We start from the raw sequence: 244,224 nt of genomic DNA, 5'->3' as shown, positions 1-244,224 counted from the left end.
CCTACAGAATATCATGACGTTGGTATCTGCTCGGAATGTTGCTGGATAGAGTAGGGAGAGAAAAAGATGAGCTTAGTGATTCAAGATCCCATCCCAAGGGCCGCACAAGTCACATGCGAGCTTTCCGGAGTGCCCTGGAGGAGAGCCTCATCTCGTGCAGCACCTGGACTGAAATAGCTGAAAAGCCAACCCAGACCCTCCTCCTTCAATTGGCTACATTCCAGCAAAGTTGAGTCCCAGTCTTGTAGTGAAGAAGGTGGTTGGGAAAGAACCGGATCCTGCAGCTTGGGTGGGGATGTGTGGGAGGACCTGAGGGACCTGGGGACATTGAGCCCCTCAATTCTCATGTGTCTTCTTTGCCTGTGGAAGACGCCTCCCCACCCCCAGCGGTACAGGTCTTTCCATATCTGTCTGGGGCGATTGACCCTGCATTGCCCAAGGAAAAGGTCACGGCTGCCCTGAGGAAGCTGCCACGTGAGGCTGTGCTGATTCTCCTCAGGACCCCCCGCCCCCATTGCCCCTCTTTTCTTCTGGACCAACAATTAGACTCGGGTCCCAGCAGTTTGCTAACATGAGAATAGAGTGTGAGCCTCGAGAGGGGCACTGCACTCCAAGAACTGCTTGGTTCTCCTAATTCACACAGACAGAAATCCCCAGAACACGTTGGGAAGGGATTCGAGGGTGGGGGGCAGTGGTGGGAGAAACATCAAGCTGGGTCAGCTGGATTTGTGATCTGGGCTCACTCCACAGAGACTCTGCGTTTCATGTTCCCTGCAGCCTGGGGAGGTAGAAAGAGCCTCAGCACTTTGCAGGTTGGCTGGTGGACGCAGAATCCAAGATGGCCTCTAGTGAGTGAACTAGAGAAGCCAGACCTGCCTGGAGACAAAGGGATTCAAAACGTAATGAGATTGGAGCATCCTTGAATGGCTCTGTGCTCACTCTTCTCCAAGCCAGAACTTAGAGTGGGACCTGCAGCCCCCTTAGCTGCAAATCCTAAAGGCATCGGAAGGAGCTGGATCCTGGGTGGCCGGGGCCAAGGGGTGGGCCTCCCCTACCAAGGGCAAGGCTACCGTCATGGCCAGTGGAGTCAAGCAGCAACGAGAAGAGTCTGGTGTGTGCAGATCTCTGTCATTGGCTTGTTAATCGTGGTATTTCTGGAACTGAAAAAGGTAGAAGCCTGCTAAATTCCTACTTGGTCAAAAACAATTCTAGGTCAAGGGAAAAAATTATAAAAATGTTTTCAAATTATTAAAATTCCCCCACTGAGAAAACTCTCGGGACTCAGTAGGGAGTCAACCTCATGGCTGTGATTTCCTTCAGTGAGAGGAGACAAAGGAAAATCAGCAAAGGGCAATGGTGGATGAGGTCAAGTCCGAGGGCACCAGGAGAATCTTCCCGGACGCCTTTCCGAGGGATGGGCTTCATCTCCAGTGTCAAATGGTGACAATGTGTGTGAAGAATTGTATCACAGGGAAACTCATCAGACCAACAAAGCCCTTACGAGATGCTGGTTTCCTAGGCATCTCCTGTCTGGCATCTGCGGACATTCTAGACCCTTGAGGGTTTCAGCAAAGCGTTTTTAAAGGCCAGGAGAGAGGTGGTCACAGGGTACATGATCAGCGTGTGCACAGTTCTCTGATTGGCTGATGGTGAAGCAGCATGGTGGAGTCACAGGGCTTAACATTATCCGTCCTTAGGCTCCTGGGGGCTGGGGCTATGTGCTCATGGTCACCAAGTAGTTCTTCCATCTGGTGGGCATTGCGGGGATTTCACATCTGCAAAACAACTCAGGAAATTTCCATCAAATACTATTATCCAGGTACTTCAGAGAAGAGCTAAAGCAGAGGATATTGGGGATGGCCTGTCCCTGGAAGGCTCCATAGGGGTCTTGTTCGGTTACACACACACACACACCCAGCACCATCACTCCTGGGTGCCCCCGCCCCATTGTACCCGGGAAGGATGTGGGGATCTGCTCTGTGGGGACCGGGTACTCCATCTGCATCACCCGCGGGGCCCTGTACCCAGAGGCAGGAGCATAAACCCTGGGATGCAGAGGGAAATTATACCAACTGTCAGCTTTCCTCATAATCAGGAACTAGACATTTCAGATACTGAGACAGTGATAATCTTGGGAAAGACCAGTCAGTCCGCCCTGATTCTCTGTCTAGAAAACACACAAAACACACTGGGTCCAGCGTCTCTGTAGACAGAGGAGCCTGACCTCAGCGAGACACCAGCTCTGGGGTGAGGACCTCCCGCTGAGGACAGAGGAGAATCCTCACTTGCACCATGTGGCAGATAGACCTGCCTGAGGAGAGGTCCCTGCGGCTGGGCCCTGAGGTGAACTCTGACCCAGCCCCTCCTCCCAGCCCCTTAAACCCTGGCATCTTCCCTCATTTCCATTAGGGCTCCCTCCATCCTGGCGGGCTCTAACTCCTTCTTACATTATTCCTTTTTTCGAACGCTTTTGAGAATTCAGCTTCATCTCATGGGCCCATATTTCCCATCAGTGTACCTATGGGGTTGGTCATTTATCATGTAGGTTCCCCTGCCCTGGGCTGAGATCTCCTGAAGGTCACTGTCCCTGAGACAAGGTCATGCTGAGACAAGATTAGAGACCCTGCAGGGGTGGGTCTGAGTCACCTGGGGAGGCAGGTGACAATTCCATCCTGATGAGGCTGCAGGACAAAGGACAGGGGCAGGGAGAGGATGAGGAGGGACAGGGTGGCTGGCACTGAGCTGGGAGGAGGAGGAGGAGGAACAAGTGGGGGGCCCCAGGGCTCCTCCTATGAGCCCTGCAGAGGCAGGGGACGGGGGGCAGGGGCCCCGTCCTGCTGATGGGACAGGTGAGGGAGGGGGATGCCCACCCCCAGCTCCCCTGTGGTGCCGGGAGGAGATGGGATGGAATGTCTAAGTCACCCCAGCCCCTCGGGCCCCTGTCCTCACCTTCCACCCACAAAACCCAAAGAGTGGTTATCGGGATTATTGGCCAACGACGTCTTGACTCAAATAGTGGATGACAGGGACATCCCAGGATGGCCCCATTTCCTGGGCCCTGTAATGGTCAGTGTCCTGACTAAGCACAACGTGTCACAGAGTTTTCATCTTGTCAGAAGAGCCCTGCTGTACAGGGACGCAGAGACTCTAGGTTCCAGGGCCAGTCTGGGACCTGGGGTGGGGGGCTGGGTGTCAACGACCTGCTCGTGGATTCGATGTGCAGATGCTTCAGAACAAAGAGGTGGGGGCGGGGATGGGACAAGGCTGCAGCTGGGGCTCCCCACAGCCACCCAGCAAACAGCAGGTGTTTCCCCTGGTGGGCCTGTCTCTTTCCCAAACATAGAGACCTTGGAGATAGGCGTCCAGCAGAGGGCGCTGCGGAATGTCCCCTGCACTGTGGTTCCCAGAGACATAGTCCTGCCCCAGCAGAGACCCTGAAGGTCCAGGAGCTCTTTGCCTGAGGGACTTCATCTGCTCTTTCTCTCCCTGCACACCAGCTACAAACAATTCATGCTCCTGTATATACATGTCATCTATGTGTCAAAACGTTTACATCCCTGAGCTATATTCTCCCCCCAGGATGCAGAACATCTAGTGTCCAGGGCCAGGGCAGAGGGGTGAGGAGCATCAGGTACAGGGAGCTGATCTGCATGGAGGCCCCTCCCTCCTCTGGGGGGAGGGGATAAGAGAGGTCTGGGGGAGCAGGCCCAGGGCTGGGGCTCAGAAGGCAGCGTCTGGGGCGTCTCCACCATGGCCTGGGCTCTGCTCCTTGTCACCCTCCTCACTCAGGGCACAGGTGAGGCCTCCAGGGAAGGGACCCCAGGGACATCTGGCTGATCCTGTGTGTCTTTGTTCTCAAGGTGACCTGGGCCCCAGAACGGGATTTACCAGAATATGTTTCTCCCCTTTCCAGGGTATTAGGCCCAGACTGGCCTGACTCAGCCTCCCTCATTGTCCAGGAATCCGGGACAGACGGTCACCATCTCCTGTTGCTGGAACCAGCAATGACATCGGGAAATATAATGCTGTTGGCTGGTACCAACTGCGCCCAGGCACGGCCTCCAAAACCCTGATTTATGAGGTGAATAAAGGGCCCTCAGGGATCCCTGACCTCTACTGTGGATCGAAGTCTGCGAACACGGCCTCCCTGACCATCCCTGAGCTCCAGGCTGAGGACGAGGCTGATTATTACTGCAGCTCATATACAAGTAGTAGCACTGTGCACAGTGGTCCCAGTTCATGGAGAAGTGAGACTAAAACGTCCTCTGAGCTCATTCATCCCTTCACTCCTAAACTGAGGCTTTCACTTGTTTTTGTTATTATTTTGTAGTAATTAAAAACTTAAATAAAAATTTAAAGGCTTATAAGGAAGTCTTGCAGAACCTTTTCCCAGATTCACTATTTTTTAATACTTTGCAAGATTTGCCTTTCTCATATCCCGTTGTCTCTCATTCTCTCCCTGCCTTTGTACGTCTATACGCACACACAGCACACACTCAGGAACACAAAACATTTATTTTCTGAATCATTTGAGTGTAAGTTGTATCTATCAGTAACCAAGCCTTCATGTTCTTTCTACCATAGGCTTCACAGTCCATCACATACATCATTTTAAGGTGATGGATCCAGTGGTGTTTAATGTATTCACAAGTTTGAACATCAACTAACACTCAATCTTCCAGGATATTTTCATCCCCGGAAAAGGAACTCCTCATCTGTCACCAGGCAATCCCCTTTCCCTGTCACTCCAGCCCTCCAAACATTAAGGTACTTCCTGCCTGTCCCAGATTTTCCACACAAATGCCATGATACCCTATGTGGACCTTGGTGTCTGGCTTCTCTCATTCTTTAAAATGTTTTCAATGTTCTTTCCCCTTGAAGCACATATGAGTACTTGATTCCTTCTTATGGCCGAATAATACTGCATCGTCAGCATCGACCTCCTGGTTTGAACATCTGGGTGGACCCAAGCATAAGCACCAGAACTGGGCCATGACCAAGTCTCCTGATTGCCAGAAATTTCCCAGTTTTCCCACTGAAACTGCCGTGTCCTGGCTGGCCCTCATTGTGGGGCTAATCAGCGTGGATGGTCACTGAGATGGTTAAATTTATGTGTCACTTTGACTGGTCACAGGGGACTCAGATGAAGCATCATTTCTGGATGGGGCCGGGCAGGTGTTCCTGGATGAGATGAGCATTTGAATCTGGGGACTCAGTAAATACATTGCCCTCCCCAGTGTGGGTGGGCATCGCCCAATCTGTTGAGGGTCTGTGCAGAGCAAAAGGAAAAGGAAAAAGAACACGTCTGTGTTCTCTTCTCACTGCACGAGCTGGGACATTTCACCTCAACTTCTCCAGCCCTCAGACTGGCATTTACATCACTGGCTCCCCTGGTTCCCTAATCTTTGGACACAAACTGAATTACATCACCAGCGTTCCCAGCTTTCAGGCTGAAGAGATCAGCTCCTGGGAGACCTTGCTCAGTAATCAATAATAACCTCTCCTTCTCAGTATATATATATAACTTACATAAAATTCTTCGTTATCTATATGTATATATTTCTTTTGTTTTGTTTCCCTAGAGAACCCTGACTAATACAATCCTCTTACCAGGAAGCTCAATCTTCTCATCATCACTAATTTTTCTAAGCTTTTACCTGTTACCTTCTTTCTTTACTTATAAACACATAGGTCAGTATCATCATGCTTGAATCACCTTGGCTTGAAGAGGGTCATACAGGGACCCCCAGCAGCACTGGGTCACAGCACAGGGGGAAGGGGTCTCAGTTACTAGACACTGAACCATGTCCTGAGTCAGGGTCCCTTGTGTGTAAGGCTGGTGAGACGCTGCAGCTGCCCGACAGGTGTGTGTCCTGGTGGAGACGACAGAGGTGGCACAGAGGCCACTGTTCCGGGATCCTCTGTGGCACCTGTGCAGAGACTTGCTCCCTGAGTGTAAGGGCACCAGCTGGATCTTTACCAAGAGTCAGCTGTGCACAGGAGGTCGGGAGCCACCATGGCCTCTCTGAGTGTCTGCTGTAAAGGTGGGATACAATCTCCTGATGCGAAATTAGTTACTGTTTTTACAACGGGGAAAATTCCCAACAAAACTCCATGGTAGGTGTGGCAAGCAGGTGTGGCAAAAATACATTGTCTTTTTTTTTTTTTGCAGTACGCAGGCCTCTCACTGCTGTGGCCTCTCCCATTGCGGAGCACAGGCTCCGGACGCGCAGGCTCAGTGGCCATGGCTCACGGGCCCAGCCGCTCCGTGGCATGTGGGATCCTCCCGGACCGGGGCACGAACCTGTGTCCCCTGCATCGGCAGGCGGACTCCCAACCACTGCGCAACCAGGGAAGCCTTGATGAAAACATTTTTGATGTCAACTTTAAAATGTTTGCAAAAACTTAAGGGAAAAGAAGGAAAACTTTGACTATTTGATACGTTTATAAAGATTGCTCAAATCTCAGAATCACCTGGGACATTGTGAAACATACAGATTCCAGGGCTGCTTCTCACACCTGGGAAACTCAAATTACCAGGGCAGGGGCCTGGGAATCTGAATGTTCAATGTTTGCCCCATTTGATTCTGAAGTGAAGGGTGGCCCAAGGTGGAAAATCCTCCAATACTCTGGGAAACACTGATCTCTCCTATGATTAAAATACCCACGAGTCCACTCCTTCAAGGGAGCCTGAGGATGGGTTGAGGGTCGGGAATTCATTTCTCTTTCATTTGACACGCTGAGCACCTGCCTTGGGATGAGCATTTTATTGGTGACTCAACAAACCAATGTGGGACTTCCGTGGTGGCCCAGTGGTTAAGACTCCGCACTCTGAATGCAGGGGCCCGGGTTCGATCCCTGGTCAGGCAACTAGATCCCGCATGCCGAAACTAAAAAATAAAATAAAATCAGAAACATCCCGCATGCTGCAACTAAGACCCAGCACAGCCAAGTAAATGAATGAATGAATGAATGAATATTAGAAAAATATAAAAAATAAACCAATCAGAGGCTGGAGCTTGAGCTGGGTGCCTCCCCCTCCCCCTCAGAGATTCTAGGACCCCCACCTGAGATATGTAAGCAAAGCCCAGAGATCAGGAGTCAGTTCGGGCTGCACTTCTGAATCACCTGGATTGTGCTTCTTAACCCTCAGTGAATCTAAGGAATCACCTACACGGTCTTGTGAAAATGCACATTGTGGTCCAGCAGTTCTGGGTAGAGCCTACGAGTCTGAGTTTCTCACAAGCTCCAGGTGATGCCCAGGCCACTTGGCCAAGGACCAAATATTAACCAGTAAATACTAGGGAGCTATTGAAAAGTACTTATGTCCTGGTTGATTCTGCCCATCTTACTCCAAACCAACAGAATCAGTATCTTCAGAAATGGGACCAGGGAGTCTGTATTATTAAAGGTCCCAGGTCTTTCTAAGGAGCAGGTGGGGTACAAATCCCCTGCTTCAGATGATGACAGCACCTGTGCAGCATTCACCAGGTGATTACCCCTACCATCACTCCCTGTTTTAGGCTTCATTGTGTCCTGCAAAATTCATATGTTGAAGTCCTAACCCCCAGCACTTCAGAATGTAACCGTATTTGGAGATAATACTCTTAAAGTGGTGATTAAGTTAAAACGAGGTTACTAGGGTGGCCCCTAATCCCATCTGATGGGTCTCTGTATAAAAAGAGGGAGGGGACTTCCCTGGCGGTCCAGTGGTTAGGGCTCCGTGCTTTCACTGCCGAGGACCTGGGTTCAATCCCTGGTTGGGGGACTGAGATCCCAGAAGCCACGCAGCGTGGCAAAAAGGGAATTGGGACACACAAGACATCAGGGATGCTTGGACATAGAGGAACACAAGGACACAACAAGAACACTCTCTCCATCTGCACGCCAAGGAGAGAGGCCTCAGGAGAAGCCACCCTGCCAACACGTTGATCTTGGACTTCTAGCCTCCAGAACTGGGAGAAAATAATTTCCTGTTGTTTAAGCTCTCCCCCACCCCCAGTCTGTGGTATTTGTTATGGCCGCCCTAGCACTCTTACACACTCTTTAGATCAGGAGCCCATGGAGAGGGCTCACCTCAGGTATAGGTAGGGGGTATGCAGGTGATAGCTCAGCTCGCAGGTGACTGCCGGCCATCAACAAATGCCCAACCACCCTGATTTTCCAGGAAGCAGTCTGTTCCTCTTGTGGATTACTTCCTGAAGACCACTGCTGCTAGGGGCCCCACTCAATTCTCTTTCTGGCCCCAACTCTTTTACTTCTCACTCTAGACTGTGATGGACAGAACCTTGAGGACAGAGCAAGTCCCATTCTCATACCTTCCTGAATGTGAGGGGAAGTATCTGTTTTGGCCAAGAAAAGGAAGAAAAACAAACCACAGCTGTAGAACAGAATACTCTGGGACATCCCTGGCGGTCCAGTGGTTAAGACTCCACGCTTCCACAGCAGGGGACGTGGGTTCGATCCCTGGTCCGGGAACTAAGATTCCACGTGCTGCACGGCGGGGCAGAAAAAAAAAAAAAAGGAAATGACCTGTTCTAACCTTTCCTTCCATGGACAGCCCCATGGCCAAGTCCAGCCCAGGCCCAGTGCTGTGGAGATAGCTCCCTGGGACTTGTGGTCATGATAGTGGAGTGATATGAGGTCAGCCTGATTATCTACCAACAGGGCTGGGCATCTCACACCATCTTAGAACTTTGTACCCAGGAGGAGATCAGGCCCTCAGGACCACAGGCTGTCCTCCTGACATGCGGACCAGAGCTGTGTGAAAAGTGGACTCTACTTTACAATGTGGCCCAGGAAGCACACCTGTTCCTGAGGACGCTAATCCAGATGGCCAGCCTCTACCCCTTCCTCCGCCTCCAGGGGAGAGCTTGGCTCTACCATTGTTCTCCAAGCTTTTTCCTCCTCCACTCTCCCTGGGAGAGCTTTATCTCAGGAGACTAGGGCTTTCATAATCAGTGGCAGAGCCTTTGGCTTCCTGCTGCTTCTGTGCTCAGCTCTAGGCTCTGAGTTAAATGTAAGGGTGTGGCAGAGAGGGACCAAAAGGCAAGGGACCAGGACACACTGAAAAATTCAATCAGTGATGACTTATACCACCTGCTTACCCAAAGCAAGGTGAGGTTAATTTCCAGGGCATTCCTAGATGAAAATTTCAGTGGCCCATGCTAGCCACAAAAAGAGTTTAGTGGGAGCCCCCAACTCTAAGGGATACCCCTAAGGAAGGGGACTTGGTCACAGAAAAGTGCTCTGATGGGCAAGGGGAATTAGTTAAAACCTTAGCTCTGCCAGGTTGGCAGAGAACCAGGATTCGGGGGAAATTCTGTCTGTACCACATGGATTAAGGTAAAAACTCCAAATTACAGATGAATCATGCCAAGGAGAAGAATGTCAAGTTACATCTAACGCTGAAATCCTGAAATCAGATGTGACTCTTTTTTTTTTTTTGACAATTGAGAATGGATTTTGGTCAGCCTTTGAATAAAAATCATGTACAAGGTTTTATTCATTTAAAAACAAAACAAAATAAAACCTGCGGGGATATTAGTGGCATAAAAGCACAGTTAGACAGTGGATCCAGGGATAATGTATTGTCCCTTAGAAACTCCTTTTCTTTGGCCTAGCTCTGTGGCTTGAAGGATCTTAGTTCCCCAACCAGGGATTGAACCCCTGCCCCCTGCAGTGGAAGCTCAAAGTCCTAACCACTGGGCCCCCAGGGAATTCTCAGAAACTACTTTTCAATTAAAAATCATACTTATGCAGAGTTAACAATAAAAGCGAACCACGCAAAAGAGCATTCACCCACTGTACAGCAAGTCTCACTCCTGCCCCAGACCACAGGTATCTGTCTCTGTTCCCAAAATAAACTGTTGTTGAGAATTTCTCAAGTGTCCTTCCTTGCATGTATTCCTCATCCACAAGCACACACCCCTCTTCCCCTGCTTTTATGTAAATGGTGTATATTATTTGCATACTCCGCAAATTTAAGTTGTGTTTTATTAACATAATTTTACTGAGTGACTTTAACTTGGATGGGGAGAAATCGATCGGGGAGTTGGATGATTATTCTCATTTGATTTCAAATGATCAGAAGCAAACAAGAATGCACCTTCTGTGGAGGATGTGAGGGAAGGACCACAAAGGGAGGCATGAGTTGCTTCGTGAACACAAAGGCATGGGCGTCCCAAATTCAAAGTCGAAGCAACTTACAGATAAATGTCAGAGAGTGCTCTTTGGACATATCTGTGTTTTCTGGTTGTATGTTTCTACTAGAAAAGATCCCAAGCCTTTTCCAATGGTGGCTTAAAATGCCACTAGGTTCTATCTTTACCCTGAAAACGACTGAGTCACTGAAAGCCTCACCGGAAGCGGGAGCTATTGTTGGGAATAATAATACCAATAACAGCAATTAATGTTTATTTAGCACTGACGATGAGCCAGGCCCTGTTCCTGGAGCTCTATGTCTTTTATTGCATTTAATCAAAGTTATGGGACTTCCCTGGTGGCATACTGGTTAAGAATCTGCCTGTCAATGTAGGGGACACCGGTTCGATCCCTGGTCTGGGAAGATCCCACATGCCGCGCCACAACTACTGAGTCTGCGCTCTAGAGCCCACAAGCCACAAGTACTAAGCCCGAACGCCTAGAGCCCGTGCTCCACAACAAGAGAAGCCACCACAATGAGAAGCCTGCGCACTGCGTTGAAGAGTAGCTCCAAGTAGAGAAAGCCCGCGTGCAGGAACGAAGATGCAACGAATCCAAAAATTAATTAATTAATTAATTTTAAAAAACCAAAGTTATGAGAAGGTATGTATATATTATTATTATATCTAATTATTACAATATGATATACTATAGTACAGATTTTTTTTTCATGGAAAGGCATTTTCTTTTAAATACTGCAGTGTGTACATGTCAATTCCAAACTCCCAATCTATCCCTCCCCCCAGTCTTTCCCCCGGTAACCATAAGCTCGTTCTCCAGGTCTGTGAGTCTCTTTCTGTTTGGTAAATAAGTGCATTTGTATCTTTTTCTTAGATTCTGCACGTAAGCGATATCATATGATATTTGTCTTTCTCTGTCTGACTTACTTCACTTAGTGTGATAAACTCCAGGTCCATCCATGTTGCTGCAAATGGCATTATTTTATTCTTTTTAATGGCCGAGTAATATTTCATGGTATATATGTACTACATCTTCTTTATCCACTTCTCTGTTGATGGACTTTTAAGTTGTTTCCATGTCTTGGCTGTTGTAAACAGCACTGCAATAAACATTAGGGTGCATGTATCCTTTAGAACCACGTTTTTCACTGGATATATGCCCAAGAATGGGATTGCTGGATCATAAGGTAGCTCTATTTTTAGGTTTTGGGGTTTTTTTTAGCATCTTTATTGGAGTCTACTTGCTTTACAATGTTGTGTTAGTTTCTGCTGTATAACAAAGTGAATCAGCTATATGTACACATATATCCCCATATCCCCTCCCTCTTGAGCCTCCCTCCCACCCTCCCTATCCCACCCCTCTAGGTGGTCACAAAGCACGGGGCTGATCTCCCTGTGCTATGCGGCTGCTTCCCACTAGCTATTTTACATTTGGTAGTGTATATATGTCCATGCTGTTTTCTCGCTTCATCCCAGCTTACCCTTCTCCCTCCCCGTGTCCTAAAGTCCATTCTCTATGTCTGTGTCATTATTCCTGTCCTGCCCCTAGGTTCATCAGAACCATTTTTGTTTAGATTCCATATATACGTGTTAGCATGCGGTATTTGTTTTTCTCTTTCTGACTTACTTCACTCTGTATGACAGACTCTAGTTCCATCCACCTCACTACAAATAACTCAGTTTCGTTCCTTTTTATGGCTGAGTAATATTCCATTGTATATATGTGCCACATCTTCTTTATCCATTCATCTGTCAGTGGACACTTAGGTTGCTTCCATGTCCTGGCTATTGTAAATAGAGCTGCAATGAACATTGTGGTACATGACTCTCTTTAGATTATGGTTTTCTCAGGGTATATGCCCAGTAGTGGGATTGCTGGGTCATATGGTAGTTCTATTTTTAGATTTTTAAGCACATCCATACTGTTCTCCATAGTGGCTGTATTAATTTACATTCCCACCAACAGTGCAAGAGGGTTCCCTTTTCTCCACACCCTCTCCAGCATTTATTGTTTGCAGATCTTTTGATGATGGCCATTCTGACTGGTGTGAGGTGATACCTCATCGTAGTTTTGATTTGCATTTCTCTAACAATTAGTGATATTGAGCGTCTTTTCATGTGCCTCTTGGCCATCTGAGATATTAAGAAACTTGCTCACTGTCCCAAAATAAATCGCATCCCAGGCCTGGACCTTGGCAATGGGTCTATAGATCCTGAGCTCTTAATCCCTCACGTGCATCTCTCTTTCAATAAAGTCTCAAGTGTCCGGGGTCTGCCAGACATGACGCCAGGTTCTGGAGCACAGAAGTAAATGGTAACTACCTCCCTGGATCGTTATGACTGTTAAATAAAATAATGCCTGCAAATAATTTGGTACTATTGTGAAACCCAGCCTTCAAGATGGCCCTCGGTGATCCCTGCACCCTGGTCTTCACACCCTTGTATCGTGACCTCTCACAAGGAGCAGGGCACCAGCAGGATACTGTGGAGTGCTAGTGTGTGATTTCCAAGATTAGATCACAATGGACATTCTGCCTTGCTCTCTTGAATCACCCGCTCTGGCGGAAGCCAGCCAGCAGCCATGTCATGGGAACACTCCGGCAGCCCTCTGGGGAAGTCCACGTGGGGAGGCACTGAGGCCTCGAGCCAAAAGGCAAGGGAGACAGCCGTCCTGGGGGAGGATTCTCCAGCACAAGTCAAGTCTGTCAAGTCTTCAGACGAATAAGCCGATTAAGCCAGTATTTTGAGTCGACCCTCACAAGAGACTCTGAGCCAGAAACACCCGGCTAAGCCACAGTAACTGTGCAACAGGGAACAGTTATTGTTTTAAGCCCCTACGTTTTGGGATCATTTATTTTGTAGCCACATCATTGGCCATATGGGGGGTAAACTCAACCTCCAGCCCCTCTCTCCTCCCTGGAGGTCATCGGGCTGGGACTGATTGTTTCAACCCTCTAATCACAGGATTGGCCCCACTGACAACCACCCCCCAGCCTTAGGCACTTTCCTGAAGTCACCTCATTAACAAAAGACACCTTGATCACTCTCATCACTTAGGTAATGCCAAAGGTTTTAGGAGGCAGTCAGGTTTCATCTCTGTCCTGAACCGTTTTGGTCCATTTAAGGGATTGCGTGGAAGCACTTCTCTACCTGTCAACTAAAACACTGGGGGAACTGAGCTGGAAGAAAGAAGCAGGTGGAGCTGGATCTTCACCAACGAGTGAAGTGAGGAAAACATGGGTCCATCTCCTCAAAGGAAGATAAGATATTGAATATCCTGTGGACAAGAACAAAGCCATGCAGGTGCCCAACGGGGCCATGAGTGTGGGGAGTATGTAGAGGTCGGACCCCGGGCCCCCCCGGGCACTTGTGCTTCTCACACGAACCCCACTCTGGCACTTTTGGGTCCACATGGCACCCACCACTGCATTTCTGCAGTTCAAAGTATCCCACGACACAGACTCAGCGTCTCCAACTCCCCTCCAACTTTGTGTCAGCTGCAGAGTCTAGGCTATTTCTCTCGGAACCTAGTTGTATAAGCCCCCTTATTAGTACCTCAGTGTAGTTTTGATTTGCATTTCTCTAATAATTAGTGCTGTTGGGCATCTTTTCATGTACCTATCGGCCATCTGGATGTCTTCTTTGGAGAAATGTCTATTTAGCTCTTCTGCCCATTTTTCAATTGGGTTTTGTTTTGGTTAGTGAATTGTAGGAGCTGTTTGTATATTTGGGAAATTAAGCCCTTGTTGTTCGCATCATTTGCAAATATTTTCTCCCAGTCCGTAGGCTGTCTTTTCATTTTGTTTACGGTTTCCTTTGCTGTGCAAAAGTTTTGCTATGCAGTACTTTGATTAGGTCCTGTTTGTTTTTGTTTTTCTTTCTATTGCTTTGGGAGACTGACCTAAGAAAACGTTGGTACGAGACTTATGTCAGAGAATGTTTTGTGTGGCCTTTTTTATTTTGGCCGTGCTGCACAGTTTGCAGGATCTTAGTTCCCAGACCAGGGATGCAATCCAGGCCAAGGCAGTGAAAGCGCCGAGTCCTAATCACTGGACTGCCAGGGAGCTCCCATGTCAGGCCTTCTTTTGGTCTTGTTTCTGCCCGTGGCTATTTCCCTGTGTTAGATCGCTCTCTGGCTCTTTCCTATTCAGCTTCACCCCTCTCACATCCTATCCCTCAGCTGCCCTAACCCTCCTGCCTGTCCGACGTGCAGCTGGGGCTGCTCCTGGGTAAATGGTTACTTCCAATCATCCCACCCTATGTGCCATACTCTCCCTGCCTGCTTCCCAACAGCTGCAGACCCCGCTCCCCCCTGCCCACACACACACAGGGCCTCCATCCACACGGCCCCCGGGCCCCTGGGCCCCCAGCGGTCACTACCTCCCCATGCCCCATCCTTACGGATGAGCTTCCTCTCCAGCCAAACTTGACTTTGAGAACCTCACTGCATTGATAGCATATGCCTCTTTGAACATGTTGATGACAAAATCTAAATTCTGAACAAAGACTCTTGTAAGATTTCTTTCTCAAGTGTGGTCTCTGGGCCAAATAAAGTCCCAAGTGCAGGGCATCCTGCTTGAGAAGCAAGAAGCAGTGTTCACTTTTGCTTTTCTTCCTTTACTTGCATCGGGCAGCTAATAATCACCACTGTCCTATATGGGGCCATCCATGACCGGGGCAAGTGCCTTCCGTAGGTTAGCCCTGTGGGTGACCTCACTGCAATGTCACGAGGCCAGTGTGATTATCTGTCTTGCGGCTGAGGAATCTGGCACTGAGATCACACGATCTCTGCCTCTGTCCTTCCTCGTGGAGAACCTGCTCGTCCTGTATACTTTTCCTCATATCCCAGAGGTGCCAGTTCCCGTTCTGGAAAATATGCTCTGTAACTTAGGGATGCTTGGGGATGCTGAGACTGGGTGCGCACTGGGGAAAAGTAAGAGAGATCTTTTTCTGACTCCCTTCTTCCCAGCACACCATCACTTATACAGATGTCTGCATTCTCTCTTCTTTCAGAAATGGCAAAGCATGTCCACAAGCCGAGGGGTCCATTTCTTGTTCTTTCTTACGGGGCATAGGGTAGGAGGCTGGCAGGGGTGGGGCAGAAGAAAAGAGGGTGCCTGCTAGGGGAAGAGGATAGAGAAGGGCCAGTGGCTGTGCGGCAGGATAAGGGATTGCTGACAGTTGGCCACACTAGATAGGCAGTGGAGGATGGCTCATGGTCAGGGACATGCAGACGAGCCCTGCCCCGGCCTTGGTGTGTGGCCTCCTCCCCAGGTCGTGTGTGGGAAGCCAGGTAAGGCAGCCCAGGGCCACAGGGCGGACCCCACTGGATGACATGTCCCTTTTTTTTTTTTTGTAAATTTATTTATTTACTTATTTTTGGCTGCGTTGGATCTTTGTTGCTGCGCACAGACTCTCTAGTTGCGGCGAGCGGGGGCTGCCCTTCATTGTGGTGTACGGGCTTCTCACTGCGGTGGCTTCTCTGTTTCGGGGCATGGGCTCTAGGCACGCAGGCATCAGTAGCTGTAGCGTGCAGGCTCAGTAGTTGTGGCGCACGGGCTTAGTTGCGCTGCGGCATGCAGGATCTTCCCGGACCAGGGCTCGAACCCGTGTCCCCTGCATTGGTAGGTGGATTCTTAACCATTGCGCCGCCAGGGAAGCTCGTGTCCCTTTCATTTGGATGGGCTGTCTTGGGGGGTCGCACGGGGTGGCCCCACCACACCCCCAAACCAAATCTGACGTTCACCTGCTCTATCCGAGTGCTCCCAAGACCTGGCGTGGGTTTGTTCTCTCTTGGGACCCAGAATCCAGGGCATCAGAGCTGGCTTATCACCTCCTCGACAGGGAAGAAGGGGGGTCTTCCCGGAAGAAGGGCATTCTCACCCTGGTGTGACCTACCTCCGCACAAAACGATGAACTCTTTTCAATGTGGGAAACGAATAGTAAACAAATGTTATTTGTCTATGTGAGCTTACTAGTATTTTGCTAGCAGGAATTAGGATGTTTTTACAGGTCACAACTGACTGAATTCAAGGGGCTGGACGCAGTGGGAAGGCGGGTATGGGCTGGTGAGTCCCAGAGGCTCCAGATGGTCTGTGGGTGGATTTTCCTCCCAGGACTCGGGGCCTGACTTTGCACATTGAAGCCCTATCCTGGCACCACCCAGGGCCAGGGATGGAGGCTCTGCATCTGCTGGATCCACTGGGGAGGGTGCTAGAGTCCAGGGCCTGGGCGGAGCTGGCAGCGAGGGTCCCTTGGAAGAATGTTCCCTCCAATGGTGCTCACTATTGGACACTTAGTACCTTCCAGGCCCTGAGGACACACCTTGTGTGCAATAATAGACTGAACAGCCACAGAAGTAAGTGAGGAGCTAACAGGTGATCCAGAAACAAGACCAAAGGGAGGGAGAAATGGTGCTGTTAACTCTTGGGGCCGAACCTCGTCCAGCCTAGGCTGCCTGGGCCTCACACATGCTGGCTTCTTACTTAATCACTAACAGGAGATTACTGAGGTTTAAACGGGAGAATCACGGTCACAGATCACAGCGAACACCAGGTGAATGACACTGAGGTTCCCTTTATTTCTGACCATTTCTTTATAACTATCCACGTAGGGGTAACGCCCCCATCTACTTCTCAAGCCTGAATCCCCCTCTAGAAATTTAGATTCACATTTCTAACTCTACAAGATGCATCTCCCCGAAGATCCCATCAACCCCCCAAGTCACCATCCCCCCCGCCCAGCTCTGAATCACCTGTCCTTTTCCCGCTAACAATGAACAATTGTCTGAAACTATAGCTTGTGTTTCTTCGAGATGCGCTGACGTCTGAGCGGCAGTGTCCGCGTGCCCGCGACAAAGCCTGCGGCTCGTTCGCTGGGCTAGGCGGCCATGTAACAGGGGCACAGGATGGGCTCTGGGTTGTAGAAGGTCCTGTCGCCACAGTGCGGACAGGGGTCGCCGCTGAACCAGACCATACTGGGAAGCCCCAACTCCTGCAGCACCTGCTTGAGCCGGGCGTGCAGGTGCGCCAGGCGGCCCAGGTGGACGGTGCCGTGCACGTCCTCGTAGCTCTCCAAGGGCGCGGGGTACAGCACGAGGCTCAGCTTGCTCAGCCCCACGGTGTGGCGCAGCAGGCTCTCCAGCACAGCCATCGAGATGGGGTTGCCACAGAAGCTGAAGGTGGTGAGCTGGGAGCAGTGGCTCAGGGCGGGCAGGAGGGCGCTGAACTGGGAGTCCATGATGCCACACTCGTCCAGGTCCAGGTCCTGGAGGGTGGCCGAGGCCTTCTCGATCAGGACCCAGAGGGGCTTGGAGCTTATGCCGGTCAGGTTGACCCCGCTAAGGCTCAGATCCTTCAGCTGGCTGACGCTCGGGCACTGCGACAGATGCATCAGGTCTGCCTCTGAAATCAGGCACTTGGTAATCGACAAGGTCTCCAGGGGGTTCTTCAGACACCTGGAGAGAGACAGAGCAGTCAGTCCCGGGAGGATGGAGGTGCTGGGCGGAGGGATGTGGGGTGGCCCAGGCCTCAAGGGAAGAGAGGCCCATTTCACCAGATCCCAGTCTTCCGGAGGAGGCTGCATGGTCAAAGGAGAGGTGCCAGGTCAGCCCAAGGTTGAGCGGGGTCCTTCCCCATCCCTTATCTGTCGTGTGACGGGGTCGAGGGAAGGAATCCTCAAGTGCTCCCTGTGCTCACCCGTCAAGTGGGGGATGACATATCCCTGCCAGGTGTTGTGAGCACAGGTAAGGTAACAATGGCAGGTGCCCACCGGGGAGCCTGACCCCATGTCCCAAGTGAGAGAGGGGATCAGCAAACTACAGTATTGGGAGACATGACCTAAACTGCTTTTAACTCGGGCTTCCTTCCTGCCGCCTCCTGGACCCCATCACCTGTTTCTCTGTTCCCAGGGAGAGTACTGGGATCTGTGCTTAAAGGGCTAAGCCAGGCAAGGCCTGGCAACGGGCACAGGGTTCCAGCCGGCAGGGGCTAACTCTGGTCGCTGTATCAGCCACAAACCATCCCTCACTTTCCACAACTCTTTTGTCTGTCGTTGTCCTTGTGTGATGAACACGTTTATTCTTAATGCTTTGAGTTTGCAGTCGCCAGAAAGGAAATCAATCCAACTCTTTCACACAAATAAATCGGGCTGCATTCTCTCCTCTTTCATCATTGTGTTCCAGGTAAAGCTATGATTCTATTTTAAGAATGAAGAACACATTTCTAGAAGAAATCATCTGTTACTGAAGAATTCCTATATAATCAGAAGCCTGAGAAGCAAACAATAGTTGTAATTTGGACTCGAGATTGGAGCCACTTCAATAATGATACTCATTTGACTTTTTGTTTCTCTTCTCTGGACTATTTAGGAGCAATAACTGCTAACGTCCTGATGGACGCCACAACTCTTCACTCCTGCTCCCTCCCCGTCATTTCCACAATCACCCATTTCCCACATCACACCTCACCTGGAGCCTAAAGCAACCCGGGACAGACAGGAAAGTGGGATAGGTGGGAGGGACAGGCTCACGTGGACCAGCTGCTCAGCACAGAGCTTCCGATTTGAAACCTCACGTTGGATGGGCTTTCCCCTGGTTAATGTCCTCCTGCTTAGTTATTTTCCATCATCTCAGCTTAGACATCACTCTCTCAGGAAGAATTCCCAAAGCCACCCTCACCTGGCCCAAAGCCCCCACGATGCAGATTCCCAGCAAAGAGTCCCCTTTGACAGGCATCTAACTGAAGCCACACCTCTGACCCTAACCTGGGAGGCTATGTGACAAGATGCCGGGGGACGGACTGGTGGCATCGTGTGGACCTCTGAGTGGCCCGTGCACCCTGGCACCATCCATGGCAGGCAGACAGTAGACAGACACCCCACGGATAACGAAACGAGAGAGGCCTGCCCTGGTCTGCAGAGAGACAGCGCCACGCCTCACCTGAGCACCTGGTCCAGGCGGCCCTCAAGGAAGGAGATGGAATCCAGGTAGAGCTCCTGCAGGTGCTGCAGGCTGGAAAACTGGCAGGTGAGCTGGCTGACGCAACGCTCCTCCATGCCGGGAGCGGCGTGCGGTGTCATGTGGATGTGCGAGAGGAGCAGCCGGCGCAGGTTGACCATCTGGCCCAGGTGCGGCGCGAACCTGCCCAGGGTGGCCAGCTTCCAGGTGCAGTTCACCTCCAGGTCCTGGACAGAGTCGAGCTGCACCAGCTTCAGGATCTTCCTGATGTTCTGCATCGGCATGGAGAAGACCCTCAGCTTCTGACAGCACAGGCGGAGTGAGCCCCTCCTCTGCTTGACCTTCTTCAGGAGGTAGCTTAGGGACGCATCGGGGGTGCCCTCCTTGAGGCACAGGTCTATGAGCACCTCCACGGGGGCCGAGGTCTGCTTCGACCACGCCCTTGCACCTTCCACCCGGCGCCTCTTCCTCACGGGCCGGGCCACCTCAGGCTCCAGCAGTGAGCACACACCAGCCCTGGTGCCGGAACACACGGTCCAGAAGTCCTGGTGGGCGTTCCGGCGCAAATCCAGCACCTGCAGCTTCCACCGCCTGCGGGACAACGGGAGACACACTGAGCTGTGCGGAGACCCACGGGGACCAGGACCGCACGGCTCAGAACCCAGCCAAGGGTGCTACACCCCAGACACCAGCGGCTCCTCGAGCTTCCAGGGCCCCTCCTGGTCCCCACTTTAAGCGCCACGAGGAGGGGGTGAGCCCACGTGCCTTTTGTCACCTCTGCACCTTAAGTAGCCCTGCACGCCCGAAAGCCTATTCCCAGAGTGGCCCAGCCACGGCCCCAAGGCCTCCCCGTGGCCCCGCACCACACCCCACCCGATGCCAGCTGCGTCTTGCTCAGACCCCCAGGCCCCACCCGCCTGCTGGGGCGCCCTCACCTGGGGCGGACCTCCTGGGCAAGCAGGACATCCAGGCCGTCGATTGCAGCTTGGAAGGTCTCCAGGTGAGGCTTGTGCTCCTTCATCAGGGACCCCAGCGGGAGGCAGGGGAAGGGCCAGGCCTGCACCATCGCCTTCACGGCCTGGCTGTGCATCCCGGCAAAGGCCGCGGAGAACAGGGGTGGGAAGAGCTCAGCGGGCAGCTCCTCCAGAGCGGCGATGGCCAAGGCCTCATCCCTCAGCAGGCTCTGGACGGCCAGTTCCAGGAGTTTCGGTGGGGCCCGGATGCCCACCCTGAAGAATCTGCTCAAGAGTGAGTACTGGAGGGACACCAGAGAGCAAGGGGTGGGTCCTTCTCCGGCCAAGGACCGGCGACCCTGCCGTCCCTCCACCCTCTAGGGGACCCAACGCAGGGCCAAAGACACCCCTCTGGCCACAAAGCCATAGCTCTGGCCCTGCTGGCGCCAGCCCCAATGAGGGGACGAGGTGACCTCTCGCCCTATCCCATATCCACCCATGCTGCATTTAATCCCAGCCCCTCTGAAAGGTGGGTACCTAGAAGCCTGACAGCTGACCCCACCCTCTCCGGAGAAAAGCTTCTGATTATCACTCAAGGACTGAAAACAACAGGAATAAGGAGTTTAGCCCAACATGGTCTCTTCCTAAACTCCAACAAATAACCCAGATGGGAAAGGTGGAGGAGTACCACACAGTGGGTACTGTTACCCCATTTAAAAATCTTTAAATCAGAAACCATAAAGCAGCATGACAGTATTTGATAGCATGTGATGTTAGAGATTAAGAAAAATAAAAACTGATTCCAAGATGTACCTATGAGTATTATTATTATGGAATTTTTTTTTATTCCATGGAATTAAAAAAAAACCTTTTCATTTCTAAAATGAAAACAAACCAAAAAAGCCCTTTAAACTAGTAAAAATCACAAAACCATAAATGATATGAACTATAATTACTAGTCACAAACCAAATATGTAACATGTCATCCAAAAATTCCAACTAATTAGATGTCTTACATCAATAAAAGAAAAAAAATCTATTTGGTTAAGAAATACTGTAACTGTCTATGAGTGGCATAACCAGAGCCGAAATCAAAACGTTTGGGATTAAGGCAAAACTTCACATAGAAGCAAAAGCAAAGCCTGCTACTGCAAACGTGTACAGAAGGCGAAGAAAAATTCTCTACAGGACCTTGGCCTGCATGGCCTGTCCTGTGGAGACCCTGGTTGGGGCAGTGGTCAGGGCCCGAGGCCCCAGATGCCAGGGCGGGTGTGGTGCAAGGAGCAATGTGCTCAGGCCTCTGAGTCCCTCCTCTGGCTCCTGAGGAGCCATGAGAGGCCTTCCTGGCCACACTTTTCAGATCCCAGCTGAAATTTCCATTTCAAATGGAAAGCGGAATCTTATTACTGGAAATCCATCCAGCTAACGCTGATTTGACTTTCTCCTTACACACAACTGATAGGATCCTCTGTCCACTCGTGAAAGCGAAAGATAAAAGAAGAAAACCAACCTGCAAGCATATTTGTTCGAGGAGCATGGGCCACATCAAAACCATCCCAATGTCTGAGTTAAGACAGCTTTGTGCAGACCTAGTGGTGTCACCCTAAAGGAAAAAGAAATACAACACAATTCCTGAGAACCACACAGTCACTTATACGTAACCTACAACTGCAAAATGTGTGCCCGTTCATGGGGGAACAGAGGTAACACTGAGGGATGGCGGGTCCTCCAGATTTTGAGGCTTAAGGCTTCCCCAAAGGAGGTCAGGTCAAAATGACAACTAGGAGCTGGCTGGGAAGAGGGAGGGGCTGGGCGTTTATAATGAGACCAAGGAAATTACCCAAGACGAGGGAAAGTGTGTTGTGTTTGGAGGAATTCAGAGACCTTTGTCAGGATGGGCCTGAGAAATTGCCAGCAGGAGTGGCTACAGGGGGACCTGGTGGATCCCTTAAAGCCAAGGCAAACCCAAGACTCAATCTTCCTCCCTCTGTCCCTGGAGCAAAGGGTGTTTCCTCCCAGAAGCGGGGATATGCAAATTGGCTTGACAAGATGAAATGTAGGCATGTGGGCTGGGAGAGGCCGGAACTGTGCTGGTGGCCAAACCTGGGACACACCTTATTCAGCCTGAAAGCCACTGAGGGGGTCAGGGCTGTGGGCTCTTTGGGCTCTTGCAGGCAGGGAGGGAAATAAACGTGGGCCAAGCACACATATCGGTGTCAGCAAAGGGCTGCAACCAGAAGAGGACTTGCCCTGAGGCTCAGGCGTCCTCTTCCACATCCCAGCCCAGGCTCTGTCCAGCAGCTTCAACCCTCATCATGACCTTCAAAGGCCCCTTCCCAGTGTTTGTGGATAACTTAACATTTCCTCAATCCTAGGAAACAAGTAATGCAAAGCGGCTTCAAAAAGCCCCCCGACCCCTCCCCTAAGGCTTTCACTTACAGGGTTTCTGATGCGAGAGCACCATTAGGCCCACAAACAAAATTCAGCTTTTCTCTTGCTCTGCGTTAAGCACAGCTACTCTAACACCGAACTTCTCCTCAGGGGACGTGAAGCTGTGTTCGGTATTGAAGGGTTTGGGGGCGATGCCCCTGCTGGGCTGGCTCACACGTTGGTTCTGTTGAGGTTTCAGAATACAGGCTGACGGAACCTCTCCACCCCCTGCATTGTGACCCCCCGACAATTCTATTCTGTGGGCGAGGTGGCAGCATTCTCTGAAGGATGCTCTCTGGTTTGGTAATTTCCCAGAGACTGCTTTCTCCAAATTTCTACCGTCCCTATCAGCAGTTTGCCTAAAACAGGGTTAAGCTAGAATGTGCTCTATGGACACTCAACTCCCAGACCATCACCTGGACTGATCAGCTGCAGGAAGTCGAGATTAGTAAGTTAAGCAGAATGTTCCCGATTCTGGAGCAGCCACTGAGTGGTGCTCGCACTTGTCATCCAGCGCCTCAAATAACCTTCAGAGAAAAGCTGAAATTCAGTTAGTTTCCTTTTCAGCCTGGTGAGCCGGGGACTTGGCCAGGGGTGGACACTGCCATGCTCCACTCAGGGAGTAACCAGAAGACCTGCTTGGGGGAGGGGTGTGGATGGATCTGCCCCACAGAGCGTTAGGAAGAGATGACTGACTTCACGTGGACCTCGGGGAAACAGGAAATGGCAGACGTCCAAGCCTGGGATGTTTCCATGGGAACCCAGCAACCAGGAGATCCAAAGAGGCAGGAGGGACCACTGCCTTCGAATGATGTAAAAATGGGAAGTACAAGCCGAACATTCTTCCCCAGCGAGGCAGGGGACCCTCCTCTGTCCACCTCCACCTCCATGCAGAGCCTGTTTGTCCAGAGGCAGAAGGACCAGGGGCACAGCTGTAAGAAGACCTGTCCTCCCTGCCCAGTGCCAGGACTGGCCCAGGACGACTCCCAAGGCCCAGGCATGAGTCAATTGGGGGGACGTTTCTACCACATCCTGGTCACCTGTTCTCATGCTGCACAGGCCAGAGCAGCCTCTGAGCTTATGGTGGGGGTGTGTCCTGTCCCCCTTCCCGTCTCCAGTTACAGAATTTCTACTGGGAACGCAAAGCATCTGCCCCCAGGGCCTTCCTGGGGTCTTTAGAATGCATGTGTGTCCCCAGGTTCCTGCTCCTGGCCTGTGCTGATGGGGCAGCCCCCCCTTTCTGCATCCCTGGCAAGTCAGCCCACCTCTCCCAGAGCCTGGGGTGTGGCCACGATGCGGGGAGGGTGAGGGACCCGACATCCTTCCACTGGCATCAACAGAAATCACGGATTTCTCCCCAATTCTTCTGACATAACGAGTGTAGAAAAAGGTAAAGAAAAGGCCAGCTACTTTTCTGCATTCATAGAAGCACCAGAAATGCTGGAAGATGACACTTCCTGGCTTCCAGAGGAAGACCCCAACCCTGCTGGTCTTCAGAGGCGCCAGGCTGACAGACGCCCTGGGTGCCAGGCCGATGGTGGCTTCTCCTCCTTCGGCTCTCTTGACCCAGCCTCGAGCAGACAAGATCCTACCGAGGATCTGGTACGTCTCCTTTCCCTCTGCAGTCAGATCTCTTCTTGCCCTGGAACATTTTGCCCTCTGGGCCTTCTGAAAACTCGAAGGTCTCTGTCAGCCCTCTCTGCCTCTTCCTGCACTTGGCAAGATGTGGTTCCACTTCACATCCAATGACATCTAGACCGAAACAAGCAAGTCTCCCCACTTCTTCCTCCCCAGTGAGGACACGTCGGACATCCAGGTCACCCTGGGTCCAGCCAGTTAATCCTGAGGGAAGTGCTTCTAGAGGCAAGTAGGGGTGCGGGAGGCTGAGGGCCCACTCCAGGCTAGTTGGGCAGGGGATGGCCCAGGACGAGGGCGGAGGAGGGAAATGGCAGCAGAGCCGGGGGCCTGGTTTCCTGGCTCTCAGAAATGTGTCCCTTATATGCTGAAGCCATGTCTGGGACCACTAAGGGCACTTGGGGACTGGGAGTGTCCCCAGGATCTGGCTCTGTTTGCCTTGGCCTGGGGGAGGTGCCACTGGCTGTCCCCACTGCCAACTCCAAGGGACAGAGAGGGAGCACTGACCCTAGACACAAAGATGAGAGAGGTTCAGAGAGAAGGGGAGGCCCCAGTCTTGGCCTTTGGCCCCGGAGAGGATGCTTCTCAGGACTTTGCACGGTCAACCTCGCTATTGCCTGAGATGGTGGGAACTGTGCTTTTGGACAGAGGAGGAGAGAAGAGGGGTCTGGTGTTCATCCCTGTCATCCAACTGACCCCGACTCTCCAACACCAAGCCATAAGGTTACTGTGGCTCAGAGTGACACCAGGTGCGTTAGGCTGTCCGGCCCTTTGCACTGGACTGTTTTCCACTGGAGGAGGGTCAGTGAGCCTCAGGACTCGGGGAGCACTGGCTCCACCTTTGAGGGGACAGCCCACCCTGTGCTGAGGGCTGGCAGGAGGCACCAGGCAGAGGGGACGCGCTCACAGGGAGGTCTCCCGCCCAGCTGGTCCCCTCGCCCCCATACCCAGACTCCCCCTCTATCGGCAACCCTCGATTTACTCAAAACATTTACAGAGTGCCTGGAGCAGACCATCCACTGCTGTTCTGGGGAGGAACAGCCCAGTGAAAATGTCATGGTCGTCTTCTAGTTAGAAGTACATACTAGGGAGATGATATACAACAGGGTAAGTATAACTGACACTGTTGTAGGTTACGTATGAAAGTCATTGAGAGAGTAAATCCGAAGAGTTCTCATCACAGGGGAAAAACGTGTTTTCTGTATAATTTTGTATCCATATGAGATGATGCATGTTAAGTCAACTCATGATGCTGCACCCTTTAAACTTATACAGGGTTGTATGTCAATTCTATCTCAGTAAGACTGGAAGAAAGAAAATGTCATGGTCTTCCACTCAGGGTGTCTCTGAGGCACGGACCTTGCATTCAACTAAGCAGACAAATGAAAAACAAGCAAGTCGAAAAAATAATGACAGGCGGACGTGGCCTGCACGGTGGGCCAGGGCCACCAAGGCGACCAAAGCCAACCTTCATAATCTAAGGCAAAATATGACTTTTCCTGCAGCCGTTACATATGTTTTGAAAACGTTAAGAACCTTCTTAACACGATCCACTGTAATGTTTAGAAAAGTAAAAATAGTAAAGCTATTTTTTTTTTTTTTTTTTGCAGTACGCGGGCCTCTCACTGTTGTGGCCTCTCCCGTTGCAGAGCACAGGCTCCGGACGCGCAGGCTCAGCGGCCATGGCTCACGGGCCCAGCCGCTCCACAGAATGTGGGATCCTCCTGGACCCGGGCACGAACCCGTGTCCCCTGCATCGGCAGGCGGACTCTCAACCACTGCGCCACCAGGGAAGCCCAGTAAAGCTATTTTTTTTAGTACACTGTGATTTTAAGCACTGAGAAAAAGTGTTTTGTTTCTTTGCGAAAAACTCATCAAGAATCCTCTCAACACTGCTTCCCTGCTTCTCATCACATAACTTGCAGTCGGGGCTGAGTGTCCTTCCTAAGCCCGGACAACTTATCACTCTGCCTTTTTTTTTTTTTTTTTAATTTATTTATTTACTTTTGGCTGCATTGGGTTTTCGTTGCTGCATGCGGGCTTTCTCTAGGTGCATCGAGCGGGGGCTGCTTTTCGTTGTGGTGCGTGGGCTTCTCATTGCGGTGTCACTCTGCTTTCTAAGCCTGGATCTGCTTCCAACATTTCACCCTTTGTGTTTTCAGGGCCTGACATTATCTCCAAGTTCCTTTACTGTGAAGATGTTTGCTGGCATCACCGCCTCTGGGACATCTTCATTTTTTTGTCACAACCATGCCCTTCATTGAAGCTTCTCCAGGAGATGGGGACAAGGAGCCTGAAGCTGGATTCTGAATCAGAATGACGAGTCAGTCAACAATTCCTCGTGTTTGGTAGAGCTTAAATCACCAAAGCGTTTCACTCTCCTAGCCTCGGGTTCTCCCTCAAGATCTGAAATGTCGGCAGGGGCCTTAAATTGCTTTTTCCTTTCCCTGTGCAGTGGCTGAGGCTCAAAAGGGCGAGTCCTTTGCACCTGTGTCACAGAGCCAGCCACGAGAGGGTGACACGGGAACGAGGCCCCTGGCTCCTGGTCCAGGGCTCGCTAAGCCATCAACGTGCCAGCCCAGTGGGAGTGTGCCCGGGGAAGTCGCCTGCGGATGGGAACAGCCCACTCTGTTCGTGGACAGTGGACAAGGTCGGGGACGAGAGCGGAGGACAGGAGCCTCCATTCCGGGGACATCACCCACCACAGTCTAGGCACTCAGCAGCTCTGTGGGTCCTGCCAGGTCTTCCAGGAAGATGGGGGGAGGGGCGATATATCGGGGAGAAATCCAGAAAGGCCTGCACTCACTGGTACCTCGGCTCAGCAGCCGTACCCCGGGAGCTCAGGCTCCAGGAAACCTCCCAGCACTGCTTGCCCTCGGCAGGACGAAGGAAGCAGATTCGCTGATACGGTGTCGCCTGAAGGATTTGGGAAGCAGCTGTGCACAGAGGTCCCTCCCACACGTGAGGCAGGGGCTAAGAAAGGTGTGGGGAGCCCAGCCTGGCGCCATGGCTGCAGAAGAGCTCGTGGGGGTCTCCGCCATGGCCTGGGGTCTGCTCATGGTCTGTCTGCACAGGTGAGAGGCACTAAGGAGGGGACCGTCTGGCAGCCCAGGGCTGACCCTCTTTTCTCCCTCCACCCTGAACATCTCTGGAGTGATGACCTTGACCTCTCCGCTTTGCACATCCTGCTCCTCTCTGGGTCCCGAGCCCAGTCTGTCCTGACAACCACTCAGTGTCTGTGTTTAATACAGGGCTGTGGCTCTGGGACAGAGAGGCCACATTTCCTGCTCTGGAGGCAGCAGTGATACTGGGGGTTACAGCCCGGTGTGCTGGTATCAACAGCACCCATGTGCTGCCCAGCACCCCCAGTGCACGAGCTCGTCCTTGCTCCTGGGGTCCCTCTCCATCCTCCAGCTCCAGGTCCGCCTCCCTGGCCACCTTGGGCTGCAGCTGGAGGACTCGTTGTGCCCTCTGGGTGCTTTCTTTCCGGGACCGCCCCTAGGCCCAGGGGTCCCAGCCCACCGCTTAGGGAGACCAAAACCTCCCTGGGCTCACCCACCCTGCCCCTGCCCAACACCACACAGGACTCAAGTCTCTGGGGGCTGATGCCAGCCCTGCTCCTTCGCCCCAAGCACAGGTTCTGAATGTAACCGTGGCTTCGGGAATGGGACCCCAACACATTGCAGCTGCTTCTTCTAAGAAGGCAGCAGGATGAAAGCTCTCTTGGGAAAATGACTTGGAAAAATAAAGGCTGCTCATCCTCCTCCCGCTGTGAGGGCTTCAGGATGCAGATTGCATGCAGCTCCACGATTAACAGCACTGAGGGGGCAACAGGACATCCTGGGACATGATGAGGTGCAGGGGACCAGTTTACCTGAAGATGTCTTCCGCCACGCTGGTCCAGCTCACGCTGGCCTCAGGTCCTCCGACACCTGGTCTCCCTGGTTTCCTACCATCTCAGTCACCCGTCTCCACCCAAGTCTGAGAATAAGAACCCAAATTCTCGGGCTTCCCTGGTGGCGCAGTGGTTGAGAGTCCGCCTGCCGATGTAGGGGACATCGGCAGGGTTCGTGCCCCGGTCCGGGAAGAGCCCACATGCCGCGGAGCGGCTGGGCCTGTGAGCCATGGACGCTGAGCCTGCGCGTCCGGAGCCTGTGCTTCCCAATGGGAGAGGCCACAACAGTGAGAGGCCCACATACCGCAAAAAAAAACTCCCCCCAAAAAACCACAAAATACAAGAACCCAAATTCTCCAAAAAACAAAGACACGGTGTGTTCACACGTGTAGTTATGAAGCCACAGTGAGAACTCTGCTGGGCGAACTGAAAACCGGAGCCCCGACCCTGCCGTTTCAGTGAGAATCTCTTCGTATCTCCAAACCCGAGAAATTTCTCATCGGCTGAAGCAGCAGACAATCGAAGGAAAGACCTGATGCTCGGGTCAAAGGGATCTTCCTCTAAGGGCACTAACCGCCGTCCTGCAGCCCCAGTTCTGTCCCTTTCTCTGGCCCCCACACCCTGGCACCTCCCGAGGGAACCCCATTTCCAGCGCAAAGAGCGCCCAATGAGCTCCGGCCATCCCCGCAGACCCGGGTGCCCTGGATTATTACGTCCCCCACGCGGCGCTGCGGCCTCTTCACGGGGCACGTGGCCCGGGTAGGCCCAAGGCGGCCCCCCACCGCCTGTGGCCTCCGCTCCAGCCCCAGGTCGTGAGAGCTCGTTTTCGGCTGGAGAACAGGAGCGGGGGCCCGCTGGGGGCCCCGGGGACTAAATCAAGGTCACCCCACGGGAACGCGGGGGCACCAGGACGGGAACTTACCTTTCGTGCCGCAGCACCACGCCACACGATCCCCCGCTTGGGCTCTGCAGACAAAGAACCGCGAACTCAGCAGCGCCCCGCCTGGAAACCACGCGGCCCGACCAATCCTGCTTTCTGTTTCCTCCTGGGGCAAATCTCACGAGATCCTGGGATCGCGAGTGGGGTCTTCCAGGCAGTCTAGAAGGGGTTCCGTTTAGTAGGCGGGGAGGGAGTGCGGAGAGGGGGAGGGGTGGCGTCTGTGGCCATGCCCACTGGACGGCCGGGTGGTGAGAGTGGGCATGGGGTGGGTCAGGGGTGGGATGGGGGAAAGGTAGGGTTAGGGGGATGGGGAGGAGATGGGGGGATGGGTGAAGTGGGGGTAGGAGATGGGATGGAATGGAAGTGAGGTGGGGGAGGGAGGAATCGTGGAATGGGGGAAGGGAATGGGGTAGGATGGAGAACGGGGTGAGGTGGGGATGGGGTGGGGGTAGGTGGGGGGGTGGGGAGGGGTGGGCGTGGGCTGGGATGAAGGGGCTCTTGAGATCCGGAGGGAGGGGTCGAGGCTTAGAACCCCCCACCTCCAACTCCTCCCCCACCCCCACCTCTGGGCCTGTTCTTCCGCAACCCCTTCCTCTCTGTGGGGCGTGGGGTGCCAGGCCCGGCTCCGGGGCCCTCGCCCCACTCCCACCTCCCTCTTGTCGATAAGATGTCCCTGCCCTTGGCCAGGCCAGTGGCCCCTACTCTCTCGACTTTACCACTTATGTGACCCCTGGGGCAGCGGAGACCCCAGCCAGGGTTTGACTAGATAGTCCTCCCTCCAGACTGTGCTTCCCACCCCCCCACATGGTTTTTCAGAAGCCAAACAGTTGCTGTGTTTGCTCTCTTCACCTCCGTCTGACCTCCGCAGCCCCTCTGATGGCCTCAGCTTGTGCTGGTCCTGAGTGCAGGATTCACCTCTTTTCACCAACGGACCCCTTCGGACAAAATCAGGAAGGGGCCTGGAAAAGGAAGTGTGGGCGGGGCGGGGCGGGGCGGAGCGGGGCGGGACCCTCGCAAGCGGTACCCCTGAGCCCTGGGGATGTCGCGTCCGGGCCACCAGGGGGCACTGGAGACATGGAATCCAGGACGGTTTTGGCACCTCCTTCCTCCCAGCCCCTCTAGGGGAGAAAGTGGGGCTTCTGGAGAGATGGTGAGAGCCAGGTGGGTGAGGATTCTTGCCTGGAGGGGTTAAGAGCAAAGCGGAACTCCAGCCCTGTCACTAACGCTGGCCTGGGGGACCTCCTTTGGGTCCTTTGAATTCAGCTTCCTCACTCAAGCCCAGTAAGTGTGAGGCTGTGTCCTTGTGGTCCAGGTGACCCTAAATCTTTAACCACAGGCCACCAGAAGGTAGTGGTGGCCAAGAATAACAGGCAGGGCAGTAGTGATGGCTATCTTTGGTGGCTCAACCCTGCCATTCCCCCACACATCCCCCGCGCCTGTGAGCTAACAGAGCTTAAGGTATCGAGCTACACCCATGGTGGGATGGATGGATGAATGAATACATAGGTACATACAAATGAGGGAATTGTGTTGATCCCCCCGGACCTGGGATTGTCACCTGGAACAGGGCTGGTAAAACCTCAATTTTTTCACTTTGCAACTGGAGCCTCAGCCTCCCCCTCCTTCCTCTTGTCCAGACTCATTCAACAAACATTTGTCCTTGAGAGGCTGCTGATGCAACACTCAAGGAGATAGTGCTCATAAGTTTTAGGATGGAACCAGAAAAAAACCAAACCAAAACAAGAAGACCATTGTTTTAAAGTGGCAGGTTGTAACTAATTCTCGGAGAGGGCAAAGGATGCATCTGTGGGACTTGAAATGGAAAGGGGATCCCTTTGAAGATTGCCGAACGTTATTTTCATGATTCGATGGCTGATTTAAGGCCTGATTTCAGGTTGACACACTGAAAAGATGACGTCGGAGATATTTGAAAGCAAAGGTCACAGGATTGCTTATATTGTATGATATAGTCCTATTCATGTACAAGTAAACATGAAAGTAACATTGATTCATTTCATTGCTTCAAGCAATGCTCACAATGTTTACCATGTTCCTGGGGCTAGACTAGGCCTGGAGTAGAAGAAGCAGTGAAAGTTACAGGGACCCCCCCCCACCTCCTGGAATACATGTAATTCTTTTTCCTGAACATTGTACTTAAGCATGTCAAGATGTCCAGAAGGTGGTCACTAAAATGATAACGCTGGCCATGGTCAAATAATTTTCTATATTTTGGGGGTGTTTTAGCTTGTTTTTTGTGGTTTTATTTTGTTTTGTTTTTTGGCCTCGCCGCACAGCACGTGGGATCTTAGTTCCCTGCCACCCAGGGATCGAACCACGCCCCCTGCAGTGGAAGCACGGAGTTCTGACCACTAGACGGCCAGGGAATTCCCAACTTTTCTATATTTGGGAGTAAACTTTTCCATCATAAATGTTTTCCTTGACCAGTGATTTATTTTGGAGATATGAAGAAATTCAGCCACCCCACACAGCCCCTAGTCCCCCAGTCTGCTGCAAGATTAAGCTGAAAAGGAAGGTCTTGGAGAGAATCCAGGATGGCTGGTCTGCATTCCTAAGGCCGTATGTCCTGATTTGGGGGAACCACCACTTCTGAAAACCCTTTTGGGGGACTCTCCTGGCGGTACAGTGGTTAAGACTTTGCCTTCCAATGCAGGGGGTGTGGGTTTGATCCCTGGTTGGGGAGCTAAGATCCCACATGCCTCGTGGCCAAAAAACCAAAACATAGAACAGAAGCAGTGTTGTAACAAATTCAATAAAGACTTTAAGAATGGTCCACATGAAAAAAAAGAAAGAAAGAAAATCCTTTTGGGGTAGCTATGAATGAGCTCAGAGGGAAAGGCAGGAGCCTTCAGGTAGAGGGCAGCATCCTTCCATCCCAGACTCAAACTCAGGCCTCCTGCAGTCAAGGGCCTTGCAGATGCAGAGGGCAGGAAGCCCCTCCCCAGGTGTGTGTGTGGTGGAAGGGGGAGATCAGGTGTGTGGGGAGGGGAACTCATCAGAAGGCCAGGTGCTCCGTGTCCCTCAGAACCAGCTTCAGAACAACTTCTTGGGAAGAAAATATCCTCCCCCCTGCCCCTTCCTGGCTGGGCCAGGGCATCTACCCGCTCCCCTGCGTGTCAAGCCTCAGTGCTTGGAGCAAAGGAGGAACTGAGAAGCATCCAGTCCTTTGAGGGTCTGGATAGAACACGAGCAGAGGAAGGAGGAATTTGCCCCTTTCCTGTCTCGCTGTTGAGCGGGGACATCTCATCTCATTTTCCTCTGTCCTCAGCAACTTCGGTATCAGGTCTTAGGACTTGGTCTGAATCACACCAACAGCTTTCCTGAGTCTGCAACTTGCAGACTGTGGGACTAAGTCTTATCTTTAATAACAGACATTATTATTTTAACCAGTGTGTAAAATAAAAAAGCACAAACATGTTCAAAACACACTTAAGCAATAGTCATGAGTCAAAAATGATTGCTTCGCCCAAACATCTTTCTCCTTTTCCCTCAATCCCCAAGGCAAGCCTTTAGCTTTCCCCACCGTTGGCCATAGAGTCACCTCTCTTGGGCTCCTGAAATGTCTGTCACTTGGTATGAAGAGCTGCCTCACAGGCATAACCTGGTACCAAGGCTGTGGTGGGGTGGGCTAAATAGTCCTGGGGTGAGGGTCCAGGCCACCTGGTGTGGCAGGTGACACATCCCATCGTGGAGGGAGTTAATGGACAAAGGGAAATGAGGTTAGAGGGGATGGAAGGGATCGGAGGCCTGGTGCTGAGCTTGATGGGGAAGGAGGGAGGAGGGGAGGGCGATGCAAGAGGGATTTCCAGCCCCCACTCAGCTGCCTCCCAGGGGCTTGGTTGGCACCGTCTGCAGCCACCAGGGGGCAGCAAGGGCCAGGATTTGGGGAAGGTACTTGAGGGTTACACTGTCCTGCATGAAGTTTCAAGAGGGGCTCCCCACGGAACACTTCTTATGTCCCAAAGCATTTGTACCCCAACAAATCATCTTAAAAAGTGCTAATAAATGGCCCAGGGCTCAGGCTCGGGCCTCAGACTCAGAGCACTGCAGAGACAGAGGCTGGAGGGGAATGTGAGGACCCTCCAAACTGAGGGGGATAAGAAGGAGTTGGGGGTGGGGGAGGGATGGATTGGGAGCTTGGGACCAGCAGATACAAACTATTATATATAAGATGGATAAACATCAAGGACCTATGGTATAGCACAGGGGACTGTATTCAATATCCTCTGATGAACCATAATGGAAAAGAATATGAAAAAATGTATATAGAGTATAACTGACTCACTTTATTGAACAGCAGGAATTCACACAGCATTGTAACTCAAGCACACGTCAATAAGAATGTTCAGTTTCTTTGTTCTTTTCTTTCTTTTTTTCATTTTTCACAGCAGTATGCGGCATTCAGGATTGGAGCTCCCCGACCAGGGATCAAACCTGCACCCCCTGCAGTGGAAGCACAGAGTGTTAACCACTGGACTGCCATGGAAGTCCCTTCAATAAAATGTTTTTAAAAAAGAGGGAGTTGAGGGGTTACTGTCCCCAGCTCTGCCTCTGACTCCTGGAAAGTGGGGCAGATGTATCTTTCAGCCGCCTGGGCTCAGGGCCTCTCCTTTGTCCCAAGAGCACAGAGGGGACCTTCTGGGATTCCTCCCCCAGGAACCATGATGACTCTCACACCAGGAGAGACAGGAAATCCCGGGCTGGATTCCTTTCCCACATCCTGTCATGGACTCGTTCTGTCCTTACAAACCATGTGAAGGAGTTAATTCTCCAGGATTGTCTGCTGTCCAGGGATGTAGAAGAATCTAGAACAAACCATGTCAGGGGGATGAGAAGAAGGGGTGAGGACAGGCAGGTGCAGGAAGCAGATTTGCATGGAAGCCCCTCCCTCCTCTGGGGGGGAGAGGATAAGAGAGTTCTGGGGGACCAGGCTGAGGGCTGGGGGCTCAGAAGGCAGTGTCTGGGGCGTCTCCACCATGGCCTGGGCTCTGCTCCTTGTCACCCTCCTCACTCAGGACACAGGTGAGGCCTCCAGGGAAGGGACCCCGGGGACATCTGGCTGATCCTTTGTGTCTTTGTCCTCAGGGTGACAGAACTGACTAGAGTGTGTTTCTCCTCTTTCCAGGGTCCTGGGCCCAGTCTGGCCTGACTCAGCCTCCCTCAGTGTCCGGGAATCTGGGACAGACGGTCACCATCTCTTGTGCTGGAACCAGCAGTGACATAGGGAAATATAACTATGTCAGCTGGTACCAACAGCTCCCAGGCACGGCCCCCAAAACCTTGATTTATGATGTCAATAAACGACCCTCAGGGATCCCTGATCGCTTCTCTGGCTCCAAGTCTGGCAACACGGCCTCCCTGACCATCTCTGGGCTCCAGGCTGAGGACGAGGCTGATTATTACTGTAGCTCAGATTCAAGTAGTAGCCCTTGGCACAGTGGTCCAAGGTCACAGGGAAGTGAGACCAAAACCTCCCTTTAGCTCCCTCCAGCCCCTTCACTCTTAAATACAGGATTTCAGTTGTTGCTTGTTTGTTATTATTTTATTCGCCAATAATTACAAACTTAAATGAATTTGAAGATTTCATAAAGAACTGCTTCATACCTTTTTCCCAGATCCATCATTTTTCACTATTGCCATCTTCGCTTTTCATTATATCAGCTTATCTCTCGTTTTCTCTCTCTGCCTATATGTGTGTGTGTGTGTGTGTGTGTGTGTGTGTGTATGTATTTGGATGTGTATCCATATATAAACATCGATAAATATACATACTCAACACACACACACACATAAACAAAACATTCATTTTCTGAACCACTGGGAATAGGTTTCATTCATCAGCATCTAAGACTTAATACATTTCTTTTAGACAGAGTTCACATGAAGTCACAGTCATCATTTAAGGTGTAGAATCAGGGTTTTTAATGTATTGACAAGTTAGTCCATCCATGATCACTCCAGCGTCCAGATGCTTTCTGCCCCTCAAGACACACGTCATCCACCTGCAGTCATTCCCTGTCCCCCTCGGACCTTTGTGCCAGGATCCCCCCACATAGCCTAATGTTTCCAGGCTCATTCCTGTGGAAGCATTTTCACTACTTCCCCATTCTTACAGCCGAATAATACTACATTATAAGGATGTACTTCATCTGATGGATCAAGTAATCAAGTCACAGATTCACATTCATTTTTTCTCTCTCCTGTCACAACCCATTACAGAGTGATCCTTTCGGGGCCTAGAGAATGAAAATTCTAGGTTCACCTCACTTCCCGAGATGAAATGAAATCAGGACATTCCCCTCAGGGACGTCTTCAGGAGGCAGTCAAGGCTTCCTCTTCTCTCCTTCTCAGAGCCTCCTAAGGATCGCGGGTGGGGGCGTCTCCCCTTCCCTCTAGGTGCTGTTTGCATGTGTCCTGGATGAGCTGGAGGGGCAGGGAGGGGGCACGGTCTCAGCTGCATCAAACAGCCTGAGACGGTCTTTGTCCCGACGATGACTCTCGTTTGTTTTCCACTTTGTTCAAACGTTCCAGGTGCCTGTTTCTACCATCAGCAAGGCTTCAAGGGCAGGTTTGCATCTTACACCTGCAGTTTTTCGTGAAAATTTCCTCCATGTCTGAGTCCTGGTCTATGTAGCTAAGGAGAGGAAAAGTAGTCATGTCTCTTTCAGCGTATTTTGCACAATTCCTTTGATTATGAAATGCAGCATTCCTGAAGAAGAATGTGTCAAATGCACATTCACAATTTAAGGAGGAATCATAAACAGAAACCACATAACCCCAGAGGAAATCTGCCCCCCAAGGCACATCTGTCTACCCCACTCCCCGATTAGCTGGTTTGCTGACTCCAGGGTTAATCATTCCATGGCCTTTCTTTACATTCCTGCCCCAGCCTTCCTCGATATGCATCCCCCAAACAACATAGTTTGAAACAGTGGGTACAAGCATCCAACCCACTGAGTGAGGAAAGGGTAGTGTGTCTACAGGTGAGGCCCCAAGAGACATGGACCCTAACAGAGGCTCAGCTTGGTCCTGGGCGGGGCTTCCCTGGATTTCCTGGAGCCCGTCCTGAAGATGGCAGACAGGGTCCCAGAGGAAAGACAAGGAAGCCTAGAGTAAGGCATCTGGCCTTGTGGGATTCGGGTGGGTCCTGTATTTCTAAGGCGAATATTGTCAGGGTATCAGCTGTCCCACGTTTCCTGCTATTCAGCGGGACGTGGACTCCAGGAGTTGTCTGAGATCACTTCACTGGGAGGAAGCGAGAGAGATTGTTCCTGGCTGATCAAGATCCTAGAAAATTGTTCATGTCACGACAATCCTAGCCAGCCATACAGTACAAATCAGAATCCGGGCGACGCGCATCCAACTTTACAGGATGGTGTCAGGTATGTCAGCACCTGGATGATGTCAGCTATTTCTGCCGGTTGCCCATTGGAGAAAGGTCTCCATGGGAGATGGCCATTCCAGAGAGGTGGGCAGAGGCTACAAAACTCTGGAGGCACACAGGCTTCTCCTCCTGAGCCCCACAGAGTCAGCTCTGCCGTGCCCCCTTATCCAGGACATGTGGTTCACCCTCTCCCTAGAGCAAATCTGTTGGTGGGGTTAGCGGGCAGTGGTCTACCAGCCTCACGACTAAAAGGAGAGAAAATCTGCAGATCTACCTGCATCTGTAAGGACTCACACTCATTATAATTGTTAAGTTACGTCAGCTCATCACGACGATACTCACCACCGACCACGACCTAAGGAATGACAGGTCTGCTTAGCACCACTGCAGACCTGGGACTGGCCTTTCTCAGGAAAAAGTCAGTAAACGCTTGTCGACATGCATCTTGGCTTCCATATTTGTGCTTTTCTGTACTCCTATGTTCTTTGGACTCTTCCTAAACTCTGATATATGACTCTGACTATCAGTATTGCTTGACTTGGGTTTAAAAGAAACAATCAGAGTTGTGCATGTGCTCCATGCACCCACAATGGCCAGAGTGAAGAACTCTGGGACAGGCGTTTGTGTTGTGAGGTTGGGGAGAGGGAGAGAGAGGAGGAAACATTGTGGTACAATCTGCAGGGAACTGGGTTTTCTTTTTTTTTTGACCCCACCAAGTGGCATGTGGGATCTTAGCTCCCCGAACAAGGATGGAAACCGTGTCCCCTGCATTGGAAGCACTGCATCTTAACCACTGGGCCACCAGGAACGTCCTGGAACTAGTTCTTTAGCTGACATTTTCCTAACATACCAATAGTGAACCAACCTGAAGAGGGGTCTCAAAATTGTCCACAGCTCAAGATGTCATTACAATGAAACTCGATGTGGTTGCCCTCACGTTTCTACACCCTGAGGCGTGTCAGGATTCTGGATGTGAGGGTTTCTCTGTGTCTCTCTGTCTCCTCTCCTTTGGGAACTCCAATTATTTGTGTATTAGGTCAATTGAAGTTCCATAATTTGTGGATACTACTTCATTCTTTTAAATTCATATTCCCCCCTTCTGTTCAACAAGGGACTGTTTCCATTGCATGACTTCAAGTCAGAAATCTTTCATTATCCAGTGCTCTGCCTGTCGTTAATCCCATCTGCTGGAATTTTCTCTGTAGTAGATTCACTGTGTTTTTCCACCTTCTATTGCTTAGCTGAGACTTTCTTTCTTAAAAACATTTTATTGGAGTATAGCAGATTTACACTGTTGTGTTGGCTTCTGCTGTCCAGCAAACTGAATCAGTTATACATATACACACATCACTCTTCGTTAGATTTTTCTCCCGTATATTGGCTGACACTCTGTATCTGTCTATTGACTTCAGTAGGTTCTGTCCTTGTTTCTCGCATCATTTTTCACAAACTGGATGAATATCTTTGTGACATAATTCCAGCAGATCTGTTAACAGAGACACGCTCTGTTAACTTTCCCTTCCATACAGTTGAGCTGTTCTGGTTTTCCATATGCCAAGTGATTTCAGTCTATCGTGGTGTGGCCAATATTATGGGGTGGAACTATAGGTCTTTAAATCCCATGCTGGCATTTTGGTTTAATCAGACTTTCTGCCCTGTTGAGTCCAGGTTGTTAATTCTATCCAGCTTTTTGTGAACTATGCTTTCCATGTCAGTTCATTTACACAAACTTCGACCTGATCTTCGGACACGTCCTACAATGAGCTGCACATCAGCCAGTCTGGGGACCGGGTTGTTTTCTGTCCCTCAGGTTCCTGGGCGTTGGTTGGCACCATCTGAAGCCACCAGGGGGCAGCAAGGGCCAGGATTTAGGGAAGGTACCTGTGGCTTATACTGTCCTGTATGAAATTTCAAGAGCTGCTTCCTGCGTAACCCCTCTTAGTCCCAAAGCATCTGGGCCCCAAGAAATCATCTTCAAAAGTGCTAATAGGGCTTCACTGGTGGCTCAGTGGTTGAGAGTCCGCCTGTCGATGCAGGGAACTCGGGTTCGTGCCCCGGTCCGGGAAGATCCCACATGCCGCGGAGCGGCTGGGCCCGTGAGCCATGGCCGCTGAGCCAGTGCGTCCGGAGCCTGTGCTCCGCAACGGGAGGAGACACAACAGTGAGAGGCCGGTGGACCGCAAAAAAAAAAAAAAAAGTGGTATTAAATGGCCCAGGGCTCTGGCTTGGGCCTCAGACTCAGAGCACTTTGGAAACAGAGGCTGGAGGGAAATCTGAGGACCCTCCCAACTGAGGGGGATGAGAGGGAGTTGGGGGTGGGGAAGGGATGGGCTGGGAGTTTGGGACCAGCAGATACAAACTACTATATATAGGATGGATAGACAACAAGGTCCTACTGTATAGTACAGGGAACTCTTTTCAATATCTTATGACAAACCATAATGGAAAAGAATAAGAAAGAGAATGTATATATAAATGAATAAGTGAGTCACTTTGCTGTACAGCAGAGATTCACACAACATTGTAATCCAACTATACTTCAATAGAATTTTTTTGTTCCTTTTTTCTCTTTTTTTTAATTTTTAAAAATTCTTTAGTTGCACCGCGCGACATGCAGCACCTTAGTCCTCCGACCATTGATCAAACCCACACCGCCTGCAGTGGAAGTGTGGAGCCTTAACCACTGGACCGCCAGGGAAGTCCCTTCAATAAATTATTTATTATTTTTTTCTTTTGCAGTACGTGGGCATCTCACTGCTGTGGCCTCTGCCGTTGCGGAGCACAGGCTCCAGACGCGCAGGCTCAGCGGCCATGGCTCATGGGCCCAGCCACTCCGCAGCATGTGGGATCCTCCCAGATCGGGTCGCGAACCTGTGTCCCTTGCGTCGGCAGGTGGACTCTCAACCACTGCGCCACCAGGAAAGCCCTTCAATAAATATTTTTAAAACAGAAGTAGTTGAGGGGATACTGGTGCGCAGCTCTGCCTTTAACTCTCAGAAAGCGGGGCAGTTGGATTTTTCAGCCGCCTGGGCTCAGGGCCTCTTCTTTGTCCCAAGAGCACAGAGAGGACCTTCTGGGATTCCTCCCCCAGGAAGCACCATGACTCTCACACCAGGAGAGACAGGAAATCCCAGGCTGGATCCCTTTCCCACATCCTGTCATGGACTCGTTCTGTCCTCACACACCATGTGAAGGAGTTAAATCTCCAATAATCTCTGCTGTGCAGGGATGCAGAAGAATCTGGAACAAACCACGTCAGAGGGGGTGAGCAGAGGGGGAGAGGATGGGCAGGTGCAGGAAGCAGATTTGCATGGAGGCCCCTCCCTCCTCTAAGGGGTTAGGGGATAAGAGAGGTCTGGGGGAGCAGGCCCAGGGCTGGGGGCTCAGAAGGCAGCGTCTGGGGCGTCTCCACCATGGCCTGGGCTCTGCTCCTTGTCACCCTCCTCACTCAGGACACAGGTGAGGCCTCCAGGGAAGGGACCCCAGGGACATCTGGCTGATCCTTTGTGTCTTTGTCCCTAGGGTGACCTGGGCCCCAGGACTGAACTGACCAGAGTGTGTTTCTCTTCGTTCCAGGGTCCTGGGCCCAGTCGGGCCTGACTCAGCCTCCCTCAGTGTCCGGGAATCTGGGACAGACGGTCACCATCTCCTGTGCTGGAACCAGCAGTGACATAGGGAAATATAACCAAGTCGGCTGGTACCAACAGCTCCCAGGCATGGCCCCCAAAACCTTGATTTATGAGGTCAATAAACGACCCTCAGGGATCCCTGATCGCTTCTCTGGCTCCAAGTCTGGGAACACGGCCTCCCTGACCATCTCTGGGCTCCAGGCTGAGGACGAGGCTGATTATTACTGTAGCTCAGGTACAAGTAGTAGCACTTTGCACAGTGGTCCAAGGTCAAGGGGAACTGAGACCAAAACATCCCTGAGCTCACAGTCTCCCTATTGCTCTGCAGATGCTTCTCCTCCCTGAGCTGCCAGCCTCATGCAGCTCGGCCGTGAGAGGTCAGTGGTCTCTGAGCTCCTCCCTCTGCCTACAGTGGAGGCGGTGGGAAATATGATCTTGGGGTTATTGTCTTGGGATGGTAACCACTTCCTCATCCTGTGTGATGTGCCACTCTTGCCAGCTCTTCCACAGCAGTGTGATGGTTAATTTTATGTGTCTATTTGCCTGAGATAAGAGATGCCCATACTGCGGTTAAAACATTATTTCTTGGTGTCTGTGAGGATGTCTCAGGAGGAGGATGTTGGCATTTGAGTCCACAGACTGAGTAGAGAAGATCACTGGTGTGGTGCAGTGGGCACTGTCCTTGAGTTGAGGGCCTGAATAGAACAAAAAGGGAGAGGAAGGGGACGTTTGCTCTCTCCTCGTCATCAGAGGCATCACCTTCTCCTGACCCTGGACATTGGCACTGCTGCTTCTTCAGCTTTCAATCTCGGACCAGGACTTACGTCCTCAACCCCAATTCACAGGCATCTAGACTCAGACTGAATTATATCACTGGCTTTCCTGGTCCCTCAGCTTGCTGATAGATTGTGAGACACCTTCAACTTCCATTATGGTGTGAATCAATTCCTATAACAAATTATATATGTTTTTTCCTGTTTCTCTGGAGCCATGTGACTAATCCCGATTTTGGTACCCGGAGTGCTTCGAGAACAATAGAATTTTAAGGATGATTTTTCTCAACTGATTCTGAGATTTCTGGAATTGGCTGTCTAATCTGGTTCTGCTGAATGGTGCTAATAGCTATTTCCATTAGTACAGAGAGCACAGCTAGTGTATGTCATGAACTGTTCATTGGAATGAGAAAAATCCCTGCCTTGGATTCTTCTAAGCAACCACTTGTAAGAATCGAGGAGCTGAGTGACCCTGTATATGATATTTTGGAACGTTCTGGGAACGCTGCAGAATATCATGACGAGGTATCTGCTCGGAATGTTGCTGGATAGAGTAGGGAGAGAAAAAGATGAGCTTAGTGATTCAAGATCCCATCCCAAGGGCCGCACAAGGGACATGCGAGCTTTCCGGAGTGCCCTGGAGGCTCTCGTGCAGCACCTGGACTGAAATAGCTGAAAAGCCAACCCAGACCCTCCTCCTTCAATTGGCTACATTCCAGCAAAGTTGAGTCCCAGCCTTGTAGTGAAGAAGGTGGTTGGGAAAGAACCGGATCCTGCAGCTTGGGTGGGGATGTGTGGGAGGACCTGAGGGACCTGGGGACATTGAGCCCCTCAATTCTCATGTGTCTTCTTTGCCTGTGGAAGATGCCTCCCCACCCCCAGCGGTACAGGTCTTTCCATATCTGTCTGGGGAGATTTGCCCTGCATTGCCCAAGGAAAAGGTCACGGCTGCCCTGAGGAAGCTGCCACGTGAGGCTGTGCTGATTCTCCTCAGGACCCCCCGCCCCCATTGCCCCTCTTTGCTTCTGGACCAACAATTAGCCTCGGGTCCCAGCAGTTTGCTAACATGAGAATAGAGTGTGAGCCTCGAGAGGGGCACTGCACTCCAAGAACTGCTTGGTTCTCCTAATTCACACAGACAGAAATCCCCAGAACACGTTGGGAAGGGATTCGAGGGTGGGGGGCAGTGGTGGGAGAAACATCAAGCCGGGTCAGCTGGATTTGTGATCTGGGCTCACTCCACAGAGACTCTGCGTTTCATGTTCCCTGCAGCTCGGGGAGGTAGAAAGAGCCTCAGCACTTTGCAGGTTGGCTGGTGGACGCAGAATCCAAGATGGCCTCTAGTGAGTGAACTAGAGAAGCCAGACCTGCCTGGAGACAAAGGGATTCAAAAGGTAATGAGATTGGAGCATCCTTGAATGGCTCTGTGCTCACTCTTCTCCAAGCCAGAACTTAGAGTGGGACCTGCAGCCCCCTTAGCTGCAAATCCTAAAGGCATCGGGAGGAGCTGGATCCTGGGTGGCCGGGGCCAAGGGGTGGGCCTCCCCTACCAAGGGCAAGGCTACCGTCATGGCCAATGGAGTCAAGCAGCAACGAGAAGAGTCTGATGTGTGCAGATCTCTGTCACTGGCTTGTTAATCGTGGTATTTCTGGAACTGAAAAAGGTAGAAGCCTGCTAAATTCCTACTTGGTCAAAAACAATTCTAGGTCAAGGGAAAAAATTATAAAAATGTTTTCAAATTATTAAAATTCCCCCACTGAGAAAACTCTCGGGACTCAGTAGGGAGTCAACCTCATGGCTGTGATTTCCTTCAGTGAGAGGAGACAAAGGAAAATCAGCAAAGGGCAATGGTGGATGAGGTCAAGTCCGAGGGCACCAGGAGAATCTTCCCGGACGCCTTTCCGAGGGACGGGCTTCAACTCCAGCGTCAAATGGTGACCATGTGTGTGAAGAACTGTATCATGGGGAGACTCATCAGACCAACAAGGCCCTTACCAGAGGCTGGTTTCCTAGGCATCTCCTGTCTGGCATCTGCGGACCTTCTAGACCCTTGAGGGTTTCAGCAAAGCGTTTTTAAAGGCCAGGAGAGAGGTGGTCACAGGGTACATGATCAGCGTGTGCACAGTTCTCTGATTGGGTGATGGTGAAGCAGCACGGTGGAGTCACAGGGCTTAACATTATCCGTCCTTAGGCTCCTGGGGGCTGGGGCTATGTGCTCATGGTCACCAAGTAGTTCTTCCATCTGGTGGGCATTGCGGGGATTTCACATCTGCAAAACAACTCAGGAAATTTCCATCAAATACTATTATCCAGGTACTTCAGAGAAGAGCTAAAGCAGAGGATATTGGGGATGGCCTGTCCCTGGAAGGCTCCATAGGGGTCTTGTTCGGTTACACACACACACACACACACCCAGCACCATCACTCCTGGGTGCCCCCGCCCCATTGTACCCGGGAAGGATGCGGGGCTCTGCTCTGTGGGGACCGGGTATTCCATCTGCATCACCCGCGGGGCCCTGTACCCAGAGGCAGGAGCATAAACCCTGGGATGCAGAGGGAAATTATACCAACTCATAATCAGGAACTAGACATTTCAGATACGGAGACAGTGATAATCTTGGGAAAGACCAGTCAGTCCACCCTGATTCTCTGTCTAGAAAACACACAAAACACACTAGGTCCAGCGTCTCTGTAGACAGAGGAGCCTGACCTCAGCGAGACACCAGCTCTGGGGTGAGGACCTCCCGCTGAGGACAGAGGAGAATCCTCACTTGCACCATGTGGCAGATAGACCTGCCTGAGGAGAGGTCCCTGCGGCTGGGCCCTGAGGTGAACTCTGACCCAGCCCCTCCTCCCAGCCCCTTAAACCCTGGCATCTTCCCTCATTTCCATTAGGGCTCCCTCCATCCTGGCGGGCTCTAACTCCTTCTTACATTATTCCTTTTTTCGAACGCTTTTGAGAATTCAGCTTCATCTCATGGGCCCATATTTCCCATCAGTGTACCTATGGGGTTGGTCATTTATCACGTAGGTTCCCCTGCCCTGGGCTGAGATCTCCTCAAGGTCACTGTCCCTGAGACAAGGTCATGCTGAGACAAGATTAGAGACCCTGCAGGGGTGGGTCTGAGTCACCTGGGGAGGCAGGTGACAATTCCATCCTGATGAGGCTGCAGGACAAAGGACAGGGGCAGGGACGGGATGAGGAGGGACAGGGTGGCTGGCGCTGAGCTGGGAGGACGAGGAGGAGGAACAAGTGGGGGGTCCCAGGGCTCCTCCTCCGAGCCCTGCAGAGGCAGGGGACGGGGGGGCAGGGGCCCCGTCCTGCTGACGGGACAGGTGAGGGAGGGGGATGCACACCCCCAGCTCCCCTGTGGTGCCGGGAGGAGACTTGATGGAATGTCTAAGTCACCCCAGCCCCTCGGGCCCCTGTCCTCACCTTCCACCCACAAAACCCAAAGAGTGGTTATCGGGATTATTGGCCAACGACGTCTTGACTCAAATAGTGGATGACAGGGACATCCCAGGATGGCCCCATTTCCTGGGCCCTGTAATGGTCAGTGTCCTGACTAAGCACAACGTGTCACAGAGTTTTCATCTTGTCAGAAGAGCCCTGCTGTACAGGGACGCAGAGACTCTAGGTTCCAGGGCCAGTCTGGGACCTGGGGTGGGGGGCTGGGTGTCAACGACCTGCTCGTGGATTCGATGTGCAGATGCTTCAGAACAAAGAGGTGGGGGCGGGGATGGGACAAGGCTGCAGCTGGGGCTCCCCACAGCCACCCAGCAAACAGCAGGTGTTTCCCCTGGTGGGCCTGTCTCTTTCCCAAACATAGAGACCTTGGCGATAGACATCCAGCAGAGGGCGCTGCGGAATGTCCCCTGCACTGTGGTTCCCAGAGACATAGTCCTGCCCCAGCAGAGACCCTGAAGGTCCAGGAGCTCTTTGCCTGAGGGACTTCATCTGCTCTTTCTCTCCCTGCACACCAGCTACAAACAATTCATGCTCCTGTATATACATGTCATCTATGTGTCAAAACGTTTACATCCCTGAGCTATATTCTCCCCCCAGGATGCAGAACATCTAGTGTCCAGGGCCAGGGCAGAGGGGTGAGGAGCATCAGGTACAGGGAGCTGATCTGCATGGAGGCCCCTCCCTCCTCTGGGGGGAGGGGATAAAAGAGGTCTGGGGGAGCAGGCCCAGGGCTGGGGCTCAGAAGGCAGCGTCTGGGGCGTCTCCACCATGGCCTGGGCTCTGCTCCTTGTCACCCTCCTCACTCAGGGCACAGGTGAGGCCTCCAGGGAATGGACCCCAGGGACGTCTGGCTGATCCTGTGTGTCTTTGTTCTCAAGGTGACCTGGGCCCCAGAACGGGATTTACCAGAGTGTGTTTCTCCCCTTTCCAGGGCATTGGGCCCAGTCTGGCCTGACTCAGCCTCCCTCATTGTCTGGCAATCCGGGACAGACGGTAACCATCTCCTGTTGCTGGAACCAGCAATGACATCGGGAAATATAATGCTGTTGGCTGGTACCAACTGCGCCCAGGCACGGCCTCCAAAACCCTAATTTATGAGGTGAATAAAGGGCCCTCAGGGATCCCTGACCGCTTCTCTGGATCCAAGTCTGGGAACACGGCCTCCCTGACCATCCCTGAGCTCCAGGCTGAGGACGAGGCTGATTATTACTGCACCTCATATACAAGTAGTAGCACTGTGCACAGTGGTCCCAGTTCATGAGGAAGCGGGACTAAAACGTCCTCTGAGCTCATTCATCCCTTCACTCCTAAACTGAGTCTTTCATTTGTTTTTGTTATTATTTTGTAGTAATTAAAAACTTAAATAAAACTTTAAAGGTTTATAAGGAAGTCTTGCAGAACCTTTTCCCAGATTCACTATTTTTTAATACTTTGCAAGATTTGCCTTTCTCATATCCCGTTGTCTCTCATTCTCTCCCTGCCTTTGTACGTCTATACGCACACACAGCACACACTCAGGAACACAAAACATTTATTTTCTGAATCATTTGAGTGTAATTTGTATCTATCAGTAACCAAGCCTTCATGTTCTTTCTACCATAGGCTTCACAATCCATCACATACATCATTTTAAGGTGATGGATCCAGTGGTGTTTAATGTATTCACAAGTTTGAACATCCACTAACACTCAATCTTCCAGGGTATTTTCATCCCCGGAAAAGGAACTCCTCATCTATCACCAGGCAATCCCCTTTCCCTGTCACTCCAGCCCTCCAAACATTAAGGTACTTCCTGCCTGTTCCAGATTTTCCATATAAATGCCATGATACCCTATGTGGCTCTTTATGTCTGGCTTCTCTCATTCTTTAAAATGTTTTCAATGTTCTTTCCCCTTGAAGCACATATGAGTACTTGATTCCTTCTTATGGCCGAATAATACTGCATCGTCAGCATCGACCTCCTGGTTTGAACATCTGGGTGGATCCAAGCATAAGCACCAGAACTGGGCCATGACCAAGTCTCCTGATTGCCAGAAATTTCCCAGTTTTACCACTGAAACTGCCGTGTCCTGGCTGGCCCTCATTGTGGGGCTAATCAGCGTGGATGGTCACTGAGATGGTTAAATTTATGTGTCACTTTGACTGGTCACAGGGGACTCAGATGAAGCATCATTTCTGGATGGGGCCGGGCAGGTGTTCCTGGATGAGATGAGCATTTGAATCTGGGGACTCAGTAAATACATTGCCCTCCCCAGTGTGGGTGGGCATCGCCCAATCTGTTGAGGGTCTGTGCAGAGCAAAAGGAAAAGGAAAAAGAACACGTCTGTGTTCTCTTCTCACTGCACGAGCTGGGACATTTCACCTCAACTTCCCCAGCCCTCAGACTGGCATTTACATCACTGGCTCCCCTGGTTCCCAAATCTTTGGACAGAAACTGAATTACATCACCAGCGTTCCCAGCTTTCAGGCTGAAGAGATCAGCTCCTGGGAGTTCCGTGCTCAATAATCAATAATAATGTCTCTCTCTCAGTATATATATATAACTTACATAAAATTCTTCGTTATCTATATGTATATATTTCTTTTGTTTTGTTTCCCTAGAGAACCCTGACTAATACAATCCTCTTACCAGGAAGCTCAATCTTCTCATAACGTTCTCATCATCACTATTTTTTCTAAGCTTTTACCTGTTACCTTCTTTCTTTACTTATAAACACATAGGTCAGTATCATCATGCTTGAATCACCTAGGTTTGAACAGGGTCATACAGGAACCCCCAGCAGCACTGGGTCACAGCACAGGGGGAAGGGGTCTCAGTTACTAGACACTGAACCGTGTCCTGAGTCAGGGTCCCTTGTGTGTAAGGCTGGTGAGACGCTGCAGCTGCCCGACAGGTGTGTGTCCTGGTGGAGACGACAGAGGTGGCACAGAGGCCACTGTTCCGGGATCCCCTGTGGCACCTGTGGGGAGACTTGCTCCCTGAGTGTAAGGGCACCAGCTGGATCTTTACCAAGAGTCAGCTGTGCAAAGGGGGTCGGGAGCCACCATGGCCTCTCTGAGTGTCTGCTGTAAAGGTGGGATACAATCTCCTGATGCGAAATTAGTTACTGTTTTTACAACGGGGAAAATTCCCAACAAAGCAGAGGATGCTTCAGTAGGAGCTTCTGGAGCCATCACTGTCCTGGTGTGCAGTGCGTGGAGTCTCAGGCTACAGCGGCAGCTTCCTGTGGTGCTTCAAATAATTTAACTATATATGAATATAATTTTACAATGATGCGAGAAAAGCCCCTTTGGGTGGAGGTAACATGAAATGGCTTAGCTTTCTCTATGGTCAGGATATCTGCCACTGTTGTTGTTATTCACCGCAACGAGGGATCAGCGTCGCTGGGCTGTTACCTTTATGTGTCCATTGAATTTCTGGGTTAGGTGTCATTAAACTTTTCGGGATATTTTATCTTTCTGTTCTTAAACTGTTGGTATTTAATGAATCCCATATTTAATTTTTCCAGAAAGGTAAGAATCCAGTCATTGATTTTAGTGATTCTTAATAGGTATATGCTTTTACTTTATTGCCTATCACTCCTATTATGTGTTAGTAGTAATTTCCCTCCTTTAGAGGCAGTCATTCTTATTATATTTCCGTCATGTCTTATTGAGTGGGCGCAAACATCTCAGGAATTTTTAATTCAACCGTGACGCCCGAATCATGAGGGGCCCTGAGTTGCTGCTTGTATGAACAAACGTGCAGCAGAGGCAAGACAGCTCCCGTGACCGCGGGGTTTGCTTCTTGCAGGAAGCACTGGACACCTGGAGTGATCACAGGAGGCCTGTCCACAGCAGTCCCCAGATATAAAGATCCAAACCGCTGGGCTCTGACCTGGTGTCAGATGCCTGACTGATTGACTTGTGAGAAGGTCCTGAACCAGTCCCCCCTTTATTATAATCTCAAAAAAAGACATCATTAAGTGAATGTCTACATAGTACAGCACATACCTCTGTGAAACACACGCCAAAAATTGTCTCAAATCCAGGGCTAACACCTCCTCGCACACTTTTCCTTTCCCGCCCCCAGAGGCTCCCCTTCACCCACCCCAAGCTTGGCCAGGGCCTCACCCCCTTAGCTCATGGAATGTGGTCGTGTGATATGAACAGTGACACTGAAAACCTTCATCAAAGTATTTGTGTTTCATAAACTCCTGGTCCATTGCCTGAGGGCTCATGTCCATTTCCAACCAGAAATGACCCGTCATCCTGAGTGTAATGTATACTGCAAACTCAGCTCTTTCTGGAAAAACACCCTTGGGGAAGTGTGTCTGTGATGAAGAGCCTTGACCTCAGGAAGGTGCCAGGCTCTGAGGTGAGGGCGTCTCAAAGGCACAAAGGGGAACACAGGGCAAGTCTCTGTCCCCATGACCCCCGCCCCCAAGGATAGGACCCAGAGCTGGACCCCCAGGCCCCTCCTGACCCGGTCCCTCCTCCAGAGCCCCAGCCCCAGAATCTGCCCCTTGATTCCCTGGGTCATTCTCTGTCTGGACAGAGCTCTCTCTGTGTCTCCCATTATCCTTTTTTCTATATTTGAGGATTCAGGCATTTCTCGGGGGCCCGTTTCTCTCCTCGGCATCCTTAACGAGATAGGATTAACTTATATCTCAGGTTCTCTCGGTCCTGAGCCCACTTCCATCCCCCATCACCAACCCTGTGACAAGGCCTTCCTGGGACGAGCAAGATGACCCCGAGGGGGGCATCTGGGCCTCCTGATTTTGCAGGTGACGTACTTCATTCTGGTGGAAGTCGAGGGAAGGTGAGGCTTGTCTGCAGGGATGGGGGCCTAGCACTGAGCTGGGGAGGGGGAGACCTGGGTGTCCAGCCCTACTCAGCTGTCTCCCTGGGCTCAGCTCTCACAACTGAGGCCACTGGGGGGCAGCAGGGCCCGGATTTGGGGGAGGTTGTCTGTGTTGTCATTCTGTCCTGTTCAAAATCTCAGCAGCTGCTCCCGAGCCAGGCCTAAGGAGGTCACGAGGGAGGGCTGTCCAATGTCTACCATATCCCATAATTCCTATAGTGGACATGTCAGGGAGCATCTCCAATCTCCAACCACCACAGAGCAGCGGAGAGAGTGACGCCTGAGCACCTTAGCCTAGGGGACTGGGGAGGGCATGAGGGACAAGGAGAGGGTCCCCGGCTCTCCCTGAGTCCCTGGAAGAGGGGTCACGGGATGCCCTCTCCTCCCCAGCATAGATGCCCTGCTCTCCTCCTCCTTGCAAAAGGAGGGGAGTCCTAGGATCCCTCTGCATCCAACATGATCCCCCACAGGAGGAGAGGACACAGCCAGCTGGGCTCCGGGTCCCGGCCTCCGTCACCTTCTCAGTCTGTCCTGAATCAGACAATACATGATAACCTGTTTTAATCTCTCAGGCAGCTCTGCTGTCCAGAGACGCAGACGTTACCAGAATCAAGGGCTAGAGCAGAGGTGGTGAGGACAGGCAGTGCAGGGAGCAGATTTGCATGGAGGCCCCTCCCTCCTCTGGGGGGAGGGGATAAGAGAGGTCTGGGGGACCAGGCCCAGGACTGGGGGCTCAGAAGGCAGCGTCTGGGGCGTCTCCACCATGGCCTGGGCTCTGCTCCTTGTCACCCTCCTCACTCAGGACACAGGTGAGGCCTCCAGGGAAGGGACCCCAGGGACATCTGACTGATCCTTTGTGTCTTTGTCCTCAGGGTGACCTGGGCCCCAGCACTGAACTGACCAGAGTGTGTTTCTCTTCTTTCCAGGGTCCTGGGCCCAGTCGGGCCTGACTCAGCCTCCCTCAGTGTCCGGGAATCTGGGACAGACGGTCACCATCTCTTGTGCTGGAACCAGCAGTGACATAGGGAAATATAACGCTGTCGGCTGGTACCAACAGCTCCCAGGCACGGCCCCCAAAACCCTGATTTATCAGGTCAATAAACGACCCTCAGGGATCCCTGATCGCTTCTCTGGATCCAAGTCTGGCAACACGGCCTCCCTGACCATCTCTGGGCTCCAGGCTGAGGACGAGGCTGATTATTACTGTAGCTCAGAAACAAGTAGTAGCACTTTGCACAGTGGTCCAAGGTCAAGGGGAACTGAGACCAAAACATCCCTGAGCTCACAGGCTCCCTATTGCTCTGCAGATGCTTCTCCTCCCTGAGCTGCCAGCCTCATGCAGCTCGGCCGTGAGAGGTCAGTGGTCTCTGAGCTCCTCCCTCTGCCTACAGTGGAGGCGGTGGGAAATATGATCTTGGGGTTATTGTCTTGGGATGGTAACCACTTCCTCATCCTGTGTGATGTGCCACTCTTGCCAGCTCTTCCACAGCAGTGTGATGGTTAATTTTATGTGTCTATTTGCCTGAGATAAGAGATGCCCATACTGCGGTTAAAACATTATTTCTTGGTGTCTGTGAGGATGTCTCAGGAGGAGGATGTTGGCATTTGAGTCCACAGACTGAGTAGAGAAGATCACTGGTGTGGTGCAGTGGGCACTGTCCTTGAGTTGAAGGCCTGAATAGAACAAAAAGGGAGAGGAAGGGGACGTTTGCTCTCTCCTCGTCATCAGAGGCATCACCTTCTCCTGACCCTGGACATTGGCACTGCTGCTTCTTCATCTTTCAATCTCCGACCAGGACTTATGTCCTCAACCCCGATTCACAGGCCTCTGGACTCAGACTGAATTATATCGCTGGCTTTCCTGGTTCCTCAGCTTGCTGTTAGATTGTGAGACACCTTCAACTTCCATTATGGTGTGAATCAATTCCTATAATAAATTATATATATATTTTCCTGTTTCTCTGGAGCCATGTGACTAATCCCGATTTTGGTACCCGGAATGCTTCGAGAACAATAGAATTTTAAGGATGATTTTTCTCAATTGATTCTGAGGTTTCTAGAATTGACTGCCTAATCTGGTTCTACTGAATGGTGCTAATGGCTATTTTCATTAGTACAGAGAGCACAGCTAGTGTATGTCACGACCTGTTCATTAGAATGAGAAAAATCCCTGCCTTGGATTCTTCTAAGCAACCACTTGTAAGAATCGAGGAGCTGATGACCCTGTATATGATATTTTGGAAGGTTCTGGGAACCCTACAGAATATCATGACGTTGGTATCTGCTCGGAATGTTGCTGGATAGAGTAGGGAGAGAAAAAGATGAGCTTAGTGATTCAAGATCCCATCCCAAGGGCCGCACAAGTCACATGCGAGCTTTCCGGAGTGCCCTGGAGGAGAGCCTCATCTCGTGCAGCACCTGGACTGAAATAGCTGAAAAGCCAACCCAGACCCTCCTCCTTCAATTGGCTACATTCCAGCAAAGTTGAGTCCCAGTCTTGTAGTGAAGAAGGTGGTTGGGAAAGAACCGGATCCTGCAGCTTGGGTGGGGATGTGTGGGAGGACCTGAGGGACCTGGGGACATTGAGCCCCTCAATTCTCATGTGTCTTCTTTGCCTGTGGAAGACGCCTCCCCACCCCCAGCGGTACAGGTCTTTCCATATCTGTCTGGGGCGATTGACCCTGCATTGCCCAAGGAAAAGGTCACGGCTGCCCTGAGGAAGCTGCCACGTGAGGCTGTGCTGATTCTCCTCAGGACCCCCCGCCCCCATTGCCCCTCTTTTCTTCTGGACCAACAATTAGACTCGGGTCCCAGCAGTTTGCTAACATGAGAATAGAGTGTGAGCCTCGAGAGGGGCACTGCACTCCAAGAACTGCTTGGTTCTCCTAATTCACACAGACAGAAATCCCCAGAACACGTTGGGAAGGGATTCGAGGGTGGGGGGCAGTGGTGGGAGAAACATCAAGCTGGGTCAGCTGGATTTGTGATCTGGGCTCACTCCACAGAGACTCTGCGTTTCATGTTCCCTGCAGCCTGGGGAGGTAGAAAGAGCCTCAGCACTTTGCAGGTTGGCTGGTGGACGCAGAATCCAAGATGGCCTCTAGTGAGTGAACTAGAGAAGCCAGACCTGCCTGGAGACAAAGGGATTCAAAACGTAATGAGATTGGAGCATCCTTGAATGGCTCTGTGCTCACTCTTCTCCAAGCCAGAACTTAGAGTGGGACCTGCAGCCCCCTTAGCTGCAAATCCTAAAGGCATCGGAAGGAGCTGGATCCTGGGTGGCCGGGGCCAAGGGGTGGGCCTCCCCTACCAAGGGCAAGGCTACCGTCATGGCCAGTGGAGTCAAGCAGCAACGAGAAGAGTCTGGTGTGTGCAGATCTCTGTCATTGGCTTGTTAATCGTGGTATTTCTGGAACTGAAAAAGGTAGAAGCCTGCTAAATTCCTACTTGGTCAAAAACAATTCTAGGTCAAGGGAAAAAATTATAAAAATGTTTTCAAATTATTAAAATTCCCCCACTGAGAAAACTCTCGGGACTCAGTAGGGAGTCAACCTCATGGCTGTGATTTCCTTCAGTGAGAGGAGACAAAGGAAAATCAGCAAAGGGCAATGGTGGATGAGGTCAAGTCCGAGGGCACCAGGAGAATCTTCCCGGACGCCTTTCCGAGGGATGGGCTTCATCTCCAGTGTCAAATGGTGACAATGTGTGTGAAGAATTGTATCACAGGGAAACTCATCAGACCAACAAAGCCCTTACGAGATGCTGGTTTCCTAGGCATCTCCTGTCTGGCATCTGCGGACATTCTAGACCCTTGAGGGTTTCAGCAAAGCGTTTTTAAAGGCCAGGAGAGAGGTGGTCACAGGGTACATGATCAGCGTGTGCACAGTTCTCTGATTGGCTGATGGTGAAGCAGCATGGTGGAGTCACAGGGCTTAACATTATCCGTCCTTAGGCTCCTGGGGGCTGGGGCTATGTGCTCATGGTCACCAAGTAGTTCTTCCATCTGGTGGGCATTGCGGGGATTTCACATCTGCAAAACAACTCAGGAAATTTCCATCAAATACTATTATCCAGGTACTTCAGAGAAGAGCTAAAGCAGAGGATATTGGGGATGGCCTGTCCCTGGAAGGCTCCATAGGGGTCTTGTTCGGTTACACACACACACACACCCAGCACCATCACTCCTGGGTGCCCCCGCCCCATTGTACCCGGGAAGGATGTGGGGATCTGCTCTGTGGGGACCGGGTACTCCATCTGCATCACCCGCGGGGCCCTGTACCCAGAGGCAGGAGCATAAACCCTGGGATGCAGAGGGAAATTATACCAACTGTCAGCTTTCCTCATAATCAGGAACTAGACATTTCAGATACTGAGACAGTGATAATCTTGGGAAAGACCAGTCAGTCCGCCCTGATTCTCTGTCTAGAAAACACACAAAACACACTGGGTCCAGCGTCTCTGTAGACAGAGGAGCCTGACCTCAGCGAGACACCAGCTCTGGGGTGAGGACCTCCCGCTGAGGACAGAGGAGAATCCTCACTTGCACCATGTGGCAGATAGACCTGCCTGAGGAGAGGTCCCTGCGGCTGGGCCCTGAGGTGAACTCTGACCCAGCCCCTCCTCCCAGCCCCTTAAACCCTGGCATCTTCCCTCATTTCCATTAGGGCTCCCTCCATCCTGGCGGGCTCTAACTCCTTCTTACATTATTCCTTTTTTCGAACGCTTTTGAGAATTCAGCTTCATCTCATGGGCCCATATTTCCCATCAGTGTACCTATGGGGTTGGTCATTTATCATGTAGGTTCCCCTGCCCTGGGCTGAGATCTCCTGAAGGTCACTGTCCCTGAGACAAGGTCATGCTGAGACAAGATTAGAGACCCTGCAGGGGTGGGTCTGAGTCACCTGGGGAGGCAGGTGACAATTCCATCCTGATGAGGCTGCAGGACAAAGGACAGGGGCAGGGAGAGGATGAGGAGGGACAGGGTGGCTGGCACTGAGCTGGGAGGAGGAGGAGGAGGAACAAGTGGGGGGCCCCAGGGCTCCTCCTATGAGCCCTGCAGAGGCAGGGGACGGGGGGCAGGGGCCCCGTCCTGCTGATGGGACAGGTGAGGGAGGGGGATGCCCACCCCCAGCTCCCCTGTGGTGCCGGGAGGAGATGGGATGGAATGTCTAAGTCACCCCAGCCCCTCGGGCCCCTGTCCTCACCTTCCACCCACAAAACCCAAAGAGTGGTTATCGGGATTATTGGCCAACGACGTCTTGACTCAAATAGTGGATGACAGGGACATCCCAGGATGGCCCCATTTCCTGGGCCCTGTAATGGTCAGTGTCCTGACTAAGCACAACGTGTCACAGAGTTTTCATCTTGTCAGAAGAGCCCTGCTGTACAGGGACGCAGAGACTCTAGGTTCCAGGGCCAGTCTGGGACCTGGGGTGGGGGGCTGGGTGTCAACGACCTGCTCGTGGATTCGATGTGCAGATGCTTCAGAACAAAGAGGTGGGGGCGGGGATGGGACAAGGCTGCAGCTGGGGCTCCCCACAGCCACCCAGCAAACAGCAGGTGTTTCCCCTGGTGGGCCTGTCTCTTTCCCAAACATAGAGACCTTGGAGATAGGCGTCCAGCAGAGGGCGCTGCGGAATGTCCCCTGCACTGTGGTTCCCAGAGACATAGTCCTGCCCCAGCAGAGACCCTGAAGGTCCAGGAGCTCTTTGCCTGAGGGACTTCATCTGCTCTTTCTCTCCCTGCACACCAGCTACAAACAATTCATGCTCCTGTATATACATGTCATCTATGTGTCAAAACGTTTACATCCCTGAGCTATATTCTCCCCCCAGGATGCAGAACATCTAGTGTCCAGGGCCAGGGCAGAGGGGTGAGGAGCATCAGGTACAGGGAGCTGATCTGCATGGAGGCCCCTCCCTCCTCTGGGGGGAGGGGATAAGAGAGGTCTGGGGGAGCAGGCCCAGGGCTGGGGCTCAGAAGGCAGCGTCTGGGGCGTCTCCACCATGGCCTGGGCTCTGCTCCTTGTCACCCTCCTCACTCAGGGCACAGGTGAGGCCTCCAGGGAAGGGACCCCAGGGACATCTGGCTGATCCTGTGTGTCTTTGTTCTCAAGGTGACCTGGGCCCCAGAACGGGATTTACCAGAATATGTTTCTCCCCTTTCCAGGGTATTAGGCCCAGACTGGCCTGACTCAGCCTCCCTCATTGTCCAGGAATCCGGGACAGACGGTCACCATCTCCTGTTGCTGGAACCAGCAATGACATCGGGAAATATAATGCTGTTGGCTGGTACCAACTGCGCCCAGGCACGGCCTCCAAAACCCTGATTTATGAGGTGAATAAAGGGCCCTCAGGGATCCCTGACCTCTACTGTGGATCGAAGTCTGCGAACACGGCCTCCCTGACCATCCCTGAGCTCCAGGCTGAGGACGAGGCTGATTATTACTGCAGCTCATATACAAGTAGTAGCACTGTGCACAGTGGTCCCAGTTCATGGAGAAGTGAGACTAAAACGTCCTCTGAGCTCATTCATCCCTTCACTCCTAAACTGAGGCTTTCACTTGTTTTTGTTATTATTTTGTAGTAATTAAAAACTTAAATAAAAATTTAAAGGCTTATAAGGAAGTCTTGCAGAACCTTTTCCCAGATTCACTATTTTTTAATACTTTGCAAGATTTGCCTTTCTCATATCCCGTTGTCTCTCATTCTCTCCCTGCCTTTGTACGTCTATACGCACACACAGCACACACTCAGGAACACAAAACATTTATTTTCTGAATCATTTGAGTGTAAGTTGTATCTATCAGTAACCAAGCCTTCATGTTCTTTCTACCATAGGCTTCACAGTCCATCACATACATCATTTTAAGGTGATGGATCCAGTGGTGTTTAATGTATTCACAAGTTTGAACATCAACTAACACTCAATCTTCCAGGATATTTTCATCCCCGGAAAAGGAACTCCTCATCTGTCACCAGGCAATCCCCTTTCCCTGTCACTCCAGCCCTCCAAACATTAAGGTACTTCCTGCCTGTCCCAGATTTTCCACACAAATGCCATGATACCCTATGTGGACCTTGGTGTCTGGCTTCTCTCATTCTTTAAAATGTTTTCAATGTTCTTTCCCCTTGAAGCACATATGAGTACTTGATTCCTTCTTATGGCCGAATAATACTGCATCGTCAGCATCGACCTCCTGGTTTGAACATCTGGGTGGACCCAAGCATAAGCACCAGAACTGGGCCATGACCAAGTCTCCTGATTGCCAGAAATTTCCCAGTTTTCCCACTGAAACTGCCGTGTCCTGGCTGGCCCTCATTGTGGGGCTAATCAGCGTGGATGGTCACTGAGATGGTTAAATTTATGTGTCACTTTGACTGGTCACAGGGGACTCAGATGAAGCATCATTTCTGGATGGGGCCGGGCAGGTGTTCCTGGATGAGATGAGCATTTGAATCTGGGGACTCAGTAAATACATTGCCCTCCCCAGTGTGGGTGGGCATCGCCCAATCTGTTGAGGGTCTGTGCAGAGCAAAAGGAAAAGGAAAAAGAACACGTCTGTGTTCTCTTCTCACTGCACGAGCTGGGACATTTCACCTCAACTTCTCCAGCCCTCAGACTGGCATTTACATCACTGGCTCCCCTGGTTCCCTAATCTTTGGACACAAACTGAATTACATCACCAGCGTTCCCAGCTTTCAGGCTGAAGAGATCAGCTCCTGGGAGACCTTGCTCAGTAATCAATAATAACCTCTCCTTCTCAGTATATATATATAACTTACATAAAATTCTTCGTTATCTATATGTATATATTTCTTTTGTTTTGTTTCCCTAGAGAACCCTGACTAATACAATCCTCTTACCAGGAAGCTCAATCTTCTCATCATCACTAATTTTTCTAAGCTTTTACCTGTTACCTTCTTTCTTTACTTATAAACACATAGGTCAGTATCATCATGCTTGAATCACCTTGGCTTGAAGAGGGTCATACAGGGACCCCCAGCAGCACTGGGTCACAGCACAGGGGGAAGGGGTCTCAGTTACTAGACACTGAACCATGTCCTGAGTCAGGGTCCCTTGTGTGTAAGGCTGGTGAGACGCTGCAGCTGCCCGACAGGTGTGTGTCCTGGTGGAGACGACAGAGGTGGCACAGAGGCCACTGTTCCGGGATCCTCTGTGGCACCTGTGCAGAGACTTGCTCCCTGAGTGTAAGGGCACCAGCTGGATCTTTACCAAGAGTCAGCTGTGCACAGGAGGTCGGGAGCCACCATGGCCTCTCTGAGTGTCTGCTGTAAAGGTGGGATACAATCTCCTGATGCGAAATTAGTTACTGTTTTTACAACGGGGAAAATTCCCAACAAAACTCCATGGTAGGTGTGGCAAGCAGGTGTGGCAAAAATACATTGTCTTTTTTTTTTTTTGCAGTACGCAGGCCTCTCACTGCTGTGGCCTCTCCCATTGCGGAGCACAGGCTCCGGACGCGCAGGCTCAGTGGCCATGGCTCACGGGCCCAGCCGCTCCGTGGCATGTGGGATCCTCCCGGACCGGGGCACGAACCTGTGTCCCCTGCATCGGCAGGCGGACTCCCAACCACTGCGCAACCAGGGAAGCCTTGATGAAAACATTTTTGATGTCAACTTTAAAATGTTTGCAAAAACTTAAGGGAAAAGAAGGAAAACTTTGACTATTTGATACGTTTATAAAGATTGCTCAAATCTCAGAATCACCTGGGACATTGTGAAACATACAGATTCCAGGGCTGCTTCTCACACCTGGGAAACTCAAATTACCAGGGCAGGGGCCTGGGAATCTGAATGTTCAATGTTTGCCCCATTTGATTCTGAAGTGAAGGGTGGCCCAAGGTGGAAAATCCTCCAATACTCTGGGAAACACTGATCTCTCCTATGATTAAAATACCCACGAGTCCACTCCTTCAAGGGAGCCTGAGGATGGGTTGAGGGTCGGGAATTCATTTCTCTTTCATTTGACACGCTGAGCACCTGCCTTGGGATGAGCATTTTATTGGTGACTCAACAAACCAATGTGGGACTTCCGTGGTGGCCCAGTGGTTAAGACTCCGCACTCTGAATGCAGGGGCCCGGGTTCGATCCCTGGTCAGGCAACTAGATCCCGCATGCCGAAACTAAAAAATAAAATAAAATCAGAAACATCCCGCATGCTGCAACTAAGACCCAGCACAGCCAAGTAAATGAATGAATGAATGAATGAATATTAGAAAAATATAAAAAATAAACCAATCAGAGGCTGGAGCTTGAGCTGGGTGCCTCCCCCTCCCCCTCAGAGATTCTAGGACCCCCACCTGAGATATGTAAGCAAAGCCCAGAGATCAGGAGTCAGTTCGGGCTGCACTTCTGAATCACCTGGATTGTGCTTCTTAACCCTCAGTGAATCTAAGGAATCACCTACACGGTCTTGTGAAAATGCACATTGTGGTCCAGCAGTTCTGGGTAGAGCCTACGAGTCTGAGTTTCTCACAAGCTCCAGGTGATGCCCAGGCCACTTGGCCAAGGACCAAATATTAACCAGTAAATACTAGGGAGCTATTGAAAAGTACTTATGTCCTGGTTGATTCTGCCCATCTTACTCCAAACCAACAGAATCAGTATCTTCAGAAATGGGACCAGGGAGTCTGTATTATTAAAGGTCCCAGGTCTTTCTAAGGAGCAGGTGGGGTACAAATCCCCTGCTTCAGATGATGACAGCACCTGTGCAGCATTCACCAGGTGATTACCCCTACCATCACTCCCTGTTTTAGGCTTCATTGTGTCCTGCAAAATTCATATGTTGAAGTCCTAACCCCCAGCACTTCAGAATGTAACCGTATTTGGAGATAATACTCTTAAAGTGGTGATTAAGTTAAAACGAGGTTACTAGGGTGGCCCCTAATCCCATCTGATGGGTCTCTGTATAAAAAGAGGGAGGGGACTTCCCTGGCGGTCCAGTGGTTAGGGCTCCGTGCTTTCACTGCCGAGGACCTGGGTTCAATCCCTGGTTGGGGGACTGAGATCCCAGAAGCCACGCAGCGTGGCAAAAAGGGAATTGGGACACACAAGACATCAGGGATGCTTGGACATAGAGGAACACAAGGACACAACAAGAACACTCTCTCCATCTGCACGCCAAGGAGAGAGGCCTCAGGAGAAGCCACCCTGCCAACACGTTGATCTTGGACTTCTAGCCTCCAGAACTGGGAGAAAATAATTTCCTGTTGTTTAAGCTCTCCCCCACCCCCAGTCTGTGGTATTTGTTATGGCCGCCCTAGCACTCTTACACACTCTTTAGATCAGGAGCCCATGGAGAGGGCTCACCTCAGGTATAGGTAGGGGGTATGCAGGTGATAGCTCAGCTCGCAGGTGACTGCCGGCCATCAACAAATGCCCAACCACCCTGATTTTCCAGGAAGCAGTCTGTTCCTCTTGTGGATTACTTCCTGAAGACCACTGCTGCTAGGGGCCCCACTCAATTCTCTTTCTGGCCCCAACTCTTTTACTTCTCACTCTAGACTGTGATGGACAGAACCTTGAGGACAGAGCAAGTCCCATTCTCATACCTTCCTGAATGTGAGGGGAAGTATCTGTTTTGGCCAAGAAAAGGAAGAAAAACAAACCACAGCTGTAGAACAGAATACTCTGGGACATCCCTGGCGGTCCAGTGGTTAAGACTCCACGCTTCCACAGCAGGGGACGTGGGTTCGATCCCTGGTCCGGGAACTAAGATTCCACGTGCTGCACGGCGGGGCAGAAAAAAAAAAAAAAGGAAATGACCTGTTCTAACCTTTCCTTCCATGGACAGCCCCATGGCCAAGTCCAGCCCAGGCCCAGTGCTGTGGAGATAGCTCCCTGGGACTTGTGGTCATGATAGTGGAGTGATATGAGGTCAGCCTGATTATCTACCAACAGGGCTGGGCATCTCACACCATCTTAGAACTTTGTACCCAGGAGGAGATCAGGCCCTCAGGACCACAGGCTGTCCTCCTGACATGCGGACCAGAGCTGTGTGAAAAGTGGACTCTACTTTACAATGTGGCCCAGGAAGCACACCTGTTCCTGAGGACGCTAATCCAGATGGCCAGCCTCTACCCCTTCCTCCGCCTCCAGGGGAGAGCTTGGCTCTACCATTGTTCTCCAAGCTTTTTCCTCCTCCACTCTCCCTGGGAGAGCTTTATCTCAGGAGACTAGGGCTTTCATAATCAGTGGCAGAGCCTTTGGCTTCCTGCTGCTTCTGTGCTCAGCTCTAGGCTCTGAGTTAAATGTAAGGGTGTGGCAGAGAGGGACCAAAAGGCAAGGGACCAGGACACACTGAAAAATTCAATCAGTGATGACTTATACCACCTGCTTACCCAAAGCAAGGTGAGGTTAATTTCCAGGGCATTCCTAGATGAAAATTTCAGTGGCCCATGCTAGCCACAAAAAGAGTTTAGTGGGAGCCCCCAACTCTAAGGGATACCCCTAAGGAAGGGGACTTGGTCACAGAAAAGTGCTCTGATGGGCAAGGGGAATTAGTTAAAACCTTAGCTCTGCCAGGTTGGCAGAGAACCAGGATTCGGGGGAAATTCTGTCTGTACCACATGGATTAAGGTAAAAACTCCAAATTACAGATGAATCATGCCAAGGAGAAGAATGTCAAGTTACATCTAACGCTGAAATCCTGAAATCAGATGTGACTCTTTTTTTTTTTTTGACAATTGAGAATGGATTTTGGTCAGCCTTTGAATAAAAATCATGTACAAGGTTTTATTCATTTAAAAACAAAACAAAATAAAACCTGCGGGGATATTAGTGGCATAAAAGCACAGTTAGACAGTGGATCCAGGGATAATGTATTGTCCCTTAGAAACTCCTTTTCTTTGGCCTAGCTCTGTGGCTTGAAGGATCTTAGTTCCCCAACCAGGGATTGAACCCCTGCCCCCTGCAGTGGAAGCTCAAAGTCCTAACCACTGGGCCCCCAGGGAATTCTCAGAAACTACTTTTCAATTAAAAATCATACTTATGCAGAGTTAACAATAAAAGCGAACCACGCAAAAGAGCATTCACCCACTGTACAGCAAGTCTCACTCCTGCCCCAGACCACAGGTATCTGTCTCTGTTCCCAAAATAAACTGTTGTTGAGAATTTCTCAAGTGTCCTTCCTTGCATGTATTCCTCATCCACAAGCACACACCCCTCTTCCCCTGCTTTTATGTAAATGGTGTATATTATTTGCATACTCCGCAAATTTAAGTTGTGTTTTATTAACATAATTTTACTGAGTGACTTTAACTTGGATGGGGAGAAATCGATCGGGGAGTTGGATGATTATTCTCATTTGATTTCAAATGATCAGAAGCAAACAAGAATGCACCTTCTGTGGAGGATGTGAGGGAAGGACCACAAAGGGAGGCATGAGTTGCTTCGTGAACACAAAGGCATGGGCGTCCCAAATTCAAAGTCGAAGCAACTTACAGATAAATGTCAGAGAGTGCTCTTTGGACATATCTGTGTTTTCTGGTTGTATGTTTCTACTAGAAAAGATCCCAAGCCTTTTCCAATGGTGGCTTAAAATGCCACTAGGTTCTATCTTTACCCTGAAAACGACTGAGTCACTGAAAGCCTCACCGGAAGCGGGAGCTATTGTTGGGAATAATAATACCAATAACAGCAATTAATGTTTATTTAGCACTGACGATGAGCCAGGCCCTGTTCCTGGAGCTCTATGTCTTTTATTGCATTTAATCAAAGTTATGGGACTTCCCTGGTGGCATACTGGTTAAGAATCTGCCTGTCAATGTAGGGGACACCGGTTCGATCCCTGGTCTGGGAAGATCCCACATGCCGCGCCACAACTACTGAGTCTGCGCTCTAGAGCCCACAAGCCACAAGTACTAAGCCCGAACGCCTAGAGCCCGTGCTCCACAACAAGAGAAGCCACCACAATGAGAAGCCTGCGCACTGCGTTGAAGAGTAGCTCCAAGTAGAGAAAGCCCGCGTGCAGGAACGAAGATGCAACGAATCCAAAAATTAATTAATTAATTAATTTTAAAAAACCAAAGTTATGAGAAGGTATGTATATATTATTATTATATCTAATTATTACAATATGATATACTATAGTACAGATTTTTTTTTCATGGAAAGGCATTTTCTTTTAAATACTGCAGTGTGTACATGTCAATTCCAAACTCCCAATCTATCCCTCCCCCCAGTCTTTCCCCCGGTAACCATAAGCTCGTTCTCCAGGTCTGTGAGTCTCTTTCTGTTTGGTAAATAAGTGCATTTGTATCTTTTTCTTAGATTCTGCACGTAAGCGATATCATATGATATTTGTCTTTCTCTGTCTGACTTACTTCACTTAGTGTGATAAACTCCAGGTCCATCCATGTTGCTGCAAATGGCATTATTTTATTCTTTTTAATGGCCGAGTAATATTTCATGGTATATATGTACTACATCTTCTTTATCCACTTCTCTGTTGATGGACTTTTAAGTTGTTTCCATGTCTTGGCTGTTGTAAACAGCACTGCAATAAACATTAGGGTGCATGTATCCTTTAGAACCACGTTTTTCACTGGATATATGCCCAAGAATGGGATTGCTGGATCATAAGGTAGCTCTATTTTTAGGTTTTGGGGTTTTTTTTAGCATCTTTATTGGAGTCTACTTGCTTTACAATGTTGTGTTAGTTTCTGCTGTATAACAAAGTGAATCAGCTATATGTACACATATATCCCCATATCCCCTCCCTCTTGAGCCTCCCTCCCACCCTCCCTATCCCACCCCTCTAGGTGGTCACAAAGCACGGGGCTGATCTCCCTGTGCTATGCGGCTGCTTCCCACTAGCTATTTTACATTTGGTAGTGTATATATGTCCATGCTGTTCTCTCGCTTCATCCCAGCTTACCCTTCTCCCTCCCCGTGTCCTAAAGTCCATTCTCTATGTCTGTGTCATTATTCCTGTCCTGCCCCTAGGTTCATCAGAACCATTTTTGTTTAGATTCCATATATACGTGTTAGCATGCGGTATTTGTTTTTCTCTTTCTGACTTACTTCACTCTGTATGACAGACTCTAGTTCCACCCACCTCACTACAAATAACTCAGTTTCGTTCCTTTTTATGGCTGAGTAATATTCCATTGTATATATGTGCCACATCTTCTTTATCCATTCATCTGTCAGTGGACACTTAGGTTGCTTCCATGTCCTGGCTATTGTAAATAGAGCTGCAATGAACATTGTGGTACATGACTCTCTTTAGATTATGGTTTTCTCAGGGTATATGCCCAGTAGTGGGATTGCTGGGTCATATGGTAGTTCTATTTTTAGATTTTTAAGCACATCCATACTGTTCTCCATAGTGGCTGTATTAATTTACATTCCCACCAACAGTGCAAGAGGGTTCCCTTTTCTCCACACCCTCTCCAGCATTTATTGTTTGCAGATCTTTTGATGATGGCCATTCTGACTGGTGTGAGGTGATACCTCATCGTAGTTTTGATTTGCATTTCTCTAACAATTAGTGATATTGAGCGTCTTTTCATGTGCCTCTTGGCCATCTGAGATATTAAGAAACTTGCTCACTGTCCCAAAATAAATCGCATCCCAGGCCTGGACCTTGGCAATGGGTCTATAGATCCTGAGCTCTTAATCCCTCACGTGCATCTCTCTTTCAATAAAGTCTCAAGTGTCCGGGGTCTGCCAGACATGACGCCAGGTTCTGGAGCACAGAAGTAAATGGTAACTACCTCCCTGGATCGTTATGACTATTAAATAAAATAATGCCTGCAAATAATTTGGTACTATTGTGAAACCCAGCCTTCAAGATGGCCCTCGGTGATCCCTGCACCCTGGTCTTCACACCCTTGTATCGTGACCTCTCACAAGGAGCAGGGCACCAGCAGGATACTGTGGAGAGCTAGTGTGTGATTTCCAAGATTAGATCACAATGGACATTCTGCCTTGCTCTCTTGAATCACCCGCTCTGGCGGAAGCCAGCCAGCAGCCATGTCATGGGAACACTCCGGCAGCCCTCTGGGGAAGTCCACGTGGGGAGGCACTGAGGCCTCGAGCCAAAAGGCAAGGGAGACAGCCGTCCTGGGGGAGGATTCTCCAGCACAAGTCAAGTCTGTCAAGTCTTCAGACGAATAAGCCGATTAAGCCAGTATTTTGAGTCGACCCTCACAAGAGACTCTGAGCCAGAAACACCCGGCTAAGCCACAGTAACTGTGCAACAGGGAACAGTTATTGTTTTAAGCCCCTACGTTTTGGGATCATTTATTTTGTAGCCACATCATTGGCCATATGGGGGGTAAACTCAACCTCCAGCCCCTCTCTCCTCCCTGGAGGTCATCGGGCTGGGACTGATTGTTTCAACCCTCTAATCACAGGATTGGCCCCACTGACAACCACCCCCCAGCCTTAGGCACTTTCCTGAAGTCACCTCATTAACAAAAGACACCTTGATCACTCTCATCACTTAGGTAATGCCAAAGGTTTTAGGAGGCAGTCAGGTTTCATCTCTGTCCTGAACCGTTTTGGTCCATTTAAGGGATTGCGTGGAAGCACTTCTCTACCTGTCAACTAAAACACTGGGGGAACTGAGCTGGAAGAAAGAAGCAGGTGGAGCTGGATCTTCACCAACGAGTGAAGTGAGGAAAACATGGGTCCATCTCCTCAAAGGAAGATAAGATATTGAATATCCTGTGGACAAGAACAAAGCCATGCAGGTGCCCAACGGGGCCATGAGTGTGGGGAGTATGTAGAGGTCGGACCCCGGGCCCCCCCGGGCACTTGTGCTTCTCACACGAACCCCACTCTGGCACTTTTGGGTCCACATGGCACCCACCACTGCATTTCTGCAGTTCAAAGTATCCCACGACACAGACTCAGCGTCTCCAACTCCCCTCCAACTTTGTGTCAGCTGCAGAGTCTAGGCTATTTCTCTCGGAACCTAGTTGTATAAGCCCCCTTATTAGTACCTCAGTGTAGTTTTGATTTGCATTTCTCTAATAATTAGTGCTGTTGGGCATCTTTTCATGTACCGATCGGCCATCTGGATGTCTTCTTTGGAGAAATGTCTATTTAGCTCTTCTGCCCATTTTTCAATTGGGTTTTGTTTTGGTTAGTGAATTGTAGGAGCTGTTTGTATATTTGGGAAATTAAGCCCTTGTTGTTCGCATCATTTGCAAATATTTTCTCCCAGTCCGTAGGCTGTCTTTTCATTTTGTTTACGGTTTCCTTTGCTGTGCAAAAGTTTTGCTATGCAGTACTTCGATTAGGTCCTGTTTGTTTTTGTTTTTCTTTCTATTGCTTTGGGAGACTGACCTAAGAAAACGTTGGTACGAGACTTATGTCAGAGAATGTTTTGTGTGGCCTTTTTTATTTTGGCCGTGCTGCACAGTTTGCAGGATCTTAGTTCCCAGACCAGGGATGCAATCCAGGCCAAGGCAGTGAAAGCGCCGAGTCCTAATCACTGGACTGCCAGGGAGCTCCCATGTCAGGCCTTCTTTTGGTCTTGTTTCTGCCCGTGGCTATTTCCCTGTGTTAGATCGCTCTCTGGCTCTTTCCTATTCAGCTTCACCCCTCTCACATCCTATCCCTCAGCTGCCCTAACCCTCCTGCCTGTCCGACGTGCAGCTGGGGCTGCTCCTGGGTAAATGGTTACTTCCAATCATCCCACCCTATGTGCCATACTCTCCCTGCCTGCTTCCCAACAGCTGCAGACCCCGCTCCCCCCTGCCCACACACACACAGGGCCTCCATCCACACGGCCCCCGGGCCCCTGGGCCCCCAGCGGTCACTACCTCCCCATGCCCCATCCTTACGGATGAGCTTCCTCTCCAGCCAAACTTGACTTTGAGAACCTCACTGCATTGATAGCATATGCCTCTTTGAACATGTTGATGACAAAATCTAAATTCTGAACAAAGACTCTTGTAAGATTTCTTTCTCAAGTGTGGTCTCTGGGCCAAATAAAGTCCCAAGTGCAGGGCATCCTGCTTGAGAAGCAAGAAGCAGTGTTCACTTTTGCTTTTCTTCCTTTACTTGCATCGGGCAGCTAATAATCACCACTGTCCTATATGGGGCCATCCATGACCGGGGCAAGTGCCTTCCGTAGGTTAGCCCTGTGGGTGACCTCACTGCAATGTCACGAGGCCAGTGTGATTATCTGTCTTGCGGCTGAGGAATCTGGCACTGAGATCACACGATCTCTGCCTCTGTCCTTCCTCGTGGAGAACCTGCTCGTCCTGTATACTTTTCCTCATATCCCAGAGGTGCCAGTTCCCGTTCCGGAAAATATGCTCTGTAATTTAGGGATGCTTGGGGATGCTGAGACTGGGTGCGCACTGGGGAAAAGTAAGAGAGAGCTTTTTCTGACTCCCTTCTTCCCAGCACACCATCACTTATACAGATGTCTGCATTCTCTCTTCTTTCAGAAATGGCAAAGCATGTCCACAAGCCGAGGGGTCCATTTCTTGTTCTTTCTTACGGGGCATAGGGTAGGAGGCTGGCAGGGGTGGGACAGAAGAAAAGAGGGTGCCTGCTAGGGGAAGAGGATAGAGAAGGGCCAGTGGCTGTGCGGCAGGATAAGGGATTGCTGACAGTTGGCCACACTAGATAGGCAGTGGAGGATGGCTCATGGTCAGGGACATGCAGACGAGCCCTGCCCCGGCCTTGGTGTGTGGCCTCCTCCCCAGGTCGTGTGTGGGAAGCCAGGTAAGGCAGCCCAGGGCCACAGGGCGGACCCCACTGGATGACATGTCCCTTTTTTTTTTTTTGTAAATTTATTTATTTACTTATTTTTGGCTGCGTTGGATCTTTGTTGCTGCGCACAGACTCTCTAGTTGCGGCGAGCGGGGGCTGCCCTTCATTGTGGTGTACGGGCTTCTCACTGCGGTGGCTTCTCTGTTTCGGGGCATGGGCTCTAGGCACGCAGGCATCAGTAGCTGTAGCGTGCAGGCTCAGTAGTTGTGGCGCACGGGCTTAGTTGCGCTGCGGCATGCAGGATCTTCCCGGACCAGGGCTCGAACCCGTGTCCCCTGCATTGGTAGGTGGATTCTTAACCATTGCGCCGCCAGGGAAGCTCGTGTCCCTTTCATTTGGATGGGCTGTCTTGGGGGGTCGCACGGGGTGGCCCCACCACACCCCCAAACCAAATCTGACGTTCACCTGCTCTATCCGAGTGCTCCCAAGACCTGGCGTGGGTTTGTTCTCTCTTGGGACCCAGAATCCAGGGCATCAGAGCTGGCTTATCACCTCCTCGACAGGGAAGAAGGGGGGTCTTCCCGGAAGAAGGGCATTCTCACCCTGGTGTGACCTACCTCCGCACAAAACGATGAACTCTTTTCAATGTGGGAAACGAATAGTAAACAAATGTTATTTGTCTATGTGAGCTTACTAGTATTTTGCTAGCAGGAATTAGGATGTTTTTACAGGTCACAACTGACTGAATTCAAGGGGCTGGACGCAGTGGGAAGGCGGGTATGGGCTGGTGAGTCCCAGAGGCTCCAGATGGTCTGTGGGTGGATTTTCCTCCCAGGACTCGGGGCCTGACTTTGCACATTGAAGCCCTATCCTGGCACCACCCAGGGCCAGGGATGGAGGCTCTGCATCTGCTGGATCCACTGGGGAGGGTGCTAGAGTCCAGGGCCTGGGCGGAGCTGGCAGCGAGGGTCCCTTGGAAGAATGTTCCCTCCAATGGTGCTCACTATTGGACACTTAGTACCTTCCAGGCCCTGAGGACACACCTTGTGTGCAATAATAGACTGAACAGCCACAGAAGTAAGTGAGGAGCTAACAGGTGATCCAGAAACAAGACCAAAGGGAGGGAGAAATGGTGCTGTTAACTCTTGGGGCCGAACCTCGTCCAGCCTAGGCTGCCTGGGCCTCACACATGCTGGCTTCTTACTTAATCACTAACAGGAGATTACTGAGGTTTAAACGGGAGAATCACGGTCACAGATCACAGCGAACACCAGGTGAATGACACTGAGGTTCCCTTTATTTCTGACCATTTCTTTATAACTATCCACGTAGGGGTAACGCCCCCATCTACTTCTCAAGCCTGAATCCCCCTCTAGAAATTTAGATTCACATTTCTAACTCTACAAGATGCATCTCCCCGAAGATCCCATCAACCCCCCAAGTCACCATCCCCCCCGCCCAGCTCTGAATCACCTGTCCTTTTCCCGCTAACAATGAACAATTGTCTGAAACTATAGCTTGTGTTTCTTCGAGATGCGCTGACGTCTGAGCGGCAGTGTCCGCGTGCCCGCGACAAAGCCTGCGGCTCGTTCGCTGGGCTAGGCGGCCATGTAACAGGGGCACAGGATGGGCTCTGGGTTGTAGAAGGTCCTGTCGCCACAGTGCGGACAGGGGTCGCCGCTGAACCAGACCATACTGGGAAGCCCCAACTCCTGCAGCACCTGCTTGAGCCGGGCGTGCAGGTGCGCCAGGCGGCCCAGGTGGACGGTGCCGTGCACGTCCTCGTAGCTCTCCAAGGGCGCGGGGTACAGCACGAGGCTCAGCTTGCTCAGCCCCACGGTGTGGCGCAGCAGGCTCTCCAGCACAGCCATCGAGATGGGGTTGCCACAGAAGCTGAAGGTGGTGAGCTGGGAGCAGTGGCTCAGGGCGGGCAGGAGGGCGCTGAACTGGGAGTCCATGATGCCACACTCGTCCAGGTCCAGGTCCTGGAGGGTGGCCGAGGCCTTCTCGATCAGGACCCAGAGGGGCTTGGAGCTTATGCCGGTCAGGTTGACCCCGCTAAGGCTCAGATCCTTCAGCTGGCTGACGCTCGGGCACTGCGACAGATGCATCAGGTCTGCCTCTGAAATCAGGCACTTGGTAATCGACAAGGTCTCCAGGGGGTTCTTCAGACACCTGGAGAGAGACAGAGCAGTCAGTCCCGGGAGGATGGAGGTGGTGGGCGGAGGGATGTGGGGTGGCCCAGGCCTCAAGGGAAGAGAGGCCCATTTCACCAGATCCCAGTCTTCCGGAGGAGGCTGCATGGTCAAAGGAGAGGTGCCAGGTCAGCCCAAGGTTGAGCGGGGTCCTTCCCCATCCCTTATCTGTCGTGTGACGGGGTCGAGGGAAGGAATCCTCAAGTGCTCCCTGTGCTCACCCGTCAAGTGGGGGACGACATATCCCTGCCAGGTGTTGTGAGCACAGGTAAGGTAACAATGGCAGGTGCCCACCGGGGAGCCTGACCCCATGTCCCAAGTGAGAGAGGGGATCAGCAAACTACAGTATTGGGAGACATGACCTAAACTGCTTTTAACTCGGGCTTCCTTCCTGCCGCCTCCTGGACCCCATCACCTGTTTCTCTGTTCCCAGTGAGAGTACTGGGATCTGTGCTTAAAGGGCTAAGCCAGGCAAGGCCTGGCAACGGGCACAGGGTTCCAGCCGGCAGGGGCTAACTCTGGTCGCTGTATCAGCCACAAACCATCCCTCACTTTCCACAACTCTTTTGTCTGTCGTTGTCCTTGTGTGATGAACACGTTTATTCTTAATGCTTTGAGTTTGCAGTCGCCAGAAAGGAAATCAATCCAACTCTTTCACACAAATAAATCGGGCTGCATTCTCTCCTCTTTCATCATTGTGTTCCAGGTAAAGCTATGATTCTATTTTAAGAATGAAGAACACATTTCTAGAAGAAATCATCTGTTACTGAAGAATTCCTATATAATCAGAAGCCTGAGAAGCAAACAATAGTTGTAATTTGGACTCGAGATTGGAGCCACTTCAATAATGATACTCATTTGACTTTTTGTTTCTCTTCTCTGGACTATTTAGGAGCAATAACTGCTAACGTCCTGATGGACGCCACAACTCTTCACTCCTGCTCCCTCCCCGTCATTTCCACAATCACCCATTTCCCACATCACACCTCACCTGGAGCCTAAAGCAACCCGGGACAGACAGGAAAGTGGGATAGGTGGGAGGGACAGGCTCACGTGGACCAGCTGCTCAGCACAGAGCTTCCGATTTGAAACCTCACGTTGGATGGGCTTTCCCCTGGTTAATGTCCTCCTGCTTAGTTATTTTCCATCATCTCAGCTTAGACATCACTCTCTCAGGAAGAATTCCCAAAGCCACCCTCACCTGGCCCAAAGCCCCCACGATGCAGATTCCCAGCAAAGAGTCCCCTTTGACAGGCATCTAACTGAAGCCACACCTCTGACCCTAACCTGGGAGGCTATGTGACAAGATGCCGGGGGACGGACTGGTGGCATCGTGTGGACCTCTGAGTGGCCCGTGCACCCTGGCACCATCCATGGCAGGCAGACAGTAGACAGACACCCCACGGATAACGAAACGAGAGAGGCCTGCCCTGGTCTGCAGAGAGACAGCGCCACGCCTCACCTGAGCACCTGGTCCAGGCGGCCCTCAAGGAAGGAGATGGAATCCAGGTAGAGCTCCTGCAGGTGCTGCAGGCTGGAAAACTGGCAGGTGAGCTGGCTGACGCAACGCTCCTCCATGCCGGGAGCGGCGTGCGGTGTCATGTGGATGTGCGAGAGGAGCAGCCGGCGCAGGTTGACCATCTGGCCCAGGTGCGGCGCGAACCTGCCCAGGGTGGCCAGCTTCCAGGTGCAGTTCACCTCCAGGTCCTGGACAGAGTCGAGCTGCACCAGCTTCAGGATCTTCCTGATGTTCTGCATCGGCATGGAGAAGACCCTCAGCTTCTGACAGCACAGGCGGAGTGAGCCCCTCCTCTGCTTGACCTTCTTCAGGAGGTAGCTTAGGGACGCATCGGGGGTGCCCTCCTTGAGGCACAGGTCTATGAGCACCTCCACGGGGGCCGAGGTCTGCTTCGACCACGCCCTTGCACCTTCCACCCGGCGCCTCTTCCTCACGGGCCGGGCCACCTCAGGCTCCAGCAGTGAGCACACACCAGCCCTGGTGCCGGAACACACGGTCCAGAAGTCCTGGTGGGCGTTCCGGCGCAAATCCAGCACCTGCAGCTTCCACCGCCTGCGGGACAACGGGAGACACACTGAGCTGTGCGGAGACCCACGGGGACCAGGACCGCACGGCTCAGAACCCAGCCAAGGGTGCTACACCCCAGACACCAGCGGCTCCTCGAGCTTCCAGGGCCCCTCCTGGTCCCCACTTTAAGCGCCACGAGGAGGGGGTGAGCCCACGTGCCTTTTGTCACCTCTGCACCTTAAGTAGCCCTGCACGCCCGAAAGCCTATTCCCAGAGTGGCCCAGCCACGGCCCCAAGGCCTCCCCGTGGCCCCGCACCACACCCCACCCGATGCCAGCTGCGTCTTGCTCAGACCCCCAGGCCCCACCCACCTGCTGGGGCGCCCTCACCTGGGGCGGACCTCCTGGGCAAGCAGGACATCCAGGCCGTCGATTGCAGCTTGGAAGGTCTCCAGGTGAGGCTTGTGCTCCTTCATCAGGGACCCCAGCGGGAGGCAGGGGAAGGGCCAGGCCTGCACCATCGCCTTCACGGCCTGGCTGTGCATCCCGGCAAAGGCCGCGGAGAACAGGGGTGGGAAGAGCTCAGCGGGCAGCTCCTCCAGAGCGGCGATGGCCAAGGCCTCATCCCTCAGCAGGCTCTGGACGGCCAGTTCCAGGAGTTTCGGCGGGGCCCGGATGCCCACCCTGAAGAATCTGCTCAAGAGTGAGTACTGGAGGGACACCAGAGAGCAAGGGGTGGGTCCTTCTCCGGCCAAGGACCGGCGACCCTGCCGTCCCTCCACCCTCTAGGGGACCCAACGCAGGGCCAAAGACACCCCTCTGGCCACAAAGCCATAGCTCTGGCCCTGCTGGCGCCAGCCCCAATGAGGGGACGAGGTGACCTCTCGCCCTATCCCATATCCACCCATGCTGCATTTAATCCCAGCCCCTCTGAAAGGTGGGTACCTAGAAGCCTGACAGCTGACCCCACCCTCTCCGGAGAAAAGCTTCTGATTATCACTCAAGGACTGAAAACAACAGGAATAAGGAGTTTAGCCCAACATGGTCTCTTCCTAAACTCCAACAAATAACCCAGATGGGAAAGGTGGAGGAGTACCACACAGTGGGTACTGTTACCCCATTTAAAAATCTTTAAATCAGAAACCATAAAGCAGCATGACAGTATTTGATAGCATGTGATGTTAGAGATTAAGAAAAATAAAAACTGATTCCAAGATGTACCTATGAGTATTATTATTATGGAATTTTTTTTTATTCCATGGAATTAAAAAAAAACCTTTTCATTTCTAAAATGAAAACAAACCAAAAAAGCCCTTTAAACTAGTAAAAATCACAAAACCATAAATGATATGAACTATAATTACTAGTCACAAACCAAATATGTAACATGTCATCCAAAAATTCCAACTAATTAGATGTCTTACATCAATAAAAGAAAAAAAATCTATTTGGTTAAGAAATACTGTAACTGTCTATGAGTGGCATAACCAGAGCCGAAATCAAAACGTTTGGGATTAAGGCAAAACTTCACATAGAAGCAAAAGCAAAGCCTGCTACTGCAAACGTGTACAGAAGGCGAAGAAAAATTCTCTACAGGACCTTGGCCTGCATGGCCTGTCCTGTGGAGACCCTGGTTGGGGCAGTGGTCAGGGCCCGAGGCCCCAGATGCCAGGGCGGGTGTGGTGCAAGGAGCAATGTGCTCAGGCCTCTGAGTCCCTCCTCTGGCTCCTGAGGAGCCATGAGAGGCCTTCCTGGCCACACTTTTCAGATCCCAGCTGAAATTTCCATTTCAAATGGAAAGCGGAATCTTATTACTGGAAATCCATCCAGCTAACGCTGATTTGACTTTCTCCTTACACACAACTGATAGGATCCTCTGTCCACTCGTGAAAGCGAAAGATAAAAGAAGAAAACCAACCTGCAAGCATATTTGTTCGAGGAGCATGGGCCACATCAAAACCATCCCAATGTCTGAGTTAAGACAGCTTTGTGCAGACCTAGTGGTGTCACCCTAAAGGAAAAAGAAATACAACACAATTCCTGAGAACCACACAGTCACTTATACGTAACCTACAACTGCAAAATGTGTGCCCGTTCATGGGGGAACAGAGGTAACACTGAGGGATGGCGGGTCCTCCAGATTTTGAGGCTTAAGGCTTCCCCAAAGGAGGTCAGGTCAAAATGACAACTAGGAGCTGGCTGGGAAGAGGGAGGGGCTGGGCGTTTATAATGAGACCAAGGAAATTACCCAAGACGAGGGAAAGTGTGTTGTGTTTGGAGGAATTCAGAGACCTTTGTCAGGATGGGCCTGAGAAATTGCCAGCAGGAGTGGCTACAGGGGGACCTGGTGGATCCCTTAAAGCCAAGGCAAACCCAAGACTCAATCTTCCTCCCTCTGTCCCTGGAGCAAAGGGTGTTTCCTCCCAGAAGCGGGGATATGCAAATTGGCTTGACAAGATGAAATGTAGGCATGTGGGCTGGGAGAGGCCGGAACTGTGCTGGTGGCCAAACCTGGGACACACCTTATTCAGCCTGAAAGCCACTGAGGGGGTCAGGGCTGTGGGCTCTTTGGGCTCTTGCAGGCAGGGAGGGAAATAAACGTGGGCCAAGCACACATATCGGTGTCAGCAAAGGGCTGCAACCAGAAGAGGACTTGCCCTGAGGCTCAGGCGTCCTCTTCCACATCCCAGCCCAGGCTCTGTCCAGCAGCTTCAACCCTCATCATGACCTTCAAAGGCCCCTTCCCAGTGTTTGTGGATAACTTAACATTTCCTCAATCCTAGGAAACAAGTAATGCAAAGCGGCTTCAAAAAGCCCCCCGACCCCTCCCCTAAGGCTTTCACTTACAGGGTTTCTGATGCGAGAGCACCATTAGGCCCACAAACAAAATTCAGCTTTTCTCTTGCTCTGCGTTAAGCACAGCTACTCTAACACCGAACTTCTCCTCAGGGGACGTGAAGCTGTGTTCGGTATTGAAGGGTTTGGGGGCGATGCCCCTGCTGGGCTGGCTCACACGTTGGTTCTGTTGAGGTTTCAGAATACAGGCTGACGGAACCTCTCCACCCCCTGCATTGTGACCCCCCGACAATTCTATTCTGTGGGCGAGGTGGCAGCATTCTCTGAAGGATGCTCTCTGGTTTGGTAATTTCCCAGAGACTGCTTTCTCCAAATTTCTACCGTCCCTATCAGCAGTTTGCCTAAAACAGGGTTAAGCTAGAATGTGCTCTATGGACACTCAACTCCCAGACCATCACCTGGACTGATCAGCTGCAGGAAGTCGAGATTAGTAAGTTAAGCAGAATGTTCCCGATTCTGGAGCAGCCACTGAGTGGTGCTCGCACTTGTCATCCAGCGCCTCAAATAACCTTCAGAGAAAAGCTGAAATTCAGTTAGTTTCCTTTTCAGCCTGGTGAGCCGGGGACTTGGCCAGGGGTGGACACTGCCATGCTCCACTCAGGGAGTAACCAGAAGACCTGCTTGGGGGAGGGGTGTGGATGGATCTGCCCCACAGAGCGTTAGGAAGAGATGACTGACTTCACGTGGACCTCGGGGAAACAGGAAATGGCAGACGTCCAAGCCTGGGATGTTTCCATGGGAACCCAGCAACCAGGAGATCCAAAGAGGCAGGAGGGACCACTGCCTTCGAATGATGTAAAAATGGGAAGTACAAGCCGAACATTCTTCCCCAGCGAGGCAGGGGACCCTCCTCTGTCCACCTCCACCTCCATGCAGAGCCTGTTTGTCCAGAGGCAGAAGGACCAGGGGCACAGCTGTAAGAAGACCTGTCCTCCCTGCCCAGTGCCAGGACTGGCCCAGGACGACTCCCAAGGCCCAGGCATGAGTCAATTGGGGGGACGTTTCTACCACATCCTGGTCACCTGTTCTCATGCTGCACAGGCCAGAGCAGCCTCTGAGCTTATGGTGGGGGTGTGTCCTGTCCCCCTTCCCGTCTCCAGTTACAGAATTTCTACTGGGAACGCAAAGCATCTGCCCCCAGGGCCTTCCTGGGGTCTTTAGAATGCATGTGTGTCCCCAGGTTCCTGCTCCTGGCCTGTGCTGATGGGGCAGCCCCCCCTTTCTGCATCCCTGGCAAGTCAGCCCACCTCTCCCAGAGCCTGGGGTGTGGCCACGATGCGGGGAGGGTGAGGGACCCGACATCCTTCCACTGGCATCAACAGAAATCACGGATTTCTCCCCAATTCTTCTGACATAACGAGTGTAGAAAAAGGTAAAGAAAAGGCCAGCTACTTTTCTGCATTCATAGAAGCACCAGAAATGCTGGAAGATGACACTTCCTGGCTTCCAGAGGAAGACCCCAACCCTGCTGGTCTTCAGAGGCGCCAGGCTGACAGACGCCCTGGGTGCCAGGCCGATGGTGGCTTCTCCTCCTTCGGCTCTCTTGACCCAGCCTCGAGCAGACAAGATCCTACCGAGGATCTGGTACGTCTCCTTTCCCTCTGCAGTCAGATCTCTTCTTGCCCTGGAACATTTTGCCCTCTGGGCCTTCTGAAAACTCGAAGGTCTCTGTCAGCCCTCTCTGCCTCTTCCTGCACTTGGCAAGATGTGGTTCCACTTCACATCCAATGACATCTAGACCGAAACAAGCAAGTCTCCCCACTTCTTCCTCCCCAGTGAGGACACGTCGGACATCCAGGTCACCCTGGGTCCAGCCAGTTAATCCTGAGGGAAGTGCTTCTAGAGGCAAGTAGGGGTGCGGGAGGCTGAGGGCCCACTCCAGGCTAGTTGGGCAGGGGATGGCCCAGGACGAGGGCGGAGGAGGGAAATGGCAGCAGAGCCGGGGGCCTGGTTTCCTGGCTCTCAGAAATGTGTCCCTTATATGCTGAAGCCATGTCTGGGACCACTAAGGGCACTTGGGGACTGGGAGTGTCCCCAGGATCTGGCTCTGTTTGCCTTGGCCTGGGGGAGGTGCCACTGGCTGTCCCCACTGCCAACTCCAAGGGACAGAGAGGGAGCACTGACCCTAGACACAAAGATGAGAGAGGTTCAGAGAGAAGGGGAGGCCCCAGTCTTGGCCTTTGGCCCCGGAGAGGATGCTTCTCAGGACTTTGCACGGTCAACCTCGCTATTGCCTGAGATGGTGGGAACTGTGCTTTTGGACAGAGGAGGAGAGAAGAGGGGTCTGGTGTTCATCCCTGTCATCCAACTGACCCCGACTCTCCAACACCAAGCCATAAGGTTACTGTGGCTCAGAGTGACACCAGGTGCGTTAGGCTGTCCGGCCCTTTGCACTGGACTGTTTTCCACTGGAGGAGGGTCAGTGAGCCTCAGGACTCGGGGAGCACTGGCTCCACCTTTGAGGGGACAGCCCACCCTGTGCTGAGGGCTGGCAGGAGGCACCAGGCAGAGGGGACGCGCTCACAGGGAGGTCTCCCGCCCAGCTGGTCCCCTCGCCCCCATACCCAGACTCCCCCTCTATCGGCAACCCTCGATTTACTCAAAACATTTACAGAGTGCCTGGAGCAGACCATCCACTGCTGTTCTGGGTGACGGGGAGGAACAGCCCAGTGAAAATGTCATGGTCGTCTTCTAGTTAGAAGTACATACTAGGGAGATGATATACAACAGGGTAAGTATAACTGACACTGTTGTAGGTTACGTATGAAAGTCATTGAGAGAGTAAATCCGAAGAGTTCTCATCACAGGGGAAAAACGTGTTTTCTGTATAATTTTGTATCCATATGAGATGATGCATGTTAAGTCAACTCATGATGCTGCACCCTTTAAACTTATACAGGGTTGTATGTCAATTCTATCTCAGTAAGACTGGAAGAAAGAAAATGTCATGGTCTTCCACTCAGGGTGTCTCTGAGGCACGGACCTTGCATTCAACTAAGCAGACAAATGAAAAACAAGCAAGTCGAAAAAATAATGACAGGCGGACGTGGCCTGCACGGTGAGGCAGGGCCACCAAGGCGACCATGCATGCTGAAACTGCAAAGCCAACCTTCATAATCTAAGGCAAAATATGACTTTTCCTGCAGCCGTTACATATTTTTTGAAAACGTTAAGAACCCTCTTAACACGATCCACTGTAATGTTTAGAAAAGTAAAAATAGTAAAGCTACTTTTTTTTTTTTTTTTTTTGCAGTACGCGGGCCTCTCACTGTTGTGGCCTCTCCCGTTGCAGAGCACAGGCTCCGGACGCGCAGGCTCAGCGGCCATGGCTCACGGGCCCAGCCGCTCCACAGCATGTGGGATCCTCCTGGACCCGGGCACGAACCCGTGTCCCCTGCATCGGCAGGCGGACTCTCAACCACTGCGCCACCAGGGAAGCCCAGTAAAGCTATTTTTTTTAGTACACTGTGATTTTAAGCACTGAGAAAAAGTGTTTTGTTTCTTTGCGAAAAACTCATCAAGAATCCTCTCAACACTGCTTCCCTGCTTCTCATCACATAACTTGCAGTCGGGGCTGAGTGTCCTTCCTAAGCCCGGACAACTTATCACTCTGCCTTTTTTTTTTTTTTTTTTTAATTTATTTATTTACTTTTGGCTGCATTGGGTTTTCGTTGCTGCATGCGGGCTTTCTCTAGGTGCATCGAGCGGGGGCTGCTTTTCGTTGTGGTGCGTGGGCTTCTCATTGCGGTGTCACTCTGCTTTCTAAGCCTGGATCTGCTTCCAACATTTCACCCTTTGTGTTTTCAGGGCCTGACATTATCTCCAAGTTCCTTTACTGTGAAGATGTTTGCTGGCATCACTGCCTCTGGGACATCTTCATTTTTTTGTCACAACCATGCCCTTCATTGAAGCTTTTCCAGGAGATGGGGACAAGGAGCCTGAAGCTGGATTCTGAATCAGAATGACGAGTCAGTCAACAATTCCTCGTGTTTGGTAGAGCTTAAATCACCAAAGCGTTTCACTCTCCTAGCCTCGGGTTCTCCCTCAAGATCTGAAATGTCGGCAGGGGCCTTAAATTGCTTTTTCCTTTCCCTGTGCAGTGGCTGAGGCTCAAAAGGGCGAGTCCTTTGCACCTGTGTCACAGAGCCAGCCACGAGAGGGTGACACGGGAACGAGGCCCCTGGCTCCTGGTCCAGGGCTCGCTAAGCCATCAACGTGCCAGCCCAGTGGGAGTGTGCCCGGGGAAGTCGCCTGCGGATGGGAACAGCCCACTCTGTTCGTGGACAGTGGACAAGGTCGGGGACGAGAGCGGAGGACAGGAGCCTCCATTCCGGGGACATCACCCACCACAGTCTAGGCACTCAGCAGCTCTGTGGGTCCTGCCAGGTCTTCCAGGAAGATGGGGGGAGGGGCGATATATCGGGGAGAAATCCAGAAAGGCCTGCACTCACTGGTACCTCGGCTCAGCAGCCGTACCCCGGGAGCTCAGGCTCCAGGAAACCTCCCAGCACTGCTTGCCCTCGGCAGGACGAAGGAAGCAGATTCGCTGATACGGTGTTGCCTGAAGGATTTGGGAAGCAGCTGTGCACAGAGTTCCCTCCCACACGTGAGGCAGGGGCTAAGAAAGGTGTGGGGAGCCCAGCCTGGCGCCATGGCTGCAGAAGAGCTCGTGGGGGTCTCCGCCATGGCCTGGGGTCTGCTCATGGTCTGTCTGCACAGGTGAGAGGCACTAAGGAGGGGACCGTCTGGCAGCCCAGGGCTGACCCTCTTTTCTCCCTCCACCCTGAACATCTCTGGAGTGATGACCTTGACCTCTCCGCTTTGCACATCCTGCTCCTCTCTGGGTCCTGAGCCCAGTCTGTCCTGACAACCACTCAGTGTCTGTGTTTAATACAGGGCTGTGGCTCTGGGACAGAGAGGCCACATTTCCTGCTCTGGAGGCAGCAGTGATACTGGGGGTTACAGCCCGGTGTGCTGGTATCAACAGCACCCATGTGCTGCCCAGCACCCCCAGTGCACGAGCTCGTCCTTGCTCCTGGGGTCCCTCTCCATCCTCCAGCTCCAGGTCCGCCTCCCTGGCCACCTTGGGCTGCAGCTGGAGGACTCGTTGTGCCCTCTGGGTGCTTTCTTTCCGGAACCGCCCCTAGGCCCAGGGGTCCCAGCCCACCGCTTAGGGAGACCAAAACCTCCCTGGGCTCACCCACCCTGCCCCTGCCCAACACCACACAGGACTCAAGTCTCTGGGGGCTGATGCCAGCCCTGCTCCTTCGCCCCAAGCACAGGTTCTGAACGTAACCGTGGCTTCGGGAATGGGACCCCAACACATTGCAGCTGCTTCTTCTAAGAAGACAGCAGGATGAACGCTCTCTTGGGAAAATGACTTGGAAAAATAAAGGCTGCTCATCCTCCTCCCGCTGTGAGGGCTTCAGGATGCAGATTGCATGCAGCTCCACGATTAACAGCACTGAGGGGACAACAGGACATCCTGGGACATGATGAGGTGCAGGGGACCAGTTTACCTGAAGATGTCTTCCGCCACGCTGGTCCAGCTCACGCTGGCCTCAGGTCCTCCGACACCTGGTCTCCCTGGTTTCCTACCATCTCAGTCACCCGTCTCCACCCAAGTCTGAGAATAAGAACCCAAATTCTCGGGCTTCCCTGGTGGCGCAGTGGTTGAGAGTCCGCCTGCCGATGTAGGGGACATCGGCAGGGTTCCTGCCCCGGTCCGGGAAGAGCCCACATGCCGCGGAGCGGCTGGGCCTGTGAGCCATGGACGCTGAGCCTGCGCGTCCGGAGCCTGTGCTTCCCAATGGGAGAGGCCACAACAGTGAGAGGCCCACATACCGCAAAAAAAAACTCCCCCCAAAAAACAACAAAATACAAGAACCCAAATTCTCCAAAAAACAAAGACACGGTGTGTTCACACGTGTAGTTATGAAGCCACAGTGAGAACTCTGCTGGGCGAACTGAAAACCGGAGCCCCGACCCTGCCGTTTCAGTGAGAAACTCTTCGTATCTCCAAACCCGAGAAATTTCTCATCGGCTGAAGCAGCAGACAATCGAAGGAAAGACCTGATGCTCGGGTCAAAGGGACCTTCCTCTAAGGGCACTAACCGCCGTCCTGCAGCCCCAGTTCTGTCCCTTTCTCTGGCCCCCACACCCTGGCACCTCCCGAGGGAACCCCATTTCCAGCGCAAAGAGCGCCCAATGAGCTCCGGCCATCCCCGCAGACCCGGGTGCCCTGGATTATTACGTCCCCCACGCGGCGCTGCGGCCTCTTCACGGGGCACGTGGCCCGGGTAGGCCCAAGGCGGCCCCCCACCGCCTGTGGCCTCCGCTCCAGCCCCAGGTCGTGAGAGCTCGTTTTCGGCTGGAGAACAGGAGCGGGGGCCCGCTGGGGGCCCCGGGGACTAAATCAAGGTCACCCCACGGGAACGCGGGGGCACCAGGACGGGAACTTACCTTTCGTGCCGCAGCGCCACGCCACACGATCCCCCGCTTGGGCTCTGCAGACAAAGAACCGCGAACTCAGCAGCGCCCCGCCTGGAAACCACGCGGCCCGACCAATCCTGCTTTCTGTTTCCTCCTGGGGCAAATCTCACGAGATCCTGGGATCGCGAGTGGGGTCTTCCACGCAGTCTAGAAGGGGTTCCGTTTAGTAGGCGGGGAGGGAGTGCGGAGAGGGGGAGGGGTGGCGTCTGTGGCCATGCCCACTGGACGGCCGGGTGGTGAGAGTGGGGATGGGGTGGGTCAGGGGTGGGATGGGGGAAAGGTAGGGTTAGGGGGATGGGGAGGAGATGGGGGGATGGGTGAAGTGGGGGTAGGAGATGGGATGGAATGGAAGTGAGGTGGGGGAGGGAGGAATCGTGGAATGGGGGAAGGGAATGGGGTAGGATGGAGAACGGGGTGAGGTGGGGATGGGGTGGGGGTAGGTGGGGGGGTGGGGAGGGGTGGGCGTGGGCTGGGATGAAGGGGCTCTTGAGATCCGGAGGGAGGGGTCGAGGCTTAGAACCCCCCACCTCCTCCCCCACCCCCACCTCTGGGCCTGTTCTTCCGCAACCCCTTCCTCTCTGTGGGGCGTGGGGTGCCAGGGCCGGCTCCGGGGCCCTCGCCCCACTCCCACCTCCCTCTTGTCGATAAGATGTCCCTGCCCTTGGCCAGGCCAGTGGCCCCTACTCTCTCGACTTTACCACTTATGTGACCCCTGGGGCAGCGGAGACCCCAGCCAGGGTTTGACTAGATAGTCCTCCCTCCAGACTGTGCTTCCCACCCCCCCCACCCCCCCATATGGTTTTTCAGAAGCCAAACAGTTGCTGTGTCTGCTCTCTTCACCTCCGTCTGACCTCCGCAGCCCCTCTGATGGCCTCAGCTTGTGCTGGTCCTGAGTGCAGGGTTCACCTCTTTTCACCAACGGACCCCTTTGGACAAAGTCAGGAAGGGGCCTGGAAAAGGAAGTGTGGGCGGGGCGGGGCGGGGCGGAGCGGGGCGGGACCCTCGCAAGCGGTACCCCTGAACCCTGGGGATGTCGCGTCCGGGCCACCAGGGGGCACTGGAGACATGGAATCCAGGACGGTTTTGGCACCTCCTTCCTCCCAGCCCCTCTAGGGGAGAAAGTGGGGCTTCTGGAGAGATGGTGAGAGCCAGGTGGGTGAGGATTCTTGCCTGGAGGGGTTAAGAGCAAAGCGGAACTCCAGCCCTGTCACTAACGCTGGCCTGGGGGACCTCCTTTGGGTCCTTTGAATTCAGCTTCCTCACTCAAGCCCAGTAAGTGTGAGGCTGTGTCCTTGTGGTCCAGGTGACCCTAAATCTTTAACCACAGGCCACCAGAAGGTAGTGGTGGCCAAGAATAACAGGCAGGGCAGTAGTGATGGCTATCTTTCGTGGCTCAACCCTGCCATTCCCCCACACATGCCCCGTGCCTGTGAGCTAACAGAGCTTAAGGTGTCCAGCTACACCCATGGTGGGATGGATGGATGAATGAATACATAGGTACATACAAATGAGGGAATTGTGTTGATCCCCCCGGACCTGGGATTGTCACCTGGAACAGGGCTGGTACAAACTCAATTTTTTCACTTTGCAACTGGAGCCTCAGCCTCCCCCTCCTTCCTCTTGTCCAGACTCATTCGACAAACATTTGTCCTTGAGAGGCTGCTGATGCAACACTCAAGGAGATAGTGCTCATAAGTTTTAGGATGGAACCAGAAAAAAACCAAACCAAAACAAGAAGACCATTGTTTTAAAGTGGCGGGTTGTAACTAATTCTCGGAGAGGGCAAAGGATGCATCTGTGGGACTTGAAATGGAAAGGGGATCCCTTTGAAGATTGCCGAACGTTATTTTCATGATTCGATGGCTGATTTAAGGCCTGATTTCAGGTTGACACACTGAAAAGATGACGTCGGAGATATTTGAAAGCAAAGGTCACAGGATTGCTTATATTGTATGATATAGTCCTATTCATGTACAAGTAAACATGAAAGTAACATTGATTCATTTCATTGCTTCAAGCAGTGCTCACAATGTTTACCACGTTCCTGGGGCTAGACTAGGCCTGGAGTAGAAGAAGCAGTGAAAGTTACAGGGACCCCCCCCCCCCACCTCCTGGAATACATGTAATTCTTTTTCCTGAACATTGTATTTAAGCATGTCAAGATGTCCAGAAGGTGGTCACTAAAATGATAACGCTGGCCATGGTCAAATAATTTTCTATATTTTGGGGGTGTTTTAGCTTGTTTTTTGTGGTTTTATTTTGTTTTGTTTTTTGGCCTCGCCGCACAGCACGTGGGATCTTAGTTCCCTGCCACCCAGGGATCGAACCACGCCCCCTGCAGTGGAAGCACGGAGTTCTGACCACTAGATGGCCAGGGAATTCCCAACTTTTCTATATTTGGGAGTAAACTTTTCCATCATAAATGTTTTCCTTGACCAGTGATTTATTTTGGAGATATGAAGAAATTCAGCCACCCCACACAGCCCCTAGTCCCCCAGTCTGCTGCAAGATTAAGCTGACAAGGAAGGTCTTGGAGAGAATCCAGGATGGCTGGTCTGCATTCCTAAGGCCGTATGTCCTGATTTGGGGGAACCACCACTTCTGAAAACCCTTTTGGGGGACTCTCCTGGCGGTACAGTGGTTAAGACTTTGCCTTCCAATGCAGGGGGTGTGGGTTTGATCCCTGGTTGGGGAGCTAAGATCCCACATGCCTCGTGGCCAAAAAACCAAAACATAGAACAGAAGCAGTGTTGTAACAAATTCAATAAAGACTTTAAGAATGGTCCACATGAAAAAAAAGAAAGAAAGAAAATCCTTTTGGGGTAGCTATGAATGAGCTCAGAGGGAAAGGCAGGAGCCTTCAGGTAGAGGGCAGCATCCTTCCATCCCAGACTCAAACTCAGGCCTCCTGCAGTCAAGGGCCTTGCAGATGCAGAGGGCAGGAAGCCCCTCCCCAGGTGTGTGTGTGGTGGAAGGGGGAGATCAGGTGTGTGGGGAGGTGAACTCATCAGAAGGCCAGGTGCTCCGTGTCCCTCAGAACCAGCTTCAGAACAACTTCTTGGGAAGAAAATATCCTCCCCCCCGCCCCTTCCTGGCTGGGCCACGGCATCTACCCGCTCCCCTGCGTGTCAAGCCTCAGGACTTGGAGCAAAGGAGGAACTGAGAAGCATCCAGTCCTTTGAGGGTCTGGATAGAACATGAGCAGAGGAAGGAGGAATTTGCCCCTTTCCTGTCTCGCTGTTGAGCGGGGACATCTCATCTCATTTTCCTCCGTCCTCAGCAACTTCGGTATCAGGTCTTAGGACTTGGTCTGAATCACACCAACAGCTTTCCTGAGTCTGCAACTTGCAGACTGTGGGACTAAGTCTTATCTTTAATAACAGACATTATTATTTTAACCAGTGTGTAAAATAAAAAAGCACAAACATGTTCAAAACACACTTAAGCAATAGTCATGAGTCAAAACTGATTGCTTCGCCCAAACATCTTTCTCCTTTTCCCTCAATCCCCAAGGCAAGCCTTTAGCTTTCCCCACCGTTGGCCATAGAGTCACCTCTCTTGGGCTCCTGAAATGTCTGTCACTTGGTATGAAGAGCTGCCTCACAGGCATAACCTGGTACCAAGGCTGTGGTGGGGTAGGCTAAATAGTCCTGGGGTGAGGGTCCAGGCCACCTGGTGTGGCAGGTGACACATCCCATCGTGGAGGGAGTTAATGGACAAAGGGAAATGAGGTTAGAGGGGATGGAAGGGATCGGAGGCCTGGTGCTGAGCTTGATGGGGAAGGAGGGAGGAGGGGAGGGCGATGCAAGAGGGATTTCCAGCCCCCACTCAGCTGCCTCCCAGGGGCTTGGTTGGCACCGTCTGCAGCCACCAGGGGGCAGCAAGGGCCAGGATTTGGGGAAGGTACTTGAGGGTTACACTGTCCTGCATGAAGTTTCAAGAGGGGCTCCCCACGGAACACTTCTTATGTCCCAAAGCATTTGTGCCCCAACAAATCATCTTAAAAAGTGCTAATAAATGGCCCAGGGCTCAGGCTCGGGCCTCAGACTCAGAGCACTGCAGAGACAGAGGCTGGAGGGGAATGTGAGGACCCTCCAAACTGAGGGGGATAAGAAGGAGTTGGGGGTGGGGGAGGGATGGATTGGGAGCTTGGGACCAGCAGATACAAACTATTATATATAAGATGGATAAACATCAAGGACCTATGGTATAGCACAGGGGACTGTATTCAATATCCTCTGATGAACCAGAATGGAAAAGAATATGAAAAAATGTATATAGAGTATAACTGACTCACTTTATTGAACAGCAGGAATTCACACAGCATTGTAACTCAAGCACACGTCAATAAGAATGTTCAGTTTCTTTGTTCTTTTCTTTCTTTTTTTCATTTTTCACAGCAGTATGCGGCATTCAGGATTGGAGCTCCCCGACCAGGGATCAAACCTGCACCCCCTGCAGTGGAAGCACAGAGTGTTAACCACTGGACTGCCATGGAAGTCCCTTCAATAAAATGTTTTTAAAAAAGAGGGAGTTGAGGGGTTACTGTCCCCAGCTCTGCCTCTGACTCCTGGAAAGTGGGGCAGATGTATCTTTCAGCCGCCTGGGCTCAGGGCCTCTCCTTTGTCCCAAGAGCACAGAGGGGACCTTCTGGGATTCCTCCCCCAGGAACGATGATGACTCTCACACCAGGAGAGACAGGAAATCCCGGGCTGGATTCCTTTCCCACATCCTGTCATGGACTCGTTCTGTCCTTACAAACCATGTGAAGGAGTTAATTCTCCAGGATTGTCTGCTGTCCAGGGATGTAGAAGAATCTAGAACAAACCATGTCAGGGGGATGAGAAGAAGGGGTGAGGACAGGCAGGTGCAGGAAGCAGATTTGCATGGAAGCCCCTCCCTCCTCTGGGGGGGAGAGGATAAGAGAGTTCTGGGGGACCAGGCTGAGGGCTGGGGGCTCAGAAGGCAGCGTCTGGGGCGTCTCCACCATGGCTTGGGCTCTGCTCCTTGTCACCCTCCTCACTCAGGACACAGGTGAGGCCTCCAGGGAAGGGACCCCGGGGACATCTGGCTGATCCTTTGTGTCTTTGTCCTCAGGGTGACAGAACTGACTAGAGTGTGTTTCTCCTCTTTCCAGGATCCTGGGCCCAGTCTGGCCTGACTCAGCCTCCCTCAGTGTCCGGGAATCTGGGACAGACGGTCACCATCTCTTGTGCTGGAACCAGCAGTGACATAGGGAAATATAACTATGTCAGCTGGTACCAACAGCTCCCAGGCACGGCCCCCAAAACCTTGATTTATGAGGTCAATAAACGACCCTCAGGGATCCCTGATCGCTTCTCTGGCTCCAAGTCTGGCAACACGGCCTCCCTGACCATCTCTGGGCTCCAGGCTGAGGACGAGGCTGATTATTACTGTAGCTCAGATTCAAGTAGTAGCCCTTGGCACAGTGGTCCAAGGTCACAGGGAAGTGAGACCAAAACCTCCCTTTAGCTCCCTCCAGCCCCTTCACTCTTAAATACAGGATTTCAGTTGTTGCTTGTTTGTTATTATTTTATTCGCCAATAATTACAAACTTAAATGAATTTGAAGATTTCATAAAGAACTGCTTCAGACCTTTTTCCCAGATCCATCATTTTTCACTATTGCCATCTTCGCTTTTCATTATATCAGCTTATCTCTCATTTTCTCTCTCTGCCTATATGTGTGTGTGTGTGTGTGTGTGTGTGTGTGTGTATGTATTTGGATGTGTATCCATATATAAACATCGATAAATATACATACTCAACACACCCACACACATAAACAAAACATTCATTTTCTGAACCACTGGGAATAGGTTTCATTCATCAGCATCTAAGACTTAATACATTTCTTTTAGACAGAGTTCGCATGAAATCACAGTCATCATTTAAGGTGTAGAATCAGGGTTTTTAATGTATTGACAAGTTAGTCCATCCATGATCACTCCAGAGTCCAGATGCTTCCTGCCCCTCAAGACACACCTCATCCACCTGCAGTCACTCCCTGTGCCCCTCGGACCTTTGTGCCAGGATCCCCCCATATAGCCTAATGTTTCCAGGCTCATTCCTGTGGAAGCATATTCACTACTTCCCCCTTCTTACAGCCGAATAATACTACGTTATAAGGATGTACTTCATCTGATGGATCAAGTAATCAATTCACAGATTCACATTCATTTTTTCTCTCTCCTGTCACAACCCATTACAGAGTGATCCTTTCGGGGCCTAGGGAATGAAAATTCTAGGTTCACCTCACTTCCCGAGATGAAATGAAAACACGACATTCCCCTCAGGGACGTCTTCAAGAGGCAGTCAAGGCTTCATCTTCTCTCCTTCTCAGAGCCTCCTAAGGATCCCGGGTGGGGGCATCTCCCCTTCCCTCTAGGTGCTGTTTGCATGTGTCCTGGAGGAGCTGGAGGGGCAGGGAGGGGGCACGGTCTCAGCTGCATCAAACAGCCTGAGACGGTCTTTGTCCCGACGATGACTCTCTTTTGCTTTCCACTTTGTTCAAACGTTCCAGGTGCCTGTTTCTACCATCAGCAAGGCTTCAAGGGCAGGTTTGCATCTTACACTTGCAGATTTTCATGAAAATTTCCTCCATGTCTGAGTCCTGGTCTATGTAGCTAAGGAGAGGAAAAGTAGTCATGTCTCTTTCAGCGTATTTTGCACAATTCCTTTGATTATGAAATGCAGCATTCCTGAAGAAGAATGTGTGAAATGCACACTCACAATTTAAGCAGGAATAATAAACAGAAGCCACAAACCCCAGAGGAAATCTACCCCCCAAAGCACATCTGTCTATCCCACTCCCCGATTAGCTGGTTTGCTGACTCCAGGGTTAATCATTCCATGGCCTTTCTTTACATTCCTGCCCCAGCCTTCCTCGATATGCATCCCCCAAACAACATAGTTTGAAACAGTGGGTACAAGCATCCAACCCGCTGAGTGAGGAAAGGGTAGTGTGTCTACAGGTGAGGCCCCAAGAGACATGGACCCTAACAGAGGCTCAGCTTGGTCCTGGGCGGGGCTTCCCTGATTTCCTGGAGCCCGTCCTGAAGATGGCAGACAGGGTCCCAGAGGAAAGACAAGGAAGCCTAGAGTCAGGCATCTGGCCTTGTGGGATTCGGGTGTGTCCTGGATTTCTAAGGCGAATATTGTCAGGGTATCAGCTGTCCCATGTTTCCTGCTATTCAGCGGGACGTGTACTCCAGGAGTTGTCTGAGATCACTTCACTGGGAGGAAGCGAGAGAGATTGTTCCTGGCTGATCAAGATCCTAGAAAATTGTTCATGTCAAGACAATCCTAGCCAGCCATACAGTACAAATCAGAATCCGGGCGACGTGCATCCAACTTTACAGGATGGTGTCAGGTATGTCAGCACCTGGATGATGTCAGCTTCCTTGTAAGTGAATATTTCTGCCGGTTGCCCATTGGAGAAAGGCCTCCATGGGAGATGGCCATTCCAGAGAGGTGGGCAGAGGCTACAAAACTCTGGAGGCACACAGGCTTCTCCTCCTGAGCCCCACAGAGTCAGCTCTGCCGTGCCCCCTTATCCAGGACATGTGGTTCACCCTCTCCCTAGAGCAAATCTGTCGGTGGGTTTAGTGGGCAGTGGTCTACCAGCCTCACGACTAAAAGGAGAATGAATCTGCAGGTCTACCTGCATCTGTAAGGACTCACACTCATTATAATTGTTAAGTTACCTCAGCTCATCACGACCATACTCACCACTGATCACGACCTATGGAATGACAGGTCTACTTGGCACCACTGCAGACCTGGGACTGGCCTTTCTCAGGAAAAAGTCAGTAAACGCTTGTCGACATGCATCTTGGCTTCCATATTTGTGCTTTTCTGTACTCCTATGTTCTCTGGACTCTTCCTAAACTCTGATATATGACTCTGACTATCAGTATTGTTTGACTTGGGTTTAAAAGAAACAATCAGAGTTGTGCATGTGCTCCACGCACCCACAAAGACCAGAGTGAAGAACTCTGGGACAGACGTTTGTGTCGTGAGGTTGGGGAGAGGGAGAGAGAGGAGGAAACATTGTGGTACAATCTGCAGGGAACTGGGTTTTCTTTTTTTTTTTGACCCCACCAAGTGGCATGTGGGATCTTAGTTCCCCGAACAAGGATGGAAACCGTGCCCCCTGCATTGGAAGCCCTGCGTGTTAACCACTGGACCACCAGGAAAGTCCGGGAACTATTTCTTTAGCTGACATTTTCCTAACATACCAATAGTCAATCAACCTGAAGAGGGGTCTCAAAAATTGTCCACAGCTCAAGATTTCATTACAATGAAACTCGATGTGGTTGCCCTCTCGTTTCTACACCCTGAGGTGTGTCAAGATTCTGGATGTGAGGGTTTCTCTGTGTCTCTCTGTCTCCTCTCCTTTGGGAACTCCAATTATTTGTGTATTAGGTCAATTGAAGTTCCATAATTTGTGGATACTACTTCATTCTTTTAAATTCATATTCCCCCCTTCTGTTCAACAGGGACTGTTTCCATTGCCTGACTTCAAGTCAGAAATCTTTCATTATCCAGTGCTCTGTCTGTCGTTAATCCCATCTGCTGGAATTTTCTCTGTAGTAGATTCACTGTGTTTTTTCCACCTTCTATTGCTTAGCTGAGACTTTCTTTCTTAAAAACATTTTATTGGAGTATAGCAGATTTACACTGTTGTGTTGGCTTCTGCTGTCCAGCAAACTGAATCAGTTATACATATACACACATCACTCTTCGTTAGATTTTTCTCCCGTATATTGGCTGACACTCTGTATCTGTCTATTGACTTCAGTAGGTTCTGTCCTTGTTTCTCGCATCATTTTTCACAAACTGGATGAATATCTTTGTGACATAATTCCAGCAGATCTGTTAACAGAGACACGCTCTGTTAACTTTCCCTTCCATACAGTTGAGCTGTTCTGGTTTTCCATATGCCAAGTGATTTCAGTCTATCGTGGTGTGGCCAATATTATGGGGTGGAACTATAGGTCTTTAAATCCTATGTTGGCATTTTGGTTTAATCAGACTGCCAGCCCCGTTGAGTCCAGGTGGTTAATTCCATCCACCTTTTGTGAACTATGCTTTCCATGTCAGTTCATTTACACAAACTTGGACCTGCTCTTCGGAAACGTCCTACAAGGAGCTGCACAGCAGCCAGTCTGGGGACCGGGTTGTTTTCTGTCCCTCAGGTTCCAGGGTCTTGGTTGGCACCATCTGAAGCCACCAGGGGTCAGCAAGGGCCAGGATTCCGGGAAGGTATCTGTGGCTTCTACTGTCCTGTGTGAAGTTTCAAGAGCTGCTTCCTGCGTAACCCCTCTTAGTCCCAAAGCATTTGTGCCCCAAGAAATCATCTTCAAAAGTGCTACTAAATGGCCCAGAGCTCAGGCTTGGGCCTCAGACTCAGAGCACTTTGGAGACAGAGGCTGGAGGGGAATCTGAGGACCCTCCCAACTGAGGGGGATGAGAGGGAGTTGGGAGTGGGGGAGGGATGGATTGGGAGTTTGGGACCAGCAGATACAAACTAATATATATAGGATGAATAGACAACAAGGTCCTACGGTATAGTACAGGGAACTGTTTTCAATATCCTATGACAAACCATAATGGAAAAGAATAAGAAAGAGAATGTATATATAAATGAATAAGTGAGTCACTTTGCTGTACAGCAGAGATTCACACAACATTGTAATCCAACTATACTTCAATAGAATTTTTTTTGTTTCTTTTTTTTAATTTTTAAAAATTCTTTAGTTGCGCCACGCGACATGCCGCACCTTAGTCCTCCGACCATTGATCAAACCCACACCGCCTGCAGTGGAAGTGTGGAGCCTTAACCACTGGACCGCCACGCAAGTCCCTTCAAGAAATTTTTTTGTTTGTTTTTTTGGTTTGTTTGCGGTACGCGGGCCTCTCACCGTTGTAGCCCCTCCCGTTGCGGAGCACAGGCTCCGGACACGCAGGCTCAGCGGCCATGGCTCAAAGGCCCGGCCGCTCCGCGGCATGTGGGATCCTCCCAGACCGGGGCAAAAACCCGTGTCCCCTGCATTGGCAGGCGGACTCAACCACTGCGCCACCTGGGAAGCCCTTCAATAAAATTTTTAAAACAGAAGTATTTGAGGGGATACTGGTGCGCAGCTCAGCCTTTAACTCTCAGAAAGCGGGGCAGTTGGATTTTTCAGCCGCCTGGGCTCAGGGCCTCTCCTTTGTCCCAAGAGCAAAGAGGGGACCTTCTGGGATTCCTCCCCCAGGAAGCACCGTGACTCTCACACCAGGAGAGACAGGAAATCCCGGGCTGGATTCCTTTCCCACATCCTGTCATTGACTCGTTCTGTCTTAACACACCATGTGAAGGAGTTAAGTCTCCAATAATCTCTGCTGTGCAGGGATGCAGAAGAATCTGGAACAAACCATGTCAGAGGGGGTGAGCAGAGAGCGGAGGAGGGGCAGGTGCAGGAAGCTGATCTGCATGGAGGCCCCTCCCTCCGTGGGTGGAGGGGATAAGAGAGGTTTGGGGGAGCAGGCCCAGGGCTGGGGCTCACAAGGCAGCGTCTGGGGCGTCTCCACCATGGCTTGGGCTCTGCTCCTTGTCACCCTCCTCACTCAGGACACAGGTGAGGCCTCTAGGAAAGGGACCCCAGGGACATCTGACTGATCCTTTGTGTCTTTGTCCTCAGGGTGACAGAACTGACTAGAGTGTGTTTCTCCTCTTTCCAGGATCCTGGGCCCAGTCTGGCCTGACTCAGCCTCCCTCAGTGTCCGGGAATCTGGGACAGACGGTCACCATCTCTTGTGCTGGAACCAGCAGTGACATAGGGAAATATAACTATGTCGGTTGGTACCAAGAGCTCCCAGGCACGGCCCCCAAAACCCTGATTTATGATGTCAATAAACGACCCTCAGGGATCCCTGATCGCTTCTCTGGCTCCAAGTCTGGCAACACGGCCTCCCTGACCATCTCTGGGCTCCAGGCTGAGGACGAGGCCGATTATTACTGTAGTTCATATAGAAGTGGTAACACTGTGCACAGTGGTCCAAGTTCATTGGGAAGTGAGACCAAATCCCGCCCTGGCTCACAGGCTCCCCGTTGCTGTGACTCTGCTGGTTGCTCATTTGCATCTGTGGTTGAAGCATTTACAGCTGAGAGGAGATGTGAGGACCCTGCAGAGGGATGAGGACAAAGGACAATGTGTGATTTTCCTGTTTGTTGTCCCTGCTCTTTGACCTGCATCTGAGTGGGCTGAACCAGGGAGGGTTGGGGACACACTCTGGGTCTCAGAATTGTCTCTGTCCTGGCATCGGTGAACCCTGTCCAGGGACAGCCCTACAGGAAGGCAGTCTTCTAATACGATGGGCACTTTGCAACATGGCTCCAGTATGGAGGGTGGGTTGGAGGGTATGTCCTCCCTTCCTCAGTGATATCAAGGTCACATGTTTCCATGAAGAGCCAATGCAGCTTCCAGGTGGAATCCCAGCACATCTAACACCTGTGAGAATTCATTGAAAAACAGGCGTGAGTGTCGTGGCTTCAATATTAAATTTTTCTTGAACCTGAAAGACAGTTTTCAAATGGAAACATTACTAAAATGAAAATTATGTGAATTCAGTAGTTAAAAAAAATTTTTTTTTTATGTTTTGTTTTGGTTTTTGTTGTGTTTTCTGCGGCCATGCCACGCAGCTTGTGGGATCTATGTTCCCTGACCAGGGATCGAAACTTCACCCCTTGCAATGTAAGTGCTAAGTCTCAACCTCTGGACCGCCAGGGATATCCCAAATTCAATAGTTTAGACGAAAAATTACGTTGGTTGGATTCCTCAGGACACATCATCCCCACAGTAACAAGTGAAGAGGAACATTTGATAACTGTGTTTTCAGGCATCCAGGACTGGAGAGCAGCTCTTTCTTGGGGTCCTGGCTCCTGGCTCTCATGAAGTTGGAGTCACGTGTCAATTGGGCTGTTTTCAAGTGTCAATCGGTCCTCTATCTTTGGAAGGCTCGTCATATATGGCTCACTCTATGCCGGTCCTGGGCACGCTTTTCTTGTCTAAATCATCTTCCTGATAAACCTGATTATTTTTAACCCAACCAATTAGGCCCCTTATTTTCCAAGTCTATGTTAGCCTCAATCTGTGTATTCATTTGTCTTTATCACAGCATTTTACAAATGACCAGAATCTTTGGTCTTTCTATCTATATCATCAGAGCTCAAGTAGAGTGTAGAAAATATTGACCAACTTCATTGCTAAGTTCTACTTTCATTGGGATTATAGCTGCTAATAAGTGTGCAGTGCGGGAATCAGTGTTTTTACTCTCCTGAAATAGCCTCTGTTATGATTTCTACCCTCCACCATTATTATGGAAACAGCCGTTGCTCCTTTGCATCTGTCCTGCTATTTCTTTCTTCTTTCTTTCTGTTAAACATATAGCTGCATTTATAATCAGTGTTACATTTTTCAAAGCAAGACTTTTTCTTTTAATGAGAATGACCTCAATATGGCTTTCCACATGTTCAGAAGTCACATTCTACAAAGCAGACTGAGCTGTGATATCAAATATTCCCCTGAATATAGTAACCCTGAGCTTGCAGTTTAAACAATCCAGTGTGGGTACTTGTAGGCAGATGTGTGTGTTCGTGCCTAACAATCAGAGCAAAGGTCACCTTGTGTCCACACACGGACCCCTCCCCACTCCCGTCCTCACTGCAGGTACTAACAGCTCTGTCACTGAGCAAGATATGGATGGGTTTTCAAAAGAGCACGATGGGATACACACTGAATCTAGAGGATCATTGATTCCCTTCTGTCTGATGAGAAAACTCCTGGAGAAGTTTTGACCCAATATTTTAGGTGGGTTTGGAAACGTATGTTTGACTAAGAAAAAAGGTACTTTCTATCATAGATGATATTTTGATTCTCGGAATCTCAATGAAATGAAAATCTCGGGACACAAAGCAACAGACTCTAGTCAAGAGCATCTCTTGCCATTTTGTGCCCCGTCCAATGTGATGCCCAAACATTACTCCAGACAGCATGTGGGACCCTGCTCTGGACTGAAGGTGTGTCTTGTTTTTTATCCACATCCCGGAAGTGGGAACAGGAGCCCTTGCTCAGGTTTGGGGGCGGAGTGGACAGAGAGGAAATTTCCTAAGAGTTCACAGTGAATGAAGGGTCAAGGGATATCCAGTGGGTTACGTTTTCTGGAGCAGAGATGAAGAATCTCTGAAAATTCGATTAAATTTTTAAAAAATCTCCATACTCTTTGCTGTTGTAATATGTTCAAGGCAGAATACGACTCATGGGAAATCCAATAAGGATTCACCATCAAAAGTGGGTAGACAATAACTTTCCTGCAGGTGGTTTGCTTTGGTTATTTTCCCACTGCAAACGTATGGCATATTGAAAGGATAAGCCAAGAAGGAAGCAGTGGACATTAGCCTGTGTTGTGGAGAAAGAAGATCTGGACTATTTGTGCATTTTCTCCCTAATGAGGACAAAACATGTGCTGACTGGCAGAGGACTCCCTCCTGCTATATGGGATCCCTCCTCATGGAGGCTGGGTGGCAGCCTGAGGCTCTTGTGGGAGCTCTGGCAGCTCTTAAAATCCACAAGGCAGAGGCTCCAGACCAGCTTCCTGGTGGGGGGGCAGCGAGCGTGGCCACATCTGGGGTCCCTGCCTTGGGATCAAGGAGCCACAGAGAGAAACCAACAGGGGTGTAGACAGGAGCTCACACTGAAAGTCTGGAGAGCAGGAGTTCCGAGTGTGGACCTGATAATCCTCTCACTGGAGCTTGTTCCAAGGGTGGTGGGGAGTTTCTAGTGCTCCTGACTTACTGCTTCTCTGGGTGGTCCTGGGTGTCCAGGGAGGGGTGGAGTTTAGTGCAGACCCTGATTCCCATGATGACTTTTACCCCCCGGGTGCAGATGGCAGGAGACAGAGGGAAACCCTAGACCCTGGGTTTGCTGCTTGTTTTCTCAGATCGCCCTGTGTCGAGTGTCCCCAAGACCACAGGAAACTACTTTCGCCATTAAGAAGACCCACAAGACTCAGTAGAGAGGTGTCCTGGTGGCTGTGATTTCCTTCAGTGAAGGGAGACCAAGCAAAATCAGCAAAGGGCTTGGTGGATGAGGTGAAATCTGAGGAAACGAGGATAAACTTCCAGGAAACCTTTTCCAAGGTCGGGCTTCATCACCACAGTTAAATGGTGACAACGTGTATGAAGAATGGTCCCCCAGGGAGCCTCATCAGACCCACAAGACTCTTACTGGAGGCTGGTCTCCTAGGCATCCTGTGCCTGGCATCTACCGAAATTCCAGATTCCCGCTGGGGAGCAGGTCAGGGCTTCAGAATAAACCATAAGGTTGCAGGAAAGTGGAGACTCAGGGGGTCATTCTTCTTGGAGAATGGCCTAAACCTTCCTGAAATCTAATCACAACACACAAACCAAGGGCGAGTCTTGTGGGCAGGTCTATCTGAGGACACTAGTCTCAGGCTGTGGGGTAACTCTGATGTGCACAGATCCTACGTGTATTCCTGCGCCTGAGTGCAGGTCCTGGATCCAAGGGAAACCCAACATCTCACCGTCAGGTCCAGGCTATGTTCTATCGCAGGATGTGCTCTGTCTCTGTGAAGAAACATACACACAGCCCCACACAAATACAGAGAGACAGGCAGACACCCACACACGCACCCAGCGCCATCACTCCTGGGTCCCCTCCACAGTACCCAGGAAAGAAGCAGGAATCTGTTCTGTGGGGACCTGGAGCTCCTTCTGCATCACCCCCGGGGCCCTGTGCCCAGAGGCAGGAGCATAAACCCTGGGATGCAAAGGACAATTACACCAATTGTCAACTTTCCTCGTAATCAGGAACTAGACATTTCAGATACTGAGACAGTGACAATCTTGGGAAACACCAGTCAGCCCTGATTCTCTGTCTAGAAAACACAATGGGTCCAGCATCTGGACACAGGTGTCTGACCTCAGGGAGGTGCCAGCTCTGGGGTGAGCCCATGCAGTGGATGAGGAAGGACAGGGTCACTGGTGCTGGGCTGGGAGGAGGAGGAGGAGGAACAAGTTGGGGGGGTCAGAGCTGGGGGCTCAGCCCCACTCAGCTGCCTCCCTGGGGCTTGGTCATCCCCATCCAAGGCCACCAGGAGGCAGCAAGGGCCTGGGTTTGGGGGGGTCCTGGTCTGGTTTCCTGACCTGTATGAAGCCCCAGGTGCTGCCTCCTGAGCCCCTAAAGGAGAGTGTGGGGTCAGCGTCCTCAATCTGCTCTGCTTCATAAGCCCTTTGCTAGGAAGGCCAATAAAGGTCCCAGGGCCCCTCCTCCGAGCCCTGCAGAGGCAGGGGACGGGGGGCAGGGGCCCCGTCCTGCTGAGGGGACAGGTGAGGGAGGGGGATGCACACCCCCAGCTCCCCTGTGGTGCCGGGAGGAGACGGGATGGAATCTCTAAGTCACCCCAGCCCCTCGGGCCCCTGTCCTCACCTTCCACCCGCAAAACCCAAAGAGTGGTTATCGGGATTATTGGCCAACGACGTCTTGACTCAAATAGTGGATGACAGGGACATCCCAGGATGGCCCCATTTCCTGGGCCGTGTAATGGTCAGTGTCCTGACTAAGGACAACGTGTCACAGAGTTTTCATCCTCTCAGATGAGCCCTGCTGTCCATGGATGCCTCCAGAGCCAGGTCAGAGGGGTGAGGAGAGAGTGAGCAAGGGCAGGTGCAGGAAGCTGATTTGAATGGAGGCCCCTCCCTCCTCTGAGGGGGAGGAGATAAGAGAGGTCTGGGGGTGCAGGCCAAGGGCTGGGGGCTCAGAAGGCAGCATCTGGGGCGTCTCCACCATGGCTTGGGCTCTGCTTCTTGTCACCCTCCTCACTCAGGACACAGGTGAGGCCTCCAGGGAAGGGACCCCAGGGACATCTGGCTGATCCTTTGTGTCTTTGTCCTCAGGGTGACAGAACTGACTAGAGTGTGTTTCTCCTCTTTCCAGGATCCTGGGCCCAGTCTGGCCCGACTCAGCCTCCCTCAGTGTCCGGGAATCTGGGACAGACGGTCACCATCTCTTGTGCTGGAACCAGCAGTTATGTCGGCTGGTACCAACAGCTCCCAGGCATGGCCCCCAAAACCTTGATTTATGATGACAATGAACGGCCTTCAGGGATCCCTGATCGCTTCTCTGGCTCCAAGTCTGGCAACACGGCCTCCCTGACCATCTCTGGGCTCCAGGCTGAGGACGAGGCTGATTATTACTGTAGCTCAGCTTCAAGTAGTAGCCCTTGGCACAGTGGTCCAAGGTCATGGGGAAGTGAGACCAAAACCTCCCTTTAGCTCCCTCCAGCCCCTTCACTCTTAAATACAGGCTTTCAGTTGTTGCTTGTTTGTTATTATTTTATTCGCCAATAATTACAAACTTAAATGAATTTGAAGATTTCATAAAGAACTGCTTCAGACCTTTTTCCCAGATCCATCATTTTTCACTATTGCCATCTTCGCTTTTCATTATATCAGCTTATCTCTCATTTTCTCTCTCTGCCTATATATGTGTGTGTGTGTGTGTGTGTGTGTGTGTGTTTGTGTGTATGTATGTATTTGGATGTGTATCCATATATAAACATCCATAAATATACATACTCAACACACACACACACGTAAACAAAACATTCATTTTCTGAACCACTGGGAATAGGTTTCATCCATCAGCATCTAGGACTTAATACATTTCGTTTAGACAGAGTTCGCATGAAATCACAGTCATCATTTAAGGTGTAGAATCAGGGTTTTTAATGTATTGACAAGTTAGTCCATCCATGATCACTCCAGAGTCCAGATGCTTCCTGCCCCTCAAGACACACGTCATCCACCTGCAGTCACTCCCTGTCCCCCTTGGACCTTTGTGCCAGGATCCCCCCCACATAGCCTAATGTTTCCAGGCTCATTCCTGTGGAAGCATATTCACTACTTCCCCCTTCTTACAGCCGAATAATACTGCATTATAAGGATGTACTTCATCTGATGGATCAAGTAATCAATTCACAGATTCACATTCATTTTTTCTCTCTCCTGTCACAACCCATTACAGAGTGATCCTTTCGGGGCCTAGGGAATGAAAATTCTAGGTTCACCTCACTTCCCGAGATGAAATGAAAACACGACATTCCCCTCAGGGACATCTTAAGGAGGCAGTCAAGGCTTCATCTTCTCTCCTTCTCAGAGCCTCCTAAGGATCCCGGGTGGGGGCGTCTCCCCTTCCCTCTAGGTGCTGTTTGCATGTGTCCTGGAGGAGCTGGAGGGGCAGGGAGGGGGCACGGTCTCAGCTGCATCAAACAGCCTGAGACGGTCTTTGTCCCGACGATGACTCTCTTTTGCTTTCCACTTTCTTTGTTCAAACGTTCCAGGTGCCTGTTTCTACCATCAGCAAGGCTTCAAGGGCAGGTTTGCATCTTACACTTGCAGTTTTTCATGAAAATGTCCTCCATGTCTGAGTCCTGGTCTATGTAGCTAATGAGAGGAAAAGTAGTCATGTCTCTTTCAGCGTATTTTGCACAATTCCTTTGATTATGAAATGCAGCATTCCTGAAGAAGAATGTGTGAAATGCACACTCACAATTTAAGCAGGAATAATAAACAGAAGCCACAAACCCCAGAGGAAATCTACCCCCCAAAGCACATCTGTCTATCCCACTCCCCGATTAGCTGGTTTGCTGACTCCAGGGTTAATCATTCCATGGCCTTCCTTTACATTCCTGCCCCAGCCTTCCTCGATATGCATCCCCCAAACAACATAGTTTGAAACAGTGGGTACAAGCATCCAACCCGCTGAGTGAGGAAAGGGTAGTGTGTCTACAGGTGAGGCCCCAAGAGACATGGACCCTAACAGAGGCTCAGCTTGGTCCTGGGCGGGGCTTCCTTAGATTTCCTGGAGCCCGTCCTGATGACGGCAGACAGGGTCCCAGAGGAAAGACAAGGAAGCCTAGAGTCAGACATCTGGCCTTGTGGGATTCGGGTGGGTCTTGGATTTCTAAGGCGAATATTGTCAGGGTATCAGCTTTCCCACGTTTCCTGCTATTCAGCGGGACGTGGACTCCAGGAGTTGTCTGAGATCACTTCACTGGGAGGAAGCGAGAGAGATTGTTCCTGGCTGATCAAGACCCTAGAAAATTGTTCATGTCAAGACAATTCTAGCCAGCCATACAGTACAAATCAGAATCCGGGCGACGCGCATCCAACTTTACAGGATGGTGTCAGGTATGTCAGCAGCTGGATGATGTCAGCTTCCTTGTAGGTGAATATTTCTGCCGGTTGCCCATTGGAGAAAGGTCTCCATGGGAGATGGCCATTCCAGAGAGGTGGGCAGAGGCTACAAAACTCTGGAGGCACACAGGCTTCTCCTCCTGACCCCCACAGAGTCAGCTCTGCCGTGCCCCCTTATCCAGGACATGTGGTTCACCGTCTTCCTAGAGCAAATCTGTCGGTGGGGTTAGTGGGCAGTGGTCTACCAGCCTCACGACTAAAAGGAGAGAAAATCTGCAGATCTACCTGCATCTGTAAGGACTCACAGTCATTATAATTGTTAAGTTACCTCAGCTCATCACGACCATACTCACCACCGATCACGACCTAAGGAATGACAGGTCTGCTTAGCACCACTGCAGACCTGGGACTGGCCTTTCTCAGGAAAAAGTCAGTAAACACTTGTCGACATGCATCTTGGCTTCCATATTTGTGCTTTTCTGTACTCCTATGTTCTCTGGACTCTTCCTAAACTCTGATATATGACTCTGACTATCAGTATTGTTTGACTTGGGTTTAAAAGAAACAATCATAGTTGTGCATGTGCTCCACGCACCCACAAAGACCAGAGTGCGGAACTGTGGGACAGGTGTTTGTGTCGTGAGGTTGGGGAGAGGGAGAGAGAGGAGGAAACATTGTGGTAGAATCTGCAGGGAACTGGGTTTTCTTTTTTTTTGACCCCACCAAGTGGCATGTGGGATCTTAGCTCCCTGAACAAGGATGGAAACCGTGCCCCCTGCATTGGAAGCACTGCGTCTTAACCACTGGACCACCAGGGAAGTCCGGGAACTAGTTCTTTAGCTGACATTTTCCTATCATACCAATAGTCAATCAACCTGAAGAGGGGTCTCAAAATTGTCCACAACTCAAGATTTCATTACAATGAAACTCGATGTTGTTGCCCTCATGTTTCTACACCCTGAGGCGTGTCAGGATTCTGGATGTGAGGGTTTCTTTGTGTCTCTCTGTCTCCTCTCCTTTGGGAACTCCAATTATTTGTGTATTAGGTCAATTGAAGTTCCATAATTTGTGGATACTACTTCATTCTTTTAAATTCATATTCCCCCCTTCTGTTCAACAGGGACTGTTTCCATTGCCTGACTTCAAGTCAGAAATCTTTCATTATCCAGTGCTCTGTCTGTCGTTAATCCCATCTGCTGGAATTTTCTCTGTAGTAGATTCACTGTGTTTTTTCCACCTTCTATTGCTTAGCTGAGACTTTCTTTCTTAAAAACATTTTATTGGAGTATAGCAGATTTACACTGTTGTGTTGGCTTCTGCTGTCCAGCAAACTGAATCAGTTATACATATACACACATCACTCTTCGTTAGATTTTTCTCCCGTATATTGGCTGACACTCTGTATCTGTCTATTGACTTCAGTAGGTTCTGTCCTTGTTTCTCGCATCATTTTTCACAAACTGGATGAATATCTTTGTGACATAATTCCAGCAGATCTGTTAACAGAGACACGCTCTGTTAACTTTCCCTTCCATACAGTTGAGCTGTTCTGGTTTTCCATATGCCAAGTGATTTCAGTCTATCCTGGTGTGGCCAATATTATGTGGTGAAACTATAGGTCTTTAAATCCTATGTTGGCATTTTGGTTTAATCAGACTGCCAGCCCCGTTGAGTCCAGGTGGTTAATTCCATCCACCTTTTGTGAACTATGCTTTCCATGTCAGTTCATTTACACAAACTTGGACCTGCTCTTCGGAAACGTCCTACAAGGAGCTGCACAGCAGCCAGTCTGGGGACCGGGTTGTTTTCTGTCCCTCAGGTTCCAGGGTCTTGGTTGGCACCATCTGAAGCCACCAGGGGTCAGCAAGGGCCAGGATTCCGGGAAGGTATCTGTGGCTTCTACTGTCCTGTGTGAAGTTTCAAGAGCTGCTTCCTGCGTAACCCCTCTTAGTCCCAAAGCATTTGTGCCCCAAGAAATCATCTTCAAAAGTGCTACTAAATGGCCCAGAGCTCAGGCTTGGGCCTCAGACTCAGAGCACTTTGGAGACAGAGGCTGGAGGGGAATCTGAGGACCCTCCCAACTGAGGGGGATGAGAGGGAGTTGGGAGTGGGGGAGGGATGGATTGGGAGTTTGGGACCAGCAGATACAAACTAATATATATAGGATGAATAGACAACAAGGTCCTACGGTATAGTACAGGGAACTGTTTTCAATATCCTATGACAAACCATAATGGAAAAGAATAAGAAAGAGAATGTATATATAAATGAATAAGTGAGTCACTTTGCTGTACAGCAGAGATTCACACAACATTGTAATCCAACTATACTTCAATAGAATTTTTTTTGTTTCTTTTTTTTAATTTTTAAAAATTCTTTAGTTGCGCCACGCGACATGCCGCACCTTAGTCCTCCGACCATTGATCAAACCCACACCGCCTGCAGTGGAAGTGTGGAGCCTTAACCACTGGACCGCCACGCAAGTCCCTTCAAGAAATTTTTTTGTTTGTTTTTTTGGTTTGTTTGCGGTACGCGGGCCTCTCACCGTTGTAGCCCCTCCCGTTGCGGAGCACAGGCTCCGGACACGCAGGCTCAGCGGCCATGGCTCAAAGGCCCGGCCGCTCCGCGGCATGTGGGATCCTCCCAGACCGGGGCAAAAACCCGTGTCCCCTGCATTGGCAGGCGGACTCAACCACTGCGCCACCTGGGAAGCCCTTCAATAAAATTTTTAAAACAGAAGTATTTGAGGGGATACTGGTGCGCAGCTCAGCCTTTAACTCTCAGAAAGCGGGGCAGTTGGATTTTTCAGCCGCCTGGGCTCAGGGCCTCTCCTTTGTCCCAAGAGCAAAGAGGGGACCTTCTGGGATTCCTCCCCCAGGAAGCACCGTGACTCTCACACCAGGAGAGACAGGAAATCCCGGGCTGGATTCCTTTCCCACATCCTGTCATTGACTCGTTCTGTCCTCACACACCATGTGAAGGAGTTAAGTCTCCAATAATCTCTGCTGTGCAGGGATGCAGAAGAATCTGGAACAAACCATGTCAGAGGGGGTGAGCAGAGGGGGAGAGGAGGGGCAGGTGCAGGAAGCTGATCTGCATGGAGGCCCCTCCCTCCTCTGGGTGGAGGGGATAAGAGAGGTTTGGGGGAGCAGGCTGAGGGCTGGGGGCTCAGAAGGCAGCGTCTGGGGCGTCTCCACCATGGCCTGGGCTCTGCTCCTTGTCACCCTCCTCACTCAGGACACAGGTGAGGCCTCTAGGAAAGGGACCCCAGGGACATCTGACTGATCCTTTGTGTCTTTGTCCTCAGGGTGACAGAACTGACTAGAGTGTGTTTCTCCTCTTTCCAGGATCCTGGGCCCAGTCTGGCCTGACTCAGCCTCCCTCAGTGTCCGGGAATCTGGGACAGACGGTCACCATCTCTTGTGCTGGAACCAGCAGTGACATAGGGAAATATAACTATGTCGGCTGGTACCAACAGCTCCCAGGCACGGCCCCCAAAACCCTGATTTATGATGTCAATAAACGACCCTCAGGGATCCCTGATCGCTTCTCTGGCTCCAAGTCTGGCAACACGGCCTCCCTGACCATCTCTGGGCTCCAGGCTGAGGACGAGGCCGATTATTACTGTAGTTCATATAGAAGTGGTAACACTGTGCACAGTGGTCCAAGTTCATTGGGAAGTGAGACCAAATCCCGCCCTGGCTCACAGGCTCCCCGTTGCTGTGACTCTGCTGGTTGCTCATTTGCATCTGTGGTTGAAGCATTTACAGCTGAGAGGAGATCTGAGGACCCTGCAGAAGGATGAGGACAAAGGACAATGTGTGATTTTCCTGTTTGTTGTCCCTGCTCTTTGACCTGCATCTGAGTGGGCTGAACCAGGGAGGGTTGGGGACACACTCTGGGTCTCAGAATTGTCTCTGTCCTGGCATCGGTGAACCCTGTCCAGGGACAGCCCTACAGGAAGGCAGTCTTCTAATACGATGGGCACTTTGTAACGTGGCTCCAGTATGGAAGGTGGGTTGGAGGGTATGTCCTCCCTTCCTCAGTGATATCAAGGTCACATGTTTCCATGAAGAGCCAATGCAGCTTCCAGGTGGAATCCCAGCACATCTAACACCTGTGAGAATTCATTGAAAAACAGGCGTGAGTGTCGTGGCTTCAATATTAAATTTTTCTTGAACCTGAAAGACAGTTTTCAAATGGAAACATTACTAAAATGAAAATTATGTGAATTCAGTAGTTAAAAAAAATTTTTTTTTTATGTTTTGTTTTGGTTTTTGTTGTGTTTTCTGCGGCCATGCCACGCAGCTTGTGGGATCTATGTTCCCTGACCAGGGATCGAAACTTCACCCCTTGCAATGTAAGTGCTAAGTCTCAACCTCTGGACCGCCAGGGATATCCCAAATTCAATAGTTTAGACGAAAAATTACGTTGGTTGGATTCCTCAGGACACATCATCCCCACAGTAACAAGTGAAGAGGAACATTTGATAACTGTGTTTTCAGGCATCCAGGACTGGAGAGCAGCTCTTTCTTGGGGTCCTGGCTCCTGGCTCTCATGAAGTTGGAGTCACGTGTCAATTGGGCTGTTTTCAAGTGTCAATCGGTCCTCTATCTTTGGAAGGCTCGTCATATATGGCTCACTCTATGCCGGTCCTGGGCACGCTTTTCTTGTCTAAATCATCTTCCTGATAAACCTGATTATTTTTAACCCAACCAATTAGGCCCCTTATTTTCCAAGTCTATGTTAGCCTCAATCTGTGTATTCATTTGTCTTTATCACAGCATTTTACAAATGACCAGAATCTTTGGTCTTTCTATCTATATCATCAGAGCTCAAGTAGAGTGTAGAAAATATTGACCAACTTCATTGCTAAGTTCTACTTTCATTGGGATTATAGCTGCTAATAAGTGTGCAGTGCGGGAATCAGTGTTTTTACTCTCCTGAAATAGCCTCTGTTATGATTTCTACCCTCCACCATTATTATGGAAACAGCCGTTGCTCCTTTGCATCTGTCCTGCTATTTCTTTCTTCTTTCTTTCTGTTAAACATATAGCTGCATTTATAATCAGTGTTACATTTTTCAAAGCAAGACTTTTTCTTTTAATGAGAATGACCTCAATATGGCTTTCCACATGTTCAGAAGTCACATTCTACAAAGTAGACTGAGCTGTGATATCAAATATTCCCCTGAATATAGTAACCCTGAGCTTGCAGTTTAAACAATCCAGTGTGGGTACTTGTAGGCAGATGTGTGTGTTCGTGCCTAACAATCAGAGCAAAGGTCACCTTGTGTCCACACACGGACCCCTCCCCACTCCCGTCCTCACTGCAGGTACTAACAGCTCTGTCACTGAGCAAGATATGGATGGGTTTTCAAAAGAGCACGATGGGATACACACTGAATCTAGAGGATCATTGATTCCCTTCTGTCTGATGAGAAAACTCCTGGAGAAGTTTTGACCCAATATTTTAGGTGGGTTTGGAAACGTATGTTTGACTAAGAAAAAAGGTACTTTCTATCATAGATGATATTTTGATTCTCGGAATCTCAATGAAATGAAAATCTCGGGACACAAAGCAACAGACTCTAGTCAAGAGCATCTCTTGCCATTTTGTGCCCCGTCCAATGTGATGCCCAAACATTACTCCAGACAGCATGTGGGACCCTGCTCTGGACTGAAGGTGTGTCTTGTTTTTTATCCACATCCCGGAAGTGGGAACAGGAGCCCTTGCTCAGGTTTGGGGCCGGAGTGGACAGAGAGGAAATTTCCTAAGAGTTCACAGTGAATGAAGGGTCAAGGGATATCCAATGGGTTACGTTTTCTGGAGCAGAGATGAAGAATCTCTGAAAATTCGATTAAATTTTTAAAAAATCTCCATACTCTTTGCTGTTGTAATATGTTCAAGGCAGAATACGAGTCATGGGAAATCCAATAAGGATTCACCATCAAAAGTGGGTAGACAATAACTTTCCTGCAGGTGGTTTGCTTTGGTTATTTTCCCACTGCAAACGTATGGCATATTGAAAGGATAAGCCAAGAAGGAAGCAGTGGACATTAGCCTGTGTTGTGGAGAAAGAAGATCTGGACTATTTGTGCATTTTCTCCCTAATGAGGACAAAACATGTGCTGACTGGCAGAGGACTCCCTCCTGCTATATGGGATCCCTCCTCATGGAGGCTGGGTGGCAGCCTGAGGCTCTTGTGGGAGCTCTGACAGCTCTTAAAATCCACAAGGCAGAGGCTCCAGACCAGCTTCCTGGTGGGGGGGCGGCGAGCGTGGCCGCATCTGGGGTCCCTGCCTTGGGATCAAGGAGCCACAGAGAGAAACCAACAGGGGTGTAGACAGGAGCTCACACTGAAAGTCTGGAGAGCAGGAGTTCCGAGTGTGGACCTGATAATCCTCTCACTGGAGCTTGTTCCAAGGGTGGTGGGGAGTTTCCAGTGCTCCTGACTTACTGCTTCTCTGGGTGGTCCTGGGTGTCCAGGGAGGGGTGGAGTTTAGTGCAGACCCTGATTCCCATGATGACTTTTACCCCCCGGGTGCAGATGGCAGGAGACAGAGGGAAACCCTAGACCCTGGGTTTGCTGCTTGTTTTCTCAGATCGTCCTGTGTCGAGTGTCCCCAAGACCACAGGAAACTACTTTCGTCATTAAGAAGACCCACAAGACTCAGTAGAGAGGTGTCCTGGTGGCTGTGGTTTCCTTCAGTGAAGGGAGACCAAGCAAAATCAGCAAAGGGCTTCGTGGATGAGGTGAAATCTGAGGAAACGAGGATAAACTTCCAGGAAACCTTTTCCAAGGTCGGGCTTCATCACCACAGTTAAATGGTGACAACGTGTGTGAAGAATTGTCCCCCAGGGAGCCTCATCAGACCCACAAGACTCTTACTGGAGGCTGGTCTCCTAGGCATCCTGTGCCTGGCATCTACCGAAATTCCAGATTCCCGCTGGGGAGCAGGTCAGGGCTTCAGAATAAACCATAAGGTTGCAGGAAAGTGGAGACTCAGGGGGTCATTCTTCTTGGGGAATGGCCTAAACCTTCCTGAAATCTAATCACAACACACAAACCAAGGGCGAGTCTTGTGGGCCGGTCTATCTAAGGACACTAGTCTCAGGCTGTGGGGTAACTCTGATGTGCACAGATCCTACGTGTATTCCTGCGCCTGAGTGCAGGTCCTGGATCCAAGGGAAACCCAACATCTCACCGTCAGGTCCAGGCTATGTTCTATCGCAGGATGTGCTCTGTCTCTGTGAAGAAACACACACACAGCCCCACACAAATACAGACAGACACACACCCAGCGCCATCACTCCTGGGTCCCCTCCACAGTACCCAGGAAAGAAACAGGAATCTGTTCTGTGGGGACCTGGAGCTCCTTCTGCATCACCCCCGGGGCCCTGTGCCCAGAGGCAGGAGCATAAACCCTGAGATGCAAAGGACAATTACACCAATTGTCAACTTTCTTCGTAATCAGGAACTAGACATTTCAGATACTGAGAAAGTGACAATCTTGGGAAACACCAGTCAGCCCTGATTCTCTGTCTAGAAAACACAATGGGTCCAGCATCTGGACACAGGTGTCTGACCTCAGGGAGGCGCCAGCTCTGGGGTGAGGACCTCCCGCTGAGAACAGAGGAGAATCCTCACTTGCACCACGTGGCAGACAGACCTGCCTGAGGAGAAGTCCCTGCAGCTGGGCCCTGAGGCCGACTATGACCCAGTCCCCCCTCCCAGCCCTGCACACCCTGGCATCTTCCTTCATTTTCCATTAGGTCTCCCTCCATCCTGACCGAACTAAAATCCTTCTTACATTATTCGTTTTCAAAGCGTTTTGAGAATTCAGATTCATCTCATGGGCCCATATTTCTCATTCGCGTACGTATGGGGGTGGAGTCATTTATTGTGTGAGGTTCCCCTGCCCTGAGCTGAGATCTCCTCAAGGTCACTGTCCCTGAGACAAGGTCATGCTGAGACAAGATTAGAGACCCTGCAGGGGCCCTTCTGAGCCACCTGGGGAGGAAGGTGACAATTCTGTCCTGATGGGGCTGCAGGACAAAGGCTGAGCCCATGGAGGGGATGAGGAGGGACAGAGTCACTGGTGCTGGGCTGGGAGGAGGAGGAGGAGGAACAAGTTGGGGGGGTCAGAGCTGGGGGCTCAGCCCCACTCAGCTGCCTCCCTGGGGCTTGGTCATCCCCATCTAAGGCCACCAGGAGGCAGCAAGGGCCTGGGTTTGGGGGGGTTGTGGTCTGGTTTCCTGACCTGTATGAAGCCCCCAGGTGCTGCCTCCTGAGCCCCTAAAGGAGAGTGTGGGGTCAGCGTCCTCAATCTGCTCTGCTTCATAAGCCCTTTGCTAGGAAGGCCAATAAAGGTCCCAGGGCCCCTCCTCCGAGCCCTGCAGAGGCAGGGGACGGGGGGCAGGGGCCCGTCCTGCTGAGGGGACAGGTGAGGGAGGGGGATGCCCACCCCCAGCTCCCCTGTGGTGCCAGGAGGAGACGGGATGGAATCTCTAAGTCACCCCAGCCCCTCGGGCCCCTGTCCTCACCTTCCACCCACAAAACCCAAAGAGTGGTTATCGGGATTATTGGCCAACGACGTCTTGACTCAAATAGTGCATGACAGGGACATCCCAGGATGGCCCCATTTCCTGGGCCCTGTAATGGTCAGTGTCCTGACTAAGGACAACGTGTCACAGAGTTTTCATCCTCTCAGATGAGCCCTGCTGTCCATGGATGCCTCCAGAGCCAGGTCAGAGGGGTGAGGAGAGAGTGAGCAAGGGCAGGTGCAGGAAGCTGATTTGCATGGAGACCCCTCCCTCCTCTGAGGGGGAGGGGATAAGAGAGGTCTGGGGGTGCAGACCAAGAGCTGGGGGCTCAGAAGGCAGCGTCTGGGGTGTCTCCACCATGGCTTGGGCTCTGCTCCTTGTCACCCTCCTCACTCAGGACACAGGTGAGGCCTCCAGGGAAGGGACCCCAGGGACATCTGACTGATCCTTTGTGTCTTTGTCCTCAGGGTGACAGAACTGACCAGAGTGTGTTTCTCCTCTTTCCAGGATCCTGGGCCCAGTCTGTCCCGACTCAGCCTCCCTCAGTGTCCGGGAATCTGAGACAGACGGTCACCATCTCTTGTACTGGAACCAGCAGTTATGTCAGCTGGTACCAACAGCTCCCAGGCATGGCCCCCAAAACCCTGATTTATAATAACAATAATCGGCCTTCAGGGATCCCTGATCGCTTCTCTGGCTCCAAGTCTGGGAACACGGCCTCCCTGACCATCTCTGGGCTCCAGGCTGAGGACGAGGCTGATTATTACTGTAGCTCATATACAAGTAGTAGCACTTTGCACAGTGGTCCAATTACATGGGGAAGTGAGACCAAAACGTCCCTGAACTCACAGGCTCCCTATTGCTCTGCAGATGCTTCTCCTCCCTGAGCTGCCAGCCTCATGCAGCTCGGCCGTGAGAGGTCAGTGGTCTCTGAGCTCCTCCCTCTGCCTACAGTGGAGGCGGTGGGAAATATGATCTTGGGGTTATTGTCTTGGGATGGTAACCACTTCCTCATCCTGTGTGATGTGCCACTCTTGCCAGCTCTTCCACAGCAGTGTGATGGTTAATTTTATGTGTCTATTTGCCTGAGGTAAGAGATGCTCATACTGCGGTTAAAACATTATTTCTTGGTGTCTGTGAGGATGTCTCAGGAGGAGGATATTGGCATATGAGTCCACAGACTGAGTAGAGAAGATCACTGGTGTGGTGCAGTGGGCACTGTCCTTGAGTTGAGGGTCTGAATAGAACAAAAAGGGAGAGGAAGGGGACGTTTGCTCTCTCCTCGTCATCAGAGGCATCACCTTCTCCTGACCCTGGACATTGGCACTGCTGCTTCTTCATCTTTCAATCTCCGACCAGGACTTACGTCCTCAACCCCGATTCACAGGCCTCTGGACTCAGACTGAATTATATCACTGGCTTTCCTGGTTCCTCAGCTTGCTGTTAGATTGTGAGACACCTTCAACTTCCATTATGGTGTGAATCAATTCCTATAACAAATTATATATGTTTTTTCCTGTTTCTCTGGAGCCATGTGACTAATCCCGATTTTGGTACCCGGAATGCTTCGAGAACAATAGAATTTTAAGGATGATTTTTCTCAATTGATTCTGAGGTTTCTAGAATTGGCTGCCTAATCTGGTTCTACTGAATGGTGCTAATAGCTACTTCCATTAGTACAGAGAGCACAGCTAGTGTATGTCATGAACTGTTCATTGGAATGAGAAAAATCCCTGCTTTGGATCCTTCTAAGCAACCACTTGTAAGAATCGAGGAGCTGATGACCCTGTATATGATATTTTGGAACGTTCTGGGAACCCTACAGAATATCATGACGTTGGTCTCTGCTCGGAATGTTGCTGGATAGAGTAGGGAGAGAAAAAGATGAGCTTAGTGATTCAAGATCCCATCCCAAGGGCCGCACAAGTGACATGCGAGCTTTCGGAGTGCCCTGGAGGAGAGCCCCATCTCGTGCAGCACCTGGACTGAAATAGCTGAAAAGCCAACCCAGACCCTCCTCCTTCAATTGGCTACATTCCAGCAAAGTAGAGTCCCAGCCTTGTAGTGAAGAAGGTGGTTGGGAAAGAACCGGATCCTGCAGCTTGGGTGGGGATGTGTGGGAGGACCTGAGGGACCTGGGGACATTGAGCCCCTCAATTCTCATGTGTCTTCTTTGCCTGTGGAAGACGCCTCCCCACCCCCAGCGGTACAGGTCTTTCCATATCTGTCTGGGGCGATTGACCCTGCATTGCCCAAGGAAAAGGTCACGGCTGCCCTGAGGAAGCTGCCACGTGAGGCTGTGCTGATTCTCCTCAGGATCCCCCGCCCCCATTGCCCCTCTTTTCTTCTGGACCAACAATTAGCCTCGGGTCCCAGCAGTTTGCTAACATGAGAATAGAGTGTGAGCCTCGAGAGGGGCACTGCACTCCAAGAACTGCTTGGTTCTCCTAATTCACACAGACAGAAATCCCCAGAACACGTTGGGAAGGGATTCGAGGGTGGGGGGCAGTGGTGGGAGAAACATCAAGCCGGGTCAGCTGGATTTGTGATCTGGGCTCACTCCACAGAGACTCTGCGTTTCATGTTCCCTGCAGCTCGGGGAGGTAGAAAGAGCCTCAGCACTTTGCAGGTTGGCTGGTGGACGCAGAATCCAAGATGGCCTCTAGTGAGTGAACTAGAGAAGCCAGACCTGCCTGGAGACAAAGGGATTCAAAAGGTAATGAGATTGGAGCATCGTTGAATGGCTCTGTGCTCACTCTTCTCCAAGCCAGAACTTATAGTGGGACCTGCAGCCCCTTAGCTGCAAATCCTAAACGCAACGGGAGGAGCTGGATCCTGGGTGGCCGGGGTCAAGGGGTGGGCCTCCCCTACCAAGGGCAAGGCTACCGTCATGGCCAGTGGAGTCAAGCAGCAACGAGAAGAGTCTGATGTGTGCAGATCTCTGTCATTGGCTTGTTAATCGTGGTATTTCTGGAACTGAAAAAGGTAGAAGCCTGCTAAATTCCTACTTGGTCAAAAACAATTCTAGGTCAAGTGAAAAAATTATAAAAATGTTTTCAAATTATAAAAATTCCCCCAAACGCTCATTTTAGGCCCACTGAGAAGACTCTCGGGACTCAGTAGGGAGTCAACCTCATGGATATGATTTCCTTCAGTGAGTGGAGACAAAGGAAAATCAACAAAGGGCAATGGTGGATGAGGTCAAGTCCGAGGGCACAAGGAGAATCTTCCCGGACACCTTTCCGAGGGACGGGCTTCATCTCCAGCGTCAAATGGTGACAATGTGTGTGAAGAATTGTATCACAGGGAGACTCATCAGACCAACAAGGCCCTTACCAGAGGCTGGTTTCCTAGGCATCTCCTGTCTGGCATCTGCGGACATTCTAGACCCTTGAGGGTTTCAGCAAAGCGTTTTTAAAGGCCAGGAGAGAGGTGGTCACAGGGTACATGATCAGCGTGTGCACAGTTCTCTGATTGGGTGATGGTGAAGCAGCACGGTGGAGTCACAGGGCTTAACATTATCCGTCCTTAGGCTCCTGGGGGCTGGGGCTATGTGCTCATGGTCACCAAGTAGTTCTTCCATCTGGTGGGCATTGCGGGGATTTCACATCTGCAAAACAACTCAGGAAATTTCCATCAAATACTATTATCCAGGTACTTCAGAGAAGAGCTAAAGCAGAGGATATTGGGGATGGCCTGTCCCTGGAAGGCTCCATAGGGTTCTTGTTCGGTTACACACACACACACACACACACACACACACACACACACACACACACCCACCCAGCACCATCACTCCTGGGTCCCCCCGCCCCATTGTACCCGGGAAGGATGCGGGGCTCTGCTCTGTGGGGACCGGGTACTCCATCTGCATCACCCGCGGGGCCCTGTACCCAGAGGCAGGAGCATAAACCCTGGGATGCAGAGGGAAATTATACCAACTGTCAGCTTTCCTCATAATCAGGAACTAGACATTTCAGATACGGAGACAGTGATAATCTTGGGAAAGACCAGTCAGTCCACCCTGATTCTCTGTCTAGAAAACACACAAAACACACTAGGTCCAGCGTCTCTGTAGACAGAGGAGCCTGACCTCAGCGAGACACCAGCTCTGGGGTGAGGACCTCCCGCTGAGGACAGAGGAGAATCCTCACTTGCACCATGTGGCAGATAGACCTGCCTGAGGAGAGGTCCCTGCGGCTGGGCCCTGAGGTGAACTCTGACCCAGCCCCTCCTCCCAGCCCCTTAAACCCTGGCATCTTCCCTCATTTCCATTAGGGCTCCCTCCATCCTGGCGGGCTCTAACTCCTTCTTACATTATTCCTTTTTTCGAACGCTTTTGAGAATTCAGCTTCATCTCATGGGCCCATATTTCCCATCAGTGTACCTATGGGGGTGGAGTCATTTATCGTGTACTTCCCCTGCCCTGACGTGAGATCTCCTGAAGGTCACTGTCCCTGAGACAAGGTCATGCTGAGACAAGATTAGAGACCCTGCAGGGGTGGGTCTGAGTCACCTGGGGAGGCAGGTGACAATTCCATCCTGATGAGGCTGCAGGACAAAGGACAGGGGCAGGGAGGGGATGAGGAGGGACAGGGTGGCTGGTGCTGAGCTGGGAGGAGGAGGAGGAGGAACAAGTGGGGGGTCCCAGGGCTCCTCCTCTGAGCCCTGCAGAGGCAGGGGACGGGGGGGCAGGGGCCCCGTCCTGCTGACGGGACAGGTGAGGGAGGGGGATGCCCACCCCCAGCTCCCCTGTGGTGCCGGGAGGAGATGGGATGGAATGTCTAAGTCACCCCAGCCCCTCGGGCCCCTGTCCTCACCTTCCACCCGCAAAACCCAAAGAGTGGTTATCGGGATTATTGGCCAACGACGTCTTGACTCAAATAGTGGATGACAGGGACATCCCAGGATGGCCCCATTTCCTGGGCCCTGTAATGGTCAGTGTCCTGACTAAGCACAACGTGTCACAGAGTTTTCATCTTCTCAGAAGAGCCCTGCTCTACAGGGACTCAGAGACTCTAGGTTCCAGGGCCAGTCTGGGACCTGGGGTGGGGGGCTGGGTGTCAACGACCTGCTCGTGGATTCGATGTGCAGATGCTTCAGAACAAAGAGGTGGGGGTGGGGATGGGACAAGGCTGCAGCTGGGGCTCCCCACAGCCACCCAGCAAACAGCAGGTGTTTCCCCTGGTGGGCCTGTCTCTTTCCCAAACATAGAGACCTTGGAGATAGACATCCAGCAGAGGGCGCTGCAGAATGTCCCCTGCACTGTGGTTCCCAGAGACACAGTCCTGTCCCAGCAGAGACCGTGAAGGTGCAGGAGCTCTTTGCCTGAGGGACTTTATCTGCTCTTTCTCTCCCTGCAAACCAGCTACAAACAATTCATGCTCCTGTATATACATGTCATCTATGTGTCAAAACGTTTACATCCCTGAGCTATATTCTCCCCCCAGGATGCAGAACATCTAGTGTCCAGGGCCAGGGCAGAGGGGTGAGGAGCATCAGGTGCAGGGAGCTGATCTGCATGGAGTCCCCTCCCTCCTCTGGGGGGAGGGGATAAGAGAGGTCTGGGGGAGCAGGCCCAGGGCTGGGGCTCAGAAGGCAGCATCTGGGGCGTCTCCACCATGGCCTGGGCTCTGCTCCTTGTCACCCTCCTCACTCAGGACACAGGTGAGGCCTCCAGGGAAGGGACCCCAGGGACATCTGGCTGATCCTGTGTGTCTTTGTTCTCAAGGTGACCTGGGCCCCAGAACGGGATTTACCAGAGTGTGTTTCTTTCCTTTCCAGGGCATTGGGCCCAGTCTGGCCTGACTCAGCCTCCCTCAGTGAGTGGGAATCTGGGACAGACGGTCACCATCTCCTGTTGCTGGAACCAGCAATGACATCGGGAAATATAATGCTGTTGGCTGGTACCAACTGCGCGCAGGCACAGCCTCCAAAACCCTGATTTATGAGGTGAATAAACGGCCCTCAGGGATCCCTGACCGCTTCTCTGGATCCAAGTCTGCGAACTCGGCCTCCCTGACCATCCCTGAGCTCCAGGCTGAGGACGAGGCTGATTATTACTGCACCTCATATACAAGTAGTAGCACTGTGCACAGTGGTCCCAGTTCATGGAGAAGTGGGACTAAAACGTCCTCTGAGCTCATTCATCCCTTTACTCCTAAACTGAGGCTTTCATTTGTTTTTGTTATTATTTTGTAGTAATTAAAAACTTAAATAAAAATTTAAAGGTCTATAAGGAAGTCTTGCAGAACCTTTTCCCAGATTCACTATTTTTTAATACTTTGCAAGATTCGCCTTCTCATATCCCGTTGTCTCTCATTCTCTCTCTGCCTTTGTATGTCTATACGCACACACAGCACACACCCAGGAACACAAAACATTTCTTTTCTGAATCATTTGAGTGTAATTTGTATCTATCAGTAACCAAGCCTTCATATTCTTTCTACCATAGACTTCACAATCCATCACATACATCATTTTAAGGTGATGGATCCAGTGGTGTTTAATGTATTCACAAGTTTGAACATCCACTAACACTCAATCTTCCAGGGTATTTTCATCCCCGGAAAAGGAACTCCTCATCTGTCACCAGGCAATCCTCTTTCCCTGTCACTCCAGCCCTCCAAACATTAATGTACTTCCTGCCTGTTCCAGATTTTCCACACAAATGCCATGATACCCTATGTGGACCTTGGTGTCTGGCTTCTCTCATTCTTTAAAATGTTTTCAATGTTCTTTCCCCTTGAAGCACATATGAGTACTTGATTCCTTCTTATGGCCGAATAATACTGCATCGTCAGCATCGACCTCCTGATTTGAACATCTAGGTGGACCCAAGCATAAGCACCAGAACTGGGCGATGACCAAGTCTCCTGATTGCCAGAAATTTCCCAGTTTTACCACTGAAACTGCCGTGTCCTGGCTGGACCTCATTGTGGGGCAAATCAGCGTGGATGGTCACTGAGATGGTTAAATTTGTGTGTCGCTTTGACTGGTCACAGGGGACTCAGATGAAGCATCATTTCTGGATGGGGCCGGGCAGGTGTTCCTGGATGAGATGAGCATTTGAATCTGGGGACTCAGTAAATACATTGCCCTCCTCACTGTGGGTGGGCATCGCCCAATCTGTTGAGGGTCTATGCAGAGCAAAAGGAAAAGGAAAAAGAACACGTCTGTGTTCTCTTCTCACTGCACGAGCTGGGACATTTCACCTCAACTTCCCCAGCCCTCAGACTGGAATTTACATCACTGGCTCCCCTGGTTCCCAAATCTTTGGACACAAACTGAATTACATCACCAGTGTTCCCAGCTTTCAGGCTGAAGAGATCAGCTCCTGGGAGTTCCGTGCTCAATAATCAATAATAATCTCTCTCTCTCAGTATATATATATTACTTACATAAAATTCTTCGTTATCTATATGTATATATTTCTTTTGTTTTGTTTCCCTAGAGAACCTTGACTAATACAATCCTCTTACCAGGAAGCTCAATCTTCTCATAACGTTCTCATCATCACTAATTTTTCTAAGCTTTTACCTGTTACCTTCTTTCTTTACTTATAAACACATAGGTCAGTATCATCATGCTTGAATCACCTTGGCTTGAACAGGGTCATACAGGGACCCCCAGCAGCACTGGGTCACAGCACAGGGGGAAAGGGTCTCAGTTACTAGACACTGAACCGTGTCCTGAGTCAGGGTCCCTTGTGTGTAAGTCTGGTGAGACGCTGCAGCTGCCCGACAGGTGTGTGTCCTGGTGGAGATGACAGAGGTGGCACAGAGGCCACTGTTCCGGGATCCCCTGTGGCACCTGTGGGGAGACTTGCTCCCTGAGTGTAAGAGCACCAGCTGGATCTTTACCAAGAGTCAGCTGTGCAAAGGGGGTCGGGAGCCAGCATGGCCTCTCTGAGTGTCTGCTGTAAAGGTGGGATACAATCTCCTGATGCGAAATTAGTTACTGTTTTTACAACGGGGAAAATTCCCAACAAAGCAGAGGATGCTTCAGTAGGAGCTTCTGGAGCCATCACTGTCCTGGTGTGCAGTGCGTGGAGTCTCAGGCTATAGCGGCAGCTTCCTGTGATGCTTCAAATAATTTAACTATATATGAATATAATTTTACAATGATGCGAGATAAGCCCCTTTGGGTGGAGGTAACATGAAATGGCTTAGCTTTCTCTATGGTCAGGATATCTGCCACTGTTGTTATTCACCGCAACGAGGGATCAGCGTCGCTGGGCTGTTACCTTTATGTGTCCATTAAATTTCTGGGTTAGGTGTCATTAAACTTTTCGGGATATTTTATCTTTCTTTTCTTAAACTGTTGGTATTTAATGAATCCCATATTTAATTTTTCCAGAAAGGTAAGAATCCAGTAATTGATTTTAGTGACTCTTAATAGGTATATGCTTTTACTTTATTGCCTATCACTCCTATTATGTGTTAGTAGTAATTTCCCTCCTTTAGAGGCAGTCATTCTTATTATATTTCCGTCATGTCTTATTGAGTGGGCACAAACATCTCAGGAATTTTTAATTCAACCGTGACGCCCGAATCATGAGGGGCCCTGAGTTGCTGCTTGTATGAACAAACGTGCAGCAGAGGCAAGACAGCTCCCGTGACCGTGGGGTTTGCTTCTTGCAGGAAGCACTGGACACCTGGAGTGATCACAGGAGGCCTGTCCACAGCAGTCCCCAGATATAAAGATCCAAACCGCTGGGCTCTGACCTGGTGTCAGATGCCTGACTGATTGACTTGTGAGAAGGTCCTGAACCAGTCCCCCCTTTATTATAATCTCAAAAAAAGACATCATTAAGTGAATGTCTACATAGTACAGCACATACCTCTGTGAAACACACGCCAAAAATTGTCTCAAATCCAGGGCTAACACCTCCTCGCACATTTTTCCTTTCCCGCCCCCAGAGGCTCCCCTTCACCCACCCCAAGCTTGGCCAGGGCCTCACCCCCTTAGCTCATGGAATGTGGTCGTGTGATATGAACAGTGACACTGAAAACCTTCATCAAAGTATTTGTGTTTCATAAACTCCTGGTCCATTGCCTGAGGGCTCATGTCCATTTCCAACCAGAAATGACCCCTCATCCTGAGTGTAATATATACTGCAAACTCAGCTCTTTCTGGAAAAACACCCTTGGGGAAGTGTGTCTGTGATGAAGAGCCTTGACCTCAGGAAGGTGCCAGGCTCTGAGGTGAGGGCGTCTCAAAGGCACAAAGGGGAAGACAGGGCAAGTCTCTGTCCCCATGACCCGCGCCCCCAAGGATAGGACCCAGAGCTGGACCCCCAGGCCCCTCCTGACCCGGTCCCTCCTCCAGAGCCCCAGCCCCAGAATCTGCCCCTTGATTCCCTGGGTCATTCTCTGTCTGGACAGAGCTCTCTCTGTGTCTCACATTATCCTTTTTTCTATATTTGAGGATTCAGGCATTTCTCGGGGGCCCGTTTCTCTCCTCGGCATCCTTAACGAGATAGGATTAACTTATATCTCAGGTTCTCTCGGTCCTGAGCCCACTTCCATCCCCCATCACCAACCCTGTGACAAGGCCTTCCTGGGACGAGCAAGATGACCCCGAGGGGGGCATCTGGGCCTCCTGATTTTGCAGGTGACGTACTTCATTCTGGTGGAAGTCGAGGGAAGGTGAGGCTTGTCTGCAGGGATGGGGGCCTAGCACTGAGCTGGGGAGGGGGAGACCTGGGTGTCCAGCCCTACTCAGCTGTCTCCCTGGGCTCAGCTCTCACAACTGAGGCCACTGGGGGGCAGCAGGGCCCGGATTTGGGGGAGGTTGTCTGTGTTGTCATTCTGTCCTGTTCAAAATCTCAGCAGCTGCTCCCGAGCCAGGCCTAAGGAGGTCACGAGGGAGGGGTGTCCAATGTCTACCATATCCCATAATTCCTATAGTGGACATGTCAGGGAGCATCTCCAATCTCCAACCACCACAGAGCAGCGGAGAGAGTGACGCCTGAGCACCTTAGCCTAGGGGACTGGGGAGGGCATGAGGGACAAGGAGAGGGTCCCCGGCTCTCCCTGAGTCCCTGGAAGAGGGGTCACGGGATGCCCTCTCCTCCCCAGCATAGATGCCCTGCTCTCCTCCTCCTTGCAAAAGGAGGGGAGTCCTAGGATCCCTCTGCATCCAACATGATCCCCCACAGGAGGAGAGGACACAGCCAGCTGGGCTCCGGGTCCCGGCCTCCGTCACCTTCTCAGTCTGTCCTGAATCAGACAATACATGATAACCTGTTTTAATCTCTCAGGCAGCTCTGCTGTCCAGAGACGCAGACGTTACCAGAATCAAGGGCTAGAGCAGAGGTGGTGAGGACAGGCAGTGCAGGGAGCAGATTTGCATGGAGGCCCCTCCCTCCTCTGGGGGGAGGGGATAAAAGAGGTCTGGGGGACCAGGCCCAGGACTGGGGGCTCAGAAGGCAGCGTCTGGGGCGTCTCCACCATGGCCTGGGCTCTGCTCCTTGTCACCCTCCTCACTCAGGACACAGGTGAGGCCTCCAGGGAAGGGACCCCAGGGACATCTGACTGATCCTTTGTGTCTTTGTCCTCAGGGTGACCTGGGCCCCAGCACTGAACTGACCAGAGTGTGTTTCTCTTCTTTCCAGGGTCCTGGGCCCAGTCTGGCCTGACTCAGCCTCCCTCAGTGTCCGGGAATCTGGGACAGACGGTCACCATCTCTTGTGCTGGAACCAGCAATGACATAGGGAAATATAACGCTGTCGGCTGGTACCAACAGCTCCCAGGCACGGCCCCCAAAACCTTGATTTATGAGGTCAATAAACGACCCTCAGGGATCCCTGATCGCTTCTCTGGCTCCAAGTCTGGCAACACGGCCTCCCTGACCATCTCTGGGCTCCAGGCTGAGGACGAGGCCGATTATTACTGTAGCTCAGCTAGAAGTGGTTACACTGTGCACCGTGGTCCAAGTTCAGGGGAAGTAGAACAAAAACCTGCCCTGAGCTCACAGGCTCCCTGTTGCTGTGACTCTGCTGGTTCCTAATCTACATCTGTGGTTGAAGCATCATCAGCTGAGAGGAGATCTGAGGACCCTGCAGAGGGATGAGGAGAAAGAACAACGAGTGGTTTTCATGTTTGTTGTCCTTCCTGTTTGACCTGCATCTGAGTGGGCTGAGCCTGGGAGGGTTGGGGACACAGTCTGGGTCTCAGCTTTGTCCCCTCTCCCGGCATTGGTGAACCCTGTCCGGGGACAGCCCTGCAGGATGGTGGTCTCCCCGATACGATGGGCTTTTTGAAATGTGGCTCCAGAATGGAAGGTGGGCTGGAGGGCATGTCCCGTATTCCTCAGTGATGTCAAGATCACGTGTTTCCATGGGGACCAGTGCAGTTTCCAGGTGGAATCCCAGCATATCTAAGACCTGTGAGAATTAATTGAAAAACTGCGCGAGTGTTGTGGGTTCAATGTTATTTTTTCTTGAACAGTTTTGTAACGCAACCATTACTGAAATTAAATTATGTGAATCGAATAGTTTGTTTTTAATTTGTTTTTGTTTGTTTGGGTTTTTTTTTTTTTTTTTGGCCCTGCCACATGGCATGTGGGATATTAGTTCCCTGACTAGGGATGGAACCCCTACCCCCTGCAACAGAAGGTCTAATTCTTAACCACTGGACAGCCAGGTATGTCCCGAATTCAATAGTTTAGATGAAAAACAAAGTACATGGGTTGGATTGCTCAGGACACATCATCCCCACAGTAACAAGTGATGAGGAACATTTGATAGCTGTGTGTTCAGGCATCCAGGACTGGAGAGCAGCTCTTTCTTGTGGTCCTGGCTCCTGGCTCTCATGAAGTTGGAGTCGTGTGTCAGTTGGGTTGATTTCATTAAGATCCTAGAACTTTGGAAGACCCCTCCTATATAACTAACTCCATACTGGTCCTGTGTACACTTTTCTTATCCAAATCATTTTCCTGATAAATCTGATTTATTTTATTTTATTTTTATACATTTATTTATTTTTAAAATTTATTTATTTATGGCTGTGTTAGGTGTTTGTTGCTGCGCAGGGGCTCTCTCTAGTTGCGGCAAGCGGGGGCTACTCTTCGCTGCGGGGGGGGGGTTCTCACTGCGGTGGCTTCTCTTGTTGCGGAGCACAGGCTCTAGGCGAGTGGGCTCAGTAGTTGTGGCGCACGGGCTTAGCTGCTCTGCGGCATGTGGGATCTTCCCAGACCAGGGCTCGAACCCGTGTCCCCTGCCTTGGCAGGCGGATTGTTAACCACTGTGCCGCTAAGGAAGTCCCAATCTGATTTATTTTAACCCAGCCAATTAGGCTCCATATTTTCTAAGTGTATGCTATTCTCAATCTGAAAGATCTTTTGTCTTTATCACAACATTTTACATTTGACCAGAATCATTGGTCTTTCTAACTATCTTGTCAAAGATCAGGTATAGTGTAGAAAATATTTACCAACTTCATTTCTAAGATCTACTTTCATTGGGATTACAGCTGCTCCTAAGGTGCAGTGTGGGAATAAGAGTGTCTTTACTCTCCTGAAATAGCCTCTGTTATAATATCTACCCTCCCCATTATTATGGGGACAGCCATTCTTCCTTTCCTTCTGTACTGTTATCCTGTTCTCTCTCTCTTTTTCTCTACTAAACATAGAGCTGCATTTATAATCAGTTTTACATTTTTCTAAGAAAGGCTTTTCTCTTTTTATCTGGCTCTGGCTCTCCTCTTCCTCAGAAGTCACATCCTATGCATTAGCCTGAGCTGTGATATCAAATATTCCTCTGAATATAGTAATCTTGAGCTTGTAGTTTAAATAATCCAGTCCAGGTAATTATAGGCAGATGTGTGTGTTTGTGCATGAGAATCTGACCAAAGGTCACCTTAGGTCCACACATGGACCACTCCTGGCTTCTGTTCTCACTTCAGGTTCCAGATGCTCTGTCACTGAGCAGGACATGGATGAGTTTGCAAGAGCACGATGGTGATACACACTAAATCAAGGGGATGTTTTACGCCCTTCTCCTTGATGAGAAAACTTCTGGACAAGTGTTGACCCAATATTTTAGGTGGATTTGGAAAGATATGTTTGACCAAGAAAATAGCTGCTTTCTGTGATAGATGATATTTTGATTCTCAGTCTCAAGGTAACGAAAATCTCAGAACACAAAGCAACAGACTCAAGTCAAAAGCATCTCTTGCCATATTGTACCACATTCGATGTGATGCCCGAACACTGTTCTAGACAGCATGCCGGTACCCAGCTCTGGAATGAAGGTGTATCTTGTTTTGTCTCCTTATCCCAGAAGTGAGAACAGGAGCCCTAGCTCAGGTCGCGGGTGGGGTGGACAGAGAGAAATTTCCCTCAGAGTCCACAGTGAATGAGGGATCTTCACCACAGATGTCAAGGGATTTCCAATGGATTACCTTTTCTGGATCAGTGATGAAGAATCTCTGAGAATTCAGGGCTTCCCTGATGGCGCAGTGGTTGAGGGTCCGCCTGCCGATGCAGGGACATGGGTTCATGCCCCGGTCCGGGAAGATTCTACATGCCGCAGAGCGGCTGGGCCCGCAAGCCATGGCCGCTGAGCCTGTGCATCCGGAGCCTGTGCTCCGCAACGGGAGAGGCCACAGCAGTGAGAGGCCTGCGTACCACAAAAAAAAAAAAAAAAAGACTCTCTGAGAATTCAATTACAATTTTTTTAAAAATCTGAATTTCTAGGCATGAATCCATCCATAATCTTTGCTGTTGTAACATGTGCAATGCAGAATAATACTCCTGGGGATCCAATAAGAATTACAGTCAAAAGTGGGTAAACAAAGAACTTTCCTGCAGGTGGTTTGCTTTGCTCATTTCCCCACTGCAAACATTTGGAATATTGAAAGGATAAACAAAGAAGGACTAAGTGGACGTTAGCCTGTGTTATGGAGAAAGAAGGGCTGGACTATTTGGGTATTTTCTCCTTAATGAGGACAAAACACGTGCTAACTGGTAAAGGATTCCCTCCTGCTATTGGGGATCGCCCCACCATAGAGGCGGGGTGGTGGCCTGAGGCTCTTGTGGGAGCTGTGGCAGCCCTTGAGATCCAGGAGGCAGAGGCTCCACACCATCTTCCAGGGCTGGGGGGAGAATGTGGCTGCATATAGGGCCCCTGCCTTCAGATCAAGGAGCCACAGAACGAAACCAAGAGTCATATAGACAGGAGCCCACACTGAAAATTAGGAGAGCAGGAGTTCCAGTGTGGACCTGATCTTCCTCTCACTGGAGCTTGTTCCGGGGGTGGTGGAGAGCTGTGGTGAGTTCCAGTGCTCAAGACATCGTGATTCCCTGGGTGGTCCTGGGGTGTCCACGGAGGGGTGGAGTTTAGTACAAACTCTGAATCTCATGATGACTTTACGCCCCGGGTGCAGAGGGTAGGAGATGGAGGGAAACCCCAGACCCTGGGTTTGCTGCTTGTTTTCTCAGATCGTCCTGTGTCGAGTGTCCCCAAGACCACAGGCAGCTATCTGTGTCACAAAGAAGACCCCTAGGACTCAGTAGAGAGTCGTCCTAATGGCTGTGATTTCCTTCAGTGAATGGAGACCAAGCAAAATCAACAAACGGCCATATGGTGGATGAGGTGAAATACGAAGAAACCAGGAGAAGTTTCCAGGAGGCCTTTCCCAGATGAGGGACGGGCTTCATCAGCAGAATCAAATGGCGACAACGTGTATGAAGAATTGTCCCCCAGGGAGCCTCATCAGACCCACAAGACTCTTACTGGAGGCTGGTCTCCTAGGCATCCTGTGCCTGGCATCTACCGAAATTCCAGATTCCCGCTGGGGAGCAGGTCAGGGCTTCAGAATAAACCATAAGGTTGCAGGAAAGTGGAGACTCAGGGGGTCATTCTTCTTGGGGAATAGCCTAAACCTTCCTGAAATCTAATCACAAGACACAAACCAAGGGCGAGTCTTGTGGGCAGGTCTATCTAAGGACACTAGTCTCAGGCTGTGGGGTAACTCTGATGTGCACAGATTCTACGTGTATTCCTGCGCCTGAGTGCAGGTCCTGGATCCAAGGGAAATCCAACATCTCACCGTCAGGTCCAGGCTATGTTCTATCGCAGGATGTGCTCTGTCTCTGTGAAGAAACACACACACAGCCCCACACAAATACAGACAGACAGACACCCACACACACACCCAGCGCCATCACTCCTGGGTCCCCTCCACAGTACCCAGGAAAGAAGCAGGAGTCTGTTCTGTGGGGACCTGGAGCTCCTTCTGCATCACCCCCGGGGCCCTGTGCCCAGAGGCAGGAGCATAAACCCTGGGATGCAAAGGACAATTACACCAATTGTCAACTTTCCTCGTAATCAGGAACTAGACATTTCAGATACTGAGACAGTGACAATCTGGGGAAACACCAGTCAGCCCTGATTCTCTGTCTAGAAAACACAATGGGTCCAGCATCTGGACACAGGTGTCTGACCTCAGGGAGGCGCCAGCTCTGGGGTGAGCCCATGCAGTGGATGAGGAGGGGCAGGGTCACTGGTGCTGAGCTGTGAGGAGGAGGAGGAGGAACAAGTTGGGGGGGTCAGAGCTGGGGGCTCAGCCCCACTCAGCTGCCTCCCTGGGGCTTGGTCATCCCCATCTAAGGCCACCAGGAGGCAGCAAGGGCCTGGGTTTGGGGGGTTCTGGTCTGGTTTCCTGACCTGTATGAAGCCCCCAGGTGCTGCCTCCTGAGCCCCTAAAGGAGAGTGTGGGGTCAGCGTCCTCAATCTGCTCTGCTTCATAAGCCTTTTGCTAGGAAGGCCAATAAAGGTCCCAGGGCCCCTCCTCCGAGCCCTGCAGAGGCAGGGGACGGGGGGCAGGGGCCCCGTCCTGCTGAAGGGACAGGTGAGGGAGGGGGATGCACACCCCCAGCTCCCCTGTGGTGCCGGGAGGAGACGGGATGGAATCTCTAAGTCACCCCAGCCCCTCGGGCCCCTGTCCTCACTTTCCACCCACAAAACCCAAAGAGTGGTTATCGGGATTATTGGCCAGCGACGTCTTGACTCAAATAGTGCATGACAGGGACATCCCAGGATGGCCCCATTTCCTGGGCCCTGTAATGGTCAGTGTCCTGACTAAGGACAAAGTGTCACAGACTTTTCATCCTCTCAGATGAGCCCTGCTGTCCATGGATGCCTCCAGAGCCAGGTCAGAGGGGTGAGGAGAGAGTGAGCAAGGGCAGGTGTAGGAAGCTGATTTGCATGGAGGCCCTTCGCTCCTCTGGGTGGAGGGGATAAGAGAGGTCTGGGGGAGCAGGCCGAGGGCTGGGGGCTCAGAAGGCAGCGTCTGGGGTGTCTCCACCATGGCTTGGGCTCTGCTTCTTGTCACCCTCCTCACTCAGGACACAGGTGAGGCCTCCAAGGAAGGGACCCCAGGGACATCTGACTGATCATTTGTGTCTTTGTCCTCAGGGTGACAGAACTGACCAGAGTGTGTTTCTCCTCTTTCCAGGATCCTGGGCCCAGTCTGGCCCGACTCAGCCTCCCTCAGTGTCCGGGAATCTGGGACAGACGGTCACCATCTCTTGTGCTGGAACCAGCAGTTATGTCGGCTGGTACCAACAGCTCCCAGGCATGGCCCCCAAAACCCTGATTTATGATAACAATAAACGGCCTTCAGGGATCCCTGATCGCTTCTCTGGCTCCAAGTCTGGCAACACGGCCTCCCTGACCATCTCTGGGCTCCAGGCTGAGGACGAGGCCGTTTATTACTGTATTTCATATGAAAGTGGTTACGCTATGCACAGTGGTCCAAGTTCATGGGGAACTGAGACCAATATCTCCTCTGAGATCACTCAGCCCTTCACTCCTAAACTGAGGTTTTCATTTGCTTTTGTTATTAGTTTATTTAGAAGCAATTATGAACTTAAACAAAAATGTATAGTTTACATAGAGAACTGCTGCATAACCTTTTTCCAGATTCACGAATTTTAAATACTTTGCCATAATGGCTTTTCTTATATCCCATTTTCTCTCATTCCCTCTCTGCCTTTGTACGTCTATACGCACACACATCCATACGCACACACAGCACACACTCAGGAACACAGAGCATTTATTTCTGAATCATTTGAGAGTAATTTGTATCTATCAGCAACCAAGTCTGCGTATTTTTTCTCACATAGGATTCATAATCCATAACATACATCCTTTTAAGGTGATGGATCCAGTGGTTTTTAATAGAGTCACAGGTTTGAACATCCACTAACACTCAGTCTTCCAGGATATCTTTCATCCTCATAAAAGGAACACCTCATCCGTCAACAGTCAATCCCCTTTCCTTAGTCCCTCCAGCTCTCAACCCATTTTTTTAATAGATTTATTTATTTTACTTATTTACTTTTGGCTGCATTGGGTCTTCATTGCTGTGCATGGGCTTTCTCTAGTTGTGGCGAGCGGGGGCTACTCTTCGTTGCGGTGTGCAGGCTTTTCATTGCGGTGGCTTCTCTTGTTGCAGAGCACGGGCTGTAGGCGTGCGGGCTTTCGTAGTTGTGGCACATGGTCCCTAGAGCACGCGGGCTTCAGTAGTTGCGACACGTGGGCTCAGTGTTGTGGCTCGCAGGCTCTAGAGCGCAGGCTCAGTAGTTGTGGTGCACGGGCTTAGCTGCTCTGCGGCATGTGGGATTTTCCCAGACCAGGGCTCGAACCAGCTTTCTCAGCTTTCTAGGTGTAGAGAGTGGCTCCTGGGACTTCCCTGCTCAATAATCAATACTAATCTTCTCTCGCTCTCTCCCTATGTATATATATTCCTTACAAAAAATTCTTCTTTATTTATATGTATATTTTTTTATTTGTTTTGTTTCCCTAGAGAACCTTGACTAATACAGTCCTCTTACCAGGAAACTCAATCTTCTCATAATGTTCTCATCATAATTATTTTTTCTAAGCTTTTACCTGTTACCTTCTTTCTTTCCCTATAAACACATAGGTCAGTATCAGCATGCTTGAATCACCTTGGCTGGAACAAGGTCATACAGGGACCCCCAGCAGCTGGGTCACAGCACAGGGAGAGGGGTCTCAGCTACTGGACACCAAACAATGTCCTGAGTCAGGTCCCCTTGTGTGGAAGGCTGGTGAGAGGCTACACCTGCCCTACAGGTGTGTGTCCTGGTGGAGACCACAGAGGTGGCACAGAGGCCACTGTCTCAGGATCCTCTGTGGCACCTGCGGGAAGACTTGCTCCCTGACTGTAAGGGCATCAATGGGATCTTTACCAAGAGTCACCTGTGCACAGGCAGCAGGAGCCACCATGGCATCTACACGTTTCTCCTGTAAAGGTGGGAGCACACTCTCCAGCTGAGAAATTGGTCACGTTTTTACAACATGGAGAATTTCTAACAAAAGCACAAGGCAGATGTGGAGAGCAGAGGATGCTCCAATAGGAGATTTCTGGAGCCACGACCGTCCAGGTGTGCGATGTGTGGAGTCTCAGGCTGTAGTGGCAGCTTCCTGTGAAGCTTCAAATAATTATACTATATTTGAATATATGACTATATTTCTACAATGATGAGAGGAATGTCACTTTGGGTGGAGGTAACATGAAATGGTTTAGCTGTCCCTATGGTCAGGGTATCTGCCAGGGTTGTTATTATTCACGGCAACGAGGGATCAGCATCGCTGTCCTGGTACCTTCCTGTGTCCATTGAATTGGGGTCAGATGTCATTAAACTTTTCTGGCTGTTATGACGTTCTTTTCATAAATGTTGGTATTTAATGAATCCCATATTTAATTTTTTCCAGAAAAGTAAGAATCCAGTCATTGATTTTAGTGATTCTTAATAGGTATATGCTTTTACTTTATTGCCTATCACTCCTATTATGTGTTAGTAGTAATTTCCCTCCTTTAGAGGCAGTCATTCTTATTATATTTCCGTCATGTCTTATTGAGTGGGCGCAAACATCTCAGGAATTTTTAATTCAACCGTGACGCCCGAATCATGAGGGGCCCTGAGTTGCTGCTTGTATGAACAAACGTGCAGCAGAGGCAAGACAGCTCCCGTGACCGCGGGGTTTGCTTCTTGCAGGAAGCACTGGACACCTGGAGTGATCACAGGAGGCCTGTCCACAGCAGTCCCCAGATATAAAGATCCAAACTGCTGGGCTCTGACCTGGTGTCAGATGCCTGACTGATTGACCTGTGAGAAGGTCCTGAACCAGTCCCCGCTTTATTATAATCTCAAAAAAAGTCATCGTTAAACGAATGTCTACATAGTACAGCACATACCTCTGTGAAACACACACCAACGATTGTCTCAAATCCAGAGCTAACACTTCCCCACACACCTTTCCTTTCCCGCCCCCAGAGGCTCCCCTTCACCCACCCCAAGCTCAGCCAGGGCCTCACCTCCTTAGCTCCTGGAATGTGGTCGTGTGATATGAACAGTGACACTGAAAACCTTCATCAAAGTATTTGTGTTTCATAAACTCCTGGTCCATTGCCTGAGGGCTCATGTCCATTTCCAACCAGAAATGACCCCTCATCCTGAGTGTAATATATACTGCAAACTCAGCTCTTTCTGGAAAAACACCCTTGGGGAAGTGTGTCTGTGATGAAGAGCCTTGACCTCAGGAAGGTGCCAGGCTCTGAGGTGAGGGCGTCTCAAAGGCACAAAGGGGAAGACAGGGCAAGTCTCTGTCCCCATGACCCCCGCCCCCAAGGATAGGACCCAGAGCTGGACCCCCAGGCCCCTCCTGACCCGGTCCCTCCTCCAGAGCCCCAGCCCCAGAATCTGCCCCTTGATTCCCTGGGTCATTCTCTGTCTGGACAGAGCTCTCTCTGTGTCTCACATTATCCTTTTTTCTATATTTGAGGATTCAGGCATTTCTCGGGGGCCCGTTTCTCTCCTCGGCATCCTTAACGAGATAGGATTAACTTATATCTCAGGTTCTCTTGGTCCTGAGCCCACTTCCATCCCCCATCACCAACCCTGTGACAAGGCCCTCCTGGGACGAGCAAGGTGACCCCAAGGGGGGCATCTGGGCCTCCTGATTTTGCAGGTGACGTACTTCATTCTGGTGGAAGTCGAGGGAAGGTGAGGCTTGTCTGCAGGGATGGGGGCCTAGCACTGAGCTGGGGAGGGGGAGACCTGGGTGTCCAGCCCTACTCAGCTGTCTCCCTGGGCTCAGCTCTCACAACTGAGGCCACTGGGGGGCAGCAGGGCCCGGATTTGGGGGAGGTTGTCTGTGTTGTCATTCTGTCCTGTTCAAAATCTCAGCAGCTGCTCCCGAGCCAGGCCTAAGGAGGTCACGAGGGAGGGGTGTCCAATGTCTACCATATCCCATAATTCCTATAGTGGACATGTCAGGGAGCATCTCCAATCTCCAACCACCACAGAGCAGCGGAGAGAGTGACGCCTGAGCACCTCAGCCTAGGGGACTGGGGAGGGCATGAGGGACAAGGAGAGGGTCCCCGGCTCTCCCTGAGTCCCTGGAAGAGGGGTCATGGGATGCCCTCTCCTCCCCAGCATAGATGCCCTGCTCCCCTCCTCCTTCCAAGGAGGGGAGTCCTAGGATCCCTCTGCATCCAACATGATCCCCCACAGGAGGAGAGGACACAGCCAGCTGGGCTCCAGGTCCCGGCCTCCATCACCTTCTCAGTCTGTCCTGAATCAGACAATACATGATAACCTGTTTTAATCTCTCAGGCAGCTCTGCTGTCCAGAGACGCAGACGTTACCAGAATCAAGGGCTAGAGCAGAGGTGGTGAGGACAGGCAGTGCAGGGAGCAGATTTGCATGGAGGCCCCTCCCTCCTCTGGGGGGAGGGGATAAGAGAGGTCTGGGGGACCAGGCCCGGGACTGGGGGCTCAGAAGGCAGCGTCTGGGGCGTCTCCACCATGGCCTGGGCTCTGCTCCTTGTCACCCTCCTCACTCAGGACACAGGTGAGGCCTCCAGGGAAGGGACCCCAGGGACATCTGGCTGATCCTTTGTGTCTTTGTCCTCAGGGTGACAGAACTGACTAGAGTGTGTTTCTCCTCTTTCCAGGATCCTGGGCCCAGTCTGGCCTGACTCAGCCTCCCTCAGTGTCCGGGAATCTGGGACAGACGGTCACCATCTCTTGTGCTGGAACCAGCAGTGACATAGGGAAATATAACGATGTTGGCTGGTACCAACAACTCCCAGGCACGGCCCCCAAAACCTTGATTTATGATGTCAATAAACGGCCCTCAGGGATCCCTGATCGCTTCTCTGGATCCAAGTCTGGCAACACGGCCTCCCTGACCATCTCTGGGCTCCAGGCGGAGGACGAGGCTGATTATTACTGTAGTTCATATAGAAGTGGTTACACTGTGCACCGTGGTCCAAGTTCAGGGGAAGTAGAACAAAAACCTGCCCTGAGCTCACAGGCTCCCTGTTGCTGTGACTCTGCTGGTTCCTAATCTACATCTGTGGTTGAAGCATCATCAGCTGAGAGGAGATCTGAGGACCCTGCAGAGGGATGAGGAGAAAGAACAACGAGTGGTTTTCATGTTTGTTGTCCTTCCTGTTTGACCTGCATCTGAGTGGGCTGAGCCTGGGAGGGTTGGGGACACAGTCTGGGTCTCAGCTTTGTCCCCTCTCCTGGCACTGGTGAACCCTGTCCGGGGACAGCCCTGCAGGATGGTGGTCTCCCCGATACGATGGGCTCTTTGAAATGTGGCTCCAGAATGGAAGGTGGGCTGGAGGGCATGTCCCGTTTTCCTCAGTGATGTCAAGGTCACGTGTTTCCATGGGGACCAGTGCAGTTTCCAGGTGGAATCCCAGCATATCTAAGACCTGTGAGAATTAATTGAAAAACTGCGCGAGTGTTGTGGGTTCAATGTTATTTTTTCTTGAACAGTTTTGTAACGCAACCATTACTGAAATTAAATTATGTGAATTGAATAGTTTGTTTTTAATTTGTTTGGGTTTTTTTTTTTTTTTGGCCCTGCCACGTGGCATGTGGGATATTAGTTCCCTGACTAGGGATGGAACCCCTACCCCCTGCAACAGAAGGTCTAATTCTTAACCACTGGACAGCCAGGTATGTCCCAAATTCAATAGTTTAGATGAAAAACAAAGTACATGGGTTGGATTGCTCAGGACACATCATCCCCACAGTAACAAGTGACGAGGAACATTTGATAGCTGTGTGTTCAGGCATCCAGGACTGGAGAGCAGCTCTTTCTTGTGGTCCTGGCTCCTGGCTCTCATGAAGTTGGAGTCGTGTGTCAGTTGGGTTGATTTCATTAAGATCCTAGAACTTTGGAAGACCCCTGCTATATGACTAACTCCATACTGCTCCTGTGTACACTTTTCTTATCCAAATCATTTTCCTGATAAATCTGATTTATTTTATTTTATTTTTATACATTTATTTATTTTAAAAATTTATTTATTTATGGCTGTGTTAGGTGTTTGTTGCTGCGCAGGGGCTCTCTCTAGTTGCGGCAAGCGGGGGCTACTCTTCGCTGCGGGGGGGGGGTTCTCACTGCGGCGGCTTCTCTTGTTGCGGAGCACAGGCTCTAGGCGAGTGGGCTCAGTAGTTGTGGCGCACGGGCTTAGCTTCTCTGCGGCATGTGGGATCTTCCCAGACCAGGGCTCGAACCCGTGTCCCCTGCCTTGGCAGGCGGATTGTTAACCACTGTGCCGCTAAGGAAGTCCCAATCTGATTTATTTTAACCCAGCCAATTAGGCTCCATATTTTCTAAGTGTATGCTAGTCTCAATCTGAAGAATCTTTTGTCTTTTTTTTTTTTTAACATCTTTATTGGGGTATAATTGCTTTACAATGGTGTGTTAGTTTCTGCTTTATAACAAAGTGAATCAGTCATACATAAACATATGTTCCCATATGTCTTCCCTCTTGCGTCTCCCTCCCTCCCACCCTCCCTATCTCACCCCTCCAGGCTGTCACAAAGCACCGAGCCAATATCCCTGTGCCATGCAGCTGCTTCCCACTAGCTATCTACCTTACTACGTTTGTTAGTGTGTATATACCCATGACTCTCTCTCGCCCTGTCACAGCTCACCCTTCCCCCTCCCCATAACCTCAAGTCCGTTCTCTAGGAGGTCTGCATCTTTATTCCTGCTTTACCCCTAGGTTCTTCATGACATTATTTTTCTTAAATTCCATATATATGTGTTAGCATACGGTATTTGTCTTTTTCTTTCTGACTTACTTCACTCTGTATGACAGACTCTAGGTCTATCCACCTCATTACAAATAGCTCAATTTCGTTTCTTTTTATGGCTGAGTAATAGTCCATTGTATATATGTGCCACATCTTCTTTAACCATTCATTCGATGATGGGCACTTAGGTTGTTTCCATCTCCGGGCTATTGTAAATAGAGCTGCAATGAACATTTTGGTACATGACTCTTTTTGAATTTTGGTTTTCTCAGGGTATATGCCCAGTAGTGGGATTGCTGGGTTATATGGTAGTTCTATTTGTAGTTTTTTAAGGAACCTCCATACTGTTCTCCATAGTGGCTGAACCAATTCACATTCCCACCAGCAGTGCAAGAGTGTTCCCTTTTCTCCACACCCTCTCCAGCATTTATTGTTTCTAGATTTTTTGATGATGGCCATTCTGACTGGTGTGGAATCTTTTGTCTTTATCACAACATTTTACATTTGACCAGAATCATTGGTCTTTCTAACTATCTTGTCAAAGATGAGGTATAGTGTAGAAAATACTTACCGACTTCATTTCTAAGATCTACTTTCATTGGGATTACAGCTGCTCCTAAGGTGCAGTGTGGGAATAAGAGTGTCTTTACTCTCCTGAAATAGCCTCTGTTATAATATCTACCCTCCCCATTATTATGGGGACAGCCATTCTTCCTTTCCTTCTGTACTGTTATCCTGTTCTCTCTCTCTTTTTCTCTACTAAACATAGAGCTGCATTTATAATCAGTTTTACATTTTTCTAAGAAACGCTTTTCTCTTTTTATCTGGCTCTGGCTCTCCTCTTCCTCAGAAGTCACATCCTATGCATTAGCCTGAGCTGTGATATCAAATATTCCTCTGAATATAGTAATCTTGAGCTTGTAGTTTAAATAATCCAGTCCAGGTAATTATAGGCAGATGTGTGTGTTTGTGCATGAGAATCTGACCAAAGGTCACCTTAGGTCCACACATGGACCACTCCTGGCTTCTGTTCTCACTTCAGGTTCCAGATGCTCAGTCACTGAGCAGGACATGGATGAGTTTGCAAGAGCACGATGGTGATACACACTAAATCAAGGGGATGTTTTATGCCCTTCTCCTTGATGAGAAAACTTCTGGACAAGTGTTGACCCAATATTTTAGGTGGATTTGGAAAGATATGTTTGACCAAGAAAATAGCTGCTTTCTGTGATAGATGATATTTTGATTCTCAGTCTCAAGGTAACGAAAATCTCAGAACACAAAGCAACAGACTCAAGTCAAAAGCATCTCTTGCCATATTGTACCACATTCGATGTGATGCCCAAACACTGTTCTAGACAGCATGCTGGTACCCAGCTCTGGAATGAAGGTGTATCTTGTTTTGTCTCCTTATCCCAGAAGTGAGAACAGGAGCCCTAGCTCAGGTCGGGGGTGGGGTGGACAGAGAGGAATTTCCCTCAGAGTCCACAGTGAATGAGGGATCTGCACCACAAATGTCAAGGGATTTCCAATGGATTACCTTTTCTGGATCAGTGATGAAGAATCTCTGAGAATTCAGGGCTTCCCTGGTGGCACAGTTGTTGAGGGTCCGCCTGCTGATACAGGGACATGGGTTCGTGCCCCGGTCCGGGAGGATCCCACATGCCGCGGAGCAGCTGGGCCCGTGAGCCATGGCCGCTCAGCCTGTGCATCCGGAGCCTGTGCTCCGCAACGGGAGAGGCCACAGCAGTGAGAGGCCCGTGTACCACACAAAAAAAAAAAAAAACAGAAAGAAAGAAAGAAAAAAAGAATCTCTGAGAATTCAATTACAGTTTTTTTAAAAATCTGAATTTCTAGGCATGAATCCATCCATAATCTTTGCTGTTGTAACATGTGCAATGCGGAATAATACTCCTGGGGATCCACTAAGAATTACAGTCAAAAGTGGGTAAACAAAGAACTTTCCTGCAGGTGGTTTGCTTTGCTCATTTCCCCACTGCAAACATTTGGAATATTGAAAGGATAAACAAAGAAGGACTAAGTGGACGTTAGCCTGTGTTATGGAGAAAGAAGGGCTGGACTATTTGGGTATTTTCTCCTTAATGAGGACAAAACACGTGCTAACTGGTAAAGGATTCCCTCCTGCTATTGGGGATCGCCCCACCATAGAGGCGGGGTGGTGGCCTGAGGCTCTTGTGGGAGCTGTGGCAGCCCTTGAGATCCAGGAGGCAGAGGCTCCACACCATCTTCCAGGGCTGGGGGGAGAATGTGGCTGCATATAGGGTCCCTGCCTTTGGATCAAGGAGCCACAGAAAGAAACCAAGAGTGGTGTAGACAGGAGCCCACACTGAAAATTAGGAGAGCAGGAGGTCCAGTGTGGACCTGATCTTCCTCTCACTGGAGCTTGTTCCAGGGGTGGTGGAGAGCTGTGGTGAGTTCCAGTGCTTGGGACCTCGTGATTCCCTGGGTGGTCCTGGGGTGTCCACGGAGGGGTGGAGTTTAGTACAAACCCTGAATCTCATGATGACTTTACGCACCTGGTGCAGAGGGTAGGAGATGGAGGGAAACCCCAGACCCTGGGTTTGCTGCTTGTTTTCTCAGATCGTCCTGTGTCGAGTGTCCCCAAGACCACAGGCAGCTATTTGTGTCACAAAGAAGACCCCTAGGACTCAGTAGAGAGTCGTCGTAATGGCTGTGATTTCCTTCAGTGAATGGAGACCAAGCAAAATCCGCAAAGGGCCATATGGTGGATGAGGTGAAATACAAAGAAACCAGGAGAAGTTTCCAGGAGGCCTTTCCCAGATGAGGGACGGGCTTCATCAGCAGAATCAAATGGCGACAACGTGTATGAAGAATTGTCCCCCAGGGAACCTCATCAGACCCACAAGACTCTTACTGGAGGCTGGTCTCCTAGGCATCCTGTGCCTGGCATCTACCGAAATTCCAGATTCCCGCTGGGGAGCAGGTCAGGGCTTCAGAGTAAACCATAAGGTTGCAGGAAAGTGGAGACTAGGGGGTCATTCTTCTTGGGGAATAGCCTAAACCTTCCTGAAATCTAATCACAAGACACAAACCAAGGGCGAGTCTTGTGGGCAGGTCTATCTAAGGACACTAGTCTCAGGCTGTGGGGTAACTCTGATGTGCACAGATCCTACGTGTATTCCTGCGCCTGAGTGCAGGTCCTGGATCCAAGGGAAACCCAACATCTCACCGTCAGGTCCAGGCTATGTTCTATCGCAGGATGTGCTCTGTCTCTGTGAAGAAACACACACACAGCCCCACACAAATACAGACAGACAGACAGACACCCACACACACACCCAGCGCCATCACTCCTGGGTCCCCTCCACAGTACCCAGGAAAGAAGCAGGAATCTGTTCTGTGGGGACCTGGAGCTCCTTCTGCATCACCCCTGGGGCCCTGTGCCCAGAGGCAGGAGCATAAACCCTGGGATGCAAAGGACAATTACACCAATTGTCAACTTTCCTCGTAATCAGGAACTAGACATTTCAGATACTGAGAAAGTGACAATCTTGGGAAACACCAGTCAGCCCTGATTCTCTGTCTAGAAAACACAATGGGTCCAGCATCTGGACACAGGTGTCTGACCTCAGGGAGGCGCCAGCACTGGGGTGAGCCCATGCAGTGGATGAGGAGGGGCAGGGTCACTGGTGCTGAGCTGGGAGGAGGAGGAGGAGGAACAAGTTGGGGGGGTCAGAGCTGGGGGCTCAGCCCCACTCAGCTGCCTCCCTGGGGCTTGGTCATCCCCATCTAAGGCCACCAGGAGGCAGCAAGGGCCTGGGTTTGGGGGGGTTCTGGTCTGGTTTCCTGACCTGTATGAAGCCCCCAGGTGCTGCCTCCTGAGCCCCTAAAGGAGAGTGTGGGGTCAGCGTCCTCAATCTGTTCTGCTGCATAAGCCCTTTGCTAGGAAGGCCAATAAAGGTCCCAGGGCCCCTCCTCCGAGCCCTGCAGAGGCAGGGCACGGGGGGCAGGGGCCCCGTCCTGCTGCCGGGACAGGTGAGGGAGGGGGATGCACACCCCCAGCTCCCCTGTGGTGCCGGGAGGAGACGGGATGGAATCTCTAAGTCACCCCAGCCCCTCGGGCCCCTGTCCTCACCTTCCACCCGCAAAACCCAAAGAGTGGTTTTTGGGATTATTGGCCAACGATGTCTTGACTCAAATAGTGCATGACAGGGACATCCCAGGATGGCCCCATTTCCTGGGCCCTGTAATGGTCAGTGTCCTGACTAAGGACAACGTGTCACAGAGTTTTCATCCTCTCAGATGAGCCCTGCTGTCCATGGATGCTTCCAGAGCCAGGTCAGAGGGGTGAGGAGAGAGTGAGCAAGGGCAGGTGCAGGAAGCTGATTTGCATGGAGGCCCCTCCCTCCTCTGAGGGGGAGGGGATAAGAGAGGTCTGGGGGAGCAGGCCGAGGGCTGGGGGCTCAGAAGGCAGCGTCTGGGGCGTCTCCACCATGGCTTGGGCTCTGCTCCTTGTCACCCTCCTCACTCAGGACACAGGTGAGGCCTCCAGGGAAGGGACCCCAGGGACATCTGACTGATCCTTTGTGTCTTTGTCCTCAGGGTGACAGAACTGACCAGAGTGTGTTTCTCCTCTTTCCAGGATCCTGGGCCCAGTCTGGCCCGACTCAGCCTCCCTCAGTGTCCGGGAATCTGGGACAGACGGTCACCATCTCTTGTGCTGGAACCAGCAGTTATGTCGGCTGGTACCAACAGCTCCCAGGCATGGCCCCCAAAACCCTGATTTATGATAACAATAAACGGCCTTCAGGGATCCCTGATCGCTTCTCTGGCTCCAAGTCTGGGAACACGGCCTCCCTGACCATCTCTGGGCTCCAGGCTGAGGACGAGGCCGTTTATTACTGTAGTTCATATGCAGGTAGTTATGCTGTGCACAGTGGTCCAAGTTCATGGGGAACTGAGACAAATATCTCCTCTGAGATCACTCAGCCCTTCACTCCTAAATTGAGGTTTTCATTTGCTTTTGTTATTAGTTTATTTAGAAGCAATTATGAACTTAAACAAAAATGTATAGTTTACATACAGAACTGCTGCATAACCTTTTTGCAGATTCACGAATTTTAAATACTTTGCCATAATCGCTTTTCTTATATCCCATTTTCTCTCATTCCCTCTCTGCCTTTGTACGTCTATCCGCACACACATCCATACGCACACACAGCACACACTCAGGAACACAAAGCATTTATTTTCTGAATCATTTGAGAGTAATTTGTATCTATCAGCAACCAAGTCTGCGTATTATTTCTCACATAGGATTCATAATCCATAACATACATCCTTTTAAGGTGATGGATCCAGTGGTTTTTAATAGAGTCACAGGTTTGAACATCCACTAACACTCAGTCTTCCAGGATATTTTTCATCCTCATAAAAGGAACATCTCGGGCTTCCCTGGTGGTGCAGTGGTTGAGAGTCTGCCTGCCGATGCAGGGGACACAGGTTCGTGCCCCAGTCCGGGAAGATCCCACATGCCACGGAGTGGCTGGGCCTGTGAGCTGTGGCCGCTGAGCCAGAGCGTCCGGAGCCTGTGCTCTGCAACGGGAGAGGCCACAACAGGGAGAGGCCACAACACTGAGAGGGCTGCGTATCGCAAAAAAAAAAAAAAAAAAAAAAAAAAAGGAACACCTCATCCGTCACCAGTCAATCCCCTTTCCTTAGTCCCTCCAGCTCTCAACCCATTTTTTTAATAGATTTATTTATTTACTTTTGGCTGCATTGGGTCTTCATTGCTGTGCATGGGCTTTCTCTAGTTGTGGCGAGCGGGGGCTACTCTTCGTTGCGGTGTGCAGGCTTCTCATTGCAGTGGCTTCTCTTGTTGCAGAGCACGGGCTGTAGGCGTGTGGGCTTTCGTAGTTGTGGCACATGGTCCCTAGAGCGCGCGGGCTTCAGTAGTCGTGGCACGTGGGCTCAGTAGTTGTGGCTCGCAGGCTCTAGAGCGCAGGCTCAGTAGTTGTGGTGCACGGGCTTAGCTGCTCTGCGGCATGTGGGATTTTCCCAGACCAGGGCTCGAACCCGAGTCTCCTGCATTGGCAGGAGGATTCTTAACCACTGTGCCACCAGGGAAGCCCCTCGAAACCATTAATATACTTCCTGCCTGTTCTAGACTTTTCACATGAATGCAACCATACCGTATGTGGCCCTTTTCGCCTGGCTCCTCTCACTCTTTATAATATTTTCAAGGTTCTTTCCAATTGCAGCACATATGAGTACTTCATTCATTCTTATTGCCAAATAATGCCACATTGTCAGCATCGACCTACCTGCTTGAACATCTGGGTAGACCCAGGCATAAGCACCAGATGGCTTTCCCATCTTGTGAGAACTTTCCCAGTTTTAGCTCTGAAAGTGCCCTGTCCTGCCTGGGACTTCAATCTAGGGCAAATCAGGGTGGATCGTCGCTGAGATGGTTAATTTTATGTGTCACTTTGACTGGTCACAGGGGACTCAGAGGAAGCATCATTTCTGGATGGGTCCGGGCAGGTGTTCCTGGATGAGATGAGCATTTGAATCTGGGGACTCAATAAATACATTGCCCTCCCCGGTGTGGGTGGGCATCGCCAAATCTGTTGAGGGTCTGTGTAGAGCAAAAGGAAAAGGCAGGAGGATTTCACGTCTGTTTCTCTTCTCACTGGACGCGCTGGGACATTTCACCTCAACTTCTCCAGCCCTTAGACTGGCATTTACATCACTGGACCCCTGGTTCCCAAATCTTTGGACACAAACTGAATTACATCACCAGCTTTCTCAGCTTTCTAGGTATAGAGAGTGGTTCCTGGGACTTCCCTGCTCAATCATCAATACTAATCTCTCTCTCGCTCTCTCCCTATGTATATATATTCCTTACAAAAAATTCTTCTTTATTTATATGTATATTTTTTTATTTGTTTTGTTTCCCTAGAGAACCTTGACTAATACAGTCTTCTTACCAGGAAGCTCAATCTTCTCATAATGTTCTCATCATAATTATTTTTTCTAAGCTTTTACCTGTTACCTTCTTTCTTTCCCTATAAACACATAGGTCAGTATCAGCATGCTTGAATCACCTTGGCTGGAGGAAGGTCATACAGGGACCCCCAGCAGCTGGGTCACAGCACAGGGAGAGGGGTCTCAGCTACTGGACACCAAACAATGTCCTGAGTCAGGTCCCCTAGTGTGTAAGGCTGGTGAGAGGCTACACCTGCCCTACAGGTGTGTGTCCTGGTGGAGACGACAGAGGTGGCACAGAGGCCACTGTCTCAGGATCCTCTGTGGCACCTGCGGGAAGACTTGCTCCCTGACTGTAAGTGCATCAATGGGATCTTTACCAAGAGTCACCTGTGCACAGGCAGCAGGAGCCACCGTGGCCTCTACAAGTTTCTCCTGTAAAGGTGGGAGCACACTCTCCAGCTGAGAAATTGGTCACGTTTTTACAACATGGAGAATTTCCAACAAAATCACAAGGCAGATGTGGAGAGCAGAGGATGCTCCAATAGGAGATTGCTGGAGCCACGACCGTCCAGGTGTGCGATGTGTGGAGTCTCAGGCTGTAGTGGCAGCTTCCTGTGAAGCTTCAAATAATTATACTATATTTGAATATATGAATATATTTCTACAATGATGAGAGGGATGTCACTTTGGGTGGAGGTAACATGAAATGCTTTAGCTGTCCCTATGGTCAGGGTATCTGCCAGGGTTGTTATTATTCACAGCAACGAGGGATCAGCATCGCTGTCCTGGTACCTTCCTGTGTCCATTGAATTGGGGTCAGGTGTCATTAAACTTTTCTGGCTGTTATGACGTTCTTTTCTTAAGAATGTTCTTTTCTTAAATGTTGGTATTTAATGAATCCCATATTTAATTTTTCCCAGAAAGGTAAGAATCCAGTCATTGATTTTAGTGATTCTTAATAGGTATATGCTTTTACTTTATTGCCTATCACTCCTATTATGCGTTAGTAGTAATTTTCCTCCTTTAGAGGCAGTCATTCTTATTATATTTCCATCATGTCTTATTGAGTGGGCGCAAACATCTCAGGAATTTTTAATTCAACCGTGACGCCCGAATCATGAGGGGCCCTGAGTTGCTGCTTGTATGAACAAACGTGCAGCAGAGGCAAGACAGCTCCCGTGACCGCGGGGTTTGCTTCTTGCAGGAAGCACTGGACACCTGGAGTGATCACAGGAGGCCTGTCCACAGCAGTCCCCAGATATAAAGATCCAAACTGCTGGGTTCTGACCTGGTGTCAGATGCCTGACTGATTGACCTGTGAGAAGGTCCTGAACCAGTCCCCGCTTTATTATAATCTCCAAAAAAGTCATCGTTAAACGAATGTCTACATAGTACAGCACATACCTCTGTGAAACACACACCAACGATTGTCTCAAATCCAGAGCTAACACTTCCCCACACACCTTTCCTTTCCCGCCCCCAGAGGCTCCCCTTCACCCACCCCAAGCTCAGCCAGGGCCTCACCTCCTTAGCTCCTGGAATGTGGTCGTGTGATTTGAACAGTGACACTGAAAACCTTCATCAAAGTATTTGTGTTTCATAAACTCCTGGTCCATTGCCTGAGGGCTCATGTCCATTTCCAACCAGAAAGGACCCGTCATCCTGAGTGTAATATATACTGCAAACTCAGCTCTTTCTGGAAAAACACCCTTGGGGAAGTGTGTCTGTGATGAAGAGCCTTGACCTCAGGAAGGTGCCAGGCTCTGAGGTGAGGGCATCTCAAAGGCACAAAGGGGAAGACAGGGCAAGTCTCTGTCCCCATGACCCCCGCCCCCAAGGATAGGACCCAGAGCTGGACCCCCAGGCCCCTCCTGACCCGGTCCCTCCTCCAGAGCCCCAGCCCCAGAATCTGCCCCTTGATTCCCTGGGTCATTCTCTGTCTGGACAGAGCTCTCTCTGTGTCTCCCATTATCCTTTTTTCTATATTTGAGGATTCAGGCATTTCTCGGGGGCCCGTTTCTCTCCTCGGCATCCTTAACGAGATAGGATTAACTTATATCTCAGGTTCTCTCGGTCCTGAGCCCACTTCCATCCCCCATCACCAACCCTGTGACAAGGCCTTCCTGGGACGAGCAAGATGACCCCGAGGGGGGCATCTGGGCCTCCTGATTTTGCAGGTGACGTACTTCATTCTGGTGGAAGTCGAGGGAAGGTGAGGCTTGTCTGCAGGGATGGGGGCCTAGCACTGAGCTGGGGAGGGGGAGACCTGGGTGTCCAGCCCTACTCAGCTGTCTCCCTGGGCTCAGCTCTCACAAGTGAGGCCACTGGGGGGCAGCAGGGCCCGGATTTGGGGGAGGTTGTCTGTGTTGTCATTCTGTCCTGTTCAAAATCTCAGCAGCTGCTCCCGAGCCAGGCCTAAGGAGGTCATGAGGGAGGGGTGTCCAATGTCTACCATATCCCATAATTCCTATAGTGGACATGTCAGGGAGCATCTCCAATCTCCAACCACCACAGAGCAGCGGAGAGAGTGACGCCTGAGCACCTTAGCCTAGGGGACTGGGGAGGGCATGAGGGACAAGGAGAGGGTCCCCGGCTCTCCCTGAGTCCCTGGAAGAGGGGTCACGGGATGCCCTCTCCTCCCCAGCATAGATGCCCTGCTCTCCTCCTCCTTGCAAAAGGAGGGGAGTCCTAGGATCCCTCTGCATCCAACATGATCCCCCACCGGAGGAGAGGACACAGCCAGCTGGGCTCCGGGTCCCGGCCTCCGTCACCTTCTCAGTCTGTCCTGAATCAGACAATACATGATAACCTGTTTTAATCTCTCAGGCAGCTCTGCTGTCCAGAGACGCAGACGTTACCAGAATCAAGGGCTAGAGCAGAGGTGGTGAGGACAGGCAGTGCAGGGAGCAGATTTGCATGGAGGCCCCTCCCTCCTCTGGGGGGAGGGGATAAGAGAGGTCTGAGGGACCAGGCCCAGGACTGGGGGCTCAGAAGGCAGCGTCTGGGGCGTCTCCACCATGGCCTGGGCTCTGCTCCTTGTCACCCTCCTCACTCAGGACACAGGTGAGGCCTCCAGGGAAGGGACCCCAGGGACATCTGACTGATCCTTTGTGTCTTTGTCCTCAGGGTGACCTGGGCCCCAGCACTGAACTGACCAGAGTGTGTTTCTCTTCTTTCCAGGGTCCTGGGCCCAGTCTGGCCTGACTCAGCCTCCCTCAGTGTCCGGGAATCTGGGACAGACGGTCACCATCTCTTGTGCTGGAACCAGCAGTGACATAGGGAAATATAACGCTGTCGGCTGGTACCAACAGCTCCCAGGCACGGCCCCCAAAACCTTGATTTATGAGGTCAATAAACGACCCTCAGGGATCCCTGATCGCTTCTCTGGCTCCAAGTCTGGCAACACGGCCTCCCTGACCATCTCTGGGCTCCAGGCTGAGGACGAGGCCGATTATTACTGTAGCTCAGCTAGAAGTGGTTACACTGTGCACCGTGGTCCAAGTTCAGGGGAAGTAGAACAAAAACCTGCCCTGAGCTCACAGGCTCCCTGTTGCTGTGACTCTGCTGGTTCCTAATCTACATCTGTGGTTGAAGCATCATCAGCTGAGAGGAGATCTGAGGACCCTGCAGAGGGATGAGGAGAAAGAACAACGAGTGGTTTTCATGTTTGTTGTCCTTCCTGTTTGACCTGCATCTGAGTGGGCTGAGCCTGGGAGGGTTGGGGACACAGTCTGGGTCTCAGCTTTGTCCCCTCTCCCGGCATTGGTGAACCCTGTCCGGGGACAGCCCTGCAGGATGGTGGTCTCCCCGATACGATGGGCTCTTTGAAATGTGGCTCCAGAATGGAAGGTGGGCTGGAGGGCATGTCCCGTATTCCTCAGTGATGTCAAGGTCACGTGTTTCCATGGGGACCAGTGCAGTTTCCAGGTGGAATCCCAGCATATCTAAGACCTGTGAGAATTAATTGAAAAACTGCGCGAGTGTTGTGGGTTCAATGTTATTTTTTCTTGAACAGTTTTGTAACGCACCATTACTGAAATTAAATTATGTGAATTGAATAGTTTGTTTTTAATTTGTTTGGGTTTTTTTTTTTTTTTTTTGGCCCTGCCACGTGGCATGTGGGATATTAGTTCCCTGACTAGGGATGGAACCCCTACCCCCTGCAACAGAAGGTCTAATTCTTAACCACTGGACAGCCAGGTATGTCCCGAATTCAATAGTTAAGATGAAAAACAAAGTACATGGGTTGGATTGCTCAGGACACATCATCCCCACAGTAACAAGTGACGAGGAACATTTGATAGCTGTGTGTTCAGGCATCCAGGACTGGAGAGCAGCTCTTTCTTGTGGTCCTGGCTCCTGGCTCTCATGAAGTTGGAGTCGTGTGTCAGTTGGGTTGATTTCATTAAGATCCTAGAACTTTGGAAGACCCCTGCTATATGACTAACTCCATACTGGTCCTGTGTACACTTTTCTTATCCAAATCATTTTCCTGATAAATCTGATTTATTTTATTTTATTTTTATACATTTATTTATTTTTAAAATTTATTTATTTATGGCTGTGTTGGGTGTTTGTTGCTGCGCAGGGGCTTTCTCTAGTTGCGGCAAGTGGGGGCTACTCTTCGCTGCGGGGGGCGGTTCTCACTGCGGTGGCTTCTCTTGTTGCGGAGCACAGGCTCTAGGCGAGTGGGCTCAGTAGTTGTGGCCTGCGGGCCCTAGAGCACAGGCTCAGTAGTTGTGGCGCACGGGCTTAGCTGCTCTGCGGCATGTGGGATCTTCCCAGACCAGGGCTCGAACCCGTGTCTCCTGCCTTGGCAGGCGGATTGTTAACCACTGTGCCGCTAAGGAAGTCCCAATCTGATTTATTTTAACCCAGCCAATTAGGCTCCATATTTTCTAAGTGTATGCTAGTCTCAATCTGAAGAATCTTTTGTCTTTTTTTTTTTTTTAACATCTTTATTGGGGTATAATTGCTTTACAATGGTGTGTTAGTTTCTGCTTTATAACAAAGTGAATCAGTCATACATAAACATATGTTCCCATATGTCTTCCCTCTTGCGTCTCCCTCCCTCCCACCCTCCCTATCCCACCCCTCCAGGCTGTCACAAAGCACCGAGCCAATATCCCTGTGCCATGCGGCTGCTTCCCACTAGCTATCTACCTTACTACGTTTGTTAGTGTGTATATACCCATGACTCTCTCTCGCCCTGTCACAGCTCACCCTTTCCCCTCCCCATAACCTCAAGTCCGTTCTCTAGGAGGTCTGCGTCTTTATTCCTGCTTTACCCCTAGGTTCTTCATGACATTTTTTTCCTTAAATTCCATATATATGTGTTAGCATACGGTATTTGTCTTTTTCTTTCTGACTTACTTCACTCTGTATGACAGACTCTAGGTCTATCCACCTCATTACAAATAGCTCAATTTCGTTTCTTTTTATGGCTGAGTAATATTCCATTGTATATATGTGCCACATCTTCTTTATCCATTCATCCGATGATGGGCACTTAGGTTGTTTCCATCTCCGGGCTATTGTAAATAGAGCTGCAATGAACATTTTGGTACATGATTCTTTTTGAATTTTGGTTTTCTCAGGGTATATGCCCAGTAGTAGGATTGCTGGGTCATATGGTAGTTCTATTTGTAGTTTTTTAAGGAACCTCCATACTGTTCTCCGTAGTGGCTGAACCAATTCACATTCCCACCAGCAGTGCAAGAGTGTTCCCTTTTCTCCACACCCTCTCCAGCATTTATTGTTTCTAGATTTTTTGATGATGGCCATTCTGACTGGTGTGGAATCTTTTGTCTTTATCACAACATTTTACATTTGACCAGAATCATTGGTCTTTCTAACTATGTTGTCAAAGATCAGGTATAGTGTAGAAAATACTTACCGACTTCATTTCGAAGATCTACTTTCATTGGGATTACAGCTGCTCCTAAGGTGCAGTGTGGGAATAAGAGTGTCTTTACTCTCCTGAAATAGCCTCTGTTATAATATCTACCCTCCCCATTATTATGGGGACAGCCATTCTTCCTTTCCTTCTGTACTGTTATCCTGTTCTCTCTCTCTTTTTCTCTACTAAACATAGAGCTGCATTTATAATCAGTTTTACATTTTTCTAAGAAACGCTTTTCTCTTTTTAATGAGAATGACCTGAATCTGGCTCTCCTCTTCCTCAGAAGTCACAATCTATGCATTAGCCTGAGCTGTGATATCAAATATTCCTCTGAATATAGTAATCTTGAGCTTGTAGTTTAAATAATCCAGTCCAGGTAATTATAGGCAGATGTGTGTGTTTGTGCATGAGAATCTGACCAAAGGTCACCTTAGGTCCACACATGGACCACTCCTGGCTTCTGTTCTCACTTCAGGTTCCAGATGCTCAGTCACTGAGCAGGACATGGATGAGTTTGCAAGAGCACGATGGTGATACACACTAAATCAAGGGGATGTTTTATGCCCTTCTCCTTGATGAGAAAACTTCTGGACAAGTGTTGACCCAATATTTTAGGTGGATTTGGAAAGATATGTTTGACCAAGAAAATAGCTGCTTTCTGTGATAGATGATATTTTGATTCTCAGTCTCAAGGTAACGAAAATCTCAGAACACAAAGCAACAGACTCAAGTCAAAAGCATCTCTTGCCATATTGTACCACATTCGATGTGATGCCCAAACACTGTTCTAGACAGCATGCTGGTACCCAGCTCTGGAATGAAGGTGTATCTTGTTTTGTCTCCTTATCCCAGAAGTGAGAACAGGAGCCCTAGCTCAGGTCGGGGGTGGGGTGGACAGAGAGGAATTTCCCTCAGAGTCCACAGTGAATGAGGGATCTGCACCACAAATGTCAAGGGATTTCCAATGGATTACCTTTTCTGGATCAGTGATGAAGAATCTCTGAGAATTCAGGGCTTCCCTGGTGGCACAGTTGTTGAGGGTCCGCCTGCTGATACAGGGACATGGGTTCGTGCCCCGGTCCGGGAGGATCCCACATGCCGCGGAGCAGCTGGGCCCGTGAGCCATGGCCGCTCAGCCTGTGCATCCGGAGCCTGTGCTCCGCAACGGGAGAGGCCACAGCAGTGAGAGGCCCGTGTACCACAAAAAAAAAAAAAAAAAACAGAAAGAAAGAAAGAAAAAAAGAATCTCTGAGAATTCAATTACAGTTTTTTTAAAAATCTGAATTTCTAGGCATGAATCCATCCATAATCTTTGCTGTTGTAACATGTGCAATGCGGAATAATACTCCTGGGGATCCACTAAGAATTACAGTCAAAAGTGGGTAAACAAAGAACTTTCCTGCAGGTGGTTTGCTTTGCTCATTTCCCCACTGCAAACATTTGGAATATTGAAAGGATAAACAAAGAAGGACTAAGTGGACGTTAGCCTGTGTTATGGAGAAAGAAGGGCTGGACTATTTGGGTATTTTCTCCTTAATGAGGACAAAACACGTGCTAACTGGTAAAGGATTCCCTCCTGCTATTGGGGATCGCCCCACCATAGAGGCGGGGTGGTGGCCTGAGGCTCTTGTGGGAGCTGTGGCAGCCCTTGAGATCCAGGAGGCAGAGGCTCCACACCATCTTCCAGGGCTGGGGGGAGAATGTGGCTGCATATAGGGTCCCTGCCTTTGGATCAAGGAGCCACAGAAAGAAACCAAGAGTGGTGTAGACAGGAGCCCACACTGAAAATTAGGAGAGCAGGAGTTCCAGTGTGGACCTGATCTTCCTCTCACTGGAGCTTGTTCCAGGGGTGGTGGAGAGCTGTGGTGAGTTCCAGTGCTTGGGACCTCGTGATTCCCTGGGTGGTCCTGGGGTGTCCACGGAGGGGTGGAGTTTAGTACAAACCCTGAATCTCATGATGACTTTACGCACCTGGTGCAGAGGGTAGGAGATGGAGGGAAACCCCAGACCCTGGGTTTGCTGCTTGTTTTCTCAGATCGTCCTGTGTCGAGTGTCCCCAAGACCACAGGCAGCTATTTGTGTCACAAAGAAGACCCCTAGGACTCAGTAGAGAGTCGTCGTAATGGCTGTGATTTCCTTCAGTGAATGGAGACCAAGCAAAATCCGCAAAGGGCCATATGGTGGATGAGGTGAAATACAAAGAAACCAGGAGAAGTTTCCAGGAGGCCTTTCCCAGATGAGGGACGGGCTTCATCAGCAGAATCAAATGGCGACAACGTGTATGAAGAATTGTCCCCCAGGGAACCTCATCAGACCCACAAGACTCTTACTGGAGGCTGGTCTCCTAGGCATCCTGTGCCTGGCATCTACCGAAATTCCAGATTCCCGCTGGGGAGCAGGTCAGGGCTTCAGAGTAAACCATAAGGTTGCAGGAAAGTGGAGACTAGGGGGTCATTCTTCTTGGGGAATAGCCTAAACCTTCCTGAAATCTAATCACAACACACAAACCAAGGGCGAGTCTTGTGGGCAGGTCTATCTAAGGACACTAGTCTCAGGCTGTGGGGTAACTCTGATGTGCACAGATCCTACGTGTATTCCTGCGCCTGAGTGCAGGTCCTGGATCCAAGGGAAACCCAACATCTCACCGTCAGGTCCAGGCTATGTTCTATCGCAGGATGTGCTCTGTCTCTGTGAAGAAACACACACACAGCCCCACACAAATACAGACAGACAGACAGACACCCACACACACACCCAGCGCCATCACTCCTGGGTCCCCTCCACAGTACCCAGGAAAGAAGCAGGAATCTGTTCTGTGGGGACCTGGAGCTCCTTCTGCATCACCCCTGGGGCCCTGTGCCCAGAGGCAGGAGCATAAACCCTGGGATGCAAAGGACAATTACACCAATTGTCAACTTTCCTCGTAATCAGGAACTAGACATTTCAGATACTGAGAAAGTGACAATCTTGGGAAACACCAGTCAGCCCTGATTCTCTGTCTAGAAAACACAATGGGTCCAGCATCTGGACACAGGTGTCTGACCTCAGGGAGGCGCCAGCACTGGGGTGAGCCCATGCAGTGGATGAGGAGGGGCAGGGTCACTGGTGCTGAGCTGGGAGGAGGAGGAGGAGGAACAAGTTGGGGGGGTCAGAGCTGGGGGCTCAGCCCCACTCAGCTGCCTCCCTGGGGCTTGGTCATCCCCATCTAAGGCCACCAGGAGGCAGCAAGGGCCTGGGTTTGGGGGGGTTCTGGTCTGGTTTCCTGACCTGTATGAAGCCCCCAGGTGCTGCCTCCTGAGCCCCTAAAGGAGAGTGTGGGGTCAGCGTCCTCAATCTGTTCTGCTGCATAAGCCCTTTGCTAGGAAGGCCAATAAAGGTCCCAGGGCCCCTCCTCCGAGCCCTGCAGAGGCAGGGCACGGGGGGCAGGGGCCCCGTCCTGCTGCCGGGACAGGTGAGGGAGGGGGATGCACACCCCCAGCTCCCCTGTGGTGCCGGGAGGAGACGGGATGGAATCTCTAAGTCACCCCAGCCCCTCGGGCCCCTGTCCTCACCTTCCACCCGCAAAACCCAAAGAGTGGTTTTTGGGATTATTGGCCAACGATGTCTTGACTCAAATAGTGCATGACAGGGACATCCCAGGATGGCCCCATTTCCTGGGCCCTGTAATGGTCAGTGTCCTGACTAAGGACAACGTGTCACAGAGTTTTCATCCTCTCAGATGAGCCCTGCTGTCCATGGATGCTTCCAGAGCCAGGTCAGAGGGGTGAGGAGAGAGTGAGCAAGGGCAGGTGCAGGAAGCTGATTTGCATGGAGGCCCCTCCCTCCTCTGAGGGGGAGGGGATAAGAGAGGTCTGGGGGAGCAGGCCGAGGGCTGGGGGCTCAGAAGGCAGCGTCTGGGGCGTCTCCACCATGGCTTGGGCTCTGCTCCTTGTCACCCTCCTCACTCAGGACACAGGTGAGGCCTCCAGGGAAGGGACCCCAGGGACATCTGACTGATCCTTTGTGTCTTTGTCCTCAGGGTGACAGAACTGACCAGAGTGTGTTTCTCCTCTTTCCAGGATCCTGGGCCCAGTCTGGCCCGACTCAGCCTCCCTCAGTGTCCGGGAATCTGGGACAGACGGTCACCATCTCTTGTGCTGGAACCAGCAGTTATGTCGGCTGGTACCAACAGCTCCCAGGCATGGCCCCCAAAACCCTGATTTATGATAACAATAAACGGCCTTCAGGGATCCCTGATCGCTTCTCTGGCTCCAAGTCTGGGAACACGGCCTCCCTGACCATCTCTGGGCTCCAGGCTGAGGACGAGGCCGTTTATTACTGTAGTTCATATGCAGGTAGTTATGCTGTGCACAGTGGTCCAAGTTCATGGGGAACTGAGACAAATATCTCCTCTGAGATCACTCAGCCCTTCACTCCTAAATTGAGGTTTTCATTTGCTTTTGTTATTAGTTTATTTAGAAGCAATTATGAACTTAAACAAAAATGTATAGTTTACATACAGAACTGCTGCATAACCTTTTTGCAGATTCACGAATTTTAAATACTTTGCCATAATCGCTTTTCTTATATCCCATTTTCTCTCATTCCCTCTCTGCCTTTGTACGTCTATCCGCACACACATCCATACGCACACACAGCACACACTCAGGAACACAAAGCATTTATTTTCTGAATCATTTGAGAGTAATTTGTATCTATCAGCAACCAAGTCTGCGTATTATTTCTCACATAGGATTCATAATCCATAACATACATCCTTTTAAGGTGATGGATCCAGTGGTTTTTAATAGAGTCACAGGTTTGAACATCCACTAACACTCAGTCTTCCAGGATATTTTTCATCCTCATAAAAGGAACATCTCGGGCTTCCCTGGTGGTGCAGTGGTTGAGAGTCTGCCTGCCGATGCAGGGGACACAGGTTCGTGCCCCAGTCCGGGAAGATCCCACATGCCACGGAGTGGCTGGGCCTGTGAGCTGTGGCCGCTGAGCCAGAGCGTCCGGAGCCTGTGCTCTGCAACGGGAGAGGCCACAACAGGGAGAGGCCACAACACTGAGAGGGCTGCGTATCGCAAAAAAAAAAAAAAAAAAAAAAAAAAAGGAACACCTCATCCGTCACCAGTCAATCCCCTTTCCTTAGTCCCTCCAGCTCTCAACCCATTTTTTTAATAGATTTATTTATTTACTTTTGGCTGCATTGGGTCTTCATTGCTGTGCATGGGCTTTCTCTAGTTGTGGCGAGCGGGGGCTACTCTTCGTTGCGGTGTGCAGGCTTCTCATTGCAGTGGCTTCTCTTGTTGCAGAGCACGGGCTGTAGGCGTGTGGGCTTTCGTAGTTGTGGCACATGGTCCCTAGAGCGCGCGGGCTTCAGTAGTCGTGGCACGTGGGCTCAGTAGTTGTGGCTCGCAGGCTCTAGAGCGCAGGCTCAGTAGTTGTGGTGCACGGGCTTAGCTGCTCTGCGGCATGTGGGATTTTCCCAGACCAGGGCTCGAACCCGAGTCTCCTGCATTGGCAGGAGGATTCTTAACCACTGTGCCACCAGGGAAGCCCCTCGAAACCATTAATATACTTCCTGCCTGTTCTAGACTTTTCACATGAATGCAACCATACCGTATGTGGCCCTTTTCGCCTGGCTCCTCTCACTCTTTATAATATTTTCAAGGTTCTTTCCAATTGCAGCACATATGAGTACTTCATTCATTCTTATTGCCAAATAATGCCACATTGTCAGCATCGACCTACCTGCTTGAACATCTGGGTAGACCCAGGCATAAGCACCAGATGGCTTTCCCATCTTGTGAGAACTTTCCCAGTTTTAGCTCTGAAAGTGCCCTGTCCTGCCTGGGACTTCAATCTAGGGCAAATCAGGGTGGATCGTCGCTGAGATGGTTAATTTTATGTGTCACTTTGACTGGTCACAGGGGACTCAGAGGAAGCATCATTTCTGGATGGGTCCGGGCAGGTGTTCCTGGATGAGATGAGCATTTGAATCTGGGGACTCAATAAATACATTGCCCTCCCCGGTGTGGGTGGGCATCGCCAAATCTGTTGAGGGTCTGTGTAGAGCAAAAGGAAAAGGCAGGAGGATTTCACGTCTGTTTCTCTTCTCACTGGACGCGCTGGGACATTTCACCTCAACTTCTCCAGCCCTTAGACTGGCATTTACATCACTGGACCCCTGGTTCCCAAATCTTTGGACACAAACTGAATTACATCACCAGCTTTCTCAGCTTTCTAGGTATAGAGAGTGGTTCCTGGGACTTCCCTGCTCAATCATCAATACTAATCTCTCTCTCGCTCTCTCCCTATGTATATATATTCCTTACAAAAAATTCTTCTTTATTTATATGTATATTTTTTTATTTGTTTTGTTTCCCTAGAGAACCTTGACTAATACAGTCTTCTTACCAGGAAGCTCAATCTTCTCATAATGTTCTCATCATAATTATTTTTTCTAAGCTTTTACCTGTTACCTTCTTTCTTTCCCTATAAACACATAGGTCAGTATCAGCATGCTTGAATCACCTTGGCTGGAGGAAGGTCATACAGGGACCCCCAGCAGCTGGGTCACAGCACAGGGAGAGGGGTCTCAGCTACTGGACACCAAACAATGTCCTGAGTCAGGTCCCCTAGTGTGTAAGGCTGGTGAGAGGCTACACCTGCCCTACAGGTGTGTGTCCTGGTGGAGACGACAGAGGTGGCACAGAGGCCACTGTCTCAGGATCCTCTGTGGCACCTGCGGGAAGACTTGCTCCCTGACTGTAAGTGCATCAATGGGATCTTTACCAAGAGTCACCTGTGCACAGGCAGCAGGAGCCACCGTGGCCTCTACAAGTTTCTCCTGTAAAGGTGGGAGCACACTCTCCAGCTGAGAAATTGGTCACGTTTTTACAACATGGAGAATTTCCAACAAAATCACAAGGCAGATGTGGAGAGCAGAGGATGCTCCAATAGGAGATTGCTGGAGCCACGACCGTCCAGGTGTGCGATGTGTGGAGTCTCAGGCTGTAGTGGCAGCTTCCTGTGAAGCTTCAAATAATTATACTATATTTGAATATATGAATATATTTCTACAATGATGAGAGGGATGTCACTTTGGGTGGAGGTAACATGAAATGCTTTAGCTGTCCCTATGGTCAGGGTATCTGCCAGGGTTGTTATTATTCACAGCAACGAGGGATCAGCATCGCTGTCCTGGTACCTTCCTGTGTCCATTGAATTGGGGTCAGGTGTCATTAAACTTTTCTGGCTGTTATGACGTTCTTTTCTTAAGAATGTTCTTTTCTTAAATGTTGGTATTTAATGAATCCCATATTTAATTTTTCCCAGAAAGGTAAGAATCCAGTCATTGATTTTAGTGATTCTTAATAGGTATATGCTTTTACTTTATTGCCTATCACTCCTATTATGCGTTAGTAGTAATTTTCCTCCTTTAGAGGCAGTCATTCTTATTATATTTCCATCATGTCTTATTGAGTGGGCGCAAACATCTCAGGAATTTTTAATTCAACCGTGACGCCCGAATCATGAGGGGCCCTGAGTTGCTGCTTGTATGAACAAACGTGCAGCAGAGGCAAGACAGCTCCCGTGACCGCGGGGTTTGCTTCTTGCAGGAAGCACTGGACACCTGGAGTGATCACAGGAGGCCTGTCCACAGCAGTCCCCAGATATAAAGATCCAAACTGCTGGGTTCTGACCTGGTGTCAGATGCCTGACTGATTGACCTGTGAGAAGGTCCTGAACCAGTCCCCGCTTTATTATAATCTCCAAAAAAGTCATCGTTAAACGAATGTCTACATAGTACAGCACATACCTCTGTGAAACACACACCAACGATTGTCTCAAATCCAGAGCTAACACTTCCCCACACACCTTTCCTTTCCCGCCCCCAGAGGCTCCCCTTCACCCACCCCAAGCTCAGCCAGGGCCTCACCTCCTTAGCTCCTGGAATGTGGTCGTGTGATTTGAACAGTGACACTGAAAACCTTCATCAAAGTATTTGTGTTTCATAAACTCCTGGTCCATTGCCTGAGGGCTCATGTCCATTTCCAACCAGAAAGGACCCGTCATCCTGAGTGTAATATATACTGCAAACTCAGCTCTTTCTGGAAAAACACCCTTGGGGAAGTGTGTCTGTGATGAAGAGCCTTGACCTCAGGAAGGTGCCAGGCTCTGAGGTGAGGGCATCTCAAAGGCACAAAGGGGAAGACAGGGCAAGTCTCTGTCCCCATGACCCCCGCCCCCAAGGATAGGACCCAGAGCTGGACCCCCAGGCCCCTCCTGACCCGGTCCCTCCTCCAGAGCCCCAGCCCCAGAATCTGCCCCTTGATTCCCTGGGTCATTCTCTGTCTGGACAGAGCTCTCTCTGTGTCTCCCATTATCCTTTTTTCTATATTTGAGGATTCAGGCATTTCTCGGGGGCCCGTTTCTCTCCTCGGCATCCTTAACGAGATAGGATTAACTTATATCTCAGGTTCTCTCGGTCCTGAGCCCACTTCCATCCCCCATCACCAACCCTGTGACAAGGCCTTCCTGGGACGAGCAAGATGACCCCGAGGGGGGCATCTGGGCCTCCTGATTTTGCAGGTGACGTACTTCATTCTGGTGGAAGTCGAGGGAAGGTGAGGCTTGTCTGCAGGGATGGGGGCCTAGCACTGAGCTGGGGAGGGGGAGACCTGGGTGTCCAGCCCTACTCAGCTGTCTCCCTGGGCTCAGCTCTCACAAGTGAGGCCACTGGGGGGCAGCAGGGCCCGGATTTGGGGGAGGTTGTCTGTGTTGTCATTCTGTCCTGTTCAAAATCTCAGCAGCTGCTCCCGAGCCAGGCCTAAGGAGGTCATGAGGGAGGGGTGTCCAATGTCTACCATATCCCATAATTCCTATAGTGGACATGTCAGGGAGCATCTCCAATCTCCAACCACCACAGAGCAGCGGAGAGAGTGACGCCTGAGCACCTTAGCCTAGGGGACTGGGGAGGGCATGAGGGACAAGGAGAGGGTCCCCGGCTCTCCCTGAGTCCCTGGAAGAGGGGTCACGGGATGCCCTCTCCTCCCCAGCATAGATGCCCTGCTCTCCTCCTCCTTGCAAAAGGAGGGGAGTCCTAGGATCCCTCTGCATCCAACATGATCCCCCACCGGAGGAGAGGACACAGCCAGCTGGGCTCCGGGTCCCGGCCTCCGTCACCTTCTCAGTCTGTCCTGAATCAGACAATACATGATAACCTGTTTTAATCTCTCAGGCAGCTCTGCTGTCCAGAGACGCAGACGTTACCAGAATCAAGGGCTAGAGCAGAGGTGGTGAGGACAGGCAGTGCAGGGAGCAGATTTGCATGGAGGCCCCTCCCTCCTCTGGGGGGAGGGGATAAGAGAGGTCTGAGGGACCAGGCCCAGGACTGGGGGCTCAGAAGGCAGCGTCTGGGGCGTCTCCACCATGGCCTGGGCTCTGCTCCTTGTCACCCTCCTCACTCAGGACACAGGTGAGGCCTCCAGGGAAGGGACCCCAGGGACATCTGGCTGATCCTTTGTGTCTTTGTCCTCAGGGTGACCTGGGCCCCAGCACTGAACTGACCAGAGTGTGTTTCTCTTCTTTCCAGGGTCCTGGGCCCAGTCTGGCCTGACTCAGCCTCCCTCAGTGTCCGGGAATCTGGGACAGACGGTCACCATCTCTTGTGCTGGAACCAGCAGTGACATAGGGAAATATAACGCTGTCGGCTGGTACCAACAGCTCCCAGGCACGGCCCCCAAAACCTTGATTTATGAGGTCAATAAACGACCCTCAGGGATCCCTGATCGCTTCTCTGGCTCCAAGTCTGGCAACACGGCCTCCCTGACCATCTCTGGGCTCCAGGCTGAGGACGAGGCCGATTATTACTGTAGCTCAGCTAGAAGTGGTTACACTGTGCACCGTGGTCCAAGTTCAGGGGAAGTAGAACAAAAACCTGCCCTGAGCTCACAGGCTCCCTGTTGCTGTGACTCTGCTGGTTCCTAATCTACATCTGTGGTTGAAGCATCATCAGCTGAGAGGAGATCTGAGGACCCTGCAGAGGGATGAGGAGAAAGAACAACGAGTGGTTTTCATGTTTGTTGTCCTTCCTGTTTGACCTGCATCTGAGTGGGCTGAGCCTGGGAGGGTTGGGGACACAGTCTGGGTCTCAGCTTTGTCCCCTCTCCCGGCATTGGTGAACCCTGTCCGGGGACAGCCCTGCAGGATGGTGGTCTCCCCGATACGATGGGCTCTTTGAAATGTGGCTCCAGAATGGAAGGTGGGCTGGAGGGCATGTCCCGTATTCCTCAGTGATGTCAAGGTCACGTGTTTCCATGGGGACCAGTGCAGTTTCCAGGTGGAATCCCAGCATATCTAAGACCTGTGAGAATTAATTGAAAAACTGCGCGAGTGTTGTGGGTTCAATGTTATTTTTTCTTGAACAGTTTTGTAACGCACCATTACTGAAATTAAATTATGTGAATTGAATAGTTTGTTTTTAATTTGTTTGGGTTTTTTTTTTTTTTTTTTGGCCCTGCCACGTGGCATGTGGGATATTAGTTCCCTGACTAGGGATGGAACCCCTACCCCCTGCAACAGAAGGTCTAATTCTTAACCACTGGACAGCCAGGTATGTCCCGAATTCAATAGTTAAGATGAAAAACAAAGTACATGGGTTGGATTGCTCAGGACACATCATCCCCACAGTAACAAGTGACGAGGAACATTTGATAGCTGTGTGTTCAGGCATCCAGGACTGGAGAGCAGCTCTTTCTTGTGGTCCTGGCTCCTGGCTCTCATGAAGTTGGAGTCGTGTGTCAGTTGGGTTGATTTCATTAAGATCCTAGAACTTTGGAAGACCCCTGCTATATGACTAACTCCATACTGGTCCTGTGTACACTTTTCTTATCCAAATCATTTTCCTGATAAATCTGATTTATTTTATTTTATTTTTATACATTTATTTATTTTTAAAATTTATTTATTTATGGCTGTGTTGGGTGTTTGTTGCTGCGCAGGGGCTTTCTCTAGTTGCGGCAAGTGGGGGCTACTCTTCGCTGCGGGGGGCGGTTCTCACTGCGGTGGCTTCTCTTGTTGCGGAGCACAGGCTCTAGGCGAGTGGGCTCAGTAGTTGTGGCCTGCGGGCCCTAGAGCACAGGCTCAGTAGTTGTGGCGCACGGGCTTAGCTGCTCTGCGGCATGTGGGATCTTCCCAGACCAGGGCTCGAACCCGTGTCTCCTGCCTTGGCAGGCGGATTGTTAACCACTGTGCCGCTAAGGAAGTCCCAATCTGATTTATTTTAACCCAGCCAATTAGGCTCCATATTTTCTAAGTGTATGCTAGTCTCAATCTGAAGAATCTTTTGTCTTTTTTTTTTTTTTAACATCTTTATTGGGGTATAATTGCTTTACAATGGTGTGTTAGTTTCTGCTTTATAACAAAGTGAATCAGTCATACATAAACATATGTTCCCATATGTCTTCCCTCTTGCGTCTCCCTCCCTCCCACCCTCCCTATCCCACCCCTCCAGGCTGTCACAAAGCACCGAGCCAATATCCCTGTGCCATGCGGCTGCTTCCCACTAGCTATCTACCTTACTACGTTTGTTAGTGTGTATATACCCATGACTCTCTCTCGCCCTGTCACAGCTCACCCTTTCCCCTCCCCATAACCTCAAGTCCGTTCTCTAGGAGGTCTGCGTCTTTATTCCTGCTTTACCCCTAGGTTCTTCATGACATTTTTTTCCTTAAATTCCATATATATGTGTTAGCATACGGTATTTGTCTTTTTCTTTCTGACTTACTTCACTCTGTATGACAGACTCTAGGTCTATCCACCTCATTACAAATAGCTCAATTTCGTTTCTTTTTATGGCTGAGTAATATTCCATTGTATATATGTGCCACATCTTCTTTATCCATTCATCCGATGATGGGCACTTAGGTTGTTTCCATCTCCGGGCTATTGTAAATAGAGCTGCAATGAACATTTTGGTACATGATTCTTTTTGAATTTTGGTTTTCTCAGGGTATATGCCCAGTAGTAGGATTGCTGGGTCATATGGTAGTTCTATTTGTAGTTTTTTAAGGAACCTCCATACTGTTCTCCGTAGTGGCTGAACCAATTCACATTCCCACCAGCAGTGCAAGAGTGTTCCCTTTTCTCCACACCCTCTCCAGCATTTATTGTTTCTAGATTTTTTGATGATGGCCATTCTGACTGGTGTGGAATCTTTTGTCTTTATCACAACATTTTACATTTGACCAGAATCATTGGTCTTTCTAACTATGTTGTCAAAGATCAGGTATAGTGTAGAAAATACTTACCGACTTCATTTCTAAGATCTACTTTCATTGGGATTACAGCTGCTCCTAAGGTGCAGTGTGGGAATAAGAGTGTCTTTACTCTCCTGAAATAGCCTCTGTTATAATATCTACCCTCCCCATTATTATGGGGACAGCCATTCTTCCTTTCCTTCTGTACTGTTATCCTGTTCTCTCTCTCTTTTTCTCTACTAAACATAGAGCTGCATTTATAATCAGTTTTACATTTTTCTAAGAAACGCTTTTCTCTTTTTAATGAGAATGACCTGAATCTGGCTCTCCTCTTCCTCAGAAGTCACATCCTATGCATTAGCCTGAGCTGTGATATCAAATATTCCTCTGAATATGGTAATCTTGAGCTTGTAGTTTAAATAATCCAGTCCAGGTAATTATAGGCAGATGTGTGTGTTTGTGCATGAGAATCTGACCAAAGGTCACCTTAGGTCCACACATGGACCACTCCTGGCTTCTGTTCTCACTTCAGGTTCCAGATGCTCAGTCACTGAGCAGGACATGGATGAGTTTGCAAGAGCACGATGGTGATACACACTAAATCAAGGGGATGTTTTATGCCCTTATCCTTGATGAGAAAACTTCTGGACAAGTGTTGACCCAATATTTTAGGTGGATTTGGAAAGATATGTTTGACCAAGAAAATAGCTGCTTTCTGTGATAGATGATATTTTGATTCTCAGTCTCAAGGTAACAAAAATCTCAGAACACAAAGCAACAGACTCAAGTCAAAAGCATCTCTTGCCATATTGTACCACATTCGATGTGATGCCCAAACACTGTTCTAGACAGCATGCCGGTACCCAGCTCTGGAATGAAGGTGTATCTTGTTTTGTCTCCTTATCCCAGAAGTGAGAACAGGAGCCCTAGCTCAGGTCGGGGGTGGGGTGGACAGAGAGGAATTTCCCTCAGAGTCCACAGTGAATGAGGGATCTGCACCACAAATGTCAAGGGATTTCCAATGGATTACCTTTTCTGGATCAGTGATGAAGAATCTCTGAGAATTCAGGGCTTCCCTGGTGGCACAGTTGTTGAGGGTCCGCCTGCCGATACAGGGACATGGGTTCGTGCCCCGGTCCGGGAGGATCCCACATGCCGCGGAGCGGCTGGGCCCGAGAGCCATGGCCGCTGAGCCTGTGCATCCGGAGCCTGTGCTCCGCAACGGGAGAGGCCACAGCAGTGAGAGGCCCGTGTACCACAAAAAAAAAAAAAAAAAACAGAAAGAAAGAAAGAAAAAAAGAATCTCTGAGAATTCAATTACAATTTTTTTAAAAATCTGAATTTCTAGGCATGAATCCATCCATAATCTTTGCTGTTGTAACATGTGCAATGCGGAATAATACTCCTGGGGATCCACTAAGAATGACAGTCAAAAGTGGGTAAACAAAGAACTTTCCTGCAGGTGGTTTGCTTTGCTCATTTCCCCACTGCAAACATTTGGAATATTGAAAGGATAAACAAAGAAGGACTAAGTGGACGTTAGCCTGTGTTATGGAGAAAGAAGGGCTGGACTATTTGGGTATTTTCTCCTTAATGAGGACAAAACACGTGCTAACTGGTAAAGGATTCCCTCCTGCTATTGGGGATCGCCCCACCATAGAGGCGGGGTGGTGGCCTGAGGCTCTTGTGGGAGCTGTGGCAGCCCTTGAGATCCAGGAGGCAGAGGCTCCAGACCATCTTCCAGGGCTGGGGGGAGAATGTGGCTGCATATAGGGTCCCTGCCTTCGGATCAAGGAGCCACAGAAAGAAACCAAGAGTGGTGTAGACAGGAGCCCACACTGAAAATTAGGAGAGCAGGAGTTCCAGTGTGGACCTGATCTTCCTCTCACTGGAGCTTGTTCCGGGGGTGGTGGAGAGCTGTGGTGAGTTCCAGTGCTCGGGACCTCGTGATTCCCTGGGTGGTCCTGGGGTGTCCACGGAGGGGTGGAGTTTAGTACAAACCCTGAATCTCATGATGACTTTACGCCCCTGGTGCAGAGGGTAGGAGATGGAGGGAAACCCCAGACCCTGGGTTTGCTGCTTGTTTTCTCAGATCGTCCTGTGTCGAGTGTCCCCAAGACCACAGGCAGCTATTTGTGTCACAAAGAAGACCCCTAGGACTCAGTAGAGAGTCATCGTAATGGCTGTGATTTCCTTCAGTGAATGGAGACCAAGCAAAATCCGCAAAGGGCCATATGGTGGATGAGGTGAAATACAAAGAAACCAGGAGAAGTTTCCAGGAGGCCTTTCCCAGATGAGGGAAGGGCTTCATCAGCAGAATCAAATGGCGACAACGTGTATGAAGAATTGTCCCCCAGGGAGCCTCATCAGACCCACAAGACTCTCACTGGAGGCTGGTCTCCTAGGCATCCTGTGCCTGGCATCTACCGAAATTCCAGATTCCCGCTGGGAGCAGGTCAGGGCTTCAGAGTAAACCATAAGGTTGCAGGAAAGTGGAGACTAGGGGGTCATTCTTCTTGGGGAATAGCCTAAACCTTCCTGAAATCTAATCACAAGACACAAACCAAGGGCGAGTCTTGTGGGCAGGTCTATCTAAGGACACTAGTCTCAGGCTGTGGGGTAACTCTGATGTGCACAGATCCTACGTGTATTCCTGCGCCTGAGTGCAGGTCCTGGATCCAAGGGAAACCCAACATCTCACCGTCAGGTCCAGGCTATGTTCTATCGCAGGATGTGCTCTGTCTCTGTGAAGAAACACACACACAGCCCCACACAAATACAGACAGACAGACAGATACCGACACACACACCCAGCGCCATCACTCCTGGGTCCCCTCCACAGTACCCAGGAAAGAAGCAGGAATCTGTTCTGTGGGGACCTGGAGCTCCTTCTGCATCACCCCTGGGGCCCTGTGCCCAGAGGCAGGAGCATAAACCCTGGGATGCAAAGGACAATTACACCAATTGTCAACTTTCCTCGTAATCAGGAACTAGACATTTCAGATACTGAGAAAGTGACAATCTTGGGAAACACCAGTCAGCCCTGATTCTCTGTCTAGAAAACACAATGGGTCCAGCATCTGGACACAGGTGTCTGACCTCAGGGAGGCACCAGCACTGGGGTGAGCCCATGCAGTGGATGAGGAGGGGCAGGGTCACTGGTGCTGAGCTGGGAGGAGGAGGAGGAGGAACAAGTTGGGGGGGTCAGAGCTGGGGCTCAGCCCCACTCAGCTGCCTCCCTGGGGCTTGGTCATCCCCATCTAAGGCCACCAGGAGGCAGCAAGGGCCTGGGTTTGGGGGGGTTCTGGTCTGGTTTCCTGACCTGTATGAAGCCCCCAGGTGCTGCCTCCTGAGCCCCTAAAGGAGAGTGTGGGGTCAGCGTCCTCAATCTGTTCTGCTGCATAAGCCCTTTGCTAGGAAGGCCAATAAAGGTCCCAGGGCCCCTCCTCCGAGCCCTGCAGAGGCAGGGGACGGGGGGCAGGGGCCCCGTCCTGCTGCCGGGACAGGTGAGGGAGGGGGATGCACACCCCCAGCTCCCCTGTGGTGCCGGGAGGAGACAGGATGGAATCTCTAAGTCACCCCAGCCCCTCCGGCCCCTGTCCTCACCTTCCACCCGCAAAACCCAAAGAGTGGTTTTTGGGATTATTGGCCAACGATGTCTTGACTCAAATAGTGGATGACAGGGACATCCCAGGATGGCCCCATTTCCTGGGCCCTGTAATGGTCAGTGTCCTGACTAAGGACAAAGTGTCACAGAGTTTTCATCCTCTAAGATGAGCCCTGCTGTCCATGGATGCCTCCAGAGCCAGGTCAGAGGGGTGAGGAGAGAGTGAGCAAGGGCAGATGCAGGAAGCTGATTTGCATGGAGGCCCCTCCCTCCTCTGAGGGGGAGGGGATAAGAGAGGTCTGGGGGTGCAGGCTGAGGGCTGGGGGCTCAGAAGGCAGCGTCTGGGGCGTCTCCACCATGGCTTGGGCTCTGCTTCTTGTCACCCTCCTCACTCAGGACACAGGTGAGGCCTCCAGGGAAGGGACCCCAGGGACATCTGACTGATCCTTTGTGTCTTTGTCCTCAGGGTGACAGAACTGACCAGAGTGTGTTTCTCCTCTTTCCAGGATCCTGGGCCCAGTCTGGCCCGACTCAGCCTCCCTCAGTGTCCGGGAATCTGAGACAGACGGTCACCATCTCTTGTGCTGGAACCAGCAGTTATGTCGGCTGGTACCAACAGCTCCCAGGCATGGCCCCCAAAACCCTGATTTATAATAACAATAAACGGCCTTCAGGGATCCCTGATCGCTTCTCTGGCTCCAAGTCTGGGAACACGGCCTCCCTGACCATCTCTGGGCTGCAGGCTGAGGACGAGGCCGTTTATTACTGTAGTTCATATGAAAGTAGTTACACTGTGCACAGTGGTCCAAGTTCATGGGGAACTGAGACAAATATCTCCTCTGAGATCACTCAGCCCTTCACTCCTAAACTGAGGTTTTCATTTGCTTTTGTTATTAGTTTATTTAGAAGCAATTATGAACTTAAACAAAAATGTATAGTTTACATAGAGAACTGCTGCATAACCTTTTTCCAGATTCACGAATTTTAAATACTTTGCCATAATCGCTTTTCTTATATCCCATTTTCTCTCATTCCCTCTCTGCCTTTGTACGTCTATACACACACACATCCATATGCACACACAGCACACACTCAGGAACACAAAGCATTTATTTTCTGAATCATTTGAGAGTAATTTGTATCTATCAGCAACCAAGTCTGCGTATTTTTTCTCACATAGGATTCAGAATCCATCACATACATCCTTTTAAGGTGATGGATCCAGTGGTTTTTAATAGAGTCACAGGTTTGAACATCCACTAACACTCAGTCTTCCAGGATATTTTTCATCCTCATAAAAGGAACACCTCATCCGTCACCAGTCAATCCCCTTTCCTTAGTCCCTCCAGCTCTCAACCCATTTTTTTAATAGATTTATTTATTTTATTTATTTACTTTTGGCTGCGTTGGGTCTTCATTGCTGTGCATGGGCTTTCTCTAGTTGTGGCGAGCGGGGGTACTCTTCGTTGCGGTGTGCAGGCTTCTCATTGCGGTGGCTTCTCTTGTTGCAGAGCACGGGCTGTAGGCGTGCGGGCTTTCGTAGTTGTGGCACATGGTCCCTAGAGTGCGCGGGCTTCAGTAGTCGCGGCACGTGGGCTCAGTAGTTGTGGCTCGCAGGCTCTAGAGCGCAGGCTCAGTAGTTGTGGTGCACGGGCTTAGCTGCTCTGCGGCATGTGGGATTTTCCCAGACGAGGGCTCGAACCAGCTTTCTCAGCTTTCTAGGTATAGAGAGTGGCTCCTGGGACTTCCCTGCTCAATCATCAATACTAATCTCTCTCTCACTCTCTCCCTATGTATATATATTCCTTACAAAAAATTCTTCTTTATTTATATGTATATTTTTTTATTTGTTTTGTTTCCCTAGAGAACCTTGACTAATACAGTCCTCTTACCAGGAAGCTCAATCTTCTCATAATGTTCTCATCATAATTATTTTTTCTAAGCTTTTACCTGTTACCCTCTTTCTTTCCCTATAAACACATAGGTCAGTATCAGCATGCTTGAATCACCTTGGCTGGAGGAAGGTCATACAGGGACCCCCAGCAGCTGGGTCACAGCACAGGGAGAGGGGTCTCAGCTACTGGACACCAAACAATGTCCTGAGTCAGGTCCCCTTGTGTGGAAGGCTGGTGAGAGGCTACACCTGCCCTACAGGTGTGTGTCCTGGTGGAGACGACAGAGGTGGCACAGAGGCCACTGTCTCAGGATCCTCTGTGGCACCTGCGGGAAGACTTGCTCCCTGACTCTAAGGGCATCAATGGGATCTTTACCAAGAGTCACCTGTGCACAGGCAGCAGGAGCCACCGTGGCCTCTACGAGTTTCTCCTGTAAAGGTGGGAGCACACTCTCCAGCTGAGAAATTGGTCACGTTTTTACAACATGGAGAATTTCCAACAAAAGCACAAGGCAGATGTGGAGAGCAGAGGATGCTCCAATAGGAGATATCTGGAGCCACGACCGTCCAGGTGTGCGATGTGTGGAGTCTCAGGCTGTAGTGGCAGCTTCCTGTGAAGCTTCAAATAATTATACTATATTCGAATATATGAATATATTTCTACAATGATGAGAGGAATGTCACTTTGGGTGGAGGTAACATGAAATGGTTTAGCTGTCCCTATGGTCAGGGTATCTGCCAGGGTTGTTATTATTCACAGCAACGAGGGATCAGCATCGCTGACCTGGTACCTTCCTGTGTCCATTGAATTGGGGTCAGATGTCATTAAACTTTTCTGGCTGTTATGACGTTCTTTTCTTAAACTGTTGGTATTTAATGAATCCCATATTTAATTTTTTCCAGAAAGGTAAGAATCCAGTCATTGTTTTAGTGATTCTTAATAGGTATATGCTTTTACTTTATTGCCTATCACTCCTATTATGTGTTAGTAGTAATTTCCCTCCTTTAGTGGCAGTCATTCTTATTATATTTCCGTCATGTCTTACTGAGTGGGCGCAAACATCTGAGGAATTTTTAATTCAACCATGACGCCCGAATCATGAGGGGCCCTGAGTTGCTGCTTGTATGAACAAACGTGCAGCAGAGGCAAGACAGCTCCCGTGACCGCGGGGTTTGCTTCTTGCAGGAAGCACTGGACACCTGGAGTGATCACAGGAGGCCTGTCCACAGCAGTCCCCAGATATAAAGATCCAAACTGCTGGGTTCTGACCTGGTGTCAGATGCCTGACTGATTGACCTGTGAGAAGGTCCTGAACCAGTCCCCGCTTTATTATAATCTCAAAAAAAGTCATCGTTAAACGAATGTCTACATAGTACAGCACATACCTCTGTGAAACACACACCAACGATTGTCTCAAATCCAGAGCTAACACTTCCCCACACACCTTTCCTTTCCCGCCCCCAGAGGCTCCCCTTCACCCACCCCAAGCTCAGCCAGGGCCTCACCTCCTTAGCTCCTGGAATGTGGTCGTGTGATTTGAACAGTGACACTGAAAACCTTCATCAAAGTATTTGTGTTTCATAAACTCCTGGTCCATTGCCTGAGGGCTCATGTCCATTTCCAACCAGAAAGGACCCGTTATCCTGAGTGTAATATATACTGCAAACTCATCTCTTTCTGGAAAAACACCCTTGGGGAAGTGTGTCTGTGATGAAGAGCCTTTACTTCAGGAAGGTGCCAGGCTCTGAGGTGAGGGCGTCTCAAGGGCACAAAGGGAAGACAGAGAATGTCCGTGTCCCCAAGAACTGACCCCTCCTGTGGAGAAGACCCAGAGCTGGACCCCCAGGCCCCCCCTGACCCGGTCCCTCTTTCAGAACCTCAGCCCCAGAATCTCCCCCTTGATTCCCTGGGTCATTCTCTATCTGGACGGAGCTCTCCCTCTGTCTCACGTTATCCTTATTTTGTCTATATTTAAGGATTCTGGCATCTTCTCGGGGGCCCGTTTCTCTCCTCTGCATTCCTAACGGGACTGGATTAATTTATGTCTCAGGTTCCCTCATCCCTGAGCCCACGTCCACCTCCCATGTGACAAGGCCATCCTGGGGTGAGCAAGGTGACCCCGAGGGGGGCCTTTTGGCTTCCTGATTTTGCAGGTGATGTACCTCATTCTGGAGGAAGTTGAGGGAAGGTGAGGCTTGTCTGCAGGCATTCGGGCCTGGCACTGAGCTGGGGAGGGGCAGGGGAGGCCTGGGTGTCCAGCCCTCACTCATCTGTCTCCCTGGGCTCAGCTCTCACCACTGAGGCCAACGGGAGGCAGCAGGGCCCAGATTTAGGGGAGGTTGTCTGTGCTGTCATCCTGTCCTGTCCAAAGGCCCAGCAGCTTCTTCCAAGCCAGTCCTAAGGGGGTCATGAGGAAGGGGTGTCCAATATCTCCCGTATCCCATAACCACTCTACTGGACATGCCAGGGAGCATCTCCAACCTCAACCACCACAGAGCAGCAGAGAGGGTGATGCATCAGCACCTTAGACTAGGGGACTGGGGAGGGCATGAGGGACAAGGCAAGTATCCCTGGCACTGCCTGGGTCCCTGGAAGAGGGGTCACTGGATGTCCCCTCCTCCGCAGCATAGATGCCCTGCTCCCCTTGTCCAGCAGAAGGAGGGGAGTTCTTGCTTCCCTCTGTATCCACCACGACCCCCCACAGGAGGAGAGGACACAGCCAGCTGGGCTCCATGTTCTGGGCTCTGTCACCTTCTCAGTCTGTCCTGAATCAGAAAATACATGACAGTCCATTTTAATCTCTCAGGCAGCTCTGCTGTCCAGGGACTCAGCCGTTCCCAGAATCAAGGGCCACAGTAGAGGCGGTGTGGAAGGGCAGGTGCAGGAAGCTGATTTGCATGGAGGCCCCTCCCTCCTTTGGGGGGGAGGGGATAAGAGAGGTCTGGGGGCCCAGGCCCAGGGCTGGGGGCTCAGAAGGCAGCGTCTGGGGCGTCTCTGCCATGGCCTGGGCTCTGCTTCTTGTCACCCTCCTCACTCAGGACACAGGTGAGGCCTCCAGGGAAGGGACCCCAAGGACTTCTGACTGATTTTTTCGGTCTTTGTCCTCAGGGTGACCTGGGTCTAGTATGGAACTGACCAGAGTGTGTTTCTCCTCTTTCCAGGGTACTGGGCGCATTGCGCCTTGACTCAGCCTCCCTCAGTGTCTGGGAATCCGGGACAGATGGTCACCATCTCTTATGCTGGAACCAGCAGTGAGAGCAGGGGTAGCACTTATGTTAGCTCTTAACAACAGCGCCCGGGCACGGCCCCCAAAACCCTGATTTATCAGGTCAGTAAGTGGCCCGCAGGGATCCCTGACCGCTTCTCTGGCTCCAAGTCTGGGAACACGGCCTCCCTGACCATCTCTGGGCTCCAGGCTGAGGACGAGGCTGATTATTACTGTAGCTCAGGTACAAGTAGTAACAGTTTGCACAGTGGTCCAAGTTCATGGGGAAGTGAGACCAAAATGTCCCTGAGTCCGCAGTCTCCCTATTGCTCTGGAGATGCTTCTCCTCCCTGAGCTACCAGCCTCATGCAACTCAGCCGTGAGAGGTCAGTGGTCTCTGAGCTCCTCCCTCTGCCTACAGTGAAGGTGGTGGGAAATATGATCTTGGCGTTATTGTCTTGGGATGGTAACCACTTCCTCATTCTGTGTGTTGTGCCACTCTTGCCAGCTCTTCCACAGCAGTGTGATGGTTAATTTTATGTGTCTATTTGCATGTTATAAGAGATGCCTTAACTGTGGTTAACACATTATTTCTTGGTGTCTATGAAGATGTCTCATGAGGAGGACATTGGCATTTGAGTCCACAGACTGAGTAGAGAAGATCACTGCTACAGTGCACTGGGCACCATTTTTGAGTTGAGAGCTTGAATAGAAAAAAAGGGGGAGGAAGCGAACGTTTGCTCTCTCCTTGTCATCAGAGGCTTCACCTTCTTCTGACCCTGGACATTGGCACTGCTGCTTCTTCAGCTTTCAAACTTAGCCCAGGACTTACATCCTAGGCCCCTGAATTGCAGGCATCTGACTCAGATTGAATTATATCACTGGCTTTCCTGGTTCCTCAACTTGCTGATAGATTATGAGACACCTTCAGCCTCCATAATGGTGTGAATCAATTCCTACAATAAATTATTTTTTTTTTCCTGTTTCTCTGGAACAACCTGACTAATAATGATTTTGGTACCTGGAGCGGTTCACGAGGAATAGAATTTTAAGGATGATTTTTCTTAATTGATTCTAAGGTTTCTGGAATTGGCTGTCTAATCTGATTTGATTGAATGGTGCTAATAGTTATTTCCATTAGTACAGAGAGCACAGCTAGTGTATGTCATGACCTGTTCATTGGAATGAGAAAAATCCCTGCCTTGGATTCTTCTAAGCAACCACTTTTAAGAATCGAGGAGCTAAGTGACCCTGTATATGATATTTTGGAACGTTTTGGGAACCCTACAGAATATCATGACGTTGGTATCTGCTCGGAATGTTGCTGGATAGAGTAGGGAGAGAAAAAGATGAGCTTAGTGATTCAAGATCCCATCCCAAGGGCCGCACAAGTGACATGCGAGCTTTCGGAGTGCCCTGGAGGAGAGCCTCATCTCGTGCAGCACCTGGACTGAAATAGCTGAAAAGCCAACCCAGACCCTCCTCCTTCAATTGGCTACATTCCAGCAAAGTTGAGTCCCAGCCTTGTAGTGAAGAAGGTGGTTGGGAAAGAACCGGATCCTGCAGCTTGGGTGGGGATGTGTGGGAGGACCTGAGGGACCTGGGGACATTGAGCCCCTCAATTCTCATGTGTCTTCTTTGCCTGTGGAAGACGCCTCCCCACCCCCAGTGGTACAGGTCTTTCCACATCTGTCTGGGGCAATTGACTCTGCATTGCCCAAGGAAAAGGTCACGGCTGCCCTGAGGAAGCTGCCACGTGAGGCTGTGCTGATTCTCCTCAGGACCCCCCGCCCCCATTGCCCCTCTTTGCTTCTGGACCCACAATTAGACCTGGGTCTCAGCAGTCTCCTAAGATGAGAATAGAGTGTGAGCCTCGAGAGGGGCACTGCACTCCAAGAACTGCTTGGTTCTCCTAATTCACACAGACAGAAATCCCCAGAACACGTTGGGAAGGGATTCGAGGGTGGGGGGCAGTGGTGGGAGAAACATCAAGCCGGGTCAGCTGGATTTGTGATCTGGGCTCACTCCACAGAGACTCTGCGTTTCATGTTCCCTGCAGCTCGGGGAGGTAGAAAGAGCCTCAGCACTATGCAGGTTGGTTGGTGGACGCAGAATCCAAGATGGCCTCTAGTGAGTGACCTAGAGAAGCCAGACCTGCCTGGAGACCAAAGGTAGGGAGTTTGTAATGTTAGAGTTGATTTGTGTTTTATGACCTGCTACCCACTCCGGGAGGGTATAGAAGACGTGCTTCTCACCAACACTTTAAGAAACAAATCTGTGAGGGGAACCCCAGCATCCTTGAAGAACTCTGTGCTCACCCTTGTCTAGGCCAGACCTTATAATGGGAACTGCAGCCCCTTAGCTGGAAATCCTAAACACAATGAGAGGAATTGGATCCTGGGTGGCAGGGGCCTAGGGGCGGCCCTCGCCTGCCAAGGGCAAGGCTACTGTCACAGCGGAGTCGCAGCAGCCATGAGAAGAGTGTCACGCGTACAGATCTATGTCATGGCTTGTTCATCGTGGTATTTCTAAAAGTGAAAAAGGTGGGAAGACTGCTAAATTCCTACTTGGTCAGAGAACCTTCTGGGTCAAGTGAACAAAAGTCTAACTAAAATCATAAAAATAGAGAGTCACGGTCCCTCGGTTAATTCCTAGCCTTGAGCAGTTTACAGACCCAGAACCCCATGAATGAAGCAGAGGCTGAGTGCCCTTGAGGAAGGACCCTAGCACACTATCAAAAAGGTACGCTGTGATCTTCCTCCCAGTCTTCCCCAAGGGGACCAATAGCCTACTATCAGGGTAACTGTGTACAGGGAAAAACAAAAGAATCAGACTTTTCAGGGACTGCTGGATGCTGGCTCTGAACTGATATTGATTCTGGGACCCCCAAACACCACTGTGGCCTCCAGAGAAGGGGCTTGTGGAGATGGGATGATCAATGGAATTTCTTCTCAGGTCTGTCTCACAGTGGCTCCCATGGGCTCCCGAATCCATTCTGTGGTTATTTCTCCAGATCCCGAATATAGTTACCGTGTGGCCTGAACTGCCCACCATGAACTGGGTGGTGTCTGACCCACCAAGGCACATACATCAAAGTGCACAGAAGTGGACAGCTGCAGCATGACAGCCCCTCTCCGGGACGTCCTTGAAGGACACGGTGAAAGGAAACCCTCCCCACAGGCAGACCCTCCAACAGTGCACCTGGCTGTGCATTCTGGAGGGAGAAATGGCCCGACGTGCAATTATATATCGAGTCATTGGTTTGGCTGGATGGTCACGGACTTGGAAGGAATGTGATGGAAAGTTGGTGAAAAAATAAATTTGTAACATTGATGGATCTAGAGATTGTCATACTGAGTGAAGTAAGTCAGACCAAGAAAGACAAACATCATATGATATCGCTTATATGTGGAATCTAGAAAATATGGTACAAATGAACATATTTACAAAACAGAAATTAAGTCACAGATGTATTAATAGAAAACAAACTTACGGTTAAGAAGGAAAGGGAGGGGATAAACTGGGAGATTGAGATTGACATATACACACTACTATATATAAAAGATAACTAATAAGAACCTACTGTATAACACAGGGAACTCTATTTGGTGCTCTGTAATGACCTATATGCAAAAATAATCTAAAAAAGAGTGGATATATGTATACATATGGCTGATTTACTTTGCTGTACAGCAGAAACTATCAATAACGCAACATTGTAAATCAACTATACTCCAACAAAAAATTAATTTAAATAAATAAATAAATAAATTTGGGAAGAGGTACGTGGATAGACCTCTCTGAAAGGGCAAAAATTACGTGAAGATATTTGCGTCCAATGTGAATGTTCACCAATGCGTGACCTCAGCAGAGGAGAATTTTAATAATCAAGTGGATAGGATGGCCCATTCTGTGGATTCCAGGCAGCATCCTTCCCCAGCCACCTCTGTCTTCATCCAATGGTCTCACAAACCAAGTGGCAATGTTGACAGCGACAGAGATTATGCATGGACTCAGCAACATGGGCCAAGGTCACCACAAACCAAGGTCGACCCGGCAGTCCAAATAGTTCTGCTAATAGCCCAGAATAGCCTCTGGGAATGAAAGTTTGCATCACCCCATCGAGTCAAGAACCACGACCAGCTGAGGTGCCTGCTGAAGGCAGAGGAAATACAGAATGGATAGGAGAAGAAAGTAGTTATAAATACCACCTATGACTGTGTGACCAGTCACAGAAATGAGGACTGAATGGTCATGAGTGTTTCCTCTTCATTTGGTTATGAGTACGTGTGTGTGTGTGTGCGCGCGCGCGCACGCACACGTGCGCACATGCTCATATTAAGCAAACAGCTTTGTTTTCTTTCATCTCTTGTTCCCTTTCACTGTCACTTCTCTGGGGGTGCTTGGGCTCCATTTAGGGTTCAAACCTCCAGGAGGCAAATAATCTTCATAGATTTATTGCTGCCTCAGCTTCCCAAATCCCTGCACCATGCTGAGCCGTCTTACAATGTGGGGGCCACCATCTGATAGAATCGACATGCCTAAAATATCCAACTGAGTCCAGAAGAGTAGGTTCACATCCCCCACTCCATCCTCCCTCAGTTGCCCCCATGAGGCTTGGAAAAAGATTTAGTTAATAGACACCCAACCCGGAGCAATGAGTCCCAGGTGCCCTTACTCCTCACGTCCATAAACAACCAGACTTTGTGGGGAATCAAAAAGGGTGTCTCCAAAAGTCCACATACATTCTCTTCATGTCAGAATGTAATAGAAGACGCAGACAGTATTTGATACAGAGCTACTGGCTGGATTCTAGGACTTCTAAGCTCAGATAGAGCTTGGATTTGAGACAGAGAAGTTTTATTTAGAGACTTTCAAGAAAAGACTGAGGTTCATTTTAGAGGGAATCAACCAGAGACACAAAGTCAAGTCTATCAGGCCTGAAGTCTCTTTTGGGAAAGGAGATTTTCAGACATTTGAGAAGTAGGGGACACTGTGAGTCCATATCTCTGTTTGTGGGGAACTGGCCCAGCTGTGCATCTTTTCAAATGACACCATTTTCATTCTCCCATAAGTGGTCCCCAAGCATGCCTCAGCAGCTGTGACGACCCTCACGCCCAGAGAGGGTGGGCGACTGTTGAAGGAAAACAGACACAAAGCCCTCACCACCCCTCCACCCACTCTTCATCTGCAGGTGTTTACCCAGCTGGGAGGCAGCCCTGGTGCAAGCAGGAAGCTGGGTGGGGGATTTGCATGAGGGCTGCCCTTCACTGAAGAGATGGAGAAGAGGAGATTTAAGTTGAAGGAGTCCAGCTCCAGCTGTGAGGTCCTCAAGAAGCAGTGCATGTAGAAGCATCACCAACATGTCCTGGACCACTGCCCCCTTCATGGGCTTTTGCACAGGTCAGGGCAGACTCCCTGGGCTCTGAGGAAGGGGCCTGGGCAAGGGGCCCTGTGGAGGAGTCACCCTAACTGTGGTGCCCATGGGCATCTCCTTCTGTTCTCGTCAGCTGTCAGCTCCCAGCCTGCGGTGACCCAGGAGCTCTCCCTCACGGTGTTGTCCGGACTGACAGTCACCCTCACCGGCTCTGTGAGTACAGGATCCAGCACAACTGCGAATGCTCAAGGATGGCTCCTGAAGAAACCTGGCCAAAATCCTGTATAGCCCATACACCACACGGACAAATGCCCGGCATCCATCCCCAGCTGCTTTTCAGGCTCCATCCTTGGGGACAGAGCTGCGCTCACCATCGCTGGGGTGCAGCCAAAGGAAGAGACTGAGGACTTCTGTATAGTCTGGTCTAATGTACCTGTTTCATAGTGACAGCTTCTAACGGGGAGCTGAATCAGCCTGGAGTAGCCAGCTCCACCTTCCTCCCCGCATGGTCCTTCCAGGGCACGGAACCTGGATCAGCACCACGGACAGGGCTTCCCTTCCCCGTAGGAAGAGCCGCTCCTTTCTCCGCTGACCATGGGCAGAGCAGACGAGCGACAAAGACCAGACTGGAGGCTGAGCTAGTGATGACCATCACAAGGCAAGTCATGTTGATCCAGAATTTTCAAGCAAGATCTCTTTAACCTAAGACTTCAGGAGAATGTTTTTAACGTTCCACCAGAAAAACCATCTTCCTCCCCAAGTGAATTTGGCATTATTATTCCTTCTCTCAGCCCCTGCCTTTCCCTGTCAAGTGTGCTCCCCAAGTCCTCTGCTCCCAATCACAGCAGCAAATCTACAGACATTTGGGGAAGGCGGTGACTAGTCACCCACACAGGACAGTAGACAGGGCTCAGGACCAGAGGCACATGCAGCAGCTAAAGCCCCAGCACTGCTTCATGGTGAGTACTGGGCAGAGGAGAAGGAGGAGTAACCCCTTCCCTGAAGGCCTTCAGACCCCAGGTGAAATAGGGATGGCCGAGGGGCTTGTCTCAACCCGCCTGTGTCAATCCTGTTCCTGCTCCCAGGGCTCCAGCCTGTGCTAAGCAGCTGCAAAGACCCGGATTTATTACGTGTGAATCCCCTTTGCTCCACCTGAACACATGTCACTTCTACCCATCAAATTCTTAACTCAAGGAAAATACCACTCTGGCCCTGAGCTGGGTTTGAATCCCAGATCCCTCAGGATCTGCCCATGTGTAGGTGTTGTATATGGGGACCATTTTAAAGTGAAAAGTGAGTAAATGACAAATGCCAGGGGGATTAAATATCTGATTTTATCCCAAAAAATAGATATATAGACAGAAGACTCTGACATAAATTGTAGTAATATTTTTCCATCTCTCTCTTCAGGCAAAGAAAACAAAACCAAAAATAAACAAATGGGTCCTAATGAAACTTAAAACTTTTGCACAGGGCTTCCTTGGTGGTGCAGTGGTTAAGAATCTACCTGCCAATGCAGGGGACATGGGTTCGAGCCCTGGTCTGGGAAGATCCCACATGCCACAGAGCAACTAAGCCTGTGTGCCACAACTACTGAGCCTGCTCTCTAGAGCCCGCGAGCCACAACTACTGAGCCTGTGTGCCACAACTACTGAAGCCCGCATGCCTAGAGCCCGTGCTCCACAACAAGAGAAGCCACTGCAAAGGGAAGCCTGTGCACCACAACGAAGAGTAGCCCCTGCTCACCACCACCAGAGAAAAGCACACATGCAGCAACGAAGACCCAACACAGCCAAAAAAATAAAATAAATAAAATAAAATAAATTAATTTAAAAAAAAAACCTTTGCAGAAGACAGGAAGCCATCAAGAAAATGACAAATGGAACCTACTGAATCGGTGAAAATATTCAAATGATATGAAAGATAAGGGGCTTATAGATCCAAAATATATATAAACAGGTCATACAACTCAATATCAAAAAAACAAACAACCCAAAAGCAAATGTGTAGAAGACCTGAATAAACATTTTTCCAAAGAGGACATGCAGATGGCCAACGGGCTCATGAAAAGGTGCTCAACCTGGCCAATCATGAGAGAAATGCAAACCAAAACCACAATAAGATGTCACTTCACACCTGTCAGAATGGCTATCATCAAAAAGAATACAAATAACAAATGTTGGTGAGGATGTGGAGAAAGGGGAGCCCAACTACACTGATGGTGGGAATGCAGCGACTATGGAAAATGGTAGGGAGTTTCCTCAAAAAATGAAAAATAGAATTACCATAAGATGCAGCATTTCCACTCCTGGGTATATATCCAAAGAAAATGAAAACAATAATTCAAAGCAACACATGCACTCCTATGTTCATAGGAGCATTATTTACAAGAGCCAATACATGGAAGCAACCTATGTGTCTATCAACAGATGAACGGATAAACATGTGGTATATGTATACAATGGAATATTAAATGCCAAATGAAATTTTGCCATTTCTAACAACACAGATGGACCTGGAAGGCATTATTCTTAGTGAAATCAGTGAGACAGAGAAAGACAAATACTGTATGTAATCACTTATATATGGAATCTTAAAAAAAAAAGAAAACAAATGGATGTATGTAACTAAACTGAAACAGACTCATAGATATAGAGAACAAACAAGTGGTTATTATCAGTGGGGAGAAAAAGGGCGGAGGGGCTAGATACGGTAAAGATTTAGAAGTACACACTATTATGTATAAAATAAATAATCTACAAGACATACTTTATGGCACAGGGAATATAGCCAATATTTTATATTAACTTTAAATGAAATATAATCTATATAAATATCGAATCACTGTTGTACACCCAAAACTAATATAGTATTGTAAATCAACTATAATTCAATAGAAAAAATATTTAATTTTATAGAATAATTATGTAATGTTATAGAGGTGTTAATTATGGCTACAGTGGACAATATACGAATGTAACATATTACCATGTTGTACACTTTAAATTTACACAGTGTTATACGGCAAATATATTTCAATTTTAAAAGTCAGCTACAAAAAAAATGATGGGGACCAACCAACAAGAACACCTGTTCTGTTTCAAAGTGCTACCCCAGCCTTCACAGTGGACACCTCAGTTATACCAAAACCTTTGTCTTCATCTGAAACAGGGTCCAGGGAGGAAATGGGCTGGGACCTAGACAGCTATTAACCCATCATTCGTTGGCTGGATATGTTTCTCCTTCATGTAAAAAAAGAAAATCCTGACAGCCTTAGTGGTTTGCTAGCCAAACCACTGTCCAAACTCTTAGAGGTGCAAGAGGAAATTTCTGGATGACCTACAAAAATAGTGAACTTTTCACAAGAAGACCATTTCCCTGGAGAATATTTAAATAACCATGTGACAACCTGGACAAGGGGCACATAAATCTCCTACTTGACACAGAATTCCAGAGGTTGCAGGGGAAATGTCCACATTGGAAATATAAACATGTCACCTGTGGATTGTTTTGAAAAGAAAAGCCAGAAGTTTCCTCCAGGTACATCCCTGTCTAGCATGAGAGCTGAGGTCTAACTTGGAGGATGGAGACCACATGGCGAACAATTATGTTCAAAAAGTATTGACAGGGCTTCCCTGGTGGCACAGTGGTTAAGAATCTGCCTGCCAGTGCAGGGGACAGGGGTTCGAGCCCTGGTCTGGGAAGATCCCACATGTCACGGAGCAACTAGGCCCATGAGCCACAACTACTGAGCCTGCGCGTCTGGAGCTTGTGGTCCACAACAAGAGAGGCCGCGACAGTGAGAGGCCCGCGCACCGCGATGAAGAGTGGCCCCCGCCCGCCGCAACTAGAGAAAGCTCACGCACAGAAACAAAGACCCAACACAGCCAAAATAAATAAATAGATAAATAAATAAATAAATTTAAAAAATGGTCCACATCAAAAAAATCTTAAAAAAAAAGAAAAAGTATTGACAGGACTTCCCTGGTGGTGCAGTGGTTAAGAATCCACCTGCCAATGCAGGGGACATGGGTTTGAACCCTGGTCCGGGAAGATCCCACATGCTGCGGAGCAACTAAGCCCATGTGCCACAGCTACTGAGCCTGCTCTCTAGAGCTCGCGAGCCACAACTACTGAGCCTGCAAGCCACAACTACCGAAGCCCACGTGCCTAGAGCCTGTGCTCCGCAACAAGAGAAGCCACCACAATGAGAAGCCCGTGCACTGCAATGAAGAGTGGCCCCTGCTCACCTCAACAAGAGAAAGCCCACGCACAGCAACAAAGACCTAACGCAGCCAAAAATAAATAAATAAAATAACTAAATTTATTTTTTAAATGTATTGACAATTACAGGTTATTAAATGTACAATTAACTTGTCACACTAATGGACCATGAACCAGCAACAGATGATATTTTATGCACCGGATCCCTAAGACCTAAGCAGTAATTCCAGAGAAAAGATCATGAAAATGCTGCACTAGTTGCTTTGAATCTGGAGTGTGTTGTCCTTGGGTTTTCTGTTCAGCTCCACGGGAAGCAGGGCATTGTCAGCCTCCCAGGTGTCAGACCCCCACCCCAGGGCAGGTGCAGCAGCGCCGCCCTCAGGCAGCAGGGATAACTGACAGGAAGAATCTACAATTTAGGTTGAGAATTTCCCACACCCCCTCCTAACCCAGACATGTTCTAGAACACTCAGAAGAGGCTATTATTTAGGGATTAAGACCTCTGTCACTGAAGAACTGTGATCCAGGGCAGGACCTTACCCCTATCTAAATCCCAGCTTGTCACCCACAGAATGGGTTCAGAGAATACAGACCCACCTCTGAGCTCTCAGTGGCCAGGCCCGTCCAGGAGTGAGGCCAGGACTCAGACTGGGGTGGAGATGTCACCCCCAGACTATGGGACAGCAGGTGGAGGAGGATCCCCCGGGCCGAGGCGGGGTCTGCAGGGGCCACCCCTCCCTCTCTGTGTCCCTGGGGACTGAGCCCTTCTCTGAAACCACAGAGCTCCCCAGGCAGACCCCCTGGGCTCCGGCTGATTCGCACCCCCGGCAGCTCTCTCTCCAGCAAGGGGATAAGAGAGGCCTGGGAGGCACCCTGCCCAGCCTAGGCCTCGGGGAGCAGACTCGGGGTGCCTCCACCATGGCCTGGACGCCCCTCCTCCTCGGCCTCCTGGCTCACTGCACAGGTGCTGCCCCCAGGGTCCGCCCACCCCTGGCCCAGGGCTCGGGGACAGGCCTGGCCCTGACTCTGAGCTCAGCAGGGTGCTGCCCGTGGGGACAGGAGACTCCTGGCCCTGCCGCAGGATGGGGGACTGGAGGGGCTGAAATCTCCCCACTGTGCTCACTGCTGTGTGTGAGCCCCGAGGGGCTGCACCTGCCAGAGAAAGTGAGGGGCATTCTCATTTGTTCAGAGGCTCCATCCACCAGCAAGGCCCATGGGCCCCTGGGGCTGAGACTGACGGGAGTGGGCGCCCTCGGGGCCCAGAGAATCTTTGGAGCTTAGTCCAGGCCAGGCAGGTGGGGGTCTCTGGACATGGGTTCTTCACCTCCAGCCCACCTGTCCTTTTCTCTCCTGCAGGCATTGTGTCCTCCTATGAACTGACTCAGTCGCCCTCGGTGTCGGTGCCCCTGGGACAGACGGCCAGGATCACGTGTGGGGGGAACAACATTGGAAGTAAATATGTTCAACGGTACCAGCAGAAGCCGGGCCAGGCCCCTGTGCTGGTCATCTATGGTGATGGCAACCGTCCCTCGGGTATCCCTGACTGGATATCTGCCTCCAAATCGGGGAACATGGCCACCCTAACCATTAGCGGAGTCCGGGCTGAGGACGAGGCTGACTATTACTATCAGTCATATGACAGCAGTTATAATCCTCATGGTGACACAGGCAGATGGAGAAGTGAGATCCTAACCTCTCTGCCTGGCCGGGCGTTCACTCCACCCACCTCGGAGCAGCTGGAGGGCAGACCTGAGGCTTGGGCATCCTCTCTGGTCCTGGCCCGGCTCCTCCAGGACTGGACACTCTGTCCTCTTGGGACCCTGGTTCGTCCTGATGAAAATGGAGAAAGGTGTCTGCTCTGAGCTACAAAGACTGCTGTCAGGGTTGAGAGGAAAGGAAAGTTTTAGGGGTCATGATATGGTCCAGGGCCCGAGTGTGATCCCGTGTCTCAGGAGAGCCCACGCTCTCTGAGCCGGCGGAGCTCTGTGGGGATCCATCTGCTCCTGGTGGGACCCACTGCAGGAGTCCTGGGGCTGGGTCCCCTGCTCTTTGGATGAGGCGCCCCATGTCCTGCGGGGCTACCTGCAGCCTGGAGAGGCCTGAGACCTGGCCCTGTCCCCTGGGACCCTTCCTCTCCTGAGATTTCACAGAAACCGCAGAGGAAGTGCTGAGTCCACCTGGCTTCTCCTGGGGACACCCTCCTGGACACACTGTCCTCAGGTTGGACCCCAGGTCCCAAGTGCCCAAAATTACTGTCTGATGGGGGCAGAGTTTCTGTTTGGGGTGATGAAAAAGCTCTAAAAATAGATCATGGTGATGGGTGCGCAACGTTGTGAATGTGTTTTAGTACCACTGGATTTTCACTCAAAAATGATTGTATTATCCAGGTTTCTCCAGACACAAAACAAATAGGATAGGTATGAATAGACAGAGATTTATTGTGAGCAATTTTTTATGTGGATTTATTATGAGGAATCTTCCCATGAGGTTTTGGAGATTGAGAAGTCCCAGGAAGCACTGTCTGCAAGTGGACACCGGCAGAGCCAGGGGTGAGATTCAGTCCGAAGGCCTGAGAACCAGGGAAGCTGATGTATGACTCTCAGTCCCAGGGTGGGAGACCGATGTCCCAGCCTCCGCGTCAGGGAGGAGGGGGACTCTACCTTCCTTGGCCTTTTGTTCCTCCCAGGCCAACACGGGGAGGGCCGCCTGCTTCACTGAGCCCACAGGTTCAAATGCTCATGTCCTCCAGAAACACCCCCGGACACCCGCAGAAATAAATGTAAGTGGGACCTCGGTTTCCGAGTCAAATGGACACACAAAATGAACCATCACGGTGATTAAAGTAATAACTCTTATGTATGTATGTTTTACAATATTTTTTAAATTGCTCAGTCTGAAATAAAGTAAAGGAATTTGAATTCTGAAGTCATTTGACCAACAAAGCAGAAGAAGAATTGTGTAGTGATCACCCATATACCCTCTCCCTGGTCGTAACATGGGTTACATGGTGCCCTGGACAGTTACAGCCTTTCTCTGTCTCCGTATATATGTACGTATGTATGTATTTCAGAGAATTCACATTCATCGGTCCAGTCCACAGCCGCCGCATTCCCAGGTGCCCAGAAGTTTATTTTAGCTGTTAGTTTTGTTACCGGATAAGATCCTCAAGGTTCCCGCCCCCACATTTGGTTATCACTTCTCTCTGATCCAGCATTTATCAGCTAAGATTCCTTATGACTCTAGGCTATGGGATCTTTTGCAAAAGTTCCACAGAGAGGAGTGTGTTCACTGTGCACAGGAGGACAGTGGTTCTCTATTGTGAGAAATGCTAACAGAGCTCTTCACACAGACATGAAAGGATCAGAGATAGTAATTACAGTCATTCTAAGAAATAAGAACTATAACAAAGGCAACACATAGGTTAATTTTAAAAAGGCTGGTCTTAAGGTACTTTTGGTAAACCTGCAGGCCCTACAGATCCCTGAAGACTCAGCTCTCAACCAATAGATTGGCCATGAGACACCAGTCACTCCCACCTGCTCAGGAGAATGAGGACGAAGCATCACTGCAGCAGAGGCAGCAGGACCCAGCCAGGCCCCTGAATGGCCAGGCAGTCCTGCATCCCCACAGATTCTCCAGCTTAATCTGGGGTACAGCCCCGCTGACCACCCCCACATGCAGGCTGAGGGGGCTTCTACTGACAGAAAGGTTGTGGTGGGGACGACAGTGATCCTGGGGACCCTGTCTCTCCTCTCAGCCTGGCCCTCATGCTCCCCTCCCTCCCTGATGAAGTTCTGCCCCAAAGGGCCAGGGTCTGAATCCAGGACCCCTGGGCTCCATCCTGGGCTCACCCCACATTTCTCTATTAATCTGGGGATTTACTCTCTCTGGGCCACAGCTTAACCTGCTATAAAATGGGGAGGTATGTACTGGCCTTAAGAAATCTTTTTCCAAGTTAAATTATAAAAAGTCCACCAAAGTGTATTGTTAACTAAAGGGGGAATCAGTGAGTTATGAGGTCCTAGAGTTTCCTGTCGTCACCCTGCAGGAATCCGAGGAGAGGGGTTCAGCCATCTGTATGATTTCTGGATAGAATCCCAGTGGAATAGCAGGAGATCCCCCGTTTCCTTAAAAAGGCAGACTATGCTAAGGTAGAAATGCTAGCACCACAAACTCTGAGAGGTGTGAGGTGACATAAAAAAATAAAAAAAGGAGAAGAGATGGTGGAGATCATGATGTTGATGATGGAGATGATGGTGATGATGGTAATGATGATGGTGATGAAGATGATGATGATGATGGTGGTGATAATGATGATGATGGTGATGTAAGGGCTTAAATGACCTCAAGTGCCAGGAACATCATCACTCAACTGACCTCCTGGGGAGGAGATAGTATCAATCTTGGTTCCCAAATACAAGGAACCTTGGGTCCTGAGGGGATTACACACGTTGCTATGGAACTTGACACTTTGCAGCTACAGTTCATCCTGCACACTCTACTAACAAAACCAAAGGGACAGGAAGGGCATTTCTACCCTGAGACATGGTTACAGGAATAACAATTGCACTGTGTAGGTGACCTCTCCGTGCTGGGCCGGGCAGGGTAGGGGTCACAGCTGCTCAGAGTCAGGGCTGGACTCCCTGGTCCACACTCTCTCAGGTGGTTTTGGGGGTGACCTGAGGGAGGGGAGCCCCGGTCCGATTCTACTCCACAGCAGGGGGAAGCAGAGAGCAGCCAGGAGCATCAGGACAGAGGGTGGGGCTGCCCAAGTGGAGCCCCAGAGGGAACCAGCCCTCAGGGTCCACAGGTGTCCAAGGTTCAGTGCTCGGCAGGAAGTTGGGACTGACTGTGCCATCCGCTCCGGACACAGTAACCATATTAAAGGGTCGCATTCACAGTGAACCCCAGGACACCCAGTGAAAGGGGCACAGTGGCCACGGCCAGGATGCTGCCAGGCCGACAGCCCCACTGGGCCAGCCCAGGAGAGACCACTGGATGGTTTCCAACAGCGGTCATGTGGTCGGACATAAGGAAGGTGACTGTGACCTCAGACCTTGGAGGCCAAGTCTGATTTTCTGGACATGCGAAGCCATGGAGGAAGCTGGGTGACAGTCACCTGGGCTGATGGTTTGGGTGACTCCCATCTCAGTGAGGAGCCCCAGGGGGGTGTAAATTTGCATAAACCCAAACCCTCACTGCCCCCCTCAAAGCTCTGAGAGGGAATAAAAGGATATGAGTAGAACCCAGAGCTGCTGTGGTGTCTCGGAGGCAGAGCTCAGGGCGTCCACACCATGGCCTGGACCCCTCTCCTGTTCCCCCTCTTCATCCTCTGCACAGGTGCTGCCTTCCGGCCCTGCCCGCAGGCTCAGGCCCCCCAGAACCCTGGGCTGGGCCTGCCTCAAACCCAGAGTTCAGCCCAGGCACAGCCTCAGAGTGGGACCCCTCCTTGCAAATGGGTCCTTCATTCTCAACCCCTCTCCCATCCTCTCTTACAGGCTCCGTGGCCTCCTATGAGCTGACCCAGCCGCCTTTAGTGTCCGTGGCCTTGGGACAGACGTCCAAGATCACCTGCTCTGGAGACCTACTGGACAAAAAATATACATATTGGTACCAGCAGAAGCCAGGCCAGGCCCCTGTGCTGGTCATTTATGAGGACAGCAAGCGGCCCTCAGGGATCCCTGACCGATTCTCTGGTTCCAGCTCAGGCAAAATTGCCACCCTGATGATCAGCAGGGCCCAGGCCGAGGACGAGGCTGACTATTACTGTGAGTCAGCTGACAGCAGTGATTATCTTCACAGTGACACAGGCAGACAGGGAAGTGAGACACAAACCCCCTCCCCGTCTGGCTCACACTCTCCTCCAGCCCCAGGAGGACTATGAACAAAACAGTGACAGGTCTGGCCTGGTTCCTTAAGGTCTGAGCCCCCGAGGCTGCCCCTCCTCCCAGCCCTCCAGGCAGGCTCTGCACAGGGGGCTCAGGAGTGATTATGGACTGGCAGGACCAGGCTGGCTCAGTGTCTGGGCTGTGGTGTTGACTTGAAATAAGGCCTGAATGAAGGACAGACAGCGAGGGCAGAGACCCAGTGCTAGTGGACCCTGGATGTCCACATGGCGCTGACTGGCCACTCATCAACCCAAATCTCTTGGATGGATGGCCAGAACCACCCAGCTCGTCAGAGCTCTGGAACCTCCAGGATCCCGTGACAACCTGGGACTCCAAACGAGGCAAAGCAGCACAGTGGACAGAGTGGGGGCCGCCACGTCCCTCCTCCGGGCTCTCTCCTATTTCTCTCCTAGTTCTCTCTCCTATTTCAGACACAAGTGACTGACATTGTGACTTTGCAGTGCTGCCCTATCCATTACCTACACTATTTGAACCACATATGTAATTTTCAATTATCCAGTAAACGTTTTTTAAAAATTAGGAGAAACCGATGCAGTTAGTTTCCATAATAGGTTTTGCTTAACTAAATTACTTGAAACTATCATTTCAATATGTATTAAATATTAGAATATTGATACATTCTACACTACACTCTCCTAAATCTTTGAAATGTGCTGGATATTTCAGATCTACAGCACATCTCACTGCGACCACCCACGTTGCATGTTCAGAAGCTCATTGGCTTGTGGCCACCATGTTGGCCAGAGCAGGTGAGATGCATGAGGTCTCCTTGGGGTAACCGTGCCTGTAGTACATACTCACCACACCAAGAGGTGACGGAGGGTCCCAAGCCCAGAGTCTTTGCTGGAGAGGAACTGCTGAGCCATTTTCCACCCAGACCGGGGATACTGAGCGTACCTCAAAATGAGGAGATTTAATACATGTATCCGTGTGACTTCTTTCCCAAAGGCAAGATAGTAAATACAACTACAATTTTAAAGGTGGTTCTGAATCGTTAAACACATTTTTATTACAGTCTGTGAAATGAATGACAATAGTCTGTACGTTTTTAAGTAAATAGTGTCACATCATCCCTTTCAGTAGGGAGATCATTTCCATAAACCCCACAAGTCATAAAGTTATATTTTGTGAATAGATCTAGATGGAAAGGTGGACCATAAGGAATATTTTAGTGACATTGGATACGGATCACCTGAATACAGAACAGAGGGTGGTGACAGGAGGGGCTCAGGGGGCCTGGAGTAGGGATGGAGGAAACTATAGGGGGTTTTGAGGGGGGAGGGGGGGGGCTGAAACGTCAGGCTCTGAAGCCAGTCCCTTGGATGGAATCTTGACCCATGCATCCCTGTCTGGGGGAATCTGGGAAAATCATTTACCCTCCCAATGGTTACTCCTCCTCATGAGACTGGGGAGAGGTTGTGTCTTCAGCAGAGGGCGCTGTGGGATTATTTGGTGCCCGGTGAGGTGCTGCAGGAAACTCACCAAGGGTCAGGCATATACTGGGGGCTCAAAAGTTGTCATTCTATTAAAGTAGCTACATGTGTAGGAAGACGTCCATCCTGGGGGCACCAAGGGGCACTGTGGTCCTGGCTGGGACCCTCATAGGTCCATGTCCCCTGGGGAGGGCTCAAGTGCAAAGGGCATGACTGACGCTTCCTTGAAGACACCTCTCTTGAGGAGAGTAAATGTCTCTCTGAAACTCACACGTGGCCCTTCTTCTGACCCCAGGGAGTCCCCAGCGTGAGGCCTCTGGGCTCAGGGCTCAGCCAGGAGCTGAGACACAGGATGGGGAGGGAGGAGTAGATTTGCATTCACTGCTCCTCCCTTTGCGAGCTGCAAGGGGAGAGGATAAGACAGAGACCAGGAGAGGCCAGTCCAGCTGGGCAGCCTCAGTGCAGAGCTCGCAGAAGGACCTCCCACCATGACCTGGGTGCCCTTCTACCTCCTGCCCCTCCTGTTCAACACAGGTCAGAGTGGCCCAGGGACGCGGGGGCCTCCCAACCCCTCCCTCCAGCACAGTCCTGAGGGTCACCTGCCCAGTGTCAGTGCCGTCAGCCAACCCTTGCATTTCTGTCTGCAGGTCTCTGTGCTGTGCCTGTGCTGACCCAGACCCCGTCTGCATCTTCTTCCCTGGGAGGCTCGGCCAAGCTCACCTGCACCCTGAGCAGTGAGCACAGCACGTACTACATTGAGTGGTATCAACAGAGAGTAGGGCAGGCCCCTAGGTATCTGATGAAGCTGACCAGTGACGGAAGCGTCACCAAGGGGGATGGGATCCTCGACCGCTTCTCAGGCTCCAGCTCTGGGGCTGACCGCTACCTGACCATCGCCAACATCCAGTCTGAGGACGAGACTGAGTATATCTGTGGTGTCAGCTATAACACTGACGGCCAAGTTGGATACCACAGTGACACAGACCTAGGGGAAGTGAGGCCAAAACCTCCCTCCCTTGCCCTCCGTCCCACGGCACCAGGGTGAGCTGCTCCCTGTCTGTCCCCGGAGTCCTGACCTTTGAGTCTTCCCCTTGCAAACCCCTCACCCCCAACCTCTCCCCGAGTCACCCCCAGGGAGAGGCAGACACACATTAAAATTTAGGTGGTTTTGACGAGGTGGGATTCTGGGTCCTCCTCACAGGCCTGTGTGTGCAATGCTGGGAGAGACCAGCCCAGCCCAGGGCAGAACAGGACACTGGGACAGGGCTGAGCTGAGATGACCCTGTCCCCAGTAGCCCCCAGGCCCTACTCCAAGTCTCTCAGGGAAGGAACATGGATCTTGGCGTCCAGAGGCGACATGCAGGTCATGGTACCAAGTGTCCTGACTTGGGTGCCCCGGGTGCAGAGCAGGCCCCTGGCCAGGACTGAGGGCTCAGCAGGAAGCACTGGGCATCTGGGGAGGGAGGATGGGAACCTTGACCCCATGGTGGGTGCAGAGCTGGGTCCTTAGGGAGTCATGAGGCGGTAAGGGTGTCTGTGGCAGTACAGACTTGGAGCTCGGCCGGGCTTCTCCTGCTGGGGAAGGGTCTCAGCTTTGGTGCCAAGAATGGCTCCCCATTCACCCACAGGACGTTCTAGGGACCGGCCAGCACCACGTCCACTGGGACAGCAGCAGGGATGGGGAACGGGGATGCTGAGCTGGAAAATATGGTCCCCTTACCCCAGTCGGACCCCCAGTGACTGAGGCCTGAGAGGCAAAGTCCAGGAGCTGCCCGTGGCCTGGAGGACTCCACGGGGGCAGGAGGGGAGGAGGCGTTTGGTCTCCTGGAGAGGGATGGACAGGGGGCCGGGGGCAGGACTGGACAGGACATCAGAGCTCCGTCCTGCAGTGACCTCTGTCCCCGACTCTGCCGGGACTCACAGGGGACACAGGGCCCTCTCCTGTCACCCCATCCCGGAAAGGGTTGTTCTCTCCAAGGGTTTGCTGTGACTTTGTCCCAAACAAGGCCTCCTGCAGGTCCCACTAGTAGGGAGTGTCCTGTCCCCCTTACACTGTAGGAAAGGGAGCCAGGAGGATGGCAGTGAGTAAACCCACCCCCATGCGGGTCCCACCACATCCACACACCCCGGGGCCTGTGCTGCTAAGAAGTGAAGACAGCAGGAGCCTGTGACGGACGCACAGAGGGACAGACGGCATGATGTGAGGACAAGGATGGAAAAGGGAAGACGATGAGACCATACCATGCTGTGCTTAGATGGCGACCCACCAGGGAGGGATCTGCCCCTATGGACTCGATCAGAGAGAGATGGACACCCATTCGAGGGCATCTCTCTGGTCAAGGTCATAATAGGGTCAGGGTCTGGGTGAGAACTGTCATCCTGTCTGTGAAAGTGACTGATGAACAGGGTGGAGGACGGTATCTCCTCCCAGGTTGGTCCGCACCTGTGGACATAGGATTAGTGACCTTATAAGAAGAGACCAGAAACACACCCCCAACCCCGAGTGAGCCACTGAGACAGACCATCTAAGGACAGAGCCAGAAAGCGCCTTCAGGGAGCCGGGAGAGAGCTTGCACTAAAAACAATATTAGGGCATCTTGATCACGGACTTCTGACCTCCAGAACCTTGGAAAATAAATTTGTGGTGTTTAAGCAACATGTGGGTGGTATTTTTCCATGGCTGCCTGAGCTGACTAAGACAGGAGCGGGGAACACTTGTGTGTAGGTGTTTATGGGAGCATTAGTCTTCATTTCTCTGAAATAAAATCCCAAGGGTACAATTCCTAGATTGTACAGTAATTGCATGTTTAGTTTCATAGTAGCTGCAAAGCTGTTTTCTAGGGTGGCTGTACCACTTTATAGTCCTACCAGCAACACCTGAGCCACCAGTCCCTCTGCTGCACAGCCAGCATTGGTTTTGCCACTGTTTTTTACTTTAGCCCATCTGCTCCATTCTGACTGGTGTGTAGCGGCAACTCTCTAGGGTGTGATTGACATTCCCCTAATGACGCATGGGGACCATCTTCCCATGTGCTCATCTGACATCTGTACATTCCCGAAAAAATGTCTGTTCACATCATTTCCCAAATTCCACTTGGATTTTAGTTGTTTTGTTTATTGATTAGTTTTGACACGTTTTTTCATGTATATACAAGTTTTTGATGAACGTGTGAGTGGAAAGTATTTTCTCCCACTTTACTGGATTTTTCGACTCCATGAAAAGGACTTTTATAGAACAAATGCTTTTCATTTTAATGTATTTCAATTTATCTTCTTCCTTTCACAAATCATGCATGTATTGTCAAGTCCAAGAATTCTTGCCTAGGTCTAGATAAGGAAGACATTTTTCCTTTTATTTTTAAACATAAAATGAAAAAGAATGTATATGTTGATTTGAATCACTTTGCTGTGCACCTAAAACTAAAACAACATTGTAAATCCACTATACTTCGAAAAATAAAACTTAAGAAACTTTAAAGAAATATAATAAAAACCCTGCCAGATGTACCTGACCAGTGTCACTGTGTCTGCTGCTGGAATTCTGGGCTCTCGCAGCAGCATGACCGTGGTCCCCGCAGTGCCAGCTTCCAGCACTGTCCAGCCCACCACACGATAACCTCATCCCCAGAGAGGACGCCTGTGTGTCCCCAAGGCCCAGAGGGGAGCCCAGGAGCGGACTGAGAGGTGTGTGCACATGCTAGGGCAGAGGCAGCCTTTCTCACTCAGCACCAGAGAGTTCTGGGGACCTGGGCTCAGGCCTGGAACTCGGGTTCCAGTTTAACTCCTCCTTGGATCGCAGCTGTTCTCTGCTCAGCAGGGAGCCGGTCACAAGGCCAAAGGTGGCAGGAAGGAGATTTGCATGAAGACATCCCTTCTGAGCATAAGAGAGGCCCAGAGGCCCCACCCCAGCTGTGAGCTCAGGGCGTCCCCACCATGGCCTGGACCCGTCTCCTGCTTCCCCTCCTCACTCTCTGCACAGGTGCTGCCCCCAGGCTCAGCCCAAAAAGTGACCAGAGCTCAGCCTGGTCCAGAACTTCAGCTCAGCACAGGAGCTGCCGCAGGGGGCATGAGGCTGCAGGGATGAGACCCTCTTCCTCACCCTCACTCTCCTCTCCTCTCTTGCAGGTTCTGTGGCCTCTTCTGCGCTGACGCAGCCACCTGCGGTGTCTGTGTCCTTGGGACAGACGGCCAGGATCACCTGCCAGGGAGACAGCTTAGGAAGCTATGATGCTCAATGGTACCAGCAGAAGCCAGGCCAGGCCGCTATGCTGGTCATTTATGGTGATAGCAACCTGGAGTCAGGGGTCCCTGACCGATTCTCTGGTTCCAAATCAGGCAAAATTGCCACCCTGACCATCAGCAGGGCCCAGGCCGAGGACGAGGCTGACTATTACTGTGGGTCAGCTGACAGCAGTGGTTATCTTCACAGTGACACAGGCAGACAGGGAAGTGAGACACAAACCCCCTCCCCGTCTGGCTCACACTCTCCTCCAGCCCCAGGAGGACTATGAACAAAACAGTGACAGGTCTGGCCCAGTTCCCCCAGATCTGAGCTCCCCAGGCTGCCCCTCCTCCCAGCCCTCCAGGCAGGCTCTGCACATAATCCAGGCTCTGGATTATGGCTGGCAGGACCAGGCTGTCTTAGTGCTGTCTGGCCAGGTCGGGAACTTCGGCCAGAGGCCCTGTATGGAAGGACAGACAGAGCGACACATCCCTCCAGTGATAGTTTTCCCCACAATTCCATGTCGTGGTCACTGGGCCCCTCTTGGCCCAACTGTCTAGGATTTGACCACAGAATGTCCCATCCCATCTGATGCTGAAGCCCCAGGCCCCCATGGCAGCTGGGATTCTGAATGGAGCACACCAGAGCAGTGGGCATTCTAGCATCTACCTCCTTCTCTCTTCTGGCCTCGTCTACTCATCCACAGCTGCTGGGAGCCTGTGACAACTCACAGCAGTGCCCTCACGGGGAAATGCTGTTGGTGCAGAAAATGGCCCCCCACCCCAGTTTATCCCCCTGGTCAGAGAGGGTCAGGTGAATGATGGCTGAGGCCACCATCCCCAGGCTCTGACTCAGTTTAGGATGACCCGAATGGGCCAGCTTTAACTCTCCTGCAGAACCCCGAGTCCCCATTTGTGTGACCAAATCCCGGGTCCCTCCCCTCTGCCCAGTCTCCCCTCCTCATCTCCTTCCAGATTTCCAGGACATGCACTTAACGTCTCAGAATCAGCTTGCAGGGAACCCGATCTAAGTTGGCCAGCTGTTCCCAACATGCTCATCAGGGTCCCGAGGAGGTTATATATACCCGCAAGTCTCTGTTTTCCCACCTGAATCCACAATGTGCTCTTCAAAATCCCCAGTTAGATCTGATTGCCCTTGAATTTTTATAAAAAGGTGCATTGGAGACCAATAAGCTACAGTGAGAATGTTGGTGAAAGAAACTGGCAAAAAACGATTTCTCTATCCAAAGTGATGACTGAAAACTGTCACCACTATCATGCTGTCCTATGATTAGGTGTTTTAAGTGATGGGGACCACCAAGAACATCTGTCCTGTTTCAAAGTAGGGCCCCAATTTCACAGTAGACGCCCCGTTATACCAAAGCCTTAGTTTTCATCTGAAGCGGGATCCAGGGAGGAACTGGGTTGAGTTTTGCACAGCTACTGACCCATCAGTTGGCTGGATATGTTTCTCCTTCTTGTAAAGAAATAAAACCTTGACATCCTACAATGCATGGCTTTCCTCACAAAAAAAGCCAGTGTCCAAACTCGTAGACGTACAATGAGGAAATTTCTGGGTGACCTTGGAAAACAGTGAATTTACACCCAAAGACCATTTCCCTGGCAAATGCTTAAACAAACATGTGACAACCTGAACAATGGCACAAAGATCTCCTGCTTCACACAGAATTCTAGATTCTCCAGGGGAAAGGCCCACATTAGAAATATTAAAATGCCACCTGTGGATTTTTTTTAAAAGAAAAGCCGAAAGTTTCCTCCAAGTGCACTCCTGTCTTGCATGAGGGTGGATGTCTAATTTGGAGGATGGAAACCACATGGGAAAAAATTACGTTCAAAAAGTATTGACAATTACAGATTATTAAATGTACAATTAACTTGTCACACTAATGGACCATGAACCAGCAACAGATGGTATTTTATGCACCGAATCCCTAAGACCTAAGCAGTAATTCCAGGATTCCTCCCGAGGCGAGATCATGAAAAGGCTGCCCTCGTTGCTTTGAATCTGGAGTGTGTTGTCCTTGGGCTTTCTGTTCAGCCCCACGGGGAGCAGGGCATTGTCAGCCTCCCAGGTGTCAGACGGCCCCAGGGGAGGTGCAGCAGCGCCCCCAGAGGCAGTGGGGAGAACTGACAGGAAGAATCTACAATTCAGGCTGAGAATTTCCCACAGCCCCCTCCTGGCCCAGTCTGGTTCTAGAACACTCAGAAGAGGCTATTATTTAGGGATTAAGACATCTCTCTTCTCTCTAGCCCCCAAGTGAACTTGGCGTTGTCATTCCCTCTCTCAGCCCCTGCCTTTCCCTGTCAAGTGAGCTCCTCGAGTCCTGGGCTCCCAGTCACAGAAGCAAATCTGCAGACATTTATGGAAGGCAGTGACTGGTCAGCCACACGGGACAGTAGACAGGGCTCAGGACCAGAGGCACATGCAGCAGCTAAAGCCCCAGCACGGCTGCATGGTGGATACTTGGCAGGGGAGAGGCACTAGTAACTCCCCCGAAGGTCTTCAGCCCTCAGGTAAAGTAGGGAAGGCCGAGGGGTTTGTCTCAACCCGCCTGTGTCAATCCTGTTCCTGCTCCCTGGGCTCCAGCCTGTGCTAAGCAGCTGCAAAGACCCGGATTTATTACGTGTGAATCCCCTTTGCTCCACCTGAACACATGTCACTTCTACCCCTCAAATTCTTAACTCAGAGAACTTATTACACTGGCCCTGAGCTGGGTTTACATCCCAGATCCCTCAAGTTTGCCCTGTCCTTTCAGATCCTCCAACACACCCGACTCCTCCCCACTGGCCAAGTCTCAGCCCTTCCCACGCTCACTTCTTACTACTTGGTTCTCCCCAGTCCTGAGGGCAGCTCCAGAGTTACCCCTTTGGGGAGGCCCCCAACCTCTGATTACAGAACAGCCTGCCTGTCATTGTCTGTCTCTTCTCTGGATTAATTATCCCCACAGCACACACCACGATGGGGTTCTTTCCCCATCACTAGTTTCGTTAACTGATGCATTTGTGCTCAGACTTTTCCTGCTTGGTCGGAATACATTTTTTTTTTTTTAATTTCAGGACTCACTGATGAAAAGCAGAGGCATGAACAGGTGGGACCTATTGTAGTCTCACCAAGATAAGTTCTCTGGGTGATCACAGATTCCACGTGGGACCCAAGATCTTGCCAGCATCCAGGTCCCTTGTCCCTATATGTTGGCCTTGCTTTCATTCTTGTGGATGACAGACCTCAGGATGGCTGCTGCAGCTCCAGCTATCACACCATGTTCAAGAGGAAAGGATCTGCGTCAATTCCTGCTATTTCTTTCCTTTACAAGAGCAAGAGTTCCCCGAGATAAACTCCAGCCAACTGACCCTTACATCCCATAGAACAGTGCTGGGCCACCTAGTCAAACCTGATAGCCAGAGACCTGAAAGAAGCAAGTGTTTGGCTTTTAAATAAACACTGCAGGCAATGTGTAGGTGACCGTGGTGGAGATTCTCTGCCAGGTGTGCAAAGCCACTGTGTCTCCTGCACTGCCCCCCACACAGGATGGAAACACCCTTCAAGCAGGGACTGTGTCCCGTTCATGCTGAATTCCCTGGAGGGAATGTGCCAGCCCAAAGTGGGTCTGAATGAACATTTCCCAGTGGGTGTGGTCCTAACCATGCCTTTGGAACTGTAGCCGCCACCCCGCATCAGGCCCATACCCAAAGCTGGCACCAATAAGAGTCACCCCCTGAGGGAGGTGTCCCCACTGCCCATCCCACCTGCGTGGCCTCCCACCACGCCACAGACAGGAGCAGGGATGCCTCCGTGAGCCCAGCCCCCTCCTCTTCCAGATGAGCCTGTTCATATCTTCACGGGTAATCTCAGCCCCTCGTGCCAGGACGTGAGGCAGACAGAGCCATGGAGAGGGAGTAAATCCTGATTGGGGTCACCATCCCTGGATCAGGGAAATCACCACCTGAGCAGTGGGCTCTGAAATCTATACCTAGAACTGAGTCTCCGCCTCCAGTGTGGAGCAGCCACCAGGGGGCAGCAGAGGTAGCCCGGCAGAGCCACCTGGAGGAGTGGTGTCCTGGGCATCAGGGCTCCAGTGCAGGGGAAGGAGTAACCAGGACCTCACACCTGATGACAAGTGTCCTTCCGTTTCTACAGTGTCACCTTCACTCTCAAGTACATGTTTCTGTCTCCGTGTGTCCCAAGTCCTGCTCTTGGAGACGGTGCCTGTTTCCTTGCCCCACACCCACTGCCAGCCCACCTAATACTGCTAAAAAGCCACCGCTGTCCAGAAATGCTCATCCTCCCTGTGACCACACGTTGCCACTCCCTTCCCTGTGCTCGGAGCCCCCGTCCTCCAGACACAGCTGCTCCTACTCCCTGGAAGCTCTCCCACTGCCCTCACACCTGTCCCTCCACTTACCCCTTACAGGGAAGGGGGGAACCAGAAATTTCCACACTTCCTGTTTCCCAGTGTCTGACACACAGCAGTCACTCAATCAGCTTTCCGTAATTTTGATGTTTATGACATATATATTTTCCCAGCAACTGAAGGGAAATGGATTAGGACTGACATTCCCTTGCAGAGTTATTAAACCCTGAAGCCCCCTCTCATTCTCTCACAGAGCAAACATTTCTTTTAGCCCCTTGTCTGTTCCTGCCCCTGGGGCACGACGGGGACACTACAGCCCCAGGAGCTCACAGCCCAGGGCAGACACAGCACCGCAATGGCCTGGAACACTCCATGTGCTTTGTCAAACTGTGAATTTTATTCAGTCTTGGGCCCAGGAGCTGTGATAGGGGGGAGAATCCTGTACAGTCTAAGCCTCTTAGTGTTGCCCGTGGAATGAGTTCAGAGAATACAGACCCACCTCTGAGCTCTCAGTGGCCAGGCCCGTCCAGGAGCGAGGCCAGGACTCAGACTGGGGTGGAGATGTCACCCCCAGACTATGGGACAGCAGGTGGAGGAGGATCCCCCGGGCCGAGGCGGGGTCTGCAGGGGCCACCCCTCCCTCTCTGTGTCCCTGGGGACTGAGCCCTTCTCTGAAACCACAGAGCTCCCCAGGCAGACCCCCTGGGCTCCGGCTGATTCGCACCCCCGGCAGCTCTCTCTCCAGCAAGGGGATAAGAGAGGCCTGGGAGGCGCCCTGCCCAGCCTAGGCCTCGGGGAGCAGACTCGGGGTGCCTCCACCATGGCCTGGACGCCCCTCCTCCTCGGCCTCCTGGCTCACTGCACAGGTGCTGCCCCCAGGGTCCGCCCACCCCTGGCCCAGGGCTCGGGGACAGGCCTGGCCCTGACTCTGAGTTCAGCAGGGCGCTGCCCGTGGGGACAGGAGACTCCTGGCCCTGCCGCAGGATGGGGGACTGGAGGGGCCGAAATCTCCCCACTGTGCTCACTGCTGTGTGTGAGCCCCGAGGGGCTGTGCCTGCCAGAGAAAGTGAGGGGCGTTCTCATTTGTTCAGAGGCTCCATCCACCAGCCAGGCCCATGGGCCCCTGGGGCTGAGACTGACGGGAGGGGGCGCCCTCGGGGCCCAGAGAATCTTTGGAGCTTAGTCCAGGCCAGGCAGGTGGGGGTCTCTGGACATGCGTTCTTCACCTCCAGCCCACATGTCCTTTTCTCTCCTGCAGGCATTGTGTCCTCCTATGAACTGACTCAGTCGCCCTCGGTGTCGGTGCCCCTGGGACAGACGGCCAGGATCACGTGTGGGGGGAACAACATTGGAAGTAAATATGTTCAACGGTACCAGCAGAAGCCGGGCCAGGCCCCTGTGCCGGTCATCTATGGTGATGGCAACCGTCCCTCGGGTATCCCTGACTGGATATCTGCCTCCAAATCGGGGAACATGGCCACCCTAACCATTAGCGGAGTCCGGGCTGAGGACGACACTGACTATTACTATCAGTCATATGACAGCAGTTATAATCCTCATGGTGACACAGGCAGATGGAGAAGTGAGACACTAACCTCCCTGCCTGGCTCGGCGCTCACTCCACCCGCCTCGGAGCAGCTGGAGGACAGGCCTGAGGCTCCAGTGTCCTCTGTGCTCTCAGGACCTCTGTTTATGCTGCTGAGAAATGGCGAGTGGGGATTCGGTCCTGAGTCATGGAGACTGTCGTCAGCACCCTTGAGCCAGAGGGTTCCCCTTGCCAGCTGTGTCCTAGGACAGCCGTGTCCCCTCTCCAGGCTCAGCTTCTCCACTGGCTTCTCTCAGGAGGGGGGGAAGATTCCAGTTACAGGAAGGAAAGCTTCCGGCCCCTGGTGGCTGCTGGTGGCCCCTGACTCACGGAGCTCATTCTCGTCACTTGTGCCTGATCGTCCTGCACTGAGACCCAGGGCCTCCCCGCAACACCCTGAGGCGGGCCCTCAACACCATTGCCCACAACCCTCTAAGAACTGGGCTTCCCCACGATGCCTGTTCCTTTGTAATTTGACATCTGAAAATTGTCATCAGAAGATTGTAAAATGTTCACATCACTCCTTTACATATATTCATCAGAGTCTAAAAATCATCATGATTTGATATCCACTGTCCTTAAAATTCTTCTATAACATCCATCTTTCCTTCTGCTTAGACTTGTTTCCATTCCACATCCCTTACTACATTTGGTCTGCTCATACATTTTCATACCTGAAAATCTCATTCATTATCCTATCATACATCTCTGTCATAATAATGTACATTCATTTAAAATTTTTGAATTTGTTTCATTTCCCGTGATTTTAAGTGCTAAAAGTTTCCTCCCACATTGTTATATCCTAATTATTAGCAGCAGAGTTTGATCAAAACAGCATAAATGCATTGACATTTTCATAAATGACTATTAACTAGTGTTGATTCATGGATCCGTCAATTAATATAATTTACCTCTAGAATGAAGTAAGTCCAGCATCAAAGCTGTCCTGGCTTGCGTTTCTATATGAAACATGGAGAAACTTTGGTCCATCAATAGGAGTCTTGTAATACAGTGTCACTGCCTGATATGAACTCCTTCCTAGTTATATGCCAAAAATCGTTCGTGGTTGATGGTCAAAAATAGTTTCTCTAAATGATTTATCAGCTGACAGCTCCGTTTCATACTCTTGTAATTTTGTGGAAAGCAAAGGATTGGACGGACACCACCCGACTTCAAGAGGACTCGTGTGAGAGGCAGTTCGATGCACCTCCAGACCCCTCAGGGATGAGGGCTCATTGCCTCATATACTGGGAGAGCCTGCAAGCTGGCTCCATCCCAGAGTCAGCCTTTCGGGGAACCACCCTCAGAGAGGTGTCACCCAGCCACTTGTCATTCATTTTCTCGGGGATAAACACCGAGAAGGCTTGAGCGGAACTTACTAGTTCAATGTATTACTCCTTTACTTAAGAGGCCCCTTGTGTAAGAAGATATAAAGTTTGGGGAAAATTTAAATATCATCTTAGTGCAGCTTTGCCAATATGATATCTTTTGAGAAAAATACTTGCATCTTATCATGTGTTTTGAGTATATGCTTCCTCCAAAACCTGAGGCTGACTTGAATCGTTCAATCTATGGAAGAGTCTGACCGAGTGATGTAATTTGCACAGCCAGTCCTCACTGCCAAATGTACTATTCGGACAATGTCCTGTTGGAAGCCTTCCCACTGTATTTGTCAATACAAGTAAACATGTTAGTGGGCATTTTGAGGAACATCATAAATCACTGAAAATTAAAAAGATGTGTCTGGTGAGATCAACATTAAAATGATGTAGATCTTCTGCGTTCACTTATCTACATTTATAACTTTTTAAAAACAAGGTAAGTCACAAGGCTATTTGTCGTTATTTAATTAGCAACAGATACTATGGGACACCATGTGAGAAATAAATGTCAGAGTATTTAGTGGTTTGGCTTTTAGTAAGAATGAAGTAAGAATCGAATATAAATCACATTAGTCTTGTTAGCCATCAGGACGGAAGCATTTCCTATGAATGGAACAAGGATGTGAGAATGTGTAAGTCTGGACCACCCTCCCAGGGTCCCAAGAGGATTCACCCGGCTGATAGTTGCTGGTGGAACAGTTAAAGGACCAATGGCTGCTACAAAGCCACCCCCTGCCAAAGTGGGGTCTCCTCGCCGTGGGAGTGTACCCCTCCCAGGTGTCAGTCCAAGCCTTTGGAAAGGACCTGGAAAACAGGTTCAGCCCTACAAATATAAACCCACCTGGTCAGGTGGGGCAGGACCTGCTGGGCACTGGCCATGCCCACTCCAGCACAGGGAAGGGCTGGGCAAACCCTGCAAAAAGCAGTTCCTTGAGCTGGAGGTAACTGGTTTCTCCCAAGTTCCAGACACAGCCAAGACTAGAGTGAGATGAGTAAGACACCCTCCTTGTCTGAGAAATTTAAGGAAGTGCCCCAAAACTCAGTAATCAAGAAAAATAATATTTTGGGAATTCCCTGGAGGTCCAGTGGTTAAGACTCCATGCTTTCACTGACGAGGTCACGGGTTCAATCCCTGGCTGGGGAACTAAGATCCCATAAGCCCCATGGCACGGCCAAATTAAAAAAAAAAAAAAAAAAAAAGATAAATAATATTTAATGCAATATTTTTAAAAATTGAAATTAAAGCCCCCCAAAATCCATATGAGTAAAGCACTGAAACAGTAAGTAAAGTGAGGATCTGACCATGCACTGGTGTGACTCACCTTAAGCACCCCCACCCCAGGACAAGCCGGGACTCCAGGAAGATGAAGAACAGAGTCCAGCCCCTGCACCCCTTCCTCCCCCTCACGGGAACCCCCCGCCCCCACCCTCAGGTCTCACGCCTCCCACGAGCCACATTTTCTGGGCGTTGCCTCCCTTGACAGCTGGTTTCTGCTGCCCTGTACCGGGCCCTCCCCCTCGGGCTGCATCCCCGGTGGCTGGACTGGGAGAGTTAGAGGTTAAAGCATGGAAATTTTCCAAAGCCCCCAGTTCCAGGCTGGGTCCCACCACCATGTCCAAAAAGGCTGGTCCTCCCGGGTCTCCGGCTGGTACTGGTAAGTCCCAGGACACGGTCTTTACACCAAGTAGCTGTGTGTCTTAGGAAAGAAACTCTCCCTCTCTGTGCTTCAGTTTCTTCATCCGTAGAAGCTACCAGGTCGGTGAGTCTGTGACGTCTCCAGAAGCAGTAGGATTCTCTCCCCATTTGCTGGAGGACAGTGCAAGTGGGGGGCTGCACCCCCAGGATCGCCAGAGGAGCTGGGATCTTCAGGGTTCCCCGGGCACCCTTCAGAGGGGGCTCAGGAACCACAGAGCCAGATCCTGATTCCAGAAGCTTTGTCATATCTCCAGACGGACACTTTGTCCCCCTCTGCCTCAGACCCTCCAGGCCCCAAGAGTAAAACACTGAAGATGTTAAGAGAAGGACCAGCCGCTTGAGTTTTGGGGATGGTGGGGAGTGGGGAGCTGGGGAGACCTAGGCCTGGGAGAGAAGACTCCACTCTGACTATAGGCAGGTGTCTGGGGCCTGTGGGATGTAGAATGGGCAGGGGGCTGACCAGCAGGAGGCAGGGGGCGCCCCTGACACGGGAGCAGGGCAGAAGTGACTGGACATGACACACCCCTCCACTCCAGGGGAGATGGGTGGGGGCGGGGCACAGAGGAGCCAGGGACCCTGAGCAGGGGATCTGCTGAGCAGGACAGCTGGACCCAGACCTCTCTGGCTCAGCCTGAATCCAGCCCTCGGCCATTCTCAGTCCAGGGAGGGGGTGGGGACAAGTCTGGGCGGCCAGAGCTGCAGCTGCACCAGCTGGGAAGGCCCTGCCCATCCCCCGAGGGTCCCCAGCGTCCAGCCAGACCAGGATTTCCGATTGCAGCCACCACAGGAGGATGTGGTCTGCGGTGGCGGCTGCCCAGAGACCGTGGCAGGTACAGGGTGGAGGCTGGGGCACAAGTGGAATCACCGAGTTCAGGGACAGCCCCTTTTTCTCCCCGAAATCTGGGGCTGTCCCCAGTGGGTGGGGGGGACCACAGCTTCTGGGCCCCGGGCAGTGGGTGAGCATCACACCCACACAGGGGTGCGGGGAGGGAGCAGATTCAGCCTGGACCCTGGGGCAGGGGCAACGCAGCCCCCAAGGTGCAAGGGGCCCAGGTCCCAGGCTGGAGTGGGCCAAGCACCACAATGGGGAGAAGCTGGACTGAATCAGGGCCTCCCAGGGGCTCCCCCATATCCTGCATGATGGCTGGTAGGGCACCCACACCCCGTTACTGTTCAATGCCTGGCCCATGTCCAAGGCCAGGGATCTGTCTGTGTGTGCTGTATAGTCCAGCCCTCAGCACCCGGCCCGGCAGCCTGGGGTTCCTCCAAAGCTGCCTTATGAGTTTGGTCAAACTGTGAGGTTTTGATCACCATCATCACCCTCCTTCCCTCCTTCCCCCATCACAACCGTCATTATCAAGAGCTGTGGAGGGTCTGGGATTTGTTCCTGCCCGCAAGCTAAAAAGTGAGCCTGCCGCAGTGCACAGATGCTGGCGGACACAAGATGCTGGGTTGGAGACAAAGGCCAGCATGTTACTCCCAGCAAGAGAGGCAGCCGGCATACCAGCATCATCCTGCGCTGGTTCTCTGAGCCCCACAGGCTGATGCAAAGGGGCCAGGAGACACCCGCACATCCAAGCTGGGGACCCCGAATCTTTTCTGCCGGACAGTAAGCATGTTTTGCTCCAGAGGGAGACGCTATCTCTACCCTCCAGGGTCATTCATTACACAAACATACTCGAAAAGATGATCCAAAACAAAGGCAATCCGTTCCTTTGCTCGTGAGACGTGCAGAAATACAGAGATCCGTGGACATTGTCTCCCAGGGACCCTCATCTATATGAAGAAAATGAAGTCCCAAGCTGTGTGCCTGTTAACGCATCCCATGGAACAGGCTGGACTGATTTTCACCAAATGTAGCAGGAAAGTTAAGGAGCATCGGCCTCAAAACATGGGCCGGGGCTTCCCTGGTGGCGCAGTGGTTAAGAGTCCGCCTGCCGATGCAGGGGACATGGGTTCGTGCCCCAGTCCGGGAAGATCCCACATGCCGCAGAGCGGATGGGCCCGTGAGCCATGGCCGCTGAGCCTGCGCGTCCGGAGCCTGTGCTCTGCAACGGCAGAGGCTGCAGCAGTGGGGGGCCTGCGTACCGCAAAAAAAAAAATCACGGGCCAGACACCTCTGAAAGGGCCCTCCCAGGAAAGTCACTTTGGGGTCCATCCCTGGGAGGCCTCTTTCAGATTTGCTGAACCAGAAGATTGGGAGGGCTGCAGAGCTGGACTTAAGTTGACATAGGTATTAGAGCTCCTGTGGCCAGAGAGCAACTGGAAAGCCAGAGGGTCGGTGCTGGCTGTGACAAGTGGGAACTTGCAACCTGCCACTTGGAGTTCTTCCTATACCCGGCAGCCTGACAGCACCAGGACCTAGAGGGAGGGGTATGCCCTGGAGCTGCGTGAGGGCCAGGCCTCTTGCCGGTGTGGCATCAGGAAAGTACGGAAGCTGCTTGAACATCAATTTCTTCATCTTCAAACAGGGGAGAAAAAAAAAAAAATCTCAGCTCAGCAGGGAGCCGGCCCGGTTGTCAGCACTGGATCGACAGCATCCCTCTCATCACTGGATCGTGTGTTATCTCCCTGGGCTTCAAAACGGACCCCAGCCTAAGCAGACACGTGATCACACTGATCCTCAAGGCCTTCCTACGGCAAAGGAACTGCCCCTATTTTACAGATAAGGAAATTGAGGCCCAGAGGGAACCTCGGTCTGGTTGGTGTCAACATTCATGACTTGACGTTTCTCCTTGAAAGAGGGGTATAGAATCACTCCCGCAGGGCCCTTGCCTGGCTGAGAAGCTGAGTGAGGAGTTGACCAGGGACACTAGCCAGGCTTGGCCAAACCAACCAAGGAAGGGCGATCTTGACTGGCCGGAGTGAAGGCTGCAGGGACCAAGCCAGAGGACTGGTCAGAAGAGAAGCCCCAGCCCACTGCACTCAGGCCTCACTGACTTATTCCACGGGAACTTGGCTGCCCTCCTCGGCCCCTCCAGGCCCCAGGGAGATGCTCCACAGCCCAGGGACGCAGTTGCAGAACAGGGAAGGAGAATAGGGCAGGTGTGCCCGACCCAGGGACCCGGGGGCGGGGCTGGTGGGCGGGCTTTGCTGTGAAGCCCTTGAGCCCTGGATCCTGACCACAGCAGAGCAGTTAGCAAAGGCCCCCCTGGGAGAGGCCCCAGGAGTAACAGCCATGGACCCTGAAGGGGGCCAGGTGCTGGGTGCAGGGACAGAAAAGGCCCAGGCAGAGGACAGGGCCACGAGGGCCAGGATGCACTGGGACGGCCACTGCCAGCAAGGGGAACTGGGGGCACCTGCCGGTCCCCCTCCAGGGAGCCCATACCAGCAGGTTGGCCGAGGCGCCTTTGACCCTGAGGGCACATGAGGCCCAGGTCAGGCCAGATGGGCCCATGAACACCCCAGGGGTCAGAGCTCTGTCCCCAGGCAGCCCTGGCCTCTCATAGTACTGGGCCTGGCCATGGGCACCCATGGCCTGCTGCCCCCGATGGCAGCATGGCCCCCCACATGGAAGCCCCGGGAAGTCTCCAGCCTCTGGAGCCTGTGGGACAGGTAAGAGGCCGAGGGAGTTGTGGTACAGGGGGACTGGAGGTCCCTTTGACGGGGTGCAGGGGTGAATGACTATAGAAGAGAGGGGCAAGAAGGGAGAATCATCCGTAAAGAAGGGGCCTGAGCAGACAGTGGCTTTATTTAAAGTGTTGACATTTTGTCTAGTGTGAATTTGTTTGTATTGATTTTTCTCCCTTAATACTATATTAAAGTATTATTTATCTCAATGACTGGATTTTTTTGGTGCCCCTTAAGTTTTGTGCCCAAGACTCGTGCCTCACTTGCCTTGCCCTGGACCTCTGAGCACGGAGAAACAGGGCAGCAGGGGCAGGACGTACCCAGGACTAATCACTTTAGGGGCAGCAGCCCCACAAGGCAGGTCCTGCCATCATCCCCAACTTACAGACAGGGATAGAGGTCCAGAAAAGTGAGGCAACCTGCCCAAGTTCACACAACACATGGGCACGGTCCCAGGACTGTGGAAATCCCGGGACTGAACAGGCACCAGCATGTCCTGTGTTTTAAGAAAATGGTGCAAGAGAAGGGGCAGTTTACAAGGCGTCCAGAGAAGGAAGCAAGGGTTTGGCTTGGTGTCCCCCAAGGAGGCCAACTCCTCAACTAAATTCCTGAGTGTTTAACTGGGGCCAAGCCTGAACCAAGCGGGGTCATATCCAGGCATTGGGCAGACCCATGGGTCATTTTAGGAGCAGTAAGATGGGAGGGGGGATGCCCGAGCTGGTCTTACAGATCCAGGGTGTTGACACGTGACGGGGCGCTCCAGGCAGAGGGAATGGTGGGGGGTCCGAGGAGGAGAGTGAGGTGGCACAGGCCCGCAGGGGGCCTCCAGAGCCGGGGAGAGCGGGGTGCAGACTGCTGGGGTCTTGTACACCTCATCCTTTATCCTGGGGTCCAGGAGGAGTCACTGAAGGATTTAAGTGGGGAGCTGTCAGAGTCAGGTTAGTGTTTTGAAAAAATGGCTCCAGATCGGAGACCAGTGTGAGGCCAGATTAGAGGATGGAGAAGGGGCAGTGGAAAGGGGATGGGGAGGGGGTGCTGGTCCATGGTGACCAGGTACCAATATCTCCTATGGAATTGGCAAGTGAATTTAAAGTGACATTATCATGATGGGGAGGAACGGGCACAGTCACGAACTGTCTATAAAAGACTAAAATGTACACCCTTTTTAGCAATACGCAGTGAGTCATAAAAGAAAGCGTATTTCTTTAAATTGTGTAATTCCACTTCTAGGAATTCATCCTGAGCAGAGGGTGGGGGGAACAACCAAAGATGTAACCAAAGGTTTACAAGCAAGAAACTCAACATTATTAATGATGGGAGAAAACTGGAAATAACCTAGATATCCAGCAGAAAGGGTGTGACAAAATACAGCATGGAATATCCATCGTAAGGAATCTTACACAAACCTCCAAAATTGTATTTCTGAAATTGGGTTTTTAAAGTATGTGTGCATTTTCAAAAGCCTGTCAGAAAATGTAGAAAAATGTCAATGGTGTGTCTCTGGCAGGTGGGCTTTCATCTAGTTTCAATTTTTTACTTTATAATTTTCTGTAGTTATGAAAATGTTCACAAGAAGATATATTTCATTTTTATCTTCGAAAATAATTTTTAATACCAGAGTACTATGTGTTCTAAAAAAAGATTAAGCACAGAAGTATATTAGCCTGCAACTAGCTTTTTCAACAGTCTGTTGAGATTTTCTGTATCAGCCCATATGAATCCCCCATGTTCTCCACACAGCTTTTTAAGACTTCAAAGTTTGGATGAAGCAGCATGTCTTTAATGATTCCCCTGTTAATGAACATTTAGGTTGTTTCCACTTAAAAATGTAAATTACAAGAGATGCTACATGGAGACCCCCAACGTGTGTAGCTGTGTATCCATACTAAGTACACTGTGTATCTCCACGGGATAGATGCCCAAAAGTGGGATTGCTGGATCAGAGAGAACAGGCTTTGAAATTTTCGTAGGAGATGCCAGTGGTCCTCCCAAAAGTCTGTTCCAACTTACTCTCACCACAGTGAATGACAGTGCCTTTCCCTCTCCATTGTTGCCAATAATGTGACAGGGTGGATCTTTTTTTATTTTGCATGTCTGATGAGCAAAAATGAGAACAAATGTGTTTGTTTATTTGATCGTTGGTGAAACTTATTTTTCTTTCATATTTTTATTGACTGATTTTATTTCTTCTGTGAATTCACCAGTCATAATTTTGCCTGGTTTATTTTTCGTTCGTTTGGTTGTATTTTCTTAAAGATCCATAAGAAACTCTCCATCTATTTGGGATAGTAACCCCTTATTAAGTATGTACATTGTAAATATTTTTCCCTGATCTGTTTTACAACTTTTGTTTGTGGGGTCTTTCACCATAAAACCTTTTTAACTTTTATATGTCAGATTTGTGGTTTTTCTTAACAGTGTCTGTGATCTGTGGCAAACATAGGGAAGGCATATTCATTTCTATTTTTTTCTATTTTATTCAGGTATTTTCATTGTTTTGGTGTTTGTTTTTACTTCACCTGGAGTTTATTTTTGGGTAGGTAGGAATATAACCTTATATATTTTCCAAATGGAGAGCCAATCATCATATATTTGTTGAATACAAACATAGCTTTTATCCAATACTGAATTATGGATTTATCACATCCTCTCTGTGGTTCTGTTGATCTAATGATCAATTCCCACATCCTTTCCACCCTGTTTTAATTATTGTAGCTTTACAATGTGTTTCTGTACCTGGTAAAGAACAACCCCGTCGTTATTATTCTCATTCAGAATATTTGTGTCTCTTCTCCATCATTATTCTTACTGTTGGACTTCAGAATTGGTTCACTAATTTTCAAAAATTATTCCTTTGATGTTGTGCTTGTAATTTCATGAAGTATATGGATTCATTTGAGGGGAACTGATGTCTTTGCTGTTGTGTCCATTAGTCAAGTTGTGTTATATTTTATCCATGCAAATCTTGCACATTTTCTGTTAAGTTTATTCCTAGGACTTTTAATAGAATTCTTATTGAGGTTGTCAGTGTTTCCCAAATTTCATCTCCTCAATAGTTCCCTATTGCTCTTGTGTTCAATCATTTTGGTTAATTCTTGTATTAGTTCTAATAGTCCTTCAGCTGATTGTCTTGGGTTTTGTTTTGTTTGTTTGTTGAAGTAAACTAGCCCATCATCTGCAAAGAACAATTTTATCTCATTTTTCCTAACACACTCTTTGCCCCACCTCATCTCACTTCATTGGCTCGAATCTGTAGAATATGATGAATAATAAAAGTAAGAGTGGGAACCCTGACCTTTAAGATGGTTTTACCTTTAAATGTGAAGGTTGCTATAAGTTTTGGGAGATACTCTTTATCAAGTTGAGGATGTTTCCTTAGATAATTAACTTAATAAAAGGCTGGATATTTGCTTTATTTAATCAGAAATAAGTGTTGAATTTATATTGCTGTTCTGTTAAATTTTGTTTCAAAAATCTTATGTGCACACCTTAAACACAACCATGACCAAATAGTTCCACCGCTCAATTGAAAAAATTCTTGTCCCAATGCAAAGGGTTACCTTCTGATTTAGATAAACTGCATTGGGAGATACAGGGTGCTAAACAGGCTCCTCACCCTCCCACCATGATGCCCCCCACGCTACTGACCAGGGGACCCCACCTCCTCCAGGAAAGGAAGGTCCCTGGGATGTGATGTGACACCCAGATGTCTCTCCTGCACCTCCCATGCTTGGGGAAGGATGGAGCCCCGCTTCCCAGGGCTAAAGTTGCTGGTGGAGTGGGGTCCCCCCTCAGCCTCACTGAGGACAGACCAGCCCCCATGACAAGGAGGGTGGCCCTGGGGCCTCTGTGCAGCTGCAGGTGGGCCTGGGCAGGGGGTGGAGGGGGTGTCAGGAGGGTTTATGTTCAAGACTGTGTCACGGTGTGCTGCGTTCGGCGGAGGGACCAAGCTGACCATCCTGGGTGAGTCTCCCCCTTCCCCTCCTCTTCGGGTTCCACAGTGAAATTTGGGCAGATTTTCTTGTCTTTTCCCTCCTGTCTGGGGCTGGAGTCTCACTCTCCGGAGCCTGTCACCTTCACCCTCTAGGCTGTCCATTGCCCCCAAGCCTGTCATTCTTCACAGAACCTGGTGGGCATGGTGGGGACAGGCTCAGTGACCTTCCTGCCACGCCTCGCTCTTCCCATCCCGAGCCTTCCCTCCAGGCCCTTCTTCTCTGGATGCTGGGATGTCAGCTCCCTCCTCAGGGTGCCCAACCCCAGGGTCTGAGGAGAAGGGAGGGACAGAGGCCCAAGGAATGGGGGTCTCAGGCTGGGGCACTGGGTCCAGGGTTGTGGGAAGGACACTGGAAAGAGCTGGACAGAGCATGGGTGTCATCCTGGGATCTTTCTGCTCAGGGACCCAAATGGGGGCTAGTGAGGGACCCCAGAGCCAGGGGCCTTGGAGAGTGGAGGAGGGAACAGTACACGGGGGAAGGGTAGACGAATGTCCTGTTGAGAAGGTGGCCTCAGGGTGCTAGGTCCCCATCCTCCTCCCAGCAAGCAGGACACCCCAGGCCACACAGATCTCAGGACACTCGGGCCTTAAGGGTCACCGCACCCAGTTACACACTGGACGTGAGCCCCTAGCTCAGACGCCCAGCGTGGGGACTCCTCATAGGGACAGGTGACAGGAACTGACCCGGCCAGGCAGACAGATGTCCCAGGACAGACAGATCCCCAGCGGGACTTCACAGGTCAGGGGACCCCTCAGAACAGACACAGCCCCAGGCTCAGAACACAACGTTCACCCACATGGAAACTCTCATTTGTGGGACTCCCTGGACCCCAGCCCTGGGGCTGACACTCCCTCCACCCTGGCAGCCCTGGAGGGGTCTCTGTGGTCTCTGTGGCAGCCCTAGAGGGTTGGGAGCTGCGAGGCTGGTGTTAGGGGGACTGTGGGCAACAAAGCCCCCCGCAAAAGGGAAGAGAGCCTGAACGGGGGACAGACAGACGACCTGTATGAGGACACCAGACGAGAACCAGGGGAAGATCTCAGACAGACAAATGCCCAGGACAGACAGACACCCAGTGGAAAGAGGGGACCTCAGGGTGGACGCCAGGCAGCACCAGGGAGCAGAGGGTGGGATGTGGTTTATGGGACGTGGGAGCCTGAGGAAGAGATGGAGACTTGCAAGGGAGCCCCAAACTCCCAGGAGTCGGGCACTGAGGATCCCCCGACAGAAGGTGAGCGACCCCAGCCATGGCTGCCTGACCTCAGGGGAGCAAGGGCCCACCTGGGATCCATGCACTGGACTTTGGGCACCTGTGCCCGCTTCTCCTGAGGTCAGGGGCTCCCGCGATGGACGCTGCCCCAGTGACCTCCCGTCTCTCCCTCACTTTGCAGGTCAGCCCAAGTCCTCGCCCTCAGTCACTCTGTTCGCGCCCTCCACTGAGGAGCTCAACGCCAACAAGGCCACCCTGGTGTGTCTCATCAATGACTTCTACCCGGGCAGCGTGACGGTGGCCTGGAAGTCAGGCAGCACCACCATCACCAAGGGCGTGGAGACCAGCCAGCCCTCGAAACAGAGCAACAGCAAGTACGCGGCCAGCAGCTACCTGGCCCTGACGGCCAGCGAGTGGAAATCTTATGAGAAGGGGGTCAGCTGCCAGGTCACGCACGATGGGAAAACCGTGGAGAAGACAGTGTCGCCCTCCGAGTGCCCTTAGGTCCTGGTCCTCACATCCTCAGGGGACTGGAGCCACAGGACCCCTGGAGGGTCTACCCACCCACCCTGGTCCCCCCAGCCCTTCCTCCTGCACCCAATCAACTCTCAATAAAATGTCCTCATTGTCATTCAGAACTCGTGCTCTGCTCGTTTTTCTTTCTGCATTTGGTGTCCTGAACTCAACCATCCTCAAAGGGGAACAAAATCCTCTTATCCATCTGGAAATCAAGATAGAGGATGGGTCTTGGGGATTTCACGAGGGATGGTTTCACTGTCACCCAGAGACCCTCCCGTAGAACATTCGAGAACAGGGAATTGGGTCGCTGCAGGAATGGAAGTCTGTCCACCCTCCCCACCCTCTTCCATGTTTCCTCCTCCGTGTGGACCACCTCCACATCTGATTGTCCCGGTCACAGTGTTTGGTTGCCAGGGCCCCCAGGACAATACCTCAGCTCCCTTCCCTGGAATCCTCAGCGTCACATTCTGGATTGTGTAGCCCTCAGGAGTCCGTCGGCTCCGTAGATGATGACCCACCGATTCCACGTGTCCTTTTGCTCAAAACCCACCCTGGTAATTCCGCATGACCTCGTCCTAGAGTTCCCACCCCCCTCATGGCACCTCCTGCTCGCACCTCCCTAGGGAAACAGCCCTGTGCCCCTCCCCCAGGCCTTCCGGTCACACTCTGCACAGGACCCACAGTCCCTGACCCTGGTCACTCATCCCACACTCCCTCTAGACAGTCCTCCTCCCACTTGTGTCAGGAGGGTCCCGACTGCCTTCAAGGCTCCTGGGACGAGGCCAGCTCTGCTCTCACCAATCTCTCGGTGGCCAGCCCACCACCTACCCACCACAAATGCCAGTGAAAACCATGTGAGTGGTCGATGGGGCCATGAGTCTAACATCAAGTTTCGGTCTAGGACGGTGCCGTGGACTTGACTGTGTACTGATTCACCATCTTAGATCTGGAATGAGATCTCAGATCAGTGAGATTATTGCTGTAGGAGCTACACAGGACAGGGACCCGAGTGGTTAGAAAGGCAGACACACACACAGACACACACGCACATGCGCGCACACCGGCACACACTGAGTTACTGCAAACTTGACCGAACTGCCTCTAGGGCACTGGAGCCTCCAGAATCCCTGTGGCCTCGCTCTGCAGAGAGCACAGCTCCATCCCCTCAGGGTGCTAAACAGGCTCCTCACCCTCCCACCATGACGCCCCCCACGCTACTGACCAGGGGACCCCACCTCCTCCAGGAAAGGAAAGTCCCTGGGATGTGATGTGACACCCAGATGTCTCTCCTGCACCTCCCATGCCTGGGGAAGGATGGAGCCCCGCTTCCCAGGGCTGAAGTTGCTGGTGGGGTGGGGTCCCCCCTCAGCCTCCCCGAGGACAGACCAGCCCCCATGACAAGGAGGGTGGCCCTGGGGCCTCTGTGCAGCTGCAGGTGGGCCTGGGCAGGGGGTGGAGGGGGTGTCAGGAAGGTTTATGTTCGAGGCTGTGTCACTGTGTAATGTGTTCGGCGGAGGGACCAAGCTGACCGTCCTGGGTGAGTCTCCCCCTTCCCCTCCTCTTCGGGGTCCATGGTGAAATTTGGGCAGATTTTCTTGTCTTTTCCCTCCTGTCTGGGGCTGGAGTCTCACTCTCCGGAGCCTGTCACCTTCACCCTCTAGGCTGTCCATTGCCCCCAAGCCTGTCGTTCTTCACAGAACCTGGTGGGCATGGTGGGGACGGGCTAAGTGACCCTCCTGCCACCCCTCGCTCTTCCCATCCCGAGCCTTCCCTCCAGGCCCTTCTTCTCTGGATGCTGGGATGTCAGCTCCCTACTCAGGGAGCCGAGCCCCGGGGTCTGAGGAGAAGGGAGGGGCTGAGGCCCAAGGAATGGGGGTCTCAGGCTGGGGCACTGGGTCCAGGGTTGTGGGAAGGACACTGGAAAGAGCTGGACAGAGCATGGGTGTCATCCTGGGATCTTTCTGCTCAGGGACCCAAATGGGGGCTAGTGAGGGACCCCAGAGCCAGGGGCCTTGGAGAGTGGAGGAGGGAACAGTACACGGGGGAAGGGTAGACGAGTGTCCCGTTGAGAAGGTGACCTCAGGGTGCTAGGTCCCCATCCTCCTCCCAGCAAGCAGGTCACCCCAGGCCGCACAGATCTCAGGACACTCGGGCCTTAAGGGTCACCGCACCCAGTTACACACTGGACGTGAGCCCCTAGCTCAGACGCCCAGCGTGGGGATTCCTGATAGGGACAGGTGACAGGAACTGACCCGGCCAGGCAGACAGATGTCCCAGGACAGACAGATCCCCAGCGGGACTTCACAGGTCAGGGGACCCCTCAGAACAGACACAGCCCCAGGCTCAGAACGCAACGTTCACCCACATGGAAACTCTCATTTGTGGGACTCCCTGGACCCCAGCCCTGAGGCTGACGCTCCCTCCACCCTGGCAGCCCTGGAGGGGTCTCTGTGGTCTCTGTGGCAGCCCTAGAGGGTTGGGGGCTGCGAGGCTGGTGTTAGGGGGACTGTGGGCAACAAAGCCCCCCGCAAAAGGGAAGAGAGCCTGAACGGGGGACAGACAGACGACCTGTATGAGGACACCAGACGAGAACCAGGGGAAGATCTCAGACAGACAAATGCCCAGGACAGACAGACACCCAGTGGAAAGAGGGGACCTCAGGGTGGACGCCAGGCAGCACCAGGGAGCAGAGGGTGGGATGTGGTTTATGGGACGTGGGAGCCTGAGGAAGAGATGGAGACTTGCAAGGGAGCCCCAAACTCCCAGGAGTCGGGCACTGAGGATCCCCTGACAGAAGGTGAGCGACCCCAGCCATGGCTGCCTGACCTCAGGGGAGCAAGGGCCCGCCTGGGATCCATGCACTGGACTTTGGGCACCTGTGCCCGCTTCTCCTGAGGTCAGGGGCTCCCGCGATGGACGCTGCCCCAGTGACCTCCCGTCTCTCCCTCACTTTGCAGGTCAGCCCAAGTCCTCGCCCTCAGTCACTCTGTTCGCGCCCTCCACTGAGGAGCTCAACGCCAACAAGGCCACCCTGGTGTGTCTCATCAATGACTTCTACCCGGGCAGCGTGACGGTGGCCTGGAAGTCAGGCAGCACCACCATCACCAAGGGCGTGGAGACCAGCCAGCCCTCGAAACAGAGCAACAGCAAGTACGCGGCCAGCAGCTACCTGGCCCTGACGGCCAGCGAGTGGAAATCTTATGAGAAGGGGGTCAGCTGCCAGGTCACGCACGATGGGAAAACCGTGGAGAAGACAGTGTCGCCCTCCGAGTGCCCTTAGGTCCTGGTCCTCACATCCTCAGGGGACTGGAGCCACAGGACCCCTGGAGGGTCTACCCACCCACCCTGGTCCCCCCAGCCCTTCCTCCTGCACCCAATCAACTCTCAATAAAATGTCCTCATTGTCATTCAGAACTCGTGCTCTGCTCGTTTTTCTTTCTGCATTTGGTGTCCTGAACTCAACCATCCTCAAAGGGGAACAAAATCCTCTTATCCATCTGGAAATCAAGATAGAGGATGGGTCTTGGGGATTTCACGAGGGATGGTTTCACTGTCACCCAGAGACCCTCCCGTAGAACATTCGAGAACAGGGAATTGGGTCGCTGCAGGAATGGAAGTCTGTCCACCCTCCCCACCCTCTTCCATGTTTCCTCCTCCGTGTGGACCACCTCCACATCTGATTGTCCCGGTCACAGTGTTTGGTTGCCAGGGCCCCCAGGACAATACCTCACCTCCCTTCCCTGGAATCCTCAGCGTCACATTCTGGATTGTGTAGCCCTCAGGAGTCCGTCGGCTCCGTAGATGATGACCCACCGATTCCACGTGTCCTTTTGCTCAAAACCCACCCTGGTAATTCCGCATGACCTCGTCCTAGAGTTCCCACCCCCCTCATGGCACCTCCTGCTCGCACCTCCCTAGGGAAACAGCCCTGTGCCCCTCCCCCAGGCCTTCCGGTCACACTCTGCACAGGACCCACAGTCCCTGACCCTGGTCACTCATCCCACACTCCCTCTAGACAGTCCTCCTCCCACTTGTGTCAGGAGGGTCCCGACTGCCTTCAAGGCTCCTGGGACGAGGCCAGCTCTGCTCTCACCAATCTCTCGGTGGCCAGCCCACCACCTACCCACCACAAATGCCAGTGAAAACCATGTGAGTGGTCGATGGGACCATGAGTCTAACATCAAGTTTCGGTCTAGGACGGTGCCGTGGACTTGACTGTGTACTGATTCACCATCTTAGATCTGGAATGAGATCTCAGATCAGTGAGATTATTGCTGTAGGAGCTACACAGGACAGGGACCCGAGTGGTTAGAAAGGCAGACACACACACAGACACACACGCACATGCGCGCACACCGGCACACACTGAGTTACTGCAAACTTGACCGAACTGCCTCTAGGGCACTGGAGCCTCCAGAATCCCTGTGGCCTCGCTCTGCAGAGAGCACAGCTCCATCCCCTCAGGGTGCTAAACAGGCTCCTCACCCTCCCACCATGACGCCCCCCACGCTACTGACCAGGGGACCCCACCTCCTCCAGGAAAGGAAAGTCCCTGGGATGTGATGTGACACCCAGATGTCTCTCCTGCACCTCCCATGCCTGGGGAAGGATGGAGCCCCGCTTCCCAGGGCTGAAGTTGCTGGTGGGGTGGGGTCCCCCCTCAGCCTCCCCGAGGACAGACCAGCCCCCATGACAAGGAGGGTGGCCCTGGGGCCTCTGTGCAGCTGCAGGTGGGCCTGGGCAGGGGGTGGAGGGGGTGTCAGGAGGGTTTATGTTCGAGGCTGTGTCACTGTGTTATCCGTTCGGCGGAGGGACCAAGCTGACCGTCCTGGGTGAGTCTCCCCCTTCCCCTCCTCTTCAGGGTCCACGGTGAAATTTGGGCAGATTTTCTTGTCTTTTCCCTCCTGTCTGGGGCTGGAGTCTCACTCTCCGGAGCCTGTCACCTTCACCCTCTAGGCTGTCCATTGCCCCCAAGCCTGTCGTTCTTCACAGAACCTGGTGGGCATGGTGGGCACGGGCTAAGTGACCCTCCTGCCACCCCTCGCTCTTCCCATCCCGAGCCTTCCCTCCAGGCCCTTCTTCTCTGGATGCTGGGATGTCAGCTCCCTCCTCAGGGTGCCAAGCCCCGGGGTCTGAGGAGAAGGGAGGGGCTGAGGCCCAAGGAATGGGGGTCTCAGGCTGGGGCACTGGGTCCAGGGTTGTGGGAAGGACCCTGGAAAGAGCTGGACAGAGCATGGGTGTCATCCTGGGATCTTTCTGCTCAGGGACCCAAATGGGGGCTAGTGAGGGACCCCAGAGCCAGGGGCCTTGGAGAGTGGAGGAGGGAACAGTACACGGGGGAAGGGTAGACGAGTGTCCCGTTGAGAAGGTGACCTCGGGGTGCTAGGTCCCCATCCTCCTCCCAGCAAGCAGGACACCCCAGGCCGCACAGATCTCAGGACACTCGGGCCTTAAGGGTCACCGCACCCATTTACACACTGGACGTGAGCCCCTAGCTCAGACGCCCAGCGTGGGGATTCCTGATAGGGACAGGTGACAGGAACTGACCCGGCCAGGCAGACAGATGTCCCAGGACAGACAGATCCCCAGCGGGACTTCACAGGTCAGGGGACCCCTCAGAACAGACACAGCCCCAGGCTCAGAACACAACGTTCACCCACATGGAAACTCTCATTTGTGGGACTCCCTGGACCCCAGCCCTGAGGCTGACGCTCCCTCCACCCTGGCAGCCCTGGAGGGGTCTCTGTGGTCTCTGTGGCAGCCCTAGAGGGTTGGGGGCTGCGAGGCTGGCGTCAGGGGGACTGTGGGCAACAATCCCCCCCTCTGCAAGGGAAGAGAGCCTGAATGGGGGACAGACAGACGACCTGTATGAGGACACCAGACGAGAACCAGGGGAAGATCTCAGACAGACAGATGCCCAGGACAGACAGAGGAAAGAGGGGACCGCAGGGTGGACGCCAGGCAGCACCAGGGAGCAGAGGGTGGGATGTGGTTTATGGGACGTGGGAGCCTGAGGAAGAGATGGAGACTTGCAAGGGAGCCCCGAACTCCCAGGAGTCGGGCACTGAGGATCCCCTGACAGAAGGTGAGCGACCCCAGCCATGGCTGCCTGACCTCAGGGGAGCAAGGGCCCGCCTGGGATCCATGCACTGGACTTTGGGCACCTGTGCCCGCTTCTCCTGAGGTCAGGGGCTCCCGCGATGGACGCTGCCCCAGTGACCTCCCGTCTCTCCCTCACTTTGCAGGTCAGCCCAAGTCCTCGCCCTCAGTCACTCTGTTCGCGCCCTCCACTGAGGAGCTCAACGCCAACAAGGCCACCCTGGTGTGTCTCATCAATGACTTCTACCCGGGCAGCGTGACGGTGGCCTGGAAGTCAGGCAGCACCACCATCACCAAGGGCGTGGAGACCAGCCAGCCCTCGAAACAGAGCAACAGCAAGTACGCGGCCAGCAGCTACCTGGCCCTGACGGCCAGCGAGTGGAAATCTTATGAGAAGGGGGTCAGCTGCCAGGTCACGCACGATGGGAAAACCGTGGAGAAGACAGTGTCGCCCTCCGAGTGCCCTTAGGTCCTGGTCCTCACATCCTCAGGGGACTGGAGCCACAGGACCCCTGGAGGGTCTACCCACCCACCCTGGTCCCCCCAGCCCTTCCTCCTGCACCCAATCAACTCTCAATAAAATGTCCTCATTGTCATTCAGAACTCATGCTCTGCTCGTTTTTCTTTCTGCATTTGGTGTCCTGAACTCAACCATCCTCAAAGGGGAACAAAATCCTCTTATCCATCCGGAAATCAAGATAGAGGATGGGTCTTGGGGATTTCACGAGGGATGGTTTCACTGTCACCCAGAGACCCTCCCGTAGAACATTCGAGAACAGGGAATTGGGTCGCTGCAGGAATGGAAGTCTGTCCACCCTCCCCACCCTCTTCCATGTTTCCTCCTCCGTGTGGACCACCTCCACATCTGATTGTCCCGGTCACAGTGTTTGGTTGCCAGGGCCCCCAGGACAATACCTCACCTCCCTTCCCTGGAATCCTCAGCGTCACATTCCGGATTGTGTAGCCCTCAGGAGTCCGTCGGCTCCGTAGATGATGACCCACCGATTCCATGTGTCCTTTTGCTCAAAACCCACCCTGGTAATTCCGCATGACCTCGTCCTAGAGTTCCCACCCCCCTCATGGCACCTCCTGCTCGCACCTCCCTAGGGAAACAGCCCTGTGCCCCTCCCCCAGGCCTTCCGGTCACACTCTGCACAGGACCCACAGTCCCTGACCCTGGTCACTCATCCCACACTCCCTCTAGACAGTCCTCCTCCCACTTGTGTCAGGAGGGTCCCGACTGCCTTCAAGGCTCCTGGGACGAGGCCAGCTCTGCTCTCACCAATCTCTCGGTGGCCAGCCCACCACCTACCCACCACAAATGCCAGTGAAAACCATGTGAGTGGTCGATGGGACCATGAGTCTAACGTCAAGTTTCGGTCTAGGACGGTGCCGTGGACTTGACTGTGTACTGATTCACCATCTTAGATCTGGAATGAGATCTCAGATCAGTGAGATTATTGCTGTAGGAGCTACACAGGACAGAGACCCGAGTGGTTAGAAAGGCAGACACACACACAGACACACACGCACATGCGCGCACACCGGCACACACCGCGTTACTGCAAACTTGGCCGTGTTGGACCTGCCTCTAGGGCACTGGAGCCTCCAGAATCCCTGTGGCCTCGCTCTGCAGAGAGCACAGCTCCATCCCCTCAGGGTGCTAAACAGGCTCCTCACCCTCCCACTATGACGCCCCCACGCTACTGACCAGGGGACCCCACCTCCTCCAGGAAAGGAAAGTCCCTGGGATGTGATGTGACACCCAGATGTCTCTCCTGCACCTCCCATGCCTGGGGAAGGATGGAGCCCCGCTTCCCAGGGCTGAAGGTGCTGGTGGGGTGGGATCCCCCCTCAGCCTCCCCGAGGACAGACCAGCCCCCATGACAAGGAGGGTGGCCCTGGGGCCTCTGTGCAGCTGCAGGTGGGCCTGGGCAGGGGGTGGAGGGGTGTCAGGAGGGTTTATGTTCAAGGCTGTGTCACCGTGTGCTGTGCTCGGCGGAGGGACCAAGCTGACCGTCCTGGGTGAGTCTCCCCCTTCCCCTCTTCTTCAGGGTCCACGGTGAAATTTGGGCAGATTTTCTTGTCTTTTCCCTCCTGTCTGGGGCTGGGGTCTCACTCTCCGGAGCCTGTCACCTTCACCTTTCTAGGCTGTCCTTCACCCCCAAGCCTGTCGTTCTTCACAGAACCTGGTGGGCATGGTGGGGACGGGCTAAGTGACCCTCCTGCCACCCCTCGCTCTTCCCATCCCGAGCCTTCCCTCCAGGCCCTTCTTCTCTGGATGCTGGGATGTCAGCTCCCTCCTCAGGGTGCCGACCCCTGGGGTCTGAGGAGAAGGGAGGGACTGAGGCCCAAGGAATGGGGGTCTCAGGCTGGGGCACTGGGTCCAGGGATGTGGGAAGGACACTGGAAAGAGCTGGACAGAGCATGGGTGTCATCCTGGGATCTTTCTGCTCAGGGACCCAAATGGGGGCTAGTGAGGGACCCCAGAGCCAGGGGCCTTGGAGAGTGGAGGAGGGAACAGTACACGGGGGAAGGGTAGACGAGTGTCCCGTTGAGAAGGTGACCTCAGGGTGCTAGGTCCCCATCCTCCTCCCAGCAAGCAGGACACCCCAGGCCGCACAGATCTCAGGACACTCGGGCCTTAAGGGTCACCGCACCCAGTTACACACTGGACGTGAGCCCCTAGCTCAGACGCCCAGCGTGGGGACTCCTCATAGGGACAGGTGACAGGAACTGACCCGGCCAGGCAGACAGATGTCCCAGGACAGACAGATCCCCAGCGGGACTTCACAGGTCAGGGGACCCCTCAGAACAGACACAGCCCCAGGCTCAGAACACAACGTTCACCCACATGGAAACTCTCATTTGTGGGACTCCCTGGACCCCAGCCCCGGGGCTGACGCTCCCTCCACCCTGGCAGCCCTGGAGGGGTCTCTGTGGTCTCTGTGGCAGCCCTAGAGGGTTGGGGGCTGCGAGGCTGGCGTCAGGGGGACTGTGGGCAACAATCCCCCCCTCTGCAAGGGAAGAGAGCCTGAATGGGGGACAGACAGACGACCTGTATGAGGACACCAGACGAGAACCAGGGGAAGATCTCAGACAGACAAATGCCCAGGACAGACAGAGGAAAGAGGGGACCGCAGGGTGGACGCCAGGCAGCACCAGGGAGCAGAGGGTGGGATGTGGTTTATGGGACGTGGGAGCCTGAGGAAGAGATGGAGACTTGCAAGGGAGCCCCGAACTCCCAGGAGTCGGGCACTGAGGATCCCCTGACAGAAGGTGAGCGACCCCAGCCATGGCTGCCTGACCTCAGGGGAGCAAGGGCCCGCCTGGGATCCATGCACTGGACTTTGGGCACCTGTGCCCGCTTCTCCTGAGGTCAGGGGCTCCCGCGATGGACGCTGCCCCAGTGACCTCCCGTCTCTCCCTCACTTTGCAGGTCAGCCCAAGTCCTCGCCCTCAGTCACTCTGTTCGCGCCCTCCACTGAGGAGCTCAACGCCAACAAGGCCACCCTGGTGTGTCTCATCAATGACTTCTACCCGGGCAGCGTGACGGTGGCCTGGAAGTCAGGCAGCACCACCATCACCAAGGGCGTGGAGACCAGCCAGCCCTCGAAACAGAGCAACAGCAAGTACGCGGCCAGCAGCTACCTGGCCCTGACGGCCAGCGAGTGGAAATCTTATGAGAAGGGGGTCAGCTGCCAGGTCACGCACGATGGGAAAACCGTGGAGAAGACAGTGTCGCCCTCCGAGTGCCCTTAGGTCCTGGTCCTCACATCCTCAGGGGACTGGAGCCACAGGACCCCTGGAGGGTCTACCCACCCACCCTGGTCCCCCCAGCCCTTCCTCCTGCACCCAATCAACTCTCAATAAAATGTCCTCATTGTCATTCAGAACTCATGCTCTGCTCGTTTTTCTTTCTGCATTTGGTGTCCTGAACTCAACCATCCTCAAAGGGGAACAAAATCCTCTTATCCATCTGGAAATCAAGATAGAGGATGGGTCTTGGGGATTTCACGAGGGATGGTTTCACTGTCACCCAGAGACCCTCCCGTAGAACATTCGAGAACAGGGAATTGGGTCGCTGCAGGAATGGAAGTCTGTCCACCCTCCCTACCCTCCTCCATGTTTCCTCTTCCGTGTGGACCACCTCCACATCTGATTGTCCCGGTCACAGTGTTTGGTTGCCAGGGCCCCCAGGACAATACCTCACCTCCCTTCCCTGGAATCCTCAGCACCACATTCTGGTTTACTTTCCCCCTCAAGTGTCCTTCTGTCCATTGATGAAGACCCACTGATTCCATGTTTCCTTTGGTTTAAAACTCACCCTGGCTATTCCGCATGACCTCGTCCTAGAGTCACCCCCACTGCACCCCCTCCCAGCCCCCTCCTGCTCCCACCTCCCCAGGGACACTGCCTTCTGCCCCTCCCCCAGGCCCTCACTGTCACACTCACAGGAACCTCCATTCCCTGACCCTGGTCACTCATCCCACACTCCCCCGGGTATCCCTCCTCCCACTTGTGTCAGGTGGGTCCTGCCTCCATTCAAGCCCCCAGGGCCGAGGTCAGCCTTTCTCTCTCTGACCCTTAGAAGTCAGCCCAGCACTGACTCCACCACAACTGCCTCATGTCCAAGTGTCCATGGTGGTCGATGGGCCCCATGAGCTCGAGGTCCGGCATCATGTTCTAGGAAGGTGCCGTGGGTTCGTCTGTGAACTAGTACACTTCTTTAGGAGCTCAGAATGGGATCAGAGACCCTCCCAGATGACTGTCCTAGGTGCTAACATAGGATCTCATAGCTGCACCTTTCATTGCACACACACACACACAAGTTACTAGAAACATGGCCCTGTTGGACCTGCCTCTAGGGCACTGGAGCCTCCAGAATGCCCCGTGGCCTCGCTCTGCAGAGAGCACAGCTCCATCCCCTCAGGGTGCTAAACAGGCTCCTCACCCTCCCACCATGACTCCCCCCTCAAGCTGCTCTCCAGAAAGGGAGTTCCCTGGGATGTGATGTGACACCCAGACATCCCTCTTGCCCCTCCCACAACTGGGGATGGATGGAGCCCCGCTTCCCAGGGGTGAAGTTGCAGGATTGGAGAGGCTTCCCCTTCCCTCCCCAAGGCCAGACTAGCTCCCATGACAAAGAGGGTGGTCCTGGAGCCTCGGTACTGCTGCAGGTGGGCCTGGGTTAAGGGCTGGGTGGCTGACAGGTGGGTTTATGTTTGAGGCTGTGTCACTGTGTGCTGTGTGGACCCAGCTGACCATCCTGAGTGAGTCTCTCCCTTTCCATCTTCTTGGGGTCAGGAGTGACAATTGGGTAGGTTTTTCTGTTTTCTCTGTCCTGTCTGGGGCTGGGGTCTGAATTGCTCTGGGGCCTGTAACCCTCACCCTTTAGTCTGTTCACTGTTCTTAGACCCCAGCTGGGGACAGGATGGGATGGTCTCAGTGAGCTTCTTGCTCCCGGTACTGTGACCCTGAGGTCTCTCCCGGGGACCTTCTCCTCTTGATTCCTCATGTTTCCTTGAGGGATAGTTTCACTCTCACCCAGAAAAGCCCAGAGAATATTCCAGAGCAGGGCAGCAGGACCCAGGAGAGCCCACCTCTGCAACTTCCCTACACTTGTTGTTCTTGTGTGGACCTCGCCCACCGCCGGCCCTCAGGCCCTCTCCCCCACTCCCCTGCCCCCAGGATATCTGAACTGCTTCCCTGGATTCTTCACAATCTGAGACTATGAGGCAAGAAACCCCCTCCCCAAAAGGGCGGAGACCTGACACCAATACAAATGGATGGATGGACATGCTGTATGAGGACATGGGGAGAGGGTCTGGGGGGAGGGGATCTTCAGGCAGACAGATGCCCCGGGAAGGATGAGAGGTCACAGCTGATGTCGGCAGCAGCAGGGAGCACAGGGCAGGAGGTCAAGTTATGAGGACGTGTGAACCTGAAGGGTCAGGGGCCAAAGAGGGTGCCCAGAGCTCCCATGATTAGGGCATCCAGGACTTCCAAGTGGGTCCAGTGGTTAAGACTCCACGCTTCCACTGCAGGGAGCACAGGTTCCATTCCTGGTCGGGGAACTAAGATCTTGAATGCCACAGAGCATGGCCAAAAAAAGAAATTAGGGCATAGAGATTCTCCCAACAAGATCCGGTAGGGTTTCCCCGTGCCCAACCTGGGCCCACCGCAGCCCTCTTCCTGCACCAAACAACTTGCAATAAAATGTCCTCATCGTTATTCAGAAATCATGCTCTCTGCTCATTTCTTTTTTTGTCTCGTGTTTAATTTGCACTCTCTCCAGAATTCTGGGGGTGGGGTGGGGAATCCTAGGCGCCAGTGAGAAAGTAACTAAAGGGAGAGGCTCACAGTCTCCTGGGTGGGGGCATCTCCCAGGCAACCAGCCAGGACACATCACCCATCTGCCCTCTCCTTCTTCCCACTCCTCCTCCAGGACAAGGCCGTGCCCACCCCCTGCCACCTTCCTGGCCGGAGCTGCCCATGGCTGGTGACCTCCAGATGAGCCCTCCCTCCCTGCCCTGGTGGGGACTCTCCACACCTCCCTGCCCCCGGCTTGTCCTTTCTTTCCAGTATGGCTGTTAGCATAACTGACTCGGGAACCTTCGCCCACGTTCCTCTCCCTCCGTGTCCTGCCTGGTCCCTGGGCTGGGCCACTCCTGGGGGCCTCCCAGCCCAGGCTCCGCCTCCTTCCTCCCTGGCCTCCTGCAGCCCCTTCTCCTCCTGGGCTCATGGGGAGGGACTTTGATCTTAGCTTCTGCTCTGGGGCACTGCTTCCCTCCTGCCCCAGTTAAATGCTCTCCAGGCCTTACCAGCCAGGCATCAAACCTCCCTCGGAGGAAGATCCTATAATGACACACGCCCTACGGATGGAGACACAAGGCCCAGAGACCCTGAGTGACCTGCCCACGTTCACGGCAGGACTGAACCCCATCCGCCCACCCGACCCCAGAGCTCAGCTCCTATCCCCAGGTTCCCAGCCGCCCCCAGTGCCCTGCCCACCCTGGCCAGGCCCTCCTGACTCATCCAGCCTCCTCCCTGGGGAGCTCCGAGCCCACCTGAATCAGGTCTCCCTCCCTGGGACCCACGGCTTAAGGGGACAGAGTTGCTGGGGCCCATGAGGGACCATGGGGGACAGGGGCCTTAGGTCAGAGTGGCTGGCTTCCTCATGCTCTGGGTCAGAAATCAGGGTCAGGGCACTGGGGGAGGGCCCGAGAGAGGGTCGCCTCTTTCTGAAGACCCCACCTCAGTCCAGGCTCCCAGGGAGGGTCACCGCAGGGCTCACCCTTGGTTGCCCCAACACCAGGAGGGTCAGTCCCCAGTAGGTGGCTTCCCAGGCCCCCCCCCCCGCCACTCCCTGGTCTCTAAAGATGCAGGAACTGTCACGACACCTTCAGTCAGGGGCTGCTGTCCAAGGAGCTGTGGATCTGGGGTCCAGGGAGGGAAGCCCAGTGCTGAGCACAGCAGGAGCTCAGAGGCCAGGACAGTCCTCCCGCAACCCCCCAGAGCAGCAGGCCGGCTCCCCTTCTCCCCCACTGAGGCCCCTGTGTCTGCCTCTGCCTTTTCCTGCCAAGAACCTTTGGGGTCCCCACTTCCTCCGGGATGTGAGACTTCACCACCGCTCCTGGGGGGCGTGCAGAGGGGCATACGGAAGAGGGGCCCTGAATTCGGGGAATCTCAGGCCCCATGATGGACGGACGCCCTGCCACGGAGCAGCCACTGGGCTGTCAGCCGTGGGGATGCTTCACCCCTCGGATGTCCCAGCCCCTCCGTGAAACCTCAGAGACACCCCACTTCCCTGCGTTCACTGTAACAACACCCCTCTCCAGTCCCCTTCCCTGCAGTTGACACTGGGGCTGGAATCACTACCAGCCCACGAGTGACCCAACCCCTTCCAGGTCTCAGACCACTGGCTGCCAGTCAGCTGCTGTTTCCCAAGTGCCCGAGCAAGCCCTGCCCCAGCTGGGGCCAGTCCCGGCCCTGCCTGCTCCCGATACGGCAGTAACGGAGGACCCAGACACCCAGGCGAGCGGTCAGAGAGCTGGAAGGCCGTCTCTGGGGCCCAGCACCAGCGTTCAAGCCTCAGCAGGTCCTAGTTTCCCTCCCGATGGCCATTATAGGCCCACAGACATGATCCTGGGGAAAGAAATAACCCGGAGGTAATGAGAGGCCCAGACTCGAGGATGGCCTCTGTGACCTGACAAACTCCTGAGGATTGTACTTCCTCATATGAAAGCAGTAGGGCCACCGAGTGTGAGCCCACGACACAGGGCACTCCGGCAGGGCCTCTGACTGTGACCTCACTCAGTTAGCAGGCAGCCCCAGTGGCTTCCAAGGCTCTCGGTCACTCCAGGGTAAGCCATCTGGCTCACCCAGGCTGCCCCTCTCGGCAGCCATGCACCCACGCTCTGATCCTCAAGGATGGCACATTGAGGCCAACCCACTTTCCTGTCACCCCCTCCGGTCCCCCTGGACCTGTCTCCCACCCATGACCCGACTTGGGGCCATGTTCTCTCCAGCCACACCCTCCTCCCTTCAGCTTCTTACAGCACAGCTCTGGGGGCTCCACATTGCCCTCCCTTCCTGACGTCACCCCATCTTTCCCTGCACTCCTAGGTACCAGTGACCTCCAAGGGGCCCAATCCAACCATCCCCTCTCTGTCCTCCCCACTGTCGGCCTCTGAGTGGATTTGAGAACCACACTCCGTTCTTTCTCTCTTGAAACTCTTCAGCCCCCAAATCCCCTCTCCTGGGTCCTCTTTCCTCTCCTCTCTCACCCCCTTCCCCATTTGTTCTGTGTTGTCACCAGGTCCCGGGGAGCCAGCGGCCTGGATGCCCTTCCTTCTCTGTCCACGGGAGCTAGAAACTGGGTGCATCTAAAAAGTGCTCGTGGAACATTACTCAGCCATTAAAAAGGATGAAATAACGCCATTTGCAGCAACATGGATGGACCTGGAGATTATCACACTAAGTGAAGTAAGTCAGACAGAAAGATAAATATCATATGATATCACATATGCAGAATCTAAAAATAGTGATACAAACGAACTTATTTACAAAAACAGACTCACAGACTTAGAGAATGAACTTATGGTTACGGGGGGCAGGGGGGGCGAGGACGGGAGGGATAGATTGGGAGTTTGGGATTGACATGTACACACTGCTGTATTTGAAATAGATCACCAACAAGGACTTACTGTATATAGCACAGGGAATTCTGCTCAGTATTCTGTAACAACCTAAATGGGAAAAGGATTTGAAAAAGAATAGACACATGTATATGTATAACTGAATCACTTTGCTGTACACCTGAAACTAACACAACATTGTTAATCAACTGTATTTAAAAATTTAAAATTTTTTTAATTAAAAAAAGAAAGGGGATCCTGTTTCTTTATCCGTCCAATCTCCCAGCCCGACCAGGGCTCTGACCTCGCTCCAGAAGGTAGGTGCCCTGAGGGCAGGGGCTGCACCCCCCCCCCTTATTGCCTCAGAGGGTCAGCTGGGTGCTGGACAGGCATCAGGGAGTCTCTTGATGATTGCTGGCAACTTACTGCAGAACTGTCCCCAACTCTGCCCAGTTGTGGGACTGACCATCCCCAGCTCTGCCTGGTTAGGGACTGATTGTCCCCGGCTCTGCTGCAGGTGTCTGTCATCTCTCTGCCACGAGGAAAGAGCCCCAGGTGGGTACTGCCTGTGGATCGTGTTCTAACTCCCCCATACCAGCCCAGGAAGTGGGTGCTAACACCCCCTCACCTCATGGATGAGGAGACAGACGTTCCCAGAGCTGAGGCAGCTGCCCAGGTCCCGCAGGCACTCAGGGCCACACGCACGGTGTGCACCTGGGCCCCCCTCATGAGGTCACCTTCCCCCCCGAGGAGGCTGTGCTGTGCCGGCCGGGAGACGGTGCTGAGCACATGACCCCCCAGCCTCTGGACATCAGAGGCATCCTAAGGCTCTGTGGGGTGGGGTAACCCTGGCTCCTCAATCTATACTGACTCGGTGCAGGTAGGGGCAGGGAGGAGGGGGTTCATGGACCCTCTGAGTCCATACAGCAAAGCAGTGTGGGTATTGTGGGCCCAATTCACAGAGGAGAGAACTGAGTCTCTGTCAGCGGGATGGGGGTTGGGGGACCTGCCCGGGGTTACAGGGTGAGCTGCTGGCTGACCTGCCCCCCCCACCCCCAGCTCTTTCCACAGCTCCTCAGCCCTGCGAGATATGTCATTCATCCATTCACTCACTCATTCATTCAGCAAACCGTCAGTGAGCACTGCTGTGGGCTGGTGCTGGGAGCAAGGAGACAGGACCACCTGCCCTGAAACAGCTCATGCACTGGGGGGACTCCCGTAGAGCCCACCGCTGACCCCACCGTGTCCTCAAGCACCCAGTTCAGCTCCCCGCCTGGGGAGCATCTCCCCGCACACCTGGGATAAGATTTCATCCACTGCCCGGCCCCAAGTGGCGGATCCCCCAGCAGCCGGCACTGGCACATCTACAGGCTCATCACAGCCCCTCAGGGAGCCTTGAAGTCCCATCAGGGCTGCCATTGCCCACTTCACAGAGGGGACACTGACCATGAGGGATGCACCGGGCCTGCCCCGCTCAGCTCAGAGCTGGGACAGCCCCTGCAGACTGGTGGCCCCAGGGCACCGGCAGTGGGGGCGGGTGTCCATGCTGGGCTGACTCTTTGTGGAATAAAAGAGGGTCAGGTCAGGGGAGGGGGCTTGGCCTGGCCCTGCCCTGCCTGCTGTGCGATCCTAGGCAGTGCCCTCCGTCCAGGGCTTCCTTGTGGGAGGCCAAGACTGGGGGAGGTGACTGATGGGGGAGGGGGGTTGTGGCTTCCTTCACAGCAGAGCCCGGAATAGCCCTGGGGGAGGGGAGGGGAGGTGACTGCTGGGGCCCTGGGGGTGGCCCAGGAGCTTCTACTGAGCTGAGCTGGGTGATTCTCCCGGCCCACTGTGAGACCTGCAACGTCACCAAGAGAGCGCAGCCGGGCCAGGTCTGGGCAGGGGGACACCCTTGTCCTTCACCCCACAGTGTTCACCAGAGTGCCGCAGTGGTTGCAAGGGGCTCTGCCCCAGCCTGTGTCTCTCTGGATACAGACCCTCACTCCCAACACAAAGGTCCAAACCCAGGTTTCCAGCCGCTTTGAAAATACAGCTTCCAGGGGTGTCCGCGGAGCAGTCAGCTGTCTGCTGCCACACCCGCTGGTTCAGTGACACAGGACACAGCAAGGTGATGTCTACATCTCTCAGAGCGTGCTGTCCTCCTCCTGGTCAGGTCCTGCGTCCCCAGCCCACTGTGCCCGTGATGGGGCATCAACCTCCTCCCTGCTGCTCCTGAGCAGGACGGGTGGGAGGAACGGGCCAGGTTGCCAGGGTCCCTGGCTGCACACAGAGGAGCATCCCCCACCGGCAGCCACGCGCCAGGCTAAACACTGCTGTGCAGGAGACTTTGTGAGGCTTCGAGGGGACGCGCTCCCTCGAGGTGGCCAGAGAACCCCCGCTTCTGTATGGTCACCTGGAGGGACTGCACACCGGTCTCACGGACACAAACGCACTGATATGACAGAGGGTAGTTGGTCCTGGCAGGGCCAGTCTTTGGACCAGTTTTTCTGAAAAGCCAGTTGGTCACCTGGGATCACAGCAAACCCAATCCTGTTTGGCCAGGAATCCCCCAGTGACAGCCTCCCCCAGAACACCTGGCCCAGGGAGGGGTCCAGGGGGTGACCTGTCTCCTAGATTTCACTGACGTTCCCAGTTCATGCCCATGTCTTGGTGTGATTATTTTTTAAATTAATTTTTATTGAAGTACAGTTGATTTACAATGTTGTGTTAGTTTCTGCTGTACAGCAAAGTGAATCAGTTACGTTGCTGAAACCCTGGCCTCTGTCCACCGGTGCTGGATAGAAACGTGGAGACAGAGCTTTGGAGGAGTAGAAAAGAGCAGCTTTATTACTTTGCCAGGCAAAGGGGGCCACAGCGGGCTAACGCTCTCAAGACTGTGAGCCCCTTCCTGGGAAATAGGAAAGGGTCTTACGGTCTCAGGGTGGAAAACAGGGCTGTAGAAAAGGATCGGGACTGACGTAGTCTTGCATTCTTCTTCCCTCCTGGAGACATTGAGATCATTAGGGCTGGCGTCCGGTGGTTCCGGAACAGGTTCTGGTGGTCCTCGAGGTTATCATCCCGTCACCTTTCTGGAATAAAGAATGCTCCCAAAGGAGAGGAGTCTTAGGGAGTGTCGTCTTGGAGAAGTAAACGTCAGGTGCTTAGTACAACTTTAGCTAGAGGGCAATCATTTTCAGAGTGCAATTAAGCAAGAAAGAGAGGGGAAAAACATATCTGTAGGAGACAGGTTGAACAGGCAGAAAGAATAAGGGCTGAATAAGGGCTAACATAAAGGGGGTACCTCAACAAGCTTCTGCTACAGCAGTTATACATATCCATATATCTACTCTTTTTCAGATTCTATTCCCATGTAGGTCATTACAGAGTATTGAGTAGAGTTCCCTGTGCTTTACAGAAGGTTCTTATTAGTTATCCATTTTATATATAGTAGTGTGTGTATGTCAATCCCAATCTCCCAATTTATCCTTCCCCCTCCCTTACCCCCGGTAACCATAAGTTTGTTTTCTACATCTGTGATTCTATTTCTGTTTTGTAAATAAGTTCATTTGTACCATTTTTTTAGATTCTACATGTACGTGACAAACCCACAGCAGACATCATTCTCAATGGTGAAAAACGGAAAGCATTTCCTCTAAGATCAGGAACAAGACAAGGATGTCCACTCTCTCCACTTTTATTTAAAATGTATTGGAAGTCCTAGCCATGGCAGAGAAGGAAAAGAAATAAAAGGAATCCAAATGGGAAAAGAAGTAAAACTGTCACTGTTTGCAGATGACATGATACTATACATAGAGAATCCTAAAGATGCTACCAGAAAACTACTAGAGCTAATCAATGAATTTGGTAAAGTTGCAGGATACAAAATTAATACACAGAAATCTCTTGCATTCCTATACACTAACAACAAAAGATCAGAAAGGGAAATTAAGGAAACAATCCCATTTACCATCACATCAAAGAGAATAAAATACCTAGGAATAAACCTACCTAAGGAGGCAAAAGACCTATACTCCAAAAACTATAAGATACTGATGAAAGAAATCAAAGATGACACAGATGGAGAGATATACCATGTTCTTGGATCGGAAGAATCAATACTGTCAAAATGACTCTACTACCCAAAGTAATCTACAGATTCAATGCAATCCCTATCAAATTACCAACGGCATTTTTTCACAGAATTAGAACAAAAAAGTTTACAATTTGTATGGAAACACAAAAGACCCCGAATAGCCTAAACAATCTTAAGAAAGAAAAACGGAACTGGAAGAATCAGGCTCCCTGACTTCAGATTACACTACAAGATTATTAATAGCGCTCCTTCCACTCCCAGAAATGTCCCAGTGTGGACGATAAATTTTGGTCGTCTGAGTGCAGGGAAACTGTTTGCTGAATGGCTGAATGACTCTCCTTATAATAAGTTAAAATGTGGGGCTCAAGGCAGCACCAGGCTTTGTGGTCAGCTGACTGTGCAGCGCCATCGAGTCCCCTGACCGAGGTGCAGGATGGGGGCAGCAGCCTCACCAAGGGCCACCCCCAGGGGGTCACCATGGGGCTCCTGAGCCCTGTGGACCTTGACTGGAGCCCTGGTGTGAGCTCACACCATACCAGCCTATGAGAGCCCTGAGTGTGACCCTGACACCATTTCCCACCCAGTGATAGATCCGCATGTGTGGAAACCTGCAAGGGACGGACCCTCTGGGCAGCCCTTGTCCCCAGGGAAACTGGGAGGAATCAGGGAGAATGTCTGGGGCAACCAGGACAGGGGCCAGGGGAGGGGCTCGGTCATCAGACGCCCTGTGTCCACTCCAGGGACAGAGTAGCTAATGGTCAGCGCAACCCACCAGGGCACTGCCATGTGTGTGTTTCCACACAGATCGGGGTGACACTCTCTTCCTGTGGCCACATCAACCCCCCAGGTCCCTTCTGCTCCTCAGCACCTGGCCTGGGGACATCTCACGTCAGGGCTGGCATCCACTGAGCATCCTCTGTGCCCGGGGCTGTGCTGGGCACCAGAGTCTGGATCCCCCTCCGGTCCTCACCAGGATGGACAATCCCTGCCCGCCCAGGGCCCGGCCTCCTGGGGACATGCTGGGGCCTCCAGATTGTGCCGGGAGGAAGGAGGAAGCCTCAGCCAGACCCCAAACAGGCTCCCTAAGGAGGATGGAAAGGCTGCTGTGGGCCGGCCGAGAGCGGCTCTCCAAGGGAAGGTGGGACCCCAGAGCAGCCTGGTGAGCCCACCCGCAGTGTCTCTGGTCACACAGGGCCTCCAGCTCAGCGCTAGTGTGGACCAAGGCCCTTCGTGGATGAGGCCTGCTGTGGTCACTGCCCGGGGCAAAGCCACCACTCAGCAGCCCTTTCCTGAGCACCTACTATGTGTGGGGACCTCGGCGGTGGCAACGCAGCTCTGCTGGGCCTCCTGTGGGCACAGGGAAGCAGCCTATAGAGAGGGAATGGTGTCGTGCAGGATGGGCTCGTGCCCTGGAGAAACCAACCAGGGTGAGGGCTGAGGGTGCCCGACTGGGCCTCACAAGGGGCCACGGCCGAGCCTGGAGGTGGCCAGGGGGCAGGACAGCCCTGACTCTGGGTTGGCGGCTTGGGGCCTGTGTCCCCTCCATGCAGCCGGGCTGGTGATAGTGGAAACTCGCTCCCTGGGGTCCAGGAGGGATGGTCAGATGGAAAATGGACGTTTGCTGGTCTCTGAGGGTGACTGTTGCTGCCATTAGCATCGGCCTGTTCGGGCCCAGCCAGCCTCAGGCCAGCACCCCTGGGCTCCCCATGGGCCCCACCCTCACCCCCGCGCAGCTGGCCTGGTGAAACCAAGAGGCCCTGACGCCCGAAATAGCCGGGAAACGCCGACCGGCCCAGCCCGGGGAAGCAGGTGCCTCCCTCTCCCCAGGCTGGGGGGAGGAGTGGCTCCAGTTCTGGAAGCTTCCACCAACTCCCTTGGAGAAGAGACCTGCGTCACAGCACCCAGGCTGCCCAAGCCCCTGCGCCCAGGCCTGAGCCGGGCAGAGATCATGTCAGTCAACCATCAGAAGGGGCATCTTCTGTTCCAGAATCTGTGTCTGTGCAGGTCATACCCCCCTCCTCGTGGTCCCCAGGGACCTCTCTAAACTCCAGGCGCGCAGCTGCGGCTGACGTGGGACACAGCCAGACACTCGGGGCTCAGAGGAGCCCAGGGGGCAGGGCTGGCCAGGGCTGGACATGGGGCACTGCAGTCACACCTTCCCTGCTGTCCCCACACCTGGGACTCTTCTGGGGGAGGGACTGGGCCAAGGACGGGGAAGGGGGAGAAATGGGGACCCTCACAATCACTGCACTGGGAGCCCTGGGTCTGGGGTAATAATGAGGAGCCCAGAGCACAGATGTCCCCCAAGAGGCCTCATGCGGTCCTTCCCCAATGGACAGGACCTCAGATTGGTCAGTCACTCATCCATCTGTCCATCTATCTGTCCATCTGTCTGTCCACCCAGCCATCCACCCATCCATCCATCTACCCATCCTCCATCAATCCATCCATCCAAAAAGCCTCCCTCGGGCCTCCTGGGGGCCTGGCCTGTGTGGGGCTCTCAGCTACTCATGTCCCAGGCAAGGCAGGCCTGGCCCAGTCAAGGCCAAAGTCAGACCTGGAACGTGCCTGCTTCACCATGGAAGGAGGGGCCTTTGGACACTGGGTGCCCTGTTCCCTGCCCAGTCTGCCCTGTGCTTGGTCGATACACTGAGGTCAGAGCGGGCAAGAGGTGTGACAGATGGGCCAGCATGGTGAGGCCAGCTGCCTCCTGCCCTGTGGGTGACCTGACTCCCCACCTCACCCCCACCCACAGTTACAGGCCTCCCCGATCCACCCTCCAGGCTGACCCTCCCATTCTCTCCTCTCCTCCCCTGTCCTTCTCCAATCAGAGAGTTTCCCAGGACATTCCAGGGCTCCAAGGTCCTGATGGGAGGGGAGATGGGGGACAAGCACCCAGCCAGTTTCCTGAGTTCACCCCCAAAGACAGCAAATCACTTCCACAGGGTTGACTCCACCAGCTCGTTCTCAGGGGACACTGCCAGTAGATCCCCCAGCCCAGGGAAGCCGGGAGCCAGGCCACAGGCCACAGCCATAACATCGCATCACCTGACACATGAGCCGTGCAGTACCCAGGGGGCGAATGCCCCCACCCGAGAGCCTGGGGGAGTATGGCCCTCACCCCAGCACTGATCAGTCAGCTCATCAGCCAGTGTTCACTCCCATCGCCCCTCACCGCCCCTGTGGGCCCAGGTCGCGTCCTGGAGGTGAAGCTAAGACGGAAACTCGCCCCTGCCCAGCCCAGAGCCCATGGCGCCGAGAGATCCTCCCCCACCAGCACACATTAGCGGGGAGACAAGGACGGCGGATCCCGGGGTCCTGGGGGTTCAGCCGAGGGGAGCAGCAGCAACTTCAGCCACCTCAGAACAGGGCCTGGGAGCTGGACCCCCAGCGCTGAGGGGCAGAGGGAGGAAGGGCCTCCCGGGGGGTCAGCATGAGCAAAGGCACAGAGCGGGGGGTGGGGGGGGGGCCGCAGCAGCCCGCGGCTGGCGCACACAGGTCCCCAGTGAAGCACCCTGACCCCTCCACCTCGGAGACTCCAGACTCCTGTCTCCCGCACCGCCTGGCCCACCACCCTGCTCACCGCCCAGCAAGCCCTTGCGTTCGGTGTCACACGGCAGGGCCCTGCCCTGGGGAGGAAGAGGAATCAGACACAGACTGGACGCCGGGCAGAAAGGGACGAGCAGAGGGTGCGGGGAGCAGGCCCAGGGAGGGACCGGGGGGGTGGTGGGCCAGGAGTTCTCCAGGAGGGACGGTTCTCTGTGCCGCACACAGTGAGGCCGGCTGGTTGGCCAGAGTGTCCCGAGCCCTGGAACCCAGCAGAGGGACAGGGACGGGGCTCAGAAGAGGTGAGGCAGGGGGCAGAGGCCCTGAAGGCCTCAGTCCTGACCAGATCTGAGATTCCAAAAGGCAGCTGTGCCCTGAGGCTACTGAGGGCCTACTGTCCCGAACCATTTACAAAACGCACAACACGAGTTACCCAGCTGAGCCGCTTCCGGATTCCATGGGGCTCAGCCAGCATCACCGTCCCATCTCACAGGTAGGAAAACTGAGGCCCAAAATGATTAACATCCCAGAGAGTGAGACAGAGCCAGCCCCCGGTGTTCCCCCTCCCAACCTGGGGCCTCCCCTCTGAGGGACAGGAAACTGAGGCCACACAGGGGCAACCGGATGGAAAGCGGCCCTCTGCAAGGCCCCAGAAGCCTTCTGTGGGCAACCTCCCCCCATCACCCCCCAGCCCCGACCCGAGTCAGGGGAGCAGAAAGGAGGCCCAAAGGTGGACCCAGTGGCCACCCCCACCCCATGGCTGGAAGGAGGGAGGGCTGGTGGCAAAGGGCATGGGAGTGTCCAGACCCCAGGGTGGACAGGGAGGGTCCCCCTCACCCACAGCCCTTCTCAGCCCTTGACCTTAGGCCATTTGCTTCCCTCTGTGGGCTCAGTTTCCTCATCCCATCTATACAGGGGGTGATAAGTCTCTATCCCAAAGGGTGGGCTTGGGGATTAAAGGAGCCAATGTCTGTGAGGTGCCTGGACCATGGTGCCCCTCACCCACCCCAGCCACTGCTGTCACGTCTTGGGCTCTTGCCTGGGGCCTGCCTCTGATATGCTGTGTGACCTTGGGCAAGATAATTCCCCTCTCTGGGCCCCAGCTTTCCCCTCTGCTCAGGGAGTGCTGGGTGACGGGCCCTGTGGGCCAGAAACTACAGGAAAACTGTCGGATTCCTGGATGAAGGGGCTGAGCAGGGAGGCCCCGGGCCTGGAGGGGCAGTGAGGCCCGAGGTGGGAGCTAGGTGGGGGCCAGGCCAGGACAAGGAAAGGGTGGAGCGGGGGCCCTGCCTGCAGCTGGCCACCCCTGGGAATCCCCAGGCTAAAGTTAACCCTGCATTGGCCGAAACCAGAACTCAGGGTGACAAAAGGGAGAAGTAAGGGGAAGAGAAACTGAGCCCATGGTCAGCGGGGCGTGGGACGGGTGACAAACAGGGCCAGGTGTGGCCCGGGACTACGGGACAGAGCAGTTTCAGGGCCGTAGTCGGATGTTTGTGCAGCTCGCAGGTGGGAGTAGAAGAGCCCTCCCCCTCCCCCACCCCCTCCCAGCCGCCTCCCAGCCCCGCCTGGGCCTGATGCCGCCCCCTGGCTGCCTCCCCACAACCTCCCCCAGCTCCATCCTGGGTCCTGGAATCCTGGAGGGCCCGACCCCAGGGGATCTCAGAACCACTCAGGGGTGGCCCCCACTGTCAGCATGGCCCTGGGAAGGGAATAACCCGGGGCACAGAGCGAGTCAGCATGGGAAGGGAGGGGCTCCGGTCCCAGAGTCCCAGCCCCGGGCCCTTCTGGCAGCAGAATGAGTGGATGGGTGGGCAAGGGGGTAAGCACAGGCCTCCGGCTGCCCAAGACCCCGTGATTCTGAGGGGCCCCAGGGAGCCGGACGCATCCCATCTTTTCAGGAGGGAAGGTGTCCCCGCGTCTGTGGGCTGGGGACACACTCTCCTTTGACCCAGCAGACCCAGCAGTTCATCACCGGCCCAGGGCACAGAGACACCGAGGTACCCTGCCCTGCATCTCTAACAGAGATACCTTCAGACAGCCTAACTTCCACAGCTCCAAACAGCCTTGGAGACGTGCCATGGATGGATTCCACCGTGGGGGCCGGGGGACAAGGGCAGGTGACAAGAGAGGTCTTGTCTGAGCCCATCTTTGTGAAAAGGACATGACTGTTATAGGGAAAAGTCTGGAAGGATACACACCAACACACTGAATCCTCCCTGGTAGCAAGATCAGATGTTTATTTTCTTCTTTATGCTTCTCTGTACTTTCTCATTTCTCAAAGAACGTGGATTACTTTTATCATCAGAATGCTAAACAGTAAACTGATTCAAGATCAACGACACTCTAAAACTGGTGTGTTAGAAGGTTTGAAAGGCATTGTGAAAATAACATTATCCCCAGGAGGTCACAAGACAAGACCTGGCACGTGTGAGCGTGTCTCTGTATCTACATCCACATCCATGTCCATATCTCTTACCTGGGGCTACCTGTGGCAGTGGACCCACAGGTAGTGTTGGTTTTCATTCGGCACATTTGACTTTTCTGATTTATTGGGTAATTATGAAAAACAAGATTTTTTTCACTTAAGTAAGGATATTTATTCCAACTCACTTAACATTCAACAAATATTTATTGCTTGCCTGCTACATCCATGACAGGCTGGGTGCAGGGTTTGGGACTACACTGATGAAAAGACAGAGAATCATCCCTCTTGAGCAGTGGCCCAATGGGAGAAATGTGTATGGAAAGAGGTCATTACAATGCTGAGGTGGATTCTTACCTCTAGGTCTTAGGTCACCTCCAAATCCACGAAACTCTCCCACCGCACCAGCTCCACACCCAGGCAGGAAGGTTACTGAGCCCCTAAAAACAGAGAGAACGTATTCCAGGGATGCTGAATACCTAGCAGCAGGCATTGAGCAAAGAGGGTCAGAGAAAAGCACCCCCCTTTTAAATACAGTTAAAAACAGAAGCGTGAGCGATTGTAAACAAAAAGTTTAAGTAATTTCTGCAACGAGTAATAAAAACTTTCCCACCAATAAAGCAAATTGGCGTGGGACACAGTCCAGGATCGGCAGAACTTATGAAGGAAAGAGGCGCTGTCTGAATAGACTTCAAGAATTTTTACCCAGTTCTTTGGACAGGAAGACTTATGTGGTAGATCAGAGCACAGTCCATGCAGGTGAGAAGACCTAGGGTGACAAACTTCTCTGCCATGTAGGCGACAGCTTATCTTGGCAACTAATCTCTCTCCCTGTGTTCTGATCTGGCCGATGTTGATAATATTCGCGGCCTCCTCTCATTTCCATCTTGAGGAATGCAGGAGGGGATGTACCTCCATCCTTTCGCAGAATACCGGGTTCAGTGAATGGAAGAAACAGGTTAGAAATGATGGTTGGAAACTCCCTCTCCGTCACATAGAGTTTGTTAATCCTCATTACATTTGTAGGTGCCACAGGAGCTTGTAGATATGTCATTTCTTTTCTTATACTCCTAAACTGTCTATTTAAACTGTCCACTTAAGGTCATTGCCAGCTAGCAGTCCTGTAAGTGACATGAAGACACCTCAGTTGTTCACTCCTCACTCTCCCCAGAAAAATACAAGTGTTTAACCCCACTCAGTGAGTCTGGTGCTGTGGCCCAGAGCCCCAAAAGGCAGGGACTCAACAGCCATCTCTCTAGCCTGCCTGCCTCCTGCCTCCAGAATCCTCACGGACGAAGGAAGAGGTGCAGCCCCCTTCCTGGGTCTGCAGACTCTGCATCTCGCCTCCAGCCCAGTGCCTGGCAACTTCAAGGCTCTCAATGAACAGTTCGAACGAGGGAGGGAAGGAAGATAGGGACGGGTGAATAGACAGATAAGTGGGTGGGTTGGTGGGTGCATGAGCAGGTGGGTAGCTGGGTGGGTGAGTGGATGGATGGACAGTTGGGTGGATGGGTGGATGGATGGGGAAATAGCTGGATGATTGATGGATGTGTGGGTGGATGGGTCAGTGGCTGGCTGGCTGGCTGGCTGATTGATGGATGGGTAGATGAGTGGGTGGATTGGTGAGTTCATGGGTAGGTTAGTAATTGGATGGGTGAATGGATGAATGGATATTTGTGTGGGTGGGTAGATCCTAATTATGAGAAACACAGAACCTTAGTGCCTGGCAACTGTGGAAAGGGGCTGAACGCAACACCCAGGTTCCAATCCCAGCTCTGATCCTGACTTGGTGTGACCTTGGGCCATTTCCTTAGTGCCTCTAAGCCTTGTCCCCTTGCAGGCAAAGATGATGTCAACCCCTGCCCTGCCCATCTCACAAACTGCTGGGAAGAACACTGAAAGGACACATACGCGTGAAGATGTTTTAGAAACCCGAGAGGCTTCTCAGGTGTACTCTTAGCCTTGGAAGGACCTTGCAGGGCATTGAGCTGACTCACCCCTGGCTTTGGAGCACAGCTGTGGGAAGAGCCTGAGCTTGGAGCCCAGACAGACCTGGGTTCCAATCCTGGCTCCACCACTTTCCAAGTGTGTGACCTTGGGCAGGTGACTGTCCTTCCCATGTCCTCCTCTGTGATGCGGAGGTGATGACAGCGGCAGCTACCCCTCGGGGCTGTGAGAGAATTCAGGGGGATCATTCAGGAAAGCACTCAGCACAGCACCCAGTAAGGGTGCAATGATGGATCTGAGGTCTACCATCTGGGGTCACAAAGAAGAGGCTCAATCCTGCCCTCTCTGTAGCAGTGTTCCCTGGAGGCCTGGAGGTGTTCCAGGACATCTAACTCAGGGGTTCAGAAACCCTGAAGTGTGTCTGTAAAAATGCTGATTGTGGGGAGAGGTCCAGGGCTTTGTGCAGAAACGAGGCCATGGCCCGTGGAGGACTAACCACACTGATCTAATCCAAGGCCCTCATTAAGGAAAAACAGAGACTCTAAGCCACCACAAGGGCACTCGGTGGGTCAGAGGAAGGCCAAGTACACAGGCATTCAGTCCAGCGTGATACCCTCCTTACCCAGCGGTGGGGGCCTTCCTTGGAACACAGGGCCTGAGATAGGATTACCGCCACCTGGTAGCAGCATGTACCAGGCAGAAGCCCCCAGGATGGGGGATGGCAGGAGGACCGCAGGGGTCACCATTTGGATTGCGCAGTAGGATTGTGAGGAATTTCAACTTTCTTTTTAAATTTGTCTCTCAAGTTTGTTATAAGAGGACTTTAACAATAAATTAAAGTTGAGGGAGAAAGAGGTAGTAGCTGGTGGCAAAACATCTCACCCACTCCCCCAGGGGACTTACAGTTCATGATCTTGTGCTGATGAAAATCAACCCAGCGAGAGGCCCAAACAGAGGGAAATAGAGTTTATCAAACACAAGTGTGACCTGCAGCGGATAATCCAGGAAGGGAACTGCTGAGCCTGGGACAGATCTGTGTCCTCTCTCAGGGCCATCCTGGCAGAGAGGTGCAGGTGCCTCTGGGGCCCCAAAACTCCAGGCCCAGCTGGAGGTAACAGGATGTAAAGGAGCTGCAAGGACACAGGTGTCAGCTCAGCATCAGGGAGAATCATCTTGTTTGTTTTCTGAGTTCCTCTTAAAATAGAGTTTACTGGTCTTGGTCTTTGGTTTTAAAATAATAACTGCTCACTGTAAACAACGTGAAGATTACAGAAAAACAAACAGGAGGAAAAAAACGCACCCCATGTATTTCACCCAGAAGGGCCGCCACTAATATTTTGATGGATTTCCTTCTATCTTAATCCTATTTTAATTGTAAACTGTAAAAACCACAACATAAATAAATAAAATGTATCTGTAAAGTTTAAAAAGTAAAAGCAATAGTGGTGATAGTTGCACGACATTGTGAATGTGCATTTCAAAATGGTGGATTCTCTGTGATGTGAATTTCCCATTAATTAACTTCACAGGCTCAGAATGTGGCCACAACCTCAGGAACTCTGATTTCATCATCTCTTTACTTTTCCTTATAGTTTTAGGTCCTCTGTGTTTGCCCTTAAACCAACCACTTTCAACTTAGCCTGTTTTTGAACTTCACGTAGATTAAGTTAGAGTGTGTGTCAGGGAACTCTGTTCAGTATTCTGTAACAACCTGAATGGGAAAAGAATTTGAAAAAGAATAGACACCTGTATATGTACAACTGAATCACTTTTCTGTACACCTGAAACTATCACAACGTTGTTAATCAACTATACTCCAATATAAAATAAAATTTTCTCTCAAAGTTAGACTGTGTGAGTCTTCTTTCTCTCAACACTGCATCTGATACCACCCACACTGCCCAGCACTGCTTTCACTGTGGACATGGAGGGGCCCCCACCCAGCTGTGTGCCCGGCTGGCCACCACTGGGCAGATCTGCCCCCGGAGTAGGACCACCAACACTGAGGTGGGAGGGAGGGGTTCTCCAGGGCCTGTCATTGTCCAATGCATTGTTTCCACTTGTTTTGTTTTCAAAAATGGAGACAGCTTAATTTTTTCCTGATTATAAAAAGATATACAAAGGTTCTTTACAAATAAAATGGGGAAAAAGGTATAGAGATGTGAAGTTTCCAGCACAGCCTGAAGATCACGTTGGTTATACCAGGTGTGTGTCCTTCCAGACTGGACCTCACATTCCACCCAGACAACAGATCAATGATAGATGATAGATAGATGATGGATAGACAGATGATAGGTACATAGATACATAGATGACAGAGAGAGGAGAGGAGATAGATGGGTAGATATTTTCCTTTTGTCACTGAACAGCACACCCACGCATGTGTGGTAACCTGGGCGTGCATCACGCTCTCATGACACTCAGTGGGTCCCTCCGGGCACTACTGTCCCGCACAGGATGCAGCCAACGCCCCGGCCTCCATCCCTGGGCAGGGATCCCACCACTGACTTCGGGTTGACCCTCCCCACAGGGATCAAAGGTCATGCCCGTCTAAGGCTTTGAGAGCTCATTCCAGAACGACTTCCAGAAAGGCAGCACACATTGCCCCCCACCCCTCAGAGCCTGGGAGGACCCCTGGATCCTAGGGAAGGGATGGCACAGGTGTAGACAGAGAGGGGCCCGAGGACACTGCCCCCCCACTTGTCCCACCCGACCCCTGCTCTGCTCTGAGGTGGGGGGCAGACAGGGGCCCCGAGGCCTCTTCCCAGCTCTTCAGAGCACCCACCACAAGCTGGCCTGAACCAGCCAGAAGCCCCCTTCTCAGGGAGTCTTCGAACCCCTCCCCTCCAACCGCGGTTGCCCTGCGTGTCTCCCTGGCAGCACGGAGCCCCCGGTGAGAAGAGAAGGCGCAGGGCTGTGAGCTCAGCCCTCCGCTGCTCTTGGGTTTGACGAGGGGGAGTGTGTGAATGCTGGGAGTGGGGGGCTGTGGGCTGGGGTCTGTGGAGTCTGCACAGGTGGAGCTGTGGGAAGGCCCTGTCAGTGGTCTCCACAATCAGAGCCAAAGGAAGGGGTCTGGCCCCTCTACCCCAGATAACCTCTGGTCCCTCAGCTTCTGAGGCCAGAGACCCCCAGTTTGCCCTTGATGGGGGAGCGTTGGAGGGGAGGTCCCCAGCCCCAACATCTTCAACAGCAGGGCCTGATTCCCCATCTCCCTGGCCCTGATCTCAAGAGTCTGGGGTGTCGGGCCCATTGGGGGTCCTGGCTGCCCAGCCCAGCTGCCCCAGGAGCCAGAGGGGGGCGAGGGTTACTGGGGAACCTGGAAGGGGTCTTAGAGATTGGGCCCCACCCACTCAGTTTTCACAGGAGAAACCAGGCCCACAGGGGGCAAAGGACTTGTCCGGGTCACACTGTGAGCCCAGCTGCTGGACTCAAGGCCCAGCGCTCTCCCCCACCACACCCATGATGTTCACACGCCCTTGGCGCTGAGGGGCCCCCTCTGCTCAGCCAGGCTCCAGCCCCACGACCTGCACCAACACTCAGCATTGGCCATTGTGAGCTGAGGAGTCCTCAGGTTCTGCACCCAAGGCCACAGGGCCAGCACTCTCTGGCCAGGCCTCCCAGCCAGGCTCCTCTCTGATCAATGGGCCCCGGCCTGGCTTGACTCCTGCAGGCCTAGTGCCTGTCTTCTTCATCTGGGCCTTTGGGGTCCCACCCACACCCCCAGCCACCATCCAGGCTCAGAGGCAGCCCCTGTGTGACATCCCCGTAGGTGAGTCTCGGTCCCACTCTGAGCAGACAGCACATGAGGGGACCGCAGGCATGGTGTCCTGTGCTTATTTACCATGAATGGGTGGTACACAGTGTCAGAGAAGAGAGGCCTTCCAGGCCTCAGGGAGCAGACTGAGCCCCCAGACCAGGGTCCCTTCTGACGGGCCAGGCCCCAGCCCGGCTCTCCCCCAGCCCGGGGGCCTCAGTCCATGGCTGGGGCCTGGAGCTGGGCCTGTGGGGAGCTGACCTGGCGGCAGGACAGCCGAGTTTGGGAGCCCAGCCAGGCCGTCACCATGCATCGCATGGAGGGTGTCACCCACACAGGGATGTCACCATCGTCACCTGACTGTGCTCATGGGCCACATGGAGGTGTCCGGGCTGCATTCCTGGTCACATACTCATGTCCCCATACTGTGCCACCCCAATATAGGCATACACACACATTCACACACCCCCACACAGGTGCGCACACATACATATGCACACATGCTCACACAGGTGCACACACATACGCACACATGCACATACATGCACACACGCTCACACAGGTGTGCACACAGAGGCTCCGGCCGACAGTGCCCTCTATTGGCCACTGTTGTCATTTCTCTGAAAGGTCGCAATCACACCTGCAAAGACCCAGGATGGTTCATTAGAAATCCCAGATGCACAAGTCTGGGAAGATCATTCTCTCCTTTCACAGGGTGGGGGATGTTACCTGGGCAACGTCACACAGCAGGTAAGCGGTGGAGCCCTGGCCCCCGACCCAGATTCCAGCTCATTCCAGCTCCCAAGGCCCTGCCAGAGCCCAGAGGCTGGACCCTCTGGGGCAGCGGAGCTGGGGGTCTTATACTCCCACCTCCCTCACGTGCACAGGTGCACGGACCCCCAGGAGGGAAGATGCACCATGGGGAGAGGAATCTCCAGACCAGAGAGTCCCCAGGACGGGCCTCCTCGGTGCTGATGGGATGGGGTGTCGGAAGGGGAGGGGGCTGGACTTCACAGAAACCCCAAAATGCCAAGAACACTGACACAGGCGTGCCACACGCACCACACAGAAACAAGAAATGCTAACCTGTGGTCCAATAGCTTAGATCTTCTCCCAAGAGAAGGAAACTGGTCATGACGGGTCCCCTTGTCCCCCAGGCCCGTTGTCCCTCATTCCCCAGAAGAAACAAGCACCACCCACTCCACCCGTAGCCCCTGATCGGCTCCAAAGCCCAGCGCTGCCTTGGGCCCTGCAGACGCAGCAGGGGCCTGAGAGACCAAGTCCTGGAGCAAAGTCCCAGTGGGTGAGGCAGGCCAGACAAACACATTGTATTTGCTATAATATGAGGTGTGACAAGCTCTTTAGGAAAGGAAGGGGTTGGGGTGACAGCGGTTGGTTTAGAGGGATGGTCAGGAGAAGCCATCCCTGAATGAAGGAGGGCACCCCCGGGAGATGCCTGGGGAGGAGTGGTCCTGACAGAAGGGACAGCAAGTGCAAAGCCCCTGGGGTCATATGTCTGTTGCAGGAACAGCAAGGAGGTCAGTGTAGCCTGATCCAAGGAAGGGGACAGGGGAGGGAGCAGGGCCCTCGGGTGCTTGCAGAGCAGGCTGAGCACCTTAAAATTTGTCCACGTTTTCAAAGGTACCTGGATGATATCATGCCGCCATACCTGCTCCTTCTAACTTCCTGCACATACATCTCTGGGACTGGGATCCAACCAGTCAAGCAGGGGGAGCCAGATGGCTCAGCGTGTGGACACGGCAGATGCCGGCCGTTCTGCGCGGATGGACATTGGGCAGTTCGATCCTCCCCTCACAGACACGGCCCAGGGAGCCCTGTGCATCCCTGGTGTGCGGTCAGCACTCCTGGAGGGCACACGCCCACCTGGAGCTGCGGGGACACAGCGTCTGCGACCTGTGGCAGCCGGACTCACAGCCCCGGGGACAGCCAAGCCCAGTCCTGCATCTGCGCCACTGCTTGGATTGTGGCCCCTGGACGTTGTCCCTAGCGGTGCACCTCCCCCATGGGGTTAAGTGAGAACCCGGGCGAGGTCCACGGGAGTCACTCGCAGGTCCCTGAGCCCCGCCATCTGGGACCCCTTCCTCTGGGTGGTCGCTGTGGGTCCCCCTGCGCTTCCAACGAGGGGACAGCGATCCCTGGCGGCCGAGGAGGGGGAGGCAGGAGGGCCCAGGTTAGAGGAGACGGGGCGGGGCGACACCCGCAGGGCACAGGGAGCCCCTCCCGGTCCCTACTCTCTGGGCTGAAGCCGGGACGGGTGTGCCCATGAGGGGACCCCCACCCAGGTCGCCTTTTCAGACAGAGAGGGAGAAATCTGAGTGGGCGACGCAGGGAACCAAGTCCTTCTGGCCATGACCTTGAAACTGCCCAGGTGACCAGGAAGAAGGAGAGCGCTCCTCTCTGTCAAAAGGATCTGAGCGTCTCTTAATTAGAATCGGCTCTTTGGCTTCTGCTCCCTAGAAAAGGTACAGGAATTCTGCACCTTGAACCAGTTCTGGGGGAATTTGCCAATCAATTTGGGGGAAACTGGCATCTTTACCACATTGAATCTTTCAATCCATAAATATCCTCTCTCTCTCTCTCATTAACAGGTTTTAATAATTCTCAATGAAGTTGTATGTAGAATTTTCCCCATAAACAAATGACTTGGGCATGTCTTTAGATACATCCCTAGTAAACTTATATAAAGTTTTTTGAGATTTTATTGAAATGTAGTTGATTTAGAACATTGTGTTAATTTCTTCTGTACAGCAAAGTGACTCAGTACATACATATACTTTTTCTTATTCTTTTCCATTATGGTTTGTCACAGGATATTGAACATAGTTCTCTGTGCTGTACAGTAGGACCTTGTTGTTTATCCGTACTATGTGTACTAGTTTGCCTCTGCTAATCCCAAACTCCCATTTCCTCCCTCCCCTACTCACCCTCCCCCTTGGCAACCACAAGTCTGTTCTCTATAAACTGATATTTTTAATGCAATTGTAAAATGTATCCTTCTTAAATGCTATTCTCTATTCATTTGCTGTTATATAGAGATACAGTAAGTGTCTATATTTGAAATTGGACCTGCTAAATTTGCTACAATTTTTTATAGATTCTGTTAATTTATCTACATTCTGTGGGACTTGCTACATACTTAAACTTATCATCTGTGAAGAATGACAGTTTTACTGCTATCTTCCCAATTCTTATACATTTCATTTCTTTCCCAGTTATTTCAAAAGCCAGTTCGGGAGGGGGGAGAGTTCCACTTCTGGAACAGCAACACGAAGAGTTCCACAGACCCATACCCCAGCCAAAGGGGTGAAAATTATTTTTTAAATTTCTGTATTTATAATAACATTTAAATGTATTTATTTATATGTTTATAATTATATATTTATAATATACAATATATCTATGTTTAGATATATATTTATAAATATATTTATATTTATTATAATATGTTTGTTATAATTATGTATTTATGATAATATATAAATATATTATATGTTTATAATTGTGTATTTATAATATATGCATATATTGGGTTTATACATTAATTTTAAATTTATGTACTTTAATAATACATAAATTTAAATTTTAAATAATACATAATTTTAAATTTATGTATATATTTTAAGAAATAATATAGTATTTTTATAAATTTATTTATTTAATTTTTGGCTGCATTGGGTCTTCACTGCTGCACGCGGCCTTTCTCTGGTTGCTGAGAGTGGGGGCTGCTCTGTTGCGGTGCGTGGGCTTCTCATTGCGGTGGCTTCTCTTGCTGTGGAGCACAGGTTCTAGGCGCATGGGCTTCAGTAGTCGTGGCTCATAGGCTCTAGAGCACAGGCTCAGTAGTGTGACGCATGGGCTTAGCTGCTCTGCGTCAGCTAAGATGTGGGATCTTCCTGGACCAGGGCTCGAACCCGTGTACCCTGAATTGACAGGCAGATTCTTAACCACTGCGCCACCAAGGAAGCACACATAGTCTTTACATATAAATATTTAAAGTCTTTAAATATCATTAAAGTCTCTCTCTATATATTTAAAGTCTCTGGAAACAGACCTAAGGGCATACAAAAAAATGTAATATTTACTCAAGAAAGTCTACTAAAACTTGGAAAGAGCAGTGAGAGTCTGTAACATTTCACCTATGACCTGTTTCCTCCCCCCTCCCAGCCCAACACGACGGCACCTCCACCCCAAGTAGGTGCAGAAAGAACACAGGGCACCCTCCCCACCCAGCTCCAGGTCTAGGTGATATCTTCCTGACATTTTCCCCAGGTTAAATGGTTGCCTCTGGGCACGATGCAGGCTGATTGCTCTGCCCCTCAGCTAATAAGCTCCAAACGTGCTTCCTTGTAAACGAGAATCATACTCACCTGGTCACACATCACAAATAAAAGACCTGCCAGCTACCCCAAAACACCAGGCTGAGACCTTTCAACGCTAGAGGGCGCCAGAGACCGCCCAATCCCATCCAGGCTGCAGGGGCTGCCGCTCAAAATTTGTAAAAACGAATGTAGATTAGGTTTGAATTTCAGAAAAACAACGAATAATAGTTTCAGTATCAGTATGTACCCCGCAACATTTGGAACACACTTATACTAAAAAATTATTCACTGTCCGGGCATCCTGTATCTTACCTAGCAACCCTATTCATGACCGATGAAAAAAGGGAGAAGGGCGGTGACTTTGCGTCTTTTTTTCTTTGCTCCTTATTGTGTGTGTATTTGTATTTATCAAACACGTTTTCTTTTCTTCTCAGTACTATTTTATGTAGGAGTTGTTGGAGGTCCGCAGAATTCAGTGGAACTGTGACTGAGTTTCAAGAGGAATTAACACAGTTGGCCGTGGATACAATGACTCCTGGGAGCAGGTGTCCCTCATTTTGGAGAGAGGGTGAGATCTGGACGCCGAGGTTTGGCCAGCGGTTGCAATGCATGGCTATGCCAGCAGAGGGTGCTGGAGGAACGCGCAAGGCCACAGCGGCCAGAAACCGCCGCCCTGTTTTCCGGCTTTCCTTCCGTTTTACCGAGCACAGGAGCCAGTGATTGGTGTGAGGATGGCCCCGGGTCTGCTCAGCAACCCTGACCGACTGTTTAGCGTAAGTATGTCCCAGATCTCAGCACCTATGCCCCCACCCACGGTAGGATAGGTGGGGGATGAGGGCAGCCCCTGAGATAGTGAAACTGTGGGTCATGATTAGTCAAATCCATTCCACCTGCCGTCACTAATCAAGGCCGTTTTAAGACTTGTATGTCCTCCAAGCACGGAGCCCAAAAGATAAAATATCTGCCCTGGTTGTTTTCTAGAAACTGAGAGTCAGCTGCATCTAGTTGGAGCTGAGCTGGCTAAGACTGGATGGGACACCCCTGACCCTCCCACAGGGCGTGCGCGAGGGTCCGCTCCGTAAAAAGTCCGCCCCCAGATCGTGCTGTGAGCGTGCAGAGGCCTGGAGTTGGTTACACCTGCGCAGAACCACAGTCCCTGCTCCTTTTTCCAATCATTTCCCCCCACCACGCCTCAGACCGCACTGCCCTGCTGCTTGGTTCTCCATCCTGTAAACACCCAGCCCCTTGCTTTCAGGGAGGCAGATATGAGAGTGTTCTCTGGTCTCCTCATTGGCTGCCTTAAGGATAAACCCTTTCTTTGCTGCAAACCTCTGGTTGTTTAAGCGTTTTGGCCTGCTGCACTTTGGGAAAACAAAAAACAAACAAAAAAAAAACCTGGTTCCGTAACAATAGCAAAACCATTACGCTAATCCACCGCAATACCCCACAGATTTCTGACCACCAGAGGTTTGTCTTTGAATCCCTGCAATAGTGTATTCTTCTAGAAAGCTTCTGTTTAGCCCAGGCCTCCATTTTCCAGATCCCTGGAAGGGCAATGGGGGGAAAGTTTATTAATTCAAACTAATTCAAAATTAATTCAAAAGCAGAAGTCCCCAGCTGCCATTTCTGCAGACCAGCTCCTGCTGTGTCCTCAGACCAAGTCTCCCCACCCGGGGGGCCGCTGATGCTGCAGACCTGGGCAGCGCCGCCCCCCAATGCCCTCCACAGTGGTGGCACTTCCAAGGCCCACCTCTGGCCACGTCCTGTGGCACGTGGCTTTGCCTCTGGCAGGCTGCACATCGCTGCAAAGTCACACCCTCTTGGGAAAGGTCTGAGTCTCAGCCTGTGTGAGTCCCTTCACTGTCCAGCCTCCCTCTGCCTACAGGTGACAGGTAGGACATGAGTGAGCCTCTCAGTCCTCTGTTTCCCTTTTCATGAGTTATCTACTCCTTTTTTTTCTTTTGGCTGAGTTGGGTCTTCGTTGCTGCACGCAGACTTTCTCTAGTTGTGGCGAGCGGGGGGCCTCTCATTGTGGTGACTTCTCTTGTTGAGGAACACAGACTCTAGGTAGGTGCACGGTCTTCAGTAGTTGTGGCTTGCGGGCTCTAGAACTCAGGCTCAGTAGTTGTGGTGCTCGGGCTTACTTGCTCTGCTGCAAGTGGGATCTTCCCAGACCCTGGCTCGAACCCGTGTCCCCTGCATTGACAGGTGGATTCTTAACCACTGCGCCACCAGGGAAGTCCCGAGTTATCTACTCTTTATAGTAAACATTTCTGCTTCAAATAACTGGTGGGGTTTGTGTCCTGACTCGACCCTGATTGACACAATACAGCATCAAAAGGTGGCCGAGAAACAGAGGTCATTTCCAAACAGTTGCTGTCACTGATCTGAAAGTCAAAACCAAGATGAAGACACCTTCCAGAGAGAAGTGGGAGATGGGGATGGGAGGTGGCCTGAGGTTACCAGTGCTCTTTACCCCAAAGGGCTCAGAAAGTTAGAATTCAAGGTAACAGGAGTTTTAGTCTATGAACTAATGTGTGACCAGGCAAAAAAAAAAATTAATTAAAAAAGAAGGTAGGTTTGACTCACTAGGGGCATGTCTCCTCAAGTCTTCCTGCAGTGAGTTCTGTAAGCATCTGCTGTGTGTCCACTTCTAGAGTTTCAAAAGCCAGTTTGGGAGGGGGACAGTCCCACTTCTGGAACAGCAACAGGAAGAGCTCCATAGACCCACCCCCAGCAGAAGTGGTGACAGTTATTTTTTAATTTGTATATTTATTATAATATTTAAATGTATTTATTTATATATTTAGAATTACATATTTATAATATACAAATATATTTATGTTTATAGTTACATGTTTATAATATATAAATTTATTTGTTTATAATTATATATTTACATAATGCATAACTATATGTTCATAGTTACATATTTATAATAATATATACATACATTTATTTATGTCTATTAGTTATACATATTTTAAATTTATATGTATAAATTTTAAGAAATAATATACTATTTATATATATTTAAAGTCTCTATAAATTCAGTGTCTCTGGAAATGAGTCTAAGGGCATAGAAAAAATGAAATATTTATTCAAGAAGTCTATTAAAACTTGGCAAGAGCAGGGAGAGTCTGTAGCATTTCACCCATGACCTGTTTCCTTCCTCCCCCCTCCCCCCTCCCAGCCCACTATGAAGGCACCTCTACTCCATGTAGATACAGAAAGAACACATGGCACCCTCCCCACCCAGCTCCAGGTCAAGGTGGCATCTTCCTGAGAGGAGCAGTCTTCAGCACTTTTCATCCCCCCCTCCCACACCCCAGCTACCTGTTGCAGTGGCTAAATTCCAGGTGAGTATGGTTTGTGACACAGAGGCTCTGCCTTGGAGGCAGCACACTGAAAACACTGGGACACCTATCAGCCTCGCCCAGCTCATTTGTAAAGTGGGGATTCCATGCTGGAAGAAGTAAGCCAAGAAGATCAAAGGTGCCCTGATGACTGCCAGATCCTAAAACAAGGTTGTCATTCAGAGAGAAGACACCCAGAGCTGTGGCTCAGAGATTTCTTCCAGGGAGAGAGGTGGGACAAAATACTCTAAGCCCTTCCATAAATGAGCTAACTTTATTTGCAACAGGCTGTGAGAAAATTCAAAACTATTGAGCTTGTGGTGAAAAACAACTAAAAGGAGACTGGTAGTGTCTTTAGATATAAGCTGAATCACAGGCCACTAATTTACCAGAGAGAATCAGGAAAAGGGACAACTAAAAAGGGATTATAACAAATCTCAAACACTGACCTCAAAAACAATCCCTGCAAAAGAGCCCAGATTTAATTGGACCAGCCTGTGAAGCAACTGATGCCCCAGGACATTGTTGAGATGATAGAGCAATCAGCTGCAATTAATGAAGCTTATCAGATGGCTATGGTCAGGAAGAGAGGTTCTGGCCAGGGCAATCAGGCCACAGAAAGAAATAAAAGGCATCCAGATGGAAAGGGAAGATGATGTGACCTTATACATAGAAAATCCTAAGGAATAAACAAAAACACAACTAGAGCTAATGAACACGTTCAGCAAGGTTGCAGGATCCAAGATCAATACACAAAAATCATTTGTGAGGGCACAAATGGGTACAAAGGTTCAGTTATTCAGGATGAATGAGTTCTGGTGATCTAATATATAGAATGATGGCTGTAAGTAATACTACATTGTATACTTGAAATTTGCTAAGAGAACAGATCTTAAATGTTCTTATCACAAAAATGTATGTGAGGAGATGGATAGATTAATTGGCTTGATTGTGGTAATCATTTCACAATGTATATGTATATCAAAACACCATATTGTGTACCTTAAATATATATAATTTTAATTCGTCACTTATATCTCAATAAAGCTGGGGGGAAAATTCAATTGTATTTCTATACACTAGCAATGAACTATCCAAAAATGAGACTAAAAAAAAATCCCATTTACAATAACATCAAAAGGAGTAGAATACTTAGAAATAAATTTAACAAATGTAGTGCAAGACTTGTATTCTGAAAATGGCTAACACTATGGAAAGAAATTAAAGAAGATCTAAATAAATGGAGATATATCTTCTGTTCATGGATTGGAAGACTTAATACTGATAAAATGAGAATACTCTCCAAAATGGTCTGCAGATTCAACCCAATCCTTATAGGAATCCCAACTGGCTTCTCTGCAAAATTAGCAAGCTGATCCGAAAAATAATATGGAGCCTCAAAGACCCAGAGTGGCCAAAACAATCTTGGGAAATAAAAACCAAAGTTGAAGCACTCAAAGTTCTCTGTTTTAAAACTTACTACAAAGCAACCATCATCAAGACAATGGGGTTTTGACAGAGGGATAGATGTACAGATCCATGGAACACAATAAAGAGTCCAGAAATAAACCTGTATTTCTATGGTCAGTTGATTTTTTATAAGGGAGCCAAGCCCATACAATGGGGAAAAATAGTCTTTCCAACAAATGGTGGTGGGAAAACTGTATATCCACACGCAAAAGAATTAAGTCAGACCCCCTACCTCACGCCATATAAAAAATTAATTCAAAATATGTCAAGAGTCTAGATGTAAGAGCTAAAACTATAACTCTTAAAAAAAAAAAAGGGCTTCCCTGGTGGCGCAGTGGTTGAGAGTCCGCCTGCCGATGCAGGGGACGTGGGTTCGTGCCCCAGTCTGGGAAGATCCCACATGCTGCGGAGCGGCTGGGCCTGTGAGCCATGGCCGCTGAGCCTGCGCGTTCGGAGCCTGTGCTCCGCAAC

The 244,224-nt window shown here is 51.5% G+C and overlaps 5 protein-coding genes, 1 long non-coding RNA gene and 4 gene segments (V, D, J or C); 7 read left to right on the top strand and 3 right to left on the bottom strand.

The window, feature by feature from the left end:
* Nucleotides 1–16,920: 16,920 nt before the first annotated feature.
* On the bottom strand, nt 16,921–20,572 carry LOC125961204 (melanoma antigen preferentially expressed in tumors-like). The gene is made up of 4 exons (XM_049697692.1): nt 20,480–20,572; nt 20,055–20,374; nt 19,102–19,710; nt 16,921–17,619 (listed from the first exon to the last, which is right to left on the bottom strand). The coding sequence occupies exons 1-4, from the start codon at nt 20,570–20,572 to the stop codon at nt 17,043–17,045; spliced, it is 1,599 nt and encodes a 532-aa protein (XP_049553649.1). The 3' UTR covers nt 16,921–17,042.
* Nucleotides 20,573–33,899: 13,327 nt separating this feature from the next.
* Nucleotides 33,900–50,428, top strand: LOC101272566 (immunoglobulin lambda variable 2-18-like). The segment is given in 3 exon segments: nt 33,900–34,012; nt 34,116–34,282; nt 50,183–50,428. Coding segments are annotated over 3 exon segments (444 nt in total).
* Nucleotides 39,723–40,363, top strand: LOC117198103 (immunoglobulin lambda variable 2-18-like). The segment is given in 2 exon segments: nt 39,723–39,833; nt 39,951–40,363. Coding segments are annotated over 2 exon segments (444 nt in total).
* On the top strand, nt 44,984–207,021 carry LOC101270467 (immunoglobulin lambda-1 light chain). Of its 17 annotated transcripts, none has more exons than XM_049698071.1 (5): nt 49,838–49,898; nt 107,690–107,851; nt 117,981–118,103; nt 201,808–201,849; nt 206,565–207,021. In XM_049698071.1, the coding sequence occupies exons 1-5, from the start codon at nt 49,853–49,855 to the stop codon at nt 206,885–206,887; spliced, it is 696 nt and encodes a 231-aa protein (XP_049554028.1). In that variant the 5' UTR covers nt 49,838–49,852; the 3' UTR covers nt 206,888–207,021. The 17 variants fall into 17 exon arrangements, with proteins under 17 accessions (XP_049554021.1, XP_049554028.1, XP_049554022.1 ...); XM_049698073.1 differs by lacking the exon at nt 49,838–49,898 and adding an exon at nt 96,201–96,271; XM_049698060.1 differs by lacking the exon at nt 49,838–49,898 and adding an exon at nt 101,764–101,879.
* On the bottom strand, nt 68,265–81,307 carry PRAME (PRAME nuclear receptor transcriptional regulator). The gene is made up of 6 exons (XM_033412798.2): nt 81,197–81,307; nt 80,327–80,370; nt 72,927–73,005; nt 71,399–71,718; nt 70,446–71,054; nt 68,265–68,963 (listed from the first exon to the last, which is right to left on the bottom strand). Exons 3-6 carry the CDS (start codon nt 72,969–72,971, stop codon nt 68,387–68,389), a joined length of 1,551 nt encoding a protein of 516 aa, XP_033268689.2. The 5' UTR covers nt 72,972–73,005; nt 80,327–80,370; nt 81,197–81,307; the 3' UTR covers nt 68,265–68,386.
* On the top strand, nt 85,283–94,434 carry LOC125961277 (immunoglobulin lambda variable 2-18-like). The segment is given in 4 exon segments: nt 85,283–85,390; nt 85,494–85,647; nt 91,256–91,406; nt 94,360–94,434. Coding segments are annotated over 4 exon segments (426 nt in total).
* On the bottom strand, nt 123,798–211,966 carry LOC125961265 (uncharacterized). Of its 3 annotated transcripts, none has more exons than XR_007471716.1 (3): nt 211,896–211,966; nt 208,398–208,602; nt 123,798–123,930 (listed from the first exon to the last, which is right to left on the bottom strand). It is a non-coding gene; the product is annotated as an uncharacterized LOC125961265 (long non-coding RNA). The 3 variants fall into 3 exon arrangements; XR_007471715.1 differs by lacking the exon at nt 123,798–123,930 and adding an exon at nt 135,086–135,193; XR_007471714.1 differs by lacking the exon at nt 123,798–123,930 and adding an exon at nt 147,394–147,501.
* Nucleotides 127,960–210,309, top strand: LOC125961260 (immunoglobulin lambda-1 light chain-like). 10 transcript variants are annotated; one of them, XM_049698082.1, is made up of 5 exons: nt 127,960–128,074; nt 128,178–128,344; nt 140,604–140,739; nt 208,398–208,439; nt 209,853–210,309. In XM_049698082.1, the coding sequence occupies exons 1-5, from the start codon at nt 128,029–128,031 to the stop codon at nt 210,173–210,175; spliced, it is 714 nt and encodes a 237-aa protein (XP_049554039.1). In that variant the 5' UTR covers nt 127,960–128,028; the 3' UTR covers nt 210,176–210,309. The 10 variants fall into 10 exon arrangements, with proteins under 10 accessions (XP_049554039.1, XP_049554035.1, XP_049554041.1 ...); XM_049698086.1 differs by lacking the exons at nt 127,960–128,074; nt 128,178–128,344; nt 140,604–140,739 and adding exons at nt 134,719–134,805; nt 134,909–135,070; nt 152,925–153,047; XM_049698085.1 differs by lacking the exons at nt 127,960–128,074; nt 128,178–128,344 and adding exons at nt 134,719–134,805; nt 134,909–135,070 and having other exon boundaries at nt 140,617–140,739.
* LOC125961261 (immunoglobulin lambda variable 2-8-like) lies at nt 147,027–213,602 on the top strand. The segment is given in 3 exon segments: nt 147,027–147,113; nt 147,217–147,492; nt 213,146–213,602. Coding segments are annotated over 3 exon segments (645 nt in total).
* Nucleotides 178,997–203,726, top strand: IGLL5 (immunoglobulin lambda like polypeptide 5). Of its 3 annotated transcripts, XM_049698091.1 has the most exons (4): nt 178,997–179,057; nt 179,216–179,425; nt 185,395–185,454; nt 203,270–203,726. In XM_049698091.1, the coding sequence occupies exons 1-4, from the start codon at nt 179,012–179,014 to the stop codon at nt 203,590–203,592; spliced, it is 639 nt and encodes a 212-aa protein (XP_049554048.1). In that variant the 5' UTR covers nt 178,997–179,011; the 3' UTR covers nt 203,593–203,726. The 3 variants fall into 3 exon arrangements, with proteins under 3 accessions (XP_049554048.1, XP_049554046.1, XP_049554047.1); XM_049698089.1 differs by lacking the exon at nt 185,395–185,454 and having other exon boundaries at nt 179,216–179,485; XM_049698090.1 differs by lacking the exons at nt 178,997–179,057; nt 179,216–179,425 and adding an exon at nt 184,964–185,038 and having other exon boundaries at nt 185,185–185,454.
* Nucleotides 213,603–244,224: the final 30,622 nt, after the last annotated feature.

This window comes from Orcinus orca, chromosome 15 (genome assembly GCF_937001465.1).
Source record: "Orcinus orca chromosome 15, mOrcOrc1.1, whole genome shotgun sequence".
NCBI lineage: Eukaryota > Metazoa > Chordata > Mammalia > Artiodactyla > Delphinidae > Orcinus > Orcinus orca.
The sequence above is the reverse complement of the archived record's forward strand: the minus strand, read 5'-3'. Positions and strand labels throughout refer to the sequence as shown.

Excerpts from the sequence above, each read along its gene's own strand:
- LOC125961204 (XM_049697692.1), bottom strand. The coding sequence starts at position 20,572 with ATGGGTGGATATGGGATAGGGCGAGAGGTCACCTCGTCCCCTCATTGG. Across the intron at positions 19,711-20,054 it reads GCCCAGGAGGTCCGCCCCAG|GCGGTGGAAGCTGCAGGTGC; the intron begins GTGAGGGCGCCC and ends GTTGTCCCGCAG. Across the intron at positions 17,620-19,101 it reads CGCCTGGACCAGGTGCTCAG|GTGTCTGAAGAACCCCCTGG; the intron begins GTGAGGCGTGGC and ends GTCTCTCTCCAG.
- LOC101270467 (XM_049698064.1), top strand. The coding sequence starts at position 45,015 with ATGGCCTGGGCTCTGCTCCTTGTCACCCTCCTCACTCAGGGCACAG. Across the intron at positions 45,061-117,800 it reads CCTCCTCACTCAGGGCACAG|GGTCCTGGGCCCAGTCTGGC; the intron begins GTGAGGCCTCCA and ends TCTTCTTTCCAG. Across the intron at positions 118,104-201,807 it reads CTCAGCTAGAAGTGGTTACA|GGTGTGCTGCGTTCGGCGGA; the intron begins CTGTGCACCGTG and ends AGACTGTGTCAC.
- PRAME (XM_033412798.2), bottom strand. The coding sequence starts at position 72,971 with ATGGTTTTGATGTGGCCCATGCTCCTCGAACAAATATGCTTGCAG. Across the intron at positions 71,055-71,398 it reads GCCCAGGAGGTCCGCCCCAG|GCGGTGGAAGCTGCAGGTGC; the intron begins GTGAGGGCGCCC and ends GTTGTCCCGCAG. Across the intron at positions 68,964-70,445 it reads CGCCTGGACCAGGTGCTCAG|GTGTCTGAAGAACCCCCTGG; the intron begins GTGAGGCGTGGC and ends GTCTCTCTCCAG.
- LOC125961260 (XM_049698082.1), top strand. The coding sequence starts at position 128,029 with ATGGCCTGGGCTCTGCTCCTTGTCACCCTCCTCACTCAGGACACAG. Across the intron at positions 128,345-140,603 it reads CCAAAACCTTGATTTATGAT|GTCAATAAACGACCCTCAGG; the intron begins GTCAATAAACGG and ends TTGATTTATGAG. Across the intron at positions 140,740-208,397 it reads CTCAGCTAGAAGTGGTTACA|TGTGTTATCCGTTCGGCGGA; the intron begins CTGTGCACCGTG and ends AGGCTGTGTCAC.
- IGLL5 (XM_049698091.1), top strand. The coding sequence starts at position 179,012 with ATGGCCTGGACCCCTCTCCTGTTCCCCCTCTTCATCCTCTGCACAG. Across the intron at positions 179,058-179,215 it reads CCTCTTCATCCTCTGCACAG|GCTCCGTGGCCTCCTATGAG; the intron begins GTGCTGCCTTCC and ends CCTCTCTTACAG. Across the intron at positions 185,455-203,269 it reads GGACGAGGCTGACTATTACT|GTCAGCCCAAGTCCTCGCCC; the intron begins GTGGGTCAGCTG and ends CTCACTTTGCAG.